Consider the following 282,579-nt stretch of genomic DNA (forward strand, 5'->3'; position numbering starts at 1 on the left):
TTAATTCCTCATTACCAACTGCCTACTGGACACAGCAAATCAAGTGCCTAAGATGCAGCTAAAACTCAGTATATCCAACATAGATCTTACTATTTTCCTCAAAAATGAATTCCTTGACCAAGATTTCCTAGTTTTGTTAAGGGCACCACCATTCTTCCTGTCTTCCAGGTTTGTAAACTTGGCATTACTCAACATGACTCACTCTGCCTTATACCACCTATCCAATAATTTGTCATATCTAGCTTATACTTCAATGACATCTCTTACTTCTCAAAAAAGACCTGTTATAGTTAAGGGAAAGTAAGGAGGGAATAAGCATTGTTTGAAACTTAATCTCATTAGATTTATCTCAAAGAGAGAATATCAGACATATTTAGTTTGATATAGAAACTTGTTTCATCATATAGGGAAGTAATAGGGGAAAGGAGAAAAGAAAGGGGGGGCGGGTGCTAATAGAAGGGACATCTCTTATTCTTTTCTCTTCTCTCTACTTAACACAGCAACCACCTTAGTTTAAAAACTTCATTACCTCTGCCATGGACTATTGCAGTGGCCTTCTAAATAATATTCTCGCCTCAAGACTTTCGAAGTGAATTTCTTTCAATGCAGAATTGATCATGTAACTTCCCTATACAGTGGTTCCCTTTTAACTTTTAAGATGAGATAAAAACTCCTCTGCTTGACTTTTAATGCCCTTCAATACCCAACCTATCATTTCAATCTCATTACACTTTATCTTTTTTCTATATTCTGTGTTCCAGTGACTTTTTCTCTGTTCCTCATACATGACACTTCATCTTTCATCTTTGAGTCTTTGAATAAGCTCTCTCCCATGCCTAGAATAGCAATTCCCCCCCAATTCAGCCTCAAAAAATTCCTTACTTCCTTCAAGATGTATCTCAAGAATTACTTTCTACAGAAAATCTTTCCTGATTCCTTTAACTTCTGATCTCTCTAACCTCCCTAACTATCCTGTATTTAGCTAACATATTTATTCTTATACACATGTGTATGTATAAGTTGTCCCAATAGAATTTAGGTACTTCAAGAGCAGTGATTGTTTTATTTTGTGTATTTGTGTCCTGAGTGCCTAGAACAGTGTCTGACACATAGAAAACACTTAATGAATGATTGTTGATTGATTGGTAATTGCACATCATTCCTAAAGGAGAAGTATATGAGCATTCACATGATCTTGCATTATCTGGAGGTTATTTTAATTTATAGAAATCTCAATTTGCATTAAGGCTCTTTTCTGGAGCAACCCTCCTTTAATTCACCCCTTAGAAATAGTAACTTCTTTGTGGGACAGACCAGAAAGGGAAAATAAGTGTTTATTATAATTTGAATATTTCTAGGATAAGCTCTAATCCATAAAGGGATGGAATAACAAAAAGTTACCATGATAGAGAGAGAAAGATGGGGAGAAGAGGAGCACAGAAATAGAGAGAGGGAAACAATGGGCAGGAAAGAGGCAGCAATAAACAGATTGCCGGGAACAGAGACAGGGAGAAAAACAGAGACAGAAAGTGGGGAGGGAGAGAAAGAGAGTGAGGGAGAAATAGAGGGAAGGAAGGAAGAGGGGAGGGAAGAAAAAAGGAAGAGAAAGGGAGACAGGGAGACAGAGAAACAAACAAACAGAGACAGGAGCAGAGACAGAGACAGACAGATACACAAAAATATAGAGAAAGAGAGACAGGGAGAGACAGACACAGAGAGAGACACAGAGAGGGAGGCAAGGAGGAATGAAGAGACACAGAGAGAGAGACAGAAGAGCAAGAGAAAGAGATGATTGGGCAAGAAGAGAAAAGGAGGAAAGAAGGGGGAGGGAAAGACATGGGCAGGGAGGATAAAAAGAAATAATTGAGGATGAGGAGTAAGGAACAAAGGGAAAGAACAGGAGGGAGGGAGGAATAGGGAAAGAGGAAGAAAAGAATAGGAAGGGAAGAGGCAAAAAACCCCACATTCAGTATACGATATAATTCCAAATCCAGAGGACACAATGACTTCCATTTTAGAGCATAAGAAGACCCAACAAAACTGATTTAAAAAACAGGCAGTAACAATTTCTAGAGGAGCCCCTTATATAGATCCTAAGGTTCTCTGTACATCAAGTCTTTGTTAGTCCTCGTTTTCTTTATTTCATCCACTCAAACATGAATTTCATTTTCTTTAGCTTTTCAGCCTGTAAGCTGCTATTGAATAGTTGGAGAATTAAATGAGGGGGTAGGGAAGGATATGTCTATAGCCCCTGCGATAATGACTGACTGTCTACATACAGAAACTAGTTTGGGGGGAAAAGAACAGTTTTATTCAAGTAATCACTTACACCAAAATATTTTGAAATAAATAGTTTGATAGTATTCAACTTGTCTTTTTCTGGATTAGTTTGTATATAGACACAACATATTTGATTTTATTTGTGATTTTTCCCTTTTGATTTTTTTAAGCAGACTTATGATTCTATGGATTTGGGGAGCTCTTCATGGGGAACTTCCTGCATCTATGTATAAGGGCCCCTTTTCTGCAACCGACAGATTTAGATTATTGGAGAAGAATGAGGAAGGTCTGGTAGATTAAGAAATTTGCCCAAGATCACACAGACAATATGTCAGGGGTAGTATTTGAATCTAGATTTTCTTGGCTCTGAATCAAACTTACAATTCAACTATGCTGCCCTGAATCTTCTTTTTCTCTTCTCATTCACATATGAAATCTAAGTACCCATAGGAAAAGGAACTAGATGCCCTTTTATCTCACTATCCTTTGGGGACCTGATCTGTTAACTGGTAACTTTTCCTTGTGAGAGAAAAAGTTTAGTGTCCCCAAGCTGGCTAGCTCATATCTCAGAGAATAGTGACCTCAGAAGGTGATAATTCCAATCGTCTAGCAACATTTTGTTTACTTGAGAATGACCACAGCTTCTCCATCTCCTTAGACTGTCAAGTGGAATTAATGACTAATTATCTTCAAAACTTTCTTCATTCATAAAGATCCACCATAGTAACAGTTGGAGTGGAAAATACTTCCTATTTGAATTTTATTAAATGTGTGACCATGGACAAATCAATTAACTTCTCTGAGTCTAGTTTCATCATTAGTTAAATAGGGATAATAAACATCAAAAAAGCATAATGGAGCTGACTTTGCTTTTCCTTTTTGGCTTGACTTTTTACATCAGTATGAAGATAAGGTTCTCCCCACAGAAAATTAGTGCTCATAACTTTGCAAGGGACATAGGCCACTGATTCAACATTCAATTCAAATCAACAAGCATTTATTAAGTCCTTACTATGGGCAAGGCACTATCTTAGGCTTTGGGGATGCAAAAATAAAAAAGCCTCAACCCTTGAGAGCAATGTTTACACAAATAAGGAATGAAACAAGTATTTATTAAATCCCAGGTCCTGTGCTAAGTGCTTTACTAATATTATCTCATTTGATCCTCATCACTATCCTGGGACATAGGAGCCTAATTATCCCAATTTTACATTTAAGGAAACTGAGGCAAACAGAAATTATATGATTTGCCCAGGGCCATATAGCTCCTAAGTGTCTGACACTGGATTTTAATCCACTTCTTCCCAATTCTATGCCCAGTGCTTTATCCATTGTCCCATCTAGCAAACACAAAGTTCTTAAATAAGCAAACATAAAGTAAAAACAAAGTGATGACAGTGGAGGATGAGGAGGGAGGGCAAAGTGTTAAGAAGAAAGTCCAGATATCACAACACCCTAAGAATGTCTTCACCCAGTTCTCATGAATTCAAATTCAAAGGTCTTAATTGAACAAAGCAAGGGCTTTGAAAAGTCTTCATCTCGAAAAGGGATGCAATGATGCTAGAAACTAATGAGAACAGATAACATTATAAGCATGGAGGGGAGACAGTCTGTATAAAAAGCACAGGGACAGGAGATATTCTATCATAAAACAAGTTGGCCAGCTTGTCTAAGACATGGAATTTGTAAGGGGGAATATAGGAAATCAATCCAAAAAGATAAATTTGAACCAGATTGTGAGGGATTTTAAATGCCTAGTTGCATGAGGCCAGTATCCTCCTTACTGTCTTTCAAATATTGATTTTAAGGCTGAAGTAGACACTCTGGTATTTCTTGAGACAATGAACATAGGATGAACTTTGGGTGTGTTAAACAGTGAAGTGATAATAGATATTTTTAAATGAACAGCACCTGAAAACCATCCCTAATGTTTACCATCTATCATGGGCTTCCATCTACCATGAGAAGAACATGTTGACCTTGCCAGTGCTTAGTAATCAAACTACCAAAATGTCTCTCATGTTCCTCTGGCTTTGTTGGTTTGTGACTCTGTTTTGCAAAGTAGAAACAAGGAATTGTGGCAAAAGAAATCAAGAGATCTGGTTTCTAGTCCTGGCTCAGCCACTAATTCACTTAAATGTCATAGAGCTCTCATTAGCTCTAAGTCTCAGTTTCCTCCCCTATCAACTAAGGAAAGGGATTTCTATGTGGTTTATATGGTCCTTTCCAAATCTAATCATCAATGAACACATACTTGCACTATCTGCCCCACAGGGTTGGAGAGAAAACATTTTATAAGCTTCCAAGTGCTATAAGAATATGAATTACTAGTTTATTATTGTTATTTGTATCACATTGTCCAGAGATACAGGTAAGAAATATTGAGTAGACAGGAGTCAAAGGAAAGCATCAAACTATAAAATGGCAATGGAGGCAGGAAGTGATGGGGAGACACAATATGATTTTGTGGGTTATGTTTCTTTACCTTTTTCTGTGTGATCAGAGTTGGGACTATGATAGGAGCTGTTGCTGCCCAAATTAGCTTTTACAAAGCCATTTCCCCAATTATGTCCCAGTATGAGCCAAGAAACAAGGATGCAGAATCCAAGTTAAGCACATCTATATTGGGCAGAAGCATTTTTTTTTTTGTATGTTAAAAGCATAGGAGTTTCTTTAGAAGCTGCATTGTGGCTAATGCAGAATATGGCTGTAGAAATTACACACGCACACACACACACACACACACACACACACACACACACACATGCGCATCTACCTTCAGTATCCATTAGGTTCAGCTGGAAGAGACAGCTCCCTAATTACACAGCATGGTAACAGGAGGCTATTATCTCACTCCCATGTACTAGAATTGTAACTGGGGGTGGCTGAGAATAGATGGGGGAATTGGGTCGGATTCCTGACCTCAGGCATGGAATAGCATTATGATTTCTTTCAGTGCCTGTGTCATTTCTGAGGCAGCTAATTTACTCTGGCAACTTCTGGGTTTTTTTCCTATTTTTCTTTTGTTATTGAAGTAACTTCACTTTTTAAAGCCTATACCCTGCCAGTGCTCAGCCTCTAAGAGAGTAGCTGCATTAAATCTGGAGAAGCTACAAGGTGTACAATCTTTCTGACACAGTGATAATCATAACACTTCACTCTGAGCATTGGGGTGGGGCAAGGAGAAGTAGAAGAAAAAGGTCAACATAGTTGTGTAATATGAAGAAATAGAAATGTCTGTTTTATATTAAAATTAATTTAATATTCATATAGTAATATAATATAAAAAGGACTTTGTGTTTGAATCTAAAGTCCATTCCGTATATATCTGGAAAATAATAGTACCATTTTTTATGAGCAGCTAGGTGATTTAGTGGGTAGGACAAGAGTCAGGAAGACCTGAGTTCAAATTCTATCTCAGATACTTTATAACTGTGTAATTCTGAGCAAGGCACTTAATCCTGTTTGTCTTAGTTTCCTCATTCTATAAAATGAACTGGTGAAGAAAATCACACACCACTCCAGTATTTTTGCCAAGAAAACCCTAAATGGGGTCATAAAGAGTCAGACACAATTGAGCAAAAACCCCCCCACCATTTTAAATGTGATTTAAAAAAATTGAACTTAATTTTAGATGGCGAAGTAATTTTCAATGGTACTAAAAAGGGAGTGGAAGAAAGATCAGTCATTTTAAAGAAAAAAGAACAAAGACATAGCAGGAACACAATCCAAAAAGTATTTTCAGGTTGGTTCATTTAAATAATATGATAAAAATAAATAAAATTTAAATAATGTAATAAAATAAATAAATAATGTAATATAATAATAGAATATAAGTTATGACAGACAACCATTTATTTCAAGGTCAGTATCATGATCAACAGTATCTGTGATGCCTAGAGCAACAGTAACAAGGTAACCTGTGGCACATTCTCAAGGACAGGGATAGGATTTTTTTTTGAGAAATGGGATCTTTACCCTATCATTCAGCTGCTCATCTGTATATACAATTCCAAGTCCCAAGCATGCACATATTTCAAGATGTGTTTGTATCTTAAATGCGCGCGCACGCACACATACACACACACACACACACACACACACACACACACACACACAAACTGTCCTATCACTTTACTCTTACACCTTTTAGTCAAAAGTTAGCAAATGGTAGTGAAGAAAGTCCAGGTATCACAACACCCTAAGAATGTCTTCACTCAGTTCTCGTGAATTCAAATCTCAGGTCTTAATTGAACATAGTGGTACATGATTTACTGGGGAAAGTAATATACATGGAGTCAGATAATATGACTACAAACCTTGGGTTTGCCACTTATTAAGTTTTGTATATTTGAAAAAGTCACTTAATCTTCAGGGTCTCAGTTTTCTCATTTATAAAATTAGGGGACCTCTGAAGCCCTTATCAGCTTGAGATCAATGATTCCAAGCCTAGGTGACTGCTAAGAGCCCTTCCAGCTCTAACACTAGGGGACTATGATCTATAGAACAGGAAATGGTGTGTAGCAAGATTAAAAGAAGATAGTGCAAGCTGTTCAGGCTGAGCTCTGCCAGACACAGAGTAAGGCGCTATCTGAGGTCCTGATCCTAGATGCATTTCAATTTCAATTCAACAACTATTTATTGAGTGCCTACTATCAGCAGTAATCATGTCTCATTTGTACCTCCTGGGCTGCAATATTACCACTATGCTTGCTGTTTCACAATGAGACTGCCTAGGAAGATTGGATTTCAACATCAAAAATAAAGGAAAATTATAGTCTAATATGGGTGTTATACATAGCACTTCTTGTTTTTAATTTGCTCAATTTTAGGCTTATAGTCCATATGAGTTATCAGGTTATATCTTAGTTAAACAACACCAGTTATTTTAAACTCAATTAAATATAGATCAATGTTATTCCCAATGGGCTGGAGACTCCATCAACTCCCACTTCTAGGAAATGGCTCTTGAATAGCTTTATCACTACTAAGACCCTTTGTAAGTTGTCTCATTATACAGGAGAATATTTTTTGAGAACTCTATACTTCTGAAGGCTTATGAATACTCTCATGATACTGTTAGGATATATTTAATGAATAACACAATTCTGTTTTTTATTTTCTTTTTTGTAACATTTAGCTTTTTTTGTGCTATCGAATCTCTTTGGTAGCATATTTCCACAGCTCTACCTTTGTGCAGCTTTGCCTCTTTAGTTACCAGCCCTTCCTCACTAAATCCTGATCTCTACCAATCCAAATTCTTCAAAGTCCAAGCCAGATCATACCTTTTCCATGAAAACTCCTTGAGCTACCTCAGTTTACTGTTAGCCTATCCTCCTCAGATTTCATACCATTCATCTGCATCTCTGGTATATTAACTCTTTTTCTTTTCTCTCTTATTGATATTTATTTTTTTATACACATAAGTATTATTTCGTCAGGTAGCCTGTAAACTCACAGAGGATGGAGACTACTGTGAGATACAATCAAATAAAACTGAAACTAAAATCAAAATACTTAGATTTGAGTCCTGTTTCTTCCAATAACCATCTGTGTGACTTTGGACAAGTCCTAACATCTCAGGACTTCAATTTCCTCATCTGTAAAATCAAGAGGTTGAACCAGATGACATCTAAAGCTCCTTACAGCACTAAATATAAGATTCTACATTGGTGTACTCCTAACAGCATAGAATAAAACAGTATTCTGCACTTAATAGATGTTCAGTACATATATGTTTTTAAAAATCAAGGATTTAAAGAATAAAGAAATTTGAGAAATTAAAAAAACCAGTACCATTTCATTAATTTATACCAAATGAAAACATCTAAAATACACAGACAGAAGGAAAACAGACCATTATTTATTCATTTATTCTTAATTTTGTCTCTTTTCATTAAGAGGAGGGGTAAGAAAGGATTAGGAGGTTGTAGCTTGCTAGTGATTAAGGGCAATCAACAATACCCAGAGGGAAGAATCCTGCTGGGTGAAAGAGTAGCAAAGCAGAGACCTTGCTGGAGAAGAATATAAAATCCAACAGGTGATGGGGAAATGGGAGTCAAGTTCACAGCAGGTGTTCTAAGGCAGGGAAGTCAATGTGGAATTTGTCAGGGTCAGTGAACTACAAAGTGGAACAGATGATTCCTTACCCCAGACAATATTCTTTTTATAATAATTGCATGGTGGCTATTCCCTCCTCTTCTCACATTTCTTAGTCAATAATAATGCAAAGGTGACCCTGATTTCTTAGAAGTTATACTGGCAGAGTACAAGCTATGGTGAGTCCTGCCATCCTGGAAAGGCTTTAAATATGGTCCAAGATTGTCATGAAAGGACATGTTTAGCTAAATGATTAGTTTAACTTCTCACCAAAAAGTTGACTACTATATAATGAATTGTTTTGCTATATATATATCATACAATCAATGCTAAAGTGTGGAAAGCTTGAGATCAGCATCTGTAAGGAAAGCACCTCTCCCAATAATTACCATGTAATACCAGAGAAACTGAGTCAGGATAGAGATTAGAGAGTTTTTAATATTTTATTTATTGGAGAGCTTAATTGATTGATTGGACCAGACTCTCATCTCAAAGTATCCAGTATACTGTTTTTTATAGGTCTTCAGTGAGAATAGAAACAAAAGCAGAAGGCTAAGAGTGGGAATTTTAAGGGATGGACCATAACTTCGATTCTGACAGATTAGGGGTGAGAACTATAAATTCTTACTAATTGGGAGTTAAGGAGGTGTCCAGCTAGAGACAGGAAGTCTAAAGAAATAGAAATAGAGGATGTCAATTAGAAATCTAAGGTAGGACATCTGGAGTCTTATCTTTTGGAATCAGAGTGGCCAGATCAGTACAGTCCTAATTATCTCAGCCCTAATGAACAGAAAAAGGGGGAGGATTGCATACTAACTTAGGGAAATTGAGATATTATAATGCAGGACAACTAATGCAGAGAAAGTAATGTAATGCCAGAGAAACTGAGGCAGGAGAGAGATTAGAGAGTTTTTAATATTTTATTAATGGGAGAGTAAGATTGACTGGACAGGACTCTCGTCTCAAATTATCCAGTCAGACAGAGATAAAGATATACTGGGACCAAGGAATTCATGTTGGTCCCAGGTCTGGAGGAGACTATCATCTCAAAGAATCCAGCGTCTAGCATCCACCACCAGCCGCCATTCTCCAGCAATGAATGGAGAATCTCTAACCTTTATATACCTTTTGGAGACAAAGAAGAGGGAAAGAGTAGGAAAGAGCTGGAAAGCCCAGCTGGAAAAGGCTATCAATCAAAAAGGAACCCAGAGACAAGATGTCTGAATACCCAGAGATAAAGATGTTAGTGAAATATCTTGGAATATTTTAGAGGGATGTTCTCAAGGACAGAAGATAATCAGGAGGTCTACTCTCTTGTTTATCTTGCTTGGGCTAACAATTTATAACCTTAGACTAATTGGTCCTCAGCCTTCATGGACCAGAGGGAGATTTACAGTTTAGGGGAGTAATTAGGAAGACTGAGACAAGGGAAACTTGTACAAGGAAACTGAGTCAGGACAGTTAAAGAGAACTGTGGCATAACAGTAATACAGGGAAACTGAAGTAGAACAATTCAATGAGACTGTAGCAAAACAATCAGAGATGATAATATCCTTGATCTTGCTATCAATCAAAAATCTCACTTCCGTGTTTGTGAACTCTGATCACAATCTGTTATCATTCCATTATTTTTAAGCCTAATAACCCTAAACCTGTTCTTTGTCCTCACCATGATGATGTCATTCTATTTTCCTTTTACTTACAAACTTTCACGTCTCACCATTTTAATGTGATTCTACCATCCTCAATAGCTATTATTCTGTCTCTTCTCTTCATGACTGAATTCCCTGAAAAGTCAATCTATAATTGGTGCTTCTACTTTCTTCTTGTTTCTGACTTTATTGTTTGAAAGTGGTATTGAAACAACTCTTTCTAAAATTACCAATGATTTCCCTTCAGTGGGAAAGGGAATTGAGAAGAGAAAAAAATGCTTATTAAATGAAAAAATAATTTTTAAAAAGATAGCTCAAATTCCACTTCTTGCAAAGGGAGAAGACCTTTCCAGCTATCCCAGGTCTTCTCTGTGAGATTTTTTTATGTATACTTATTTGCATATTGTCTCTCTTAATAGAATGGGAGCTCTTTGAAGGCAGGAACTGTATTTTTATCTCTCTTTGAATCCTGAGTGCTTAATGCTGTGCTTGATATATAGAAGATTGTTAAGGACCATGCCTAAGTGAAAGGGCAGGCCAATTTTCCTACAGTCTCCACAGCTATGAATCATAACACTTGAAGGAGTTGCAAAAAGGCCTTTACTAACACAGATGTTCCTTGTGGATTGGGAATGAAATAAATTGGAAGCAAGAGAGAAGACGAGAGAGGTCAGAGAATGCAAGTGCCTCTCAGTCTCCTTGTATCATCATCATCATCATCCTCTCACATGGAGAGATCCATTTTACAGTCTAGTTCAAGTTTACAGGTCTAGTTCAGACCTCCAGCAGCCACTGGCAGTTGGCTCCCGTATAATAACAGAAGGTATTTAATAAATGTTTATTATATTTGAAGTAATAAAGTATTCATGATCTCCTCTTCTTATTGGTGAAATTACTCCTGAGCCTTCATTTGAAAAAACACCCACACTATACATGTTCATTCTAAAGTGATTCACTATCAACTCCTTCTAGATCTTGTCTCTTCCTTTTTATCTTTTTCCCACCATGATTTTTCTTCTTTTAAAAATTAATTTATTTAAAGCTTGAATACAAAATAGGGGGGACCATTGCCATAGGCACAGCAGAACATGAGAGAATTCAAAATATGAAACAATAAATTTCCATTTCAAGAAAACCTATAGGGGGTGGAGTCAAGATGGCAGAGTAAAGACAGGAACTTGCTTCAACTCTTCCCCCAAACTGCTCCAAATTCCTTTTAAAATGATTCCAAATTTTAGAGTGTCAGAATATCCCAAAAGACAGAACAGAACATTTTCTGACCAAAGTCAACTTAGAAGCTCAGTAGAAAAGGTCTGTGATACCAGGGTGGGAATCAACATGCAGTCCTGGTGCAAAGCACACTGGGCAGGTCTGAACCTATTTCCAGCCATGGCTGGGCCCAGGGCCTGACCTCTGAATCAGCAGGAGTATTGGTGGCTTCCAGATGTCTCAGTCCAGAGACACCAAACAGGACTTGGAAGATAAGCAGAAAAAGATCGGTGGAACCAGAGTGTGACCCCAATGCACAATCCCAGTGCAGGCCATGCCCAGCGTCACCTCCAGCCTGGACCCTAGCATCAGCTAAGTGGGGATCTCTGAATCAGTAGCAGTGCTGGAGGCTTCTGGACCTCTCAGTCTGGAGATTCCAGGGAGGATGAAAAAGGTCAGTGGAGGGGGACTATGCAATGAAGTGGGAGTCTGGTATGCAATCCCAGCACAATTCCATCAGTGGAGCCCTAGCCCTGGTCAGTAGACTAAATATTACAGCTACAGTGGAATGGGGGACACACCTGATAGCTCCAAGGTAGAAAAGAGTTCTTGTGGTCAGACTCCTAGAAGGATTTCTGAAAACAGCTGTATAACATCCCTGAAGTTTGGGACAATGCACCTTCTACCTTAGAAACAGAACCCTATTTTAACAAATACTTAAAAGCAAAGTAATATGCTAGGAAAATGAGCAGAAAACAAAAAAGTTTCTGATCATTGAAAGTTACATGATGACAAGGAGGATCAAAACACACACTCAGAAGATGATAACAAAGTCAAAGTTCCTATATACAAAGCCTCCAAGAAAATAAAAATTGGGCTCACACCATGGAAAAGGACTGAAAATCTGTAATGTTCGAGCTAGCTTTCTAGAAGTCCTTCGGACAAGCCTTGATCTCAGCAGGATAGACACCATGAGAATGTTTGGGAATAGAGTCTAGAGTCTATTCTGGCCCAGTCTTGATCTTAGTGTAGGAGGCAGGAGAGCCACTAGGAGGATGGTCAAAAATGGAATGTCCCTTTTCCAGTCCTTCTCAGTCCTTAAATATCCTATTATATCATCACAGCATACTGATTATGTATGAACTAGAGAATCATTACATCACCATACTAAATACTAAGTATATTAGAGAATCATCATCTCATCGATTCCACTGAGTTAACACCTTGTTGTAAGTATTCTTGTTTCAAGTATACTTTTCCAAAGTTCTGGCCCTCTACAAAAATCAAGTAAGAGAGATAGAGGAAAAATTAGGAAAAGAATTGAGAGAGTGCAAAAGAAAATACAAAAAGCTAATGAGGAGAAAAATTCCTTAAAAATTCCTTAAAAAAGCAAAATTGGGAAAGGAGATACACAAGCTCACTGAGGAAAATAATTCCCTAAAAATAGAATTTAGCAAATGGGAGCTAATGACTTTATGAGAAATCAAGATATAATAAAGCAAGGTACAATAAAGAACCCAAAAAAATGGAAAAAATAGGAAAAACTGTGAAATACCTCATTGGAAAAACAATTGGCCTGGAAAATAGATCTAGGAAAGTTAATTTAAAAATTATTGGTCTACAAGTCATGTCAAAAAAAAACACCCTGGACATCATCTTTTAAGAAATTATCAAGAAAAACTGTCTAATATTCTATAACTATAGGGCAAAATAGAAATTGAAAATAATCTATCAATCACCTCCTGAAAGATATACCCAAATAAAAACTCCCAGGAATGTTATAGCCAAATTCTGAAACTACTAGATTAAGAAGAAAATATTGCAAACATCCAGAAAGAAACAATTAAAGTATAATGGAGCCACAGTCAGGATAACACAAGATTTAAGATAATACAAGATTTAGCAGCTTCTACATTAAAGGACCAGAGGACTTGGATTATGATATTTTGGAGAGCAATGAAGCTAAAATTGCAACAAGAATCACCTACCCAGCAAAACTGAGTATAATCCTCAGAGGAAAAGGTGGTCATTCAATGAAACAGTGAAATTTTTTTCAAGCATTTATGATGAAAAAACCAGAGTTGAATAAATAATTTGATTTCCAAATACAGGACTCTGGAAAAGTATAAGGTGGTAATCAGGAAAGTGATATCATAAGGGACTTAGTAAGATATATCTGTTTACATTTCTACATGGAAAGATGATAACTTGTAACTCATTAGAAGATTCTCATTATTACAGCAGTTAGAAGGAATATATATAGAGAGAAGGCATGGGTGTGAGTTGAATATGAAGGGATAATGTATTTTAATGATAAAATTAAGGGGTGAGAGAGGAATGTACTGGGAGAAAGGGAAAGGGAGAAGTGGAATGGTACAAATCATCTCCCATAAAAAAAGACAAGAAAAAGCTTTTACAGGAGAGGGGAAAGGGGGGAGAGGGTGCATAAGTAAACCTTACTTTCATCAAAATTGCCTCAAATAGGAAATGACATACATACTCAAAAAGGGGTATAGAAATCTATCTTACCTTGAAGGAAAATAGGAGAGGAATGGGATATGGGAAGGGGGGAGGGTGATAAAAGAGAGGACATATTGGAAGAGGGAGTGATTGGTAGCTAAACACTTTTGAGAAAAGACAATGAAAGGAGAGAATAAATGGAGGGAATACAATTAGCAATAGTAAATGTAAAAAAAAAAATTGAAGCATTTCTCTGAAAGAATATTATTGTTCTCTGGGAAATGATGAGCAGGATGCCCTCAGGAAAAAAAAAACTTGGAAAGTACTCCATGAACAAATTGAAATATAGTGTATACAAAGTAATAGCTGTTCTGGGATAACCAGCTGTAATTGACTGTTATTCTCAGTAGTACAATAATCTACAACTACTCTGAAGGATTTATGATGAAAAATTCTACCTATACCCAGAAAAGGAACTAATTGTATCTGAATACAGGTTGAAGCGATCTCTATTTCTCTCTTTATTTTTAACTTAATTTTTCTTGACGGTTTTTATTTTCATTATTTTTTTTCACAACTTGACTTTTATGGAAATGTTTTACATAACCTTTAACATGTGGTTTCTTAATTGTGGGTGGGAATGAGGGAGAGAACCTAGAACTCAAACATCTTTTTAAAAATTGTTTTGAGGGGCAGCTAGGTGGTACAGTAGATAGAGCACCAGCCCCGAAGTCAGGAGGACCTGAGCTCAAATCTGACCTCTGACACTTAACACTTCCTAGCTATGTGACCCTGGGCAAGTCACTTAAGCCTAATTGCCAAAAAAAATTTGTTTTGAACGTAATTGGGAAAATATTTAATTAATTGATTGATTAATTTTTTAAAAAGAAAACCTATATAACAAATACTACACATAATATTCCTAATTGTCCATCTTTTCTTTGCCTCATTATAGTTTGTCTTTTGTTCTCTGCCATGTACTTTTTACTTTATTTTTTTTCCTTTTTTCAACCCACATCCCTCAAGAAGGCTACAATTAAGTGGAGATATATGTGTATGTGTGTGTGTGTGTGTGTAAATATATATATATGTATATATATATATATATATACATACATATATTTTATATATATATACACACACATACTCATATGTATATACATATGTACACACATATATACATAGATATCTATAATCATACACATATATACACATATACATCTATTTAAGTCCTTGCTATGCTTGTTTGTTTTGTTTCTTTGATGGTGGATAATATTATCCTTCATAAATCTAAATATTTCCATATTTTTCTAAATCTACTAATCCATCATTTCCTACACCACAGCAATATTCCAACCTTATACTATCTAGTTATTTTAAATAGTCTAAAACAATATTGATTAATATGGCTGACAGTGTTGTTTCTTTTTTGATCAAGTCTATTGTAGCTTTAAGTTTGAGATTAATGATTACTATCCATGGGTTTTTTTTAATAAATTGTACTCTTGATAATTATTATTATGTTGGGATGTATCTTTCACTGCTTATTCCTGCTGACCCGCCATTACCTGTAGCTACTACTTTGCATTGCTATTACTTAACCTATTCTTCTTCAAGGATACCTTCCCTATCCTCTCCCCCACCATTTACCTCCCTCTTTATCCCACTCCCATTAATCTACATTCCTTATCCTATTTCCATTAATCTATACAACTTTCTATGCCACCTTTTATCATTTCCCTCCCCATCTTATTTCTTTTTAAGAAAACTTTATATTTAGAAGACATATACCCTTCTAGATATATATGTATTGTTGCATCTTTAACCCATTCCCATTGTGAGTAAAATTCTAATCCTTCTTCCCCATCTAATTTCTCTATGTCAGTTCTTCCTCTTGCACTTCATTCACATAATTACTCTTTGTACCTTTTCCTACATGGTATTACTTTTCAGAAGTACAATATACTCAGCTCTATCCAATCTTTTTTTTCAAACTACCCAATATCAATGAAAATCTTAGACATAGAGATTATATTTGCATATAAATTATTTTCTCTTGGACTTTATATGCTAAATTCAAGTTTTTTTGTAAATAAATCCTGAAAAATCTGCCAATTTTCCAGATGTCCATTTTTTTCATTCATGATTATGCTTAACTTTTCTTGGTATATTTTCAGCTGCAAGCTTCTTTTGTTTGTTCTTTGACAGATAATTTCCAAGATCTGTGATCTTTTAATGTAGCCACTACTAGGTCCTGTGTGATTCTAATTGTCATTTCACTATATTTGAATTCTTATTTTTTTCCTTGTAACTCATAATATTTTTTCCTTGACCTGGGCTTTTGAAATTTGGCTATGATTTTTCTTATAGGATCTTTTCCAGGTAATAAATGAGTTTTTTCTATTTCTACTTTCTCCTCTTGTTCTAACACTTCAGGATAATTTATTTTAGTTATTTCTTGTATTACTATATCAAGATCTCTTTTTGATTGTATTTTTCAAATAGTCTGTTTATTCTTACATTTTCTCTTCTTGATCTGTCCTCCAGATCAATTGTTTTTCTTATAAGATGTCTCATGTTCTCTTCTAGTTTTTCATTCTTTATATTTTGTTTTATTATTTCTTGGTCTCTTATAATTTCACTGACTTTTCCCTTGCCAATTCTAGTTTTCAAGGAGTTGTTTTCTTCCTCACGACTCCGGACCTCCTTGGTTGACTTTCTTTTCTAAACTAAATAATTTAAATTTATTATTAAAGCCTTTTATTTTCAAAACATATGCATAGATAGTTTTCAGAATTCGCCTCTGCAAAACCTTACATTCCAAATTTTTCTCTCCTTCCTCCTATCCCCCTCCCTTAGACAACAAATAATCCAGTATATGTTAAATGTGCAATTCTTCTGTACATATTTCCATAATGATCATGCTTCACAAGAAAAATCAGATCAAAACAAAAAAAATGAAAAAGAAAACAAAATGTAAGCAAACAACAACAAAAAGTGAAAATACCATGTTGTGATATACACTCAACCCCCACAGTCCTCTCTGTGGGTGCAGATGACTCCTCTTCATCATAAGACCATTGAAACTGGCCTGGATCACCTCATTGTTGACAAGAGCCATGTCCATCAAAATTGATCATATAATCTTATAGGTGCTATGTACAATGATCTCCTGATTCTTCTTACTTCACTTAGCATCAATTCATGTAAGTCTCTCCAGGCCTCTCTGAAATCATCCTGCTGATCATTTCTTATAGAACAATAATACTACATAACATTCATTATCATAACTCATTCAGCCATTCTCCAATTGATGAGCATCCACTAAGCTTCCAGTTTTTTTGCCACAACAAAAAGGACTGCTACAAACATTTTCGTACATGTGGGTCCTTTTCTCTTTTTTATGATCTGTTTGAGACACTTTGAGCATAGTTCAAATTGCTCTCTAGAATGGTTGTATCAGTTCACAACTCCACCAACAATGTATTATTGTCCCAGTTTTCCCACATCCCTTCCAATGTTCATCATTATCTTTTCCTATAATCTTAGCCAATCCTAGAGATGTTAGTGCTACTTCAGAGTTGTCTTAATTTTCACTTCTCTGATCAATAGTGATTTTGAGCATTTTTTCACATTGACTACAAATGGTTTTAATTTCATCATCTGAAAATTGTCTGTTCTTATAAATTTGAGTCAATTCTCTATGTATTTTAGAAATGAGGCCTTTATCAGAACTTTTGGATGTCAAAATTTCCCCCAGTTTTATGCTTCCCTTCTAATCTTATCTGCATTGATTTTGTTTGTACAAAAACTTTTTAACTTAATATAATCAAAATGATCCATTTTACATTTTATAATTTACTTTAGTTCTCCTTTGGTCGCCAATTCCTTCCTTTTCCAGAGATCTGAGAGGTAGACTATCCTTTGTTCTTTTATTTTGGTTATAGTATCACTCTTAATGTCTAAATCACCCATTTCAACTTTATCTTGGCATAGGGTTTCTGCCATACTAATTTCCAAATTCCTCAGCAAGTTTTGTCAAATAGTGAGTTTTTATCCCAGAAGCTGGAGTTTTTGGATTTATCAAACACTAGATTACTATAGCCATTGATTGTGTCTTGTGAACTTAGTCTATTCTACTTATCAACTACTCTATTTCTAAAACAGTACCAAATGGTTTTCATGACTGCTGCTTTATAATATAGTTTTAGGTTTGCTATATCTAGATCATATTCATTTGCATTTTTTCATTAATTCCCTTGAAATTCTTAACCTTTTGTTTTTTCAGATGAACATTATAATTTTTTCTAGCTCTGTAAAATTTCTTGGTAGTTTAATAGGCATAACACTAAATAAATAGATTTATTTAGACAGAATTGTCATTTTTATTATGTTAGCTCACCCTACCCATGAACACTTGATATTTTTCCAATTGCTTAGATTTGACTTTATTTGTGTGAAAAATGTTTTGTAATGTTCATTCAGTTCCTGACTTTAGCCTTAGCAGGTACTTTACATTATCTATGGTTATTTTAAATGGGATTTTTCTTTGTATTTCTTGCTGCTAGACTTTCTTGATAACATATAAAAAGGCTTATGATTTATGTGGATTTTTTTGGTATCCTGCAACTTTGCTAAAGTTGTTGATTGTTTCTACTAGTTTATTAGTTGAGTCTCTAAGAGTCTCTAAATATACTATCATATCATCTGCAAAGAGTAATAATTTTTTCCTTATTATCTATTCTAATTCTTTTAATTTCTTTTTCTTCTCTTATTGCCAAAGCTAATGTTTCTTTTTTTTTAGTTTATTTATTTTTAGTACACGTTGTTATTTATGCTGGGAGAAAAAAATCAGAATAAAAGGAGAAAACTATGGGAGAGATTTAAAAAAACAGAAAAAAGAAGTGAACATAGCATGTGTTGATTTATATTCATTCTCCTTAGTTCTTTTTCTGGTTGTAGAAGACATTTTCTGTCCAAAATCTATTGGGATTGCTTTGGATCACTGAACTATTGAGAAAAACCAAGTCTTTCATAGTTGACCAACACATTCTTGCTATTATTGTGTATTCTTCCTGTTCTGCTTGTATCTCTCAGCATCAGTTCGTGTAAATCTTTCCAGGCCTTTCTGTAATCAGGGGTTTTTTTTTAGAACGATTTTTTTCTTTTTTTTTTTTAATAGAACAATAATATTCATTACCTTCATGTACCACAACTTGTTCAGCCATTGCATAATTCAGCCACTCCTTTTCCAATTCTTTGTTTCCACAAAAAAAAAAAAGAGCTGCTATAAGCATTTTTGTACATAGGGGTTCTTTCCCCTCCTTTATGATTTCCTTGGGATGTTGACACAGTAAAGCTGGATCAAAGAGTATGCACAATTTTATAGTCCTTTAGGCATAGTTCCTTATTACTCTCCAGAATGGTTGGATTATTTTACAACTCCACCAACAATGCATTAATGTCCCAGTTTTCCCACATCCCCTCCAACCTTTATCATTATCCTCTCCTGTCATTTTAGCCAATCTGAGAGGTGTGAGGTGGTATCTCAGAGTTGTTTCAATTTGCATTTCTCTGATCAATAGTGATTTAAAGCATTTTTCATATAACTATAAATGGCTTTAATTTCATTATTTTAAAATTGTCTGTTCATATCCTTTGACCATTTATCAATTGGGGAATGACATGTATTTTTATAAATTTGATATCATTCTTTATATATTTTAGAAATGAGACCTTTCTCAGAAATATTGGCTGTAAAGATTTTTCCCCAGCTTTGTACTTTCCTTTTAATCTTGTTTCTGTTGATTTTGTTAGTGCAAAACCTTTTAAATTTAATGTAACCCAAGTTGTCCATTTTGTCTTTTATAATGTTCTCAAGTTCTTCTTTGGTCATAAATTCCTTCCTTTTCCAAAGATACGAAAGGTAAATCATACCTTGTTCTCCTAATTTGTTTATGGCATCATTCTTTATGCCCAAGTCATGTATCCATTTTAACCTTATTTTGGTATGGGGTATGAGATAGATCTATGCCGAGTTTCTGACATATTATTTTCCAGTTTTCCCAACAATTTTTGTCAAATAGTGAGTTCTTATTCCAGAAGATGGATTTTGAGTTTTATCAAATACTAGATTACTATAGGCTTGGCTTATTATGTCATATGTATCTAATCTATTCCACTGATTCCTCACTCTGTTTCTTAGCCAGTACCAAATGATTTTGATGACCACTGCTTTATAATATAATTTTAGGTTTGGTACTGCTAAGCCACCATCTTTTGTATTTTTTTTTTCATTAATTACCTTGATATTCTTGTCCTTTTGTTATTCCATGTGAATTTTTCCATGTGAAATTTTTTAATTCTATAAAATGTTTTGGCAGTCGAACACTGAACAAGTAGACCAATTTAGGCAGAAATGTCATTTTTATTTTATTAACTCGGCCTAGCCTTGAACAATTTCTATTTTTCCAATTGTTTAAATCTGATTTTATTTGTGTGAGAAGTATTTGAAATTGTTCATATAGTTCTTGGGTTTGTCTTGGCAGGTAGATCCCCAAGTATTTCATTTTGTCTAAGTAATTTTAAATGGAATTTCTTTTTCTATCTTTTCCTGATGAGCTTTGTCAGTAATATGCTGATGATTTCTGTGGGTTTATTTTATATCTTGCAACTTTGCTAAAACTATGAATTGTTTCCAGTAGATTCTAGGATTCTCTAAGCATATCATCATATCATCTGCAAAGAATGGTAATTTTATTTCCTCATTGCCTATCCTAATTCCTTTAATTTCTTTTTCTTTTCTTATTGCTAAAGCCAACATATTCAGTATAATTTTGAATAATATTGATGACCAAAGCTGACATTTCTAATACAATATTGAATAGTAATGTAGATAATCTTGTTTTTCTTGGATTGTTCTTATTGTTTTTGTTTTTCCTCAATCTATCTCATTGGATTTTAAACATCTTGAGTTTTTCTATGAATTCTTTTTGGGCAGGTAACCATTTAATATTACTCTTTGGGGAAGGACAGGTTTTTTTGCTTCAATGTCTTTCTCAGAAGATTAACCTCAGTCTTTGCTATTCCCATAGTAACTTTCTGTGTTACATTCTTTCAGTTTTGTCTGCTCATTAAAAAAAATTAATAGATTGTTGTAACCATCTTTAATCTTAGGGTATGTGGGATGGTGCATCTAGCAATAGGTTGTCTTACAGTTTTCCTCTGTTGCCTAGAACTCTAAACCAAGAACTCCAGCCTTCTTTAATTGCCTATAATCAGCAGCATCTTTGCCCCACTCCTTCTGCACTCATCTTGATGCACTGGTTCTTTCTCTCCCTGACATTGGACTCTACAGTGTCAGGGAAAAGTAAAAATTTCTCTGGCTGGGGCCAGGGTAACCTCCCAACTCAATCAGCCCCAGGACTTACTGCTTGCTGTTTCATATGATCTACACTGGAGGTGTTTACAATTTCCACAGTCAAACCTCCTTCCCAGTATCTTCCCTCAGATCTTTCTCTGATTGTCCTAGAAGGATGACTGCTCTGCTAAACTCTTGTTTGTTTTTACTGCTCTACATTCATGCTATTTTGATTTGTCTATGAGGAAAATCTGGAGTACTTAAAATTATCTGATTTACTCTGCCATCTTCCCAGAATTCTCTTTCCATAGAGTGTTGAATTTTAAGATTATAGGGGTCAGGGATCTTTTTTCTTTTTGCTTATATTTGTATTCCTAGTGCTTGGCACAGTTCCTAATAGATTGCCTGATACATGCTTTAACTTTCTAGTTCACCAAAGTACAATAGGCCCATCTTAGAGCAAGGGAAGACGAGTTTTCAAAATATTAACTCAAAACAATCTTTTTCATATCCTAATCTAATAAAGTTAGCTTCTTGTGAGTTACAGTAAAGAAGAGTGGAGCCTTTTGAGGAAAAAAAGGGATGACTACCTCTAATTCAGAACAATTTTTTGGTTTAGCTGATGACCAAGCACCCTCTACTTATTTTACATCTCTTTAGTGCATAAAAATGTTGGTATTCATTTTGCCTCTATCTCATTATTGTTTCTTGTTCAGTGGTTTTTCACTCATGTCTAAATCTTTATTACTTGTGGAATTTTTGTGGCAAAAATATTACAGTAGCTTACCAGTTTCTCTTCCAGCTCATTTTACAGATGAGAAAAAGTTTAAATGAGCTGCCCAGGGTCACACAGTTAATAAGTGTCTTCGGCCAAATTTGAACTGAGCAAGATTAGTCTTCCTGACTCCTGACCCAGCACTCTATTCATCGTGCTACCTAGCTGCCCATTGTGACTATCTCCCCATTTCCTCTTTGGAGCCAATTGCCTTCCCTCTATTCATCATTAACATTCTGCAGAGGCAAAGAAGAAAGCTAATTTAGGAAAGTAAACCCAGAAATAGAGGGAATTTTTACCTATTGCTTTCATATCTCAAAGGATTTCAATGTAAAAACATTCCAAATGATCATTTTTAACCTAGTCCGCTAATCATGAAGAAGCTAAGTAAAAGTTTGGAGCTGAGGATGGACATAGCTGCTGTCTCTCTTGTACAATGCACAAAAATCACTGGATTATAATCTCAGTGCCAAGCAATGCTTTCTCAATTCCCTTCATATCCTCTTCCATTTTCTGCTTATTTTAAGTGACTCCAATATAAGCCTCCCTTCTCCTTCCTCTGTTTGCTCCCTCTCCCTCTCTTTATCAATCCGATCTAATGTTTTGTTCTGTTTATATTACATTTTATATATTCACTGAAATGTTTCATCTTAGGAAATGCAGAAAAAAATGCCCCTACCTAAACATAGGTTGGCTTGGGGCAGGGGAAAGGGTCTGTGTATGTGGGAGGAGCAAGGTAGAGAGACAGGGAGAGCTATTCTGCCTGAACAATAAGTCAGTACTGTGTAATAGACCGCTTCCGAGATTTCCCTTTCCTGGGGTAAAAGGCAGAGTGAGGGGTCTTTAGAGGTTTAGTGGAGAATGCATTGGAGCCAGAAAGATTCATCTATTGAAATCGGCAATCACAGACAAAATATTCTAAGAGCTGCAGGTCCTTGCACTTTGACCTAGAAGAAAGAGTAGATAAAGGAAAGCAGGGACAGAAGAGGAGTAGAGGAGACTTCAAAAGAAAGGTTCTCCCATAACAATTCAGAACACATGACTAGAATTTGGTGTCATTACTTACCTCAGCCATTCAGAAGACCCAAAGCTCAAGGCTATTTAAGCCCAAAATCATCTTGAGATAAGAACCACAATTAGGGATTTGGTCTGAAAAGCAACTTCTGTTCAGCTTTGTATTATGAGATGAATTTTCACTAATAGATTTTTTTGCTTGGTTGCTCATCTGTGAAGAAATGCATTTGCTCTGTGTCATTTCAGAAAGAGGCTGTTAACTTTTAACCAGCCTCACAAAACCTCTGCCTGCAATGAGAGCTTTATAGGACTAGGCTGTTGGCCAAGGAATGGGAGATTACAAGAGGAAGAGGAGGGGAAAGGAGCTTGGGGGGATGGGAAAAGAGAGAGGACTTCATCCCTCTCATCAGTGCTTATTCTGCATTTATTGAGCCAAGGCCCATTGGGTTGGCTTAATTTAACATTCAGAAATCTCCAGTAGAGTTGTTATTGCTTCTCTGGCCAACCCCCTTTTTGTTCTGCTTATCCCAATCTTTTCAAAGAAGTGGGGGCTCCTTAAATGGTTGAGGAAGAAAGGTCTGAGCCTTGTGCTGTAACAGTGCCACCTCCTGGCTGATGTTTTGGAGCACTCAGCTCCAGTCTGGACAAGGCTCACCATTCTATACCAGTTATGACAAATCAAGTTCCTGCTGGTTCCGACTGGCTCAAGGAAACCTCTATACTAATAGCTTTGGAGTTCATTGCAGATTGTTGATGCAGAAGACACGAGAAGACTTTTCAGGTCTCCCAATGCTATTGAAATTAATTTGCTTCCAAAATTTTTCCCAATTTACTTTGTATGTGCCTTAAAAGTGCAGAGCTATTTGTATTATCTTCTCCATTACAGCATAAGCATGTAGAGGACAGTGAATGTTTTTGCTTTTTTAATCCCTATTTCTTAAGGCAGTTACTGATATTAGTGAGTGCTTAATGAATGCTGGTTGACCCATTTTGGAAGAGCATAGTATTGGGAGTAGAAGCCCTCCATACTCTGACTCCAACTTCCCTTCTATCAGTGACTTGGGGAAAAAAGCATAACTTTTTGACAATTTTTCAACAAGTATTTAATAAGTTCTTACCCAATTTAAAGATATGGCTTAGTACATGGAGTGCACTGAGGAAGTCAGGAAGACTCATCTTCCTGAGTTCAAATCTGGCCTTAGATGCTTATTTACTTGTATGACTGAGCAAATCATTTAACTCAATTTGTCTCGTCTGTAAAAATGAACTGGAGAAAGAATGGCAAACCTCCCCAGTATGTTTGCCAAGTAAACCTCAAATGTAATCATGAAGACTTGGACATGAATGCACAACAATTCCATTTAGAGAACTATATAGAGCATTTACAAAGTTTAGACACAATCAATCATTATCCTTGTAGAGCTTACAGTATATACAGCATATTTATTGGAGTTGCTTATGACTAACATGACTTTTGGTTGTTGTTTTGAACCTGTCATCAATGAGGTACTCCAAGTGAGAATGTTCCTTCCATCAATACAGATCATCAATTTATCCATAATTTACAGACTTAGTTGTCCTAGTCACTGAAATTACAGACCTTGCCCATGATCACACAGCTATTAAATATTAGAGGCAAATCTTGAGTCTGTGTCTCCTTGTATTTATTTCTGGATACTACTTTTTAGAGAAGACATTAAAAAGTAGGAGCATATTCACATAAAAGAACAATTTGCTTTTTGGACTTAAAACATACCATACAAGGAATGGTTGAAGGAATTGAGAATATTTAGTTTTCATTAATAGTTAGCATTTATGTAGCACTTAAAGGATTACAAAGCACTTTACATATACTATCTCATTTGGTTCTCACAATGTGAAATAGGTTTTATAATTATAATCACTCCACAGATGAGGAAAGTGAATAATCAAACAAATTGCCCAGAGTTACGTATCTAGTATGTGAGACAGGATTAGAACTCAGCTCTTCCTGGCTCCAAGTCAAGCCCTCTATCCACTCACTGTTCCTTTTAGCTGCTTAATGGGCAAAATGATTTTGTCTTCAAATATAATAGGGGCTGTCATGTGGAAGATAATTCAGTTGCCAAATCTTTTCAGTTCTGACTCTACAACATCTCTTCCATCTCTCTGGCCACATACACATACACTTCTTTCCTACTTACATGGCTACCACAATTACAATACTTCCTAATGATTTTCCTTCTTCCAGTTTCTTTCCCCTTCAATTCATCCTCTACACAGTTTACTTAACCAATATTTCTAAGGCAAAAGTCTGACTCACTTCATGTATCAAGAAATTCCAGTGGTTCCCTATTGTTGCTAGAATAAAATACAAAGTCATCCATTAAGTATTTAAGGATCTTCACAAAATTATTTCAGGCTGCCTTTCCAAATGGATTTCACATGATACGTACTCATGCACTATATGTTCTAACCAAGTAGTTCTCCTTGCTAGTTATCATATACAACATTCCATCTCTTACTTTTGCACAGGCTGCTCTCTGGCTCAACCACTAGATTTGAAGTTTTCTTCTTGTGGCCTCCACTTCTTGGAAGCTCTTGTTTAATGCTTAACTCAGGTACCACCTCTTGGTGCTATTATTTCCTTCTTTCTTTTTTTCTCTCCTTTCTTACTTCTTTTCTTGTTCCTTCTTCCTTCTTTCCTCTCTCCCTCCCTCCCTTCTTTGCTTCCTTCCTCCCTCCCTCCCTCCTTTCTTTCTTTCCTTTCTTCCTTCCTTCTTTTCCTCCTTCCTTCCTTCCTTCTTTCCTTCCTTCCTTCCTCCCTCCCTCCTCCCTTCCTTTTTTCTTCTTTCCTTCCTTGCAAAGATCCTGGAATGGTTTGCCATTTTCTTCTCTAGTTCATTTTACAAACAAGGGACTAAGGTAAATAGGACTAAGTGATCTGTTCAAGGTCACACAGATGATGTGTCTGAGGCCAGATTTGAACTCATGAAGATGAGTCTTCTTGGTTCCAAGCCCAGCCTTCCACATGTGCCACTTCCTAACATAAGGATTTTTCTGATGCCTTTAGTTGTTCATACACTTTACCCTTGAAATTGCTTTGTATTTTATAAATGTTATGTCCATAAAGCATTGCCCTGATACCTCATTATGGTATAAAGGTGATCCTTGGTACTCGAAAGCTAATCAAGAAGAATGCAAGTTCTTTCAGATTCAGCCATGATGAAAAGTCTCCAAGTATGTGTCTGGTAACACTTTCTCAATTCTAATTTAGTTAAATATGAAGAAACATCCTTCTATTCAATCAACTCCAGAAGCTCCCTATTATATCCAGAATAAAATATAAACTCCTCTTTTGGACTTTTAAATTCTTTCAGAACCTGGCCCTTTCCTATCTTTCTACTCCTACTTTTCTTTCTTTCTTAAGCTTTGCAATACAATGACATTCCAACACCAACTTTAACCAGAAACAAAGGTACATTTTTCAATATCAAAATTTAACCTTCATTGTTGTTGTGAAAAACTGCAGTGCCTGAAGAATTAAAAATGAAGAACACTCAGAGGATAATGGAAAGACACATGGTCATTGTCAGTAGGCTTGTAACACAATAAATAAGGAGCTATAAGAAAGAACTAAAGTAAAAGGATCTTGTTAAAGAAATGTATGAACAGAAAAGGTCACATCGTTAAAGTAAGGCATAATCAGTAGACAGGGCAACTGTTACCTCACAGTTTCTAGGAAATCAAGGAACTTGCCCCCAAAACATGAGGAAGACCCTCCCCAGCAAATTTGTGGGAAGAAATGGATGACAGTAATATAAGATAGGCAGGCCTAAAAAGGCCTAAATAGGTTGCAATCTGCCTCATTGAAGAGAATAGTTTCATCAAGGAGATTCTGGATTCATTTGTGTCCTTTATTTATCTGTACCATTTGAATATAACTCATCCCCTGTGATCTACTTACTTCTAAATTCCCAGGGAGTATTATATAAGTCCTGTATCTAAGCCTCAGGTTTTCAGCCTCTGTCTTTGTTCAGGATATATTTTGGGGCTCTCAAGATTGATCCTGAATCGTACCCACCTTGAATTGCCCAGCTCCTTCCTTCTGTCCAGGAGTCATTATTTTCTTACCTGCCTTTGTCTTCTAGAAGTCAGGCCACACAGCACATGACAGCATCATCTGACAAAAGGTTGGACATTGAGGACCGTGAACTATCTAATCATCTGTCTTCCTCAATGAATTTTTCTGCAGCCATGTCACACTCTCCCATCCCAGTGAATCTCCACCTCTAGCTATTACTGTAAAAACCCCATTCCCTATCCTCCAGTATTCACTCCCTTATTCTTACCCTCTCAACCAATATCCCTCCCCACAATGTCCCACTCCGGATCCATCCCCTCCTACTCTGCTTTATGGAATATCTGTTTCATAAACTTTTCCCTTTTCTCACTTCTTCCATCTTCTGTCATCCTCTGAAACCGGCTCTCTTCTAATGACATAGCATCTATAGCCACTCTATATAATGCTGATCATGCTTCATTCATACCTCCTGAATAAAGGGATCAGGGTAGGAAAGTCAAAATACTTCCTACCCATTGCCACTTCCACATTCTTTCTTTACTACTACTACTCTCCTTTCAGGTTCATTCAATCATTATTTTTCAGCCCCATCAAGATTCTGGTAGCTGTAATCTACCAAGCCCCACTCAGTGAATTTAGTACCTGGATCATTGTCTTTCTTCCCACTCCAACTCAGTCAGCCAGTAAGTCAATACAAATTTATTAAGCATCACTTCTTACTCGTATTAGAAAACTTTAGCATTTGTACTGTTTCTTCTCAAATACTCAGTCCCTCAATGTACTCATTTCCCAGAATACACTTCTCCCTTCCATCTTGGTGACATATAGAGATAAACATATCCTTGCCATCACTCACCAGGGTTCCACTTCCATGTTTATGAACTCTGAAATTCCTTTATTTCATCCTAGTCATTTATCATTCTAGCTTTCCCTTCTACTAGTCCCATTTTTCATCCTGTATGTGTTAGGTTTTTATCCCATTAGAATGTAAGCTCCTTCAGGATAGGAAATATCTTACTTCCTTGTATTTGTATCCCCAATGTTTAGTGTCCAGAGCATACCAATAGCTTTTTAAAATGCTTTTTCACTCATTTCATTGATTCATTCATTATATGATTTTTTAGAATCAGAGAACAAAGTTAAAATAGGAAGAGCTCATTCTTTACTTCCTAAAATATGAAAACTCATAATAATTTCATTAGTTTAAAATCCAGATGTTACAGATCAGAGGAAAAATATTATAAATGGGAAGGAATAGGGTTTATGTACTAAGGAATCACATTTAGAATTACACAAGGATGGCAGCTATCATCATATATCATTAGAAAGCATGAAATATGATATTTCAAATGATTAAAAATATAGATTTACAACCAAAAATATTTTCCCCCAAAAGTCAATATAACATTATGGGGGGGAGGAATGGACTTTTAATGAAATATAAGACTTCCAAGCATTTCTGATGAAAAGACTCTGATAAAAACTTTGAAATACAAATGTAGTAATAAAGAGAAACTTAGGGTAAATACAAATAAGCAGCTGGAAAAGACTGAATAAGAATGAATTGTATGGATTTTAAATCCAAGAATAAAGATGGCACAAGCATCCCCCAAGAACTATGGTGTCAGTTGGAGTTACATAGGTGACATTTGTTACAATTTGATTATTTTGACAGAATAAAAGAAAATAAAAGGGAAAATGATATGCCAGGGAAGGAAAGAAGCAGAATCAAAGAGAAAAGTCTCACATAATTGATGTGGAATGACTGTAGAAGCCTATACAAATAAGGAAAAAGGAAATGGGGGAGGGAAGTGAGCATCACTGGAATCACATTTTGCACTGATGCAAAACGAAGTGACCAGAATCTGGAGAACAATTTATAGTAAAACAGCATTATTAAAATGAACAATTTTGAAAGTTTTAAGAATTCTAGTCAGTGCAGTGATCAACAGTGATTTCAGAGGACTAACGATTTAGAATGTTGCTCATCTCCTGGAAGAGAGGTGATAGGCTACATATATAGACCAGGATATCATATTAGACATGATCAATATAGAAATAAGTTTTGCTTAACTATTCTTATTTGTTTTAGGAATTTTGTTTTTCTTTCTTTTTTCCAGTTGAGAGGGAGTGGGAAAGAGAAAAAGGGCAGATGCTTGTTAATCGAAGAAGAATTACTTTTTAAAAACAAATAAATGAAAAGAACTTCTGATCTAGATCACTCTCTTAATTTTGTAGATGAGGAAAGTGAAGTCCTAAGAAATTGTGATTTATGGTATGATGTGGCCCATTCAGATTTGAATATTGGTCTTCTGTCTCCAAATCTTATTTCTTCCAACTTTTTACCATTTTGAAGGGCATTCCCCAGTTCCATTTTATAGCCACTCATTCTGGATTCTCAGACAAAGTGAAGTTGAGTATCTTGTTATTTCTAAGTTGAAAGTTTCATCTTTTCCAGAGAAATATGAGAGTAAAATCAAGATTGCAAAGAGTGCTTAAACATAACCACTATATACAAAAGAAATTTATGATTTTAGAGTCGAAATAATTTTTAAAGTATTCAAGGACTGATTTTCAAGCTTTCTCAAAAAAAAAAAAGATTCCAAAAGAATGAAAAATATAATGTGCTCTATCGTTGCTTTGTAAAAGTAAAGACCTACTGACCCATATGTGTATTTCTAATCTTTACAAAATCTTAATGAGAATACTCTACATACTCACCAAAAAAAAAACCTTAATGAATTCCTAAGAAGGAAAAAAATGCTTTTATAGATTATTCTATGTGCCACATGTTCACATTTTTCTCAGTTGACTGAGCTGTGTAGAGAATATAAGAATATGTTATATTAAATAATTAATTGATGAGGAAAAAGTATTTGGCTAAGTGGAGCCACATGCTGCCTTGGGAGGCCTTCCTGAGGCAAGATATTTCATATACAAATGTTAAGGTGATGCAAAATCTATAGCAGAATCAGGGGAAAAAATGTTATTATATCATTCTCTAAGAATTCATATGAAGAAATCATAAAATAGGGGGAAATATATTTATCATAAATGTTTGTCAATGACACAGAACTTAATCAAAGTCCAAATGTAAGAAGATTATCTAAAAATTATGACATTCTCCTGATGCTACTGTCCTCCATAATATTATGATGATTGCATCAAGCCTCCAAATAGTGTACTATCTACTCAGTGATATCTATAATCAAAATAAATTGATCTAACAATCTACATAGGAAAAACCAAGTGAATGAAAAATATTTATTGTCTACATTATGACATGAATTTGGATATGCTGACCATTGAATATAGGTCATCAGCACTACGTTTGGATAGATCTTCTACATGAGTGATGAGTTGGGTGCAACATGGAACAAAAGGAGGAAATTGGGCAGGATCACATTTGAGAAACTGAATAAAACTTTCTATTATCCTGAGTCAGTCTCTACTATAAATTCCATCTGTATAATAATGCTTTCCCAGAAATGTTACACAACTCTGAATCAGGTGCCATCAATATCTCAGAAAAATTAATCATGAGTGACCTAATGGGAAACTGGAAAATCTACAACAAATGTAAGAAGGCTGCAATATATTGCCAACAATGAATTGAATATGAGAAGTCATATAAAAGATATTCTTGAGGAAATGAATGACCAGAAAAGAACTCAGAGCAAAAATAAAGAACAATCTTAATTCAGAGTACTGAAAGTAAAATCTGTCTCTCATCCCTCAGAAGAAGGATGGTGACTAGAGGTACATGATTAAGCATGTGTTGTCCATCATGAACAATATGTTGATTTCCTTTACTTAACTAATTCCTTGGGAGGCATGGGAGAAAATTCACTGGGAAGTGACAGAAATGTCAAAAGAAAAAGTCATCAACAAAAATTAGTGTATTTAATATATTTTCAATGTTTTTAGGTACACAAACTGTTTTACAAACATCTCATTTTCTCCTCACAACAACTCTGGGAAGTAGGTGCTTTTAACATCCTCATTTGACATATAAGGAAAATGAGACAAACCAAGGTTAAATGACTTAGCAATGTTTTAGCTAGTAAATGTCTAAGGTGAGATTTGGATTAGGTCTTTCTCACTCCAAATCTAATCAATACTCTTTCTTATTTTTTAAGAGAAAATATCCAGAAGATCAACAAAAGTCCAATTCAAGTGCATCCATGAAACATGAAAAGAATAAGAAGTCTTTCAATTAAATAGAGTACATCCTCTGTATATGATTTCCAGAAGGACATGGACAAGTATCATTAAGTTAGAGAAAGTATACATGGATTGAAATCTACAGGTAGAAATATTACCCATGTCAAAGGAAGAGAGGTAGGAAATAAGCATTTATTAAGTATCTACTATGTGCGAGGCACTGTATTAAGCATTTTACAAATATCTCATTTGATCTTCACAACAGCCCTAAGATGTATATGTTATTATTGTCTTCATTTTATAGTTGAGGAAACTGAGTCAAACAGAAGTTAAGTGTCTTGTTTAGGGTTACACAGCTATTTTTGTCTGATGCCAGTTTTTAATTTGCCTTCTTGATTCCAGGCCCAATGTTCTATCCACTGCATAGTCCCCTGTTGCCAAAGGATTAAAAAATCTATGAAGATATTAAAATATAAATTGATGGAATTGTATTAGACTGTTTGATGAGTTTATGAATGGCACGGAAAGTGAGTGCATTTATATTTCTGAATAAATTCTGAAGTTAAAGGATAAATTCTACCCCCTTAATAAGGAAAAAAATTCTTTGTCTCAGAAATGATTGGATTTCATTGATGTTTTACGTTTAGAATTTGGCTAGACATTAAAGAATACAAATGGGTGCCTTGTTCTATTTTCAGGGAGAAGGTCAGCACAGTTTCAAATAAAAGGAAATGTGGTAACTTGTTCAAACATGTAGTCTCATATCTCATAAAATTAAGAACTAGAAGAAACTGGGGAAGCAAAAAGGTTAGAATTATATGACCCAAGGTCACACAGACACAAGAATTTCCTTTTGAACCTCAGTTTGGGAATCTAGTTTGCTATGTACAGTAGGAAGATCATAGGAATAAGTGGCAGGGTAAACAAAGAAAGCCATTATTGACTTGATTTGAAATCAACTATTAAAATGTACAGTCCTTCTCTACTTGTAGAGGAGAGAGGGGAAGACCTTGAATCAGGAAGACCTAGATTTTAATCCTGCATTAAACAGTTATTAACTGTGTGACCCCAAGCAAGTTATTTAATGTCTCTGAGTCTTGGTTACCTCATTTGTACAAAGAAGTCTCAGTAATGCTTATCTCTTGAGTTTGTCAGAAGATCAAATGAGATAAAGCACCCTGTAAATCTAGGGGTAAAACACTATATGAATGTCAGCTATTATTAATACTTGCCATGTTGCCCAAGGCTCAGTCACTTGTAAGCCCATGTAGGTGAGGATAAGATGGGAAAAGCCTGTTTAATATTCCTCAGCAGGACTCTGTGGTCCAGGCTGGGGCCAGCAATTGGTATTCAGCCCATGCTTCTGCTTTAAAAGTGCGCAGTGAATTTCCATCCCCCACATTGTCAGTTGTGGGCAGGGCTTTCTGATTTACAGAGTCTTTTCTAAACTAAATAAAAAATGCATAAAATATTTACTAGGTCATTTATGGTTGTCTGAAGAAAATAATATCCATTTTCACTTCTTCAAAGAACCCAATTGTCCCTTAAGTCCTCAAATGACAGAAAGGCTAAAGGTATCCCTCCTCCCTTCACGAATTCAGAAGATAGAGCTTTCCCAGTGCTTAATTTAGAGAAAGTTTGTCATCACAGATTTCCCAATTAGGTGTTGACTATGCTCTTTTTAAAAAAAATTCCTCTTCTCAAGGTACATTTGATCTGGCTCTGACTCCAGTTCTGTGCTTCTTCATTCATTTCCAACAGCCTCTGACCCAACCCCCATTAACTAACAAGGGAAGTTTATCCAGATTCCTACCAGTTCACATTTTATAAAGCCAAAGAAAGACAACGCTTTACCAAAGACAGCAGGGAAACCAGATAAGAAAAAATGCTGCATTTTACCCTGCATCCAGTAGACAAAGCATGTGGTAGAATAAGAAGCAATGAGCTGAGAGAAAACCCTTCTAAATTAGCCATCTTGCATCTTCCATGAGCTGGGGGGATCTAAATAGTTCAGCCTGATGTAGCAAGAGCTAGGCTATCATATGGGCACCATTAAAAAAGAAGCTCTTAGCTCTTAGATCTTAAGCTGCATTAAGAGGAAATAATGTCCAGAAAGAGAGAAGTGGCTCTCCTAATGATTTCAATCTGGTCAAATATGAAGCGTTGTGCCCAGTTCTGGACACCACATTTTAGGAAAGATATTGATAAGTTGGAGCAAAGCCAGAGGAGGAGGAGAAAGATTGTGAAAAGACTAGAGACCATTTCACAAACATGTGGGTTATAGGGGAGCTGTGGATTGTAACAAAAAGAGCACTGACTTTGGAATCAGAGGGATTGAATTGGAATTCCACCTCTGCCACCTGTGTAACCTTAAGGAAGTGATTTAATTTCTCTGGATTTAGATTTTCTCTGATTTAAAATGAGAGAGTTGGACTAGATGACCTTGAAGGTGTCCTTTAAGGGCAAAGAAAAGCTGTGGGTGTCTTTGAGTATTTTTAAGCTTTTTATGTGGAAGAGAGGTTCAGTTAGTTTTATTTGATCCTAAAAAGAACTAGAAGTAAAGGGTTGAAATTGCACAGTAACCAGTTTTTGGCTTGATGTAAAGAAAAATTTCCTGACAATACGAGCTATCTAAATGGATATGAACTACCTTAAGAGGTGATGAGTTCCCCTTTGCTGAAGTTTTCAAAGATGTGTAGAGTAACAGCTTTTTAGAATTATCTTGTAGAAAACTTTATATTTCAGTTGTTGATTGGACAAGATGGACTAATATCTCTGACTTCTTGAGCAAATTCCTTGATTTTTCAGGTTTGTTCTTCTGTAAAATTAGGGAATTAAGCTAGATTAACACTTCTCAAACTAGTTTCTCTGAGTGTCCATTGGTCACTTTTTCAGTGGCTTTACAGAGAAAAGAAAAAATTGCAGATACACACACAAAGATATCAAATGTGTACACACACACACACACTTTATTGGTGTCCACCTGATTCAGCTTGCTGTGACTGTAGGTGCAAATGCAGCTGTTTCTGGCTGGAGAATGAGCCATGGCAGCTAGTGCCTGCAAACTTGGTACTCCTAATAGGTATTTCAGTTAAAGCATCTGCTGGCAGCAGGATCCTGGCCAGAGTTGGGGCTGAACCGATATAAAATGTGAAGGACCAGTTGGGGCTTTCAGCACTTGGGACAGGAACAGAAACAACAGAAATAGCCCTTCATGTCCTTGCATCTCTTCTCTGGCATGAAACTTTTTCTGACAAAGCCCTAGAGCTTAAGGCAAGAAACAGGACTCACAGAAGTGGCCTTGCTTTCTCCTCTATACATACCCCAGGGTAATTTTCAGTTTTGTACCATAAAGGCTAACTGGAAGCAAAAGTTCGAGTAATATGAAGTCTTTGACAAGTTCCTATTTTGCTAGTTGCTCCCAGCCATATACTTAATTTATCCCACTTCTAATATTCTTTAGCTCATCACCATCTTTCTTGCAGTTTTGTCCAGAACTGAGCTCAAGATTCCAGATATGATCTGACTGGTGTTGAAGACAGCTGAACTGATACTATTCTCTTTCTGGACACTATACCTGTTTTAACTCAGTAAAAAAAAAAAAAAATTATTTCCCTTGGATTAACTCAACAAGAATTATTAAGTACCTGATATGTGCAAGTCACCATCTTCTTCTGAGAGTCACTTTTCATGCATTTCTCCAACCTCTACCCTCCACATTCGGTTTATTAATTCTGCATTCCTTTCTACTATCTACCCTCTCCTCACTGGGCCTAGATTTCCTTGGATTATTCCAATTTTAAATATTCAAGTTCACTAAAAAAAATTGGAAAAATGCCCTTTATAAGATCATGTATGTATATCACATATCAGTTCATTTGTGGGACAGAAAGGCAGCAACTATTGCCAATATTTCTACCTAGGGCACCAGTCTCTCTCCCACTTTAATCATAACTGTAGGCAGAAGATAAATGCAGGTAGATACAGAAACCTGGGCTATTAGTTCAAAACTGTATCTCTTATTATGGTTATAGAATGAATTTCCTTATCCAAAGAAAAATCCAGATACCCCTGCTCTTTGGAGCAGAACAGTATGACTTTATGGGGTATGGTTACTTGGATGACTTACCCAGTGTTTCTATGTTTTTGTTTAGCTGCATTTTAGATCTCCTATGGAAAGTCTTGTGATAGATGAATTATGAAACAACCAATATTGATTGTATTTTGGTTTAATAGATAGATTACTGGACATTGAGTCAGGGAGATCTGTGTTTGAATCCTGCCTTACCAACTTCCCTGATGTACCACTTTGAGCAAGTCATTTTTATCTCTCTAAGTCTCAGTTTCCACATTTATAAAAGAAGGGGCTTGGACTCCTTCCATCTCTCAAGCTCTGGTCTTATGATCTCCTGATTTTCTCAGTTGTCACAAACATGTGCTTGCACTTAAATAAGTAACTTAGATATTCTCTGTCCCAGTGTCACCAGAATTAGAATCTATAGGACTGTTATCTTCCCAGGAAGCCTGGAGACTCAATTGAAGTCTGAAAAACACTGCGAGGAAAGTACTCCTACGTGCAAAGTGATACCTTATTCAGGACTGAAATGTAATCACTAAAAATGGCCCATTGCTTTAGGCTTTGTCAGCATGACCTGAATGAACAGTTAGGGAGGCTAGGAACCTGATCCAGGAACATGGTGGACAAAAAAAAATGAAAGGATTGTGTCTTTGAAGTTTTTAGGTCAAGCTTCATTTAAGGGGCAAGGGAAATATTTCTTTGTCTGAACCCAAATCTCTGGTAATTATAGTTTAACAAACTTCAGATTAGTGCAGCCACAGATCAGTGGTCAGAGAATGGAGCCAGTTAGGCCACAGTCCAAGGTTTGGATTACAAGTTTATTACTGAGCCCTCTGCTGTTCATAGATACATATTGAGTCTCCAGCTTTAACCATAGCCTGACCACTAACAAGCCACAGACTGATTCCAAGCCCTAGATACAAACAAAGTCCTATCTCCATATATCTCATAAATCTATGGATTTGGTCAGAGGATCAATAGAGAGAGGAAGCATGAATGATTCTGTGCAGCTCATACCCCTAACTAGAAACACGTTAAACTTCATGTCTTCCTTGTAGCAGGTCAGAAGCATCACCTTTCCATACAAAACCACCATTAGTCCATCTCTGACATTAAGAAAATATTTTAAGTGAAGTTTTAGGGTATTGTCTGATATGAGAACATGAACCAGGAGCCACTGAATATATAGGAAAGTAGAGAAGTTTTCCAGAGGCCAGAATCCAAAGATGATGCAAACTTAGGGTCTCAATACAAGACAGGCTCTCCAGGGAATGTTCTCCCTCCCTACTTAATTTTCTTTTATATTGGTCATAACCTGGTATCCATATGCTCTGACATTTGTGAAGCACAGTCTACTCCACTGACTCTCTGCTCTCCTCTGTCCTGGTTACACACCTTCAGCAGTGATACATTATTAACCTTATACTCTCTGAGTATTGGCAGTCAATGATTGATGAACTTCCATGAACAGGGCAGACCAGAGGCATCCCTAGACTTGGTTAATAACCTAAGTCATACAGAGGTAAACACACAAAGTCACCTCCCTGCCCAGGTTTTGGATGGAGCAAGGATTAGAGCTCAGACTTTGAGCAAATTGACAATATTTGCCATGGGCCCAAACAGAGAAAAGAACAGGAACCAGCATTTCCAGATGAAATGTCAAACTTGTCTATAGGGGGTATGGAGCAACCCCTTGAATTTCCAAGTAGAACTCAGACATAAAATGTCTTTTCAGAATTTGAGCAGCATAGTTCATAGAGAAATAGATGCCCAGAAAACTTGTTCTCCTGTTGAGAGGGAGTATGTCATTGTGAAAAGAATGCCAGATTAACAGTTGGACAAATATATGTTTGAATCCTATGTCTGACATTTGCTAACTATATGATCATGGGTAAATCATTTAATCAATCAACAAGCATTTATTTATTAAGAGCAAGGTGCTGGGAATTCAAAGAGAAAAAGTAAAGCAAACCCTGCTTTCAAGGGTTCTTGGGAAAAACAATACATGGAGCTATTAACAAAAATGGAATAAATATATAAAAAGAAATATCCAGGTAATTAGAGAGAAAGGAAGGAAATGAACATTTATTAATTAAGGCAGTTTGTCAATTGCCAAACACTGTGCTAAATGCTTTAGAAATACTATTCAAAGGCATTTGACAAAATCCAACACCCATTCCTATTAAAAACACTAGAGAACATAGGAATAAATAGAGTTTTCCTAAAAATGATCAGTAGCATCTATCTAAAACCATCAGCAAGAATTATATATAATGGAGATAAACTAGAAGCATTCCCAATAAGATCAGAGATGAAACAAGTTTTCCCATTATCACTATTACTATTCAAAATTGCATTAGAAATGTTAGCTTTAGCAATGAGAAGAAAAAGAAAATAAAGGATTTAGAGTAGGTAATGAGGAAAGAAAATTATCACTCTTTGCAAATGAAATGATGTTATGCTTAGAGAATCCCAGAGAATCAACTAAAAAACTACTAGAAAAATTTCACAACTTGAGCAAAGTTGCAGGATACAAAATAAATCTACATAAATCATCAGCATTTCTATGTTACCAACAAAGTTCAGCAGCAAGAAATATCAAGAGAAATTCCATTTAAAATAACCTAGATAATATAAAATATTTGAGAGTCCACCTGCCAAGACAAAGTCAGGAATTATATGAAGACAATTACAATATACTCGCTACACAAATAAAGTTAGGTCTAAACAATTGGAAGAATATCAAGTGCTCATGGGTAGGTCAAGCTAATAACAAATTAAAATGACAATTCTACCAAAATAAATCTATTTATGCAGTGCCATACCAACCAAACTGCCAAGAAATTACTTTGCAGAGCTAGAAAAAAATAATAACAAAGTTCATCTGGAAAAACAAAAAGTCAAGAATTTCAAGGGAATTAATGAAAAATGCAAATAAATGTGGCCTAGATGTACCAGACTTAAAACTATATTATAAAGCAGCAGTCATCAAAACCATTTGGTAGTGTCTTACAAACTGATAGAATAGGTTGAGTTCACAAGACATAATAGTCAATGACTATAGTTAATCCAAAGATCCCAACTTCTGGGATAAGAACTCACTATTTGACAAAAATTGCTTGGAAAATTGGAAAATAGTATAACAGAAACTAGGTATTGATTCATACCTAATACTATACCAAGTAAGGTTGAAAAGAATTCATGATTCAGACATAAAGAATGATATACTATAAGCAAATTAGGAAAACAAGCGATAGTCTAACTCTCAGATCTGTGGAAAAGGAAGGAATTTATAGCCAAAGAGGAACTAGAGAACATTATGAAATGCCAAATAGATAATTTTGGTTACTTAAATTAAAAAGTTTTTGCATGAAGAAAACCAATGCAGACAAGATTATAAAGGAAGCATAAAACTGGGGGAAATTTTTACATCCAAGCATTCTGATAAAGGCCTCATTTCTAAAATATACAGACAATTGACTCATATTTATAAGAATAGAAGTCATTATCCAATTGATAAATGGTTAAAAGATATGAATAGAAAATTTTCAAATGAAATTAAAACCATTTTAGTCAGATGAAATAATGCTCTAGATAACTATTTATTAGAGAAATGAAAATTAAGGCAATTCTGAGATACCGCCACACACCTTTCAGATTGTTAAGATGACAGGAAAAGATAATGATAAATGCTGGAGGAAGTGTGGGAAAACTGTTACACTAATCCATTGTTGATGGAGTTGTGACCTGATACAACCATTATGGAGAACATTTGGTGCTATATCCAAAGAGATATCAAACTACATATACCCTTTGATATAGCAGTGCCTCTACTGTGTCTGTATCCCAAAGAGATAATAAAAAGGGAAACATGTGCAAAAGTGTTTATAGCAGCCCTTTTTGTAGTGTCAAACAAATTGGAAACATTGCCCATCAGTTGGGGGATGACTGAATGAGTTATGGCATATAAATGTTATAAAATATTATTGTGCTATAAGAAACAATCAGCATGATCATTTTATTTTTTAAATTTTTAAAAATAACTTTTTTATTGACAGAACCCATGCCAGGGTAATTTTTTACATTATCCCTTACACTCACTTCTGTTCCAATTTTTCTCCTCCTTCCTTCCACCCCCTCCCCCAGATGGCAAGCAGTCCTATACATGTTAGATATGTCACAGTATATCTTAGATACAGAAGGTAGAAAAACCAAAATGCAAACAGTTTACATTCATTTCCCAGTATTCTTTCTTTGGGTGTAGCTGCTTCTATCCATCATTGATCAATTGAAACTGAGTTAGATCTCTTTGTCAAAGAAATCCACTTCCATCAGAATACATCCTCAAACAATATCGTTATTGAAGTATATAATGATCTCCTGGTTCTGATCATTTCAATTAACATCAGTTCATGTAAGTCTCTCCAAGCCTCTCTGTATTCATCCCAGCAGGATAATTTTAGAAAGACCTACAGAGACTTACTGAATTGATGCAAAGTGAAGTTAGTAGTACCAAGAAAACATTGTATACCGCAACAAGAAGACTATATGATGATTAATTCTGATGGATGTGCTCTTTTCAACAGTGAGGTGATTTAGGCCAATTCCAATAGGCTTAGGATGGAGAGAGCCTTCTGCATCCAGAAAGAGGACTATGGGCATTGAATATGGATTACAACACAGTATTTTCGCCTTTTTAGTTGTTGTTTGCTTGCTTTTTTCCTCATTTTTTCCTTTTTGATCTGATTTTTCATGTGCAGCATGATAAATGTGAAAAATATGGAAGAAATGCAGAAGTTTAACATATATTAGATGACTTGTTTTCTAGGGGAAGAGATGGGAGGAAGGGGGGAAGAAAAAATTGGAACACAAAGTTTTGCAAGGATGAGTGTTGAAAACTATCTTTGTATACATATTTAAAATTACAAGCTATTATTTAAAAAAATAAATATTATTTCATTTAATCCTCACCAAAGTTCTATGAGCTAAGTACTATAATTATCCCCATTTTATAGTAGAGAAAACTGAAGTAGATAAATATTAAATACTTGTCCAGGATCACACAGCTAATAAATGCCTGATTTAAACACAGTTCTCACTGGATCCAGACTCAGTGCTTTATCTACTGCACCGCCTAGCTAACTCAGCAGGAAAGACTTTGTATAGAAGATGGTATTTGATCTGCAAGTTAAAAGTAGTGAGAGATTATATAAGGCAGATGGGAAGAACAGAATGCATTCTACTCATAGAAAATGGCCAGTGAAAAGACATGATGGAATGGCATTGTCAGAAACAGATAGACTACAACTTTGGCTAGATCATAGGAGTACATGAAATGGAGTAATACGTAAAAATAGATTAGGGCAGCTAGGTGGTATGATGGATAGGGTGCTGGATCTGAAAGTCAGGAAATCTTCTCTTCCTGAGTTCAAATGCAGCCTTAGACACCTTTTTCTATGTGACCCTAGGTAAGTGTCACTTGACCCTGTTTGCTTCAGTTCCTCATCTGTAAAATGAGCTGGAAAAGAAAATGGCAAATCACTCCAGTATCTTTGCCAAGAAAAACTCCAAAATGGGATCATGAAGAGTTAGCCACAACGGAAATGCCTGAACAACTACAAAAAGATAGATGACAGCCAGAATGTCAAAGGTATTAAAATTCATATAGTGGAAGTTATATTTGATCCTAGGGACAAGAAACCATTGGATTTTGTTGAATAGGGGAACAACAAAATCTAAGCTGAAGGAAAATCTCTTTGGCAGCTGTGCAGAAGATATATCAGAATGGCAAAAGATGAGTCAGAGAGACTGATTAAGAAGTGGTAATAGTTTACACAAAAGATTATGAGCAACTGAACTAGAGTGGTAGCTATGTGAGTTGAGAAAAGGGGTTGTAAGGGAAAGATGTTTTGGAGATAGAAATGACAAGGTCTAGCAACTGATTAGGTATGTGGGATGATGGATGGTAAATATCAAGGATAATGCTGAGGTTTCAAACCTGGGAAAGTGAAAGGCTGATGTGTATTAAACAAAATAGAAAAGCTTGGAAAAGGGAAGGATTAAGGGGAAAATAATTAGTTTAGTTTTAGACATGCTGAGTTTAAGATACTTCTGAGATGCTTAACCTCTCTAAGCCTCAGTTTCCCCAACTATAAAATGGAAATAAGTATGGCACCTATTTAAGATGGCTTTGTGAAAATTAAATAAGATAATGTATGCACAGCACTGCATAAATATCAGTTCTTATAACATTTCTTGAGATATCAAGCTTGCTGGATCATCTTCTTGTCCATAAAAATCATGTGTTGGTATCAAAGTAGATTAGGGAACTGGCACAATTAATCTTTGAAAATGAAAAATGAACCAACAAATGCAGGGAACGATATTGGCCTTACTAATTTTGGTCCCACTAATTTGTAATATGGAGAAATTCAGGCACAAACTTCTGGAAATTGGCTTCATCATTTTGAAAAAAGATGCTTTTAAATGAATGGCATAAACAAATTTGGAAGAAATTTTTATATCAGTGCATTAACTAAGTTCCAAAGCTGGAGAGGTGATATTCCCAATATACTCTTCTTTTGCTAAGCCTCTGCTAGAGTGTTATGTTCAATCCTGGGCCCCATGTTTGGGGAATAATATCAATAAGCTGGAGAATGTTCAGAGTAGTAAGACCAGAATGGTGAAGAGGCTCAAAGTCATGTAACATGAAGATGGTCTAAAGAAGCTCGAAGTGCTTAGCCTGGATATGTGAAAATTTAACATGATATCTGTCTTCAAGGATTTCAAGGGCCATTATGTGGAAAGGGCATTTGAATTGCTTTTTTTGACTGCAGTTGCAGAACTAGGAGTGATGGGTGGGAATCACAAGAAGACAGCTTTAGGTTTGCTATAAGGAAATGTTTCCTCATGATCTGAACTATTCAAAAGTAGAATGAGCTGTCTTGCAAAGGAATGGAAGCCTCACTAGAGGTCTTCAAGGAAAAACTGGAACTCACATCTAACATTCTATAAAGGGACACCTTATTGGACTGTGTCATCTCAGAGCTTTTTTTTTCCCATTCTGTGAAATTGGAAAAAAAATTGTCTTCTAGCATTTTTATATCACTTCAGCAGCAACCATTTGAAGTCTAATTAATATGCATTGGGTATAACACAACTGACCTTATTCATTAAAGCAGAGCCAAGATAACCTTTACTCGATAGCACTTAGTTGATTTTTCATTTATGGGAATGGAGGTGGGGTAAGTTATAAAAGGAGAACTGTGATTTCATTGGTTCAGGCAAATCCTGATGGATAAATTCCCTTTGCTGATGCAGATTGGCAGTTTGTGATATGATTTGGGATTGGGACTGGATTTGTGATTTAATTGAAGAATTTTTACGAATGCATCTTCAACTTGGAATTTTCGACTGTTGTCCTATAATATTGACAGGTTAGGCAACTTATACAGGGTAACAAAGTCAGTATGTGTCAAGTCCCATGACTCAAATCCAGGTCTTCCTAGCTTGAGAATAAGCTTTCTATTTACTATGCCACACTGGCCCTTCATATTACTACTTATTAAAAAACTGCCTTTTTCTCCAAATATCTGAAAAATATCTCCCTTTTCCACCACAGCCCAGAAGTCATTCTGGATTCTCAGAGAATGCTCAAGTAAAGAATCAACTAGAAAGATTTTGCATATGACCAAGTATCAACTGTATGTCCATCATCTAAGGACCAACCTAAACTGGTCCTCATTATTATTTATCCATAGAAGATTGACCAGGTCATAAAGGTTTTATGCCAAATAACCCATAGATACCTGGTATTGGAGGGCTGCAATCTGCACTTGGGAGATGAATAAATGAAGTGCTTCCCATGTGTCAAACACATTGCTCTGATTATGTGGGATACAAATACAAAAAAAAGAGGAGGTCCTTGCCTAAAAGGGGCTTTTTCAATGGGAGGAGATGGTATGTACAGAGAGTAGTAACCAGAGAAGGGTAATTTGGCTTGGAAAGTCACATGAATGGGAAGCAGAGATATCAGGTTTTTTATAATGGTAGTATTGTTTTAATTATGCTTCCAAATAAACAGAGTGCCCACAAAGGCAAAAGCACAAATGTTGATATTACTCAGCTGTAATGGAGTCTTATCACAAGCCAGAGCTAGATCCTAAAGTCAGAATATAAAATAATAATTACATATGGTCAGAATAACCTGGTTCTCCCCTGGCACTTCATCTACCTGCTGCTGGGGAAGTGGGAGGGGCAGAGATAGAGTTTCATGCTGAGAGGCACTGTCTGAGGAAACAAAAGATTCATGTGCCCACATCATCCTCACCATGGAAAGGGCAAGTAGGAAGACTGGTGAAATCTCTGCTCTCTCTTCCCTTCTTCATCTCCCTCTCCCTCCCTCTTTCTTTTTCCTCCCTGTGTGCATGTCTCTTTCTGTCTCTGTGTCTTTCTGTGTATCTCTCCTTTTCCTTTCTACTCTGAGTGTCTCTTTCTGTCTCTGTCTCCCTCCCTCCCTTTCTGTTTCTTTTTCTCTTTTTCTCTCCTTCTGTGTGTGTGTTTCTTTCTGTCTCTCTGTCTCTCTCTATGTGTCTCTCCTATCTGTCTTTGTGTAATTACTTTCCCTCCCCCTTCTTTCTGGGTCTCTTTCTATGTGTTTCTCCTTATCTGCCTGTGTGTCTCTCTCTTTCTCTCCATATCCTCTTTTTCTCTCCTTTATCACTTTTCCCTCTCTTTCCCTTCCTCCCATCTCTTTCTATCTGTCTCTGTCCTTTCTGTATCTATCTTTCTGTCTGTCTTTCTCCCTCCATGTATTGTTATATTGTTGAATTAATGTCTGATATGACTTTACTATATTCTATCATAAAGAGACAGTGTATTATAGTGGAGAGCATAATCATAACTAGTAGTTTCTGCTATTGTGGCAGTCTTACAAATCACACCTAAAAAGGTGTCACAAAGATCCCTCTCAGTTGAGTGGTGAGGAAGGACACACCATACTGGGAAGATAAAGATCCAGCACACTAATACAAAGCCATTGCTGAAGAGGTGATCCTAAACCTAACCAAGAGAGAAGTAGAAATAACAAAGATTGGAGGAGTTCACTCCAGCCCACAATCAGCAATAGTAGTTTCCTATTTAAACTAATTATTCTTGTAACCGGGAGTTCAATTCTTTTGTTTTAACATTCCTGAAAGACTACAAGTGCTGTCAGCACCCTCTAAATGTGTTTCTCTGGATCAAAGATCAAGTCACTTTGTCCCAATTATGACTGGTAGATAGGACAGGATTCAGAGTTAGAAGACTTGGCTTAATTTCCCAGATGTTATGTGTACTGTGATCCTGGAAACCTCTAAGAAACTCAATTTCCTCATTTGTAAAATGGGGCTGATAATATTTTGGTGCTTTTTTCACAGGGTTGGTGTGAAGAAAGTGTTTTGTAAACTTTAAAATCTTATGTATATATGTTGTATTATTATTGGCCCATTTTAAAAAAAAAAGTCTCTTTCTTAGGAGTGACATAAATCTGAAAGAGAATATTAAACAGAGAGAATGTCACTAAAAACTGCCAAAAATTTCTACAGCTGGTAACATCAAGCAACTTTATTAATCTAAATAAATTTATAATTATAACTAAATAATAATAACTAAATCAAAGCAATTTTAAAATTGGAATTTATTTCTAAAATGTCACTGTTTTGTTCAAAGCACTAACCTAGAAAAGAACATTCCTAGTAGCAGTGCTTAAACTGGAGGCCCCAGATGCTTTTTGATCCATTTTCTGTAAATTAGTCATTTTCTCTTTTAAAGGATTTGAAAACTAGTTTTAAAATCCTATGCACTTCTCTAGTTTCCTTGTAAAGATCTAAGCTGTAAATAACCAGGGGTCTGGGAGGGTGGGAGAAGGAAGAATTAAGAGAAGAAAATCATAGAAGCAGGAGCCCAGTAGGAAAAAGTTGGAGATCAGAGATAATGGGAACTCTTTTGATGAGGATTCATTGGAGGTCATTGTAAATGGCCTGTGGTTTGATGGGAATGAACAAGTTCTCTTCAGCCAGGGAGGACTATTCACAAAAACTAAGGCCTCCATAGTTGGCAATCTGCTGGAACCAGATAACTACACAAACTAGATGACTGATCATGATCTCCCAATTCTATGTCACATTTAGTTCTCCCATTTGCCACATTTGTGTCTGGTTCATCTTAGGTCTTTGAAAGGTGGCTGGAGGAGATCCATAGGAATTTTCAATTGTATTATAAAATCTCTTAAAGAGAAATTATCTGAGTTCCAGAAAGGAAACAAAAAAATGTACTTTCAAAAAGAGTCAAGAGTGATATAAATGCCAGACCAATTTTCCTTAAATATTACTTTCACTATGTCTCTTATCTTAAAATTCTTCAGTTTCTTTCCAGAGCTAATGCAATCAATCTAAACCTGATTGCGTTTCAACACTTTCCATAAACTAGCCTCATTTTTACCTAGCTAAACAACTAGACAATCAACCAACAATTGAGGATAAACATTATTGAGATCCTATTTTATGCAAGATTTGATGAGAACTCCAGAGAATATATATATATATATAATATATATATATATATATATATATATATATATATATAAATTACATATGTATATGTGTATATATATATATATATATTATATATATGTATGTATGTATGTATGTATGGTATGGTATACCATACCTGGTCTGGTACATATATACCACATATATATATATATATATATATATATATATAAAAGACTGACTTAAAAATGAACTCATGCTGACCACATCCAGATAAAGAACTATGGAGTCTGAATGCAGATCAAAACAAACTATTTTCACTTTGTTTTGTTGTGTATTTCATCTTTGTGATTTTTTCCCTTTTGTTTTAAATCTTCTTTCACAACATAACTAATGTGGAAATGTGTTTAATGTGATTATAAATGTAAAACCTATAGCAGATTGTTTGCTGTCTTAGGGAGGAGGGAAGGAAGGGATAGAGGGAGAAAAATTGGGAGCTCAAAATCTTCCAAAGAGGAATGTTGAAAACGATCTTTATATATATTTGGAAAAAATGAAATACTATTGTTAAAAATGAACCAAAAATTTTGAAACTAAAGGATCACAATATTTGAAACATTTTGAGAACATTTGAAAGGGAGAAATGATGAAATTTAGTGCCAATAAACAGAGAGACTGTCAGGATTTTGGAAGTGATTCAAGTAAGCAGGTAGAGTAGTAGTGGGGTGAGGTTCTTGGGTTGTTAGTATTCCCCCCTATTCTGAACTTCCCATTTTAAAGTCATCTTGAGCAACAGACTACATATACAAACCTATAGCCTCTGTAAGGAAAGAAGGAGAGTAGAACAAGAGTTCCTACCTAGAGCATGGAAAAAGAGAGTTGATGGTTTCTAACATGATCATTTCTCTAAACTCTGACATCATCTGTTCCAAAATTTAAGACTATTTTTCCTCTCTTTTTTGATTAGAAGATCATAGACTTAGAACTAGAAATAACTTTGAAGGTCATCTAGTCCCACTCTCTTACTCTGCAGATAAGGAGACTGAGACCCAGGGAAATTAATTGATTCATCCAGGTTCACACAGGTTGAATAATGGGGATTTGGAGTTAAGGCTTCTGCTCAGGCCTCCTCTCCTTCATGTATTCTTCCTCTGTGTTCCTATCACATGGATCTCGGCAACCATTTTCTCCTTGTCATCAAAAATAGTTAGCATTTACCTAAGACTTTAAGGTTTTCAAATCACTATACATGTATTACTTCATTTGTTCTTCATATCAACTCTGTGATGCAGGTAATTTTATTTTTAATATAAAGGTAAGAGAGATTAAGTGATTGGACAGGGTCACATATCTAGTAAGATAATATCTGAGTCTGGATCTGAATCAGACCTAAAAGTCAGTAGTTAACAGCTTCTAGAATCTCAGTTGGATGGCAAATATGAATTGTATGAATTTCAAAAGAGGCAATATTATTGAATGATGAAGTGGAGAGCCTGGATGTGACAATGGGAAACAAAGAGACTTTCAAGTCTTTCACCTTGACTGGTTGGCATTGGAGCAGGTGATAAGAATGGGGTAGGAGAGTAGAAACACAAGTACTGAAAATGATAACCAGGTGAGTTTTATATATATACATATATGTCAAGGTCAGAATCCCCAAAGAATGATCATTCAGAAAGATGGGGTATAGCTAATGAGATGAAATTTAAGAAAGATAAATTCAAAATCTTAGATTTTACTTGAGTAAAAAAAAATCACTTGCACTAATATGGGGTAGGGGAGGAGTAATAAATCATTAGTATATGTAAAAAAAATGTCAGAGTCTTAGTGAACTGTGAATTCATTATAAATCTATATTTTGACAAAGAAGCTGAAGATTCAAATACAATGTTAAGTGATCTTAAGAGCTGGACTGCATTAAGAGGTGCAGTATCTCTAGAATGATGAAAATGCTGATTCTTTTCTATTCTTCCCTTGTCAGTATACATCTGGAGCACTGTGTTCAGTTCTGGACGTCTCAGTGTAGGAAGGACATTTATAAACACAAGACAAGGGCAATCTGGAAGGTGAGGGAACTTGAAACCATACTATAGAATCTGAAGTATTGTTGCAAGAACTGGGGTTGTTTAGCCTGGAGAAAAGTCACACATGAGAAAACAGAAATTATCTTCACATATTTAAAGGGTTTTCCTGTGAAAGGATTGTTCTATTTGTTTTTAAGGGGCAGAACTAGGATCCATTAGGGGGAAATAATAGAGGTGAGTTTCAGCTGAAAAACTTCCTAACAATTAGCACTCTATATATTGAAGCCTCCTAATATGAAGCAGGAGATGGGGAAGAAAGGAAAGTTATGAACTAGGTACTGAACTCATAGAGGAAGGAAGATGAGTTGACCTAAAGTCGGGAGACAATAGCTACCAGGATTTTAATTAGGCTGTAGGCATAGATTGCATGAATCTCAAAGGAAGAGAGGTTACTGAATGATAAATTGCATGACCCATTTTTGATGAACCCGTGCTAACCCTTAATGCTGACTTATTCTCTGTATAAATGCTCAAAAACAATTTAAATAATAATTCTACTTTTTTTTGCTGGGAAATAGTTAATCACATTGTCCTATAGTTTAAGGAAACCACATTCCAGCCCATTTCTAATTCTGTGACACTTTTCTAACTTTCAGTATTGTTTAAAGATCATTGATAACAATCAGAGTGAAAATAAAGGTAAAATGCTTCCAGAAGCAAGTCAAATGAATTACCAGAAAAAAATGCCAATCTTCCCATCACTGAAAATCTTTAAGGACAGACTGCGTGTTAAAAGAAGATGCTATTTTACCAGCCCATCGTATCCTCTTCTGTCCCAGTGATCTTGAATTCCTGGTTATCATCATTCAAATTCCTTTCCCCATCTTCCACTGCCTGACCAATTATTTATATTCCTCCTCAATCAAACTCTACCCCACACAACATTCCACTGAAAAGCTATCCATCCTTTCCACTGAGTTCTTTGTAATGCCTGTTTCATAAGCAAAACAAAATTGCTTCCATCTTCAACCTTTTCCTTTCCCACTCTTCATCTTCTTGTATTCACTGAAATCTGGCGGCTGCCTGATGACACAACTCACCTGGTTATCATTTTCAGTACTTGTGTTTCTACCTTCTCCTACCCCATTCTTATCACCTGCCCCAATGCCAACCAGTCAAGGTGCAAGACTTGAAAGTTTCTTTGTTTCCCATTGTCACTTCCAGGCTCTCCACTTCATCATTCAATAATATTGCTTCTTTTGAGGTTCATACAATTCATATTTGCCATCCAACTGAGATTCTAGAAGCTGTTAACTATTGACTTCCAGGTCTGATTCAGATCCAGACTCAGATATTATCTTACTAGATATGTGACCCTGTCCAATTACTTAATCTCTCTTACCTTTGATTTTCTTAATTTTGAAATATTAAAAATAAACATACTCACACCTGGTCATGTCCTTAACATACCAGTGATTCTAAATTATGGTTGGTCATAATTCAAACCCCATCCCCTTCCTCCTTCAATTGATTTCCTATTCCATCACCTCTCATTCAAAAATATCAATCAAATCCTACCTTCCCTTCCACTTTGCCTTCCAGCATGCCTGTTCTGTAAGCAAAAAATTTTGCCTTCATCCTGAATCTCTTCCTCTTGCACTGCTTTCATCTTGTAGCAATCAATGAGTCCTGGCTCCCCCCTGATGACACAGCTTCCCTGACCACACTTTTCAATACTGGCTACATTTTTTCTCTTTCCATTCAACTCACTGATCAAGATGGGAAAATTGGAGTAATCCTTGGTCCTGATTGCCACTTCCCAGCTCTCCTACTTTTATCATTCAGTAACCTCTCTTCCTTTGAGATTCATGCAATCTATGTCTACAGCCTCATTAAAATCCTGGTAGCTATTGTCTCCCGACTCTAGGCCAACTCATCTTCCTTCTTCTATGAGTTCAGTACCTAGCTTGTAACTTTTCTTTCTTCCCCATCTCCTGCCTTCATATTAGGAGGCTTCAACATATATATATATATGTATATATATACACACATACATACATATATATGTATGTATATATGTATACATATATACATACATATATGTATGTATGTATGTAAACTATCTCTTTCTCAAGCACCCTAATCACTAGATCTTTAACCCACTTACTTTTCTTAATTTATTCCTCCATCCTACTTTCATTACACATCGAGATGGTGACTTTGCCATTACTCAGCAATACATTGCCTCCTTGCTTAAGAATTCTACCATAATCTATTGGCTTTCCATTCTTATCTCTATTTTCCATTACCAGACCCAACTTTATACTCTATGATCTCTAAATCCCTTGATCAGCTCTCCCTCAGGCTATCCCCTCTGCAGAAGCCACTATTACCTATTTTCTCCCTCTTGACTCTTTGGTAAATCAGTTGAATTCTACACTGTTCTCTTCTCTTGTATCCCATGTCCCCTCTTATCTTATCACTGATTATACCCAGCCAAGTCTTAGTCTTGGATTATTCTTACCATCTCCCACCTTTATTCCTACCTATGGGCTGCTTAATGAAAGTGAAAAAAATCATGTAACAATTCAGAGTAGACCCACTACAAATTTATATGCCTCTAAATATCATTTATCATCTTATTACCCCATTCCACACAGTTGCCCTTCCAAACCTTTTTATACCTCCTCAAATCTCCTGGTGTTCCTTCTCTTCCCCCTGATACCACCTTATCAGCTAAGAACTTTGCTAGTATTTTTCTGAAAAAGTTGAAGCCATTCACTTTAAACTCTGTCCTTTCACTTATTTTTTATTTATATCACTCAAATGTTTCTGCCATTAATTCTTCTTTCAACCAATCTCACACAAATAGGTAGTCTTACTCTTTACCAAAGTTAATCCCTCTTTCTGCCTGCACAAGTGATCCAGTTCTATCCCATCTCCTCTAACCTCCTGTGGTTCCTTCTCTTCCCCCTATCCCTCACTCCCATCTTCTTAGCTAGGAACTTTGTCTAGTATTTTTCTGAAAAAGTTGAGGCCATTCGCTTTAAACTCTGTCTTTTCCCTTATTCTTCATTTATATCACTCAAATGCCTTCTGCCACTATCTCTTCTTTCATCCCATCTCACACAAATAGATAGTCTTACTCCTTATCAAGGCTAATCCCTCTTTTTCCCTGCACAATGATCCAATTCTATCCCATATCCTCCAACATAATTGCCTTTTCTGTCATTTGAATACTTTTTTATCTACAGGCTCCTTCTCAACTAATGTTTATGCCCCACCCCAGTCTAAAAAAATCTTCTTCTATCATCACTATTATCCTAAGTCTTCTACCTTTGATGATTTTATTCTCTGAGAGGCTTATCTACAAAGATGCCTTCACTGTCTTTCTTCTCACTTTTCTTAACCCCTTGCAATTCATCCTCTTTCCACTTAAACTGGTGTCTCCAAAGTTAACAATGATTTCTTAATTGTTAAATTCAATGTCCTTTTCTCAATTCTAATTTTCTTTGATCTCTCCTTAGTCTTTAAAATTGTTGATCATTTTCTCTTTGATACTTGCTTCTAAATTTTTGAAACACTTCTCTTTCCTGGTTCTTCTTCCCAACAGGCTGCTCCTGAGTCTCCTTTGTTATATACATTATGTATTGTATATTGAATGAATACATAACCCTAATACTAAAGATCATATTATTAAAAAAGGAGTATTCTTAATCAAACAAGGGATAAAAGCAATCACAGAAGATAAAGTAGATAATTCTGATTAATTGAAACTAAAAAGCTCTTGTACAAACACCATTAATGCACTTAGACTTTAAAGGAAGTAACCTAATTTTGAAAGAAACCTTTTTCAAAATTTTCTCTGATAAGCATTTGAAATCTAAACTATCTAAACAACTAACCACATGTGTGTATATTAAAAACATTAAACTCATTCCCCACAAAAAAGTGATCAAAAGATATGAACAATAAATAGTTTTCAAAAGAATTGAAAATTATAAATTGCCATATGAAAAAATATTTCAAATCACTAATAATAAGTGAAATGTAAATCAAAAGAAGCATGGAGTTTTACCTCATACCATACAAAATGGCAGAGGACAAAAGAAGTTGTGGGAAATAGATGCACTCATGTATGGTTGATAGACTTGTGATCAGTAGAATCATTTTAGAAGGCAACTTGGAATTATGCAAATAAAATGTCTGTTCTATTTTACCCAGAGACTAAGTTTATACCTCAAGCAAATCATTAGTAGGAAGAAAGTGCTTATGTATACAAAAATATTTATAACAATCTGTGATAGAAAATTGGAAATAAAGTAGACATCCATCAATTGGAGAAAAATTAAATAAATTGTGATACATGAAAGTAATGAAATATTGCAGTATTGCATGTAAATGATGAATGTGATGAATTTAGAGAAGCATATAAAGATCTACATGAACTAATGCAGTGTAAATTAAGCAAAGAATATAATATACATGATGACTACAACAATGTAAATCGAAAGAATAGCCACACAAATGCAAAAAAAGATAAATGTTACAAAATTGTAAAGAACAGCTGTAGTTCAAAAGAAAAGACACTAAGAGATACTCCCACTGTCTTCCTTTGAAAGAGATGTGAAGTCCTCAAGTGTTGAACATTGCCCATATTTTTAGAATTTTTCCAATGTATTGATCAATATTGATTTTTCCCCCTTTTGTTGTCTTTTTAAAAATGCTATTTGTTATAGGAGATGACTTTCTAGGAGGGTAATGGATATTAAGGGAAATTATGGTGATGTTAAAAAAACAAAAGACAGCAATAAACACTTATTTTAGGAAAACAGAACTCATGAATCTTCTGTTATCTCATAAAGTCAGAAGATGTGACAATGTCACTTGGTATTTTGAAAAGTCACTATGGTTGTTTTCCTTTCAGTTTTGCCTCTCCAGTGTTTACTAACTGGCTCTGGAACACTTCTAGAAGATGACACTGATCTGACAGTGTGTGAGAGAGATGGAGGTTAGGAGCACTGAGGGCACCACCCACAGAGGACCCATGCTCCGTCAGACATTTTGCTTGTGAGTTATTTTTGGATGGTTCAGTGTTCCGGACCAAGAATTCTTACTTGTCTGTGTGATTTGCCATCAGGCATGAGGACAGGACTGACAGGCTTCCCTTGAGCAGGGCTCCCCAGTCTCTTACTCCGAAATCCTCACTGATCCCAAGAGGTTCCAAGAGGTCAAGTAGGTTAAAACCATCATGAGCCTGAGGCAAAACAAAGAAGTCAATAAAGTTTTTCATGTATACTCTCCATCTTCTATTTTCTGGATCTTCATTTCATTATCTATACAAGAGATAAAAGAAATTAAACTAGATGAGAGAAGGCAACTAAAAGTGTTGAACTTGGAGTCAAAGACTTGAGTTCAAATCTTGCTTTATTTTTCTTAGTTAATTACTAGTTATGTAACCCAAGGCAAGTCATTTAATTTCCTTTAACCTTAATTTCTTCATCTGTTGAATTGAGAAAATGATAATGCCTACTTTGTACAATTATCATGAAAATTCAATGAGATAATTTGTTAAGCACTTTGTAAAGCTCTATATACATGCTAGCTATCACTATCATAATTCATTTCAACCAGAAATGTATTACTATTTCAAAGGGTAAAAGCACTGTTAGGTGCTAGGACATACATGGATGAAAACAGAACAACCCCTTCCTCAAGAAACTTATATTCTACCAGTGGATAAAATATAGATACATGTATATAAATGGGAATTAAAATAATCTGAAGACAGAGAGAATGCTAATAAATAAGGAGGTCATGTAGGAGGTAGTTCCTAAGTAGTACTTTGAAAGGAGCTAGGGATTCTACAAAGTGAAAACAAGAAAGGGTCACATTCTAGTCATGGGGGACTACTTGGACAAAGGCACAGAAAAAGAAGATGTAATGAAAGATTCAGTGACAACCTAGTAAATCAATTTGGCTGGAAGGATGAGTACATAAAAGGAAATAATATAAAACGAGATTTGAAAGGTAGGTGGCAATTATATTGCAAAGTCTTTATGTGCCAAATATGAAGATTTTGACTGGGGGAGGAATAAAATGGTCAAATAGGTGTTTGGGGAATATCAATTTAACAGCTGTGTAGAAGATGAATTGAAAAGGGAAGAGATTGGAGACAAAGAAATCAATTAGGCAGATAATTCAATATTCCAGGTAAAAGGCAATAAAGGCCAGAGCTAGGATAGAAAAAAAGGTGGTCATGTCAGAAATATTGTGTAAGTGAGATTGACAAGACAGGAAAACTCACCGGATAAGGATGGGGAGAAGAGAATGAAAGATAACACAGTCAAGGATGGTTTTTGCTGTCTCTTCTAGCTCTCTCTGACATTCTATGGTTCTTTAATTCCATAAACTCAAGCTACTCTGGTCTGGACATAGAGTTACCAACTGGATTAGACTTTGGGGATTGGAGTATGAATGGAAAGAAAAGGGAGCCAGAATGAAAATGTTAATTTCAAGACATAAAAGCTTTTGGTAATTCACAATGTCAGAAAAGGCACCTAACTGTGAAATCTCATCTTCCCTCTTATAGATAGAAATTGATTCATCTTCAAGCAAAGTCATAGAATCATCAGTTCTCCCTTATCCCACCTCCCTTTGCAATTTACTGGAGCACAGAATTTGGCAAAGAGTTCAGTTCAATTCAATTAAATCTAATAAACATGTATTATGCTTCAACCTTACAGAGACTAGGTTCCATGAGAGATGAAAAGAAATGAGAGAACACAGCTCTACCCTAAAAGAATTGGTGGGGAAACAAAGTGGTGTTTCTTCTTACTCTCATATTATGATCCTATAATCCTATGAACAGGAAGTAGTGGGAATAATATTTATTGCTTAGTGCAAAGAACCCTAAACTTGGGGATTAGAAAAGTTCAGTTCTACCCCCTGTGATGGCTATGTGACCTTGGATAAATCATTTAATTTCTCAATACCTCAAGTTCTCCTACTAAAATTGTGATTTTAACCAGGTGATTAAACAAGATGACCTTGAAATGTCCTTTCATTTCTGGCATTATATGCCTTTGTGAGTCTCTTACAAGACAACATATATGGGTTGTGATTTCTGTAATGTTCTGATGAGTATTTAACAACAGGCTCTCCAGAGTAGGGAAATACATAGGGTATATTGTATATTATCTGCATTATGAAAATTTTCCTCTATCAGTTTTTATGTTTAAATTTTTCTAATAATAAATCAAACATAATTTGTAGAAATTGCCGATTTCTGAGATGTAAATGCATAAAATGAAATTTTAGCAATTAGCTCTCAACAGCCTGTCCACAACCCTGGTTGTAAAAAAGTATAGTGCAAACCAGAGGAATTTTGAGAAATTCAAATTTTTGAACATTTGAGCAAAAGCACAGAGGTCAGAGTTGAAATAAAATGTACAAGGACAACTTAGTTAGAAAAAGTCTAGACAAGCCAACAAGTCTTTATCTGGCAGCTGCTATACAACCAACCCTACACCAGATGTTGTGAGAGAGACAGGGGAAGTAAATGCACTCTCTGCTTTTGGAGAATCTTGTCTTAGAAACATGACTTACGTAGTTGACAGTCAGAGAGCAATGCAAGACAGTAGGTGCAATCTCGTATATGTTATATGTAGCCTTTGTTAAATTTAGCATCTATGTCTTTTTTACTGCTTAGAATAGAGACATATTCTAGAAAGTATTTCTATGGATAGTACTAAATTTATACACATTATTTTTATGTATGCACTATGCATCTATGTAACATATATGTTAAATTACTATTTCAACATATATTTTCCTTCTAAAGATTCATTTAAAACTTTCTGGGAAAGGGAAAGAATTACTCTATTTAAAGCTATTTTGGTTATTAGCAGCTAATATGTAGCTTCATATGTGATATTACCATGTTATTCAATGTCTAACATGCATATTATATTGCCTTATGCACATGTATAGCTTATAGTATATGTAATATATTTTCAAAATATACTATGTATGTGGAACATTTGTATACTAACCTCATATGTACTAGACACAACAACTAGTATATGTTAAGCAACTAGGTGGTATAATAGCTAGTATTGGACTTGGAGGTAGGAAGACATGAATTCAAACTTAGCCTCAGACATTTTCTAGCTGTGTGACTTTAAGCATGTCACCTAACACATACTTGATTCAATTTTCCCCCCTGTCAAATAGGGATAATTATAGCATCCACTTCCCTAGTTGTTGTGAAAATAAAATGAGTATTTAAAAAATACTTTGCAAACCTTAGTGCTATATAAAAGCTAGTAACTTATTATTTTTACATATATAAAATTCTACATAATACATTCATACATGTTTAGCATAGCCTGTCCTATATGAAGAATTGTTATATGTACCATTTACTTTAATATATAGATTATGCTTATCATATTGTAATATGTACATATATGATATATTAAATGTCCTACAGTAACATGGGGGTAAGCTAGTCAGTGAAAGCTTCATGGAGGAAATCAGATTGAAATGGAAACTTGAATGATATGAAAAAGAAGAGATGGGCAGTACATCCTGGGGAAGAGGAAGAAAAATAAAAATGCAAGGCTGAAAATAATATAACAAGGTGTGGCTTACAGGTAAGGCAGCTAAGTGACACAGTACAATATAGGGCACAGTAGAATCTGGAAGATTCATCTTTGAGAGTTCAAATCCAGCCTCAGACCCTTAATAGACATGTGACCCTGGGCATGTTACTTAACCTTATTCACCTCAGTTTCCTCATTTGCAAAATGAGCTGGAGATGGAAATAAAAAATCCCTATAAATCCTTGCCAAGAAAAAACATATGTGTTCAGAGCTTTGGACACAACTAAAAAACAACTGAACAAACATAACAACAAAACCATAACAACAACAACTTACAAGTTTAGGAGAAGTAATTTCTTTCAAAGAACGGAGTGAGAAGTGCTAGTAGAAGACCTTGGAACTTCTATTGACTACCATAAATCAATTATTTTTTCCTCCTTTAAATCCAGTTTTCAGTGGTGTACTATTCAGTAGCCCCAGTAATTATAATAGCATTATCATCACAAATCACAAAGCACATAAAGTGCTTTAAAGAGGTTATCACTGTATGAGATATGCTTAGGACTCTACGTGACCAATAAGACCCTCTCATATTAAAAAGAAACTATGGTTCATAAATTTTGTCAGCAGTGATAATGAAGGTTGGCATTTCTAAGACTTGTAGCAGATTCCCATCACTTTTGAGCGGCGCAGAGTATTTGGTACATTAAAGCAAAGATGGAGTTAATGTAAATCTATTCCAATGCAAATGTCAACCCAACCACTCGTATGAAAAATTAGCAGTTCTGAATGTCAAAGAGTGAGTCCCACTGCCTGCAGCTGCCTCACTCAGGCTGGCTGTGCAAATGTGGGCTGAGCTGCTATTTCAAGCTACCTGTCTTGGGCATGGAGTCAGGATGAAAGAGGCAAGCTAGGGCTTTAATACAGGAAGTAGAACTGGTCGGTATTTAGAATGCTAAAGTATAGCGAGCACAGGACATCCACAAAGATGACAAATAATGAGAGACAGCTCTGAGACCAACCTCCTCTTATGGCAGAAGGAGCCATCATACACAGCAGGCCAGGACAAGGACAAATCTCAAATCTTCCCCATTACTCTAGTTGGATTTCTGTGACCTAAATAGAGATGAGGGTAAAATGGACTTCTTCACCCCCCAGTACCACCCATGCCCCTGAGTAGCTGGAGCTGAGAACAAGACTTTTCATCACCTGAGACTGGATGGTTCACAGTGCGGATTGGAACTACCAAAACTGGGAGTGAGGAAAGGCTATACCAGAAAGCACTGAAGGGTGATAAATTAGTCGTATAAAGAAAGAGACAATTTCTGGACATACATGATTAGCAAAAGCAGAAGGTAGTATTTGGACAAGAAGAAAGGGTCAGATCTAGGATCAAATATTCTGTCCAGGAAAAGAACATACATTATCTGGAGGTCAGGCTGAAGGGAAGAATACCAAAATAATAAGAAAGTCTGCGTTTTGCACAGAATTTATTAAATTTTCAGCACGTAGTTTTCTGTAGTCATGTGTATGTTGTTATGCTTGACTGCATGAGGTCAGTCTGCCTTTCAATCTGTCTTCAATTGGCTACTGCTGGACAGTTCTCACTGACTTCAACAGCATCACTTTCTAAGAAAACAACAGTCACTGATTAGTGGCAGGCATCTTCTGCACAAAAGAGCATCTCCTCCTTTCATCTTATATAGTAAATGACTGAATTACCATCTGTAATGACCTGGAGCTGTGGTAGAAAGTGTGCTAGACTTGGAGTTGAGAGAGTCTTAGTTTCAAACACCACTACCAACATTTATGGTGTCCATTTCTTGTGACCATGAGCAAATTGTCTCACCTCTAAGTCTCTTTTTCTTTATATGTTAAAATTTGTATTTATAGGTAAAAACTATTTCAAAATTTTGTTTTGAGGAGCATCCGGCATTATTTTTATCTGTAAAGGTGAAAAAGATGGGTGAAAATCAACCAGACAGTTGAGAATGACGGCACATGTGTGGAGTCCCTTCTGCTGAGCAGTAGTAGGCTAATGCTGATTAAGTATCCTTAATACATATAGCAGCAACAATATAATGAGTCTTTGGGACCAGCGGGCTATAAGGCTGTTTAAGGTAATATGAAATACCCCGCAAAAGAGCAGGTTAATGTTTCCAGAGTTAGCAAAATGGACAGAGAACTAGGCCTAGAGTCAGGAAGACTCCTCTTCCTGGCTTCAAATATGACCTCAGACATGTATGAGTTGTATTATCCTGGATATGTCACCTAACTATGTTTGTCTCAATGTCTTATTGTAAAATGAACTGGAAAGGGAAATAGCAAATCACTGCAGTATTTTTGCCAAGAAAACCCAAATGGGGTCATGAAGAGTCAGACACAATTGTAAATGACTCAATAATAACAACAAAATCTCCATGAACATCAATGGTTATGGCATAGAGAAAATTCTTATACTGTTTGAAAGGAAATACATACAAAACAACCTTCTACTTCTCAGATTCTCTAGCCAGACATGTCAATTGAATCTAAATGGTAATTGTTTGAATGTTGCTTATAGAATCATACTTTGCCCTAGGTTTCAGATTCATCTTAGCTATTTTCGGTCCTTTATCTATACTTCAATCAGTTACCAATTTTTTCTATTTCTGTTATCTCTCATAGATAGCCAATTCTCTGCACTGCAGAGAACCCACTGCAATTATCTTGGGTTCTAGTTCAGACATTCATCTCTTCTTATCAAACCTCATTTAATAAACTAACAAATCTCCAAGCCTCTTACCACTCCTTTTTTTCACTTTAGCCTCAATATGGCTGCTAAAATAATCTTCCAAATGAACTCTTGGGATCATATAATTCCATTAATCATTTCCTTGGTTCACCAAATAAACTTTTAAACTAGCATTCAAGTCCTTCCATAGTCTGGCTCCAACCTGTCTGTCTGTCCAACTATACCTTACCCTACTTCCCTTCACCTGTTCTATATTATAACCAAAATGGACTAGTCTTTTTTCTCCATTTATATTTTATATTTCCATGCTTTATTCCATCTCCCTATGGTTGGAATAGAAAACCAATACCTTTCCTCATCTCCATATGTTTCATTCCTTCCCAGTCTTTCAGGTCCAATTCTGTTGCCCTTCCTCTATGGCTTTTTTTTGATGCCCCAGTTGAAAGTGATCTCTCCCTCTTTGTGGCACTTTACCTGTATTCCTTTCTCATTTTATAGACTTGTATACATGTCTGTATTGTCCTAAATCCCTCAAGGCAGATACTTGGAATTTCCCCCCTCATTTTTGTGTTCCTAGGACTCAACTCAGAGCTTTGCACATAATTGATACTTCATAAATGTATTGAATCCAAAAGTCAAGAGTCAAGAAAGATGGGGATAATCTGATCTTACCCTACTGTTCCTACTGGTACCTAACATATATCCTCCACTCTGATTAAACCAGGCTCACTGCTGTCCTCCAAACTTATGAGTCCCTAAGCCCTTATTTATGATCTTGTCCCAGGCTGGAATGTCTTTTCTTTCCCCTCCTTTCCTTTCTCCTTGAGGAAACTGAGAATGAAGCCAATGACCTAGCTGGAACAAGGAATAAATGGGGGAAATCACAGAAGTTAAAGTCAGATTGGGGATGGTCTTGAATATCAGATGGCCCTTGATTTGAACCTCATGAGTATCCAGATTGAAAGTTTGGGACCAGGGACACAATATAGCAAAAAGTGGCAAATTAGAATTGTAGTGGGCAGAACGAATTGGAGAAGAAGAGACAGGAGGCGGGGGAGTTATATAGGTGGATTGTTGCCAGCTAGGAAAAGGGATGGATGTGAGAGACATTTCAAAGAAAAACTGATAAAACTTAGTGACTGTGATAAACATTATACCATTAATTTAAGAGATGCACCAGCTGGTGGGGAAAAGCTGAAGAATCTTTTTTTTAATGTGTGGTTTGAGTGACTGATCTTAATAAAATAAAATAAAAGTCATTGCTCTGCATCTATGACTATCCCTTCTGGAAGCTCAGCTTTTGGAGATCATCTAATTATTTAGATAACCTTTGTTAGGTACAAGGCTCTGGGGTAAGCTTTTTTGTTCTATATGTAAAAACTTCTGTTTGCTTCCTAGCAGATGTGCTGCTCTTTATGCAGTTATGACAAGAAACCTTCACAGATATTCATGTATTTAACAATCAATGGAAATGCTGATGGCTGATGACCAAGAAAGGTAGTACTGATTAGGAGCATTTTTCACACTGTTCAGGCAGTTGGAGAGAAAGGCATTTGAAAAGTTCTGGAAATCTGCATCAGAGATCCCATTAAAGAGCCTATTATAGTCTCATTGGTTTGAACCTTGGTTAAGCAGTGAATCACCCAAATCTTTCTGGCTTTCAGTTTTACTTAAATAAGAAGACAGCTGTAGCATAGTGGATTAGGAGCCAGGACATCTGGATTCTAGTCTTATCTCGACCATAGTTTTAATATGTGACTTTGGGTAAATACCATCACTTTTCTTGGCCTTAGTATCCCCATCTATAAAAAAGAACTTGATTGCTAAACATCAGCTTAGGGAACTCCAGGTGAGGTATTTTCTCTGTTAACTTTATGGAAGTCAGCACTTTTCTGTAACTTTCATTGTTAGATATGTAAAGAGGAGCTTGTTCCACACAAGAGCATGGGATGCCATTACATGACTCAAAAAGAGACAGAATAGACAGACATCTCTAGGCTTTTCTTTCTCTCTCTCACACTTCAAGGAACACATTGATTCCTGACATGGGGGAAAGTAAGGAGGTGGGGCCAGAAGCTTAGCCACCATGCTCTTAGATGAGGCAGTAAAATTATATCTGTCATTTAAATATTGTAAGTCTATGAGATATAATTTTGGGTTCATGTTAAATATTTAATTATTATTCATTATTGAACAGAAGCAGGACCCCAAGCTTCATATCCAAAACTTGACTCTCTTCCTACAAAATACCAGTTCTACAATGAACAAACATAGGTATCAAAGGAAGTCATTTATACAAGTTGTGAATAAACAGAAATCAGGAAAGTGGGCATAAAAGAATATATGCCATATAGTTTCTTAATTATGGGTAGGGATAAGGGAGAGAACCTAGAACTCACTTTTTTTTAAAATGTAAAAAAAATTGTTTTAAGTGTAACTGGGGAAAATACTAAATCAATAAATAAATAAATCAAAAGGAATAATACATGCTATATTATATGAAGCTAAGTAGCTCTCCCATTGAGAACTAGGCAATTCAGCTCAACAAAGAGAAAGAATTCTAGATCTCACCTAAAGGAGAGTTCTCTTAAATAACTTTACTCTAAGCTTTAGAACTCCTAAGCACAAAGAGAGCAAACTTCTCCTCTTGCCCATTCTTAACAACTTGTGTTACTCCTCACACAGACTCAAGACATTGCTTTCCACCAATGAAGAGAGGGTCCCATGTCAATGGATTTGGAGACTCAGGTTACAGACAACTGCCTGTTGGCACTGAGAGAGCAATGATTTGAGGTATATATCCAGTGCATATGAGAGGTGGGAACTTGTACCTTTGTCTTTCTTACTTCAAAGCCAGCTCTTTCTTCTTGACCTCAACACACCTTACATTTTAGCTTTACAACTTTATCCATCTTTAATGTTCCATGAATTTCAATGAATAGCATATTAAAACTGATGTGAGATTATATACCTGTTAATATATGAAGGGGACAGTAGAAGGCATTACTTACAAATGTTTACATGCAGATTGCTTCACACCTAAAGAAATAACTGATCTAAAATCTCTAAACTGAATGAGAATCACCAAATGGTAGGGTTATGAATAACTTCCCAGGGATCTAAAACAACACAAAACCAAGAAGAACCCTTACTCTAGCATACATAAATGTTCACCCAACTTCTGCTTGAAGATTTCCTATGAGGAAAATTATTAGCAAATCTATTAATTCAGTCCATATCCCTCCTACAATTATATAGTGCTTTGAGCTGATGTTTCCTCTACTTTTTAGTTAATTATAGTCTTCAGTACCTGTTAGGAAAAGTTGAAGTATGTGAATCTCATTAGATATCCTTTACCACTAAGGTAAAAGAATAACAGATTTACAAGGTAAAAGAGCCTTCCAGATCTTCAATCCAGCTTCCTAGCAAGGACTCTGACTCAGTCAATATTTTTATATAATGATATAATCAAAATATAAGGTCTTACTTGATCTTAAAGATGTATTTCTCTCCCCCCTCATTTGAATATCAACCATATAGAAGTTTAAAATGGATTCTCTACTATAGAGGAGGTCAACACTCTGAGCAGTTTAAAGAGATTGAAGGATAAATCTTTTGTTTAGAACTTCTAGGTCTTTTCCACACCTTATACCTTTGCTCTCCCAAACTGCTTAAACTTTACCCATAAGTGGAGGGGTGCCTGGGCTGGTGACCAGAATGCACCTAGAAGGAAAAGTTGCCTGTTCCCATTCCATTTTCTTCTAAATTGTTTATTCTGAGTTGTGATACCAGGGACCAAAGCCACAGAAAGGTCTGTGCCTCAGAACCTTTTGTCACCACACTACAAAGAAGGTTAAATTTTCACAACCTTGCTGAAAACACAAGACTTATTCTCAGGAAAATTGGAAGTTTGTTCTAACCCTGACGCTAACTTTTGGCCTGTATATGTTTCTTTGTAAAGTGTCAGGGTTTGACAAGGTTGTCTCAAAGGTCCCCACCAACTCCAATCCAGCTTCAGCTGGAATCTATCGCACTACATGGAAGGTGTTGGCAAAACAACAGAGCATGAATCTATTAGACTGGGATTAGGTTATACCTGACACCACCTTAACTCGTGTTAAATTCAATCAGAGGAAAGAACCTTCTGTGACATTGAGATATTTTCCCTCTCTGGAACCTTAGTTTTCTCCTTTATAAAATCAAGATAGATCTCTAGAGTTTCTTCAAGTTCTCCCATGATATTTTTGTGAATTTGACTAGGTTACTTTAAGTCTTTTGGCAACCCCTTTCCAAAATGAATCTATCTATTCACTGTAACTTCTTCCCTCTAGACTCTCCTCACCCCTTTGTCTTGCCCCCCCCAACATATTATCAGTTATCAAGTTTTGGATACTAAATGTAAAGTAACAGCTGACTTTACCTCTAAACTATAAATAGAGTGAGGGTAGGGTACAGAGTCTGAGATCTCATCTTCATAGGTAACTCCCAGTGTGGAGGTGATGTTACTATGGTTACATAGCTGGTATGTATTGAAAGGAGAATTAAGACCAAATCTTCCTATTTGTGGTTTACTGCCTCTTAAGAATAATTATTTTAAATAGGAAGTTATCAAATGGCCTGATACCTGTGAGGCAGGTGGTAATCTTCCCATTGATACTTTCATGGTATCATGATAGTAAATACTGAGATAGGAAAAAAAATTCTTAGTGAGATTTACACCAGGCATGGCTAACAAGATGATCTCAAGGTCACAGAAGAATCTTTCCTCTGATTGAATTTAAGAATAAGCTGAAGTGGTGTCAGGTGTAACCCAAATGCAAACATTCCTAGTGATACTTCTGAATAATACTACCCTACCTCCTGGAACCCTAAAATAGAGTTTTTATATGCATGTGCCAGGATATTCAACTCTAGCACTACACAATTCTATTACGTCCCTGTGCCCCAGTAACTCCAACCCATATTGATATTTTTCTTCTTGGAACTCTTACTTAATGTCCAAGCTCATAACACCCTGAGGCACTTGCCATCCACCCTGCTTCTGTCTCCCTCCTCACCATCCTCAATGTCAAACCCCAAGAAATCATGCTGGACTCCATGATTCCTGAGACAATTAAAACAAAAACAACCTACAACTGGAAGGGGCCATCTGTCTAGTCCAATAGCTTCATTTTATAGGTGAAGAAACTAAGAGGCGGAGACAATAAGCAGCTTGACCAAGCTCACCTGAGCTCTGCCTTTGATAAATGACCATGAGAAGGTCACTTACCTCACACAGGAAGATGACATCACTTCTATACTTGGGAACTCAGGCCATTTTTCACAACTCATCTAGTCATCTACCTTACCATATGGCCTGTCACTACCCACATGCCACCACTGTAAATGACATGCAACTCTTGCTCTGGGAATACTAATTAAATCAAAAGGAAAATAGCTTCTAGAAAAGATGTATCAAGTTAATTTTATTTTGTTGAGGCTGTTCAGTTTGGCTTCTCTGTATTTATTGGCTGCTCTTTTTGAGCAAAATGAAGGTGTTTTTATAAAAAAAGAAAGAAAGAAAAGATGTATCAACTGACTTTTGGCTCTACTCACCCTGTTTCTGATTCTTAACCCCAAATTCTTTTCCTCTATATGTATGGTCCCACTATAGAATATGAGCCCCTTAAAAACAAGGAAACCTTTTTTAAAAAATTTATCTCCATCACTTAGCATAATGCTCCTCTAAGAGTAAATACTTAAAATGCTTTTTCATTCATTCATTCAATGGACCTAAATAAAGAAGGGAAGCAGCTAATATACTGACACCATAAAAGAATGATGTCTCCAAAGGGAATGAACTGTATTGCATTTATGCTTTGGGCAATTTCCTTAATATTGTGTTATCTAACAAACTGCTTGCTGTCACTTTGCCCTCATTCACCTACTCCCATATACAATCAGATTTTTTGCTTGTCTTGCACTTTGGACTAACTAGCATAAGTAAATTCCTTGGCTCCATTACTCAATCAACTTGAATTGCCCTCTTTTGTCCCAATTTAGTAATAAATGAGCTTAGGGGTGACCTGATATCATGAGTGTGCATAGAAAGTGATCTGAAGATTTATATCTGTTAGAAGCATTCTCAGAGCTGCATGTGGAACAGGAACTGATTTTTTTTCTATTGGTCCCAGAAGGCACAACAAGGAAGAGAATGTTGACTTCACATAAAGGAAAAAAATTTCTAACAAATTAGTTATCCAAAAAAGTAATGGTTTGTGAATTGAAATATAGGTCCTATGGTAAGGTAGATGACTAGATGAGTTGTGAATAATAGGTTGACCCAAGTCCTCTCCTTGGAATTCTTCAGAGACTTATCAGGTTTATCAGGTAGGGATTCATTTAAAATATAGGTTGTATTAGATGGTGACTGTAGTCTCTTCTAATTCAGGAGTTCTCTGAGTATAGAATGTTAAAACTAAAAAGGAAACTGAAAGATTATCTAAATCAACTCATTCATCTTGTGGATGAGGAAATTAAAGTTCATATTACTGCCCAAAACCACACAACTGGTAAATGGAAAGGAAAGACTAGAACCCAGGTTTCCCAACCCAAAGCCTAGCATGCAACACAAAATTTTTGACCTGATTGCACTCTACTCTCTAATGGTTTCATGTCTTTTCCCTCTGACTAGACTGTGAGATCTTTAAGAGCAGAGACTTGTTTCATTTATTCATCATCTTGCCTTGCATAGTGGTTCTCGGTAAGTATGCTGATAGGCTATTTGGAGCATGTTTCTAAATGTAAGCAAGAGGGAGAGTTTTAGCTCATACTCTTTCCTATGAAACTTACCCTTTATGGAATTACCAGTCCCACTTTTATAGCCACTCCCCCTTTGCCAATCCAATCATCCAGCATGTGAATAGTGTTGGCCAAGTGGAAATGAGGAATAAAATTAGGCATCAGAAGAAAGTGGTCTGTGTTGAATAAGACCCAAAGGTCCTTCTTGGAAGCTTTAAATAATACAAGGAATATTATGAATAAATCATGGCATAAAAGCAAAATGGTGTTCCAGTCTCTTTCAATTGCCCTTGGTGGGTAGTGAGAGAGGTCAGGAATGGGGATGAGGGTGAGAACAAAGAGAGCTACAGGAAAGCTAGAGACTCTGCTTTTCCTCCAGAGAGCCGTAGTCCCCAGCACATAGCAACTTTGAAGGAAAATGATTAATTTCCATTTCAGCTTCACTTTGCTTTAAGCCAACCTCTCTCTTCACATGAAAATACAGATTTATAAACAAGATAAGGGAGAGTGTGAAATTTTCCCTTACACAAAAAGGATTGCTTAACAAAAGGATTCTTTTAATTGGTAAGTTCCCATGCAATTTAAACATGAAACAATTTACAAAAATTGAATATACATATAATAAAAGAGAATGTAGTCACTGATGGAATCAATTCTCTATTTTCCAGGTACTAAATATGCTTTTGGTAGATTATCCAAGCTGTTCATTCTTTTCTTCATGCTTATTGGACCTTCTCTGTGTAAGTTCATACTTTAGTAGACACTAGAAGACAAAAATGAGGGAGGAAATATGAAAAATAAGATAAAAGGATGCATATCCCCTATGGCACTTATTACAGGCTTACTAAATGCAGGTCGTCCCGATTATGGATGCCTCGTGGTACCAACTATTATAATTCAGACAGACTATACTAGACTCATTCTAATAGCCTAGCCTTACCCTTGTCTGTTCTTCGTACTTCTATGCATAGTTAGGGTGAGAAGGAGCAATCAACACACTACAGCAACTTGAGACATGATCCAGACTGATGCTAGAACCCATGAATATCCCCATGTACACCAACAGTGATAACATAAGGAAGGTTAGACATGCTGCAAATTTCAGAGCTGTATCTCTTCCACACTACTTCTCCTAACCACCTCAGAAAGCACATAACTTAACCTTTATTCAACCAAGCTATACTTCAAGTAATGATGTCTCTTCATCCAACACCAATTTATCTACTGACTTCATTTCTTATCCTCTAGACCCCTAAAGATACTCCTACAGAAATACCTCTCCAGCCAGTTGCTCTTGTACCCACCAAAGCTGTGGAAGGAATTTTCCCTTATGAAAAGGCATTGATTTTTCTCACCTTCAGACCATGCACTAGATACTAATATTAGAAGAGTACAGATTTTATTAGTTCCTTAAAGCAAGTAGTCATATGGATAATAGATGATTATCTTTTGAATTAAATTGAAATGGTATATCTGAATCCATTAGTGTTGAGGTCTCCCTGGGGATGAGGAATGATCCAAGAGGGATGAAACTATCCAAAAACCTTTCTCAGAAAGGAAAATTGGGGGGTTTTCAGGATTAGCTAGCTACAGATGGGCAGAAAAATTAGCAAGGTGTATTTTAACTGGAAAATGTATTATGCAAAAGACAGTTTCCTCAAGTCCTGTGATAGAGTAGCCATCAACTTAGTCTCCTCCTTTCAACCTCTCTAGAATTTGCAAAAATACAAGCTAGATCAGAAAAATAAATCCAAGGCTGACCTAAGGCAGGCTGAGATGATTTTCTTTGCTTCCATCTCCCACTCTGAGTCCCTTAATCCTAAGGATATACCATAGTTAGAACCTGGCTCCCTGAGACTCAATGTTCCCTACTCCCCTAAGTAATTTGTATTTTGATTCATTAAAATTTCAAGTGATTAATGATGATGAGTTACACAACTCTTGACAGAGAAGTAATGAACTTAATATGCCAAATAAAACACACCTTTTTCATATGGCCAGTGTGGGGAATTTGTTTTGGATGTATGCGCGCGCGCACACACACACACACACACACACACACACACACACACACACGTTTTCTTTCTTTTTTCTTTTTTTTCTTTTTATAGGGAAAAAGAAGAAGTGAGAAGGAAAGAAAATAAATGCGTGTTCATTGAAAAATTAATTTCTAATAGATTCCACTGACCACTCAGTGCAGGTTGAGCTTGAGCATTTATTATGGGTGGGGGTCAAGAGAGCGTGTGACAGGAGGAACAACTTATGAATCCCTACTCCATCACTGTGAGCTTAAGCAAATCACAAACTCTTTCATCTTCATCTGTAAAATGAAGGGGATTGGAACGGTAACCTCAAAGTTCCCTTCTAGCTTGAAATCCCCGAGGGAGCTTAGAGAGGAATGCTCCTAGCTACAGACTCAAGACCCCTTCCCGAGGCGGGAGCAGAAGCACCTTGTGGCTGGTTTTGGCAGCACATGGCTAGTCTCTCCTGGGGTACCACTACCATCTAGTGGAACATAGGAAACTAACAGCAGCCCTGGGTAGCTCACAAAGTATATCTAGTAGGATATTGTACAGGATTTTTAGCTAGAAGGAAATTCAGAGATAATCTGATCCAATACGTTCATTTAATATGTTAAGACTAAGAAGCAAGATATTATTGTAGTTAGTTCTTCTACTGACTCATATTGCCCTACTGCTCTGATGCTTAATTGTATCCTGGACGTGACCTGAGGTTCTTTATAATGCTGTTTAGGAACACAGACTCTGTCTTTAGGCACAGACATTAAAACAGACTGAGTCTCCTCTCTGAAAATCTGCCTCCTTAAAGGCTCAGCACCAGGAGGCTGGACACCAGACTGGCCACAATAACTTATGGCCCAGGGCACCTCCAGAATTAGAGGGGGTTGAGATAATCCAGTAAAAAAAAGGCCTTTTGCTATTAGTTTCTCCACCTGACCTACTCCAGGACCAAAGGCACCACACCTTGAGGGATTACTGCCTGTTTCCTGCCTCAAGACCATCTCCACCACTGAGTTTTCTTATGGGAATAAGACCCCTTCCATTTTCTGCCCCCTCCTCCCGGAATTCTCTTGGAAAGCTAACATGAATTGCTTCCTGAAAGGGGTCCCATGTCATTGACTGCTCCTGGATATTGTGAAATAGGAATCCCCGGGATCCCATAGAACACAATATCTCCATCCTGAGAATGAACCCCAAGGGAGAACCTGATACAATCTAATTTTATGCCTCCCTCAATGAATTTCTCTCTAACCACTTATACTAATAATGAACATATGTATATATACATACAGGTATATTCATTATGTATATGTATCTATATATACATGCATGTATATGTATATACATACACATATGGATGTGTGGGGGTATATATGTTCCCTTTTCTGTGATTCGAAATCCTCCCTCAGTTGCTAATAAAAACTCAATTCCCCCTCCTCAACTATTTGCTTCCTCACGCCCTCCTCTCCCTCAATGCCCCATTCCACATCTAATGATCCCTTCCATTGTTCCTTCTGAGATGCCCATTCCATAATTTTTTCACATTTGTCATCTCTGGACCTCTCTAAGACATGCTTCCCTCCTAATGACATCACTTCCTTTGATTCCCTTTCCAATATTGGCTACTCCCCTATTCCCCCCCCACACTCAATAGTTAAAATGGGGGAGGTGGAAGACACAGTGACACTTCCAGGTGGCCTCAATTACGTTCACCAAGCAACCTGTTTTCCTTAGAGTTTAATGCTATTTTGTGAGGTTTGTGATAATTTATTACCTACTCCAGTTACTGGTCATTGTTATCTATTGACTTCCAGGGATTTTTTTTCCTTCCTCAAGGAATTCGGTGCCTGGATCATGGCCTTTCTCTCCATCCCAATGTTTGCTCCCATACTAGGAGACTTGACCATGCATAGTGATACTCCCTTGAATATCCTAACTTAAGAGTTTCTCACACTCTACTCCTTTCCTAGCTTATCATCCTATTAAATCAGTTCAATTCTACATGATCTATGCTCAATTCTTGTGCCAAATACTCACTGATCACATCTTACTGAATGCAATTCTGGTTTATTCCCACCACCCATCTCCTTTACTCCTGTTCATATGGTGTTGAACAGAGCTAAAGGAAATCAAGAAACTAAGTTCAACACAAATTTGTATTAGCTCATCTCAACTATACCCTTATTGGTGCAACATACATATTTTATTCCTTCCTTATAGATTCTTTTCCCCATTGTCCACAGCAGCTATTCCAAGACAATTTATCTCTGCTCAAGCCTCTCACAGTACTTCCTCTTCCTTTTCTCTCCACTGAGAATCTCCCTTCAGACCTCATTGAAAAAAACTAAGTTAATCCATTAAAATCTCTATGTCTTCTACTTTTCTCCACATTTTACATCATTCAATCACTTCCCTCATTATCTCCTACTTTAATTTCAGATGACAACATCAACCCCTCTACATTCACCTTTGTTCCTTCCTCTCCAAGTTTCTCAAAGAAATTTCATCCATTTAAAAAAAAAAAGTCTTTAATCTCTCTATTCCTACTGTATCTTTTCCATCTGCCTACAAACATGTGCATGTCTCTTCCATCCTTTAAAAAAATGCTCCTTTTTATCCTACCACTTCCACTATTTCTGTCCTCCTTTTCCTGGAAAACATCCTAAGAAAGAAGTCTACATTCAATGCCTTCATTTTCTCTTCTTTCATTTTCTTCTAAACTCTATAAAATCTGTATTCTGACCTCATCATTCAACTAAAACAGTTCTGTCTAAAGCTACTAATAATTTCTCAATTAATAAATTCATTGGTCTTTTCTCAATATAGCCACAACTGGCTCTTGGAAGTCTTGAACTTGACATCCCCTCTGCTTCTCAAACTCAACCTATCTAAATCAGAATTTATGTGTCTATCCTCAAATCCTCCATTTCTAAATCTCCTATTGCTATCAAGGATATCACCAACCTTCTAGTCACCCAGACTTGCAGCCATGATATCATTACCCTTTATTTCTCACTCCACTCACCTTATGCATCTGTACCACTTCCAAATCATATCATTTCTATCTTCACAAAATCTCTTGTATAAGCCCTTTTCTCTTCTCTTATGTAACCACAACCTTAGATTAGTCCCTTCTCACCTCTTTCCTGGATTACTGCACTGCAGTGTTTATTAGCTGTTCTCCTTGTTTCAAGTATCATCTCACTCCAAACCATCCTGCACTCAGCTGACAAGTTGATGTTTCTAAAGAGCATGGGGAGGGACTCAAGCCAGTCATTCTTTACTTTCCTGCCCCCTTATACTTCTGACCATGCCCCAGATACCTTTACACCCTGGAACTTTCCTCAGTATCTGTGACCTAATTCTGGAATATTTCTCTATTCTTGCAGCTCCCTTCTCCAATTGGTGAGGTCTTCCATTTTAGGGAAGGGTACAGAATGAATATCCTTCATTCCTCTACTGGATCTACTTGATTCTACCATTTTACAACATTATCCTCAAACTTCTCCCTCCTCGCATCACTTTTCAGCTCTTTCTTATGTATTGTTTCTCCCAATAAAGTCAGGAACTGTTTTTTTGATAAAATTTGTATTCCCACAGCTTAATGAATACATGTTGACTAATTGACCATATCAACATCCTGCTCAATGACCTCCAGTAATTCCCTGGTTCTTCGAAGATTAATTATAAAGTCTTCTGTTTGGCATTTAAAGGTCTTCATAATGTGCTTTCCTGTCTTTCCATTCTTCTCATATCTTTGTCCCTTCTATGTACTTTCTGACTTAGCTACTGATGCCTAATTGCTATTCCTCTAACACCATCCTCCATCTCTTATCTGCATACCTATGCATTGACTTTCTTCCATGCCTGGGATGCTCTGCTTGAACCACTCCAACCTCAATACTCAAATTTGAGGAAGTTTTCCCAGTTTCCCAAATTGCTAATATCGTAATCCTTTTAGATTGCCTTCTATCTACATGATATCTTGTATGTGCCTAATTATTTCCATTCTGTATCCTTCATTAGAATAGGAGCACTAAAGATAGGAGCTGTTTTTTTTTTAATTTCCTAGTATTCTTAACATTTAACTCAATGTCCAATAAATAAAAAAATTCAGTGCTTAATAAACGCTTGTTAAATTTTCAACTCTATCAGTGATACAAAATTTAAATGGCAACAGGGATCACTAAACTATAAATAAGGATCCATGTGGGTCATATGTTTACTTAGTTTTAAAATGTAATATTACCTATGTTTTATTATGTTTTTATTTATTTTGTTAGCTATTTCCCAATTAAATTTTAATCTAATTGTGGAGCATTTGGGAATGTAGTGGTTTTCATGGGGCTCACAGGTTACATACTTGGCACTCTGAACTAATAATATACTTCTAACACCACATTTACATCATAAGTCTTAAAATTTTAGAATTGGAAGAGATATTGTAGGTCATTCAGTGCATTTGCTTTTTCCAATCTCTCCCATCTTCATTTTACAGAGGAGAAAACTGATATCCAGAGAATGAAGCAATCTTCTCATAGTGACATAGAAAGAAATTAATAAATACTTGAATCTTTTCCTTAAAGCCCCACAGCATTTATGGAAAACCCAGTATCCCTGCTTTCTAAAATCCTCCCAACTGCATCCCTTCTGTTATTAAGATTGCTCCTGAAACTCTCACTTCCTTCAGAAATCTTGGATTGATCTACTGAAAGTCAATACCCTCTCAGGGACCACTCTGTAAATCAAAGCTCCTTTGGTTGTTCCCTACCTCAGCACTCTACTGTAATCAGCCAATTTGAAGGGTGTTCAGCCTAATGCAGATCAGATAGCAACTCTTCGCTGACTAGTTATTCCCAAGCAGCTCTAGATTGAGAATCACCTTGGATCTGAATCCTAGCTCTGCCATTTTTATCTAAGGGACCTTCACCAATATGTGCTTCAGTCTGCATATCTAATCAACAAGGGCACTGGAATCAATGATTTCTAAGGTCCCTTCTAGCTCTAATTCCCTTGATCTCTTGTTATTGGTTCAGATGCCTGTCCTTCACATTACTATGACCCAGATGGCTCCGGAGGGAAAGCGAGGCAGTTAATCTTGCACAGCCCTCCCTTACTTGCATGTCATGGTGTTACCTCCCTAATGTCATGGCCATTCCAACAATATAAGGATGGTAATAGATCCTTCCAACAGTGTAAGCATGGGGGCCCTGTTGAAAGTTCTTCCTGGCCAAATATCTCTGGCAACTCAAGTCTATCTGATGAGGAGTAGGAGGAGGAGGAGGTAATTTTGTGCTATATTCACCCCTTCCTAGCACCCTGTCCTCCTAAGAAATCCCCAGAACTAGAGAATCATTTTCTATAGATAAATATCCTTCCCCAAAACCTCAATCCTACAGAAGAAATCTGATGTTGGCAGACAGGCATATGATTTGAACTTTTTTTCTATCTCAAAAGACCATCTTTGGCTTATTTGTCTACTCTACCCCCAACACAAGTACTCATACATAAATGTATATATATGCACACACATACACATACACACACATATATGCATGTGCACACACAGGATTTAAATATGAGATACCTTTATATTTGATCATGGGATTAGATGTCCAATAAAAAAACCAGTATTTCAGCATCCAAATGAGTATTATCTTCCTCAAAGTCATACCCATGGATGACTTGATACATATTCCAATAAGGTTATTGTCAATCAGAACAAATTTGAATTATTATTTAAGTATATATATATATATTTTTTTTTTCCTCAATAGAAGAGGAATGGTACATGGGAAAAAGGCAAGAAAAGAGAATGCAAATAGAAAGGAGTAGAAATGGCATGCTGTGGGTGCTAAAGCCTGCTGGAAGTTAGAGGATGCTAAGATTTCTTGTTCTCCTTTGCCAATATTACATAGTGAGATCTGATCTAGGACTAAAAAGTTCCATCATTCCTGCTGATCCCTGAATCAGAAACGCAGAGTAGTTTGTGCTCTTCCAGATTCTCATTGTCTACTTGGAAGGAACTAGATTAAGGGAATAGGTAAATGAATGAGTGGAAAGATACATTGAGTACTTATTTACTACATGCCAAGTACTGTACTAACTACATATAGAAAAGTGATACAGCCTCAACTCTCAAGGAGCTAACATTCTAATTGGTGGAAATGACATACATAGGAGGGTTCAGTTGCAGGTTCAAAGGCCAGGCCTAGGGGTCCTCAAAATGAACTGGCAGATCAGATGCCTAGGGTCTGAAGAATATAATGGCATATCACATAGTAAAGCCCACTGGTCCTCTGTCTTACCAGATGGATTATGGATGCTGATTGTATTCATCCAAGTCATATGAGTGATCATATCTATTGGTCAACTGGAACAAAAACTTTGGATTCTCTACTATGGAGGCAGGATTATAGGGATTAGTGTCCAGTCCAGTGTCCCCCAGGTGGGAGGGGGAAAGGTTTTCCACAGTGCCTATTCCTCCTAGACCCTCCAACTGTGACCTAAATTGTCTAGGGTATCCATGAGGATGACTTCAAGGGAGATAACGCTCATTTGGACACTGAAAGTGCTATTTTTTGCTGGACATTGACCTATGGACATCCTATGACCATAATATATAAAATGCATTTCATATGCATATATATATATATGTATATATGGCAGGATTGGAGGAGGACATCTCAGGCATTTACTTATGCTAGACCTTCCAAGTGGGATCTGAGTCAGTGGGTGGGAGGGCAAAGATAATGCATAGGAAATGCACCTGCAGTATCTGCTCTTGCTAGGCTGTAGGAAAGAGATCTGGGTCAGCTCAGTGGAATCTATGTAACACAGAATTGGCTTCCAGGTCTTGAAGGCAATAGTGTTTTTTGGGTAATTAGCCAGGCCTATCTCTACCTAATATATTTCTTCTGGATTAAGTTGCTTTTCAAATAGAATGCTAGATTCTTGGCCCTCCAATAATCTGAGTGTTAAAATGAGATTGGGGGAAAGCTTAGTAAAAAAAAAAAAATACCTTGGTATGTCACCAAGTAAATCCTAGGTGTTGAAAAAATAAGCCAAATGGAGAGTGATGCTTTGGGGTTACTTCCAAGACTGAACCTGCTCCATGTAAGTGTAGAGCTGGTATATAGATTATATAAACTACCTATATCTGTTGTATTTTTTTATATTACTATATTTTACTTTCTAATCTAAGGAATATGTTTTCTTAATTATAATTGAGATATCAGTGGATGTTCATGGCTGGAACTAAATAAGAGTTTCCAGTGGGACTGGGACTAAGCCAAAGTAGATTATTCCCAAATTGTATCTCAGAGAATGACAATCTCAGGGAGATTGCCTATAAACCCCTCAAGATTCTTTTTCACAAGTATACTCAGTGAGAGTAAAGCTTTGTCAAACAAGGATGTACTTAATTTTTTTCAAACTGTCAAAAACAATTAGGAATTAAGTCAAGAAAATAAGTAGAGAGGGGAACTATGGTAGAGAATCTCCATTTGAGATCTACCAGAAATAGTCCTTAAATCATTGGATTGATTTCCTTATGTGGTTAATATAATGACTTTGAAGGCCCAGAAAGAAATCAAACATATTTTAAGCAATGGCAGCCTCAATGAAATAAGTATACAGACTCCCCATGGACCACTTTGAAAAGAACTAATTTATTTCAGGGTCTAAGTTTGTTGTGTGTAATGATGATAATAATTGCTGATGTTTACATAGTATTTTCAAATTTGTCAAGTAATTCTATACGCTTTCTTCTAAAAGCTACATCTCTTACCATCCTCTTCTTATAGACGAGAGAACTGAGGTTAAGAGAATTGTTTGGATTTATTCATCTAAGAATCTGAGTCAGGATTAGAACCTTGCTCTAAATCCATCACCCTCTCCTCTCCTCGAGAGGTGACAAACACACACAATCCACAATGCTCTCAAGTATGGCCCAAACCAGATTAAAATGTAATTGGAAAATATTTAACAAAGTAAATAAAAATATTGTAAACTAAATCAATGTGTGTTCCACAGGGATCCTGATGGCTGGTTTAGTGGCTTTCATTTTTATTTGAGTTTGAGACCACAGCATTTCTCTATGATAAACCATTTCCCACTAATCTAAACTATTCTCTTTCTAGTCTAGACTCCTCCAAAGTTTTGCTCTGACACCTGCATACAAACTCAACCAATAAATCCCAGAGTCAGGAAGACTTAAGCTTCCTGACTTATAATTGTGACCATGAGTCTTACCTCAAACCTCAGTTTCCTCATCCATAAAATAAATAGTAAAATTGGAGCAATGATAGTATCCATCTTAATAGGTATCGTGAGAATCACAACAGCATTTTAAATATAGACTTTTTTTTTCAAATCTTAAAGTGTTACATAGCCAGGTATGGCAGTATTTGTCTGTAATCTCAGCTATCAGGGAGGCTGAGGTTAGATAATCTCGTATACTCCATAGTTTTATCATGTACCATGCATCTTTACTAAGTTCATTATTAATATGGTGAACCCCTGGAAGTAGGAGACCACTAAGTTGTCTAAAGAGGATCAAAAATAGAATTAGTCAAAGATCCCATGCCCATTTGTAGTGGGGTGGGTCTGTGAGTAGCTCCTGCACTTCCAGCCTGAGTGATATAATGAGAAGTATTTTTAAAAGTGTTGAATAAATGCTAATTAGTGTTATTAACTCCCTACTATGTGCAGAACATTGACTTAGGCAGGCATTTGGAGAGATAACAATATTAAGCTAAGATAGGTATCCTTTCCCCATGAGGCTTAATAGGAGGATAAGGCACAGACATGAAAGTTAATATAAACTGAGGAAGTTCAGAGCAATCTTCAAGGGGAAGACCAAAGAAGGCTTCCATAAGGGGAAACATTTGAGTGGGCATTGAAAGATGGGCAGCAACTCAACAAATACCAGGAGTAGGAGACAGAAAAAATATTCTTGCTCTAGGAAAATGAATAGCAAAGATGCCAGAGTAAAGGGAAATAGCAGAATGGGAGAAAGCATAATGCTGCATTCCTTAGAAAAATCAGCATAACCAGCTTTATGCAATGGAAGGGAGGGAAGAAAAGAAAGGGAGAGAGAGAGGAAGAGGGGAGAGAGAGAGAGAGAGAGAGAGAGAGAGAGAGAGAGAGAGAGAGAGAGCGCAAAGGAGGGAAGAAAAAAGGAGGGAAGGAAAGAGAAGGAAGGAGGAGGGAAGAAAGGAAGGAAGGAAGGAAGGAAGGAAGGAAGGAAGGAAGGAAGGAAGGAAGAAAGGAACGAAGGAAGGAAGAAAAGAAAGAAAGAAAGAAAGAAAGAAAGGAAGGAAGGAAGGAAAAAGAAAGAAGGAAGAAAGGAAGAAAGGAAGGAAGGAAGGAAGGAAGGAAAGAAAGAAGGAGCAGAGAGAGAGGGAGAGGGAGAGAGAAGATAACTGCTCTATTAAAGCTCCCTGCTTCTCTCCCATCCCCAAATCAAAACATTTATTTTTTGTATTGCTAATACGGGGCGGGAGACAATTCAAATTTCTGTCTCTTTTCTACATGTAGAGAAGAAAGCCGTTTAGCCTCTGGAAAATGCATTAAACTCTTATCAACATGTTTCATTCACTGGCTAGGACTAGAAGGGGTGGGTGGGAAAGAAGTGGACATACACTGAACATCCGTGAAAGCTTCATCTTAATGAGCACATGAGAATCACTCTTAAACTGAAGTTGTACGTGACCAAGGTTGGGACCAAGAAATGGTTTCTTCATCTTAGCAAGTTAAAAAAGAGAATGGCCATCTCACCCCAAGGTCCCTTTCCTGTTCTCTCCTCCAAACTTGAGTTTTCAAAGTGTATGCCCAATTCCCCTTATAAATACCCTCACTGTGTACTGCAAAGCCAGACTGAACAAATGGAAATCCTTCATTTTGGGAAGTCAGAAGAAATTTCCCAAACATGTATTTCTTTCTTTTTCTCTGTTTTCTCATTTCCTCAGTCTTTCTTCAGAATTTTGTCTCTAGGCTTTTCACTATTTTGTCCTCATTCTTAAATCTGATTTTGTCTGTCACTACTTCTGTGAATTTCTGTGTTCCTTTTCAGTTTAGGTTGTTTTGTTTTGAGTTTTGTCTTTATATTCCTTAGCATTTAGAATACCACTTGGAACATAAGAGATAGTTAATAAATATCTGTTGAACTGAATTGTTTCTGCTTTTGTTAACTTTCTCTCTGCCTCTTCCCTCCTATTCACTTCTGTCTATAACTATTCTCCTTTGTTTCTACCTCATTCTCTGTCTTCTTTATCCTATTTCCCTCTCTCTAGTCCTGTCTTTTTCACTAATCCTTTCCTTTTCCTTCTTCTTTATTTCTTTCCTCCTCCTATTTCTTTATTTCTGTGTCTCTCTCCATAGTGTTTTTCTATCTTTCAGTATTTTGTAAATATCATCTTCAAATGTTAAGCAGGAAATGGAATTGGATTCAGCCTCTGGGCTTCTTAAGACCAGCAGCAGAACTCAAATTCTAACACATATTCTCCAACTCATCACATTTCACCACTCAGCCTCTCCTCAACCATTTCCAAAACCAGACACAAAAAATTGGAGAAGGGAAGTAAAGAGTGTTCCCCTCCCTGGAGCTCCAATCAGGTATCTCCAGAGGACTGAGCTGTGAGAGGCAGCAGTAGGAATCATAATTAGGAAAGAGCAATGTTATGGTGATTAATCACAAGGTAAGATTGTGATAGAACAGGTGAAGCCATTTGAATGAAGTTTGACCCCTGAATTAAGGTTAAACTCTCACAAAGACAACGAGAGGTTCAATCTGCCCAAATTGCTTTTTTGAGAGATCGATTCCTTTTAGCTTCTTTCTCTGAAACATTGTACTCAGGGTAATACAAAGTTGCTGAATGAGAACAATGAGAATGGCTTTCCTGGTTTCTTTTGTCCAGGGAAGGATCAAAATCCAATTTCAAAGCTGAAAAAAAAATTCTCTTCCCATAATGAGGCAAAAGGCAACTTCAGCAGTGAAACGCTATCCATTCTTCAGACAGAAGCTAAAGTTTCATCAAGACAGAGTGAGTTTTGGGACTGGAGACCAGAGTGTGGAATGGTTAGTAGACCTTCCAGGAAAAAGATAATCCCCTTTGACCTCAAGTCATCATTCCCCACCTTCCTTTGGGGTTAGAGTGGGAGAGCATTGGAGGGCCACAGTCTTCTAATGATTGTTAAAGAACAAGAACTCAATTTTTATCCAATAAGAAATTATATCCCACACTTTCTATATTGGGAGTAAGGGCACATTAAGATTGTATTGTCAAGGACATTGAATGGCATTTTTTTCTTCGTCATCTCCATATTATAGTTAGTGAATTCCCTGGTCTCATCAGATGAGATCTACATCAGGAAAGCAATACACATAGGATTATTGCTTTTGGATATGCTAATTTGGTTCAATTCTTTCATTTTTCATGTGAGAAACCTGAAAGCCAGAGGGACTCATTTAAGGTCACAGTCAGGAGCAAGATTCAATTTTGGTCATCTGATTTCAAGTTCCATGGTTTGTCTATTGTTGGTTCTGTTGAACTGCACCCAGGCTTATAGTGTATATGTTAAGTAGAAAGAAATAAGTGGAGACAAAAAACATATAACTCAAGAATTTTTGAAAGCTACTGGGATTATCACAGTATACCAGAAAGCATCCCACTCAGTGCCTTCACTCCTGCATCAGATATGAGATGGAAGCCTTAAGTGGTATGGTAGATATAGCAATGGATTTGAAATCAAGAAGAATTGAATTCAAATCTTGGCCAAATTACTAGCTATGTGACCCTGAGTAACAAGTCACTTAACTTCTCTGCCTCAATTTCCTTGTCTGTAAAAGTGGAGGATAATAATAGCACCTACCTTACAGGGTTGTGTGTGAGATCAAATGAGATAATATTTGTAAAGCACTTTGAAAATTTCAGAGTATTGTAGAAATCCTGGTTGGATATCAGTGTCACTTATATACTTCATGAAATTAATGACCATGGAGACACAAAATAGAAAGTAATGATAAGTGCACACTACTGCTTAGCAAATTGAATTACTGGCATTTACTAAAATTCACATGGCCTACTTGGATACTTGTTTAAAATCATCCTCTCTTCCTATGATGGCAGGATTTCCCCAAGTATCGCATAAAGAACTTCCCTGAAGATGTTGTAGCCTTCCACATGAATGTACAGGATATTTCATGCTGAAAATGTCCATGAAGAAAAAAGTCTGGGCTACATCGCATTCTAGTGGCAATCAGTGAGTTATATGATTTAATATCTTTACTATTCCATTAGAAAACTAGAGTTCATTCCCTGGGTATCTACCCCTATAAAATGTACAGTGCACAAAGGCAGAAGGGGAAATTTACAGAGGAAAGAACACATTCACAAAAAGTCTAGTTGCTATTTTACAAGAGAAGTGTGAACCATCCAATACATACAAAATGTTTCAAGGTGTACGTCAGTACCGAAGGCATTATGAAATATTCTTTGGAGCACAAACAAAAGTGCAAAACAGCCAAGGCAACAGAGCAAATGAGAGGAAGCAAAGCAGCCACCTTTGCTAGCCAAAAGACAACCAAATATTAATGTTCACTGGGGAGTACAAGTGGGACTTAGGAAATGAGAAAGTGTGTGTGTGTGTGTGTGTGTGTGTAAGAACTGGAATGAGTGTATATATGTGTGTCATAGCATGTATGGAAGTATGTGCATTTATGTATGTAAGAAAGAGAAAGAGATTATAATGCAAAATTGCCTTATGACACATAGATTAAGGTCCATCCAAAGAGGTTTAAAGTTACAGAGCAAGCCCAATATTCTGATCTGCCTTTGTTTTTATTAAATAAATGTGAACTCACAGATTCGATAGAAGATATGAAGGAAACAGAGGCTGGCTCAGTGGAACATTTGTTCCTCATGTGGAATTGGATCCATTTCAAGGACCCAGAGGTCGATCCCCTCAATTGGCTGGGCGTGGCCCTTCACTAACCACCCTCCTACCCTATCCCCCATAGCAGGCCCAGGTCACCGGTCAGAGCCTGCCAGTGAATAAGTCACAGCATTTGGGAAAGCTGACCTCTTTGGGGCTCAGAGGGACCCACTTAGACAATGATGTCCACTCTCCAAATAGTGGCAGCTGAGAGAGTTTTCGCCAAAGCACGTTAAGGCAACTTGTCCAAATGTCTGTACAGCCCCATAAGAAAGTATGTAAAATAAAAAAAATGTAAATACTTGGCAACTTTAAAACATTTTCTTTTATCCCCAGGACTGAGGAATTTTCATTACATAGTAGGCACACTTCCTCAGGTGGCACGTCTTCCTTATAGGAAGAATTCTCCCCTTGTGGGGATCCCCTGGCATCCCTCATTCACTGGCAGGATTGGACAAGCCCAAAGTTCCCTCCCTGAATCTAAATCAAACCCCAACCTAGGGGCAGTGGGAAAGCATCTTTGGGCCCTGCTGAGAAATCTCTATCCAATCCCACTTTTATGTCCTCCTTTTGAGATTGTTTTTAAATAAGGGATTATGATCTCAATACACTGGAGATTTCTTGTGATTCTCTTTGGCACATACTTAATAAGCCAAACTACAGGTCAGATCCTTGAGACCACTGATTCTTATCTACTTTGGATCATTTAGGCTCTGTCCATCTGGTTTCCTGTGCCTTCCTCCCAAGACTAGCTATACTAGCTCCAACTTCACAAGAAGCTGTCACAAGAAAACTTCATTCAGAAGACAAGAATGAAGCATCTTTGAATTAATAGGGATTAATCACCACTTATCTCATGGTGAGAGAATAGAATATGTAAGACCAATTTGTGTCAACCACCTCCTACAAAATCCAGTTCAAAACTACCTCTTCAATACGTTCCCTAATTTGTCCATCCCATCCTGATCCCTGGGTCCCCTCAGCATACTCAGTCTTATTTCTTAGGACTTTAAGATGCACTTGCTGATATGCTATTTCAAAGTGTTAAGTTGTCTCAGGCATGTTTCCTGTCTCCCCAACTAGCCTATAAATTCAAGAACCAAGAAGCAAAAATTCTCATTTTTCTTGTATTTCACACAAAACACTATGTATTAGAAACCTAAGAAAACAATCCTGTGTTGATTGACTGGCAGATAGTTTAAAAAAAAAGGACATGTAAAAGGGTCAATAGATTGGCAGAGACAGTGGAGGGGACAAGAAGGAAGCTTAACAAATGGGTTCGATTGATAATTTCCTTCCTCAGTCAGTTTATAGTTGGGTTGGCATATGTACTAAAAAAATACAAATATACATACAAACATTGTCACCATACACTCCTAGGAAGACTCAAACTCATATTCAGCAAATGAGTCCTAACTTGATTCTTACCACTCATAGTGATACAGAAATACTTAATACTTAAGCACAGTCATACTTAATCCCACTCAACACACATAGGCATGCAAAAACATGCTCATCACAGTTCCTTTCAGACAAAATCACATGCTCAGTAATCATACACCAACATGCTACTCAGTCATACATAGTCAAACAAATACAAAGACATATTCACTAAATACAATTAGACATATACAAATATGTTTGGTATACACAAGGTGCATAAATACGGAGGTAAACACATCATGTGGAACTATCCAAACTTGGCAGCTGTACCCATACTCAAATACACACACATACACATACATATACAATATTCAGCTCCACATTCACAGATGCATATACATGCTTAATCACACAGACACAAACATATCCAGCTCACAACAGTATAAAGACATTTGGCACCTAGTCACATATGAACACACAGACACACATTTATCAACACTGAATGACCTTAGAATCCCAACTTATTGTGTTCTTTCACAAAATTTAATACTCTATTATCTGCATTTAAGTGTTTAGAGCTGGAGAATCACATCCTCTTTGATTTAGATGTTAGTCTGAATGGATGGACTTGAAATGAATGAGGTGCTCCCCTTACTCCTCTCCCAATTCTTATGAACCCAGTTCTAACTCTAGAAATATATTGGAATTTTAAAAAAGAGATAAAAAGACTTTTCAGCTTTCAACAAAAGGCTGGACTATTAGGACAATAGTGCATGGCCAGACTTTCTGAATTTAGAAGGTCAGTATGTCACAACAACCTGTGACTGACCCAGAAGAATCAAATTTTTATACTCTAGCTACATGATCCCTGACATTTATTTCCACAAGAGGAGTCATATTATTGTATACAATGTGGTTTAATGTTACTACATAGCTTCTAATTCACCACAGATCAAATCACAATATTCTAAATTAGCCAACAGCTTACGCCTGTCTACACACACACACACACACACACACACACACACACACACACACTCACACACACACACAAACCAATTGGAGAATGATAGAGGAAGGATAAAGCAATGCTATTTTGAAATGAACACTAGTTCATCACTCAAAAGCTCTGAGCACCAAGCATGTTTTTGTAGGGGAAATTGGGGGTGATTATAGATGTAAGAAATATTTACTATTTACTTACAAAAAATTCTGCTCAGAATGGGGATGAAAGATCCCAGCAACCAAGGATAAATGGGCAAATATGGCACTGGGGCAGACAAGAACCTTTCATTCTGATGTATTCAGTTAGCATGGGACTCATTCAACATGAAGATATCAGTTCAGTAGTCACAGAATCAGGAAATCACAAATGTTGAAAAGGGACCTCAGGGGAAGCCTTGTCCAGTCCATATCCAAGGAGATATTCCTCTACATCATTCCCCAAAAGTGGTTATCTAGTCTCAACTTGAAGATCTCCAGAAAAGGGAAACTTACTCAAGTTGTAACCCATTCCACTTTTTATCAAACCTAATTTTTAATCAAACCAGTTTTCTTACATGATCAACATCACAACTGTGACCCAATTCATTTAATTCTGCCCTCTGGGGCCACAGGTGCTTGAGAGGACCCTAAGTCATTTCCCTAATCACAATAATTCAAAGAGAATTATTCCAAACCTTCTTCCATCCAACTATACTTCAAATATTCGGAAAGAACATACCTTTCTTAAGTCTTCTCTTTCTTAGCTTAAATATCCATAATTCCTCCAATTAATGCTTATGTAGCATAGTTTGGGATCTATTCACTACTCTCATTACCTTTCTCTAATGCATTTCATCTTATCAATGTCCTTTTCAAAAATGTGATACCAGAACTGAAATGTCAAAAGTGGAAAAAATCACTTCCTTCATTCATGATGCTCTGCCTCTCTTAAAACAGTCTAAGATTGCGCCCCCTCTTTAAGGGGATGGCACTCCTACTATTAACTCACTGAACTTAGCAGACACTCAAATAGCTATTCTCGCTATCCATTTTTCCTGATATTAATATATCTATGCAGTAGATAAATGGACAACCTCCTGGAATAGAACAGGAAAAGTAGTTTTTAAAATACTTGAAACTCCTAGGTTTTAACTTAATTTTTAATCTCTGCTTGCTTTGCTTCATATGCAAGGGTAGAAGTGGGCGAGTGGGCTTTAAATATATAAATACAAAGAATAGAATAGAGCAAAGATGTATAAATTTACAAGTTATAAAAGGCAGGCCCTATTCTGTCCTCAGGCAAGAGGATGGCAGTATTCCATCTCTACCACAGAAGACTCACTACAGTCCACATGTGGCCTCCATAGGGGATGGTAAACTGGGGCATTGGAAGTCTAGAAGAAAATTCTGATAGTCCAAACAAATTGTCCTAAAAGTGTCTTTCACTTACTGATCATGAGTGGCAATTGCAACAGGTGCTACTTTGTGGTGAGAACAGAGATATCAGCTCTAATCACTATTTGCCAGAGAAATCCAAAGGTCTGAAATTGCTTTCTGACAATGGATAAGCAGGCAAATAGTTGCCTAGGATGCAACATGCAGGGGGCACAAAGAGGGTCCCTTTTAAATATATTTTCTTTTATAAATGCATGTATAAAATTCTGTTCTCTGTGGATTATAGGTATTTATTTGGTAATAGGTCACTTGTGTTAGAGTGACAGCTCAAAGGCTCTGGTGAATAATAATACAAGCAACCTGCAAAATTTTCAAACCTTGCCTATGGCATTGAAATGTTTTATTCTGGCTCTGGTTTCTGGGGAACTTTCCTACAAATCATCTCTTCCACAGACCTGCCTTTAACCTCCTCTTTCCAGCTCAGGGACTAGACTGTGTGCTGGGAACAATAAATGGTGAGAATAAAATATGTCACCACAAGGGTAGAGATTCAAAAGCATCAATTATCCTCTCTGTTGAGGCTCACATGCTTTTTTAGAGCACTCATGTATTATTCACAGCCTGATGCAAGCCTAGGCTCCAGCAAAGCTTTAGGGATATATCTTTGCATAATGTTGGGTAGGATAAGCTGCTCTCCTTCATCCCATGGCAAAGGTGCAACATGAAGACTTGACTAGGCAAACAGCTATCACTTTAATTTTTTGTTTTGTTTTGCATAATTCTTCATTGCCTTTTTGAACTGTGGATATGATTCTCTCACTTATCTCTACACACACATATGCCAAGAGACAAAAATAATCACTGACCGAGACACAAATACACACTCACCCAAACATACATAGGTATTCTATATACTGGAGACCTCTCATACTCACACTCACATTCATTCTCAATGTCACATTCAAACAATACAAAGCTTGGTATTTGTGAGGAGAAAACAAGAACCCATTTCAATATTGGAATCTGGAATGAAAGCTCAGCTCCACCCCTACCCCCCACTTTCATGTATTTGCAGGAGACATGACTGCTGAGCTCAGTGCAATTATGACTAGTCCAAGACAAGATGCAACTTTGAAGTAATTTAGCCCATATAGCTAAAGCTTAATAAAGGAACTGCTAGATAATATTCTGGGGCCACAGGTGCTTGAGAGGACCCTAAGTCCTTTCCCTAATCACAATCAACCAGTATTACCTAGCAAGTATTGTACCAAAACACCCTATAAAGATAGCTATACCCATAGCATTAAAAACTTCTTGGACAAAGAGACTTCAAACCCTGCCTTGCTAAAATGTTGCAGAGTATCTCAACCATGACAGTCTAATCTCAGGTCCCTCTTACTATAATTTAAGTGCATAGCCCCTTGGTTTGTCCTTGGTGAAAACAGTTAAATTGGCATTTAGACATAATTTCTCTATCTGCTAAAATGTGATTAGATAAAAATTATTTGATAAAAATTACTAAAATTTTTATTAAAAATTAGATAAAATCATTCCCCCCATTCATTCATTGAAGTATAGGTAGCAATTATTTCAATTGAACACACACTAGAAAAAGCTTTTTTCCATGTAATAAAACCCATATTTATGTGTTCATGCATCTGAAATTAGTTGCTTCAATGCTACCTATTAGGAAAAAAGTCATTGAATTGTCAGAGCTTTGCATGACTAGGGGAAGCATGATTTAAACTTGGTGTTTTCATTTACCATTTTAAAAATCTACAGCACTTTGAAAAAGGAAACATAGGTGCCAAAAGCTGTTATCGCTACTCATCTCCAATGGCATGCATAAGCAGGCAAAATTGAAAGTGAGATAGGCTGGAAAAATCATTCAGATGTGTACAATACACTTTTTTCTTCTCCCTGGATCACTGAATAGGAACTAGCTGCAAGTGATTTACTCTGGCCAAGAGCTATAATATGAGCTTGTTTTATATTGTTGAAAATACTGAGTGTTTCTCTCTTGCTAGAGACAATCAATCTAAGGCAAGCAAGAGTGTGCAAATGAAATGTTGGTTACAAATACACACCCAGGTAGATAGTTATGCATATATATATATACTAATTATATTTTGAAGCCTCCTAGAGAAACAATGCCCAACCTAGGACAATATAGAAAAAATCCTAAATTGTCACAGGGCTAAGATGTATGTACTCTGGTCTTAAATATAAATTTCAGTGAGACCAAACTACTCCTATGAGGCTTTGGAAAAAAATAATAAATCAGTTTTATCATTCAAAAAAGTCCAGTGTGAGACTACATCTACTCTAACCTAAAGTGCTTTCATTGATTCTATACTGGCTGGTGCATCTATTCTACTCCCAATGTGAAAGGTTGTCCCCAGTCCAATTGTCATGATCCAAAGAAAGTTGTTGGTTCTCAGGTAGTTTTTGCTGATTAAGGAAAATGTCATGTTTGGGGAACAAATAGTCTTCCCAATTGCTTTAACTAATTTGCATGGAAATCTCCTGCTTCATTTTAAGGATTCTGTTGGCAAGGAATTTAGTCTACTAAGAACTTCCACATGGTGGCTCTAATAAGGAAGGTTGTGAGTAGGAAAATGTCAATGCAAGTCACAATTGATCCAAGAGAGAATTTTCTTAAAAGATGATAAAGCTAAAGAGAATGCAACCATCCTCTGCTTGTTGAAATCAAGGGTTCTCCAAAAGGCTCCATGAGTGGACAAGCATGATATCCTCTCAAATTAAATTTAATTAGCAAATGTAGCCATTGGTCCTTGAGTGTTCTTGAGTTGATAGAATAGAACATGACATTTCATAGGTTGATATAAAATTTAGTCTTTGGTCCTGACCCTCAAAAATCACAGTTTCTAATGGTGGCAAAGGTTAAGTTTCTCCCCCGAAATATTCCCCTTTAGACTGATTTCCTGGGACAAATCATTCCAGTATTATCCCTTTCATTTGAATAACTTCAGCTGGCACATCTGGCTTATGGAAAAGGCCTACAGCTGTGCTCTGTTTGGACATAGATTAGGGAAGGGAGAGAGAGCGGAATACCTCCATTTACCTTCTAATTCCATAGAACCAAGAAAAGAGCAGTCATAGAGGTATGGGAGAGGTAGTTAGGCCAGCTCCACTTGGCAAAAAAGAAATAGTGAACAGGAACAACTCATTGGATGAAAGGGTGTTATTCAAGCCCTGGCCATTTCCCTAAGGTGTAGGGAAACAAGTGAGGCATGCAGACTAACAAGAGAAGCTAAAACTTGCTGTTTCAGATAGAACTCTTCTCAATTATCCCTTTCTACCTAATACCTTCCCAAAGTAAGGGCAATGTAGTCATCCCTCAGAGTTGCTTTCAAAGGACATGCTTTTATGCCAGAAGCAAAAAGCCAAAATTAGAAATAAAAATGAACATGCACTATATACTCTAATATTATGAAACCTCATCAGGATGGGCACTCTAGTTCAACTCAAGACTGATTTAACAAAGATATTTTGAAAGAAGGAAGTCTAAATTTTAGTATATTTACTGAAAAATGTCTGAAAAGGAAACTAGTTTTCATCAGTTCCACTGGCACACAGATAAGTCAAAAGCAGGACTATCCTATAGTCTAAGCCACGGAGGAATTAAGTTATTTTTGTGTAACCCCAAGATTCCATTGCCTTTCTTAAAGGCAAGAGAGACTATTGAAGGTACAAGATAAGTGAACCCAATGTTAACCAGTCCATAGCCCTGAAGCACCACAGTCCTTCAGCAGCCACATTCATTTTAAACTATATTCCCACACAATTCAGAGGGGAATATAAAACCTGTGATAAATATTCAGTTCTACATAATATTTCTTTAAAAGTTTCTCTTTAAATGGGGCATTAACATTAACTCCAGAAGAGACATTCTCAAATACAACATTTAGGACAACTATGGATGGTCTTTAATTAACCAAAACTGAGGAAAATCCATAAGGAGAGCTTTTATTGGCTTGAGGCAATTTTTTCAACATCTAAAATAGGTTTCATCTTTCTCTTTCATCTATTTTATCTTTATATTTATGAAACATAAAATAGGGCACTGTACTTAGATATCACCAGAGAGATGTATAACTGAAGGGAAAAACCAAAGAAGATGGGCTAGTCACACAGAGTGAGGAAGAACTAATGCCCAGTCCAAGGGCTTAGTGGCCAGCTCTTGGTGAGACCATGGTTAATAAGAGATTTAGAGGAAGACCTCCAGTACAATGGGTACTCTTCCTTCCATAAAGGTTTCTAGGGGGACATGGACAAAATTTTCATAGGATGAACAGGCGAGGAGGGACTGTCATCTGTATTATTGGAAAGAGTACCCACATTAATGATATCATAGGTACATCAAGGTACCAAATATTCCTACTTCATATTGTAGAACCAGGTACAAAAGAAATATCCCGAGCTGGTTAGCCCTTTACCAAACAAATGGAAGAAATGATGAATCTATGTTCCTTCCTATGTATATATACAGAGGATAAACAAAAGAAAAGCTGATCTTCCCTCTGTTCATCTGCATTTTGTTTTGTTTTCCACTCCAAGATAAGAAATTTAGAAAGAGCTTCATTGAATTGGCTTTTCAACATAGTTTCTTCACTGTGTGGTAGGTAAAGGAGAGAATCAGAGAGACTCTATTTCAGTAGGAGAGAAAGGGTGAGAATTAAGAACATACTATCCTTTAAAGAGCTTATCATGTCACACTAGCTAATAACATGGAGTCTTCTCTAAGTATTGATGGGAGACAGAATAAGACAAGATCAGCCCACTGTCCTTATAGAATGTGCCAAATGATAAAGAGATTGTCCCTTGAGTTCAGTAAGATGCTGTCCTTTGGGACCTACTATGCAGTATGTGGAAAAAACTTTCCAAATATCTGCAAATTAGTTACATTGCTCAGACATATTATCCCAATAAATTACAAGGATGGCTACTGGATAAACTGGATAAATCAAAACATGAAGTTGGCTCTAAACATCATGAGTTTTTTTGATGTTCCTCAGAGAGCACTAAGTTTCCATATTCAGAAATGTCCACTCATACCTAAGTCATATTATAAGCATTAGAGCCAAAGTTCAAACTTGACCACTTTCTTTTTGTTTCTATGCCAAATCAGCATAGTTGAAGCAAGTCTCTGGGGAGAAAATCTTCCCCAAAGGGTTGAATATGGCTTTGCAGGAATAGGGACTTTTATTTCCAGCAGGACTGAAATGGCCTTTTAATCTAAATCTCCTAACTCTTACCTGCAGATAGCTTATCTGCATGCCCCTGGAAAGATGACTGGAGAATGTAAAGTCCAGACCAGAGCACAAAGGTACCTATAATTTTAGCTTTTAAGAAGACCCTGTGATCCCAGGGATAGAGCACTTCAATTAAATGAAAGGATTAGGGCCAGGGCAATTCAAAGCATATATGTGAAAATCTGCTCTACCAACTCCTCCCTATTCCCTAGTGAGTCCAGTGGATATCAAAAGACAAAAAGGATCACTTTGTGGATTTGTTTTGGTCCCCAATGAAAGTGATGCTCCTGCTTATGGCAGGGGTCCTGAATATAGGTCCAGCATTCATGACAGCAATACTGCTTCAAGAATAAAGAGCCAAATGGAAATAGAAGCCAACTAGCAGTTTGGTAGACTTATACTCAAGAAAAGAAGAAAGGGAGATTTCCTTCCTGCTTTAAGATGGTGAAGAGAGGAAACATTTCATAAAGGAAGAGAGTTGAGGGGAATATGAGTTATGGGATCAGAGAAGCAAACATTTTTAGTGGATCAGTGAGAGAAGAACACTTTCAGGTACAACCATGAATATGTCCATAAAGGGACTGTGGTAAAGCTAGTCAGTCATTTGACTGTTCACCATTCACCACATTAAAAACCCAACTCTCTGGGGAGTTAACATTAAAAAAAATAAGGCTTCAAATTTTGCCCTCTCCACTTATCTTCATTTTTTCCCTCATGCTCCCTTTTGCTGCCAAACTCTCTATAGAGCATGAGTAAGATCCACAGAGTAAAATTCAAATCAGTAACCACCCAATACAGTCACACTCTAAAAAAGCCTGTACTGTTTGGAAGCAGAAAGACTAAAAAGGTTACCCAATTTAGTGTAATAGATGTTTTAAATGTAACTCCTAATTGCATATTTAAAAATTCTTAAATCTCTCTTGGATCACCACTGACTCACAATTTGGCCTTTCCTCCCAATTTTTAAAAAAATGCTCACATTTTTCAACTTTGGAAATTCTCAGAGCAAAGATCCAAAAACTATAACCAATCCACTTATAGAGCCACCTCCATAGTTCCCTCACACCCCACTGTCATCATCTTCACTCTCCCACTGATGAATGTTGAACTAAAAGTTTTGAGTCCACTTAAAAGTCTGCCACTTCTATAAAAAAAATCAACAATTGTTGTATAAGACAGTGGGGATTGTGTATTTGCTTTGTCATCACAGAGAACCCCAGAGGTAATAAATAAGCTTCTACCCATGGGACAATTAATACCTTATAACAAAATGACTTTTTATAAAACCTTGCTTGGCTGATACCAAGAAACTCCACTCATCTACCCTGTATCAAGACACAGTTTCACACCCCTCCCTTAAATAGTGCACCCAGAAAGACAGGAGAAAATTGATCCAGTCTCCTATGGATAATATTACCCACTGACCCTTCTTCAAGGAAGAGCGTTGCTGAGCCAGCCTCTGTCCCAACCTCATCCCCCTCCCTTCCCTCCCCTCCCTATGCACTCAACACAGCTACTAGAGAGTGTCCCAGAGTTAAGCAAGTTTCTGAAACACAAATCCTTGGTGGTCAGTCCCTTGGAAAAGAGTTCAACATGTGGACAATATGAACCATCAGCTGGTTGGGTAGCAAAAGCCTCATTTTCGAGGGCCTGACCAGCCCATGTCACTGAAGGGGCCCTCCCCAGTGGCTGACCGTGGTGGGGGGCCACAGGGTGTGCAAAGGTCAGAATCAGTGTCCGACTCCCCTTCTGCAATGTAGGGTCTGATTTTTGCACAAGGGGCTACAGCTGCATAGCAACTGTTCAGCATGTCCAAGTTCTCCTTGGACTGAGAAATGCTAAAGCCACTGAAGGAACGCTCCAGTTCCTCATGGTCCACTGAGGGGATAGAGATTGAGGTGTCGCTGTCCCTCAAGGCACTCTCATGGTGCTTGACAGCCATGTCCTCATTACGGAGGAACTCCATGCTAGCCCGGTTACCCCCACTATAGGCAGACAAGGACCGCTCATGGGATGGTGGAGGGGGGATTCGGACTAAAGAGCCATTATCTCCTACTGGAGAAGACCCATGGCTCTGTCGCTGATAGGCTTGGTGCTGCCATGAAGTGGATGGAGGGCATGTGTTAGAAGGCATGGCCGGTGCAGGAGGAGCAGAGAAATTCTTTTGCCCCATGGAGCTGGTGGAGCGGATGATCTTGATGATACAGCCGTTCTTGTCAATGTGCTCCCGGCTCTCCTCTGGGCTATGATAAGGAGGGGCAGGTTCTGGTTCCTTAGAACCAAAGTAGGCTTCTGTTTCTGTTGGAGGAATGCCCATCCGCTGCATGTAAATGTTGACCAGGAAGTCCAACTTCTTCTCCATGGAGAGAACCTGAAAATGTTCATATCAATGTCACTTCTGTTTAATCAAAAGACAAAGCACAGTTCTCATAGTAGATGATAAGACATGGTCTTCACCTAAAATCTAGCAAAAAGCACACCTAACAATTTTTTTTTCCATATCCTTAAATCACAGCTCACTTTCTCCAGAAGAGTTTTCTGGATCAATTTATTCTATTGTGCTATCAATATAATCCTGGGGCCTTCCTTTACCTCTCAAAATATCTTCAAAACAATAAATTGTGCTTCTGATGGTTGCATGTTCACTTGTATTGTGAACCCTTTTTACCATCAATTCTGTGATGGTCAGGACATCTCTTTTTTAGTCTGGAACCAAACAATGCTATTTACCCTATGCAGGTTCAACAAATCTCTGACTAATGGAATATATCTTTCCATCCTTTGCAAAAAAAAATTGCTAAAGCATTGATATCAACAGCAATAACTCACTTTTAGTGTTTTATAATAGATTTATAAAGTACTTGGCTCCAAGCAACCCTGTGAGGTGGGATATGCAAGCATCATCATTCCTGTTTTATATGAAAAGAAACTGAGATACTGAGAAATAAAGCAACCTTGCCCAGAGACACATGGCTAAAATATGTCAGAGTTATAATTAAAATTCAAATCCAAAGATACAAAATAACCTCTCTGAACTTAAGCTATAGTCTATCAATTATGGAGTATTTGTAGCATATTTATTATGTAACCACAAAGCATTTTCTTTGTAACTTTGTATTTCTTTGTATCCCCAACACTTAGAAAAATACATGTCTTATAGTTAACAATAACTAATAATAGTTAAAATAATAATAATAGTTAATTAAATGAATAGTTAATATTGATTTATTTGTCCTTATATTGATTATAATGAAATTGATCGCAAGACTTAGTGGCATCTGAGATGTGGAATCCTTAGTCCACAGGATTAAGGCTGAGATAAAGATTGGGATATACTTTCAAATCATTCTAACATCTCTTACTTGGCCAAAACCTTTTTGAAAGAGTTGACAAATATCTCTGAAGCAGAACAGCAGTGTTCAAGGAATAGTCCTACAGGGAATCCTTTAAGAACAGATAAAAGTGTCAAGTTGGTGAAAGTTACTGAAATAGTCCCGTTCATGTGAAACCTGTGTAAAGAATTGCATTTCTCTTTTGGCAAGGAGAATACAGAGCTGCTTCCTTTATTTTTCCAAGAACAGAGCTGAATCCCAATTTATCTAGGGAGACACGTGGTATCAGCCTATGGTAAAGCATCCCTAATGTGGCTCCAGATTCCCAAAGAATTGTCCTAAAGAATCTCTATCAAACTAGGCTGTGATCTAAAGATACAGTGATGACCAAAAATCTTGGTCTTTAAAGTAACAAGATCTTCCCAGTGGATTTGGTCAGCCATATACCTGTTTCTCCACTTTCCCAAGCCGGCCCATCATGCTAGGATCTTCAGGTAGCTCCCCTTCTGCTGGCCCCTTAGTACGGTCCTTGTCAGTAATTGCTGGTCCACGTCCAACAATCTGGTCCACTCTACCAGGAATAGAAATCCCCCACAAATACAACAAAACTATGAGTTTGTGGCAAGCAAGAATTCAAAGGTCCTCTCCTCTCCCCTTTAAGTAAAAGCAACAGTTCCTCAAATCATGTGAGACCTCAAAACTAGATACATAGTTTTCAGAAAGCATCTCAATACTAAATTAGAAGCCAACAAGATTGGTCTCATAATTGTATTTTGAAATAATATTGTGGCTTCATTTTATTTTTCTCAATCAAATGGAATTATGGCACATTAACAAGGAGTAAAATGAAGAAAATGTTCATTTTCATTCCAATCCATCAATTTGAATTTACTCTTCAGCAAGAGAGAGTTTGCCCTTTGGGGGTCATAGATGCTACCAGCTGGCTCAGGAAGACTGCTCATTTCATACCCCTTCCCCCTGCCCAGATTACCACAGACCCTTCTGGCTAGGATATCACTTAACTCTTAAGACATTCAGTCCCTGATTGGGCTCCCCAATTTCTCCTTCCCCTTATATTTCCTCTGTCTCTTCTTATCTATCTCTGCTTTATCTCCTACTTCAAATGCTCTTAGATAAAAATGCCAGTGAAAAGATTAATAGCATCTAACAATTATTTCACACATTTTACAACCATCCTATTAGGCTGGTTCTTTGCTTTCACAGGTTAATAATAATAAAAACAACAATAAACATACATGTACATGTATGTACATGTTGCTTTAATGTTTGCAAAGCATTTTACAAAAGTTAGCTCATTTTATTCTCACCACAATCCTGGGAGGTGGGGCTATTTTTATGTATACATTATATATTGTGTATGTATAAATCATACAGATTTATGAGGAATATGAAGCAGAGGAAAATTAAAGGACTTGTCCAGAGTCATACAGCTGTGAAATATCTTACATTGGATTTCTTTCTCATCTAAGTCCAGCATGCTATCTAGTCACCACTTGGCTATCTCAAATGAGAAAACTAAGACTGGAAGAGAGTAGGTAACCTAAAGACACACGAGTAGTTAAAGCCCAAATCTGGTGGGTCCTAGTTCAATTTTCTTTTTCCAATCTATGCTTCACGGCTTCCTCCTGCTTTGACAATGTTACTAAAATAGAGATAGGGATAGAAACTAGATCTGAGATTTCTCTGGCATGGGGATATCCCAGATAAGGAAGCTCCTTTGACCAATCCAGTTCAGCATCTTCTCTATAATTTGTGGTCTTAAAGAGCATAGAGCTTAGGTAAGGAAGCCCTTTTGACCAATGCAGTTCAGCACCTTCTCTATAATTTATGGTCTTAAAAAGCATGGAATTACTTAACTAACTTTCCTAAGAAGAAGGACCTGTTTCCTGGCTCTAAGAACAGCTCAGAACCCACCATTCCATGCTGTCTCCCACACCCAAATACTATTAAAAAGCTGTTCCTCTTGTAAGGGTTGGATAACCCTTGAAACATCAAAGCTCAATCCATATACAGGATCGAATTAATTAATTCCTGTTCTGAAGACTATGAAGTGGCAGGTCTTTCCCCAGCAGTATCTTGGCCCTTCTCTCCCCTTTATCCAACATGAATGATTCCCATCCCTTCTTAACTTCTTTGTTTTACTCCAGCATAATGTGCCACTAAGTGTGGTTGGTAAGGTCTGGGAGTGTGATTGAACTAGAATTAAGTGTCTTGAGCAGAACAAAAGATGCCAGATATGCGGTGGGAGTTATGGCTCCATGCACCAGGACGGGGAGAGGGAAAGAGGACAGACACAGATCAGCACATAAACCCATCCAATGCACATATCAAAGTAAAGAGACAAGACAAGCCCATTGCCAATGATAGAGGGGGCTGTCTTCCTTAACTTGGTGTGTGTGTGTGTGTGTGTGTGTGTGTGTGTGTGTAAAACTGAGTCATGCAAAGAGACAGGACAGTCTCTTTCAGCAAGGAGAAGACAGAACTGCTTCCTTTACTCTTCCAAGAGCAGAGCTGGCTCCCAATTTGCCTGACGAGGGCATGTGGTACTAGCCCATGGCCAAGCATCCCTAATGTGGCTCCAGAGGCAACAGCAATTAGAAACAAGCCAGTTGCGATCTGCAGGCACATCATGATATACGTTGCTTGTATTTTGCAATCTGGACCTAAGTGATCCTACCTGAGCAGGGTCTTAGTGAGTACATTTTTGCCTTCCCACTTTGAGAGCAGGAACATTCATGCCCTAAAACTATAAGGGTTCAAGATCTGAAGAAGTTTTCTTCAGGAACTTGGAGTGTTTTCTTGGGGATACAGGCCCACACAGTTCTGTCAGTTTAATTGATTCCATTGATTGAGTCCATTAAAAAATACATACACACAACTGACCAGACTTGGTTTTCAGATTAGTTGTTCAGAGCAGTCCAGCCAGCCCAGTTACAGGTGGAGCCTCATTGTTGAAGCCCTGCTTAAAATGGCTGTTAAATGGGGAGGTGGAGCAGTCAGTATGGACACACATTGTGAATTTTAGGACTTTTTACCAATATAAAAATTCCAGAATTAGTTGGGCAGGCCCTATGTCAACACAAGCAAAATGGATAGTAATTTCTTGCAGCACAGTGAGACCAGATTTCTTGACATCTGAGTAGCAAATCCCCTGCTGTTCCTGGACTTCTTCAACTCACTCTGAACTACAGAATAGGAAATATAGGCAAATAGCACTGGACAAATGTCTATAATCAGAAGCTAATCAAATTTTATCTGTGGGATATGACCTGAATTCTAATCATACCCCTTGTGTGTTCTTTCTGGGTTTCCCTCAGCAAAATCCATCTGTAAAATAGGGGCAACAAGAAGATTGTTCCTTTTTAGAGAGAAAACTATAAGATACTGAGTCCCTATTTTTTTTTAATGCAGGGATATCCATGTGATCACTGTACATCTTAATATATTAAGCATAGACCAATCAGCTGGGCCCCAGGACTATATAATCTTATGTCAGCCCAACTGCCATTTCACTGTGGCAAGGGTGGAGGTGGGAGGATTGGAGGATATTTTTGTCTTTCTGTTGAATGAAACAGAAATGGGAAAAGTCTTGCATCAGCCATAGTGTAGATTGTCTCATGCTCTGTTGGGCTTCATGCTCACAGTTCATGCACGAAGGGGCCTGAGGCTCCCTCTGGCTCAAAGCAGACGTCAGATGTTAAACAGCTTGAATGAGGAAAATGAGGTAGGGAAATAGAAAAATATTTCAGTCTTTTTAGTTCTTATATACAATTCAAGCATTGAAGCTAAACCCCCTTCACCCATATCACATGACTGGCTTTTTTCCCTACCTTTGATTTTTTGTTTTTGTTATTTTTAATAGGAAAACTATATTTAACAGTTCTGCCTATGGCCCATTCTGCAGACCCAGAGGTCTAGCCAGGAAGGAGCTGTAATGGGATTTCTTTACTCTGATTCCAACTAAGCAGTTAATTACTTTTCTTTTTCCATGTCCACAATGGTACCTACGTAGGTACCTACGTGTCAGGCTTCCTAGTATATGAGCAAGCTCAACAAAAGTACTCCAGAACTTGGGCCTGAAGCCTAGGAGGAAATGAGGGACTCCCTAATTGGTTGGCCTTTGGGTCGGCCAAGGGCTCCATCCCCTCCTCTAGATCTGGTCTCAACATTATAAGCCCAAAAATGATTTATTCTTTTGTATAGTGAATACCAAAGGCAATCTATGCTTGAGAAAGTAAACACTGAGATCATCTCTTTGCCTATGGGTTTTACAAATTTGTCCTTTGCAACCTACTCATTTATTTTACTCCCCAGAAGGAACCTCCTTTCTTATGATGAAAATGCCTGACAATGTACCAAGTTTAAATTCCTTGGGATTAAGTTAAATCTTTGAAGGATGAGTGGTCCCTGCTTTTCTTCACAGAACTCAATATCCAATGCACTCTTGAGGGGAGGAGTTAAGAAAGTGGATGATTTACTCAGTGTGGCACCTTTCATGTTTCTTAGATGACTGGCATTTTTTTACCAATAGCTCTAACTGAGAAATGAATGGAACCTAAGCATCAAACCTTTCAGATGAGTGACTGGGATATATGTGTCCAAGCTCATCTCTCTACAATCCTGGGCAGATTTCCTTGGCCAAAGCTAGCTAGAACTCTTACCTTCCTATCTTGTCCAGCAATTCTCTGAAAGAGATCTCCATTCAGACTTCTGATCTCTGTGTTACCACAGAAAAAGCCCTGAAAATGGCCACAGCCTTATGTAGGGCTAGGACAATGATATGGATAATCCCAGCAAGAAGTTGGGGTGGAAAAGAGAAAAGGGGTAGCCAGAATTACTCAGGGGAAAGCTTCTTTTTCCTCAATTGCCAAGGTGTTAATCTCAATCCTGCCTCAGGGCATCTGCCCTGAGGTGCCCTGCACTTCAGCTGTAGAAACTTGTAATCTCCAACTAAATCAAAACACCAGGCTAAAGGATAAAACTATACAGTCCTACTGATTTAGTTGTTAGCATGTAGGCATACATGCAAAAAAAAAAAAAAAAAGAGAAAGGGAGGGAGGGAAGGAGGGAAGGAAGGAAGGATAAAGGAGGAGAAAGGGAAGGAAAGGAGGGAGGAGAGGAAGAGGAGAAGAATTTTTCCTTAATCTGGAAGTATGATTTCACTGATGAAAGATATGGGAACTCCCTGATATACATCAGCAGCTCATCTGTATCTTAATCTTTTTCCCCCTGAGGCAATTGTGATTAAGTGACTTGCTCAGGATCACACAGCTAGGAAGTGTCAAGTGTCTGAGGCCAAATTTGAACTCAAGTTCTCCTAACTTCAGGGCTGATGCTCTATCCACTGTCACCTAGCTACCCTTTATTTTAGTCTTTAAAAAGTTTTTTAGGACGAGGAGGCAAATGACTTGCTCAAGATCAGCTAGTCAATATATATGAGAGGCAAGACTTGAAAACTAGGTCTTCCTAACATTGTCCATTATGCCCGGCTGAATTCTATTGGACTGTTTCTACTGGATTCAGTTAGTCCAGTCTAGTACTTTAGTGTAAGCTCTTTTTGCCTAATTCTGAGGAGGCAAAAAAAGGAAGGAGCTCCCAAAGTCACCCCTAAGGCTGTGGAGCTCAGGGAAGCCCAATGAAAGGTCCTAGTTTCTGACCTAACCACCACATGGAAACAAGCCCCACCACCATCTGCCCGCCTATGAGGGAAAAGAGAAAGGGGAAGCCTCCTAAATAGAATCATAGCAAATGATGGAGTGAGATCTGAAAGCACAGTCTACTTAGATACCCTAGCATTCTCTCTCTGCATCCCAGAATAATTTCCTGGGATTTTACTCATTTGATGGTGGGAAGATTTTCCCTTCATTTTGACCAGGATGACAGTTTGGAGTGGATGGTTGGGCTGTTGACAATGTGCAAATGTCTATGGCTTCCTCAGAGCATCCTGCCAAAGAGGACTCCTGAAGGGCTAATAGTTCAGATTCAAGGGTAGTACATTCTCTTACACAGTAAGTACTGAAAACTAGTGAGAAAGAACAGTCTACTATTGTTTTTTCAGGGAGACAGAAGAATCTTTAGGAGTCTACATGTGACCAAGTCGCAGACAACTAGACTGCTCTATTCATTTCAAGAACACAGACCAGAATCACATTAAGAGCTAATGCCGTCATGTGGTCTGGCGTGAAAGAGGTTTGCCATTTAACAAATGAACAAACCCAGAGAAAGAGGCCCTTGAGCTGAGTCCTAACCTAGGCGAGTATTGGGGCGATTCTTTGGGTCCTTTAGTTGGGTACTTCTTATGCCGGGGAGTTGAAGGGGGTGGGGGACCCACAATCATATCTATCCTGGCAAAGTAAATAAGAAAAAAGACACCAGCAAAATGCATAATGAAGCAACATGTGGAACAGAGTTGGTTGGAAACTTGCAGAAACATAAGGAATAACTTAAAAAAAAAAAACAACAGATATTTTTCCCCCTTTGGAAAAGTATGTTCAAATTCTATTCTGTTCAAAATGGTTGATGAAATATTTGCTTGTCCTCTGATTTGTCAAATCTTTTTCTCAAGTTCAAGCAAAGCATTTAACCAGGGAGCCAGGCATCCACACAGCGTCACTGGTGTATTCCCTGAAAGCAGCATGCAGTCCCCACTGGAATATATTTGCATATCTGTGGCAATATACCAGCAAGGATGTTGACTACAGAATAACATATATTTTCATTATTATCAAGATGACAGAAAATATCCTGAGCTCCTTTTTTTTTTCCTCCAGAGAATGAAGTTAAAAGGAAAACTTAAGACGAGAGAGCCTGGTAAACAAAACACAACCATAGTGAGAAAAAAGGGTGAAAAGAGGAGAGACAGAGACACAATAGAAACACCACAGTTCAACATAAACACACAGAAGACATAACAGCAGTGGCAGTGAGTGTGAGTGAGTGAGTGTGGTTGGGAATTTCCCCAGAGGCTCCTTCTGATGAAGGTTTTATTTACTTGATGGTACCCACCCCTGCTCACATAACCTAGCCCACCTCCAAGAAGATAGCCAATTCCAAATAGTAATACCAAGTATTATAACAACAACAACAACAACAACAACAACAAGCATTGATATATATACTTTATGGTTTGCAGGATTTTACATTTGCTATCTCATCTGATGAATTTATACCCCTAAAACTCAGCAAAGAGGAAGTGGCACTCATCCTTGGCTACCATCCTTGGCTGTCTTATAAAAGCAATATTCTGTGTTTAAATATAGCCAAAGAACCCTTTTCCCTTCCTTCCTAGGCCTCAGAGGAAATCCACAGAAGACCAGCTAGTATCAGAATGGAATTCTTTTTTTCAGGAATGAGACCTTCTTTCCATAGAACAGAGGGCCTGAGCAATGAGTACTGAAAAAAATATCTCAATGATCTTCACCATGAGGACCTCCCCTGAGCTAGAGTATGGAAGCCTGGAAACCAAGCATTAGGCCTCTATAAGGAGACCCTAATAGAGAAGAAAAATGTGAAATACTTCCAGGAGGTTGCATGTCCTTGAGCTTACAAGGACAACTGTTCAATTGGGTTTCAATAGAAATGGCAACCTTCCTCTCCACCCTGAACACACACACTTACACACATACACACATGCATGTATGTACATATACTGGCATCCATACTAACCAGTGCAAAGCCAGTTTTTATGTATACAAAAATATGTGCACTAAAACACTTGGACTAGCTCTTTCTGATGAAAAGAAAGAAGTAAGGTTTCCTTTCCTGTAGGAGCCAAACCTGGGGCATCTTTCCCGTTCTTGTGCCCTACCCCCATCATTGTGAAATCATCACCTTTGAAATTCTCTCCATCAGGAGCAGGGAGAGAGAGGGGAAGAGAGGAGCCTATCCACTCTGTTGTGAAAGGAAAGAAGGTGCCAAACAGCATGTCTAACCACCAGGTGGACACACAAAAATCTCTCTAATCATATCAGTCAATAAATGTGCTCAGTTTTCCAGCCAGCTGTCCATAAGCCTGAACCAAAGAAGGAGAGAGAGGGAGAGAGAAAGAGAAAGAGGGGGAAGAGGAAAAAAGAAAGAGGAGGAGGAAGAGGAGAAAAGAAGGAGGAGGAGAAGAAGGAGAAAGAGGAGAAGAAAGAGGAGGAGGAAGAGGAAGAGGTAAAGGAGGAATAGGAGAAGGAGGAAGAGAAGGAAGAGAAGGAGGAGGAAAGAAAAACAGAGAGAGAGAGAGAAAGAAAGAAAGAAAGAAAGAAAGAAAGAAAGAAAGAAAGAGAGAGAGAGAGAGAGAGAGAGAGACAGAGAGAGAAAGAAAGAAAGAAAGAAAGAAAAGAAAAGGAGGGAGATGGAGAGAAGGAAAGGGAGAGGGAGAAAAAGAAATTCAGCATAAGCACAGAAGAGACTAGGTGGACTCAGTCTCATGCCTTCTGTCTGATGCTCTTTCTATCCATTAATATGGAGTCAGTGAAAAAAGTTAGCAGTGAGATTAAACCCCCACAAACACATTCACAAGCACAACCATCAACCCACCTTACCTTAATCACTTGAAAGAAACCATGAATTTTCCCCTGGGATTTGGTAAAAAGACTAAAAAACCCAAAACAAAGGAGGCAGCTGAATGGACAAGCTCCACACCCACCCATGACAGAACCAAAGCTAGAAGAGGGTCTTGCCTGGATTGAAGGTTTTTAATCCGGGACAACATATCCAGATGTCCAGCTGAGTACTGTTCAATGACATCCATTACATCATAGGGCCTCAGGCTCTCCTTGAACTTCCGTTTGGAAACAAGGAAGCGCATGACACTAAAGGGGGAGACAAAAAGGGCCTTGGAACCTCAAAACAAATAGAAACCATAACAACATAAATGCAAATCATGCTTCTGTTCACTATATTAAATAGACCCATGTCCAGTCCTACCCTATGCCCCAGTATCCCTTATCTTCCACCTCAAAAGAAAGAGAACTCCAGCACAAATAAGGGATCAGAGCATAACCCAGTTTAATCAACTCCAGTCTGTCCTTTTGCTAAATCCTCCCTTTCTTACCTGTACCTCACAATTATCATCTCATTGTAGAAAGGTGTAATAATAATAATAATAATAATAATAATAAGTTCAGAACCTAATACTTTTTAAAGTCCTTTCCCATCTCTTTTCTCACAACATCTCTGAGTTAGACATCATAGGGAACATTACATCCATTTTACAAATGAAAAAGCTCAGGTTTAATGAAGTTATAGCCCACAAAAGATGACACAATTTATAAATGGCAGCACCAAGTATTCACTGTAGTCTTCTGTCTCCCAAGCCCAGTACTTTGGCCATTCTCTTACTACTGACTCTCTTAATAGGTATGGCAAATTCTTTATGAGAAGGACACATATTAAGTCCCCAATATGTGGTGGTATGTAGGATATCTGAAACAGGACCCTGGAGATAAATTTCAGAGTTTTGCCTAAGACAAATATTTGCTTATTTGGATAACCTCTGGACTTTTTTCTCTCCAAAATATCTTATAAGAACCCCTAATTCTTTGAAGAACTTTGAACTTTGAATATCTTTCCCTCTTACTTTCTGTTTATTTCAAGAAACACAATGCAAATAGAAATGTTAGAATTGGATTAAACATCATTGGTGGTTATTATGATTCCTGATGATTTCTTTTTGCAGCAAAAACATATCAAAGTTCTGCAAAAGCCTATGTAAACAAGGGCATAGGAACAAATAGGTAGCACAATAGATTAGAATACCAGACCTGGAGTCAGGAAAACTAGCCTCTGACACTAGCTGCATGACTCTGCTCAAGTCACCTGAATATTGGTTTACTTTCCAGGGTTGTTTTGTGGATCAAATTAGATAATAAATGTAAAGCACTTAGCATAGCACATAGTAGGCATTATATTAGTTATTGTTATTATTATTTTGTTGTTATTATTACTATTATTTTATATTATTATACAAGCAGGACAATCTAAGGAAATGTGTCAGTAATCAACAGATGGAATCTACAGTAGAAAACTCTTTTGGGTCTCTCCCCTTTCACTGCTTAGAACTCCCCATGAATTCCACTACAGAAGACAAATGCTTCACCTGTCATGTCTTGTCTCCCTTCCCCTTGGGTGCTGAGGCTCTTACCATACTGCCCTGATGCTGACTTTCAGGCCTGGAGTCAAGTCTTCCGTTACAAACTCACAGTTGCAGCTTTTGTTGTCATCCACAATGTCCTCTCCTGGGAGACTTGCTTCTAGGTGAAAGAAAACACCAGCTGTGAATTAGCTGCTCATTACCATGTCTGGAGATATTATTCATAGAGCCTCAAGAAGCAGAAAGATGTACACAGAGAAGGGCACACTCATAGCTATACTGGGCTATTTGAGGATGCCCAGATCAACAGCAGTGACTCCATCAGTCACTTCTAACTATGTCTCTATAATTACTGCAAGAGCCCAGTTAGTATACAACTCCTGCATGTGACTCTCATCAAGGCCTCTTCTGAACTTCCCTATCACAAGCTAGGATACCACCATCTTTGCAGTCACCCAGATCCTCAACCTAAATGTCATCCTTGAATCCTTATCATCACTCATTCTACATTTCCAATATATTGCCAAATCTTATCATTTCTACTTCATAATAAGTCTGGTATGCATCCCTTGCTCTGATATTAACCTCCCTAATTTAGGTTCTCACTACCTCATACTTAGGCTACTAAGTCTTTTTTTTTAATTAATGTTTAGGGGCAGCTAGATGGCACAAAGTATGGAGCACTAGTCCTAAAGTCATGAGGATCTGAGTTCAAATCCATTCTCAGACATTTAATACTTACAAGCTATATGACCCTGGACAAGTCATTTAAACCCAATTACCTCTCCAAGGAAATGAAAGAATTTTAATGGATCTCTTGTTTTTTACATCACTAAAATTTCTTCCAATGCCCTTCTCTCTTACCTCTCCTAGATAGCCATTCCATATAAAAATAATATTTTTAAAGAAACAGAGGAAGAGGAAAAACAATCAGCAAAACCAATCCAAAAAGCTTGAAAATACATGCAATGTTCTCTACTGGTGGCTTTCCAACTTCTGCAAAGAATAAGGATTGTTATGACCATTTTATGAGGAACAAGGCTCAGAGTAGTTAAATGATTTGTCTGTAGTCATATAACTTGAATTGGCAAGATTTGAATGTGGATCTAGGACTTTTGACTCCAAGCTCAACATTCTTTCTATGATACAAATGCTCTTTCCACTCTATACATGAAGAATATCAATATCAAACAGATGCAAACAGAGCCAGACAGATAAATAGAGTTTTCGACCTGAAGTCAGGAAATTCTGAGTTCAAACTCCAGCCTGAGATAATTACTAACCAACTGTGTGATCATGGGCAAGCCATTAACCCTGTTTGCTTCAGTTTCTTCAGTTATAAAGTGGGGAAAACAATAACATCTACCCCCCTCCCGAGTTGCTATGAGAATCACATTTGTAAAATGCTTAGGACAGTATCTGGCACATAGGAGTTATTGATAAACTTGTTTCTTTCCTTCCAACTCCAGGGTAGCTGTGTTAATGGAGGGGAAAAGAACTAAAGATAAAAAACAATCTGTTCTGTTTCTGAAGGCAGCTTGTTATCATAATAAGATATAAAAATCAAGAGACTTGAATTCTATTCTTGACTTCCTCTAAATAGCTATATGATCTTTAACCTCCTTAGACTTAAGTTTTCTGTGAAAATGGGATGGAGTCCCAGTTATCTTAGAAGACCATTAAAGGTCAGTGATATCTCATATATGAGAAAAGATTGCCCAATTTATTATATCAAGAGACAGCACTATCATAACAATGATGCTGATAGGAAATGGCTTTGGGATATAGCTCTATAATCACATTTAAACTATACAAGGATAGAATACTCTTAGATGCTACTACTATAACAGCATATATATATGAGCTTGTGTGTGTGTGTATACTAAAGACATGTATATGTAGTGTATACTATACTATACATATACAGCATATATATGTATACATACACTATACACATACACATACACACACACATATATATATGTATGTATGTATGACAGCTAGGAGACACAGTGGATAGAAGCCAGGTCTAGAATCAGGAAGACTAATTTTCTGAGTTCAAATTTGGCCTTAGATGGTGTGTGATCCTGGGTAAGTCACTTAACCTTGTTTGCTTCACTTTCCCCATCTGTTAAAAATAAGCTGGAGAAAGAAGTGTCAGGCATCTGGGTTTTGCTGAATTTCTAAGTGTATGTAGTAAATAAATTAATTTAACACATCAATTAAGCAAGCAATTAAACAGAGTAGGCACTAAATGTCAGTAAACTTGAAATCAAGAAAAGATATAATCTATCCACAGAATACAATGTTTTTGTTTTTGTTGTTATAATAATTGCTTTATATTTTTCAAAATACATGCAAAGATAACTTCAACATTCACCCTTAGAAAACCCTGTTCCAAATTTTTCTTCCTCTTTCCCTACTTTCCCCCTCCCTTAGACTACAAGCAATCCAATATAGTGCATTGCAATTCTTCTAAACATATTTCCACATTTATCATGTTGCATATGAAAAATCAGAACAAAAAAGGGGGAAATGAGAAAGAAAAAAACAAGCAAGCAAACCACAACAATAAAAGAGGTGAAAACACTCTGTTATGATCCATACTCAGTCCCCACAGTGCTCTCTCTGGGTGCATATGGCTCTCTCAGTCACAAGTTTATTAGAACTATCTGAATCATCTCATTGTTGAAGAGGGTCACATCCATCAGAATTGATCATCATATAGTCTTGTTGTTGCCATGTATAATGATCTCTTGGTTCTGCTCACTTCACTTAGAACCAGTCTCTCCAGGCCTCTCTGAAATCATCCTGTTGGTCATTTCTCAGAGCTCAATAATCATGGGACACAATGCTGATTATAGCCTAGGCATTCTGCAGGCTCAGAGCCACATTTAGCTGGTGTACCTCAACAGGTCACAACTCAGTGCCTTTATTTACTCTTCTCTGTCTGCATGTAATATTAAGACTTTAAGCCCTACGTTTACACTTCATTGGTTTGTACACCAACACTGGGCTGCCATCTGCCACAGGGGCCTAGAAGAACAGGTCTGAGCCCTTAGAATCACACCATGGGAAGACAAAACTTAATCAACCTGATCTCACCTTCCGAGTTCTGCCGGGACGCCGCGCCTTTGATGCGGAATGCTTGCCGAGCTCGGTTTCGATCCCCAAAACTCCAGCTCTTGGGCACTTTGCTTGGGCTGTCCTCGATGCTCTGGTCTGCGCTGGGGGACCTCCGGACAGTCTGGGCCTGCGGAGAACTTTTCCCCTTGGCACCAACGCCTCGGGGACTGGAGAAGACACGATCTTTCAAACTGACCTTCTGACTGTTCAAGTGAAAAACCAACAGGAACAGACAGACAGACACACACACATACAGAAAAACAGCAAGAGAAGTCACTCCAGAAAGAACACACAGGCTTTCTTTCAAGTGTTTATGACTGACAGCACCTCAACTCAATGGAAGAGAGACTCTGGCTGGAGAACAAAAATATAAAACTAAAAAATGGGAAGGCAGAAATGGCCGCTTCAGAACAGCTTCCACAAGAAGGAATTGAAAAACAAAGTGGGGAGGGTGTTAGTTCAGAGAAAAATTAACTCAATGAAGAAGGCTGAAAAAGAAATGTCCTCCAATCTCAGGAGAATGAGAAATAGGCTCGAGTCCACAGGCTTGACCTGATCCATTCCCAAGTCAAGAGTCCGGCTCAGGTGAAGACAGCAGAGGGAGGCCATGGAGTGACTAGTGATGTTTGTGAATCCTTAAATCACTTTTGTGCTATCATCCAGAAGCATCAAAAGCCTCTTCCTTACCTGTCCTCATGTTCCCACTGCTACTTCCTCCCTGAGTACTCACTAAAAGAATTAACTTGGCATAATCAGATATGTTAGTCAAAAATAGATTGAGAGAGAGGAGAGAGAGAAGGAGGATGGAAAGGAGAAAAGGGAAAAAGGAAAAAAAGGAAGGAAAGAAGGGGAGAGAAGAAAGAAGAAAAGAAAAGAAAGGGAGGAAGGAAGGAAGAAAGGACAGAAGGGAAGGAAGGAAAGAAGGAAGAAAGGAAAAAGGAAGGAAGAAAGAAAGGAAAAATAAAGGAAGGAAAGAAGGAAGGAAGAAAGAAAAGAAGAAAAAAGAAAGGAAGAAAAGAATGATAGGATGGAAGGAGGAAGGAAGGATAAGAGGGAAGAAGGAAGAAAGGGAGGGAGGCAAAGAAAATATTTCTTTTCCCTAAAACATCTTTCTGTTTCTTGAGGCTGATCTATCATTTAACCCATTTGCACTCAGATGTTCTTTACCAAAACTTTTCCCAGCACCTTCTCCCCTCTCCTGACCCACTCCCAACTCAACTTAAACCAAAAGCAGACCCATGCCCACTAATAGGTGGTAGATTAATTATAGATGACTGAGTCTACAGAGCAACAAGTATGCAACCTGATATGATTCAGTCCTCATATTTCAGCAACAAGCACACATGTTTGGTTCATGTCCTTGGCTGGAGTGGAGTGGGGCACATGACATTTAACTTGGACCATTTAAGATCATTCCTCATGTGAGGTTCCTGCCTGGAAATCTATCAGAATAACAAAGGAAAATGCTATTACAACTCGGAACTGACTTTTTTACAAGCCTACCCACTCCTAGCAGGCTTATAATTCAGAGAGCTGAGAGTCATTTAGCACAGAAGCATCAGTGGCCTTGGTCAGTTAAGTTCAGTGACTGGCATGCAGCACTAAAGTCTGAAAGAATCAGGACTGTTGGTCAAAATGTAGGAGCATTGAATGGGCAGCACAATTCCTGTCATAGAAGCTCCTTTGCCCAGAAAAGGAAAAAGGGACAAATCCACCAATGCAAACTACCCCTGTACTTTTAAGGACCTGAAATGACCTCTTTGTGAGTTTGTCTGAAATAATGAAGCTGTCAGTTGGGGTTCAGACATCCTTGAGTTATAAAAAGAGTTTCTGTAATAGGATCTGACCTACATAGAAGATGGCTAAAGTTGGCCTTATATATATTTAAGGGCAAAGCTTCAGTTCCCAATTATGGAAACTCGCACCCCTTTACAAGGACCATCCAGTGTTTTCCCACCCCCCACAATCATCTAGGTTAGAAATCAATCAATTTGCTGCTAGGTCAAATCTTTGAGATAATGCAATTTTTTTCCAAAAAAAGCGGGGTGGATGCTCTTTAGTTCCCATCATCTTAGATTGCATCTGAGCTTCTCTGAATCCACTGTCTTTTCACTCATTGCACAGTTGCCATGGAGATGACTGGGACACCCCCAATTCACTCACAGCTGACTTTCCTGCAGCAGTAAGGGGAAAAAGATGAGGTAGGGAAAAACATACACTAAAGTCATAAAGGATAATTGATCAGTGCAACTCTTCACTCAAAAATCAGAGGATATCTCTTCTAGATCTGGCTGATCTTACTGAGATTTCAAAAGTGATTTTATAATATCTTTGGCATTGGGAAGCTTCGCAATAAGCACACCACAGTAATGTGCATTCCCACCCCCACCCCCATGCAAATAGAAAAAATTTAGAGTCTGCATTCATACACAATCTCTCTGCAGGGAAGGACTAGAAGGGCACAGGGAAGGGGAATAGGCAAGGATATAGTACAGAGAAAACCAAAGGACAGAGACACTCTCAGCAGATCTAAACCTATTTTCTCACTCAGCAGGAAGGCCATGCAGAGGGGAGTACAGTATCCCTGGGATCATCTCTTAGAGATATTAACAAAGCAAACATTAAAAGGCTTTCTTCTGCATATGGCAGGGTAGATTTTGCCACATACATGTATATATGGAAAGTCTGTCAAGACAGGAGATTAAAAATAAGATACTCTAATGATTTATCAGAGAGAAGAAGAGGCTCCTTTTGATTGGTACAGAGACCCAGGGAGAAAATAATCTTGTATGATAGAACCTCATTATGGCACCATCTTAGGTTCTACTCAAATATCACTTTCTATTCTGGTTTTCTTAACTAAGAATTCATGAAGTTTTCTGGAAAATATTTTGATGACTATATTTTCATATAATTCCATATTTCCTTTGTAATCCTATGTATTTTATTTTATGTATTTTTTCTGAGATGAGGTCCATAGACTCCTAAGACTACCACACAAAAATTTCAGGAACCTCTCCTGTTTTATAGGAAGCCTGTGGGGCAAATCCTTATTGGTGATGTCACCTTACATATGGGGCAAATCCTTATTGGTAATGTCACCTTACATAGAATTCTTTTTCATACATGGCTAACTAAGCTCTCTTAGTTAGATAAAGTACAAGATGACCCTACCTTACATCCATCAAACTCTTCTCTATATAAAATAGTGTTATGAAGACCCAATATAGTAACAATTGCCAAAAATGTTGGTCCATCATCTTCTAGTGTACTTGAAAATTATGGATTCACAAACCAAACCAAAACACAGACCACTAAAACCAGAAGCAATTAATTTTGCTTCACTGATCCAGTTTACATCTCAGCTACATGTCAAGTGTCTGATTCCCTTTTTGCCAACTCCCCTTCTTTTCCCCTGCCTCATATTCCTAATCCAGAAGGCAGCTGATGCAGCTATAACATGTTAGTTTCACCAGAAGAACAAGAAAAAGTATAGAAGCAGTTGGAATGCCAGAAGCCAAGGGAATCTGAAAAGTGGACCCCTTGCCCAGGAAAACTGAGAGAAGGCTAAAGTGTGGTAGAATTCTTCCTGAAGAGAATCAAGGGAGGTCAAGGTCTTACTCAAGCAAAAATAAGTATTTTTTTGCTTGGAAGATTGGCGTGTGAATTTTCATGATCCATTCCTTTACTCATGTTTACCAGTTTTATCCAAGGGAAGTTCAAAGAGACAGATAAGATGGAAGGGCAAGAAGTCAGGCAGATACAGAACATTCTCTGAACAGGGGTTAGAAGGATCAGGACATGGAAAAATCCAGACATTTATTCTCTGTGACTGGTGCTTTGTTCTCAAGACAAGCCTCTCCATCATGTGTCTTTGAATGATTACCAAGTAGCAGAGGTCAACAGACCTTCTACTCACACTAGAATCCCTGTACTTGTGCAGTGGACTTTCAGGAAGGAGCAAAGGGATTTCAAAAGAGTATATCTCAAGAACTACTTTGCTACTTTAGTTCAAAGCTCCTCAAATGTCCATTTCAGCAAACCTCAGTCCATGTAGAATTGATGGATCCCCAAGGAATATGGTACCTCAGGCTCTACAAGAAACCCTAATATTTCACCTTAATGTACCCTCTGTCTTCAGAAAGGCAATGGGATTGCTTGCTATTTTCAAGAAGAAATCACTAGTATATCATTTAAAATTTTGTTTCTTTGGGAATTTTTTCCATCAATGAAGATCACATTCTGTGTATAACTTATAGTCCCAGAGAATTGTCTGAGGTTGGAAAGGGGTAAATAACTGCCCAGGGTTACATAAGAAGTGTCAGAGGCAGGATTTGAATCCAGACCTTCTAGACTTCAATATTAAAGTTCTCTCCATTATACTATACTGCCTGTTCTTCAGAGACATCAGGAATGCAATCATCCAAGAGAAACAGTAACCACAATAAAATGAGTTTTTAAATCATCACTAACAAAACCGTCCCTGGAGGATGCTGCTGATGGTCCAAAGCCTTATAACCAAGCCCTCTAAAGCCCAAATTTCCATGCAGAAACTTGACTCTGGAGTCATTCAGCAATTAAGAAATGCCAAGGTTCTGCAGTGATAAGATTAGCAATTACTCTGTTGTGAGAGTGCTGCTGACGTGGGCTGTTAGAACCAACCCACGGGCTGCCAGCGGGCTCGGACTGTGTTGGCAGTACCAATTCCGCCAGGCAAGATGTGTAGTGGGATCTATGGGGCAGAAAACTGCACACTTTCACATGCTTGAATGAAGGACATATGGAAATGAATCAGAGAGGTCCTTCAGAGTCAAGCAGACTGAGGGGAAGAAGATTACAGAAGAGAGAAAGAAAAACACTTGAAGTTTAATGCTTCTTACTTCCAAGTAATAAAGTGACTCAAGGCAACTTAACTGGTAAAAATGAAGAATGACAGATAAGCCTTGTTGTCAGGGGAAGCTGTAGAAGACAGTTAAATTGAGCCATCCCTCACTGCACCTGCTCCAGAAACAAGCTGAACAGCCCAAGGCTGCCTACATACTGACTCCTGTCAGGGAGTTAATAAAGTATCAGTCCCGCTGTGTTAATACCCACACACAATGATAGGAGCAAATGGAGCTGTTTCTGTCCATCGATGTGGGGATCAGGTCTTACTGTTCTGGGCATCTGTGAATACTGGATAACATAGATAATCTCTTTTTTTATTATTTTTAGGAAAAATTTGGAGTCAACCTGAATCTGGACACTGATTTCTCTGAGCTTTGACTGACATGAGGGTCTGGGGGCACTTCACTGGAATCAGGAGTGGCAAGCTGAAAATATAATTATTTTTCAGCAAGGCTTTTGTCAAAAATATGTTGAAACATCCTCATGGACAAGATGGAGACATGTCCACTAGGTAATAAATAATACACTTAGGTGAGTTTGAACTTGATTGAATAATTAGAACCAGGAAATAGAGAGGAATCTATCAATTGCAACCTTGGTGACTAGGGGCAGGCACACAGCCTCATTGGTCTGATTTTGTCCTTCTCTTCCTCAATTAACTGCAGAGTTTCCTGGGGTCTCTGGAGTAAAATATAAATTGTTTGACATTTAAAGGCCTTCTCAGACTGATTCCAGCTAACTTTCCCAGAATGTTAGTGCACTAGAATGCATTACTCCCCTTCCTATACTCTCTGTTTCAGTCAAACTGGCCTTCTGGTTTGTCCTATACGAGATACCATCTCCCATCTCTAATCCTTTGTGTTGGCCAAGCCCTAATGCCTAGAATTCACTCTTCCCTCAGTTCAGCCTCTTAGAATCCCGTTTTCTTTAAGACTCAACTCAAACACTATTTTTCCACATTAAGCCTTTAAAAATACTCAGGTTTTACTGCCTTTTTTCTGTATTCATTACACGTAGTACATAGAATGTAAGTTCCTTGTAGGCAGGAACTGTTTATTTTTTTCCCCTCGTTTTTTACTTCTAGCACTGCATTTGGTACCTAGTGCATACTAAATAAGTAGCTGATTGATTGATTGGGTGCTGGTAGACCTCTGTCCTTTGTCCTTTTCTATTCAAATTTTATCAGTGACTTACAGGAAAACAGAGATAAAATGCTTATCTCATTTTAGGATGACTCAAAACCAGGAGAGGTGGTTAATAAATTGTATAACAGATTTGGGATCCAAAAATATCTCCAAAAGGTGGAATTATGAAGCATGTCAAATAAAGATGAAATTTAATTGAGATAAATATAAAGTCTTGTATCTAAAGTTTTTTTTAATAAGTTGTACAAGTATTGCAGAAATAGAAAAGATTTCATGTTAAAAAAAAAAGCTGGGACATGATTTTGATAGATTATAGGATCAATCAAAATCATTCATAAGACATGGCAATCCCTCCCCAAATTAATGCAATCTTAGAATGAATTATCTGCATTCTGGCATTTTCCAGCCATTGTACTAAGCACTGAGGAAACTAATAAAGAAAAACATAAATTCCCTGCCCTCATGGAGCCTACAATTTAGTGAGGGAGATAATAAGTAAAAAGAGTAATATACAGGATAAGTTGGAAATAATCAACAGAGAGAAGGCCTTGGCATTGAGGGGAATCAAAAAAGCCTTCTTGAAGAAGGTAGGGTTTTAGCTAAGATTTGAAGGAAGTCAGAAAATCCAAGAGGTAAAGATAAGGAGGAAAAAATTACAGGCATTGGTCATAGCCAATTAAAATTCTTTGATTTTGGACATAGAATGTGTTGTGTTAGGAAGAGTAAGGAGACTGTTGTCAATGGAACAAAAAGTACAAGGAAAAAGAAAGTAATCAGAATGATAAAGGGATTCAGATTGATTGATTATCAATTGAGGGTTGTTAGATATAGTTAGCTTATGGAGGAGAAATGATTTGATATAATATGACTTTTAAATATTTGAAGAACTTTGCAAAAAAAGATTAAAAATATTCTGTTTTGAGACAAATAGGTGGAAGTAACATAGAGCAGATTTCAGTCTATTCCAAACTTTCTAGCAACGAGAATTGTTCAAATTTGAAATAGGCTGTTTAGTAGCAAGGAAATTTCTTGTCAATGGAGATCTCAAAGCAAAGAAATTACCACTTATCATGGATGCTGCAGAGGAGATTCCCATTCAGGTACAGGTCAAACTAGATGAAACCTGAGGTCCCTTACAATTCTGGGAGTCTATGATTCTAGGAAGAATGAGAGAAAAGATAGAGAGTTTGGATGATGAAGAAATATTCAACTTTCCTCTTGTACCAAAATAATGACATTGTGAGAAGCAGTTGGTATTTATTAGAAAGCAGTGCTACAAGGTTCTTAAGCTCCAAATATTTCAAATGTACATATTTCAAATGATAAAATCTCTATATCATCTATACTCTTATTTTCCTTCAGGTTGCTACTCTATTCTCATCTCTCCAAAGCTGTGACTGAAGTCCTAGAGTGGGTATTTGAGAACTAGAATCAGAGAGTCCTTCAGGACATCTTATTATAGTTCATCAGAGGCTGTAGGAGTCAGGCTGAAGTCATGGTTAATCTGAAGTCATTCTTTCCTATGGGAATTTCTTTAGGGAAATCCAAAAATAAATAGATTCCATTCTCCCCAGTGTTCCAGTTATCTCATGGATCCCCACCATTATTCCCTCTCTTCATTCAGTTAGCAAATATCCTACCACTAATTTAATCCTAATGATCACTGGACCATTACCATTATTTCTTCACTAGATAGCTCTGCTTATGTATTTCTGTCAAATATATCTGGATTATCTTTGATTAAGCTCTTTGAGGGCAGGGATTTTAAATTCTATACCACTCCAGTGGCTGAGTCCTGCTAATCACAACTTTGAAGTTTCTCAAATATTTGTTTCTTGAAAAGAAAAGACTTCAAGGACTGCTAAATATGTCTCTTAACTAATTAGAAATGTCAAAAACAAAGGCCAACATCAAAATGTGAGATAGTGGAAATTGTGCAAGAAATTAATCTTGCAGATTCTAGCTAAAAGCAAAGAAGTAACATCATCCAAAGTAACTGGAAGCATCCATTGTTTCTGATTTTGCTTGAGAGGTTGGAACCTCTACAACCAGACCAAGAAAGCACTAACAGGAATACAAGATATATTCCCATAGCCAAGAAAGGGGAGATGGGTCCTGAAGAAGAATATCCAAGGAAGAGAAAAATGGAGAAAAAGTCAGGCACAGGTTCAAGGAAGGTTCAGGGAACAAAAAGTAAGTGGGAGTACCGGAGAGAATGCTGGATTTACAGTAAGGAAGGTATGAGTTCAAATACTGCCTCAGATGTTTAGTGTGACCCTGAACAAATCACTTTACCTCTCAGCCTCAGATTCCTCATCTGTAAAATGGAAATAATATTAGCACATATCTCACATGGTTGTTATGAGTCTCAAATGAGATAATACATGTAAAGTACTTTGCAAATCTTAAAGTGCTATATAAATACTAGCTATTATGATGGAATTTCAAAGAAAGAGAATCTAGCATTTAGCTTTTGGAGAAGAAGGGATATTAGTGGTTCTCAATTTGTGCTGTTACTGAATTATTGACCTCACTTTTCATATTTCAACTCCCCAAGAGTCATATATCCCTATGTCCCAGTGGCCTTTATTGCAATACAAGAAGGCTTTGTCTCTTTGCAAAGCCCCTTACAAGTTCCAAGTGCAGCCTCTGCCTCCCTAGCAGACATGATGCTCGGTGATATCTTGGAGACAGCTATAATCCCATCATTCTTGCCTCCTCATCTGAGCAGGCAGTAGAAAGAAAGGAATGGGATGTGGGATGTATGCTCCCAATCTCACTAGGAGTTTATGGTCCCTGGACAAAGGCTGGTGGAACTGAGGATGTCAGATGGATTCCATACCACATGCAGGATGCCATCTCACAAGCATGCTGCCCCCCTGGGTCCCTGGTCTCACTGCATTTCCCCACACACACACACTCAGCACAGGTCCCTTTGGGCATCAGCACCGACAGCATGCAGGCGATGAGAGGACCAGTCATCAAACCCCAAGGGACAGAGTCGCTGCCTACATTTTTCCGTGCTCCACTTTTGGGGGAGGAAGAGGTTGGAGAAGGAAGGAGCCAAAAGAAAGTTCAGGGCAAGCAGGAGAATGATAGACATAGTCACACACCAAGACAATAGAAAAAGACATGATAGAAGACATGGAAAAGTCTTATGCTCCTTAAACAGATTGTCAAGAAGCACAAGTTCATAAGGAACTAGGGGAGTTATTTGATTTTTTCCCCACCATCTTGTCCAGTCTGCATAGGGGACCCTGAATCTGGCCTGTGGGCCAGGATAGGGAGGATGGAGGGATGAGTATCCAACACTCCTTCTCTGTATGGGTTGGGACCTCCCTGTGGGAGCTTCTCAGAAGCTCCCCCCGACACACACAGAGAAGAGGCATCCTTTTGGTCGATGGAGGCTGCTTACACATTAGTCTAACTGCATAGTAGAGGTTCTAGAAAACACCAAAAACAAACAGTGTAGGATCAACTCACCCAGGAAGGTTTACTTTTGAGTTTTCAGAAAAACCAGAACATAACTTTTCCTTTTAATTGTAAGTTTGTTTGATTTTTTTTCAGCTCTGGAAAGCAGGAAAAGCATCTCATCTTTCCTCATCTTTGCCACCACCAAAATGAATAAAAATTTTCCATTCTGCAATGCTGAAGTTTTCTTTAAGACATTGCTTGAGAATTGATTCAGGTACAAGAGTCAGATGCCCCGGAGGGTGGCTATGGATCATTATCTCAATGGAAGCTGATAGATGGCTTGAGAATGCTCTCCAAGGTCTTCCCTCCCCCTATATCTAGTACCTCTATTAAGCAGGGCAGTATTTAGAACAGGGGGGAGCAGGGCAGAGAGAATGGGCCGTGCAGCAGTGGGTTAGTCCGTGCGACGCATTTCCCGTGGTACCTAGAGTTTCCAGAGCAGCATCCACACAGAGACTCTTTGCACGGTTTGCTTTTACTGGAAATGAGGGGAGAGCACAAATTAGTTCGGGAAGGCAACGCCAAACAGGACACTTTCATTCTGGTTTGTAGATGCATCAAAAGAGAATTAAACGCCATCCGTTTAAGGGCCAGGCTCATAGCAGGAATCTGTACTGAGCAGCTCCCTGGGTGCAGGGTTCAATTTGTTTAAAAGAAAAAAAAGAAGAAAGGAAAGAAGAAAGGAAGGTAAAGAAAACAAACAAATCAATTCAGAGACTGCATAAAGGGCACTGCTCAGCCTCCAGTCCAGCATCACTGAGAAAGTCCCAGCATCTCACCATTTACTGATTTGGGGCAGCAACTGGAGTCAGTAAATGTAGTAAGAAAGAGGAACTTCAAATCAATTCTTCTGCCTATTTGGAAAAAAACTCTCTTTTTTCCCAAAAGTTCATATATATATATATATATACATTTTGTTTTTTTCTCTAAAGTCAGAGTTCAAGTAAACATTTTTTTAATTTATGTATTATTTTTTGCTATTTTCATGCTGACAAAAAATAATACTTGGGATTGGGCCTTGTCAAAAACTGTTGAGAATGCCACAAATCCTGCAAAGCCACAGAGCTAAGGAAGGGAAAACTCAGAGGTTCCTCCATTTGAAGCTCAAATGTTTTGGGGAGGAAGGGAAAACAGTGCAATTTAGCTTTATTGACTGGTTAACACATCAACAAAGCTTCATAGATCCAGCCAAAGGGGTCAGACAGTAATTCCACCTTGGCCTCTCACACCATCTGACATTTCCCCAAGCCAGGCCTCCCTTGTTATGGAGTAGTTACCACTTTTTAGAGGTATGACAAGATAATTAGATGAAGCTGAAACACAAGTGAAATTCGATATTATTCAGGAGGCAATGGCTGAGGTGTCATTGGGTGATTTCTCACAAACTAATAATAGCTTTTATGCAGAGAAACCAAACCTGATTCCAGTTTGAGCTTGGAAGGCCACGTACTTGTCACCTGGGTTATAGAGGACTTTGCAGACATAACTTGTTGCTTCAAGGAATTTAACCCACATTACAATACAATCCACCTTTCTTCCTTCCCTCGAAAAACCCAAAATGTTTATCCACTTCCCCTTAACAGGCCCTGGTACACTCATAATTGACTAGTACACTAGGATCTAATATGCACTCTTTAAAATTAAAAAAAAAAAATCTCTGAACAGTAAACCATGCTTCCTTGTTGGCAGAGAACTATCTTTACCACATGTTCCTCTCTATTGGAGGAACTATTAGCAGCAGTTTCAGATCCCCCATTTCAGCATCAAAAGCTGAGATCATCAAAATAAGATTTTACCCAAACCCATACTTCTTTTGTCTAATTGTTTTTTTTTTAACAGACAGAATACTTTTTTTAAAATTCCCTTCTTGTAGCATCTGAACTTTAAATTTAAATATATTTGATAGCCTGGAATCCATTTAAACTAATAGACAGATTACTTTAAAAAAAATTCCTTTCTTGTAGCATTTGAACTTTAATTTGGATACATTTAAAAACCTGGAATCCACTTAAACTATAAGTTTAATAATTAATGTGATCCTTTAACAAAGAAATCTTAAAATCCCCCAAATCTTCTCCTTCCATCTATCAGATGGTCTCAATGGCTTAAGAACAGGAAATTAACTCCATGCAGGGAGAATTTCTGCAGTGCCAACCCAGCATCTCTGTGGGCTCCAAGTGGGCAAAAGTTCTATTGAATGGGTGCTAAGTCAATAAGGCAATCAGCAGGTAGACCGTAACTAATAGTAGTCAAATCTTGCTTCTTATTTTTTTTGTCCTGTTTTGTTCTGTACTCTTGTTTTGTCCTGTACTCTTGTTCAACAGTCAAATGTTTTACCCAAGAACTATCCTCAAGAGCTCTGAAGATTGTTTTCTCTGAAGGTGTTTTCAGGGAATAACAAAAACAAGTTGGAAAGAAGGTCAGCTTGGTGAATCATGTATATCATTCACGACTCTGAGGGCCAAGTCTGCCTCATGGAGAACGGTGCAAAAGGGTGGCCCCTGGGCTGGCAGGCGGTCCTTCTTCACGTTCTGATCTGTCACCTGCTCAGATCAGCCAAAGGGAGCTCACTGCACAGCCCCAAGGCAGCTGACAGCCTGCCTCCCTCCAGCTGGGATCTTGAGGTCTGCAAGAGGGTGGCTGGCACAGTCAGGCCTACACAGACTCTCCGCCGAGACCAGACAGTACAGAAACATGACTCAAACACCTAGACTCCACTTCCTCAGGGAAGTGCTGCCAGAGAGCTGGGGAAGGGCGGGAAATGCACATAGAAAAGAGGAAGAGGTGAAGTCCCCAGGTAGATGGGCACAGGTAGAATCTCCCTGCCTCCCCACTCCCAGGCACAAAGACATGAGTCAGCAGGAAATGAGATGGGATGAAATAAAATGAAGGACAAAATCAGAGCATTCCACCGATTCTTAATGAAGGTATCAGGAGCCAGACAGGCCCTCCAAGACCTCAGGCCATAGTAACGTGACATGAGGGGAAGTGGATCTCAAAAATAGATTTGGGACCAAGCCACTAGAAGGATTATTTATCTGTCTAGTGTTATAAATATAGATATCACAAAACTAGTCTTGTTTAATCTGTTTCAATTTTTGCCAACCTAACTCACGTCACAAGAAAGGGAAAGTCATCATAAATTTCACAGCACAGCCCTGGGGTTATGATTTCAAGTGATTATAAAATCACAAGTGAATAAACTCAGCATCATACAGTTCAAAAGGCATCTGTGTCCAGGAAGTACAATTTTATTGGTGAAAGTCAGATTTTCTTATATGTAACATCTCCTACCTTTTCAAGGGTTACTTTGTAACACAATCTGGAATAGTTGGGGATCTCTTCTGCATAAATGGCAAGAATTCAAGGGCTCATCCAAGTCAGGCTATTTGATAAGGGCCAGAGTAGACAGAGAAAACTACCAGGAATTTTCCCAACAAGTCTCTCTGTCCAAAGGAACAAACAGCTAATTTGTAACTAAAAAAATACAAGCTCCCCATGGAGATAGGAATACCAAGTCTTCAACAGACTGTGAAAGGAAGCAAGGAGAATTAATGATGATAACCAATCTAAAGGATTACAGACATTCAGTTTTCACCTCTCTTCCTAGAATAACAATGACATCTATTTGAGCACCTGCTAGGAACTGTTCTGGGGGTTGAGTGGGTTTCTTGAAGAGGGATATACAGGATGTCACCAATTTTAAGGAAGTGAGAAGGCAACCATGAAGGAGGGTTTCCATAGCATCACAATGTGAAGAGTACAAGATATACATGATCAATTAGTTAACAAACCTGCCTCTTTATGAATAACCAGCACTCGTGACGTTAGAATCTCAGGCATTAGGGCTGGTTTTTATTATTTAAGGAAACCAGGAACTCATTTCTATCAGGTAGCTAATTAATGGAAATTTCACACATGCAGAGGAATGTTCTTTCTTGCTATTGTTTAGAAAAACAGAAGATAAGTCTTCCACTGGATGAAGCACCAGTCAAACATGGCAAAATCAAGTCACCATTGGTTTCAGGGCACCAGCATCCTAAAAACCAAATGTGCTACTTACCTCTTTGCTTTCATCTGGGGAAACTAATCTCTCCACTACCATTATCCTGATCTTTTCTTTCTCTCTTTCTCTCAAAAATCTTTCTCAAAAAACTTTGGAACTCCTAAGTGGACCAGGCTTGGCAATCTATTGGGGAAGGTTTGGGTATATTCCTAAAACATGCCAGCATCAGAGTTATAAGTTTATAAAGTACTGGAGTTGAGGGAGGATGCATCTCATGGAAAACACATAGGAAAGAGGCTGGGCTATTCTAGGAATGAGGAAAAAGAAGGAGAGGGAGAGGGAAAGGAAAGAATCATACAGAGCACATTACAGAATATTATTACAGGAGCCAGTGGTATGTCCTCACCTTTAGTCCTGCCTTCAGTGAGAGCCACCTCATCTCAAAGAGGACAGAGCAGAAGTCAGAGAGACCCAGAAAAGGGCAATGACAATGATTAGAAGCATTTGGGGAGAGGGGAGGTGATATATTCCAAATTGGGGATGGGGAGAAGGAAACAAAGAGACTGTCTAGAAACTACTTGGAGTAGAAAATAGCAAGTCACTGTAACAAGCAACACAATCCTGAATAGCCCAGAGATGGCCATCTAGACACCTCATGATCATTCTCACAACACAAGACCATGGGGTCAGGTGGGAGAGACTAGTGGAGAGGAAAGAGTGTTGAACAAAGTTGAATTGGATGAAAGGAAAAATCTACTTCACACAAAAGGAACTTAGAAAGCACATAGAGATACCACCCAAGGCATGGTTTGTATTAATTCTCAGCTAAATTGGATCACTGAGAGACAGCAGTGTCATTCCACTTTTCTCAGCCAGCCATGGGTCTGCAGAAGAGGGAAAGCACAGCACAATGACCACAAGAAAAATTTCAGCAGTGGCCATGATGGATCTGGATATCAGCGGTGAGTCTTCCAACAGGGGCTGGAGTACAAGGCTTGCTAGTCTTCCCAATTCAGGGCATATAGCTATTGTTTCCTTATGGGAAAGTCAAAAACACATTTCCCCAATATACCATCAGTTATGTAGGAAAGTATGACTGGGGAAGAGGGGAAGGGGAGTGTGAAGAATTGGACCTAATTCTTTCCTCTTAAGCCCCTAAAGTCAACATCAGACCTCACATTTGTACAGCCAAGTTTCACATTCTTACAGAAGCTGATTGAGGCAGGAGTGTCTGATGAGCTGGTTCTGCTGTTAAACCACAACTCAACTATGAAAACATGATCTTGGTGAGTGGTATTATTTAGCAGCTTGTGGATTGAGCATTTTGGAGGCTATGGCTGCACACATAAGCTCTTCTAATGGAATTTAAGGGGGAAAAGATTCAATTAGGAGACAGCACAGCCCTACAGTATGTTTGAAAAATTGTCCTTATTTTTCATGATGAAGGGCACAAAAGAAATTTTGTTGGTTTTTTTTTTTCTCCTCTCAGAGACATGAGTCTTCTGCTAAGGTTTTCCTGCTTGGGTACCAAGTCTCACACCCTCCCATGCTTATGCAATCTCGCACAATCCAAATTCCATAGAGCTTCACAATGTCAGAGCTGGAAGGATCCATAGATATTATCCAGTCTGACCCCTTCATTGTGCAAATGAAGAAAATTGGGCCTTAGAAAGTACAATAGTATCTTGTCCCATTTATTGCCTTTCATCAGCTCTCCCGGATTAGGAACCAGGAGAGAGAAACAACACCTAAAGAGTTCCTCAAAAAAAAAAAATGATCTATGTTCTTATGAAGAAATAGGGAACTTTCTAATTGAGGAAATATTTGGATCAGAATTTCTACAGACATTCTGAGCCTGTGGTTGGATTCTGGTATGGAATAGGGAGGAAGGGTTGATAAATCACACAGGAAGAAAATTCCTGGGATCTCTAATGAGTCACTCCCTGATTTAGATAGACAAAAGTCATAATGAGATTGTGGTATCGTGCCTTAAACAGCAACAGGAAGTTTTTCCCAGTCCACTTGTGAAGATATCCATAAATCTTTATAAGATCCTTTGCCAAATAGGCTGAGCAAAGATTTCTCCCCCAGTCAAAGTTCTCACAGCCCCTGGTGTAGAAGCTACGAATTACCCTGGTCTCACACCCACCTACCCACTAGCTAGGAGAAGAGACAGGGACGCTGTGGAGAACATCCAAGAAGTCTTAGTTTGATATAGTAGGAATGGGGTGAGGTCTTAAAGGAAAGGTCTGCCTAAGGGTCATGTATATTGTATCAGCTAGACCAGAAGCCTCTTCACCACAAAGGGGTGTCTAGAGAGGTGACCCTCAAAAACAATGTGCATTCTGCCATCAGCTATCCCCAGAAGCCCCCATCCACAGAGCCACGAAATAATTCCAGATTACATTGAAGAGAAAACAGTCAAAACAAAGGAAAAGTGATTTAAGGACCAACATCACCATTGTGCATGTGATACAGACAGACAGAAACACGGGCACAATCACACAGACACCCACAGACCACACAGTGAGAAGCGCACACACAGAACTTGTTCTGCCCATGGTGCTCAGCTCCCTTTGGCTGAATACACCACAGACGGAAAAGAGGGCTAAAGGTAGATATATAAATACACACACAAACGGAGCAATATACCAAATAGAGCATGGGAAGGCAGGAGATATACAGACCTTGGTGATGGCTCAGGCTGAGGTTCTTTCCTTTAAACAGAAGCAACAGTGAGTTAGTAGATGTGTTCAGTACAAAGGCCACCAAATTCTCCCCATAAATAACAAATGGCATAATCTATCCAACAACTGGGTAGCTCTCCTAAAGAAGGCAACTCTACACTGACTAAGCCCACCCCCCTGGTATTTCACTCTGTGGGAGCCAACTGTAATTAATTCTTTTTCTTCGCCTTCCCAACAAGAGATTAAAAAGATGCTTTACCCAAAAAGCCAACCCTAATTTTATCCAGATCCAAGAGATGGGAGTCCTACTTGATCCTATTCCCACATTTTCTAATAGGGTAAAATTAAGCTTAAAAGAAAGATACTGATCTTGGTTTCTTCTCTGCCAATCCTACTCAATTCAAATGTAATCAGGAGGGAGATTTTAAGAATAAATGTCATGGGGCTATTCAACTCAGAAATCAACCATTCATTGCCAAATTTCTCCACTCATCCTACCCAGAACCCCAAACTAGCTCATGCCTCAGCCAAGACTATGAAGTGCTATGATACAAACCTGGAGATGGGGGGTATAGTACTCCTGCTTCTTGGACTAATCCAGGTCACCTTCATTTTCCTTCACAGTAACCCCCACCCCAAACCACAGACCCCCAGACAAAGTCTAGATGAGTTGATCATCTTATGCTGGGGTCCCACACAGGCTCCCTGGAACTCAGACCCAGGCACACCTGAGAGAAAGGGGAAGGGTTGTCAGGGACAGAAGCTGGTGTCAAAGGCACAGCTGCCACTGACCTTGTCACACAGAATCATCATTGCTCAGATTTGAGGACTCTTTCTGCCTAAGACCTCAAGCAGCATGCCCAATAGCTCAACATACAAAAATCTCCCCCAAGAATACACAACACAAGGTAATACAGACACACAGGGGAAGCTACACAAAAATGAATCCCCAAAGCCACACTTCTGCTTATAGGTAGCCTCAGAGTGGAAGAGGGGCTAATAGGTACTGCCTTCTTGTACCCACAGCTAATGTCCTGATTCCTCAAATTAGCTGGAACAATGGGCAGAACTAAGCAACTTAATCTAAATGTCTTGATGAAATTGCCTACATTGATGTCATTGGTGGCTTGGTAAGAAGGATACTGGAAATCAAAAGCCCACCAAGCAGGTACATGAATAATCTGTCACACCATCCTAAGGTGGAGTGTCATATTCTAACATTCTCCCTGGTTGTCTGACTTCTTCAAAACCGTACAAAAGAAAGAATTTTCCAAACAGATGCTATGAGCAAGCAAATTATAGAATCCTAGGATAAGAAGACTCAGAAACTATCTAACCCACCTCCTGCCAACTCTTGCACAGCTAATGAGCCATCCTACTTTTAAGATACTCAAAGAAGGCTAAATGAAGAAGGGGTTATATTGTGATAGAATTAGAAGAAAAAATTACAAATAAAGGAATACATGTGGATAAATCCGGATATATGAAGACCTACAGAAAGCACAGACAGGAAGGGCAATGGGAAAAAGACAGATACAGGCACCAAAAAATAGAGAGCTTATCAGTTTTTCCCCATAGCTTTGGCCATTTAGCTGCTGACCTGAAAGTGAGTCCAGATTTGCTCTTGAGGTTTCGAAGAAGTTCCAGTTGATTGAGAGGTGGAATCAGTCTGGAGTACAAAAACGGAGAAAAGAGTTAGGTTTTCAATCAGACCACCCAGAATCTCTCAAAAGAGCCTTTCATCTACTTCTATTAGTATCAGCTTTAAAAATGGGGAATTTGACATAAATGCTCAAGAGCCACCCTAAAATGGTCTTGATATTAGCAGAAGAGAGAGAGAAACTTCCTTTTAATGGTCCTGGCTCTAACTTACTGGGGAGTAATACCCTTCTGTGCTCCCCACCAATCTGTTTTCAGAGGAATAACAAAAAGTTCAAAAATTTGGAAGAAACCTTAGATGTGGTCCAACATGATCATTTTACAGATGAACAAATTGAGACCCAAATAAATTGTCAATTATATACAGTCACATGGCTAGTTAGAAGTAGAGATAAGATTGGAAATAACATCTCCTGATTTTCACTTCAGGGCTTTTTCTACTAATCAGCTTGACTCATCAGAGGAAATGATTGAAGGTTTTTGAGCAGGGAAGTGATATACAAAAAAAATCAGTATTTGGAAAAGAATAGTCAGACTATATATGTTTAGAATAGATAAGAGAGGGAAAGATTGAAAGTAGGGAAACAAATATTTAGTAAGCTATTGGAGTAGTCCAGGCATAAAGTGGTAAGAGCCTGAATTAGAGTAGTAGTAGCTGCAGAAATGCATAAGGTAGGACCCCAAATGCTATTGACATTATAAATGAGGTTGATTAATTGATTAAAAAGTCTAAGGAAAAACAAGAGTCAAGGATGATTTCTTTTTTGTTAAGTGGTGGTCACTTGGTGTTTATCTAAACTCAGATGCTTCTGTTGGTCTAGTGTATCACGGAAGACACTCCTGTCTTGGAAAAGCTGGTTCTAAACAGAAGAAAGATCCCAAAGGCAAAAAAAGGAGGCCCAGAGGTGTCTCATAAAAAAATAAAATCTCTCTTTCAAAATCTTCCATTTGAAATTTGAAATTCTACATTGAAAATATAGAAGGTAGAAAATACCTATAAGCAGCAACAGAAAATTAAATATCCTATTGTTTCTGTACTTCTTGTTTTTAATTTTAGGACAGACATGACAACAACAGTTCTAGCTTCCCAAAGGGCAATTTGAATTGTAATCACTGGATAATTTGTTTGGCAAAGCTGCCTCTTATACAAGGACCTCTTTTCACGAATGGCTGCTCTATATTTTATTTTTGCGTTGATAACAATAACTAGCATTCACAGAGCACTTCATGAAGGTTTGCTTTAAATATGTTAACACATTTAATTCTTACAACAACCCTGTGAAGTAGGTGCTATTGTTATTCCCATTTTACAGAGCAAGAAACTGAGATTTATGAAAAATATGAAAATTTGTTTTAAAAAAGTATACATGTTTAACGTGTATCAGATTGTTTACTGTCTTGGGGAGGAGGGAAGAGAGGGAGAAAATTATGAACCCCCAAATTTTGCAAAGATGTATGTTGAAACTTCTCTTTGCAAGTATTTATAAAAATAAAATCATGAGGTTTAGAAAGGGTCACACAAGTAATAAATGTCTGAGTCAGAATATGAAATCAGTTTCCAGTCCAAGCATTCTACCTAATGCATTACTGTGATAGCTGACTGTTGAAGACTAAGGAGTTGCCAAAAATTTCACTTCCTAATCTCAAAAGGAAAAACCTCATCTATCCTAATGCCTAGAAGCTTAGGGTGATAGGGACTTAAAGAGACCTCGGGCATCATTCTGTCCCACTGCTCTCATTTAATTGACCCAGGGAGCTGAAGTGGTCCATACGTAGCAAGCAAATTGAACCCATGCCCTTTGACTCCCAAAACCTGGATTTTTTTCCACTGTAGCACTCTATGCTCCAGATTCTTGCCCTTTCACTGAAAAGTCTGGATCTTATGCTGGATTGCCAGACATCCTCCCTTGAAGCCAGAGGATAATATACAGAGAGAAGGGATGGAGAGTTAAGGTTATCATCCCCAAAGGAAAGAGATGACTATTGGTCACAGATTGGTAAGGGTCTGATGGGCAGTGGGGCAGCTGGCTCCATTTGACAAGGCCAATTAGGTCTCCAAGGAACCCACAATGCACATTTGGGGCATCGTGGGGGCAATGGTGAAAACTTAGCTTGATTCTATTTCAAGCTTGGTCTCTTCTCAGACTGGGGACTCCCACGCTTCTGATGCCCCCTTGCCCAGGCCCCCACCTGCTAACTGGGCTTTCTCTCTCTCTTCCCCCTTCCTTGCAGCAGGAGATGAGCTCCAGCTAGAGGAAGGCAGCTAAGCAGGAAGGCTTGGCCACGGCAGTTAGAAGTCCAGCTCATGCTGAGGGCACAGCCACCTGGCTGCCACAGAAGAGGGGTGAGCTCCAGGGCAGAGTCTGCTTCTTCCTTCCCTGTCTCTTCAGCATCCAGGCCCAGGTCCACGGCCTGTTCTCCCAATAGCCCCCAATCCCACTCCTCCCCAGGTCCCCAACAACAACTGTAAGCACTCATCAAGAAGACAAAAGGAGCAAGAGACAAACCAGTCCCCCGCTATCTCACCGCACACACGCTCCCATGTTCACAGCACACATACACACACACACACACACACACACACACACACACACATACAGGGTTAGAAAACACAATACATAAGCACCTCAGAGCCAAGGTCAGTGGGAAATCATGCCTGTGACACAGATACAACACCATCACAAAACAGAAGGACGAAGGAAGGAGAGGCAGTAGCATGTGCAACACACGTGCAAACCACACACACACACACACACACACACACACACACACACACACCATCACTTGTCAGGAGAATCCTGAATGGTCCCTACATGGATCATGTATTATGGTGGATGAAAGAGCAGTGAGAAATTCAGGGAGCTGGGGAGGGTAAGCAGGGCAGGGATGGAGAGGGGAGGATATCCTCCCCAAAGGAAAGAGAATGACTCCTGGTCACACATTGGTAAGGGTCCGATGGGCAGTGGGGCAGCTGGCTCCATTTGACAAGGCCAATTAGGTCTCCTGAGATACCCACAATGCACATTTGGGGCATCTAAAAGGGCTGCTATTGCCATGTTTTGCAACTAACAAAAACATACCCCACCAGTTCTGGAGCTTTATAGGAGACTTTTATCACCCAAGACTGAAATCTTACAGTCATCAGGGCTGTCTTGGCTTTAGTCAGCAGAAGAACTGCTGGGGATCCAGGGCTGGGGAATTCCATCTGGGTCCCCGTCATGAAAAGTCTGATTCACATTGGATTTTACTTTTAATTTTGCTAAAGGGAACTGGGCCAGTGTGAGACAATTGTAGGTTTCTCCAACATAATTTTCCATCTCATATCATTATTCAGCCCAGGCTGTGAACATGGTTTTCCTGGTCACTAAAGCCACTGAATCAGGTCAGGCTTTTGGCCAGGAGGTAATCTAAAACCATCTTCCTGCTCAGGAGAGCTATCCACTCTGGGAGGTTAAAATGTCACCAGCTCCCACCTGTGAGGAGAAGAAATGTGAACCTTTCTTCCCTAGCTTTTCCACTTCTACATAAAGGGTCTGAGACCTCAGACCCCGATTGCTATGGCAAGAACAAGCATCCATTTTCTGAAATGAGTAATTCTTTGGCTTCTGCCAAATATGGCCCTACAATGTAATGAGATATTTACTATTTCAGTCACTGTATTTATAACTTACCAGGCCTGGCACTATGAGGCCTGGTTTTCCAGGTGTTTTCCATATTGCACCAAACCTGCAAGGCATGCAGAGAACTGTGTACATCAGAGCATGGATGACCAGGCCCACAGATATGGCCAGCATAAACCTAATTCCCACCTCCCACACCAACAGGCTATCCAGAAGTCCAGTATTGATAGCAATTCTAGGGGAGGCAAAGATGAGGAAATTCCTCAGTTTTATGTCTCCCGTTTCTGCCATGGCAGTTCAGCTTTGAAGGAAAGGTGACCCCTACAACTTTTTTCAAAATTCAGGATAGGAGACCTGAGGAATTGGCCTCTGATCCATGGAGCAATTTATAATCAGGAGAAGAGGTAGCAGCTAACAAAATGAGGGATAGGGAGAAAAGATTGGAAAAGACATTAGAAGGAGGGAGAATAAAGAGAGCAATGGGAGAAGATAGGTCAAGGAGGAAAAGGACAAGGAGCAGCAGAAAAAAGTTAAGAAACAGTAATATAAATCGAAGAAGAATAAGGTATGATTCAGGAAGTAGCAGAAAGAAATGTGAAGATATGGAATAGGAGGTTCTTTGCACATCCAATCTAAGGTGAGTGTAATCTGTGGCTGTTACCATGGAGGCTGAGAAAACCACAATTAGCCCCATTTTTCTTCATTCCACCATGAATTCTCCCAACACTTGCGTCAAACCACAAGGAGGGGTTTATGAAGCTGCATGGAATTAGTTCTGCAGGCTGTTAGTGGGGGATTGGCCTTCTCTCCTTTTTGCAGTGGTTTGTTTTGGGTTTTTTTCAAAAGCCTCAACGTGTTATATAGTCCCAAACGAAGAACAAGAAATAACACCACACACAGCTTTCAGATTCACATGCACTTCATACCTGGAGGCCCCGTAAGTTTGTGTTTGCGAGCTTTTTCAAGTGTTTTCACACCAAAAGAGACAGAGAAAGAAAGAAAGAAAGAAAGAAAGAAAGAAAGAAAGAAAGAAAGAAAGAAAGAAAGAAAGAAAGAAAGAAAGAGAGAAAGAGAGAAAGAAAGAGAGAAAGAGAGAAAGAAAGAGAGAAAGAGAGAAAGAGAGAAAGAAAGAAAGAGAGAAAGAAAGAAAGAGAGAGAGAGAATGGAAGAAAGAGAGAGAAAAAGAAAGAGAGAAAGGAAGGAAGGAATGAAGAAAGAAAGAAGAAAGAAAGAAAGAAAGAAAGAAAGAAAGAAAGAAAGAAAGAAAGAAAGAAAGAAAGAAAGAAGGAAGGAAGGAAGGAAAGAGAAAGGGAAAGAAAGAGAGAGGGAGGGAGGAAGGGAGGAGGGAGGAAAGAGGAAAGAGGAAGGAAGGAAAGAAGGGAGGAAGGAAAGAAGGAAGGAAGGGGGGAAATGAAGAGAAATAGAGAGGGGGAAAGAGACACACAAAGAGAAAGAAACAGAGAGGGAGAGAAAAAGAGAGAGAGGAGAGGAGGGGTAGAAGAGGGGAAGAGAGAAAATCGAATAAGAAGTCAGGGAAAGTGGGAGGGGGAAAAGAACAGAACAAAAAAAATTAGTCCAAGGGGTAAACATAGGTACCTACACAACTGGAGGAAGTAAACCCAAGGGTCCCAGGTTCTTAGTATGTGATGAGTTCCTGTTACCTAATGTAAGAAGAGCTACTCCAGAGAATATTAGCCACTGGGCTCCTAACCCCCATAAAAAAAAAAAATCAAAAGAGGTGTGGAATTTGCTTTTAACAAATCCTTCTCCTCTTTCTTTCATTTCTTTCCAGGGCATTTAACTAGGTGGCCTACTGGTATTATTAAATCTAATAATTCAAAATTCTCTCCTGTACTTTTTAGAAACTGAGCTTCAAGGAATCTTACTGCTCATCTCTAAAGTCACAGAATTCCCCACAAATATTTGCATATACCTTCTTTTCAGGCTCAACCAGCAGTGAAAAGCCACAGAAATAAGCCCCAAGGAGATAGCAAGATGTTTGAAAAATTCTTACTAATCCAAGGAACATATTGGATTATTTTAAATCACTTACTCACCAATTGTTTGGGAGTTTCTGTGCAGAAAAATTATAATTTTTCACCTATAACAACCCTGAGCCAATCAAAATGGAGCATTGTTTCAAGCCAGCTTAGAAACAAGAGGGTAAATGGTAGATAACAAGAATTATTGTCTGGATTCCTCAAAGAATATCATCATTCCTCCCCCAAAAAAACAGAACCCAATCTGCAACTAATGGTGCTGCCTATTCCATTTACAAAATGGGGCTAGAATAGATAAGAGAAATATAGTTTCTGTTCATTTTTTTTGTTAGTAGCCAGCTAGTATTGTTAGGTCCAATAATTCAAATTTTAGAGGTATTGTTACATTTCTTCTATATTTTTTTCTTTCTGCTCTGAACAATCCTCTTCTAGAGGGTTGTGTCTGTTTTTCTGTCTGGTGTCTATGTCTGTATTTTCCATTCAAAAACACTGATCTGGGATCCATCCTGGTATAAAATCCCTTCTGAAAAAATTTCAGACTCCAAGCATATATGGGTTCAAACCCAAGATAACCGATGGTCTCATTGATCCCTGTTGTAGTAGTCAAGGTAGCTCTCCCCAGATACCCTAACAGTCTTCCCCTCTCCAAGAGAGGGAGTTGTAAGAAAAGGAAGAAACTTGTTTCTAAAGGTAGTCTATCTCCACAGAGGCCCTCCCACCATAATCCCAGGTTGGGCAAAGAGAGACCCCTTTAAGAGGAGTAAAAAGGTCAAGAGGCAAAAAGATCCAGAGTGGGCAGTTCACATATGTGGCAGAGAATACAATCAGCACCAACATGGACTAGGCTGAGGAACATTACCTCCATTCCAGGGCAGCTCTCTGGGGAGAGGGGGGATCTTTCTTCTCATGCTGCCGAAGCAGCTCACAACACAATGCAACTAACAGTGAAGAAAACAACAACAAAAGAAAACGGGGGCAGAGAAATAAAGGTGAAAACAACTGCGACAATATAATAAGCAAAGAACAAAATTAATACCATGGAACTTACACAAAGAATCTTAACATATGCACTTTTAAACAAAAATTAAAAAAAAAAACAACAAAAACAAAATAACAGAGTTAAGGACGAATTGAAAAACAATGCAACACCACAAGGAGGCTGTCTAAGGACTAGAGCCCCAAATCACCAGGGGGTAAAAAGCCTCACAGGACTTATGCTCCCTATGGCAGAAGGGCAAACAAGAACAGGATTTAATGGTGGTACCTGTACATGGGAACGGTGACTGTGCGCTCATAATATTGCCAGGTTGAATGGAGGTCTGTCCGAGAGAGGTTGGTGGCGTAGAATCTCCAAGCAGACTGTAGTCAAGGGAATGGAACACAGAAAAAGGACAGTCAAGATCCAAACACCTTTGGTCACAGATAGATTGTAAACCAGAGAATGTGAAAACTAATCCAATCTAGTCCAATCCCTTCATTTCACAGACAAGCAGAGTGTGAGAAAAGTGATTGGACTTGCCCAATGGCACACAGCTAGTTAATGGCAGAACTAGGGGTAAGACCTAGTTCTCCTCATGGAATCATGGAGCATTGGATCCCAAATCAGAAAAGAGGGAGATCCAGATCTCATTTCTAACCCCTCTTCATATGTTCCCATGTTCTACAGCCCAGCAATATTAGCTTTCTTTCTCAAATGCAACACTGTCCAGTCAATATCTTTTCACTGACTTTTCTCATGCATAAAATGCTCTTTCTCCTCACCTCTACCAAGATGCATCACAAAGTCTACCTTGTTCAAGAGGTTTTTCCTTGTTTCTTCTTCCCAATGCTTTTCCCTCTAAGATTACTTCTTATTTATATTTTCTACATATTTATATTTATAGTCTTTTGCATGTTGTCTGCCCATCAAAATTTGATTTGATTTGATAACTAGATTTATCTTTTTTTTTATTCCCAGTGCTTAACACAGTGCTTAGCACATAGTAAATGATTAATAAATGTTTGTTGACCAACTGATTGATAACCTGGATAACTATAATAAAGGTCCCTAGCTTCTCAACTCTAAAATGGATATAAAGATTGTATAATCTGTATAATTATAAATAGTATGATAATTTACAGAATCTTCTTCCCAAGAATCTTATGGGAATAAAAGGAGAAAATGTTTTCTAAAGGCTTTATAAACACCATCATTATCACTATTTTAAGTCCATTGCTGGCCAGGGCAAGCTCCTTGCATGTAGCAAAAGAATCACACTGACTTTTCTCTATTGACTACATGTATACTAATAAAATCTTCATCAACTCCATTCAGCCACTCAGCTAATTAAAACACCTACTATTAAACACCTACTATATGCCAGGCACTGTGCCTTTAAGTGATGGAGATACAAAGAAAGGCAACAGATTGTCCCTTTTTATCAAAAAGTTCAGAGTCTAATAAAAGATGCAGAGTGTGTATGTGTGTGTGTGTGTGTGTGTGTGTGTGTGTGTACCAGATAAACTGGAGATATCAAGTGAATGGAGATTGGGAAAGTCTTCCTGTGGAAGATGGATTTGAATAGGGATTTGAAAGAATACAGGAAAACCAGATAGTAGAGAAGAAGAAGGAGAGCATTTGGTTCCTGGGGGACAGACATTGAAATCACCTGGTCTTATGATGGAATGTCTTGTCTTATATGAGGAATAACAATAAGGCCAGTGTTATTATATCAAAGAGCACATTGGGATGAGGTTGATGGGAGATGCAAGATCTGAGAAAATTGGAAAGGATTGTGTTCCTGTCCCTTTCTAAGATGTCAAAGGGCTGAAGAGCAACTTCTTGATCAACTCATTAGCAATAATAGCTTGTGCCCAGCCTCTTACCCTATACATACCTAGAATACTCAATCTCTTTCATCTCAATTCTCTTCTATTCAAATCCCATCCATTATTTAGGGATCACCTCACATCCTACCTCTTGCAAGAAGTCTTCCCAGACACAATGATTCATTCCATCTCTGATCACCCTTAGCACTGAGATTGTGTGCCATTTTGGTTCCTGTTTATACTGTATTTTATATCATCCTCCATTTTGTGTGCAGAAGTTCTATTTCTCCAGACTGTGAGTTCCCCAAGGAGAAAGACCATGTCTTACCTTCATTTCTAGACTTACCACCCCAATGCCTAAAACAGAACTCAATAGACAGGCTCAATGAATTCAATTCAATGTAATTCACTTAATTGAGAAACTACCCTCCAATTGTTTGGGGAAATGAAGGTCAACTTAACCTCTCCTATTTTTTGTTTCATCTATGACAGCTACTGCTATAGGAAAAAGAGGAAAACATTCTGGATAAAGGTTGTACTCATGATGTGCCAACTTTTCCATTTCTAGTTTTTAGGATTCTTTTGGGTAGACATCTGTCTACATTACCAATATCCCTGATCTCAGCAAAATTGCTACATAAATTTCATCTCATTTGTACAAAACCAAGTCAAGCAAAAAAAAAAAAACCCACTTGATGATTTTGCTTGCACTGTGCAGTGATTAAATCTGCTTGAATTTTCACAGATCAACTTAAGGCATCTGCTGGGACACAGGAGATGATTTTTATACATTTATTTTAAGGCAGCTCTGATTCCCCTACGCTGTCTAGCACATTCCACACACTCCCCCAAAATACCATCGGTCTCCCATCCCCAGACCCTCAGTCCAATCTATTCCCACCTTGAATTATGTCAAAACAACTCTAAATCTCCATGTGGAAGAAAGATTAAAACTAAGAAAGCATATCCTGTTCTACCTTTATCTGAACTTTTCATAATGGTCCTTTCCTTCACCTATCCATCTCTATAAAAAAGTAATTCATGATTGAATCAAGTGCTTTGTGAATTTTTAGCCTCGTCTCAGACAATTTCAAATTTTGTTACCCTCTGGGCACTAGTGTAACATGAGGATACACTACTCCATATGATACTGAGAGGAGGCTAGGTGGCTACCTTAAACAAGAATTTGTAGTAGAACCATGTTTAAAGGGGAAAAGTGAGAGTCAGAAATTATGAGGATGGGCTTAGGAGGAAGCACACAACTTGAAAAGTTTTTAGGAGCAAAAGGCTACTAGGCACTATGACACGCTTCCATTTTCTCTCTCTAGGAACCAAGTTCAAACCCAGATATAAGCAATATAATTCAATGAACTCTTTTTAAACTTAGGAATATTAATTTCATTTCAAAGTATCACATCATTTGAACAGATTTTCTTTGTTAGGTAAGGCACCTTATTCCTAGCTCTACTAGTAAAGAAAGTTTATTCTCCCAAGGGAGTTCAGAGCAAGGTTCTGATCCAAGAATTCCATGTCTCTCTCTTAAGAGAGCTGATCCAAAAAAAGGGAAATTATATTTTACAGTGGATAGAGTACTGAACTTGGAGACAAGAAAACTTGTGTTCAAATACCACATTAGATACTTCCTAGCTACGTAGCAAATCACTTAATTTCTCTCCATTTACCTCAATTTATTCACCTATAAAATGGGATATTAATAGCATCTTTCCTTATGAGATTGCTGTGAAGATCAAGTGAAATATTAATAATACTAAAGTAGAGAGATAGTGTTTGGAAGTAGATAGCAAACCAGTGCTGGAATCAAGAAGAAATAGATGTATATCCCATCTCTAAAACAGACTGGCTGTGTCATCCTGGGTAAGTCACTTACATTCAACACTTCTGTACCTCAGGCAACTTTCAAAGACAATAAAATTGCCAAGAAGGTGTCAATCTATGGGGTAGGAGTTTGCTCACCAGAAGCTCTCTTACATTGAGGAAATTACAGGTCCAGCATTTATGTGACTTGCAAAGTGCTTTCCATATGTTATTTAATCCTTACAACATTCCTTTAAGATAGGTTCTATAGACCTCATTTTCCAGATGAAGAAAGAAAAACTGAGAAAACAAAGTGATTTGTCCAAGATCATATAACTAGTTGTCTGAGGCAGGATTCAAACTAAAATATTACTAACTCCAAATCTAGCACTCCATGTGCTACACCACCCATATGATATGCTTCCTATCCATCCTAAAGCCTCTGACAATTTAAAGAGCTCCTATCTCTTTGTTCCTTTCATTCATAACAAGACTTCACTTCTATGGTTTCTCAGGGATCTGGTCTGCAGAACAGATCTCAGAATGTCCCTTGTCTTACCTGAATCAGACCAGCTGCAGGATTTCGTCTCTTCTCAAAGTGCTTCTGGCGATGCTGTTCCTGGACCTTCAGAGCAAACCCTGAACCTAAAATTCCCTGAAATTCAGAGATTTTTCATCATGGGGTAAGTTAGGAGAGTTCTCTCAAAATTTCAGTTCTGGATTCCTCATCTACCTTTTTCCCTTCTTGTAGCTCAACATGCATCCTAGCCAGTCTATAAAATACCTCGACTTTCCATCTTTGTCTCTTTCAGTAGAATTTCTTAATATAATATTCCATTCATATGAATGAAAAAATGCTTCTTAGTACATAATGTGAGAAAAGAGACCAAACTATTTAGAAATTGCATGACAATTCATTTGACCATCTCTAAAATATTAAAGCTTTTCTCATCAGTTTAAAAGGAACAGCAAGAGACTTAGAAGAAAAGAAAACTTCTAACATAATGAGAAATTATTAGATCAAAGGAAAGCTCAAAATTAATATTGTCAACAAAAATTCCTTTAAAATTCTGATAATTTGGGGCCTGGAGAAGTTCAGTTTAACTTTTTAGCTCTTTATATTCCCACTCAAAAGACAATATGATTCAATGGAAAGAGGATAGAATCATAAAGTTCAAATTCTATCCATAACACATACTACCATTAATGAGCCATAATTTGTAATCAAGTTTATACTCAAAGTCTTTCTCACTTAGTAGGATCTTTCAGGACTTGATTTCTGCTAGAATAGCCTTTAATTATCAAAGGGACTCTTTATGACTTTATGTCAGGCAGCAGAGGAGAATGGTAGCTTCTCCTGAATAGAGAATCTAACTCTGATGAATCTACCTCTTCTCCTCTATCTGAGCAATGGTGGGAGTGGATATGCCCACTGACCTCTTATGAAGACTCACCCTATGAGAGGAGTTCAATGTGCATGCACCTCTTAAAAAGGCAAATGACTTACGGCAGGGAGAGCAAAGAACGAGACTCCAATGAGGGTGAAAGTAGCAGCCAACAGCCGTCCATTCCAGGTCTGGGGATACTTATCACCATACCCGATCGTAGTCAAAGTAATCTAGAACAACAAGCACCAAATAGTCAAACTGGCTGTTCAGGGCTGTTTGCTAAAAATACCATTAAATTAAGAACAGGAAACTTCTCAGCAGATATGACTTGTATAAACTGACACAAAGTGAAATGAGAAGAGCCAGAACAATGTAGACTATAAAAACAATGATGTAAAACAAACATAATGAGCCAGGATTTCAAACGACTCACAACGAAATATGCTGCCTCTCTTGACAGAGTGACAGTGGAGTCATGTAGAATGAAATTTGCATTCTTATACATTGATAACGTGGGAATTGATTTTACTTGACTATATGTGGATTACAAGAATTTTCTTTTTCTTTTTTTTCCCAGTGAATGGGAAGAGTAAAGGGAGACAATGGTCTTTCCTATCCCAAAGTGAGATAAAGCAGTGCTCTAAGTTGTTATTTTTTTTTCTCATAAAAAAATATATGAGGCAGCTAGATGGCACAGAGGATAAAGCACCAGCCCTGGATTCAGGAGTTCAAATCCAGCCTCAGTCACTTAACACGTCCTATCTATGTGATCCTGAACAAATCATTTAACCCCAACTGCCTCACCAAAAATAAAAAAGAGAGAGAGAGAGAGAGAGAGAGAGAGAGAGAGAGAGAGAGAGAGAGAGCACTGGGTCTGAAATAGAGAAGATAGAAGTTCAGATGCAGCCTCTGGCATTTACTGTGTGATCTTGGCAAATAACTTGTTTGTCTCAGTTTCCTCAATTATAAAATGAGAATAATACTATCTCCCTCACAAAGTTGCTTTGAGAAAAAATAAAATAGTATTTGGAAAGCACTTAGCATAATGCCTAAAATATAATAGGTACTAAATAAATCTTATACCTTTTCCCCTTTCCCAAAAAGAAGATACTACTAGACTCACAGAAAAGTGGGACAGCTTTGGAAATTATGTGTTGAATTTATTACATAGATGCTTAAGAAGAAAAGTGAACTCTACACACTAGAGATTTGAAACTTCATATATAATCTACTATTCTGCAATTTAGTTTCATTAGTATTTATTAACTTCAGATTTTTAAAAAATAAAATGGTGAAAAAATAATTTCACAGTAGCATAAGCATGTCATTTCACATTAAAAAAAAAGAACAAGCCATTATTTATCAGAGAAATGCAAATTAAGACAACTCTGAGATACCACTACACACCTGTCAGATTGGCTAGAATGACAGGGAAAAATAATGTGAAATGCTGGAGGGAATGTGGGAAAACTGGGACACTGATACATTGTTGGTGGAATTGTGAACACATCCAGCCATTCTGGAAAGCAATTTGGAACTATGCTCAAAAAGCTATCAAACTGTGCATACCCTTTGACCCAGCAGTGTTACTACTGGGCTAATATCCCAAAGAGATTTTAAAGAAGGGAAAGGGGCCTGTATGTGCAAGAATTTTTGTGGCAGCCCTCTTTGTAGTGGCCAGAAACTGGAAACTGAGTGGATGCCCATCAATTGGAGAATGGCTAAAAAAATTGTGGCATATGAATATTATGGAATATTATTGTTCTGTAAGAAATGACCAGCAGGATGATTTCAGAAAGACCTGGAGAGACTTACATGAACTAATGCTGAGTGAAATGAGCAGGACCAGAAGATCTTTATATACTTCAACAACAATACTATATGATGATCAATTCTGATGGACATAGCTCTCTTCAACATGAACATGAACCAAATCAATTCCAATAGAACAGTAATGAACTGAACTAGCTACACCCAAGGAAAGAACTCTGGGAGATTACTATGAACCACTACATAGAATTCCCAATCCCTCTATTTTTGTTCGCCTGCATTTTTGATTTCCTTCACAGGCTAATTGTACACAGTTTCAAAGTCTGACTCTTTTTACAAAATTAACAAATTAACAGTTTGGATATATATATGTGTGTGTGTGTGTGTGTATAATTTAACTTATACTTTAACATATTTAACATGTATTGGTCAACCTGCCATCTGGGAGAAGGGGTGGGAGGAAGGAGAGAAAAAGTTGGAACAAAAGGATTTGCAACTGTCGATGCTGAAAAATTACCTATGCATCTATCTTGTAAATAAAAAGCTATATTAAAAAAAAAAGAACATGCACCTAAACAGGATTTCATTAAAAGCACACCAACCTTCCAGATTACAAAAAAAAGCTCACATTATTTAGACAATTTAGACTTTTTTATCATCATTGGATAGAATTTGAATTACACACACACACACACACACACACACACACACACACACACACACACACACCTTTCCCAAAGATTGTGGCATACAATGAGATAGGAAAGATAGTATTTTCTGTAGAAAGGCTGCAGAGCTCCCAGTCATACAATGAGCATCACTGGTGCTCTCTTCTAGCCTTTGTAACAATCACATTCAAATGTTTTCTAAAAAACACCATCCATCTTCCAGACATGGCCCATCAGGCAAATGAATTATAAATGAATCCATCTCATTTCACACCTGAGAAAACAGGAAGGCAGCATCAACAACTGCAACTTTCAAAAAAAAAAAGGTTTTGCTTCTTTTATCTGAAGAATTTGCAGCTCAAGCTATGTCAATAAATGATCATCAAATCAGTCTCTATGCATGTGCAAGCCTGTGTATATGTGTATTATGCATGTGAATGTGTGTATATATATATACACAGACAGGCTAACAGGCAGCTAAATGGCATAGTGGACAGAGCACTGAACTGAGTCAGGAAGACAAGTTCAGATTTTGCTTTAGATATCAGTTGTATTATCCGGAGTCACTTTACCTCTCAGCCTCAATTTATTTATCTATAGAACAAGGATGATAACAACACTTACCTTATAGGGTTATTGTGAAGATCAGATGAGATAAGAGAGATGTAATATTTTATAGCCATTACAATGCTATATATAATGGATTTTTCATTCACCACAGAAGCTTTTTAAAATCTGTGCACCTCTCCTCAAATGTTCCACAGCTTTCATTCCCTTTATCCCTCAGCAAAGAACTTTGCCTCATATTTTAGCAAAACAAAAATTTAGGACATTTTCCAAGAACTCCTTCTCCTCCTCATCTTGCATCACCCAAATGCTTTCTGCCACTATCTTCTCCTATACCTTTGTCTCTTAGGAAGATATGGCCCTTCTTCTTGCCAAGGCAAATTGTTTTATATTCCTACATTTCTATTCTATCCCATCTTTTGTAGTGGATTCCTCCCCCCAGCATCCCTACTCTCACTAATCTTCAATCTCTCCCTAATGGCTACTTTATTCCTGCCTACAAATATGCCCATATGTACCCAATCTTCTATCCCTACTAACTCTCAACTTATATATCTCCTTCCTTTCATGGGCAAACTTGAGAGTACATCTAAAATAGACACAATAGATAGTGCCTTTCTTCTTACTCTTGTCTTAATCCCTTGCCATTTAGTTTCTGACCTCATCATTCAATTAAAACAAAGTTACCAGTGATTTATTTGGCAAATCTAATAGCCTTTTCTCAATCCCTATTTTTCTTTATCTCTCTGCAGCCTTTGGCACTATCAATTTGATTTGCCAATTATTCTTCACTTTGATATTGTTTTTCACTACATTTTCATGACACAGTTCTCTCCTGGTTCTCCTCCTACCTGTGGACCATTCTTTTTCAGTATCCTTTGCTGGATCTCCATCTTGATCATACCTACTAATTGTGGGTGTTCTCCAAAGCTCTTCTGAGCCCTCTTCTCTTCTCCCCCATCCTATTTTACTTGGTGATTACCACTTCCTTGAGTTCAACAATCATGTCTTTGCTGATAATTCTAAGGTCAATTTGTCCAGCCCTAACCTCTTTCCTAACCTCCATTTTCATATCTGATGTCCTCTAGAGTGTTTTAAGGTTTGCAAAGTACTTTACATATATTATCTCATTTAATCAACAAACCTAGGAAATAAGTACTATTTATTCCCATTTGATAGATAAGGAAAGCCAAGAGAGGTTAAATGACTTGCCAGGGTCTAAGGTAGGATCTGAAACGAGTTCTTCTTGTTTCAAAGTCCATTGCCTTATTCACTATACCACATACTTAAGCATGATGTGAGGTCATTCGAGAAAGAAGAAATCAGTAATAATTAGGGAATCAGAGAAGGCTTTGATTGGAAAACTCGGGTAAAGTGAGGTTGGACAGATGATGAGGCATCTGAAAGACAAAGAGGCGATAGAGGGTGCCTTCTAAATAGAACTCATGGCCTACAAGTTCTTTTTTGGTATAACACATAGTTCCTATGCTCAGGAATGCTTGTTTGGAAAGGCAGAAAAAAACACATAAAAAAAAAACTTTCGATTAAAAAAATAAAGGATCTAATATTGTTCAAGCAATAAGAGCTGCAGAAATTCTTAAGAAGAAAAGATCAATGGGGCAACTAGGAGGCACACTAGATAGAACACTGGTCCTGGAGTAAGGAGCACCCAAGTTCAAATCCAATCTCTAACGCTTACTAATTATGTGACTGTAAACAAGTCACTTAATGCCCAATTGCCTAAAAATAAAAGATCATTGTAAGGAAGGGCAGTTAGGGAAAGCTTAACAAAAGAGTAATGATTTAATTTAGACTTTAAAGAACTAGGACTTAGATAAGTACAAAGAATGAAGGAAGAGATTCAAGGAGTAAGTACATATATAACAAGTCAAGGCACAAAGAGTAGGTTAATTTGATGGAGGCAAAAAAAAATCCATAGGAATGTAGTGGTCAATTATGTGTTGAAAGGTAGACTGGAGCAAGATTGAAAAGATCCTTGAATGTCAATTGGTTTATTCTGAGGTTTTTATTCTCTGGTTTATTCTATACACAAGGTGGCAGTACAGCCTGATGGATAGATCATGACCCAACAAGAGAGACAGGACAAGAAGATTTCAAATTAAGCCACTGTTTTCTTAGGCCTCAGTTTTCCAATATGTTTTGTAGGCACATTGGGATCAATTTATCTCTCACATAAAGTTATCCCATCAAAAATGGCATCACATGCTCATCAATTGGAGAAAGGCTGAATAAATGTGGTATATGAATATTACGGAATATTATTATTTGGTAAGAAATGACCAACGGGATGATTTCAGAAAGGCCTGGAAAGACTGATGTTGAGTGAAACGAGCAGGGCCAGGAGATCATCATATACTTCAACAACAATACTATATGATGATCAATTCTGATGGATCTGGCTATCCTCAGCAATGAGATGAACCAAATCAGTTCCAATGGAGCAATAATGAACTGAACCCGCTACACACAGCAAAAGAACTCTGAGAGATGACTAAGAACCATTACATTTAATTCCCAATCCCTATATTTTTGCCCACCTGCATTTTTGATTTCCTTCACAGGCTAATTATACAATATTTCAGAGGCCGATTCATTTTGTACAGCAAAATAATGGTTTGGTCATGTATATTTATTGTGTATTTAATTTATATTTTAATATATTTAACATCTACTGGTCATCCTGCCATCTGGGGGAAGGGGTGGGGGGAAAGAGGGGAAAAATTGGAACAAGAGGTTTGGCAATTGTCAATGCTGTAAAGTTACCCATATATATAAACTGTAAATAAAAGGCTATTAAAAAAAAGAAAAGAAAAGAAAAGAAATAATAATTTATTAATCTCCCACTAAAAAAACAAAAATGGCATCACAGATGTAAAAGCAAATAAGGTTGCTGCCATTCCATTAAAATAGGAACAATCAGCATGGGACATGCGTATAACTAAAGTTCCTGATAAATGCAAATGATTTACATCATTCAAATTTTTCCTGAATATTTCCACTGCTCTGGAACCAATAATTATATATTACATAATTATAACTTCGAGTGATAAAATTTAGAAACAACAACCACTTTCGTCAATTGTATTTTGAGAAAAAAATTGCTTTTATTTTCTCTTGACTTTTAAAGGCCTTAGAAAGTCAGTATTCTTACTGCATTTGAAACCAATCACTAAAAACAGCCTGTTTCCCTGAGTTTTCCAGCTTTTTAATAACTGAAATAGCTGCAGCTACTGAGGTTCCATAGTAAATTCTTTTATATTTTTCAAGGCACTTTTTCATATTTTTTAATTCCAGGAATCATCTCTAACACTACATTATCTTTTATTTGGGCATCACAACATCTTCTGATCAATCCCTGTTCAAAGTGACCTCTTCTTCCTCTAAAGTACTTTATTCAATACCCCTTCCATAGCACAGATTATATCTTGTTTTATGACATTATTAGATGTGCCCATGTTTTATCCCTCCTATGGGACTGTGGACTTCTTGAAGTCAAGAAATGTGTCTTGTTAATCTTGGGAACCACCACTGTGCTCAACTCAATGAGGGTACTCAATAAATGTTTACTGAATTCAATTTAAATTGCAATGAACTACATGGGTTAGCTTTTAATATTCTCATTTGAGAGATAGCAAAACTAATGAACACAAGTTCAGATGACTGATCCAGGTTCAAACAACTAGTCACTGGTAAAATTGGAATTTAAAATACAGGTCTCCTAACTCCTGAGTCCATTGCTCATCCCATCAACAAGTCTCTGCTAGCACCAGCACCAGCACCAGTCTATGAATGCCCATTGTGGAGAATGAGTTCCATTTCTCAGGAAATTTTTTTCACTTTTCCTGTTCAGATCCAGGTGTTCAGGAGAACTGAGAGAATCCCACTTCACCATCATTCAGCATCATCCATTCCCCAAATTTCAAAGAGAATTCTGTCCACTGCTTCAAGATAGAAATAGGCCTTACAATTGTTAGTATTGGACATGTGATTTCAATTGTGTAAGAAATTCCTTTCCCTCTATAGAGCAGTACCTGCTCTGCAGCTTAGTCTTAGAAAGTTGCCTGAAGCTCTCAGGGGTTAAGTGAAATCACCAGATTTAAAATTGGAAATAATTTGAGTCTAATCTCCTCTTTTTACAAACTAGGAAACTTAAGTTAACATAAAAGTTAGGTGACTTGCCCAGGATATCATGCAGCCAGCATATTTCAGACATGTGATTTCCACCCAGGTATTACTGATTCTGAGGTCAGTTGTCTTTCAAGAAACACATGGTAAAAACTATATTAAATTGCTTGCTTTCTCAATGAGAGAAGTGGGAAGGAAAGGAAAGAATTTGGAATTCAATTTTTAAAACAAATGTTGAAAAATGTTTTTCCATGTAATTGGGGGAAAATAAAATTTTAAATTTTAAAAAGAAAGAATAACTTGCGGGAAATAATTTCAACAGAAAAAAAAAAGTGAACAACATACTCCCTTAAATTTCATGACACATTGGGTTATACAACCTTCCTTTCCAAAAGGGAAGTATCTCTTTAAAGAGCTTCCTTTGGAAAAGACAGTTCTGCATTAGAGATTAAGGGTTTAGGAAAATTAATTAGCTACTTATAGCCTCAGTGAGAAGGAATGAAGGGAAAAAACCATTACATATTGGTCATCTTGTACTCAATGCTTGGAAAAGATTACAGAGAACCTTTGCAGAAGCAACCTCCTCACTAGCCTAATGAGTTCCTGAAAAGACAATAAGGTTATATAAGAATGATACAGCAAATAGGATAAAAGAAGGAAAAACACAGCACAAATTATTGCAGCTCATACAGGATCTTTTGGAACCCAGACTCTTTATCAGTTTAGGCTCCTTCTTTACTTTCAGGAATGGTAAGCTCCACATACACGGGTCTACTTTGCTTTTGATTCCCAGGCCTGACCTACAGCCCTCAAAGTTTATTTGAACTCAGCCGCCACCTGGTCTCAATATGTCCCCTGACCATATATTTTAATGATTATGGTTCTAAGAGATAGCAAACTCTGGGTTCATAGGCTAAATATTAAAAGTGGCTAATAAAATTCCAAGTACCAAATGACGATATTAATATGCCATTTGGACATGTTTATTGAAATAAATTTAAAAAACACAATAAAACATAGATAAATGTTAATTTGTGGTTTTTTAAATCAATGCAAAATTTATAGGAATCTGTTTTCATCATACCACTTGGTAATAGTCATTGCCTCACCCAAAGACACCATCAATATCAATTCCTTGATGGGTAAAGGGCAATGATCACTGCCCACTTTGTGTTAGTGTCAAGAACCAAATTGCATCTCCCTTATATACTTACTCTAGAAAGTCACTTAGTCTCAGTTTCCTCATTTGTAAAATGAGGACCAAGTGATCTCCAATGTCCCTTTCAGATCTAAATGTATAATTTTCCTTTAATAATTCTCTCCTAAATCATGGTACAATGTAGAGCGTTTGTATATCACACAGGAAGTTAAATCAGTTGATTGGTGTGACAGGAAAACAATAGCCACTCTCAATAGACCCCATAAGAACACCTGTCTCTCTTCCACTCTGAAACTACTTGTCAATGAGAGTGGGGAAGGCCCAGGCTTCTATGTGGGGATTGTGCTATGGAAAGAAGGAGCCCAAAATAGCCTGGTGAGACCACTTTGTGACTGAGAACTACAGCTTTGGGGAGTCTGATTACCCTGAGTGATTGTTCCTATATGCCTGGAATTATATTCCCCTGTATTGTGTGCCTTGAGCATATAATATGCATTTAATAAGCTTGTAAGAGCTAAGGATAAAAAGACCAAAAATAATCATCTTTGCCTTCAAAGACCTTGCATTCTAGTGGGAGAGGGTTAGTAGAGGGAGAAGACAACAACATAAATACATATATATATATCATATATCACACATACACACACATATATACATATGTGTATATGAATGTATTATATACATACATATATGTACACACACAAAGTAAATACAAGGTAACTTGAGGAGGGGAGACTAACAGCTTGGGGGGGACAGCAAGGATAGCATGTAGGAGGTGGTGTTTGAGCTGAGCTATGAAGGAAGATGGGGGTTCTAAAAGGAGGAGGTGAGAAAAGAATGCATTCTAAGCATGGGAACAGGCTGTGCAGTGGGACAGACATGGGAACTAGGGATATAGTCTATAGGCCAGTTTGGCTTAATGGATAATACACCCAGAAAATTGACTATAGGCTAATTATAAAAAGCTTTAATTGCCCAATAGAAAAGTTTGTATTTTGCCCTAGATGCAATAAAGAGTCACTGGAACAAAGTGACATGTTTAGACTAGGGTTTTAGGAATATGTTGTATATAGCAGGGCTTCTTACCCTTTTTCTACATACAAATCCTTTTCACCCAATAAATTTTTATGTGACCTCAGGCATATAGATATATAAAGTAGGTATACAAAGCAAGCATTTATTAATAATAAATCATAATTTTGTAACCCACACATTCAGTTATAAATGTGATACATGAGGTCACAATCCACAATTTAAGAAGTTTTGGTATATGGAATAGGTGGCTCAATAAGAAAGTTATAATAATAGTCTAGATAAAATGGGCCTGAAATGGGGTGTGGCATATGATTGACAGATACAATAAAGGTAGAAGTGATAAAATTTGACAATTAATAATATATGCTAGATAAAGAAAAGCAAAGTGTTAAGGATGACTCTGAGGTTTTGAACCCAGGTGATTAAACGAATGGTGGTATCTTTCCCAGAAACAGGAAAATTAGGAAAAGGGGTGGATTTCAGGAAAAACATAATGAGTTCTTTTAAGGACATGTTAAATTTGAAATAACTACAGGACATCCAATTTAAAATGTGCAATAGATAGTAGTTAATGTGGTACTATAGATCATGAAAGAGATTAATGCTGCATATATAGACCTGGAAATATCTCTACAAAGATAATTAACCCCTGAAAATTAATTTATCACCAAAAGTGAAGTAATAAAATAATGTAGAGGGAGAAAAAAAGGGGCCATGGCCGAGAGGCAGGCCATTGATGATCATCCAGTAGAAAAGATTCAGAGATATTCAGTGAAGTAAGAAGAGAACTAAAAGAAAAGTATAATGAAAACCCAGAGGAGACAATATCTAGGAGGAAAGGGTGGTCAAGAATGTCAAATATGATAGGGATGTAAAGAAGGATATACTGAAAAAAAGCCATAGGACTTGACCCTGCATCCCCTCAAGTCATTACCCTATATGCCTTTTCTCTTTCACCACTAAACAAACTCACAGGAAAAGTTCTCTACACTCATTGTCTCTACTTCTTCTCCTTTCACTCACTGCTCATTTCCTCAAATCTAAATTCCAACCTCATCACTCAACTAAAATTGCTTTTTCCAAAGTTACTGAGATATGGTAGGGAAAAATGACAGATTATTTAAGGATGGAGGACACCCAGTCATAATAAGACAGCAGGATAAAAGATGGTATGTATGGGGAAATTAAAGATAAAAATAGAAATGGTCTGAACAATATGGAAAGAAATGGAATCCAAGGCAAAAGGAGAGAAAATGATACTTAGCAAAAAATGGCCACTTTTTACTCAGAGAATGAAGAAAAGGAGAGAATGGCAGGTTATGTCAATCAATAAGCAAAGAGAAAGATCTCATCAAATGTCTATTCTTTTAGTAAAAGATTAAACAAGGTCCTTAACTGAGAGAATAAGCTCAAAAATTTCATAAACTGAGCTATACTAATAAATTATCTGAGGTCCAAGTCAAAAGTACATCAAGGTTTGTTGTGCATTCATTTTTGGTCTCTGTAACCCCATTTACAGTTTTCTTGGCAAAGATACCAGAGTGGTTGCAATTTCCTTCTCTGGTTCATTTTACAGATGAGGAAACTGAGGCAAACGGGGTTAAGTGACTTGTCCAGGGTCACATTGCTAGTAATATGCCTAAGGTAAAATTTGAACTCATGAAGATGAGTTTTTCTTGACTTTAGGCCCAGGGTTCTATTTACTATACCACCTAGATGCTCAAGTACACCAAGATATTAGATGGTAATAACTCTGTCACAAGGTCAGTGACAACTGCATATTTGAAAACATCTAAAAGCTTCCTTATTTTCTCAGGAATTCCCAAAGGATGCTGGCAGTCAGTAGGCCCAGGATCCTGACAGTGTGCAGAAGTAACTCTGCAAAGCTCTTATCCAGGCTGGAGTTTGATTATATAATGTACCTCTAGCTACTTTTCTAAAATGATATAATCCTTATCCCTTCTAAGCTACCAAGTTGTATTAGAATATATGTAAAGTTCTTATGGGAATAAAAAATGAATAATTGGTCAGCCAGTCAACAAACATGTATTAATCAATAACATAATCAATTTATCTCCTGTCAGGAAAACACTAGAATCTGAAAGGTTCCAGTGAGTTATTCATTCTCTCACTCATTTTTACATGTCCAACCAGCTGTCACATCTCATAAACAACAAGAGAAGAGAAAATTGATCCTAAAGAAAACCCTGCCTTTCTCCTTTCCTTGTATGGATTTGTAAAGAATTTGGAAGGAATTTATGAGAGTTTCAAAATGGCTCTTCACTAGCATAGCCACTGGCTTACCAAAAGACATCACCAGGGAGACTTTCCTTGCCTTCCCACAGATGAAAGAGGGATCCATCTGCATTCTCTTCCTTTTCTAAAGGACACATATGTTACAGCCAATGATACAGTTTCAATTAGAAGATATGAGGAGAGAGGTGATGACAAAGAGAAAAATGAGAAATGTATCACATTTATCAACATTAAACATGCAGGGAGGCGGTTGACCAGGAGAGTTTTCCCAAACAATTTGATCATCTTAGAGGGTGATGTGTTTTTTATATATGATTTTGTTTGAACCCTAATATTAAGAAAATAGGTAATCCCTTTAGTGCTTCCTGGAGGATGGGCTTCCTTGAAAACATTGTCCTCAAGATGAAGGAGTTAACTCAGACTTTTATGAGACTGATTGCCATGAAAGAAGTCACTTCCATTTCTCTAACTTTTACTCCTTTGATTTGGTCTATAAAAGGAACTACACAGATTTTTCGGGTCCTTTTTTTTTCTTCCTTATGAAAACATTGCAGAGTCCAAGAATTGGACTCAGAAGAGATCCCTCCAAAGGTGTTTCTTCATAGTGTCCATGAGGCAGAAACATAGGCACTTGCTCACCCACATGGCTAAAGAAGAAAGTTTCTGTGCTATGTTGATTTCTTGGTCTGAGCCCTAGATGTGACTTAGGCATATGGTAACATAGAGAGAGAAGCCATATGGTGAAGCTGTAAAAGTTCCTGAGAGTTACCTCTCTAGCTGTTTCAAACTTAAACATCTCAGATTCCAGAGAAAGAATAAGATCAAAAGAAGAGAAGGGAAATTTCATGGACAAGTACAATCCTAGAATTTAGCCATTAAGCAAGATAAGGAGCTAAGGGTAGGGTTTGAACAATGTCAAATTTAGGGGTTGCTTCAGGGAATCATGTCAAACATTCAAGGGCTCAGGGGTCCGATTATCTATTAAATGAAGGGGAATTTCTTTGATAAAACACACATTGGAGAGAGAAGATGATCCTTAAGTTCTAAGTGACACAGAATCAAAGGACAAAAGACACAATATGGAAAATTTTGGAACCTTGAACTTTGCACTCACTATTGCAATGCGTTACTGACATAATGTGGGTCTGGTGGGAAGGAAGCTGACCTAACAGTCTCAAGTGTTTTTCCCTTGCAGGAGAAATCTCAATCAAAAATGGTACTGTAAGAATGGAAAGCTTTGGCAAAATGAATTCATTAGAATGGGAGATGCATTATATTGATTTTTTTGAGAATGTTGTGAATATATTTCTGAATTTATTTGAGGGCTCCTGTGAGTTTTTTGCATTTCTTATATTTCCACCATGGATTAAAAGTTGTTATGTACCAGGTAGATAGATACTTACAATTGAATATTAATACAAAAATTGAGGACTCTCTCATTCATATCTATGAATACAGATATAAGCTATATTTTGAGATTTTTCTCAGAGTAAATTCTGGTCAGCATAATATAATAAACAGTCAGATTCTTGGTCAGGAATACATAGCTTCAAGGCCTGACTTGGACATATCTTGACTATGTCACTCTTGGCAAATCATTTATCCTGTTAGGACTTCATAACTCTAAATTGCAAAGAATTACCAATCTACATCTATATGAGGAGTTTCCTTATCAAGAGTTTCCCTCATCATTGAAATCATAGATCTGGATATAGAGCAAAAACTAATTCTGGGTATAGTCATAATGAACCAAAGAGAGAATGATGTATGGGTGATGGTAAAAATAATAATAGCTAGCATTTACATAGCATTTACATAGTACCTACTATGTGTCAGGCACTGTGCTAAGTGCTTTACAAATATTGTCTCCTTTGATCCTTACAACCATCCTATGTGGTAGATGCTGTTACTATCCTCATTTTATAATTGAGGAGACTGGGACAGACAAAAGTATATTGGATTTGAACTTATAATGTCTTGATTCCAGGCCAGAACTTTTTTCCACTGTGTCATCTCACAGCCCTTGAGGAGACCCCAGGATTGGATCTGGTCAGTATGAGAGCCGAGGGCACTGAGCCATGTGTTACACATACACAAGCCATCTCTTCTCTAAATTGACTGCAGTCTCAGAAGCAGTCACTGGGGACAAAATGGCTGACTCACCAGGCCCCACCAAAGTGCGTCTGCATAGGTGTCAAAGTGATCATTCTCGCCTTTCTCTGCCAGGTACACCAAGAAGGAGGCCAGAATGAGACAAAGGAAACCAATATACCAGGCAGTGACCAGCTCCTGCAAGAGAGAGAATATACAAAATTATAACCTGGGTATCACATGGCAGCTGTTTTGCTGAGTCTTTCCAATTAATGAGCAGATTCAAACAGTCCATCTGGGGAGAAGACCAGAAAAGACAACCTTTGCCATGCGATCCTTCGTGTTCTGCCAGGGAACACCCTGCGGGAAGCTGTTATCCAATTGCTTGCTGGCCCACAGGACACCTTTCATAGCACTCCACAGGCTGGCATAGACTAATAGAAGCAGCTTCATTCCCAGGGGCACACTGGGATAAACACCTGCCAGATTAGCCTCTGGGATTTTTAACAGTGGTCTTGGCTTCTTGCCAGGAAAAGGCAGGAGAGAACCTTGGGACTTTTCCCCCAAACCCTGCCAGAATATTCAAATAGACAGCAGGAGCTGTGGCACTATCACCCAGAACCAGGCATGGATTTCGTGTGTGTGTGTGTGTGTGTGTGTGTGTGTGTGTGTGTGTGTATCTATATCTATCTATACATACATATATACATTTCTTTTCTATTTTTGTCCTTTTCCAAGTGACTTTTTACTGATTATTTCAAATGGCTGAGGCTTTCACATTCAAATTCAAATTTATCTTAGGATCACATAACTGCAGATCAGTAGCTAGAATGCTAGTGTAGTCTAATACCATCATTTTTTACAGAAAATTGAGGTCCCATAGAGGTACGATATCTTACTCAAGGTCACATAGGTAGTAAGTGGGAGATCCAGGCATCAAAGACAAGTCCTCTAACTGAAATATCTATACTCTTTCAAAATGTACTACAGAAAAGTAATCCTGCTTATAATAGTATTTCAATTGTGTTTTAAGATTCGTAACACACCCTGCAAATATTATCTCATCTTATCTTCATAGCTCTGTAAAATAAATGCCATTAGTATCCTCAATTTAAAGAGGAAGAAACTGAGGCAGATAATGGTTAGTTAAACAGCTTACTCAAGATCATGGTGTCTGAGGCAGAATTGGAATCCAGATTTTCCTGATTCCAGGTCTAGCATTCAATCTATTATTCTATCTAGCTGCCTTTAGGTAGCACAGTGGATGAAAAAAGTATATAATTGAAGAGGAAATTTAATTAGATTATTGAAGAGGAAATCATTGGCTTGTTTCTTTTTAAACAAATATCCATTTCTGCCTTTAATGTGCATTTTAATTTGGGGGAGGGGTTGAGGAGGAGGTTAATGAAATGTCAGTTTAAAATGACCTTGCAGATAGAAATCTATTTAAGTTTCAGATTTCAAAATCACATCCAAGGACAAATGAAATACAAGCATCCACAAAGGCAGAAGATACATAACCTGATTTAGTCACAGAATCACAGTTATTCACTGAGCTATAAGGACCCATAGGATTCTAGCCATTCACATGACCAAATCAATCATTTATCAAGCATTTACTATACGTCAGATATTGTGTGAGGTGTTGGACATAGAAATACAATAAAACAATCTTTACTCTTAAGGAGCTTACTTACATTCTAACAATACAAAAAAATTTCTAAGTATGTACAGAATATATATAAAGAGAATAAATACAAGTAAATTTAAATGTTGCTAACTACAAGGCAGTTAGGAAAAAAGGGCATTTGCAATTGAAGGTACCAGGAAAAGCTCCATTTAGAAGGGGATGATATATAATCTATGTCTAGAAAGAAGACAAGAGATTCTGAGGCAGAGGTAGGAAAGAGTATATCCATATAGGAGATAATGAACTCAGAGGCATAGAGATGGAAGATATATCATATGAAAGATGACTAGTTTGGTCATAGAAAAAGCATGTTATACAATGAACTATGGGCACTGCAAAGAGTGAAATATTGCAGTTTAATGAAAGCTATACTTTACTTAGAACCAAAAGGAAAACTTATGCTTGAATCCTGCTTCTGACACTATGTGATTGTGGACAAGTCACTGACTCCCAAGTCCCTGGTTTTGCCTAGTGGTCAAAGCAGAACTTGGTCTTGAGGCCTAGCCAATTATAAAGGAGTATAAATCTAAGTGTCTGTCTCCCTTCAATCACCAGTCAAAAACTGGAGTTATTTAACTTGAGAGACAAAAAGGGACATGATAACTGTCTTCAAAAATTATAATGTGAGTTCCTTGAGGAAAGGAACTGATCTTTCTTTGTAAACCCAGTACTTAGTACAGTGTCTAGGACAAGGTAAGAATGTAATGAATACTGTTTACCAACTGGTTATTATGTGAAAAAAAAGGAATTGTTCTACAATTCCTTACAAGACAGAAGTACAAGTAATGAGGGATGGAGAGTTACAAAGAAATGGGTTTTTTGCTTGATACAAAGAAAACTTTTTAATTACTGGAGCTCCCCAGAGTAGAACAGGCTGCCTCAAGAGGCTTTGGGTTCCACTTCACTAGAGGTCTTCAATCAAAGAAGAATCTCATGGACTAGATTAAGTAGTCTCTGAGTTCTCTTGCCACTGGGATTCTATTATTCTACAGAATCTCTGGAACCATTGAATCCAGCTATTGTCCTAATATGCCAAAACAAAATGAGCTTGTATGAAACAAAATATCTTACCAAGAACTTCACTGACTCACTGATGAATGCTGTAAAAGATTTTATTTTATATTCTTGCAAAATGGGTGTAACTAATTCCATAGAATGAGAATACACCTTACAAAGACCAGATCAATCCTTTCTATGTTAGTTGGTTAGTTAGTTAGTTATTTAGTTAGCCCTACTCCTCCCATCAGGATCCTGATGGGTAAAGATCCTTCCAGATTACACTTTTCTCTTATAAGGTAAGAAATTGGGATTAAAGCAGCTCTTCCATTTGTTTTCTGAGCTTGTGCTTTTGGTCACATCTCCACTTTCCAAGTCCTTCTTTGTCCAAGAGGCAACCTCATTCTCTCCCTCCCCCTCCTTAACAGCAATCCTAGCACATTCCCTGGGGTATTTACCCTCTCTCAAGGTCACCTGTGAAAGCAAAACATCTAAGATTGCAAAACTCCATACTTCACAAGCCATGCTTCTCATGCAATGAATAAGGAAACAGGGGCCAGAGAAAGGAAACAATTTGTCCAAGAACTTAATAGTAGAGCAGGGACTAGAACTCTTATATTACACAATACTGACTCCACCTATAGACTTCAATAGTTTCCACATGGTTCTTTCCCACCAGAGACAGAAAGAAATAGAGAAAGATACAAAGAGAGATAGATTGAGAAAGAAGCAGAAACAGAGACTAATTAGAGAGAGAAAAAGAAGGAAAAAGGGACAGAGACAGAAACAGAGAGTCACAGAGAAAGGGAAAGAGAGACAGACAGACAGAGACAGAGACAGGAGAGAGATAGAGATAGAGACAGAGAAAGAAGCAGAAACAGAAAGATACTGATGAGAGAGAGAAGAGAGACAGAGACACAGAGATAGACACACACAGAGAGAAAAAGAGAGGCAGAGAGAAATGGAGAGATAGAGAGACAGAAACAAAGGAAACAAAGAAAGAGAGAGAGAAAGACACATAAATAAATACAGACAGAGACAAAGAGAGGATGGCTAAATTTAATGGTTCTGGAGATTCTGTAGAATCTCAGAGTGAGAAGAAAACCCAATGACCACTTAATCCAACCCATGAGAATCTCCTTTGCTTGAAGACCTCCAGTGAGGCAGAACCTATAGCCTCCTGAGGCAGCCCATTTCACTCTAGGGCAGCTCCAGTAGTGAAGAAATTTTTCCTTTTATCAAGCCATAAACCCAATTCTTTGTAACTCTCTCTCCATTACTTGTACTTTTGTCTTGTAGGGAAAAATAGAACAAGTTCTTTTTTTATACAATAATCAGGCATGGTTCCCATTCCAATAGTTAAATAAGTCTACTGTAAAGCCATGAGAAAGAGGACAGTCATTATCATTCTCAGAGTTTCAGGGCTGACAGCATAAAGTTCTATGGTGTTTGACAACATCATGAACCCTTAGATGAGGAAACCACTTCATTTAAAGTGGCCATCTTGTTGATATATTTTAAAAATAAAACTTCATGGTCTGGCAAATATAAAAGAGAAATGGGAAATGAGGGAGCAAAGGCAATTTGATTTGGGGAGAGGATAACTGGCCAATGCAACATGAGAACCCTCCATCTAGTAGGCTACCTTCTCAGAATCTTGACTGGTAGGAGACTGGGCAAAATGGAAACATTGATACCAAGGCAAATTAGGAGTGCAGCTGATTTTGGTCGGGCTTCTTAGAGCCTCAATATAAGAAATAATTTAAATGTGACCAACATTCCTCCAGAAAAGGAAGAATTAACATTAAGTGAGCTCTGGATACTGAACTTCAGGGCATGGTCTCCTAAGATAATTCTCAGTGATTCAGGGCTCACCTTGCTATGGGCATACACCACCGAACCAAGGAGTTTCCAGGTGCCTCCTCTCCGATCCATTCGAATCATCCTCAAAATCTGTAAGAATCTCAAACTCCGAAGGGCTGAAGTGGCGAATACATTGCCCTGGGATCCCGCAGCCAACACAGCAATCGAGGCTATCAGCACCATGATATCTATGCAAGAGACAACAAAAGCAATCCATAAGATTAAGCCCTACCTGTCCCTTCTGCCTTTATGGGCTTAGATCAAATCCCTGCTCTGAGAAGTGAGTTCCATCATTTTCCTTCATGATGACTGGCAAGATGAAAGTCCCAAGCAGAGGTAGGTAGTATTGATGTGACTTATGCTCTTTCCCTGTCAGGAAGAAGCTAATATCAGATAATTCTATTATCAAATAATTCCCAGGCTATCTGGGAAGGATCTCTTTAGCAACCTCCATTGTCCATCCCCCAACCTGTGGGTATCTTCAAACAAACTTTTGAGATATTGATTAGCATATCTTTAGACATATCTAAGACCTGGTCTGCTCCCTGATTCCTGACCCCTCCCTTTGAGTTCCTGTCTTTACTTGTCTCCCTGAGAAGTCCCCACGGCCATTCTTTCCCTATAAAAGATCTGTTTATGATGACCTTTGTTAAATCCTCTTCAGGGCTTAGTCCACTATGAGGTACTTTTTTTCTCTTCCTCTTAGTATTTTCCTTCTAATGATGCCATTCTCCTTACTCTAGTCTAATTCTGATCAGTCTATTCTGCTAGACAATGGCTTTCTCCTAGCTCATGGAGTATTTCCTTTCTCCTGGTTAGTTGTGAGTTCCCCTTGGGAACTTGTCTTTTTCCTTTCTAATGAAATGCTCTACTAACTCTATTTCTAACCTCCCTGGGTTACAGTTTCCTCATTTGCAAAGTGAAGAGGTTAGGTAGATTGCTTGCTTCTGAAATCTCTTCTACTTTCAAATCTAAGAAACAAAATAATCTATGGAAAACTTTCCCCACATTAGGAATCCCTGGGATTTTTTTCTCTTAGAATTGCCATCTGCTGGGTCTAATGCTCCAAGAAGTTCTTTTATTTTTATTATTTTTAGAGAAAAGTCCCAAGCTTTGGTGAATGCAAATTCACCCCTGAAAAATATCTCACATATATAAATATATATATATGATAGTCCTGACTTTATCCAGATAAATGTTAATCAAAACCAGTTATTTTCACAGACTTAAAACTAGAAGGAACTTTTAATTAGAATAATTTACTAGCTCCTTCATTTCTTAGATGAAGAAACTTCCCAAGATTACATGATTAGAAAGTAGCAAAGCCAGAATTTGAACCAAGTCATCCAAGCACAAATTCAGGATTTTGTGTATAGAACCACACTTTCCTATTGTTGGTTCTATCAAGACCATACATTAAAGATTCCAATAAAGACATTCTGGAAGGCAATTGGGAACTATGGCCAAAAAAAACCCACTAAACAATGCATACCCTTTGACCCAGCCCTGGTACTTCAGGGCATATATGCCCCCCCCCAATCTCAAATAAAGAGAGAAAATGTCATTTTATACAAAAATATTTAGAGCAACTCTTTCTGTGGTTAAAAAAAAGAACTAGAAATGAAGGAGGTGTCAATCAATTAGGGAAAGTCTGAACAAATCATGGGTATATGAATGTAATTGAATACTATTGTGTTGTAAGAAATGATGAAAGGATAGATTTCAGAGAAACCTGGGAAGATTTGTATGAATTAATGCAGAATAAGGTGAGCAGAACCAGGAAAATAACTTATTTTATACAAATTTTATAAAAATGAAGAACTCTAATTAATGCAATGGCCAGCCATAATTCTAGAGAACTGGTGATGAAGGATGCCACTCACTTTCTAGTGATGGAGGAAAGATGTATAATGACATAGTTTTTTTTTTTTTTTTTTTTTTACATGACCAATGTAGGAATCTGTTTTGCTTGATTATGCATATTTTTATTAGGGATTTCTTTTTCTTTTTTTTTCTCCAAGAGGGGTGAGGACAGGAAGGGAAAGAAAAATACTTGTGAATTGAAAAAATATATATTTTTGTAAAAAGTCCACTTAGGTAGATGTCACCAGAAGTCTTTATGTGGAGCACAGTGAGACAGTAGCTAAAGAGCTAGATTTGGAGTCAGGAAAATTTGGACTTAACCCTGCCTCAGACACATATAAGTTTTATTGTTGTTGTTTAGTTGTCCTGTCCCATTCTTTGTGATCCCATTGGAGTTTTCTTGGTCAGGATACTGGAGTGGTTTGTCATTTCCTTCTCCAGCCCATTTTATAGATGAAAAATTGAGGAAAACAGAGGGTTATATGACTTGTCTAGAGTTACACAGCTTATAAGTGTCTGAGGTTAGATTTGAATTATGAAGATGAGTCTTCCTGATTCTAAGCCCCAGCTGCCTGTCCCTATAAGACTCAGAGTAATTCATTTAATTTCTTTGGGTTTCAATTTTTCTTCTGTAAAATGAAGGTGTTGAACTCAATGACCTTTAAATCCTTTCTATTTCTAAAGCTAAGGTCCTGTCACCTCTATCTTTCAAATCCATCAAAGACAAATTCCCAGTGTTACTGATGTTTTCATTTATTTGTTTCTTATGCTTATCATAACTTCAGGTAATGCTTCACTGGTCTCACTCATAGGAATTTCTCAAAAGGGGCCTGGACTTCTTTTGGTTCTGAATGATCCTGTTGCTTCTCTGTACCTGCATATGATTAACTTGGCTCATCCAAAGCCAGGGGTTCCCAGACCACAATAGAGAGATTCTTCCCTGTGTTTTGCTCCTCTCCAAATGATCTCCTCCCAGAGGTCTCTTTATCAAGAACAAAGAACAATTCATGTCAATGTCACAGGAGTGACATCATGACTTTAGTTTGTCTTGTAAGAAATGCCATTTCCTTGATTGATGGAATGTGGGCTGGAGGAAGAAAGGGAGGCTGTCACTTCTTTTGCAGTTATCAGCTCCCACATGCTACCCCCATTTCAGGGTCTTCCCTGTTCCCCAGAGGTTGCCCCTTTAGGAAACTCCTTACCAATGACACAGAAGGGTTTTCGAGCAAACTTCAGTCTTCCCCTCCAGCCCCGGTAGCGACAGCAGCAGCCAGCAGCCCAGATCCTCACAAAGTATTCCACCCCAAAAACCACGATGGTGACGATTTCCTGAAAGGAAAGCCACACAATGTCTGCTGGATGCTTGTCTGCCCTCTGAACGAAGTTATTATGAAGACCTCTCCCCTGAGACAGGACTCCCTCATCAACAAAAGAATCTTAGTATGTACCTTGCTCAGCAATTAGGCCACATAGAAGCTGTTCTTCCTCCAAAGAAAAGAGCACAAATGAATGGAACATCAAGGAAATATGATCCCATGTGGCCAGAATGTGCATGGAAGCTGGATACAAAATCTCCCAAGTTATGGTACAGAAAACGTTCAGAACAGTCAAACATGGGGCAGAGTGGAAGCTGAACCAGAAGTTACAAATCCTAACCTTTGACCTGGGAATCCTAAACCTTCTGGCAAGCATGCCCAGAAATTGCCACCTTGAAAGTAATTAATAAAATTGTTATTTATTCATTCATGCAGGACAGCTGATGGTTAGATGCTATTGAAAACATCATCTATACCAACTTTTCCAAACATTTCATATTCATAGGTTAATTCATTGGCTCTCAAAGTTCTCCCAGAGAAAATGCTGCATTCTTATGATATAACTTCCATGCTAATCCCTAACCCTGGATTCACCCAAGATGGCACTGAGCTTTCCCAGAGCTCTGGTTCCTTATTTCTCATATATTTTTTAAAACAAACCTGGGTTCTTCATCAGCCAGTGCCCTTCTCACTGCCTTCTCATGATTTTTCTCTGAAGGCATATAAATAGAATTAGAAAATGGAGCCACAAGATCCCACGAGCCCAGGAATTTTGTTTATGAGAATTTTATCTACTGAATGACACCAGGCACCAAATAGCAAAGGTGAAAATTCTTGGTGTCTTCAAACATATCTGGATGTCAGAACAAATCATCATTGAAATCAGTGTCACTGTGTTTTGCTCCTCTCCAAGTGATCTCCTCACAGAGGTCTCTTTATCAAGAAAAAAACAGGAAATAGAGCTAAGACTGTAGTTCCAATTTCATCATATATTTCAGTAGCAATTTGGGAAATCCTCCTGCTTGAGGCATGCCTTGACACACAGTGACCACTAGAGCTCACTCCCCTTCTGCACTGGAACCAGATAATCACACAGCAAGCTATAAGATTCCAAGGAGGAAGGGAAGTACATATTGGCAATAATTCTCCAATTCCCCAGCAAACATCACCCTTAATCTCCACAATAGTTTTCCTAGACTCAGACAATGATGCAAGTCTGCCTGTCAACTTGTATCTTCTAACTAGTACCTTCTTGAAAAAAATGTTTTATTTTCTCTCCTGATAAAATATAAACTTCTTGGGAGCAGGATCTATATCAATTTTATCTTTGTATGGCCAGCACCCCATACAGTTCCTGGCACATAGCAGGCATTTAATAAATACTTGTTGGTTGATAGCACTTCAACATGCAAATAAAGATCTTCCCTTGGAAAATAAGCCTTATGTCCATATGCCTATTGTCCCCATACCACTGAATACCTGACCTATCTGGAAGTAGGTCTGAAAACCCCAAGTGAACTCTGAGGGTTTTGATGTTCATATTTCTACCCAGATAGAACTCTGGACCTAAGCCTAAAGTACTACTCCTCTCTCCCCAATCCATCTCCTCTTTCTGTATAATCAGATGGAATAACAGGGAATTTACTGGAAAGATGAAATGCCAGGACAGCCAAATTAAGAGAAGATGTATTGAAGTAATCTGTGATAATGAACAATTACCCTGATGGATTTGGCTTTTCCCTGATTTACAGGCATTCTCTAGACCTCTTGCAGGCAATAGGATGTAGATAACAGAGGAGATAAAGGAGCATTAATAGATCCCAATATAATTCAGGAATGGGGCAAATGGAAAGCCCTGGCACCCTACAAAACTTCCCTCCCAAATGAACTCCTTATTCTTTTCGCTTTTGTGAGCTCCCAATTTACCCACTTCACAGAAAGTAATTCATCAAAGAGAAGACTGGATGTCCTCCAAGCCCATGAGAGGAAAGCTTATTAAACTTCCTTTCTGAAACTATTCCTCCCTTACCTAAGAGCTTCTTTTTTTTTTTTTTTTTTGCTTTGTCTGAAATTGAAAAAAAAAAAAAAACAATTAAATCTTGGTTACCATGACAGCCCTCCTCTCTCCACTCTGTTGCTGGGGCCCAGCCAGCTTAGACTGACTCAGAGTTTTCCTCTGCACAACCACGTTCTCTCACCCCTTCCCCCAAATTGCTAACAAGCATATGTCAAAGGCATTCCTAGCTCCTCCGGGTATCCAGTCATGAACAACCAAGGTTGGGGGAGAGAGCTCAATTTGGGTTGAGGAATGAAATACAATGGTTAAAACAATGATTATGACTGGACAACTTTGATCTTAAACTCCAGGATTCATTCTCCTTTCAGGAAAAGATACCTATATTTCCGACATCACACTGTGGGAGAATTGATGTAGCACAGCTGTCAGGAGACAGAAATAAATAACCCCACTTTAAAAAGTAGTGTCAAGGAACAGGGGCAACCCCATTTTAACACTAGTGTCAAGGATAGATGTTACCCTGTTATGATGCTGGTGTCAGGGCAAAAATAATTCTATTGTAATACTAATAATGGAGAAGGATGACCTTGTTTTAATATTAGTCATGGGAGAGAAGCAGTTAACCTTGTTTTAACATCAGCATAAGGAGGTAGAGATAACTCTTTTATGTTCTTCTCAAGCAACATAAATAGTATCCACCTTTTAAACCAATTGCTACAAAGAGAGCTATACAAAACAACAACACATTGTACCCAGTGTTCAAAGTTATGATATTATAAGTCGCATTGCTGGAGTTTTACTATGTCTAGGACACTTTGTTTTATAATCATTAAGTTACTTTTTAAGAATATTTTTTGTCCCTTAACCTCTTTGTCTTAGAGTTCTAATTGTGTTATGGGATAAGATTTCACTACTTACCTCACAAGAAAGTTTTGAGGAAAGCTTCTTGTAAATTATAAAATGCTACAAAAATGTAAGTTATTATTATTAATGCTAATAATAAAAAATGTTTATTTAGGGTCTCTTTTGTGCCCAGCTCTGTTATTAGTGTTGTGAGAAATATGAGAAAGAAACCATTAGTCAATCAACGAGCTCTTTTATTTTTAGCATCCACTACATGCCAAGAATAGTGCTAGGCATTGGAGCTACCAAGACAAAAATGAAATGCTCCTGTCCTCAAGGAATTTATTTATATTCTATCAGGGAAACATGTTCACAAATAGGTGTATGAAAAATGACCATAAGGTCATTTTTGGAAAGTAGGCACTAGTCATGGAGAGATTAGAAAGAAGACAAGGACCTTCCTCTCAGAAACCTTAGTTTTTTATGAGGAAAACAAACTTTACACAAATAAAGCAATTAAAGAATTCTATGAGGTTTTATGAATGCTATTTGGGGCTTGTGGTCTGAGGTTTTTCTATATCAGCTGAAATAGAAAAAGAAAGCAAACCAATCTCACAATAGTTCAGATTATCTAAAATGGTACTTCCTTGGCTTCTCACTAGAAAGGTTCTCAGCAACCCTACAAATAGTATACTCTGAGAGCCTTCTTCATCTTAAATATATTTCCCAACCTGGTTGTGTTCTTTACCCATGTACAACCAACCAAAATTTGCAACTCACCAGGATGTACAGGGCACCTTCTGAGCTCTTCTCATACTCCTTGATGGTGGAGAAGACTGACAGCACCAGGCAGGAGAAAACCAGCAAGAATCTAAAAAAAGAGAGAAAGGTCACTCAGTATTGGTTATTACCTGCAAATGCCATTGAACAATTTGGTTTCCTTGGCTGAAAGAACTGTCTCCCTGCTTAAAACTGTTGGCTCACGGAGGGCAGAGACTGTGCTTGAGTTGGAGTCAGTACAACTAGGGACTGTCTCTAGAAAGGGACAGATTCCTGTCTGGTGTAGGGTCGCTTCTATGAGCCTAAAAGCCTCTTGGTGGGCATCCCACCCTCACAGAAAATTGTTTTGTTTTGCTCTGTGCAGAACCAGGTGTAGACTATTTGCTGGCATGCCCCATTTTTAAGCAAATCAATATCAACAATTCTTTGTAGCACCAAGACCTCAGACTCATGGAATCTGAGCTAAAAGAGACCACATGAGCATAGGATTTAGATCTGAAAAGGACCTTTTGAGATCTTATAGACTTACCCTTTCCATTTACAGAAAGGGAAACTGAGACTTGGGGAAGTTAAAGTACTTGTTCAGTTACACAGTCAGTAGGGCACAGAACAGGGAATGGACCTTTAGTTCTCTAAAAATCTCAGGCTCTTCCCAATACCACAATTTTAGAGAGAATTTTGTCCAATGTTCTCAATTTACCGATGAGAAAATTGGATTCCAGAGAGGGGGACTAAGTGAAGACTACTCACACAGGTGAAACACTTTACAAATATATTGTTTTGCCTTCACAACTTTGGGAAGTAGTTGTCATTTTATAGATGAGAAAACTGAAGCAAGCAGAGATTAAATGACTTGTCTAGGATCACATAGCTAGTAAGTATCTGAGGCTGGAATTGAATCAAACTATATCACAGTTGCCTTCTTGTGGCTGTCTCTCAGTGAATTCTTCATACCTCACCCAATCCCTCCTGCTGTAACTATAATCTATTTTCTCTTCTCCTGAACTCTAGATATCCAGGGGTCTTAGAGATCATTTAATCCAACCCATTTTTGAATAGCAGGTGGGGAAACTATTTAGTGATAGACTGAGGACTAGAACTCAGATCTTCTGTCCCTCTATTATCTCTTTGTTTTCTTCTTCCCTCATATTGTTCTATTTAACTTTATCTCATAGATTCTCCCCACCCCCCTCCAGAAGAGTTCACTTGTGAAAAAAGATTCTCCAGTGATAGTTATTTGACTTCACTCAGACTCCACCCCTTCTGAGGATGGTGTTTACAGAGGGTAGACTTTGAATTAATTGACTCAGTTTAGGAAAGCATCCAGTTCTGAGAAAGTGTGACCATTGCTTAAGGTCCTTCATCAAAGTGTTTCAGGGACTGTCTGGGGGAGGAAAGAACCTGTGGGGAACAGCATATATAGCCTACTGCAATTTTCCTAATTTCACTTTCCTCCTCCCCATTCCCTCCTCTGCCCTTGAATTGCAGACTCCTTTGCATTCAAGAAGAAAATGCTTAGCACTGATACTATAAAACTGCCACTATAAAAACCTCTACTAAAGAAGGGAAAGGGACCTGTATGTGCCAAAATGTTTGTAGCAGCCCTGTTTGTAGTGGCTAGAAGCTGGAAAATGAATGGATGCCCATCAATTGGAGAACGGCTGGGTAAATTGTGGTATATGAATGTTATGAAATATTGTTCTGTAAGGAATGACCAGCAGGATGAGTACAGAGAGGACTGGAGAGACTTGCATGAACTGATGCTGAGTGAAATGAGCAGAACCAGGAGATCATTATATACCTCAACAACGATACTGTATGAGGATGTATTCTGATGGAAGTGGATTTCTTTGACAAAGAGACCTAACAGTTTCAATTGACAAATGATGGACAGAAGCAGCTACACCCAAAGAAAGAACACTGGGAAACAAATGTGAACTATTTGCATTTTTGTTTTTCTTCCCGGGTTATTTTTACCTTCTGAATCCATTTCTCCCTGTGCAACAAGAGAACTGTTCGGTTCTGCACACATATATTGTATCTAGGATAAACTGTAACCTATTCAACATGTAAAGGACTACTTGCCATCTGGGGGAGGGGATGGAGGAAGGGAGGGGAAAAATCGGAACAGAAGTGAATGCAAGGGATAATGCTGTAAAAAATTACCCTGGCATGGGTTCTATCAATAAAAAGTTATTTTAAAAAAAAAAGAAATACAACTTATCATGACATTAAATTTGTCTAGATGTTAAAAAAAAAAGAAAAAAGAATCCAAGATCAGACAAATAACTTGCTCAAGCTGGTGGAGACACCAGGATTAGAAGTTATATCTCTTGATTTTCATTCCCTTTCTACTGATAGTTCTCCAGCCCTTGTCCCCAGAATTTCTTCTTCCCAAAAGACAGAAAGAAGAGAGATGATGGTCACAGTCCAGCATCTACTCAAAACTGCATGTCTAAGTGATGAATGTAGAGCAATAAAAACTAGCTAAGGAATACAAAGCAATTAAAACCTCTTATCTGTTACTCCTTATTTGTCTCCTGTAAAACCCCTATCTTAACTTATTTATTTTTCTGTAGAAACTCTTACTAGTCTCTTATCTAAATTATGATCTTCCTTATCTTTCTTTTACAACCTTGTCTGCTGTTAGTCTGCTACCCAAACCCCAAATTTTCATCTAGAAAGCTCTCCTCTACTCTTTCTAGCAAATTAGAAAGAAATCTTTCTAATTTGCTAGAATTCCTTTTGAGGCTAGCCCAGCAGCTATGGCATAAACTCTTTTGTGACTTTAAGTAAGAGAATCTCTTTGAATTCTTTCAAACTATTAACCATTACTCTCATATACTTCACTACTATCCTCTGCTACAGGATAAGATTTCTACCAGAATTGTTTTAATACAACTTGAGCATACTGTGTTCTGAGGATCTTTGAAATAACACCACTAAGAGAAATGTCTAGTGAATATTATTATCTCATAGGATCTTGAAGTGTCAGAACAAAAAGGCATTTCAGAAAAAAAAAAAAAAAACAGCAGAGGTATTTACTGGCCCCAGAGGCAGGAGGACCTGAGTTCAAATCTAATCTCAGATACTTATTACATGCAGGGGAAAGTGCACTATGAATTCCTGCATTTCAGGCAGGAAGGAAAAATTGCTCCAAGAGTGAAACCCTCCCCACAAAATCCCAATGGGAATAAGCATTACCTTCAATACAGTTAGTACTTATTGAACACAACTAATTGTTTTCAACAAATGACTAGTTATTCGGGGGTAACTATTGAGGGTGCTATTTGATACAGGAAAAAAAAAGTTATTTTGCCTCTCTCTTCCTCTCCAAATTAGAGAATCCAATATAAGCTTAAAGAGTTTAAGAAGATTTATAAATAAAAATTATAGCCAAGCATTTGTCAAGCATAAAATGCTTTGGAGGAGAGATTGAGGTAGGGAAGGGAGAAATACCAAATAATATTTTATCTGTCAGGAACTCCTAGTGTAAAAGTTCCCTCAGTCTTGAAGAGTTGCCCTAGAGGCACTGAAGAGTTAAATGACTGTCCTATAATCATACAGCAGAGAAAGACTTTGAACCCAGACCTTTTATTCCAGGTCCAGAATTTAATATATCATGACAGGCCGCCAGTCCCAAAGGAAATCATTAGTGGTGACTAGTTATCAACTGAAGCTTCTACAAAGGAAGTTCCTTTAACCCTACCTATAATGAGAAAAGGAAAAGATGTGATCTTTGAAGAAAAATATCCACTCAGTTTTAATTTGCCTGATCCATCAATAGGACAATGGAAAAGGAAAGAGGGAAAGCTGGAATGGCTGGAGGAAAGAGCATGTCTGAGTTCAGGTGGATGGGCAACAATCAACCTAATTTCCTGAGTAACATACTCTGAAGAAGAATCCTTGTGGCCAGAATTCTGGGAAATGTCAGTGTGTAATAGAAAACTCAATCTGAAATCCATCAGTGATGATGCTGTTAGGCATGACAGATTAGGTAGAAATAACCAGGTTAACTGAGGGCTGGTGAAAGCTTCAGGCTGGTGCCACTGCACAGGAACAGGAGGAGGAAGAACAAAGCCCAGATGGCAGGCTCATTCAGTCTGAATTCCCCCTGGGGCTGTAAACACCAAACCACCCACAAAGGAGAGAGAGGGAGACTCAGCCATGGGACAGCCCAGAGACAGCAGCAGCAGCAGCAGCAGGAGTGTGGGATTCTCTCAAATGCTCACTCAGCTTTCCCACAATCAATCTTACTGTTTTACTCTAGAGATTGGGAGGAAATAAAAGAACTTAGCTCAATTCAACAAAGATAATAGATGCTGGAAGAGATACAAAAAAAGGAAAAAGCATGGCTTCCTATTCTTCAGGAGCTCCCAGGTTTTTTGGTTTGTTTGTTTTTGCGAAGACAATACTCATAAATGAAATATTAAATAATACCAGATGGGAAATAGTGACATCCTAAGAAGTAAACACTGTCAAACACCAGGGTTAAATATTCATGCTCTAGGAAGTGGTGAGATGATTGTAGATTTACAAAATCCCAGAGATGAAAAGAAGACCAAGGGTCATACAAATCCTGACCATGCACATCTGTGCAGGAATTCTGCCCTCCCCATAATATCCCTAATTAGTAATCAGTCACTGTCTGAAGACCTCAAGTGATGGGGATCTCACTAACTTTTAAGATGAGTCATTCCATTTTGAGGCATCTCAATAATGCTCTGGATAGAATGCTAGATCTGTAGTCAGGAAGACTTAAATTTAAACGTGATCTCAGGTAGTCAATATCTGTGACTTTGAGCAAGTCACTTAATAGTTTTTCTCTCAGTTTCCTTACTTGTAAAATGAGAATAATAGCACTTACCCAGATTGTTGTGAGGATAAAATGAGATATTACTTATAAAGTGATTAGCACAATGCCTGGTACCTTAATTATAGAATTTTGAAATTTGCAAAAAGCACTTTACCTATGCTATCTGAACTGATCTTCACAACACTGTGTAGATGCTATTATCATCCCCATTTTAACAAATAAAGAAACAAACGTTTTAAAGAGAATGCATGATTTGTCCAGAATCATACAACGTCTAAGTATATGGGGAAGATTTTAAACTCAGGTCTTCCTGATTCCAGATCTAGCACTCTATCCATTAATATAAACTACTGGGCTTTTTTAATATAAAACCAAAATCTTCCTCTCTACAGCTTCTAGTTGTGCTCTCTGGGACCAAACAGAACAAATCCAATTCTTCTTCCATATAATAGCCCTCCAAATACTTGAAAGGCAGCTACCATTCCCCTGTCCTCATTCCCACCAGTCTTATCTTTTCCAGATTAAACATATCCCATTTTTTGTATCAAACCTTCCATGGCCTTTTGCATTTGCATGCCAATGCCTAGCATAATGCCTAACCTATTTAGATAGCAACAGAAAGGGCTATTCCAGAGAGAAGGAACAGCAGAAGCAAAAATCACAAGATCACATTTAAACTTAGAAGGGATCTTTTAGAGCAGGGGTTCTCAAAGTGTGGTGCTGAGAATCCTAGGAGATATCTGAAATCCTTTCAGAGGATCTACAAATCCAAAATTATTTTTTATTTTTAATATGGTAAATATAACATTGACATGTAAATATAATATGCAAAGATAACCCACATAAAAAGTACTTTGGATAGCTCCTCAATAATTTTCAATAGTAGGAAGATATTGAGAACAAAAGTTTGAGAATCACCATTTTAGATCACTTAGTTCAATCCTTCTTATTTGTACAAGAGAAAATTGAGGACCCAAGAAGTTACATGACTTGTCAAAATTTGCACAGATACAATGTTCTTTCTACCACAGCACACAGTCTGTGGAAAGAACAATCATGGCATATGACAGGGTCAGCTCTTCTTCATGTCAGATTTTAAAGGATGAGGTACTGAGGCAGAAGATGCCTCTCAAAGATCCCAGAAAAAGGTTTAAACTCTATAGATCAAAGCCTGGTAATGATGGAGCCAAGAATGTGAGTTTTTCATTTAGAACTGTTTAGTTTCCCTGTTTCCCAAACTATAGAACAGAAGTTCTGACCAAAGTCAACTGTGTAATATGCATGCACCCAACACTAGATAAAAGGATGAGCATGAAAAGATATGGCACATATGTCATTATTATCTTTTTTTTGTCTCATTGGTTGATTTTGGTCTCAACCCGTGGTTTCATTGATACAAATCTACTTGCTGTTCCTCACATGACATTTTACCTTTCTAGCTACAAGTTTTTATAAGGTAGCTTTCCATTCCCAAAAAGCATCTTCACTTTGCCTATGTTCCTTAGAATCATAGCTTTCTTCCAAGCTCAGTTCAAACACTTCCTCTTACAAGAGATCCTATCTGATTCTGCTAGCTGTTAGTCCCTCAGAAAATAATTTATTTTAACTTTGCATATCTTTTCTCTTTTGTATCCCCAAAACTTTCATGGTGCCTATCATATGGTAGTCACTTAATAAATGTACTTAGAGGTGTACATGTTACTTCTCCCCCATAGAATGTAAGCTACTTGGAGATAGAAAATATAGATGCTGAAGATATATTTTTGAAATCGAATTGAATTTTTGTTATTGTATCCCAGCACCTAGAACACTGTCTGGCATATAACAGGAGCTTAACAAATCTCTCCTGGGAGTTTGGGTGAATAAGGAATTCCCAGTAGGGAATTTCTATCTAAATAGATTAATATCTCACATGTATTTGCCCTCCAAAAAGCTGAAAAACTTATTCTCCCTGGAAAAGCACAACTATTTAACTTTTGATGACTTTAAATAGTGTAAATAGCAATTATTTTCTGTTCTGGCCAAAAACTAAGAGTCTTCCTCTCACAGATTGATATCTTTGCCATGGCAAATTGGGCTATCTTTGGTCTCAGTTCTTATCTAGCCTTTAGTCCTAGAATGGATGTTGCCTCAGATAAACTGAGAGGTGGGAAGATCTTTATTTAGAAAAAAAAAAGTCCTAGGTCATCCACTTCATTCTGGATCACAGCCTGAATGTCTTGCCACTAGACCTGGATGACTGGAGGAGAGAATAAGACTGGGAACTTTATAAAGCTCTTCCTTACTTAGATCCATTTCATTGGCAAGTCAAGATTTCACCCTCATTATGTCGTTGGTTAAATAGAGATGACAATAGCACCTACTTTACAGTGTTTTTGTTATTGAGGGTCAAAAAAGAAAATATATGTAAAGTATTTTATTATTATTTTATTTTTTGCTAATAATAATAATAGTAGTGGTATTTTCAAAATTGGCCTTCTATTCTTTAGATTCATCTTTACTGTAATAAAAGTTCAAAGTATTCCTTTTGCCCAAAGGCTGAGGGAAATCTCAAAAAGTGACCTTCATCATTCTCGCAATTTATGATTATTCCGTTCTGAGAGGGAGGCAGTGAGGGTAAGGGCAAGATGAAAAAAGGATCACAGTCAAAGCAATACTGCCATCTGAGGATGAATCAAGGTCTGAAAAAGAGGGCCTTAAGCTAACTAGGAGCTTAGCTGAAAGGAGAGAAGGGAAAAAATCAGATCATTTACAAATCATTTTAAAGACTCAAAAAGACCAAATGAAGTGGCAAAGCAGCTTTCCTCTCTGGCTTTTTGTAATTTCAGCCAGGAAATTCCAACCATTTCACAGTTTATTAGCAGAAACACTCCATATCTCACCTGTGCCTTTGTCAGCTCAGTCAGAAACAGGGACATACAGCATTATTTGAGGCCCGGTGCAAATGCCTGAAATCCCAACTACCTCACGGCCCTAAGAGCTATAAATGGCTGAATCCAAATAACTCTGAGCTTTGGCATCGATGGAAAAATGATCTGAGCAGTATCTGGACCATGAGGAAAATGACATGAGCGCTCAAGCCAGCATGTTTGCTAGTTCTGTCCAAGGGACACAGTTTCACTGACCTCCTTTTCAGGAGCAAACAGCTGAGCAAATGCATAAAAATGTGTTACCCACATGAATTTGCTTTATTCTATATCTCAAATTAGAAGAAAAGACATTCTTATGTACAGTGAGGAAGAGATAAAAGCAGTTAAATGCAAACTAATTTTATATTATAAATCTCAGTTTCCTCATCTATGAGATTAGACTAAATAATCCCAGAGATCTCTCTAGTACTAAGACTTTGTCATGTCATTAAACCTCCAGGAAATTTAGGCCTTTTGGTATAACTTGTCTCAATAGCTGAAAGGTCACTTCTTTATTTTAATCCTCCCAGATTAGCTCTGTAGGCCTGAGTGACACTGTCAGGGCCTAAGGTATTAATCACTGCTAATTTTCTAACAACCCAATGTCTTATTATAGAACCTTCACTGCCACAGTTAAATGGGCTTCAGATGGAGAGCTCTTGATAGTCTTTCTATGGGGATAAACCAATAATGGAAGACTACGTCAGCATAGTAGAGGAGAAACATGAAAAAGAAAAGCATTATGATACAGTAGGAAAAAAACAGTCTTGGAGTCAGAGAACCCATGTCCAAATCCCATCTCTGTCACTTACTACTCAAGTAATGTTGGGCAAAGCAATCTATTCTATCTGGGCCTGTTTCCTCATCTGTAAAATGAGATGATTGGATTAGATGACTTCAAAGGCTCTTTTTAGCTCTAAATCTATAACCCTGTGATTACATGCAGCTCTAAACCTAGACTTGTGTTATAATACTGGCTCCAGTACAAAGTGATCAACTGACATACCTCTGTGGAAAAGTTCTAGACTTGGAGGCAGTACACTTGCCTTCAAATCTTGCTTTTAGAGAAACCTTAAAGAAATCACTTAACCTTCATATACTCCCATTTTCTTATCTATAAAATGAAAAAAACCAGATTAAATTATTTTGGCAATCTCTTCATCTCTAAATCCTATGCTTTGGAAAAGCAATTTCCACTACCTAGGTGTCAGTTTTCCATTTATCTAAATGAGAGGGTTAGATTAGATGATTTCTAAGACCTCTCCATTTCTACTATTCTCTGAACACACAAGTCTTCCCTCTGAAAACCCAAGAATTTACCCTACCAGAAAGAGCACCCAAAAGACATGAACTACCAAATGGTTGACTATTAATGTGTAGAGGTTTTCTAGAGGGAAACCTAGAAAGACCTCATGTCTCTGTTGGCCTTTTTCCTGGATTGCCAGAGGTAGTAACAATATCTTAGTCAGGAGCCCAGGGCCATTCAGCTCTGGGAAGAAGTTATTTTACTTTGATTGGGACTAATTGGTCCCTAAGTCTGTAATACATAAGATATCAAGCTTCCTTCAAAGATGCTACATCCAATATGAAGCCTTTCCTCACTCTTACAGTCCCTAAGCTTCTCAATTATTCCCAGTCCTTTCATTTTAAAAGTACTTTTGCATTATTTTGGGCACTATGGCCAGCATATAGTTGTTATTGTTCCTCCTGTTTTTGAAGAGAAACAATGATATCACTAATGATTCTTTACTTGTGAGAGAATTGGATGTAAGGGAGGCAGAACTACACAAAATCATCAGCCCCGCTCTTTTTTCCAGAGTCATTGAAGTCTGTAATGCAGTGGATCAGCCTGGCCAAGCTTTAAGCATTCCACAGCACCTGCTTCATCTGCCTTCCTGGCTGTGGGAACAAATTGTTCTCATCCCCCATTCTACCAGGGGAGTCTTTATGTGCTTGGGGTAGAGGTTTGAAGCTCACCTTTCATTGACCATCTGCTGAAGACAATTTTGCTAAGGTATGGCCATTATGCATGCTACAGTTTCTTGGAGCCACAGGTGAGAGTTGGGTGGCAGGTGGACACATACATCCAACAAACCCACATACTAAAAGTCGGTCTTCTCTGAACACTCTGTATGCCCCTCAGCATGCAGTAAGTACTTAATAACCATTATCTATATGTTTTCTTTTTTAACAAGTTTATATGCCTTAATGTGAGGGATTTTTGTTTCTGTTTTGCTTCCTCAGTAATTAGTACAATGCCTTGTAAACAGTAGGTATTTAATAAATGTTTTGGAAACTGAATTGAATTAAATCACTCCTCAACTAGTTCCACTCTTTTCTAAATGTTTCTTTCCTTCTTTGTGTGACTAGGTGCTGCAGCCCTAAAAGTATTTCTCCCCCAAATATCCAAGATTTCTGGGTTTGGTCTCTTGGCTACTTTCTCCAGCTGAGGTCTAGCTCAGCCAAGGTTCTCCTGGCAAATTGATCCTCCCGATGAATGATCAGGATTTCCCTCCTCCTTGTATATAATTTCTGCAAAGCTTGGGAAAGAGGGGAAGTGCATGTTCACTGGAGCATGTTTAGCAGATCACCAGGGAGTGATTCACATTGGGCTCCAGCTTCAGTCATAAACAGACCATTACATTATGTGGGTTGGCGAGGGTTTTTCCTATTATGAATCTCTTTGCACCATGTTAAAATGCCTGCTCACATGCTCAGCCATTTATGTTTCTCCCTTGTGCTTGCATTCTCCCTCCCCTCATTATTTTCATTTCTTGGAACAGTATACAAGCTTTGGCTAGATCTCCTCTGATTTTTAACCAGCCTGCACTCCTCCAGGCATGTCGTCCAGTGAAATCAACAATTCTCCCTGGCTAATTTGCAGGACTGGCTAAAAAAGGGCTGTTGGTCATGGTCACTTTCAAAAGACCTAGAAACATTTTGTCTTCATTGGGTTTCTCAAAGTGGACATTTATTCAGATCTACTTTCCCATGAGCCTGAGCATGTTTTTCCCATTCAATTAAAGGACCCATTAAAATCAACAAGGACAATTCTTGCTCCACACACAAGAGTTCTGGAGTCTGAACTCAGCAGGTGGGGATACAGGATATACATTGCAGGGTCTCTATGCTCCCTCTGACTTCTGCTCCATTTTACAAGTAGGAATATATGAGCTGCCTGATGCTCGGATGGGCCAACACAAAGCCTGCTATTCTAGGCTTCTAGAACTTTGCTTAAAAGTCCTGAAGCTTGAGATCTCTCACACGCCACTCCTTAACTCATAGGCACATGTACCTAAATGATCTTATTCCCTCAGCCTCCTGGGACTCAATTAACAGGGCCAGGCAAGCTTGAATATGCCACATTAAGTCCCTGCATCCTATTCCTGTTGTTTACCTTTTCCTCCAGCTGGTGCTGGGGCCCAGTATCTCAGGGAATGGGTAGGGAGTTATCAATATGGTTCCACTATGACAGAGACTCAAACAATTTGCCAAAAAAATGATTTAGGAGAACAGAAGGCTGGACTGCAGGAAGCATGGCCCTGCGAAATGGGTTTGGCCTGCATCTTTTTGCAACCCTAAGATACTGACTCAGTCTGAATTTGCCTACAGAGAAGCCATTCTCTTTGTTTTTAGGCTTCAAGTCAAAACTAAAAATGGGGTAAGGACAAAAGGAATTACATGATGAATTTTTTTAGCTTTTTATTTTCAAAATACATGCATAGTTTTCAACATTCACCCTTACAAAAACCTTGTGTTCCAAATTTTTTCCCTCTTTCCCTCCCCACTCTCTCCCTTAGACAGCAAGTAATCCAATATACATTAAACATGTGCAATTCTTCCATACATATCTCCACAATTAAAATGATGAAATTTTTTTTAGCAAAATCTTACAGCATACGGTTTTTGCCCCAAGTACTCATCTGAAGCCTGAACAGCCAAACTCACAAACATAGGAATACTGATTTAGAGCTTTGAAGCTTTAGAGAGAGAGATTTAGAGAAAGAAATTTTAAAATCATATAATCCAAGTCTTTCATTTTACAGAAGAAAAAACTGAGGCCTAGAGAGTCTGAGTGGCTTAGCCGAAGTCACACAAACAAGAGGAAGCATCAGAATGGGCATTTGGACCCAGATCAGTACTTCCTATAGAAAAAGCAAAGAGGGGCAGCTAAGTGAATAGAGCTCCAGCCTTAGAGTCAGCAGGATCTGAATTCAAATGTAAGGGCAGACTCTTATTAGCTGCATGACCCCAGACAAGTCACTTCACTTCAATTGGAAAGAAAGGAAAAGCAAAGACCCTTCCCTCACTGCCCTAACTAATGTCATCTAGACCTCTGTGAGAAGCTACCCCAAAGCTACACCCTTTGCAGGTGATATCAGAAACTATAGGTATAAAAACTTCTTTATAAATTCACACACAAGTCTAAACCTCAGACCTAGAAGCAATTTGATATATCTTGGCTCCATAGGAAGGGTGGGGTGGGGCAGAGGGTGGAGGGATAAAGGGAAAACTTGTGTTGGATTTAAAGGTTTCTTTAGGACCAGGAACTTATACAAAACCTGGAAAACCTATTCCTCCAATATTTCACCCCCCTCAAATCTATGCAACTCAACCCAGAGAAATGTTTGCCATGGTTCTTATACAAGGATACACCAGAGTCATCATCTCTCAATTCTAACTTTATATTTGAATATCCTCTGTGAGGTGCAAACTATGGCCAGTAATGAAATGACTAATAATAATAATAATAATAATAAAGTTGTAATAATTATAATAACTATAATTCAGCAACAGGGGGGAATATGCTAAACTTGAGTTAGAAAGCCTGAGTTCACATTTTAGCTCTATCTCTTATTAGTTATTTGATTTTAGACAAGTAATTCAATTGGACACGACTGAATAACACGCAATCTGACTCATATGGGCCTCTATTTTGAATCCAACAGGAATAAATATCATGATGTCTGAGGTCCCTTCCAGCTCTAAAATTAGAATCCTGTGATTAGTATGAAACATTAAAGATTACAAAATGTTTTACATCTGTTAATCTAAAACTTCACAACAAGTCTGTGGAGTATTCCAGGTCCTGACAATTTTTCAGATGAGAAAGCTGAGTCTCAGAAAGGTCAGATTTAAATTCAACCCTTTAATCCAGCAGTGTTTCTACTGGTCTTGTACCCCAAAGAGATCATAAAGGAGGAAAAGGGACCCACGTGTGCAAAAATGTTTATGGCAGCCCTCTTTGTAGTGGCAAGAAACTGGAAACTGAGTGGATGCCCATCAATTGGGGAATGGCTGAATAAATTGTGGTATATGAATGGTATGGAATATTATTGTTCTATAAGAAATGATTAGCAGAATGATTTCAGAGAGGCCTGGAAAGATTTTCATGAACTGATACTAAGTGAAATGAGCAGAACCAGGAGATCATTGAACATGGCAACAATGCCGTATACGGTGATCAGTCTGATGGACATGGCTCTTCTCAACAATGAGATGATTCAGGTCAGTTTCAATGATCTTATAATAAAGAAAGCCATTTGCACCCAGAGAGAGGAGTGTGGGGACTGTGTGGACCACAACATAGTATTTTCACTTTCTTGTCGTTGTTTGCTTGCTTTTTGTTTTCTTTCTCATTTTTTCCTTTTTTTGATCTAACATTTCTTGTGTAGCACAATAATTGTGGAAATGCGTATAGAAGAATTGCACATGTTTAACATATATTGAATTACTTGACTTCTAGGGAAGGGGATGAGGAAGGAAGGGAGAAAAAATTGGAACACAAAGTTTTGCAAGGGTGAATGTTGAAAATTATATATGCATATGTTTTGAAAATCAAAAGCTTTAATTAAAAAAAAAGAAAAAAGGGGAAAAACAGAAAAAAAAAGTTTAAAAAATAAGAAAAAAAGATTTAAATGCAATTCTTCCTGACTTCCAAATTCCAAATTCAATCTACCATTGATGTTTCACACAGAGAAGGTTCTTAATACAGTGCCTCACACACATAGTAGGCACTTAATGAATACTTATTGACTCTTGGCTGATTTATTGACAGAGTATTAGGATCAAAGTAGAAAATGTACATAAAGCATTCTTAAAATTATAAAGTGTCATCCAAATACAAGCTAACATGATTATTGTTACTATTACTAGTGTAATAGTTGGCAGATGCTGGTGTTTGACCCAGCAATGTTCCTGACGTCCCCAGAGTTTTATTCTGAGTGAATAATAACAGATAACAAAGAGACAGTCATCATTTAGTTGCTGGAATAGAACACACACATACACACACAAATGCAAATACAAACACACCCCAAAACAGCAACATTTCAAAACCACAATTAATTTCCTTTGCTCATTAGTCAATTTATTCAATTAACTGAGTCCTGGAAAAAATGCCCAGACATCTAATATGCCTTATGTTTGTAATTCCTCTGTTTAATTGTATTTCTTCTGTCTCAATTACTGATCAAGAGAGTATCTATGCCAAGATCAAGTATTCTCATGGACCCAAATCTCTCTGCAGTAAAGTCAGCAGAGGGAAACTTAGAAGGGCTTGTGTTTCAAAAAGAATAACAGACTGAGGTTGGTAGAGAGGCTATTCTAAAGATAGCTAAAAATATAGTACATAAAGGAGATGATAGATCCCAACTAAAGTCATGCTTCATTTATTTGGAGGCTAATCAGAGGAAAGAGAAAAGCAAATAACAGAAAAGAAGTTAATCTCACTTATCTAGAACTCAGTAGAACTTGGAAGAAAGCATAATGAATTTAAGAGCATACAATAGAAATGTCACAAAGCATGTGCACTAAAATGCATGCACTTTATCCCTCTCTACCCGAGACCCTTAATTGAAGGCTATTTATGCTTCCTGGGGACAAAAACTAGAAGCTGAGCTTGAAATGTACCTTCCTGACTTCATTGCCAAGACTGCTGTTCATTAGAGGAAGTCCCAAAACAACAGAATCCTATGAAACTTGTCATCAAGAGGCTTGATCTCAGTCAGAAGAAGAAAAGGATATATAAGGTCATGAACAGGTGGCAAGATAGTGGAGAATGTTAAAGTACCTTCCTGGGGTTATAGAAAACATTCCAAATACTACAAAGAGATCAGGAGAAGCCTGAAGACATGGATGCAGTCAGTCAGCAGAGCAAGAGATTACAGTATCAGGGGTCTACATTCACATCATTCAGGCTAAAGAGATGATGGAGGAAACGTCCCCAAGAGATCCATTCTACATGAAAAGGACTAGGAACCTAGAGCCAGAATCAAGATGAATCCACAGCCACACAACTATACCATATCTCCATTATCCATTGCCATGGATCACATGAGTTTTTCAATGAGAGTTAATAGTAACAACAACAATAATATAAAAAGAGTTAACATTTGTTTGGTGCTTTTAGGGTCTACAAAATGCTTTAAGGTAGTTCTTTTTCTCACCAAAAAACTTTACTGGAAATTGTATCTATCTATCTATTTATCTATCTATCTGAGGGACAGAAGACTAAAGCTCATGCTGATACCCATTTATTTTTTTCTGGGTGAATTACCTAACCACTCTCTCTTGATTCAATATTTTGCTATTTCTCTGACACTACCACCACAGCTCATGCAGGGCTTCATCTTGTCAAACCTGGATCATGGCAATAGACTGCTAATTGGTCTTCCTGCCACAAGTCTCTACCCACTCAAAGTGATTTTCCAGAAGTAGAGTTCTGACCATGTTAACTTTCTATTCAATAAACTTCAGCAATTCCCTATCACCTCAAGAATCAAATATAAAATTTTCTAGCATTCTAAGACCTTCATACCCTGGTTCCTCTTACTTTTATAGTTTTCTTATACCTTAACCATCCTGCCCCCCCCCCCTTTTTTTAAATAATTGAAGTTTATTTCATTATTTGGCTTGCAATTAATACAATTTCCCTTTTATTGTAAACTAATTATTTAGGGCCAATTTTTCCCCTTTTCTACTTTCTCATCCAGAATTCAACCAGGATAGGAAATCTTGGGCAAAGACTTAAATAGACTAAAATCTACTCAGTGACTGTAAAAGAAATTCTAAATATAGATGAATGAGTGGATTCCTGCTTAATGAGTAGGATTTCTGTCAGGTCTGAGAAAATTTGGATTCTTCTTTATTTCAGACTGATGATATAGAAAAACCATAAGTCCCTTTGACCAAGATTTTCATGCAGTATTATGACCTGCATATTGTCATTCTCATTGTAATATAACTCACCTCTCATTATAATATTCATTCTCTCATTACGTGTTACCCAATCAGAGTTGATTGTCACCCTCAAAAAAAAAAAAAAAAAAAACCCGCTCACTCTTCCAAGGGCAAATAAACTGTGAATCCACTACCATGAAGGGCTTTTGTCAATCAAGAATGCCATTAATCTCTTTTCTTTTTTTTTTCTTTTAAATTTTTTTTTAAATTAAAAAATATACTCTATTTTTGCAAATCCAGCAAAGATAATTTTCAACATTCATTTTTGTAAGACTTTGTGTTCCAAATTTTTATCCTCCCTCCCCAAGACAGAAAGTTATCTGATATAGGTTAAATATGTGCCATCATTTTAAAATATATTTCCATATTTGTTACATTGTATAAGAAAAATCATACTAGAAGGGGGGAAAACATAAAAAAGAAAAAAAACACAAAAAAGATGAAAGTATGTTTTGATTCACATTTAGTCTTTATAGTTCTCTCTCTGGATGCAGATAGCATCTTTCATCCCAAGTCTAATATAATTGCCTACAATCACTACATTGTGGAGAAGAGCCAAATCCATCACAGTTGATTATCACATAATCTTATTGTTACAATGTTCTCTTGGTTCTCTTGGTTCTGCTCACTTCACTTAGTGTCAGTTCATGTAATTCTTTCCAGGCTTTTTTGAAATCAGTTTGCTCATTATTTCCTACAGAACAATAATATTCTATTATATTCATGTATCATAACTTATACAGCTATTCCCAATTAATAACATCCACTCAATTTCCTGTTCCTTGCCACTACAAAAAGAGCTACTACAAATATTTTTGCACATATGGGTCCTTTTCCCTCTTTTATAATCTTTTTAGGAGATGGACCCAGTAGTGACATTGCTGGATCAAAAGGGTATGCACAGTTTTATAGTTCTTTGAGCATGATTCCAAATTGCTCTCCAAAATGGTTGGATCATTTTGCAACTCCACCAACAATGTATTAGTGTCCCAATTTTCCCACATCTTCTTCAACATTTATCATTATCTTTTCCTGTCATCTTAGCCAATTTAAAAGGTGTGAAGTTGATCTCTTTTATTAACATGCTAACTTTATTAATAAAATGTTTAAAAAATATATCTAGACACTAGGTCTCTCCAAATTTTTAAATGTCACAAGGGTATGGAGCAAAGCCAGAATTTTTAACTCAAATGTCAACCACTTCTGTTGAGAAACACCATGATGACTAAGGCTTCATTTTTTTTTTCAGAATTAAGTCTTTATTTGAAGAAGATAAATGTACTTCTTGATTAGATTATTGACCAAGATAAATATTAGCTGTACAAGAATCAATTGCTGAAATCCTTTGCTAGTCTGAGAGAGGGAGATGGAAGCAGTACTTGTACTCTTCTATCCAATGATACTAGCCTCTTTGTTGTTCTTCAATCAAGACACTCAGGACATTTTCACTGATTGTCCCCAGGCCTAGAATTTTCTTACCTCCTGACTTCCTTGGCTTTTTTCAAGGCCCAAATAAATTCTATCTTGTACAGAAAGACCTTCCTGATTTCCTTTAACTTCCTTAATTCCCTTAATTTACCTTGCCTCTGTTGATTATTAAAATTTATCCCATCTATAGCTTATTTATACATAGCTGGTTTGTTTGGTTTTGTTTTTTAATTTAGTCTTACCCATTAGACTGTTAGCTCCTGGAGAGCAAAGATTATGTTTTATCATTCTTTGTTTATTAACATACTACTCAGCACACAGTAGGTACTTAATAAAGTTTATTGATTATTTGATATATCATCTGTGAAGAAAGCATATACTACAATGGTAGCTGAGCCACGATTTACATAATATGGCTTCCCCTACCTGAATCAGAAGGGAAGATAGGAGGACCTGAATTCAAATGTGGGCTCAAACATTTGTGCAACTCTGGGCAAGTTACTTAACCCTACTTGCCTCAGTTTCCACATCTGCAAAATGAGCTGGAGAAGGAAATGGCAAACCACTCCAGTATCTTTGCCAAGAAAATCCCAGATGGGATAATGAAGAGTCAGACATAACAAGTCCACAAAAACTAAGCTTAACCAGGGGTAGAAAGGGGCCCCAGTTTTCATGGGGACCCATATAGCACAACTCCCAGAATATTTAAAAGGGGGTTATATAAACTTCTACGAACAAATACTCTGACCACAGGAAAGAAGGGCTAAGAAAAAATTTCAAAGCAGACATTTTTTAAAGCACAGCAGCTTAGGGGCATTTAGTGCTGGGGCTAAAGAAATCTTCATAGCTCAGCAGGTCCTAAGGGCATCAGCATATTATAACACAGAACAATCCCTGAAGTCTTTAATAATACCCCTGAGACATTAAGAAAAGTTTAAATTGTGTTCAATATCTTCCATGTGGAGTATGCCAGCATGGTATACTATGTAGAGAGCTCATAGAAAATGGATAGAAAAATGATACTTCAAACTCTAGTTCTGACATATAGAGACCCTTTACCTCTGAATGCCCCCGTGTAACAACTTAATTCTATGAATTGTGCGGATGCACACTAAAAGAGGAAATTTCCTCACTGGGAATTCCCCACAGCAGAGGAAATACAGGATAATTTTTTAAAATTCTGTTTAAAAAGTCAAAGACATGAAGAAGGAAGCCTAAGCAGTATAAAGCAAAAGATGTCAATGAAAAAGTCAAAGTCACATATAAAAAAAGAAAATTTTCCATCCAAATATAACAAAAATGAAAATCTTTCTAAGGAACAAAGGACTGAATCCTTAAGTATCCAGAAAACTCAAGAATCCAGAATAACTTAATCCCCAGATGTTGGGGGATAAACCAAGATAGCTCTATTTAATTCTCACTAGATGCTGACTCAGTTTCACTTCATTCTTTGTTTTACTGACTTCTGAAGTCATCTTAATTGAGAAACAAGACAGAAAAAACAAGAGGCAACACCAAGAAAACATAGGAGAGTCTACTTAGAATGTAGTACAGAAACATACAGCTCTGTTTGTTGTGTTGTAAAAATTAAGAATTTATATTATACCCATGCTATCTCTCTTAATGAAGATCTTATCAATCTCCCTGGAATAAAGCATTTAATCAAAACAGGTGATGTAATTTCCCAAGGGAGTTTATAGTGGCTGGCCCAGGAATGGCTTTGAATCACATGAAGAGGTGTTCCTTCTGTTATTGATCAAACTGAAAGAAGGAATTTTTAAAGAGAGCAGTTTCAAGAAGACACCTCCAAGGGTTAAAGTCCACATTAACACTGATCTTTGTTTTGTACTTGTAAAAACCCTAACTGAAACTATGAATTGTTTTGTTAATTGGTCTGTTTGTTTATTTTTAAGTTTAGCTAGGGGCTTTATCTTTTAATTCATAATTACTGTAAAAGTGAGTTGAACAACTTGAGGAGGAGGTCCTTTATGATTTAGCTGGAAGAGGAATGCTGAGGGTCAGATGCTTGTATCATTAATACTGTGCCTCTGACAGATTTGGCAAGAATGAAAGCAGAGGTTGTTGTTTTCTTTTCATAGTCTCCTATAACATTTGTATACCCATGATTTTAGATCTAGAAAGAATTTCAGTCCAATCCAGGATGAACAGAAATGACTTCTATATCATCACAATTCACTCACCTCCCCCCACCCACAAGTACACAGACATCTAGCTTTTATCTGAAAACTTCTAGTAATGAAAAACTTACTATCTGCCAAGGCAGGAATCCACCCCACTTTTAGACAGCTTTGCAGGTGATTTTTTTCATTGTTATTGTTGTTTGGTTGCCTTCTATCCTTCAAGACAAAATGAAGGGATGAAATAAGTACCAGAAATAGTAAATATGAAATAGAATTAGGAGAACATATAGTTAGATTAAAGAAAAAGACAAGTTCTCCAGAGAACTCATCATTGACTAGGAGAAAGGAAATATCCTATGAAGTGGGTAAAAGCTATTGACTGACAGGTTTGACTACACTAAAGTCAAGAGAAAGACCCCATTAGAGAGAAGGCACTATGAAGAGGGGTGGAGGGAGAGAGAGAAAGAGAGACAGAGACAGAGAGACACAGAGACAAACTTCATATTGATGTGAATTGCCAAATCCTGTTCATATAGAATAATGTGAAATCAGAGTCTATTGTTAATTCATCCGTCCTATCTTCAATCTAGTTCACATCTTTAATGACCTTCACAATAACCTTTGAGACAACTTTGACGGAATTTAACTTCCCCAGACTATCTTATTACCATAAGTTAAGACAGTCATAATGTAAACTCTATCAACCATAATTGCTTACAAAAAGAATGTTTCCTTTCTTGAATTTTTCTTGGCAAAAATACATGAGGTTTAATATTTCCTTTCTCTGTTTCATTTTATAGATTAAGAAACTGAGGTAAACAAGGTTGCACAGGTACTAAATGGCTGAGTCCAGATTTGAATTCAGTAAGTCTTTCTGACTCCAAGCTCAGTGCTCTGTCCACTATACCAACTAAGCTCCCTTTCTTCCTCCCCCTTACATTGAACCAAAAGCTACCTCACTGCAACTTCTATCACTTGATCCTAGTACTACCCTTTAGTGACAAGATGAGCAAGATTAATGCCTTGTCCACATGACAGTCCCTTCAAATACTTAAAGATAAGGATGATGGTGGTGGTGGTAGTGGTGATGATGATGATGTTTAATAATAAATAGCATTAGACAGTGCTTTAAAAATTACAAAGCACTTTTTAAAAGACTGTCTCATTTAATCCTCACAATAATCCTATGGTGCATATGCTATTACACAGAAGCAAACTGTGACTGAAAGAAGTTAAGTGATTGACCCAAGTCTTCCTAATGCCAAGTCCAGAATGATATGCTCTCTGCTACCCAGCTGCTTCTCCCATTCACTCAGACTCATTTAGGCCCAGAAAAGCCAAGTTCCATCTGTTTTACCATTACCACCTTCCCCCTCCTGCAGGGTCTTTGACCAGGCATTTCTGAACATTCCAGAAAACACTCCCAATCGAGATTTTAAGCAACACTCTAACTGTGACACAATTGATGAGTTAACATTCCTGGCAGTGCTAACATCAAAGCTTTAGGAAGAAAAGCTTGTCATTTATGCAAAAATTCATGAGCCATTCTTTAAATATTAAGAAATAGTGTCCCAGAACTCAGGGAAAGAAGCTTTTCCTATCCCTTGCATTAGTATTGCTCACATTGCATTCAGAGGACTGGCTCCTTCCTTCATGTAGCCATCATCCATCAAACCTCATAGATTGATTGATTAGTCGACTATTCCAATGATTTTCTCCCCAAAAGTATTTCTAGTCTCCAGATCCTTTCTCTCAACTATCAGCAACTAGTGACAATCACTGTGTGAAGACAAAAAAATGTCTTTTAAATGTTACAATTTTTTTTTCAAATATTAGAGACAGATTGGTCCCAGATTGCTACCGGCTGTGAGGATGTCTTGTGCTGAAGAAGGAGGAGGATGGACACATTTGAGAAAGAGAAAACTCTGTCAGCCCACACTTGCTTTGGCCTCACAGGAGCTACCTAAGGAGGGGGGAAATCTGAAGGTACATGTTTCCAGCTGTTTCCCTATATGATGCCCATTTTCTGGGAATACTTGTGGTATAAAATTTCAAACTTTGAGCCTTGTGATACATTGGAAAATAAGTGCTGGAGCCACAATCAAGAGACTCTAAAACTTACTACCTTTATAAACTGAGGCAAATCACTTTACCTATCTGAGGCTCCATTTCCAGTATAAAATGACTACAATCATGTCCATAACCTAATAAGACTTTTCTTTGAAACTTTAAGTTCTATAGAAATGTGATTTGTATTAAAACTCACCTTGTGAATCTATTAAGTACAATCTCCTGTCAACCTGACTCTAAACTAAGGGATTAGAATCACAAGCATAGTTCCCCATTTTCAAAGCAATGATGAAAAAAAGTAATACAAGTACTTTGCATTGACTTTTGCCTAAGAAGCTTCTTCTCCTTCACCTCCCCCCACACAAAGAATAACATTTCAAGACAACAATTCATTTTCTTTGTGCATTACTCCAATTATTCAATTAACTGAGTGATGGACAAAATTTATGTCTATTTCTAGGCATCTAATGTGTCTAATATTTCTAATTCCTTATATTCTCTAATGACATCTTCTCCCATTTCACTTACTTACTAAAAGCCCCCTCAATGCCAAGACAAACACATCCCTAGTCATCAGAGAAAGTTGTCCCTGCTATCCTCAGAGGTATTTCTGTAAGACTAGCAGCAACTAGGGTAACATGCCTTCTTTCAGGGTCCCTAAACCTCTTTTTCTCCTCCTTATTTGAGGGAAGGGAGTCTTCAGGAGACCAAGCAAGACTGTCTTTGAAAACTTCTAAGTCAGTGTTGAGATTCTGAATGTTTCCCCCAGCCCAACCCAGCCTAAACCTACCAGTTCCAAGCCCCACAGAAATCATTAATCATGGGTCTCACTAGAACAGTGAGTAGGCCAGCATATTCTGTAATTACATCACCAGTTTACCATGTGATGGTTACCACAAAACATAAGGCAGAAATCAGCCAATTAGAAAATAGCACCAACAGGATGCAAAATAGGACATTGGACCACAAACCTCAATAAATCTTTCCCTTGACATGGCACTGCATAGTTCCCCTTCTTTGCTGTCCTTGGGTGAGCAGATGCTAGTTATAAAATCATTGCCGTACATTAATACTCCTGTAAGTGGGTTTTCTGTATGCCTTCTGGGTAATTACATGCATAGTTCTATCAAGGCTTTAGGACTTCCTAATGTTAGCATATTCCTCCTATAATCTCAAAATTTACATTTCTTGTGATGGAATTACTCTATAAAAATCCTGGTCTTGCTTTGCTGGGCTGCTATTTCAAGGAGCTTAGCCCACCTGCTGATTATGTAAATCTTATTAAAACACCTTTGCTTGGGTGGGAGACTGTCTGAGTCTGAATTCTTTCAGAGGTGACATCATGACACATATGTAATATCTCAACAAATGCACAGAGCACCTAATACTCCACAAAACGTAACCCTTTATGGAGTCATGTAACTAAATGTGGGGGCCATGAAATTATGATTTATTATTAGCAAATATTTTATTTGTATACCTATTTCATATACCTATATGCCCAGGGTCACATAAAAATTTCTGGGGCAAAAAAAAAAAAATGAGTGGGAAAAGTTTAAGAAGCTAAGTACTAAGTACTCAGTGCAGTTTGGAAGGACAAGGTAAAGAAGGAAGAGGTGATGAACACAAGTTTGGGGAGAAGGAAAACAAAAACTTTTGCCTACATTGCTTCTCACAAGATAGTCACAATTGCAAATATAGCAAGATCTCATTTTTTTTCTACTTTACAGAACATCCATAAATCACTGGAGAAATTTCTACCACCACATGGAATGCTATTACTTTGTTCACATGTGCTCTAGAAACACAGGCCAATTTTAACATTAGACTAAGCCAAATATATTTTTTTAAAGAAAAAAATCATAAAATATATTCTAGAGCCAATTAGTACAGACTATTTAAATTATTTGCTGTGTGGGTATTTCCCATACAATGGGTGTCCTTCCACTGGTATAGTCAATAAGGATTTTTCTATCAATGTCTGAAGAAGGGGATGTTTTCCAGGCTGAACTGGCTATTTTTATGGATGATAATTCCTACTAAGTTCCTTTCACCTACTGACTTAATGGAGATGAAACCAGATTTCCTATTTCATTAGCACAGAACTAACTTTTCACAAAACAACAGAAATTACTCCCTAGCAGTGGAGTCTCAGTGATCATTTCTCATCCTAGCACCTCTTCCTTTTCATTCTATCTCCAGGTAGAATATAAGAATGTAAAGTACTATGGGACAAGGGCAAATGAGCTAAAAGAGAAATCAGAAAACCTGAGTTTTATCCAGGCTCTGCAATTAAATTTCTTCATTACTTTTTCTGGGACTATAAAAAGAAAAGGTTGTCCTAAATGCTTTCCAAAACCCCTTCCAGCTCTAACATTTTATGTATCTATAAGACTCATTCTCTCACAATTACAATGTCCAGAATCCAACCTGTCATGGTCCAAAAGAAAAAAATAATATTTTTTTCACCCCACAAGCGGGTGAAACAACTTCAGCCTTTCAGGAGCAACAATTATTGTGAGCATTTAGAGAACAAGGTCATAACAATGTCTTCTCTTTTTCTTTCCTTTTTGACATTTCTTTTCTCATCAGATTTTTTTTGTCATTCATCTCTCATGCTTGTGACAGAGTCAGACAAGTTGTCAGCTGTTTAGCAAATGAAATGAGAATGCTCTCCCTCTCTTTCCTTCTCTTCACTTTAGTAGAAAAAAGAACAAAAAGGATTTTTAAAATTTGTATTGGGGACAACAAACAAAATGGTTCTATTGAACTTTACTTGTCTCACCCTATTTTACAGAGAGTTGAGACAACATTCCCATCATGGGTCTTACATTTAAGTCCTTGATCTAATAACATCAACCAGAGCATGAAGAAAAAGCAATCAATTTATCAAGGATATGACTATAATGGACAATCAAATCAAAGGAAGATGAGAAATTAAGCTCCTACTATTTGTCCTAGCAGCGATGTAAGTCTTACTAGGATAGTAGAAAAAACAACTGAATTCACCTATTTCCAACTCATGCATCATCTTCTTGCATAGGCACAAAGGGGCCTACTACTGAGAAATATTTCCTAGGGATGAGAAACTGAATTCACTCATAATGGATCAGATACATAGCTCTAAACCTGACCTGCAAGACATGCCATCATCATTCTACCCTTCTCTTAAACAAACTCTGGGTACAGGCTCTCAAATATTAGGGAAAAGAGAAGGTAGGAATAAGCGTTTAATAAATGCTAGGTACTGCACTGTGCTAAGCACTTACAAATATTATCTTGTTCAATCTTCACAACAATTCAGTCCTTGGAGGTAGATGCTATTATTATCCCCATTTTATAGTTTAGGAAATTGAAAAAAACAGTATGTTTTTTTTTGTCCAGAGTTACCTACCTATTAATTATCTGTGGTTGAATTTAAATTCAAGTCTTACTGACTTCAAACTTAGCACTCTATGCATTTGTAGAGCCCATACTAGATTATACAAATTTCAAATTCATTGTTTTCCACATATCTACTATCAGGAAAAACAAAAGAGGAAAACCCAAGACCATCATGTCTGAGCTGCTTCAAATTTCTCATGATTTTTAACCAGCATCCATTACTCCCTTCCCAAAGTCTAGCACATTGTACTTCATGGACACATTGTACTGATCTGGTTAGGATTATACAAACATTGAAGGTGGTGTAAAATGTGTTTATGTGCCTTTTCTAGTGGAACTTCTAATGCTGTCAATACATTAATGTATTGTCAAATTATTAATTTGTCAAAATTCTCAAATGTATTAATGTCAAAACAGCCTTGGTTGAACTCTTTTGTTCTGTGCTTATTACTACAGTATCCTCCATGAAGAAGTCTGACTGCTATAAAAATACACATGCTGGAAAACTTTAGATACTTAGTTACAAAACTGTGTTTACCTCAAAAGGGTGAGTACTCCCCTCTCTATATCCCTACCTATTATCAATATTAACCAGCTCTCCCAAGAAAAGGAACTGAAAAATTATGGAAACAAAATGAAAGGAAAAACTGTCCCTTCCTCCAAGGATTATCCGAGTCTGTATGGGTAGACTATGTAAAGAAGAGAACTAGCCAAGAGATGTCTGTCATGATGAAAGAAGTCTAGAATTTTCAAGACAAAGTACACTTAAGACTAATTATGATAATGAAAGCAACTTCAGGATGTTTCACATAGCCTTAGTTGCCAAGGAGATCTGCATCTCAAGCTGCTCCTGCCCAAACCTTCCATCACTGAGAGAAACTGAAGCTGTCTGAAGAAATGGCTGAGATACTTGGGGGCTGTCGCAACAAGGCAAAGATAGGATTTAAAAATTCTCCCCCAGTTCCAAACTAAAGCTCTCAAGGAATTATAACAGCAAGTAAATACTTGGGCACAACCAATTCACTGAAACTACATCCTATTCCTTGGGTGTCTGTTAACATCAAGAATCATTTTTCTTTTAACACAGAAATCAGACTAGACCGAAAAAAGGATCACAGACAATCAGGGTGAGGGATGGGGGTAGTATCCCAAAGCTGGCACTCAGTGAGTTATTTTGAGAAGACTATGGAATAAAAAAGAAATGGCTTCCTGTGACAGGAGGAGGAACTTCCCAAAGGTGCCAAAACCCTAGAGCAGATGTGGACTCACCCTCTTAGGAAGGCTGTAAGGGCTGAAAAAGATGTTTCCTGCCAAGAAGAATGTTGGAGTAATATGAATAGCTTATAATTTAGGTTCTAGTCAAGAAAATATTGATAAATTAATAAAGGGAAAGAAAGAAACAGAACAGAGTATAGGGACAGGTGTGACATATGTGTTGGAATTTAATAGGATTGGGCTGGAAAACACAGAAGGAGAAACAGAGCCAAAAATACTATCAGAAATCTGGGGCTCACGAAGCCTTGACTATTCACAAAATAACCCATTACCAACACTTAGAATGTTCCCAGACAATGCTCAGTTTCTATGTCCTCAAGAAGTCACAAGGGTCAGCCAATTATGGGATTCCAGAATCTCTGAGACAGAAGCCATTGAAATAGCTTCGAAATTCCTTCCACTACAATACGGAACCTGCCATGGAGTCTAATGGCCTTTAAACTAGGCTATCTGCAAGCTTGAGACAGAATTTAGAATGTTTTATGAGTGTATTTAAATACTGAATGTACACATTTTCATTACACCCACATACATACTTAATGCATACCAATGTAGCATTCATATATTATATCATACACTGTGCACATACACTGGATATGTGAGCATGATGAAGTTGTATATACTTGATGCATTATGTGACCATGATTCATTGTGAATTCTGGTTATATATGTGTGTTTGTATAGAGGGTTGCCTTAAAAGTCTTAATTCAATTTTAAGTTATTAAGATTTTAAACCGCATTAAGATTCAGGACATGTATCATATGCATTCATTATACATATATTATTATGCTTGTTCATTCATGTATAGTATGAGGTACATACATATATTCATATATGTTCATAATCTATAAGAGTGTTCTGGGAATGCCTATATGAATACATGTATCCTGGGTGTATGTATAGTGAAAATGTATTACAGGTATTGGTGTATAAATATAATATATGGATATGTATGCCCTGGGTATAAACATATATAGAATAGCTTGAGTTCCCTGGATATGTGTGTGTACATTATAAACACATGTGTGCACTGTATTGTATGTCTGTTGTATTATGTACCTTGAATGTCTGTATACACGAGATCTACATGAGTACCCTAGATATACATATGGTTGATGAATTCATGTTCCTTGAGTATGGATATATCATGAATGCATATGTCTTAGGTAAGATTATCTACAGAAGATTCATTGCTATGTTCTGTATACATACGAGCTGTACTCATGTGTCCTGAATGAAACTATGAGCATGACATAATAAAAATAAAAATAAAAACATCATTTATATAATGCCTACAATGTGCCAGACACTATGCTAAGCGCTTTACATATATTATCTTATTTGATCCTCACAACTTCAGGAATTAGGTGCTGTTGTTTTGATTTTACATTTGAGAAAACCGAAACAGATAGAGGCAGAGGATTTTTTCCTAGGCTTACACAATTAAGAAATTTCTGGGAGCAGATACAAATTCAGGTCTTTCTGACTTCAGGGCTAGTGTTCTACCTACAACATCACATATTTATATGACAGAACAAAAAGGACAAAAAAACAATAAAATCATGCATACTCTTTGACCTAGCAATGGCACTACTAGGTCTGTATCCCAAAAGACATAAAAACAAAAAGGAAAAGGAACAAGATGTACAAAAATATTTATAGATGTTCTTTTTTTTCTTAATAGCATTCTATTTTTTCCAATACATGTAAAGATAGTTTTCAACATTCATTTTTGTAAGATTTTGTATTCCAATTTTTTCTCCCTCCCTCTATAAGCTCCTCGCAACCCCAAGATGGCAAGAAATCTGATATAGGTTATAAATGTATAATACTTTAAAATATATTTCTATATTTGTCATGTTGTGCTAGAAAATTAACATCAAAAGGGGGAAAAAACACAAGAAAGAAAAAGCAAACAAACAAACAAAGGTAAAAATACTGTGCTCTATTCCACATTCAGTCTCCATAATTCTCTCTCTAGATGTGGATGGCATTTTCCTTCCCAAGTTTATTGGAATTGTTTTAGATCACCACATTGCTGAAGAGCTAAGTTCATCACACTTGATCATCACATAATCTTGTTATTACTATGTACAATGTTCTCCTGATTTTGCTCATTTCATTTAGCATCAGTTCATGTTAAGTCTTACTAGGATTTTCTGAAATCAGGCCACTCATCATTTCTTATAGAACAATAATATTCCATTGCATGAATATATCATGATTTATTCAATTGTTCTCTAACTGATAGACATCCACTCAATTTCCAATTCCTTGCCCTCTTTTAGTATCTCTTTGGGATAGAGATCCAGTAGGGCCACTGCTCAATCAAATGGTATACAGTTTTATAGCCCTTTGGACATAGTTACAAATTGCTTTTCAGAATGGTTAGATCAGTTTATAACTCCACAAACAGTGCATTAATGTCCCAGTTTTCTCACATCCCCTCCAAAATTTATTATTATCTTTTCCTGTCATCTTAGCCAATCAAATAGATGTGAAATGGCACTTCCGAGTTGTCTTAATTCGTATTTCTTTAATCAATGGTGATGTAGAACATTTTTTCAGGACTATAAATGGCTTTAATTTCTTCATCTGAAAATTGTCTATTCATATCCTTTGACTATTTATCATTTGGGAAATGACTTGCATTCTTATAAATTTCACTCAGCTCTCGATACATTTTAAAAATGAAGTCTTTATCAGAAACACTGACTGTAAAAATTGTTTCCCATCTTTCTATCAGCTCTTTTCTGGGGACAAGGAATTGGAAACTGAGGGGATACACATCAACTGGGAAATGACTGCATAAATTGTAGTGTGAAATTGTAATGTGACTATTGAGCTATAAGAAATGATGAGCACCTGGAAAAACTTCCATGAACTGATGTAATTGTAATGTTATCAACCATGAATGACTTAGCTATCTCAGCTATACAATGATCAGGATAATCCTGAAAAACTTATGTTGAAAAATGTCATCCATACCCTGAGAAAGAACTAATGGTTTCTAATACAGGTCGTAGCATACTTCTTTAAACTGTCTTTTTCTTGAGATTTTGTTTGGGTGGTTTTTTATTTGTTTGTTTCTGTTTTCTTTTACAATATGACTATTATGGAAATGTTTTGCATGACTACACATATATAACCTATATCAAATTGTTTGCCTTCTCAATGTTGAGGAGGGGAGAGGAAGGGAGAGAATCTGGAACTTAAAACTTTTAAGACAAATATCAGAAATTATTTTTACATTGAACTGGGAAAAAATAAAATATTAAATACATTTTAAGAGAAAAGGAAAAAATTAATGCTAAGGGCAGAGATTTACATGTTTTTTCTTTGTATTCCCAGAACCCACCACAGTGTCTTGTGCATAATAAGCACTTAACAAATGCTTAGTGAATGTTTCCTTTCATAATTATCCTTCCTTCATTGTGATTAGCTGCCAATATTTCCATTCTTTTAAGAGGAAGGTAGACAGTATCCTTCTCAAACCTACTAAATCTGACAGTAAAGTTCAAGAGCCTATAATAACAAGGAAACAGATTTGGGACCTAATTTCAACTTTACAACTTAGCCACTGAGGGCCTTGAAAGTCATGTTATGTTCTTCTGTTTTTGTTGTTGTTGTTATTGTTGTCTAATCCACAAAATAAAACCTCTGGACTCTAGATGGTTTCTTGCATCTTTGCTATCCCATTGCTCCATCTTGGATCCTGATTTACTTTGACTATATATTTTGTTATTTGGAGAATCACAAACAAAGTCATACAATCAACACCTCTCAGGGCCTTTCTTTCCCCATTCTCATGACATTCTATGACTTCTTGTCTAATTTTCCCAAGTTTTTCCCTTTTAGGGGAATATCTATTTCTCTCCTGATATGATATGACCTAGATAGATCCCCTCTACAATCATGCCCTTTTTGTCTGCCACCTCAGAATGTAAGCTATCTCTTTGAATGTACGGTAATTCTTCTATGTCCTTTTTTACCCTCAAAGAAAAAACAGAATTTGAACATTTGAAGGGTACCTCAGAGAATATTTAGTTCAATCTGTTCCTGAATAGGATTCTCTCTTCATAAAATCATCTAGTGATCATGCAGCCTCTATTTGAAGACTTCTATTGATCTAGTCTCTTGGGGCAACCCATTCTATTTTAAACAGAATCAATTCCCTTTCTTTCTACTACTCAAGTGACAAGTTTGAATTTCAATTGATTAAAGTATTAAAGTCTTCATGAGCCATTTACCAAATTATAAGTGATCAAAGGCTATACATATATATATAGACAATTTTTCAAAAAGGTGCAAACTATGAACAAACATAAAAAATGTTCCAATTCACTAATAAGAGAAATAAAATTGTAAACAACTATGAGATTTTACCTCTTATCTATCAAGCTGATAAAAATGATGAGGCAGAAGTCAATGTTGAAGGGTATATGGCAAGAAAGGCATACTACTATGCTATTTCTAGAACTGTGAATTGGTCTAAGTGTTCTTAGAAATAATTAAGAATTATTTGCTAAAAATCTCTAAAATTTTCATACTTTTTAACCCCACTACTAAGCATAGACCTCACAGGGATCAAAGGTAAAAAGAAAAGTCCCAAATATACCGAAGTATTCATAATAGAAATTTTTGTGGTAACCAGTAGGATTATTAGTATGAATAATAAAAAATGAAAACAAGATAATAAGAAAAATAGTATTAATAATAATAACATATATTGCTCTAAAGTTTGTAAAGGGCTTATATGCATTAGCAAAATGCCAGAAACAATGTGGTTACCCTGTAATGCCAGAGAAACTGAGGCAAGATAGAGATGAGAGTTTTTAAATAATTTATTAAATGGGAGAGATTTACTGGGACCAAATGGATCCATGGTTTGGTCTCAAGGCTGAATGAGACTATCGTCTCCAAGAATCCAGCCTCCAGCCAGCACCCAACAGCAATGTGAGTTCCCAATGATATATTTATACACATTAGCTAAACAAAGGCAGGGGGGTGGAGTCCAAACTCTGGTGAGTGGGAATCTCCAGGCAGGAACCATAAATCTGGTTCTGACAGGTTGAGGAGTAGAACCATAAATTCTAACAAACTAGGAGTTAAGAAAATTCCTGACTACAGACACAAAGTTTGGAGTCCCTTTTTCTGAGTTTACACATTGACAATTTATAACCTTAGAGTTATATCAGTCTTCATGAACCAAAAGAGGGGTTTGCAACTAAGAAGATTGAGCCAGAACAATTAAGGAAACCAAGGCAGGACCAATTAGGGAAACTGAGGCAGAATAACTGGGAAAACTGAGGCAGGACCAATTAAAGAAACTAAGGCAAAACAATTAAGGAAACTGAGGCAGAAGCAATTTAGGGAAACTGAATCAGGACAATTAAAAGAAAACTGTCCACAGTTTTCAACCCATGGGTTGAAAAATGATTAAACAAATTGTGGTCTGTAAATGTAACCAAATAAAAGAAGCATCATAAGAAATAATAATTACAAGGATTTTTTTGTTTTTTATTAAATTTTCACTTAACTTTATTTTTATTCTAAATTTAATTAATTCCTAATAAATCATTGTTTTCACATATTTGGTAAAACCAAATGGAACTGCACATAAAATTGTTAGTTTTCAAGATGTACAGCTTGTTTTTCTTTTTAAACAAATAATAAATTCAACATGCTATTTCCCAAGTTTTATGTAGTTCTTTTTTAATGGGGAAGAGGACAACTCTATCCTTGCCCCTTCTTAAATATTTTCCCCTCCCCACCCACAAAAAAAATTAATACTTTATAACAAATATGCAGTGAAGTAAAACAAATTCCCATATTGGCTATTTCCAAAAAAATGTGTCTTGAGTCCATAAACTTTCTGTCAGAAAATGAGTAGCACACTTTTTCATTAGTCTGATTGTGATGAATTTAGAGAAAAATGAGAAAACTTACATGAGCTGATGCTTATATATACTATTACAATAGTACACATGAAAACAAAATTAAAAGGCAAGTAATCTCTGTATAAATACAATGACCAATCTTGGTCCCAAAAAGAGACAAATTAAACACTTTCCTCCCATAGAATTTGAAGTTCTGAAAAAATACATAATTTGTCAGACATGGTTATTTTGTCAGTTGGTTTTATTTAATTCTTCACATTTATAATAAAGGACTGGGGAGTGGTGATAAGAAGATGACCAGGACATTAAAAAGATATTGACAAAATTTGTTTTTAATTGGGTTATAGAAGAGAAGCATTGGGAAAATTCATTATTAGTGGAACTGTGAAATCTAATCCTTCTGGATTTGAATTTAGAATTATGTAAGAAACGAATAAACTATTTATCCCTTTTGACCCAAAAATCCCATTAGTAGCTAGAAGCTAATATTTATATAGGACTCTAAAGTTTCCAAAGCATCTATTATTTATTTAGTCCTCACAACTTTTAAAGCAGGTGGTATTCTTCCCATTTTATAGATAATAAAATTGAAGCTGAACATGCTTAAATGGTTTACCCAGGATCACAAAGTACAAAGTAGTAGATCTAAGGCAGATTCAAACTCTTCTTGCACCTAATCTAGCATATTTATTATTCCATCCAGGAATAAAACCTAGATGTATGTCATCCTCTACCCTCTCTCACCACCACTCTTCCCCCTCTTCCCAGAACCAATCTGTTGTCAGTATCTGTTAACATCTCCTCTGCATATAACCTCTTCTCTCTAGACTGGCATGATCTGGGTGTAAGTCCTCATTTCCACACACATGGACAGTATCCCCAATAGTTGGTCTTCCTGTCACAAATCTCTCCCCACTCCAATCTATCTTCCATTCAGCTATCAAAGTTATTTTCCTAAAGTAAAGTTTAATCATATCATCTCCCTTCTAAATAAATTCAGTGACTATTGATGGTGAGTTGATAGAGAAATGAGTTCAAATACAGCCTCCAACATTTATTAGTTGGGTGACACTTCACAAGTCATTTGTCTCAATTTCTTCAATTATAAAATGAGGATAATTGCATGGTTGTTGTGCAGATCAAATGAGATAATATTTGTAGAAGCACTTCAGCACAGTTCTTGGTACATGGTAAGAATCATAAAAATTCTTATTCCCTTTTCCCACTTCAATATCCTCCATTGGCTCCCTATAATCTCCAGAATCAAATATAAAATTGTCAATTTGGCATTCAAAGACCTTCTAGTCTTCTTATACCTCACCAGTGACATTAGCCTCCTTGCTATTTCCTCAAACAAGATATTTCCATCTCCTGACTCTACATGTTTTAGCATGGAATGCTGCCCCTTCACATCAAGTCCCAGGTAAAATCCTATCTTTTACAAAAAGCCTTTCCTAATCTCACTTAATTCCCATGCCTACCCTTTGTGGATTATTTCCCATTTATGCTATATATAGCTTGTTTATACAAGATAGTTGTACACAGTTGTTTGCATGTTGTCTTCTAAATTGTAGTATGAGTCCTTGAGAAGGACTGGCTTTTTAGCACAATGGCTGCCACATAGTAAGCGTTTAATAAATGTTTATTAACTGAATGATTGATTGACCAAGCTGCCTAGCAAAAGAAGACATCCACCCCAAGGAAGTAAAAAATAGAAGCCAAGGTTTAGCATTTTACAGAATATTTACTGCAGCCCTAAATGGTATCAAAAAACTAAAAAAAAAAAAAAAAAAGAAAAAAAAGAAACATGCCCATCAAGCAGGGAACAAATGACTAAAACAAAACCTGTTGGAATACACAGGAGAGTTGCTGGAATACATGGGAGCCACCTGACAGTGGCTGCTGGAAATCCAACCCAGAATGGATCTCCTCTTGTGAGAGGATGATACAAGGAGATTGAGAAGCAGTTGCTGTTCTCTGACCTCTCTGAGAGACCGTTGTGTTGTCTGACCTCTCTCCTATTCCCTCTGCCTCCAGTTTATCTCAGTCCCAGTCTGCAAAACCTGTGTCAGCAAAGACTGACCTGCAACTCCTTCAGATGTTATGATCCACAGCTGTGGAGGCTCTCGGAGAATTGACCTGTCCCTTAACAAAAACCAGCCCTCTCCCCCCATCCAAAAAAGCCTATAAAATGTAATGGAATGTTATTATGCAATAAGGAATTGTGAGTGTGAAGAATTCTGAGAAACATGAAGATTTTTTTTGAATTGATGCAGATCAAAATCAGAAAAACCAAGAGAACAATATATACAATCACTACAACATAAATGAACAAAAGCACCAAAAAAGAAGCTTGAGTCCCTAGAGAAATGATAGTAAATCGGAATGGTACATACATCATCAGTCAAAGTTTCTATACCTGATGGCTTTGTCTAAGCATTTTTGGTTACACTTAGGTTAAATCTGGAAGGGGATGGGGGGGAGGGTTGAATGGAATGTAAAAAACAAAGGGCATCAATAAAACATTTTAAGGTTTAATGAAGCATTTTTAAAGCAATGGCAAGTAGGGCAATATTGCTACTCCACTGCTCTGCAAAATTATAATCATTAATAATGGTAATATTTTATTTCATATCATCAATACTTCTAATTATAATTAGTAGGGACACCAGAGAAAAAGAAACATTCTTCCAGCATTGTTATTTTCCACTTGAACTTTTTAAGTTTTTTTGTCCTGCTAAGGACTTTCTTGGGTTTACTGGGAAGGCTTAGAAGTAGGATTAGGATGTCTAACAGCAAACAATTAACTGCTATTTGATGTTTACCATCCTAATGGTGTTGCAGGTTCTAATAATGGATTCCAAGAGCTCAGTCAGTCTAACCCCCTCCCTGTTTCCCTTTCCCTAGACAATTTCTACCATGCCTCACTGGAAGATTAATTCTCTGCCTGGTTAGTTCTGGAGCCAGGTTCTTGGCATTTAGCTCATCCCAGAATCTGGCTTCATCTAACTGGCTTGTAACCTCAGTGTGCCCATTAACCAATGACTTCTCCTGGGTTTTGGTAGTGTTATTCCCTGAGGATTATCTAGGTTACCTCTAGAAGACTGGAAAACAAATCTCATCCACACATTTAAGGAAGATGTTACAAGCTACAAGACTGGAACCTGGGGCACAATGGATTACTCACTCTCCCTCTCCCCTCCCACATTTGGCAGGACAAAGATTATCTAAAGGAAAAGGGCCCATAGCTCCCCTGATACAGAACAGCAGTGAATACTCAGCAAGACAAAACCACTCATTTTTCCAAGTTCATCAGGTCTGGCAGTTTATGCTGCTGATTTGGAATTTTATCTGGCTAAATCTAATAGCTTTCTCTTTTCAGAACTGGACTCCTGGGTGCTGCATCCAATCATCTAAGAGTAGCCTTGAATCTCAACCATGCTCTTAGGGCAGAAAATGCAAATGCAATTACCTTTTTTAATGGTAGTTTGGGGACCCTGGGCTTAGGAGAAGAACAACATACTTCGTAGAGGAGTAGGGAGAGAAGTTGGTTCAGTATCATCCATATGAATCAGACCACAGACTTACAAGGCCATTGTGCTTGGGGGTGTCAGGAATTTGTGAGAGAAAAAAAAAATTCGATGGATGAGGAGAAAAAAATTCTTCCTCTCATAAATTTCTTATTCCCTCAGTCTTCTATAACATGCAAATTAGGACCAAGGGGAAAGCCTTAAAATGTCTATTAATATCATCTTCCATTTATAGAAAACTTATGGTTTACCCAAGCACTTTCCTCACCTGAAAAGTAATTAGCACAAGTATTACTATTTCTATTTTATAAATAAGAAAACTGAAATTCAGAGAGTTAAATGATTTGTCCCTAGTCACAAAATGTAGCAAGTTGCCAGAGGCAGGATTGAACCCAAGAGACCAAACTTCAGGGTCAGTCCTGTCCTTTTGGGAATGCTGTCCTTTATGAAGGCCCCCTTATTACTCCAGAACAGGCTGTTTCCAGAGTCACTCTGCAGTGAGAGAGAAAAGAGGGATGAACTTGAACTGAAAGAAATGACCTTCTTGCTAAAAGGTCTCACCCTGTCTATATTCAAGGTTCCCACTCCTCTTCCCAATGCCCACCCTTTATACAAATGATAAAGTCAGCATGACTAGTGAATGGAAACCCTGCTGACTCTATAAATATGTCCCTGCATCTGGAAGATCTAGGCTAGAAGCCAGAAACTCAGGAAGACAAATGGATCTGTCTGTGCTATAGTCATACAAAAGGTACTTCTGAAAAAGAGTCCTGCCAGAATTTCCAAGCTCCTTTATGAAGCAAAAATCTAGCACAAATACCACAGCACTATCTTCTGAGGGTCCAGAATAGTAAGAATTTTATACCTCACCACTCTCCATGTCAGATCTCCCTAGCTACTGAACATCCAGTGCCTTCAAACACCTCTACCCAGCTACAGTATCCTAAGAGGTCTGGGGAAAATTTCAGGAAATGCTCCAAACGGATGCTTTCACCATCCTTTCCAGACATGTGCTGGCTCAAATTGTTTCCATCCAATGATTTTAACAGGAACACAATGCCCTATCCCAGACCTCCTATATCTAAAGATAAGATGATACAAACTGCTCCAACTGTAGGTGAAAAAAAAACAAGGAGTGCTCTTTTTCTCATACTTCAGAAAGCTTGTCTTCCATGGATGCTTTGATCAGAAATATTCTCCTGGGAAAATATAGAGAGAGCCAGGCTTCCTTTATTAAAGACAGAGAGGCAGTTAGTGAGGTGAAAAAAGCTTTGGTCTAAAATATTGCAGTCCCAGACAGCTCTGACCCTGGCTTACCTTTGTGACCTTATATAAGCCACTTCTCTTTCTGGGCCTCAATTCTCCATTTCTATAAAGAGAGTTTTACTAGATGACCTCTAAATGTCTACAATTTTAAGACCTTGAAATTTAATCAAGAAAGCAAACATTTATTCAGGTACTCCTATGGCCCTGGCACTGCACTATGAAAATTAAGCAGTTCCTTCTCTCAAGGGCCTTATATTCTATCAAGTGAGACAACATATACATGCAAGTTTATGCAAAATAAGTGCAAAAAAGGTGCACAATCATTTGGGCTGGAGGATACTCGAAGTTAGGAGGAATTAGGAAATGTTTTGTGTAGAAAGTGATTCTCAATGATTCAGGACTGATCAAGTGTCATGATTCTCATGTTCTCAATTCTTCTAATAATGAGCATCTTTTTTTCTCTTTTCTTCTTTTTATCAGATTTTTATTGATGTCTCTTGTTTTTGTATCACCTCCATTTCCATCTTTATCCCTCTCCCTGTCACCTCCTAGAAAGAGTCTCTTCTTACCAAAAAAGAAAAGAGAAAAACATTCAGCAAAACTAATAATTACATCAAAAAAGCCTGATTTTGTATGTCATGCTACATAGCTATTAGACTCCTCATGGTCATCTTCCATGCTACCAAAGTTTAATGCAGGAGGTCAAAATGCTCTATGGATATGAACTAACTTCAGCCTCTAGGAAAACAAAACCAAGGAGCAAAATCATTTCCAATCATCTACAAATGTCTCTCTTCTGACTCCTCCAACTCAAGAGAACCAAAGCACCAAGTGCATTCTAAATCTTTAGCTTAAGAAGCTTTCTTAGAGACTGATGAAAGAGAGGAGAGGAGATAGCAGAAATGGCCAACATCAGATAAGAGCTGGAGGGCAAGATATTATATTCTTACACAGACTGGACCAAAGTAGATGAAGCCACAATCTCCTCAAATCTTCCCAGGGACCCTTTAAAAGGACAAAAAAATGGGACCCTATGCTACACCTAGCAAATCTATTGCCACTAGCCAGAATTTTTAAGGGACATCTCATCTCACCCCCATTCATTACTTAGAAATCTGTAATCAGAGCCTATGGTTAAAAGAAACTGGGTAGGAGCTCATCCCCTAGAGTCCTGGCTCCTTGAAACTAATGGATGGAAGATGAAAGAATAAAGGAGTAGTGCTAGGGATGGTCATACCCAGAAGAGATTTCTATCCTCCTTAATAGCAACAAGCACAAATTCACTCACTCAGCAAAGAGCTAAAGGGCTATTTTCCCCAGCACACATTTTCATGACTTAGCACCTCCCAAGCTAAAAATCCTTAGTGTCAGTGACTTTCCAAATGGTGCTAATTTGCTCTCCCATTAAGGTCCTTCCTCCCCCACTCCCCACAGTCCTCAGCAACAGGGCCAGAAGCTCTGAATAAAGAAGCAGGTTCTTCCTATCAGGTAGGATATCCCCAGAGACTCAATCCATTCCTATCTCATGACAAAAACTGGTCAAGGACTTTCTGGGCTGGGAGGAACTTGACAGTAATTTAGTATAAATTCCCATGCAGTGAAGGAGCTTCCTCTATGTCATCTCTGACAATGTCATCCATAATCTGCTTGAACCTTTCCATTGATAGAAAGCTCATTTCCTCCAGAGACAGTCTATTCCCCTGACCACAAAGATTTTTCATACATGAAATCAGAAGCTGCATTCCTCTAACAACTACTTCTTTGTTCTAGTTCTGTCCCCTGGATATATACCTCCTGCTATACATACAAAAGAATTAAAATTCCTCTTCTGCATAAAAGTAATTCAAATAGGTGAAAAAAGAAGCCAGAGCAGTGCAATTCCACAAGCAGTTATTTAGGGCTCTCAGTGTACAATGGATGTGCTGGAGGTGATTAAAAATTTGAACCAAATATAGTTGCTTCCCCCTGCCCTCATGGATAATTAAGAGCTAGAAAGGACCATAAAATCCATCCAATACAATCTCCTCATTTAACAGCAGGAAACAGTCTCAGAGAAGTTAAGTGATTTGCAAGTGGTAGATCCAGGATTTAAATCCATGTTTTCTGACTCCAAACACAATATTCTCCCCACTATACCTTTCTACCAGTCTGGCAAGGGGATATGGCCCATACATAGAGATTTTTAAATACAAAAGAATGTGAGACAGTTGTAAGAAGTACAAATAAAAGCCATTGAGGAGGTACAAGGAAGAATTATTAGCTAGGAGGTTTAGAAAAGACGTCATAAAGGAGGCAGCATGTAAAGTGGTCCTTTACAAGATGGGAAGAAATTCATCAAACAAAAAGAAACAATAAGAGTATTCTAGGTATGGAGAATGGCACAAGCAAATGGACAGAGGCAGGAAAGCAGAAAATATGGTTGAGGGCAAAGAATAATCTATGACTGTAGGGCATAGAATACACAAATGAAAATATCATGAGGTTAAAAGCAGAAAATTAAGGTGACACATGATTGCAGAGGACCATGAATGCCAGGCAAAGACAATTTGGAAGAGTAGAAAGATCCCTGAAAATGTAGTCTAAGAATACCAATCACTACCTGTGTGACCTTGAAAAGATCACAGCTTCAATGGGCCTCATTTCCCTGAAGGGCAAAATGAAATGGTTAGACTAAATCAATGGTTCTCAAACTTTTGTTCTTAGTATCTTTATATTGTTTTTAAAAAATGGTTGAGGATCTGTCCAAAGATTTTTTTGTTTATGTGGGTTATATTTGTAGATATTTAACATATTTGAGATAAAAACTAATTCTGAATTTGTAGATCCTCTGAAAGGATTTCAGAGACTCCCCTGTCCCAAGATTCAATGGACCACAATTTGAGAACCCCTGAGCTAGATGACCTCCAAAGACCTTTCCAGATTTTTGATCTTATGAAAAGAACTTACACTTGACTCATTAGACAAAAATCATTAGTGGCTACCTATTTTGCAAAAGAGTTACACGTCCAAGTCTTCACTTAAGGAAGATTAGTTTGAGAATGAAGGACAAATTGGAATGGGAGAGGATAAAGGAAGGTGGATGAGTCACAATGAAAGCCTGTAATGGAGTGCTGACATTGAGAACTGAAGGAAGAGAAAGATGGGAAATACATTGCTAAGGCAGAATCAATAGGACATGGTAACTGATGAGATGTGATAACTAAAGAGGAAAGCATCAAAGATAATAGCCAAGCTTTCAGATGGCACTGCCACTTCCCACAAAGTAGTGAAACCTGGAGAAGAAAAAAATATTGGGGAAAATAAAATATGATCACTTTTGAACATGTTAAGTTTTAAGTTCCACACTTTTATATAGGGATAGGAATCTTAGAATCCATCTAGTGTTTTTTTCCCATTGTTACTTTATCCACCTTTTTTTAGCTTCTTAATAATATTTCACTTTTTCCAGTTACATATAAAAATAGTTTTCAACATTCATATTTGAAAGGTTTTGAGCTCCAAATTTTTCTTCCTCTGTCCCTTCCTAAGACAGCAAGCCATCCAATATGTTATTCATGTACAATTATGTTCAACATACTTCCACATTAGTCATATTGTGAAAGAAAAATCAGAGCAAAAGGGAAAAAAACAAAAAAAAAAAAAAAAACAAAAAAATGTAAATAATATGCTTCAATATGCATTCAGACTCCAAAGTTCTTGCTCAAGTTATAGATGGCCTTTTCCATCATAAGTCTCTTAGTCTTGGATCATTGCATTGCTAAGAAAAGCTAAGTTTACCATAATTATTCATCACACAATGTTGCTATTACTAGGTACAACATTCTCCTGATTCTGCGCAAGCATTAGTTCATATGAGTCTTTCCAAGTTTCTCTGAAATCAGCTTGCTCATCATTTCTTCCAGAAAATCAGGCTTTCATTACATTCACATACAACATTTGTTCAGCCATTCCCCAAATGATGATCATCCTATCAATTCCCAATTATTTGTCATCATAAAAAGAGTTGCTATAACTATTTTTGTATATAGGGGTCTTCCTTTTTATGACCTTTTTGGGATATAGACCCAGTCATGATACTACTGGATCAAAGGATATGACTGTTTTAACCCTTTGGGCTGCAGAATGGTTGGATCAGTTTGTGACTCCACCCACAATGTATTAGTAGAATTCATCTAGTCTTAACTCTCTTATATAATAAAAGAAGAAATTGAAAGCACCAAGGTAGTTATTCTTGGAGGCAAATGGAGAGCAATTCTGGAGCTCAGAAAAGAGATCAGGACTTATGTGGCACAGTGGAGAGAATGCTGGGCCCCAAATTAGGAAGACCTGAGTTCAAATTTGGATTCAGACATTTATTAGCTGGATGACTTCAGGCAAGTCACTTCTGCTTGCCTCCATTTCCCAACTGTAAATTAGAGATAATAATAATATCTAACTACCAGGGGTGTTATAAGGATCAAATGAGATAATATTTGTAAAATGCTTAGCATAATACTTGGCACACAATAAGCACTATATAAACGTCAGCTATTATTATGATTATTTAAATAGAGATGACAGTAGAAAGTATAGGATTATTCCAGCAGCTACCCCATATGTTCTCCGAGATAAATGTACCCATTCCTGGAATGTCTATGACATGAATTCAAATTTCCCCATGTTTCCCCATAATTCTAGTAACCTTTCAGATGTGAACTGACCCAGACCAAGCGCAATGAGGCAATTGTCTCCTTTGTTTGGGATCTATACTTCTATCAATACTACCTCAGGTTACAGGACTTTTTTTAGCTGTCAGGTTAAATTTTATTGTGGTATTTTTCATCATAGGATCATAGAATAAAGTTAGAAAGGGCCTTGGAGACTATCAAGTCCAGTTCCTCATTTTATAGTTGAGGAAAATTATATATAGCTAATAAATGCCAAAGGTAAAACCTCAACTCAGGTCTTCCTGATTCCAAGCCCAACACTATTTATTCACTACAACATGTTGCCCTCTCTAACAAATACTTTAGCTCCCTAAAAATGTCCCATTGCTCCCAAATTTATTCCTAGTTTTCCTTACAGTGTCTCTATGAGATACATGATCCAAGTTCCATCATCTGACAGCTAGGTGATACAATGGATAAAGTATTGGGCTTGCAATCTGGAAAACTTAAAATTCAAACCTAGCCTCAGATACCTAAGAGCTGTATGACTCTGGATCAATCTTTTGACCTCTCTGAGCCTCAGTTTTTTCATTTTGTATAACTAATCATTTACATGTTGTTTCCTCCACTAAAATGTGAATTCCTTATAGGCAGATACTATGGATCATTTTGTTTGTTTGTTTTGAATTTTGTTGTGGGGATTTTTGCCTGTTTCAATGTCCCAGAACTTAGCACTGTACCTGACACATAGTAAATATTTAATAAATTGCATGTAACTAATTGACTCTTGAAAGCATGGTAGGTAGAGTTGAATTTGAAATCAGGAAGATGTGAGTTTGAATCCTGCTTCAGATGTTTGCTTAGCTGTGTCACCCACAGCAAGTCTTTTAAACTCTTTAAACCTTGATTTCCTCATAATAATAGTTTTGATCTCATAAAGTTATTATAAAGTTCAAATGAAAATATGTTTAACTGCTTTGTAAACCTTAAGTTGGTTTCAAATATTGTTGCTATTATTTACTTCACTGAACTGTTTTTTTCCTATCTTTTTTATTATTTTTTAAAGAGATGTTTCTCTACATGGGAGAGGAAGAGGGATATATTAAGAAATGAATAAATACAAAACATATCAATAATAGTGTTATATTAAAGTGAAAAAAGTTACTTTCTTCTCTTATGAATCAATATTTATGAATCAAATGTTATCAATCAAATGAAACAATGTTATCAAACACATAAGCCAATCTCTTTTAAAGTAGAAAGGAGAAGATTTTATTTCCCCTGTCTAAAAGCTCCTAGAGATGTATTTGGTAGAGGAATTAAGGGAGACAGAATATGAATGAAAGAATGTGTCAGGGAGAGGAAGAGATAAGGAGGAGAAGCAAACAGAGGAGGAGAAAAGAAGAGCCTGAGAATGGACAGAAAGAAGGAGACATGAAGAGGAGAGGGAGAGAGAGAAAGAAAATGGGGGGAGGAAAGGAGAAAGGGAAAGAAGAAGAGAAATGGACAAGGAGGAAATTAGGGAAAAGGAAAATAAAGGAAATAGAGGGCAAAGGATGAAGGGAAAAGAGAGAGATAGAAAGATAAAGGAAGGCTAAGAGAAAGGAAGGAGAACCCAACAGGCACTCCCCAAAAATAAGACTTTTAGAAAGATGAACAACTTACCAAAATATCAAAAATCTTCTCTCTTTTTCTACTTCAGTTCTCAGTCTGAATCAGATTCATCTATCATAAACAACTTCCTCCCACAATGTTTCTACGATGTTTCTATTAGCATAGATTTTGCATTTAATTTTCAGCATATACATTGATTTTCTCCTGTACAATGATTTCTCCATACAATAATTTTCTCTTTGGCCTGGCCAATGAGACCTAGAAGCATGTACCTTTTGTAAGTCTGCTTTGGGAAATTTCTGATGACTGATGACTCAGAATGAAGAGAACCAACTCTCTCTTATTCATATCATATGTTGGTATTCTAATGATTTCAGGTCTAATTACCATATAGTAAAGAAGGACCATTTTGGTTGACTACTAAACTGGAACAAAGAAGCTGCAAAAGACTGCTATGGCACATCTCTCCCCCTCCACAGGCAAGCACACAGACACACACACACACACACACACACACACACACACACACACACACCCTTTTTCCTATTTGATTCAGGTGCTGTAAATCTCTAACTGAGGAGCACCTTCAGTGTTTTCCACATCCAGGCAAACATGTTCACTGTGACCATTTCAGTTCTTTGCTCCTTTGAATTTGTTCTTTCCTTCTCTTAGATGAAAAATTATTGAACTAGCTATGATCTTGTGATCTCTGAAATCTTACAAGCGCAAGCACCAAATGAAGAGAAAAAAATCATGCAAGACTTTTCAGAAAGCTAGGCCCAGTGAAGAGTAAAGTCCCAACAAAGGAGCAGATTGATACAGCCAAGAGAGACTGACAGCAGCTCATCTATTGGCTGAGCATCTTGTGAGGAAATTATGTGAATTAACCATTTTAAGAAGAGACTGAAATAGTATAGGGGAGTGTGAAAGACACCCCTCTCCCAAATATTGGGAGAATAAATGTTTGTTTTTGCTATTTCTTCTCAATAAGTAGCCTGTTATAAAAGCTCATTGATGTTACTTGGTTCAATGATACTAAGCACAAATCATTGACAGTTAACTGTGAAGAAAGAATTTGGACTCAAGTCAATAATATCAGAGAAAGTCCCACTAGCCCTTAGAGGTATACCTAGAACCCTGAGGAGGAGCAGTAATTATCCATGCTCCTGGAGATCCATCTCATTAGCATGAGTAGAAGTTAGGATAAGGATTCCCAAAGTGCATATAGGTTACATCCAAATAGAATGTAAGCACCTTGAGGAAAGAAATATATTTTTTAAATCTTTGCATTTAATCTAATAAAATAAGTGTCTGGTACATAGAAGATGCTTAATAGAGACTGATTACATGAATGAATAATTTTGAAGAACTCTAATATTTAGAGTTCAAATAAATCCTCTGCAAAAGATCCATCCTTAATATAGATAAAAGAATAATAGTTTGGCCCTAACAATACAACATCCTTATCTCCAAATCTCCCTCTTACGTGACTTTCATATTTAGTGACTTTAAAGAAAGGGTATCTTCAAGTTGATAAAGTAGATAGTTGCTAGTTGTCTTCTCTATGGGAGTTCAGCTCAGTAGACAGCAATGGTTCTGAGGAACTGTTCAGGGAAAAACCTGCTGAATCTGGGATTTATTGGATAAAATTCACCAAGTTCCAGATTCCCATCCCTCCCCATTCCATCTCCACCCCCCTTCAAAGAATAGTGGGTTGTAGTACAGAAAAAAGAATTCCATCCTCCTATACTTTCACTCTGAATCACAATGTCAGCCATTCAGCAAGAATATCTGTGTCCTCAAGGTCACAACCTACAGAATTCTATAACTTAGTGCCCTCTTTCTAAGGACAGGAACCAAATAAAGCCTGTCCATAGCAATCTCCTTGAATGACATTCTGAAGTGTTAAACAGCAAAGTGAAAAGAGTTCTATGGGAAAGTTCTCTGAGTCTCATTCCTCAACACTATTTCTGGGCATCATCAATTTTTCCATAATGGTTGAGAAGTCACATATAATGTTTTGTGTTCAAAGGACCAGAAACAACCTTAAGTCCTAGTATTTAAAGGAAAAGTTCTATCTCTATATTCTGTCATTAACAAAAGGAGAGGGAAAGGATAGATCATTGAATTGATCATGCAACTAAATTCAAACAAAATTCAAAGCAAAAAAATTTATTTGATTAATAAACTAGAAACTATTAAAATAATTTAAAAGATAATCTATTAACTAATTTAATTTTTTAAAAAGAAAAATCAAATTATTGGCATAAAAAATTTAAAAGGTGATTTTACAACCAATGAAAAAGAAATAAAAGCAATTATTAGATGTTTTGCTCAGTTATATGACAATAAAACCAAGACACTAAATGAAATACATGAATATTTACAAAAATATAGATTGCCCAAATTAACAGTACTTAAATAATTCTACCTTAGAAAATGAAAATGAAAAAAGCATAAATGAATTTCCATAGGCAAAAACTCTAAGACCATATAAATTAACAAGTAAATTCTACCAAATATTCATTCCAATACACTGAGAAGGGATCTTATCAAATTCCTTTTATGATACAAATATGGCACAGATACAAAACAAATAGGGTTTTGATCCCTAACCAAAAAAATAAAAATAGAGACAGAAAACTACAAACCAATTTCCTTATTGAACATTGGTCAAAAAATTCTAAATAAAATATTTACAGCAATATATCATAATGATTATATACTGTAACTAGAATAGGTTTATACCAGAATCTAGGCCCTGGATTATTATATTATAAATTTATATTATAAATATTATATTATATATTATAAAATCTATAAACATAACTGACTGTTAATAACTAAAACGTGATAAAATACAATATTCATTCTTGTTATTAAAAAACCATGAGAAAACAAGAATAAATGAGTTGTTTTTTTTAAATGACAAGTAGTATCCATCTAAAACCCAAAACAAGCATTGTCTGTAATAGGGATAAACTAGAAGTCTTTCCAATAAGACCAGCAGTGAAGCAAGGATGTTCCTATCACCATTGCTATTCAATATTGTACTAGAAATGCTAGCCATAATAATATTATTAGAAAAAGAAATTGAAGGAATAAGTATAAGCAAAAAAGGGAAAACAATCCTTTTTTTGCAGATGAAATGATGATTTACTTAGGAAATCAACTAAAGAGCCAACTAAAAACTAATCAAAACAATTAACAATTTCAACATCTTGAAGGATATAACTAAAATAAACCAATAAAATTCATCCAAATCTCTGTATATCACCTACAAAATCTAACAAGAAAAGAGAGAAGGAAAAATTGTTTTAACAAACTATGGACAAAATAAAATATTTGAGAGTCTAACCTGCCAAGATAAACAGGAGTTATCTGAATGCAATTAAAAATACTCTTCACACAAATAAGGATATCTAAATAATAAGAAAAAATAATTGATCATGGACAAGCAATATAATTAAAATGATAATACTATTTATTTTTAATGTCATGCCAATAAAACTACAAAAGGATTGCTTTAAAGAGCTAAGGGAAAATCATCTGGATGAGGGGAAAGGTCAATAATAGCAAAGAAATCAATGGAAAAAAAAGAGAAGGAAGAGGGCCTAATAATACTATATTTCAAATTACATTACAAAGCTGCAATTATCAAAACAATTCAGTACTGAGGTAACAGAGAGGTTCATCATTGGAACAAATTAGATACAAAATACAAAGAAGCAAATGAGCGCTGTAACCTAATGGTTAATTAGATAAATTCAAAAATTCCAGCAAGAACTTATATTTGAAAACTATTATTGGGAAAACTAAAAAGTAGTCTGGCAGAAATTAGATATAGATCAAAATTTCATAGACTATAACAAGATGAGCTCAAAGTGGGTATACAATTGGGTCATAGAGTAATGCCATAAATAATTTAATGAAAATGTAATATTTATCAACAGGGGAAGAGCTCATTACCAAATAAGAGATAAAGAAGTTACAGAAAGTAAAATGGATAAATTTGATTACATAAAATTTTAAAAGGTTTACAAAAACAAAATTAATGCAACTAAAATTAGAAGAAAAGCAGGAAACTGGAAGGAAATTTTATAGCAAGATTCTTAGATAAAGGTCTCATCTCTAAAATATATAGGAAACTGAGTCAAATATATCAAGAAGAGTCATTCCCCAGTTAGCAAATGATCAAAGGATATGAATAGACAATTTTCAGAGGAATAAATCCAAACTATTAATTGTCATATTTTTAAATGCTCTAAATCACTAAAAATTAGAGAAATGAAAATTATAACAATGTAAGGTACCATTTCATACCTATGAAATTGGCCAAGATAACAAAAAAGGAAAAATGATAGCTATTGGAAGGATTGTGAGAAAAGGTAAACTAATGCACTTTTTGGCAGAGCTATGAATTAATTAAAGCATTCTTTTTTTTCTTTTAAACTTAAATACAAAATGAAAAAAACATAACTGATATATATATATATCAAATCATAAGAGAGAATTCAATATAAAACAATAAATTTCAAGAAAACCTATATAACAAAAAAGACACAATATTTTAAAATATTTTTGCTTTGCTTCCTTGATGGTTTTCTTTTGTTTTCTGCTATGCACTTTTTAGTCCATTTTTTCCTGTTCTTCCCCTCACTACCCTTAAGATTACAATATATATCCATGTGCTCTCTCTCTCTCTCTCTCTCTCTCTCTCTCTATATATATATATATATATATATATACACATATATATGTATGTATATATGTATATATACATACATATACACATATGTATGTATATATACGTATATATACATACATATATATATATGTATATATATATGCAGTCACTCATGCACATATATGTAAAACCACAATATACTAATTTTCTTCTATCATCTGTTTCTCTGAAGGTCGATAGCATCTTGCTTCATAAATATAAATCTTTTCATGTTTTTCTAAATCAACCAATTCATCATTTCCTGTACCATAGCAATATTTCAACCCCATCACAAGCTATCTGAGAGAGTATATATAAAAGCTTTCCCCAAAATTTTCTGCATTCCTTTTATTCTTAGCTACATAGGTTTTATTTAGACAAGTAAATTTCAATTTAAAATGATCCAAAGTATCCATTTATATTTCAACAATGTTCTCATTCAAGGCAATTCCACATCCAGAGAGAGAACTATGGAGACTGAATATAGATCAAAGCATACCATTTTCACTTTTTGTTGTTATTGTTATTGTTTGCTTGTGGTTTTTTCTCATTTTTTCTTTTATTTTTTTATTTCATTTTTCTGCAACATGAAGAATATGGAAATAAGTTTAGAAGAATTGCACATGTTTAACCTATATTTGATTGCTTGCTGTCTGTGGGAGGTAGTGGGGAAAGGGAGAGAGAAAAATTTGGAACACAAAGTTTTACAAAGGTGGATGTTTAAAACCATCTTTGTATATATTTGGAAAAATAAAAAGCTATTAAAAATAGAAAAAAGCACAATGCTCTCTACTTGTAATATAGCTTGTCTAATACTTCTGAATTTACTTTCTTTACAACTTTTTTACTCCTGGTTTCTTTGAAGTTCCTGACCTTTTATGCTTCAAAATCAACTGTTATTATTTTTTCTAAATCAGTAAAATAATTTTAGTAACTTAATGGGATTATTTAAACTATTTAGTTCTGAGTTTATTTGTATAAAAATGTCTTTCGTTTATATTCACATGATTCCTGTATCTGTTTGGCAGGTATGTACTACGATATTTTGTACTGCCTAGGTATTTTAAATGATCTAAAAAATATATTGAATAAGATTGCTGACACATAATGTGGTTTCTCTATTTTTCACTTTTGATTAAATCTATTTTAACTTTATTTTTGTCTGATACCATGATTATTATCTCTGGGTTTTTTTACATCTTAAATTCTTCTCCTGACCTTTATTTTATTATTGTATGTATCTCTTATTTTTGTAATGTTTTCTAAAAGCCTCATATTATTGAATTCAAAGTATTACTAATTTTTCATATATGTGAAGTAAACAATTTGACCTTGTTATGTCCCTTATAATGGATCTTTAATGTTATCTTATATTTCTCCTGGATGTTACATGTTGAATTTTTTCTTAAGTTCTAGGAATTTTGTCATAACAACTTGGAAGTCTTTGAGTTCATAGCCATTTTTTTTCATTCACAATTATACTTAATTTTTCTGGGTAGTTACCTTTGGTTATAACCCCAGATCTTTTGTTCTTCAGAATATAGTTATTGCAATACCTACAGTTCTTCAATGTAGTAATTGGTAGGTCTTTGTATAATCTTTATTATAGATCGATGCTATTTAAATTAGTTTTTTCTTATATCTTCCGATCTTTTTTCCTTAGCCTGAGAGCTTTGAAGTTTTAATATGTTATTCCTGTAAGTTTTCTTCCTAGGATTTCTTTCACATGGTTATCAGTGGATTATTTTTACTTCTACTTTGCCTTCTCATTCTAGAGCTTCAAGTAATTTTCTCCTTGATAATTTCTTATAATATTGTATATAATTCATTTTAATTGTATTTTCAAGTAGTTTGGCTATTCCTATATGATTTCTCCTCAATCTGTTCTCTAGATCAGCTGTTTTTCTGATGAGATGTTTCACTATCTTTTCTATTTTTCATTCTTTTGATTTTGTTTTATGATTTCTTGTTGTCTTAGAATGTCATTAGCTTCCCCTTGCCCAATTGTAGTTTTCAAGGAATTATTTTCTTCCTTAATTTTTAATTCTCTCTTTCTAGTTAGTTGACTTTCTTTTCATAGTTTTGTTGATTTTTTTGGATTGCTTTTATTTTTTTTTCTAATTTTTTCTCAATCTCTCTTGATTTTAAAAGTCCTTTTAAAGTTCTTTCAGGAACTCTTTTTATATGTGGGGTCAGCTGCCCACTTGTTGGTGGCCATCAAGCAAAACATACTGCTCACACTCAAGGGAATAGACTCCATAGTGGTCCCTACATTATTAGTGTTACATTTAGATAAGTACTTTTTATTTATTTTTCCCTATTAATGATTATTTTATTGCAGTATGATATGCAAAGAATTCATTTAATAGTTCTGTATTTTAATGTTTACTTATAATTTCCTTGTACATTAGCACATGATCTCTTTTTGTAAAGGTACCAGTAAAGGTACTGGCTTTTTTAGCTCTATTATCTTCTTCTGAATATGAAAACAGAGTTTCTCCATCTCCATGGTAAATAGCTATGATTAGGTCCTTTCTGCTTAGGTTGCTCATTTTAATGTATTGTTTTATTTTATTTTGTTTTTAGCAGCTATTGGTATAATCAAGTTGTTATCCCAAAGTATGGGGAAGAATGTCCCAAATCTGAAGCCCTTCTTACTATTATTTTCTGAGGTTTGTTTCAGGCAGGCCCTAACTTTGGACTCTCTTCTCCACTCCTAAGCCACAATCTAGTGACATCTTCCTAATTCAACAATTCTGGAAAGCGATTTGGAACTAGACTCAAAAAGCTATTAAAACTATGTATATATGTTTAACCTATACCAGATTGTCTGCTGTTTGGGGGAGAGGAAGAGGGAGAAAGAGAAAGAAAAATTTGGAACATGCAGTTTTACAAAGATGAATGTTGAAAATTATCTTTGGTGTATTTGGAAAAATAAAATACTTTAAAACAATTAAAAAGGTGTTTAAAGCCACAGATATATATAAAAAAAAAAAACTATGCATATCCTTTGACCCAGTAATACTGTTACTAGACCTAAATCCCTTACTATCAAAGAAAGAGGGAAAGCACCTACATGTATAGAAATATTTGTAATAGCTCTTTTTATAGTGTCAAAGAGTTGGAAACCAAGGAGATGCCCATTAATTAGGTAATGGCTGAACAAGTTGTGATTTATCTTATTTAAACCAAGAAATGATGAAGGATAGGATTTCAGAAAAGCCTGGGAATATTTGTATGAATACAAAGTGAAGTGAGTAGAAACAGGAAGATAATTCATATATTAATAGCAATATTGTAAGAATAATTAGCCTTGAAAGATTTAGGAATTCTGATCAACCACAACTCCAAAGCCCTCATGATGAAATATATTATCCAGTTTAAGATGGAGAAGTGAACCCAGAATGAAGATTGAAATATATTTTCTTCTCTTTCTCCATTCTTTCTTGTTTTGGACAAGACTAATAAGAAAATCTATTTTGTATGACTTACATGTATTTGTATTGAGTTTTGTTTTTCTTGCCTTTTAAATAAGTGAAGAAAGAAAAGAAGGGAAAGAAAGAATTTTGAACTAATTTTTTAATTTAAATAACTTCTACAAAAAAATTTAACCTCCAGTCCTATACTTATGAACCTTTCTTATAAGGTTCTCTACCTCTACATTTGGCCTTGCCCCAACTCTCTCTGTTTTCAAATGCTTTTATTACAATGCCCAATATAGGGCCTGGCACTTAGCAAATGCTTAGTAAGTACAGATGGAGTTTAACTAAATTTCAAATGAACTTTAAGGAAATCACATCATTTCTCTCAAATTCTCTCTTTAATGTCACTTCCCAAAAACATAATAAAGACCCCAAGAGAGACAACAGGAAAGAGACAAGGGGGAAGAGTTCTTTAATTCTCTTATGAATTGGTTTCACATCACTTACAAAATAAAGAATCCTCCACAGGAAACAGCGTTGTTCTGGCACACATTTTGCCGCACCTGTTTATATACTGCTTGAATCAAAACAGTTGATTATCTTCTACATAATATTAATTCAGTTCTTTGCTAATTAACACTGCAACATCTCAGAGTGAACCATCTTATATAACCCAGTTAGAATGCTAATTAGAAAGGAAAGAACACTTGGTCTGGGTTTTTCTGTTCTGTTTTGTTTCATTTTAAGATTGTCTCTGAAATAAGAGATTTAAATAAGTGGTCTAGATGAGAACCAATTGTGTTTTTCTAAGCAACACTTTTGCAAGCCTTTGTCCTAACAAGGCTTCCTTATTAGTATTAATCAAAGGCATCACAGTCTTAATGAACTAAACACTCAAAAGAAGAGTAGGTAGAAGCAAATCTAGGTATGACATTTGAGTTACAAGGACATACATCCAAAAGAGTTATCATCATCATATCAACAAACACTTATTAAGTCCTCATTGTACCTTGCATTTTTAAATAATTATAGCTTTTTATTTTTCAAAATACATGCAAAGATAGTTTTCAACATCCACCTTTGCAAAACCTTGTGTTCCAAATTTTTCTCTCTCCCTCCTCACCTCCCATCTCCCCTAGTCTGCAAGTAATCCAATAAAGGTTACACATGTGCAATTCTTCTAAATGTATTTCTACATATATCATGTAGTTCAAGAAAAATCAGATCAGAAAGTTGAGAAAAAAATAAAAAGAAGCAAACAAACAAACAACCACCACAAAGGAGAAAAAAGGAAAAACTGTGCTTTGATCCGCATTCAGTTTCTATAGTCTTCTCTCTGGATGTAGACGGCTCTTTTCATCATAAATCCATTGGAATTTGTAATGGGCTGAGGCTCGAGTTGATGCACTGAGGTCCCAAGAACGTGAGGCTAAATATTAATTGGACCATACTCTATTAATATATATGCTTCTGAGGCTCATTACAGGAATTGCCTTGAATCATGTCATTATTGAAAAGAGTCAAGTCCAAAACAATTGATCATCACATAAACTTGTTGATGCTGCTATACCTTGCATTTTTTTGGACACTCTGCAAAGAGAATTATCTTGAGTCTCACAGAGATTTATAAAACAGATGCAACTATGCAAACATGTGAACAGGACAGGTGATACTACCAAGCAAAATGATAAAGTTTGTTTTGCATGCCCTTCTACATCTCCTTTGGTGTCCCTTCACTTTTCTTATCTCTTAGAAGCCTCTTCCCACTATTTTCAGAGCATTCACTGCTCTCCAACTATCCAAAACAGTACTTAAAGGGAACCCAGTATAGCCTAAATGATGTCTGTTATTCTAAAGTTAATCCTCTTTCCTTGTTTGAAACCATCCATCCCTGCTATGAAATTCCCAACTCTCAGGATTTAGGATCCCCAGCTAGTTCTTAAGAGGAAATTAAGCTGTTTAAATTAACACACATTTAGATACAAATTTGTCATAGAGTTCTAATTGCCCAATAACCAGGTACATACAAATGATTATCTGACATTATTTAAGGCAGTATAGTAGATTTAAGTAAAGAATTCCAGTAGGTATGGATTAAATATTTTCAAGAGGGTTTTGACCCAGAGATCTCACTTTTAGGTCTATACCTCAGGGAGGGTAATGATTTTTTAAAGCCCCATAAGTACTAAAATATTTATAGCAGCAATTCTTTTGTAGTCGCAAAAATACTTGAAAAAATTTAAGCCCATCAATTGGAGAAAAACTGCACAAGTTGTGGATCATGACTATAATGGATTATTACTCCACAGAAAAAAAAATGAGTATGATAAAGAGAAACATGGAAAGACATTAACTGATATGAAATGAATTAAACATAACCAAGAGGATTACTTGCCATGTAGGGCAGTGGGGCAGGGAGGAAAAAAATTGAAACACAAGGTTCTGCAAAGGTAAATGTTGAAAATTATCCATGTATATGTTTTGAAAATAAAAAGTTTTAATAATAAATAAATAAATAAATGAAATTTTAAAACCAAGAAAACAATATAGATGGTGACTACAATGATGTAAATGAAATGAAAATAATGATAACAAGCTAATCAAAACAGTGCTAAGAGATTATAATTATTAAGCTTCACCTCCTCAAAAAAAAAAAAAGATATGAATATAAACCTCCCTGACTTCCTTGCAAAACTGAGAAACTATAAGTGTGGAATGGTATAAATAATTTCACAAATTTTTTGATGTGTTGGATATCTTTCTGAATTGCTTTTCTTCTCTTTTTTTATTCCTTGTTATAAGAATTACCTTGTTACAAGGGATTACTTTCTAGAAGGGAGGTATATATTGGGAAATGTAGGTGTTGTAAAAAGCAAAATATTTCAAATTAAAAATTGCATTAAAATGTTTCCAAAAAAGAAAATTTTCCTGGAGTCCCAGTTATCATGCCTTATATGCAACTAGCTGTTTCATCTATGTGTGAGGTTGAATAATTAGAAGATACATAGACATTAAAGGATATTAAAGCCAAAACAAATATGGATTGGCAGGGATATGTTTTTTCTGTGATACTTGTTACTTAAAAGATCTACATCTCTAATATACCAGATTCTCCCTGGGTTTCCCAAGCCTATATACCACAAATTTTGACCAGAATCATCATCAGATGAATAATAGCATTGGCTCAACCATTGTGTTTCTTCTTTACATGCTGTTAGTTGATATGTAAAGATATTTAGCATACAATGTAATCAATATTATTTTAATAAATCCATATCTTATAGATAACAACAATATAAATATTAGACATTTTATTTATTTACATATTCAGTTCTAGTCTGGAATGTGCTACCCCACACTGCACCCATCCACATTGCCATCTTGACTTGTCAAAACCCTGTCTATCCTTCAAAGTCAATCACAAAATGCCCCCATTGCTTTTATGAAGTCTTCTCTGATCTCCCCAATCAGATGTTGTTAGCACTGTAGGAAATGCATGAATGGACCATATGATCATTAAGGGAGCAGTTGAAGTCAATAATCCTGAGGACTGAAGTAGCAGCTTTTATAAGAAGCACATTGCCTTGTGTTTTAGCCTATGTATGTATATGTTGTCTCTCCTCAGCTAAATATGGAATTTCCTGAGGGTAAGAACTCTATATATTACTCATTTTAGCATAATCCATAATGAATAACCTACCTAAATTCTGATGTGAGTCATTATTGTCCCATACAAATATGCTGAATACCATGTGCAGAAGATAGAAAAGGTATCATTCTATAAATCTACATCTATCAACGTAGGTACAAAATGAATGTAGCATCAGTCTAAACATAGGCTATATTTTTTAAAACATGTCTTAAACGATTCTCAAAAGTAGCCTACAAATTATCATTTTTCCACATATATGTATGTGTGTTTCATTGAAAGAGCTCCGGAGTATAACCTATATTTGAAGGCACCTTATATTTGGAACAATATGGTATTTCATAGAATTACCTCTTTAGAAGTAAAAGATATCGGAAAGATCATCTTTTTCTGAATCTCATTTTTTTAAGATATGAGGAAACTGGACTGGGGAGGTTAAATGGCTTGCTTCAAGTTTCAGCTAACTTCAGCTTTCTCTAAGAAATCTTTCCCAACCTCCCTTCATTCTACTCTTTTCCCTCTGTTGATTATTTCCATTTTATCCTGTATATAGTTTGTACATAATATTGTTGTTCTCTACCACCCGCATTAAAATGGTTTTTTTTCTTTTTTTGCTATCCCCAGCATTTAACAGTGCCTAGAAGATAGCAGTTACTTAACAAATATTTAATGATTGATTCCAAAGATTTCATAGGTAGTAAGTGTCAGAGGTGGGATATAAGTTTGGGTCTTCTAATTGCACACAAAAAAAGTGTGCAATGAAGTAAAGAATAAGGGCCAGCAAATGACAAAGATGGGGATGAAGGAAGAGTAGTATTGAGGTTTTGTATCTATGTTAGATGAAAACAGTTCTTCCCTTGTCTTACAAAAAATCTTCTCAGTGACACAGGAGACATCTCTGGTATCTTCTGTGTCAGAGTTTAACCCCTGACTCATAAGCACATACTGAAGGATAACTTGCAATTATCTAAAGTCTATTAATGGCCATTTTAGAAACAACAGAACTCTTGATAGGATTCTCTGGAACAATTGCTGGGTCTGCATATTTTTAAACTATTCCCATATCTTGGGAAGGAGAATGTCACACTCTGATCTCTTTTTTTAATCTGAGATGTGATTTTCTTCAAGCCAAGGAACCAATTGAGTAAATGAAAATCAATATCAGAGCATATCAAGAATATTAAAAAGCATGGTTGGGGCCTCACAACTGGAAAAAATCCAGCTTTCCTTTTTTTGCAGAAGAGTGATTGTTCATCTTAAACCATTATACTGGATCATCATTTTCTATAAGATTCTAGAACTGTCACTGAGCCTGCATATTCAACAATTCCACAAATCTATCTGTCATTTTGTGATCCAGGACATAATTACTTTTAGCATCTACATCCTTTCTGTGAGGATACAATGAGGAGATGAGGAAAGGAATATACTTAAAGGCAAGCAATCTAAAGTACATCCAGAGAAGAGTGACTAGGGTGTTCAGAAGAATAATCACTCTTTACAATGATTTGTTGAAGATAGGCTGGGTAACCTTGTGGAGAGAATTTAATTCAATGTCTATGGGAAAGGCATAGCATGGAGCACTGTGTATATTAAGACAGGAAGAAGTAGAGGAGGAAGAGGAGGAGGACGAAAGGGAGGAGACAGACAGACAGAGAGACATATTCTAATAGTGAAGAAAAAAACATTTAAAGAAAGTATAATAATTTCCAGATATTTGATGGATTATAGAGGTCAGATTTGTTCCATAAAGGAAAGAACTAGATACAATAGGGGAGGTTTAAATAGATTCTTTATAAGTGGGGCTATCCCACAATGGATGTGTAACTTCAGATAGTAATGAATTTCCTATCACTGAATATCTTCAAGCAGACCTTGAAAATGTATTCAGATTGGGAATCTTGCTGGATATGTGGAAGTTAGAATTCAAGTTTTGTGTAGGAGTTAGACTAGAAAATGTCAGAGGTAGAAAATAATTCCACAATTTTATTCTTCTACATTCTGCAAATGTAGAACTGGTATTTGTAGCACAATACTTGTTTCTGTTTCCTCCACCCCCATTCCCCAGGGAATTGTTCTTAAAGTACCTTAAGAGTATCAGCAGTTAAATTAATGCACCATGGAGGTAAATTCATTAAATAATCTGCTGAGAGTGAACATCAAGCAAGACATAAAATGAATGGTCATGTAGTCATCAAAATTATTTTTCTGTATAATGGCAGATAGTCCAAATACAAATGGAATTCCCTGTTGATGGAAATGTTCTCCAGAAGTTCCTGTTCAAACTTGGTGCTATTTTGACTATCGGATCCAAATATGATAAAGTACCTTCTCAAAGAGTTTCACTTTTATTTAAAATTAATCAGTCTAACCATCCAAAGAGCAAAATCAAGTGGATGAAGAATGCTTCAGATTATAATATATAGTTGTATAGACAGTCCATTGAGTTATTCTAACAATATTTATATATGTTGGCCAGGTGCTATATACCAAAGGTTTTGAACTTTCCTCTCAAATGGGGCCCAAACCAAATTAAAATGTAATTGGAAAAATTTTAACTAAATAAAATATAATATAATATAGATAATATTAATTTGCTATTTTCTGCATCAGTATGTAACACAAAGGGATTCATTTCTATTTAAATTTGATGCCACTGCCCAGATGGACAATAGACCTAGACCTGGGCCCAGAATTTAAAAAGATAGAAAAGATAGGCTTAGATTACATTTAGGAAAACTATCCAGTGTTTGTCATGGTCACAAGCCACTCACTGGCACAAAAGCCTACCTTTTAAAAATAATTATTATGTTCTGTACACTCAATATGGATATAGAAATCTATCTTACCTTGAAGGAAAGCAGAAGAAAGGGATAAGAGAAGGGGGGATGGTGAGAGAAGGAATGATATATTTAAGAGGGGAAAGGAAGTTTTCAGAAGAAAAACATTTTTGAGGAGGGAGAGGGTGAAAGGAGAGAGAGAATAGCATGAATGGGGGAAACATAGTTAGCAACAGTAATTTTGAAAACAATTTTGAATAAATTTCTCAGATGAAGGCTTCATTTTTCAAAGATATAGGGAACTGAGTCAAATTTATATTAAAAAGACCCAATTGATAATGATCAAAAGATATGAACAAATTTTAGATGAACTAGTTAAAATATTTAAAGCCATCTTAAAAATACTCTTATTATTGATAGGAGAAATGCAAATTAAAATAATTCTGAGATTCTATTTCATGCCTATTAGATTGACTAATGGGCCAAAGGAGGAAACTGACAGATGTTGGAGGGAATGTGGAGGGAAAAATGAGACATTAATGCATTGTTGTTGGAATTGTGATCTGATTCAGCTATTCTGTAGAGCAGTTTAGAACTATACCCAAAGAGCTATCAAATTTTGCATAATCTTTGTCCTAACAATATCATTACTGGGCATTTATTCCAAAAGAAATTGTTTTTAAAAAAAAAAAAGAAAAGAAAAAGAACCTAATGTACAAAAATATAGTAGCTGTTTTCTCGGGGTAAAGATTTGGAAATTGAGGGAATGCCCATCAGTTGGGGAATGGTTGAATAAATTGTACTATGTGATTATGATTAATACTATTGATCTATGGGAAATGATGAGCAGGACACTCTCAGAAAAACCTGGCAAGTACTCCATAGAGTTCCTGCAAAGTGAAATGTAGTGTGTACAAAGTATTTAACAATGTTATGGTATGATCAGGTATGAATGACTTTGCTATTCTCAGCAATACAGTGATTCAAGACTACTATGAAAGACACTTATGATGTAAAATGCTATCCATTTTATTTATCCATACTACTTTTCTAGGAACGTATTAGCTGTTTCATAACCTTGAAATTTTTTCTTAGAAATATTATATGACTGAATCATGAAGCAACATTATTTTACAAGAATCCAAATTGCAGGTAACTCAATGGAAAAGACAAGTGGTGGACATAAAGGGATGCAATATAACACCATATGTGACTTACATGTAAAAAGAAGCAGTCATGATTAAAAATATGTGTAACCATAAAGGAAATGAAACAGTCATGCATTAGGAATAAGGGGAAAATAGATATCTATGCCAAGTGCCCCAATGGTATCAATCATAGATTAAATGAATGAAAGGAAGACCTCTAGAGTGCTAAGCAGGTCTCCTATGGAGGATTTACAGAAAAGCATAGCAAGAATCCTAGAGAATAAGAAGGCATGAATAGATTTTCAGTTGGATGGATAGAGAAGTATCTCACACCAGGAAATCACAGATCCATCAGAATCAATTCTGAGAATGCACAAGGCACAGGTTTCAGTCAGGTGAATTTCACCTGGTTCTCACACATACATCCAAATGCATATTTAGTCTTCAAAAAAACCTTTGTGTAATATGATTAATATTTATTTGTGACATATCCATAACTTGTCACAACGTGACATATAAGAATACACCACAAGCAATTGTGTCATGTTCTTGCCTGATGGTAAGTTTAATAAATATGTTTGCATATCACAATTATAGTCTCTCTTTCCTACTTGCAGCCTGTCACTGAAGTTTTTAACAGTTTCCCTATTATAGCTATATGAAGAAATGATTTGCTAAGCAAATGAATAAATAAGATTCCGGAAGGCCCTTTAATTATTTCAAAGAATAACCTATTTCTAAAGATTCTAGCACATGAACCATGGGGATGTAAACATTATAAATTAGTATTTTATTTTTTCCATTCAAGATCAAAACTTAAGAAGTATTACAATTTCTTACTTATCATCTCAATACATATTCAATTAGTCCCAAAGTCTTTCCTTTGAAAAACCAATTCTAACTCTTCTTTCTCCTCCAATGTAAATGCCTCTTGGTCTTTATTACCCCTCATCTAGAATATTGCAATGAGTCTTTTAGCTAGTTTTCTTATGCCCCAGTACCTCTTCCTTCAATTTCATCAGACATGACAACTTCAAGACACTCTTCAACCAATACCTATTGAGTACAAAGCACAATGCTTTCATTGGTAAATAGAACTTCCAAGGAAGAAACTCCCTCTATAAATGGAGGCATATGCCCTGCAACTTACAGATTTAAGGGGTACTGGAATACTGAGAGGTTTCAATATTATTTCTTCCCTCCCCCCCAATTACAAGTTTCATGTCCAGAGGGCTATAAAACCATGCATACCCTCTGAGCCAGCAATACTACTACTGGGTCTGTGTGGTGATCTAGTTCAGATGGATCTGAATCGGTCCCTGTTCGGGCGCCAAAATGCGGTGAGCTTTTTCTTCTCAAAATGCAGCCAGGTGATAAAAGTTCAGATCTTTTGTTATCTCCAATATAGCCCGGTTAGCTTAGAGGCCTATCTCTCTGCTTGGTTCCAAGAGCTCTTGCCGCTTTGTCCTTTGCTTCTGACTCTGCTTTCTTCAGCCTCCAGAGCCAGCAACACTCTTCATATCATTCCGGTGAAATCTCGACTTGTAGCGTCTTCCTCTCCAGAACTCTCCGACTGACCCATTGGCCTATTTATGCTCCTTCCAGAGAGAGGGATTATGGGTAGTTCTACTTAGTACCTTGTTTCAGGTTCTGCCCAAAACATCTTCTTGTAAGATTAGATCAACTCTAATTAGTTAGCAGTTAGTAAGGATTCCAACAGGTCTGTATGCCAAAGAGATCATAAAAAAGGGAAAAGGACCTACATGTACAAAAATATTTGTAACAACTCTTTTTATTTATTGGGACAAAAGATTGGAAACCAAAGGGATGCCCCTCAACTGGGGATTGGCTGAGCAACTTGTGATATATGAATGCAATGGAATACAATAGTTCTATATAAGAAATTATGAGCAGGCAGATTACAGAAAAACTTTAAAAGACTTACATGAACTGTGCTGAATGAAATAAGCAAAACCAGGAGAACATTGTATATAGTAACAGCAATATTGTTTGATGATTAACTATGATAAATTTAGCTCTTCTCAGCAATGCAATGATCCAAGACAAGTCTAAGGGACTCATGACAGAAAATGCTATCCATAGCTAGAGAAAGAACTAAGGAGTCTGAATGCAGGTCAAATCATAGCATTTATATTTTGGGGGATTTGGGTTTTTTTTTCTTTTTCAGGTTTTTCCCTTTTGTTCTGAGTCTTCTTTCATAATATGACTAATGTGGAAATATGTTGAACATGATTGTATATGCATAATCCACAGCAGATTGCTTGTTGTCTCCCCTTGTTGGTGAAGGAGAAGGAAAGGAGGGAGAAAGAAAAATGTGGAGTTCAAAATTCTACAAAAATGAATGCTGAAAACTATCTTTACATGTAATTGGAAGAAAATAAAATACTACTAAATTTAGAAAATGAAAAATAAAATAGAATAAAATTTTGATATAGTGATGAGGCGGGATTCCTAAGGATGGTGGGAAAATGGAGTCTGTTTATTTTAAGGACTTTCCCCTTTTTATACCCTTATATAACAAAAACACTGGGAATGCACCCAGTATATACTGCACACGTGGGACCATATAAACAACTTGCTATGTAGTTTGCCACTTGGTATCACTCTTCCACCTGGTATCACTCTTTCACCTGCTGTCATTCTGCTTTAATCACAACACAGGTTTTCACCATCCCTAAGGGAGCCTTAGGGGAGATGGGAAGCCAAACCAGATATTGCTAGCAGGTTCCCTCTAACCAGCTGAAGGCTAAAGGGTCTTATACCTTACCCAGAATTCTCCCACTATCTGTGGCTCTCTACAGTCACTGATCTTGTGGAAATCACAACATTTTTACCTAAATGCAAGCTCCTTTTGGAAAGGGATCATTTCCCTGTCTCTGTACACCCAGTTCCTAGCACAGTACAAGGCACATAATAATTGCTTTAAAATGTTTTTATCTTGACTGATAGACTAAATGTATGACACAAACACAAATAACCATGATACATAATTTTATTCTTTCTAATTTACAACATTGTTTTTATTATTTTCATGCTCAGCAACATCTAATTACTTTTTATTACCTGCAGGAGAAATGTGTCTCTTAGTCATTCAAGATTTCTACAATTTGGCTCCGATGTCCCTTTCAAATTTTATTTCCCATTATACCTCTAGTAGTACCCTGTACTTAATCTAAATTAACTCACTCACTCTTCTATAACTATACCTTGAACATCCCTGACTCTGAATCTCAGTGGAGTTTCCTGGGAAATGTACATTTGTGGACATTATTTTCTTTACAAGTTTTACTTGAAAGTATTCTATAACATAGATATTTCACTAATTTATATTGGTTTCCAACAGAAATTTTCAAAATTTGAGAAGTTTAAAACTACTTTTATCAATATTAAATGCCTAGGCACTTTTCTATACATGATATGATATATGAGAGACAGTACTCAGCTTGGTATTAGAAGACCTTGATTCAAACCCTGATTGTGCTGCTTTTTAACTGCATAAATAATAAACATGTATCAAGGGCTTCTATGTGGTAGGAATTATGCTTGGCACTATGGATACAAAGATAAAAATAAATTCCCTTAGAGATCACCTTTATCTCTAAATCTATGATTATATGAACTGGTGGCCCTCAAAATATCACAGAATTCATAAACGTTGACTAGAACATCTGACTTCCATTGATTTCTGGGAAGAACTAAATTTGCTCTAATTTTTGTGACACCTTCAAGAAGTAAACTTCCACCTAACTGTTAATTATTTTTTCTATTACCTTGCAGATATTTAAGATTGTTTATAGAGATTTACTTTGCTCTGTAATTATACATCATGATTAGAAAATCTTTTATAATCACAGAGCAATTTTACTTTAAATTATTTCATGAATTTTAGTGTACAAGTAGGAAAGGACTAAGTACCAGATAAGATTCAGTTCTGCATATCTTTAATAAATCATCTCATCTAACAGTCTTTTTGCTCAAGTACTAAACACTTTCCAGAAAATACAGCTGAGATAGGGAGTCAGTGACATCTCTGTGGTCACCATGGGGACTACTCTTTCTGATGCTATTTTTTAAAAATCTTCTAGGAGCTTTCTGACCATTTTTCATATGTGTTTATCAATACAACCCTTTTACTATCTCAAACAGGAAAGGGTAAGAGGTTTAGAACTTGGCAGAATTTGAAAACTAATGGATTTAAAATTTCTTATAGATAGGATTTTTTGAAGACATAATTAATCTATAACTCTAATGGAAGTAATGAAACAATGGGACCCTTAGCGATATTCCCTCCTCAATAATATCAGGTGACCAAGAGGAGACAAGGCATTCAATCAAATTTATAAACACTCACTATTTCTTCTAGAAAAAATGAATTGGCTTACCAGGAGCCTCAAATAGGATTAGGATTTTTTCTAATTGGACTGATTGACTAGGAAATCACAGGACTCCAGCTGTTTGGAGTGGGGGTGGTAAGAGAAACAAATTATGTTATTGCCTGACCTCTAGCCACAATTCACCTTCACTATATGGCTCCACAGAACAATAAATAAAAAATCAGGAAAAGCACAAGGGAAACAAAGCAGTCACAAATTTCAGGGTTTTTTTTGGTTTGTTTTTTGGGGTTTTTTTTGCTTTTTGCTGAGGCAATTGGGGTTATGTGACTTGCCCAGGGTCACACAGCTAGGAACTATTAAGTTCTCCCTACTATCTATACTTAGAACAGATGACCCAATTTTCTTCTTAATTGAATAGGATGAAGTCATATGATCAGATTCCCTCTTCCATTCATCAAAATGGATCATCACCTTTCACATCTTCTATGATCTGAGTACTGGCCTTGAAATGGAGAAGACTTGTATTCATGAATATAAATCCAGCTTCAGAAACTTATTAGCTATGTGACTGTGGACAAATTGACCTTCTTCACTTCCCCATTTGTGAAAATGAGTTGGAGGAGAAAATGGCAAACTTCTCTAGTACCTCTGCCAAAAAAAACCCTAACAGGGGTCACACAGAAATGAGCATAACTGAAATGACCCAACAAAAACAAACAAAAAAAAATGAGTCCCTACTCTTCACTAAGCCATAAATCATTCTACCTGTTTCCTTAATTCTGATGATTCTTGACTTTTTCAGTTCTTTGCCCAAGAAGCTACAACCTCAATAATATATCTTCAGATACTCCTCCATTGGCTCATTTTCCCAATAGTGAAAGATATTCAGCACTTCTCTGTCTACAATGTCTTCTCTCACAGAGAATCAGAGAATTTAGAATTGAAAGAACCTACACAAGTCATTCCAACTCACAATTGAACAGGAATCTCTTCTACAATATCTCCAACAAGTAGCCATCCAAACTTCACCAGAAGATCTACATTGACTGAGGAGTTATTTCTGGAGGCAGCTCATTTCACTTTTAGATCATTTTATTGGAAAATCTTTCCTTACAACAAGGCTAAAAACTATTTATCCTTAACTTTCACATATAGGTTTCATTCTACCCTCAAGGGACCATTGTTAACTGACACATAAAAGATGCTTAATAAAAAGATGGTTGACTTGACCAAACAGAATATGTGCAAGCAGAATTCCTCTTGTATATAATCTTTGCATATTCTTGTGGAAGGTGGGGGAAGATTCTTCAGCATTTTTTTTAACAGTATTGAATGATTTTTTCCGAGAAATATTAGAAAAATTAAATTGGCAAACTCAAGCATGAGAACAGAGGGAAGACACAAAGATAAAACCCCAATTTGTAAATATGCAAGACTACATAAATGGTATTAACACAAAAAATAATGAGATCACAAGGAAAAGCTTTAAGGAGAAAGAGTTCCATTTTTTGGTCATCTTGAATGTAAAGTATTGATAGGACATTTAGATAAAGGTATCATGAAAGCAGTAGAAAATGAAAATCTGTACATCAGAAGAGAGATCAAAAATGAATATAAAGGTGTAGGAATAATCTACATTGAAATGAGTAAGAAAGACATATATTGTCAACTTTTTCATATCTAAGGAAGAAAGGAAGTAGAGAGATGGGATAATAGCTGAAAAGAAGAATAAAGACAGACCTGAGAAAGTTTTTAGGCAGCTAGTAAAGAGTCAGTAATGAAGAAGAGATTAAAGATTTATAAAAGAGAGACTAACTGCTGAAGTAAGTTCCTAGAGAATATAAAAATATAATCCAGGATACAGGAAGTGTTATTATTAGCTTTAGGAAGGAAGAGAGTTTGCTCTTTGTACAAAGAGAAGGAGGTGGTTGTATGACAATGCTAAGTTTTATTGGTTGTTGTTTTTTTAATGTTAACAGGGGGAAAGCTGAAAGAATTCCTGTTGGATAGACTCAGTCTTCTCAGTAGAGAAGGTTACCATATCTGCTTCAATAATGAAAGGGGAAAGATAACTGGTGATGATAGAAGAAAAAAAGATGTTTTGGAATAGTTGTGGATGACATAAAGAGGTAAGGAGAGACAATTGTTGAGCAATACTTAGGATGCAGTTATAGTTATATACTTCACATATAAAATGAAAATATTCATACTTGCACTACATTCTACATGGAAATTGTTGATAATAAAATTATATATAATAATATAATATATGATAATATAATTATATATTATAATATAATAATGTAATATATTACATAATATAATATATAATATAATAATGTCTAGCATTTATAGAGCATTTTAAAGTTTGCAAAGTACTGTACATGTTATCTCACTTTATCTTCTCAAAAAGTTTGTGAGGTAGATGATAATAGTATCCCTACTTTACAAATGAAGAACCCAAGGCTCAGAGATAAAAGGACTTGGCTAGAGTCAAAGTGCTACAGTAAATGTTACAAAATCAGTTAGAGTTTGAGGCAAAATTGGGACTCAGATCTTCATGATTACAAGTACAGCATTTTTATCCAAATGAAGTAATCTGTATATAAAGTATTTTCTAAAAGGAAAATGACAAGTGATAGAAGAGCTGTAGGAAAACAGATATGTTAATGTGCTATTGGTGAAACTGAACTAGTTTAGCCATTCTAAAACACAATTTGGAACTATGCCCAAAAATCTATTAAATGGTTATACTTTTTTGATTCAGCAATATAACTACTAGGTCTACATACCAAAGAGATCTGACAAAGAGGAAAAGAAGCCATATGTTGAAAAATATTTATAGCATCTCTTTTCATGGTGACAATTAATTAAAAACTGAGGGAATGCCTATAAAATGGGGAATGACTAAACAAGTTATGGTAATATATTATCTTGTGATGGAGTACTATTGTGCTATAAGAAATTATGAAAAAGGATGTCTTTAGAAAAACCTGGGAAGATGTGTATGAACTGATGCAAAGTGAAGTAAGTAAAACCTGGAGAATGACTTATACAATAATAGTACTAGACAAACAACTTTGAAAGACTTAAGGATTTTGATCAATGCAATAGAACCAACCATAATTTTCCATACCATTCATAAAAAATATATTTGCCCACTTTCAGAAAGATTGGCAATGGACTCAAAAATAGATTAAAGAACAATTAATTTTGGACAAGGCTAATTCAGTTTTGCTTGACTACATACACATACACATGAGGGGGGAAAGCATTTTATGATTCAAAGAAAGTAAGCAAATGTGAGTAATCATTATCAATTTATACAAAAAAAAGATAACATCTGATATTCAATGAACCCTCAAAAACCAGGAGGAGGAACAAAGAGATTAGCTGATTGAGGTAATCAAGGAAAAATGGATTTGCTGATGAAAAGCCATGAAATATCAGAGAAGGTAGTGGTGTAAGGAATCTTAGTAACTAATGAAACACTAAAGTTGTAATTCAAGAATATAGCTACAGATAGGGTTTCTGCATTTTCTCACATAAGAATAACTTTTTAATATACAATATTACTCCTATGTACTTTTTCAGCTATTCTGCATCCACATTCAAATTATGAATTTCATATCACTAAATCTCAATGATATATTTATATGGTCATAGAATCACAGTCCCATAAATTTAGAGCTAGAAGGTATTGTTTAAGTAATCTAACCCTTTCATTTTACTGATTAGGAAACTCTCTTCATTAAAATGAGTTCCAATTCCAATTCCACATTACCTACTAACAGAGTGACTTAGGCAAGTCACTTAGTCTCTCTAGATCTCATTTTCCTCATCTATAAAATAAGGGGATTCTAATGTTCTTTCTAGTTCTGAATCTATTATCCAATAACCATGTTTGTTAATGAGACTTTGTTCATTTGTATATGGACAAACTTTTTCCCAATTTACATCAATTTATTAGGGTCTGACTATTCATAAAGTTCAGTCACTCAAACAGTTCTGTATCCATCTAACTTTATAGTCTTCTAGCCCACATAGCTCCATCTCATCCTTCAGAAAAACATGGGAGGCTTGATCAAATACTTTTTTAAAATCTCAATAAACTATATCTATGATATTTTCCTGATTTATCAGTTTCTGTCCAAAAAAATTAAGGAGAATCTGGAATGATCTGTTCCTAATGTGGCCCTTTGAGATCACTGATTCCTTTTCTAGATGTTAACATCCTTTTAATGTAAATACTATTTTAGAAATTTGCTATGAATTAAAGTCAAGCTCACCACCTATAGTTTAGAGACTCTGTTCTCTTTTTGACATTTGGGGCATTTCCTCTGTTCCCTGTTGCCAGTTCTATATCACTTGTTTTGTTTTCCACAGATTTTCAAAAATCACTGACAATAGTCCAGAAATCATCTCTAACAGTTTTTTCATGCTATTCCTTGAAGTCAGGCAACTTGAAGTCACCCAAAGCAGCTATTCACCATATTTTTTGATACTTTCTAGTACAAAGATTATTCACCTGTGGGGGAGGGGGGGAAAGAGCAAAATCAAAATTAAATAGCTCTGCTTTTTCTTTGCTGTTAATTAACATCATTACATATATTTCAGAAAGTTATTTTAGATAATGTTATAAAATAATCTTCTTTCCCCCAATATAAAGAAGCTCTTTTTGTTGTTTTCAGCTTTCCTCATATAATTTCATTGTTGAACTTAAAACTCTTTCTGAATTTTAGAGGAGGAGGAGGAGGAAGAGAAAAAGGAAAAGGAGGAGGAGGTAAGCAGAAAGTACTAAAAGTTTTTCCAGAGAAAAGGGTGAATTGTAAGGAAAAAGCAATTGCTTTTACCTCTAAGAAAAGGTGGAATCTATCCTCTGGTTGTGTCGGAAGATAATACATCAAATATCAATCAGAGGAAGAAGAGATAAGTAGTCATTGTTGGAAAATTCCTGCTAAAGAATACCAAGACAGTTATTTGTCAACCTGACATCAACAATAGAGGGTGTGTGTCTTCCCAACATATGGAGGATGTGAAAGAATACTCCCAAGTTTTAACAAAACTAAAGACCACTATCCTATCCAATTACATGGAGACAAATGATACTTACAGAAAGAAAATATTACAAGGAATTATAAAGTTCTGATCAAGAAGCTGAATAAGGACCTTAGTAGCAAAGGTGGTATTTCCATCACTGCCACTGACTTTAAACATGTAATTCAAAAGAGGAAGGCAGGTTTGGGATGCAAATAACTAGTTCTAAAGATGGCATCTAAAACTGTATTCAGGGTTCAAGACCTCAGCTTAATCCACAGGAATAATGGGTTGTTAGTCTAAGGAATGAAGTATACTAGAAGATTATTACAAATATTTTTGTCTGGGTTCTTAAAAATCTGACCAAGAAATCTTTAACTTGGAATGGAGAATTAAAGAGAAAAATGCTTTTATATATATATACATATACCAAAATAGACATTGTAGAAAATGGCAACTACAACAAAGAAGGATTAACAGTAGAGATACACTGTTATTCATTGATACCCAGACGACAAACTCCAAGAAGCAAATCAGCAATAAAATGCAGAATCTCCAATGTTTATGCAAAAATGCAAAAATAATAGATAATAAGCAAAGTGAACTGAATATTCTAATTAAAATCAGAAATTTTAACGTCATAAGAAAAATTGATACTTTGTGGGATATAATCCATGACTACAATATAGCTCTGGAAGAGTTGAATTTTTTCAAAAGAAATAGAATAAATGTAAAAGGAAAGCTAATAACATTGCATATTATGATGTACTTATGTGAGGAAATACACAGAGCAGAAGAAAAAGTGGAGGCAAAGAGAAGCATGATGATTAATGAAAAGGAAAAACTACAGACCACCAGAAAAAAAAAGCAAGAGACAAAAAAATTATATATAGGTCATAAAACTGTCATGAAGGCATAATAAAGAGTAACCCCTTTCCTAATGCCCACTGCTCAATCTCCTAATTGATAGAGATGAATGCCCTTCACTGAAATAAGGTTGGAGGAAGTGCCAGAGCAAGATTGATGGTGATGGCGAGGGAGATCCAGCTTTCATCAGTCCCCTTCAAATCCCCTTTGGAAATTCATTGAGTTTTAATTCTTCTTGATTTTTCAAGTATCAAGTTGCTTTGTGAGTTCCTAGCTTCCATCTTCAAGAGAGAAGATGAAAAAGACCAACTTCATGCCTGGTTCCTGAGGAAAAAACATTCATTCCAATGGAATAGCTTCTTCACTCTGTATGGTCTAGTATATATTCTTCTGTGTATACTTTCTCTGATTTTTGTTTTGCTGTAATTTGAATAAATGGGGAGGTGTTGTTATTGGTTTGTTTTGTTTTGTTTTTGCTATTCTTTATGTGTGTTCATTGTGGAATCAATATTAGGTGGAAAAGGGTCTAAACTTTGGATATAGAACTTGGGGTTCTCCATATGCACAAAATTATAAGATAAAAGTCATATATATGTGTGTGTGTATGCCTTGTTCTTCACCTCTAGTTCATCACCTTTCTATCAAGAAATGGGAAATATACTTTATCTTTAGAACTCTGGAGTTGTCAATGCAAAGTTCCTACAATTGAATAGGGTTCCTAATTTGGGGTTGGTGAGGTTGTTTTTCTATACAATCTTCTATTTTTATGTATTGTTCTCCTGGCTCTTCTCATTTTACTCAGTATCAGTTCATGCTAGTCCCTCCAGTTTCTTGCAAAACCATTTCTTTCATCATATTTTACAATTCAATAATACTATATAATGTTGCTGTAGCATAATTTGTTTAGTCATTCCCCCAGCTGATATTTCTTCCAAAACTTTCCACTTTATTGGTTTCAACAAAAAAATCTATCATTAATTTTGTCCATGTCAGTTGTTCCTTTCCCTTTTTCTTTTAATTCTCAAACAGCAGTTTAGTGACTTAGAAGGACGAATTATAGCTCCTAATTGCTTTCCAGAATGAATATTCCAGTTCACAGCTCCACCAACAATGTATTAGTGTGCCTGTCCTCCTACATGTCCTACATTTTCTTTTTTGTTATCTTCAACAAGCTGATAGAAGTAAAATTTTGCTTTATGTTTTTATAGAATTGTTGATAGCTTGCTTTTCTTCTTTTAAGAACTACATGTTCATATCCTTGGACCACTTTATCTATTGCAGATTTTGGGCAAGCCATCATCCAACCTTTGTCAGCCTCAATTTCATCATCTATAAAATGATTCTTATTCTTATTCTTATATATTTGAATCAGGTTAGATCTTTATCAGAGAAACTCAGTGCAGAATATAAAGAACAATATAAGCCTACTACAATAGTACCAGAATACGAAGCACAACAAAAATGTTTTAAAGGATATATTAGTAAAAAATTAGAAAAAAGAAAAATGAAAGGAGAGACAAGACTGTTACTTGGAGAAGATAGGGTATTGATAAAAGATGATGGAAAGCACATAGAACTATTTCTCTCTTATTTTTTTGATTTTACCTTTCAAGAAAAAAACCCTTGCTATGGAAAGTGCAAAACAAGAATTGATAATATAAAGTGGACTCCCAAGAAAAATAAAATTATAGTAAGAGAAGAACTATATACTTTAAATAAGTTCATCTTTATGGCCATATGAACAATGTTACAGGATATTGAGATAAAGAGGAAATGTGATTACTGAACCAGTAAAAATGAGCCTTGAAAATATATGCAGAATATGGCTATAGGACTGGAAAAGGACAAATGTTCTTCAATTTTCAAAAAGGGGAAAAAATAGTCTTAAAATTATAGAATATTTACACTGATTTGAATTTCTAACAAAAATATAAACTGCATCATCATCACCAATAATAATAACAGCTAACATTTATAAAGAACCTTAAAGTTTTCAATGCTTTACATATATTATCTTCAATTCATATATTATTATAATAACCCTATTAGATAAGTACTATTATTATTTTCATTTTATAGATGATGAAATTGAGGCTGACAAAGGTTGGATGATGGCTTGCCCAGAATCATAAGCTAGTAAGAACATTTAGCAGAAGTTGAATCCTATTCCAAGTTGGGGGTGGATCCATGAATATTCTTCCAGTCAATAATGACACTTTCCCTTATATCTCAAAGCATTGTATTTGGTTTCTACTATGCACATTAAAAAAAAATAAGAAAAAAGCCAGGATTCTTTCATTAAAAACTAGTTATGCCATACTAATATAATTCCCTTTTCTAAAAAATTATAGACATAATTTATCTAGATTTCAACAAAATCTTTGAGATTTCAGATTATTCTTATGAACAAAGTGCAGATATAGGTTAGTAGTATAGCTAAGTTGATTCAGAATTAATTTATTGACTAGATCTCAATAAACAATCATTGATGGATCAGTGTTAACTTAAAAGGAAGTGTCCAATAGACTTTTCCCGAGATCTCTCCCAGTCTTGTACTATTTAATTTTTATTCAGGTCTTAAAAGGCAGCCTTTGTTAATGGATAGTAGTAGACCACAGTGCCAAGGAGATCTGGGTTCACATACTGCCTGAGTTACCACAAGCAAGTCATTTAACTTCTCAGTTCTAACTCTCTGAGATTATAAATTATGAAGAAGGTGCTGACATCCTTTAATAGAGGGAGTTTTGTCATCTGAAAGTTCCCTATTCAAATGAAATCCAGGTCCAACTTTTATCCTTAATTCCTTATTAATGACTGGGATAAAGGTCAAGATAGTGTGCTTTTCAAATCTTTAGAAGATGAAAAGCTCAGGAAAGGAAAATGTAGGAATTGAGATCAAAAGTCCTCAATGGCCTACAATAATAGGAAAAGTTAAAGGCATGTCAATGGATTAAAAAAATCCCACTTCACTAGTACAAGATGGAGTAGACATGACTGGACAACAGTTCATATTATAAAGATTGGAGGTAAGGGAGAAGTTTAATGGACTATAAATTCAATATGAATTGACAGTATGATATAATAGCTAAAAAATTAAATGAGATCTTAAGCTGTACTAAGAGACATATAAAGCCTACAACATATAAAGTAATAATCTCATCATATTCTGTCCTGATCAGACCACCCCTGGAGTATTATTCATTAAATGAGTATAAAAGATGTAATTATTGAATATTGTGTACTTTTTTATTGCTGCATTTGAACTAAGATATTGACATACTGGAAAATGTCCAGATGTGAGCTATTCACTATTCAATCAGTGATAATGAGAAAAGAGACCATACCCTATGTGCATATATGAAAAAAATGGTACTGATTAGCCTGAAGAAGGACTAGAGCTGAGTAAACAACTATTTAAAAAATATTTGAAGGGAAATCATGTGGCCAACCAATTTTATTTGTTCTGCTTGACCAGAAAGGACTAAATTTGAAACTCTGAAAAAAATTGCAGAGTGTTTGTTTTCTGCAAGATTTCAGCTTGATGTAAAGAACCTTATAAAAATTAGAAAGTCAAAAGTAAATGAATTACTTTGTCGCTAGTGGTTTTTCCTCACTGGAAGCCATCCTAAAAAATCCAACTCAGAAGTCACTTCCATGAAGCCTTTTCTGATTTTTCCAGTCAATACTGACACCTCCCCTTAAATCTCAAAGTGTTATATTTTAAATCTAATGTGCTTATCAAATATTATTATCAAAATATGTATCACAAACACATGGGTAAGAACTACATCTAATCTAAATTTTCCCAGTGTCTAGTAGTTTGGGGCATGTAGTGTTTAATAAATATTTGTTGAATTAAATAACATGGCTCAATAACCATCATACACACACACACACACACACACACACACACACACACACACACACACACAAACACTTACACATTCCTGTATACCATTCTCCAAATGGCAAAGATGAGTATCCCAATGCTATATCAAGACCATAGTCTGAAGGTGAAATGGATTCACAAAGGTAACATTGACCTAATCTCATAGAAAATATCAATTTGTATTTGCATTAAATTAAACCAGATAATAAATTATTTAATTAAACCAGCTATAACCTTAAATTTCAACAGGAATGAATAGCTCCCTTGGATATCAATTATAGTCCTTTCCATCAAACCTACTTAATATAATTTCATCACAACAAATAAAAATGATGTTCAACCAATGGGAAGTTCAAGAAATCTCCCAATTTGGAATTACCATGGCTAGACTATCAATTTAATTCAAGCTCTGCCAACAAATTAATACTAGCAAAATAGTTTCTCCTTAAGTTGTAGGGTGACATTCTGAACTTCTGTTATATGAGCATAGTTGTGTAGCAACAATCCAGCACTGGTGATGTCATCTACTGGAATTTAAACTATGCCCACCTCATATCTCCAAGGAGATTTCTTGAAATGATGTATAGTTACAACAGTAATGCCTTAACAATAGCTAGCACTTATAGAATCTGCAGCATTATCTTCATGTGCTTTTAATGATATATGATCAAAGCACTAAAGTTCCCATTGAAATCTCTTTCAGGTAAAGTTTGACTTCAGATATCACAAAGGAAAAGAAAAGGATGAGGGAAAGATATTTTTCCATACCAAAAAGAGAAAGAAAGATGCCCAAAGCTGCTCAACTGCTTATTTCAATACTGTATGGAAGGAGTTTATAAATGTCTGTATGATTCCAGTTAATGCTCTTTTTCAGCAAGGCATCTGAAGAGTGACAGGCAGCCTGCCTAGATATGCAGTGGGCCTAACAGGCCTGGAGCTGTCCAAACTTTCAGCTTCCTCAGTAAAGAGTTTTAAATCCAGCTCATGACTAATACTTTGAGGCTCTTTCATGTATTTTTTTCTTTTCTATAACAAAAATAATCTTCAAGTCAATCACACACACACACACACACACACACACACACACACACACACAAGAATCTGGGATAAATAATGATACAAAAGTGATGCTTTATTCAGTTTGCGAGAGAACTGATTCTAGACTATAAGCTCATCTGGGAAATTGCCAACAGCCCCAAAGTCATATATAAAATGAAAAAATACATTACAGGAAAAAATAAGGTTAGATCCCTAGGGCAATAGCTTAAGTCCCTTGTCTTCAATGACCAGAAACTCCCTCTGTATCATTTTAGGAAATGAACACTTCTCCCTACCTTGGGACTAGCCTGAAATTCATCTCCTTCTTAAAAGAAAGATTCAAAATCATCAGAAATTCTTCCTGCAATTTTCACTGAATTCCAACCTGGTGCAATTCATTTCAATATTGTTCAAGAAAAGAGGACAATAGCAGGGGATGCCCTTGTATGCTTATGCTCTCTACAGACTAATAAAGACCTTATTGCAGACCTTGCCCTCAAAAGGCTGGCTGAGGATTCATGCTTGTAGGATTTGCATTCTAGGTGCTATATCATTACATCCAAGTACATTGATCTCTCCACAAGATATTCAATAAAAGGATAGGCACTCCCATATTTTTATGTTATCAAGAAAACAAAAACTATCTGATATTTCTCTTTTTACTACTACCTTCCATTCTGAGCCCAGATGTCTACATAGCCTCCTTTTCCATGACCTCATCATCAAATTATTTCTGATTTTCTGATTGGAACAACTCTTCCTAGACTTAAGATGAGAGTGGGAAAAAGTATGTCATAATCTTTCCAGTGTTAGTGTGGTAACTTGGAAGCAAAAACCACACAGAAAACTCAAAACCCAATCTTCATCCTCATAATAAATTCAATTCATCTGGTATTTGTGAAATGCATATCCTTCCCTGTAAGGAGCTCAAAATCGAGTTATGTATGTATAAGCATACGTGAAAACAAAGCTATGATAGCTATGTATCATAGAGAAGAGAGTGATGGACTTGGAGTCAGGAAGATCTGAGTTTAAATTCTACTTTATATATTCACTAATTATGTGATAATGAGCAAGTTATTTAACCTCTCTCCACTTCAGTTTTCCCATCCATAAAATAAAAATAATAACACCTTTCTTATAGATAGGAAAACAAATTGAATAATATGAAAAGTGCTTTGCAAATTTTAAAGTTCCATATATATGCTATTTTATTATGATTATCACATTCTACCTAGGTCAATGGGCAAATATGATCCTGGGATGACCGCTGGTTGAGTCTTTTAAAGTTTCCAAACTTGTTTTAGGAATGCAGGAAAGCAATAATCTGCCACATATCAGATGAACTATATCTGAGCAAGTATATCTGAGTGTCACAGGAAAATTAATATAGCCCATTGGGAAGAAGGGAAGAAAGGACTGAGGAAGGAACCATTAGTAATTAGAATTTTCATCATATAACTCCCAAGATTTTATGTTCCCTAAATACAAGGATCCACACTAAGCTCTCAAAGAGAAGATGGCCCAATGATGAGTTTAGAATTGTTCCAAATAATATCTATTTCCTCTCCCTTTATGTCCATGACCACACAGAACTGAATGCTGGACCCACTGCTAAGAAATTTTCTTAGAGAATTACAGAATCAATACAATACAGGGTGCAAAAAACCAGTACAGTTGTTAGATTTCCAGGCCTAAAGGTATGAAGACCTATCTTCCAGAGTTCAAACTTGATTTATTTTCATGAATTCAAACTCAATATCAAATACTTACCAGTTACATGATCCTGGGCAAGTTACTTAATCCTGTTTGCCTCAGTTTTCTCATCTGTAAAATGTTTTGAAGAAGTAAATGGCAAATCACTACAGTATCTTTGCCAAGAAAACCCCAAATGAAGTCATAAAAAGTTGCACACAACTAAATAACAATGGAGTTCTAGCTGCTTCTCTGTATTGAAATTAGTATTTTATGAGCTTCCCTCTCTTTGGAGCCTAAGCAAGATATTCCCCTTACTTTATCCCAGGCTGTATTCCAAAGCAGGACAATATTCCCCAGGGATGAATCCCTTGGTCCTCTCCTAGGATAAGAGAACATTGGTGACCCAGCCAAGGACTTGTCTTTGTAGATATTAGAGAATCACATTGCATTTTTTCCAGAGAGGAACTTCTAGAAAAGCTATCCAATATAATATGAGATAATTGAAAGCAAGGACCATGTCATTTTTCAACTTAGTATTCCAGGTCTTAGTACAGTACTTTGCATATAATAGATGTTTAAGAAATGTCTCCATATACAAGACTGTCTCTAACACAAAGACAGAACAAGTTCTGAAAGAAGAAAAAGCAAGATTGAAATATAGGTTTTCATATGTCTTAAGTATGTCACTATTAATAAATCACTTAACCACTCTGAGTTTCAGTTTTCATGTCTATAAAATGGGTCTGATAACATTTATGCTGTTATACTTCAAAGCTCCATTGTTAGACTCAAAGGGGTAAATGTATATAATGTATTTTGCAAACCTTAAAAGATTACAAAAACATGCAGCATTGTTCTCATTTTCTGACAATAGATCATATCATCACACATTCTCCCAAGGGATACCAATCCAGCCAAGACCCTTTAGATGTTTCTAAGTCATATTAATGAAAACATAGCAATAATGATTCTGTGAGAAAGGATACTTAATACACCAAGTGATCAGAATTCAAATAAATGGTCCGCAGAGGATAAGTTTCTCTTAAAATAAGACTCAAAATAAGTTTGATTTGGTTTGTTTTTTTCATGAAAACTGTTCATAGTACTAATTCTGGAATCAGAAAGACCTGAGTTAAATCCGGCCTTAGACACATACTAGCTGTATGACTCTGGGCAAGTCATTTAACTTTTATTTGCTCATTTGTAAAATGAAGAAAAGAATAGTATCTGCCTCCCAAGGTTATCATAAGGATCAAAAGAAATGATATTTGTTAAGCATTGTGCCTGGAACATACTGAGAACTATATTAATACTAGACATTATATATATAAAGACATTATATATATAACACAAAGTCAGAGCTTTCTAAATGCCCCCCCAAAAAAAATAGGCAAGGACCCACAGCAAATAACCTTCTCCCCCAGAAAAAAAAAACATGGATACAAAATCCAGCCCTAAACTGAAAGCTTTCTTGTGATACATGTGTCTCCCTTGGCACTAATATCCAGGCCATTACTGTAGAGTCATTCATCCTAATGAAATGAAATGCTTTTTCAAGGGGATTTAATTGGTCAGAGTATTCAATGAGGAAGATAACCAGATTAATCACTTAGATTGGGGCTAACTAGTCATGTTACCTTCTGCTTGTTTGAGTTTGGTGTTTTCTGCTGTAAAATTCTGATATTTATTCCAGAATGAGACACAGAGAAAATCTTTCTTCATGGATGTTGAAATCCTCTATGAGAATCCAAGAAAGGTGGACTATTTGCCATAACTCCCCTCTTGTCCCATCTATGAAAAAGAATTGTTCCTTGAACCCCCACCCCAACCTCTGCAAAACTATACTTGAGAGCTTCATGGACTTTGGCTAGTTTTGTAGTATTTTCAATGAGTGCTCACATCATATTTGTATCTATTTAGCCCCCTCATTCTTCCCATATAAGTTTTATACACTAATATCAGCAAAGTCACACACACACACACATACACACACACACACACACACAATAACAAACATCATTTTGGTCTCTCCATTTCATCCCCTTTGGGGACAGTATATGATCAGCTTAATATATGCTTGCTCAAAGCTTTTTCCTTTCCTCTTCTCATTCTCAAATGCTTTAACTCACAAAATGGCTGTGTTCTGGTCAGTCTTATTTGATTTTAGTTTTATCTGAGTGATAAAAGCAGGATGGCATAATAGAATGGCAAGAAACATACCTGTATTTTAAGGATCTGTATGCTTTACTTGTACACACACACACACACACACACACACACACATGCACCTACTCTTATGCAAATGCACACAAAAAAAGAGCATGTGCTTTTGACTCTGATTGGGAAAACAGAGGCCCTGGGACAAAAAAAGCACCCAGACAGTGAGGGATTTTAGAACCACAGAAATACGAATCACTGTTGGATGTGGTTTGCAGCTTTCAGTTAGAGGATGTCTCTAGAAACAATATGGAGAACTGTGCATTTTCTACTTTTTAATTTAAAATAAATCAAAAAAAGAAAAAAGATCACAAGAATCACAATTGGAAGAGACCTTAGAAGTCATTTTGGCTAATGTCATCATTTGACACACAAGGAAACTGAGATCCATGGAGGTGACATAACCTATTAAAAATAGTCAAGTTGTTTCTTGTTGTGCCTCCCACCCCCACCCCAACATAAACATAACATATTGTCTCTACTAATTCTCATGCTCTAATATATGAGTTTTTAAATTTTCTTTTCCTGCCTATGATCCCCTGAGTTCCTAAGTGATCATTATAATGATAAAAAGCTCTCCTTCTCAGTAAATATGCCAGCTTTCCTGAAGATAATATAGGAAGGACAAATGATAGGGATTAGGAAAGGGAATTGTGTCAAACTCCATCTGAATAAGCTTTCGTTTACCAAAGTGTGGCTGAGGTGGCCTCCCCATCTCTGAATCCCTCCTCTTAAGCACAATAGGCATCCCCCTAATACAGAGCTTAGCCTAAGTCCTCAGTGAAATTTAGTCCCACAGAGAGAGGATAGCCCAGCCCACCTAGCTGCTAGGGAATATCCTCTACCATTAGTTCAGAGCTAACTGAAGGGGAGGGGAGGGTCTTGACTAGGCTATGTCAATGGGACTATATTAACAAGGTCTCACTAGAGAAAAAAACTGAAAGAAAGAAAATTCCCCAAAATAATCTATCTCCTCTGGCTTCCTCCAGATGTCTGGGCCTTTGTTCTAGCTGAAACGGCTGGTCCTGCCCCCACCCCCATAGAAAAATGGAAGGAGAAGGTTAGGGATAAGAAGATAGAATATCATTGGCAGGTGGCCAATACCTGCAAAGACCCCAATCTAAGGATATGAGTAATGGATATAAAGAAACAATTTTCCCCATCTTTTTATTGAGAAGATGAAGAATGAGAGCAGGAATTCAGAATTAATGTTGGTGGGAAAGGAGCACAAAGTTGCATGGGATGGAGGTGAGAGAGGAGAGATAAGGACTAAAGTTCTCAAATCCAAGAGTTGACCGGCGATCTATGTCTGAGTTTGTCCATCAAAAGCAGTTTTACAGTTTATACCATCAGATGTCACCATTATCTTTATTTTCTCCAACATAGAAATGCGTTTCTGGGGTACCTAAGGAATATTTCAAAGCAGAATTCTTTCGCCTGATTTATCCTGATAATTGTTCGATTCTCATTTTAATCGTGGAAATCACACACAGACTTACAGTCGGATAGTGCCATCCACAGATTTACAATCAAACACAATGACAGTCACATACTAGCACCCACGAACCCACAATCACAAGCTATCACCAACAGATACACTCGCACATAGCATGCAGACACAATCACGCAGCACCACACCAACACATTTACATGCTAGCTGCCGTTATCACTCCAACATCCGCACTCACATGGGTACCACAAAACCCATACCATTCCACTTGTATTCCTATGAGTCTCCGGGAGATAGCTCTCCTGGGTCAAATAGCTCCATAAACATACAACGTATCTGTTCCCCGCCAGCCTAGCCGGGCCAGGCCGGGAAGTCTACCTGTCCCTTACTCACACATAGGCATGATAGATGAAGGCCCATCCGCGGGGTCTCTCCAGCACGTTGTAGAGGAAATTCTGCAGCTTGCGGTAAAAGGCATTGCGCTTCGGGGGTTTACCAGTGCCGGCGCCGCCCGAGCGGGGCTTGCTGAGAATGCTGCCGCGTTTACTGCTCTCCGAGCCAGCGATAAGCAGCGCCCCGTCCCGGGTGGAGTCGGGGGCCCCGGGGTCCAGCCCAACGAAGCCCACCTTGAGTTTCTTCTCTCCGCTGGGCCCCGGATAGACTCCCCCATTGCGAGATTTCTGCACCATCCTGGTCCCCCGGGGCTGCGCCCCAACTCACCGGGAGACTGGGCTCGCAAGGCCCGCAAGGGTGGGTAGGGAAGGGAAGGGTAAGGGAAAGGGGGAGTAGGGTAGGGGGCCCTTGGCGCTCAAGGGCGCGGGGAGCGGTCGCCTCAGCGGGGGCGCATGCTGGGAAACGCTGGACAGCACTGAAGCTCTCGGCCAGGGATTAGCATGGCGAGTCTGGGAAAATAGAGCAAGAGAAAGAGCTGGACTGGTGGGTTGTAAGGCTGAAGGGCCGGAGGCAGGCTCTGCGGCAGCTTCCCCAACCTTACAGCGCGCCTGGTAGAAAGGAAATGTTGCGATTGATTGCCTGGGCTCCGCTCAGTTTGGCTCAGCTCAGCCCACTCACTCCCTTGCTCTATCACTCACCAGGAGCCCGCAGCTCAGGCTTCTACCAAGGCTGTCACGGCTCCTCCCGGCCACCATCCGCTCCCCCCTCTCCCGCCCCCTAACAACCCCCTCCCCTTAATTAACCCTTCGAAGCCTGCTTGGCGACTCAGGCAGACGAAGAGTTGGAGAAAAAAAAAGAGGATGTCCCCAGGCTGGGAACCCTAGGAAAGGGTCTGGGATTTATGCCATAAGTGGGAGTTAGTGATTGAGGAAGTAAGGGAGTTCCTTAGCTAAGGGTCTTGGGTAGTCCCTCACGAAGGAAAATCAAGGCAGACCCCTGAAAGGGAACCCCTAGGAAATCCCCTCTGATCTTCCCTCCCTCCATACCCACGCGTCGTGTGCGCAATACATTAAATGAAAGAGCTACTTAACTCTCTGGTCTCACCCTTTACCAAGTCTGCCTAGAGTTAGAGAAGGAGGAGGGGCTAGCCCCCCAAATCCTCAGTATGAGGCAAAAGATCCCCAAATTCTTCTCACGCACACCAGAACTTCGGAACCTCAGTATTAAAGGAACAATAAATCACCTAGAAAGACTGGGATGAAGGGGGTGGGGCGGGCGAAGGGAAAGGGAACAGAGAGCTCACAAGGGTAATTAGAAGCAAATCATCCATTTAACAAATATTTACTGAATACCTGACGTATACCAGTCCTATGTTAGAACAAAAACAATGAGTCTGGGTCCCTGCCCTTAGCTAGACTGCAGAAGATAGGGGGAAAAAATAAAAAGGAACCGCAATGGAAGATTGAGAGGGGATAAAGAACCAGGAGAGGGATGTGAATAAAGAACAAAGAGCTCTATGATATCGAGGGAAGAAGGCAGGGATTCCGTCTAGCTAAAGTGATCAGGGAAGCCTCCGGGAGAAGGCTGCTTTTGACGATATTTAGAAAGCTGAATAAGGGTTTGATTAGTGAAAATGGGGAAAGGGGAAAGGTAGAAAACCGTTCTAAGGAGAGAATGGTTTGAACAAAGATGGAAAAACATAACTTGGATTCCTGGAATGGTAACTAGTCTTATTTGATTAGAGCTGAATGTGATATTTAAGAAAGGTTCAAGAAAAGGATGAAAAAAACCAGTTGTGATCAAAACATAGAGAACCTTGAATAACAAGTTAACGGGATTTGTACTCTATTCAGGAGGTGACAAGATTACAAGCAAGGTTTTATAGGGGCATGAAATAGACTTTTAAATTCTCAGAATTTGAAAGGACCTAAGACATAATTGAATTCAACATTTCATTCAAGATACACATACATTTAGATAACTAAAAATATATATACATACCCATCAAATTGTACGCACAGACCTACGCATGCAAATATGCCTATATTGTTTTCTCACAAAATATAACTCCTTGAGGATGGTTTTCATTTGTGTCTTTATATCCTCAGTAAATAGTAAAGTGTCTTACATGTCTTTTTGGAGTATGTCTTTAATAAATATTTTACTTAAATTGGTAAGTTAAGGCAGCTAGGTGGCACCCTGAGTCAGGAAGACCTGAGTTCAAATATATCCTTAGCTATGTGACTTAGGGCACATCATTTAATCTCTTTGTCTCAGTTTCCTCAACTGTAAAATGGGGGTAATAATAGCTTCCACCTCCCAAGGTTACTGTAAAGATTATATTTGTAAAATACTTAGCACAGTGCCTGGCACATAGTAAGTACTATATAAAAACTAGCTATCATTATTATTCATTGTTGAATATAGAGTCACACAGATATAATAGGAACACAACTGTCCCTTGAAATTATTTTTATCAAAGTGTGCTGCCTCCATGTCTTTAGGTAATTCTCTGGGACTAAGCTTCCTGACCTCTAAAATTCTGTAACTGTTTCAAAGATTTTCAAAGTTCCTGCCGGCTGTTAGTTTGAATCCTATGTCAAAAAAATCCTATAAATAGTACCAATATTGGTATTTTTACTGAATAATAATAAAAATATATTAACCATCCACATGAATCTTAAGTCTGCATCAAAAAGAACTTTTCTCTTTTTCCATCACCTCCATTATATAGATAACAAAACTGAATCACACTAAAGATTATTAAGCAAGGCATGAATAAAGATTAGAAAAGAAGCCAAGCTTGTCAAGTTTCAGATTCATCATTACACTATGGATCACAGTTATTTCATTTACATATTTTTGACTCTAGATACTATCAAATCTTCATAGTTGAAAATAAACATCTCCATAATTGGAAGAAATAATTAAAGGAAATTGAACAGAAGGTCAGCAGCAAGATTGTATCTAAATTCCCAGACAATCATTGATACCCTAATTTTATGGCTTCACTAATCAAACATGTATAATATAAGCCTATTCTAGTTTTCATTTCTGGTGAAATAATCAGACACTGATGCCAAGATCAAAATAGGAATACTCTCTAATTTGGAGGGAACCAAGGGCACCTAAGTGAAGGATGCTTTTCTTACAATGGAACTACCATTTCTCATTAAGGAAATTATTGTCTGCTTCCTTTATTGGGTAAGAAATAAATTGCCAGTTTCAGTGAGCAGACACATACTCAAGTGAATATTAAGTCATGTATATAGAAAGGATTGAGTTTCATAGGTACACATGTTGAATGTTACACAATGGGTCCCTTAACACCCTGTTTTAGTTTGTGAGTTCAAAAAAAAAAAAAAAACAGCAATCATTATACCATAGAGAAAAATGCTTAGATTTGCTACCTTAGCATTTTTAAATGAAAAATGAGCTGTTGGTCCAAACAAGTATTATTTTTAATTTAAAAGTTGTTTTATGGTAGAAACTAGGCATTGACCCACACTTAACACATACATCAAGATAAGGTCAAAAAGGGTTCATGACCTAGACATAAAGAATGAGATTAAAAATAAATTGGAAGAGCATAGGATAGTTTACCTCTCAGACCTGTGGAAGAGGGAGGAATTTATGACCAAAGAAGAACTAGAGATCACTATTGACCACAAAATAGAAAATTTTGATATATCAAATTGAAAAGTTTTTGTACAAACAAAACAAATGCAGACAAGATTAGAAGGGAAACAATAAACTGGGAAAACATTTTTACAATCAAAGGTTCTGATAAAGGCGTCATTTCCAAAATATATAGAGAATTGACTCTAATTTATAAGAAATCAAGCCATTCTCCAATTGATAAATGGTCAAAGAATATGAACAGACAATTCTCAGACGAAGAAATTAAAACTATTTATAGCCATATGAAAAGATGCTCCAAATCATTATTAATCAGAGAAATGCAAATTAAGACAACTCTGAGATACCACTACACACTGTCAGATTGGCTAGAATGACAGGGAAAGATAATGCAGAATGTTAGAGGGGATGTGGGAAAACAGGGACACTGATATATTGTTGGTGGAATTGTGAACACATCCAGCCATTCTGGAAAGCAATTTGGAACTACGCTCAAAAAGTTATCAAATTGTGCATACCCTTTGATCCAGCAGTGTTTCTACTGGGCTTATACCCCAAAGAGATACTAAAGAAGGGAAAGGGACCTGTATGTGCCAAAATGTTTGTGGCAGCCCTGTTTGTAGTGGCTAGAAGCTGGAAAATGAATGGATGTCCATCAATTGGAGAATGGTTGAGTAAATTGTGGTATATGAATGTTATGGAATATTATTGTTCTGTAAGGAATGACCAGCGGGATGAATACAGAGAAGACTGGCGAGACTTAGATGAATTGATGCTAAGTGAAATGAGCAGAACCAGGAGATTATTATATACCTCAACAATGATACTGTTTGAGGATGTATTCTGATGGAAGTGGATCTCTTCAATAAAGAGAGCTAATTCAGTTTCAATTGATCAAAGATGGACAGAAGCAGCTACATCCAAAGAAAGAACACTGGGAAATGAATATAAACTGCTTGCGTTTTTGCTTTTCTTCCTGGGTTATTTTTACCTTCTGAATCCAATTCTCCCTGTGCAAGAAGAGAACTGTTCAGTTCTGCACACATATATTGTATCTAGGATATACTGTAACCTATTTAACATATAAAGGACTGCTTGCCATCTTAGGGAGGGGGTGGAGGCAGGGAGGGGAAAAATCAGAACAGAAGTGAGTGCAAGGGATAATGCTGTAAAAAATTACCCTGGCATGGACTCTGTCAATAAAAAGTTATTTTAAAAAAAGTCATTTTAACTTTTTAAAATTAAAATTGAAAATAAAAGTAAGCTATTAATAAAGCTTTGTCTTATTTTTAAAACAATTTTTGAATTGGTAAGCAAAAGTTATTCAGAAAATACAAAAATTGTATTGATTATAGATTGTATAATAGACTTGTGAAACTATACTTATAATTTCAGTACTTTAAGAATCCATGATTTCATTCATGTTTCCATCCTTCCACCAGTATAGGTATTTTAAAAAAGCAACTAGATCATAGAATGGACAGAATGTTAGAATTGGAAGAATTCAAATCTTGCATCAGAAATTTAATTGTGTGATCTTGGATAGGACATTCAGCTTTCATTTCTTTATTTATTAAATGGAGATGCTAGCACCTACCTCATTGGGTTGTAGTGAAGACTAAGTGAGTTAATATATGTATAGTACTATAAAAATGCTGGACCTGGAGTCAGAAAGACCTGAGTTCAAATCATGTGGCTTCAGACACTTACTAGTTATATGATCTTGGGCAAGTCACTTAATCTTGTTTTGTTTAGTTTTCTCATCTGTAAATTGAGTTAGAGAAGATAATGACAAACCACTCTGGAATCTTTGCCAACAAAACCCCAAATGGGGTCATGGAAAGTCTGAAATGACTGTAACAATAACAAAATATAAATACCATCTGTTATTGTTATAACTGTTCCAGGCCTTAGTAAATGATTTTATGAGTTTTAGTAAATGTTTTTATAGATGAGAAAAGATTATTCAGCAAAAAATGAATAAAGATAAGAATGGAAGCCAAACTTCTTAAGGATGAGGTTCAGCATTGTACTGTGGGTCACAGTTCTCAATTTACATTTTTTTCTATATATTTTCACAAAAGTGCTGGGGGGGAAATCACTATCTGGTGCTCAATACTCTGACAATTGACTCTCATTGAGTAAAAATAAAGAACTGTCTGGACTGGATTTGAAAATTTGTGCAGTGCTAATAATGACCCAATGCTTATTCTTCAATCAAAGCCTAACTTTTTAATAACAATATCTTCCTAGTCATGCTGTAAAGTAGTCACAGAATTACATTTAATGATCACCCAAAGGTCAACTTATTTGTCATGAAATGGTAGTTAATACACAAATAAAATTGTGCAAAATATTTATCTAAATCTTTAAAGCACTGTATATATCGTCTATGGTAAATTTTGTTAAATGCTAAAAGAACTCCATTCTCAATTAGGGAATCACATCTTCTCTTTAAATTCCAGAACCTAAGTAATAAAGATTAGAAATTAAGCTAAAATAATGTAAACTTCGCAAGGAAATTCTAATAAAATAAGCCACAGAGTCACCAAATCTTCTTATCCAATATTCACTTAAATAATACTTTGAAATTCCCACAATACCTTTCCATGGATCAAAAAGTTAAGCCTTTAATAGTTCTTCACTTCCTCAGTTTAAAGTCTGTCACTTCAAAAGAGTCAGTTTTTTAATCATTTATATTTTCCCCTTATGTCTCTGTAGACACCGTGATTTATTTATATAAATAATGACTAGTCAGCAGCTTAGTTTCAGTACACCTCACTAGGTTTGTACTGTGTGTGTGTGGTGGTGATGGGGGGAGGGGAGGTGTTTTATTCAGGTTTACTGAATGTATAACAGCATGAAGGTCCACAATATGTCTTTTCTTTAGCCTGGGAGCTGTCCTTCAGCACCACAAAAATCTAGTTCAGTATTTATCATTTTTGTGGGTTATTTATTAAAAATGAAGTGCCAGTTTTCCCTTCTTCCTCTTCTCCATTATCGCCTACCAACCTTCAAAATTCTCCTAGTTAGCCTTCTCATACTCTAACCAGTATATTTTTAGGATAAGCAAAATGTATCTCTGCTATTTTGTTATCAATAAGAGATTTGAAAATGTCATAAGTAATACTATAACATCCAAGCCAACTAGAAATAGTTTTTTGATTGCCTGCTACTTTAGATTATCCACATGATAGGCTGCATTTATTTTTTTAATCAGATTTTCACTGGTGCAGGAAAGTGATATGAGAAAACCTCCTCCTACCAACATAACCAACATAAATGAAGAAAGTATTAAAGTGTATGGCCAAAACAGTTATCTAGGGCATTGAGAAGTTAAGTTTCTCAGATTAATATAATCAAAATAAGTAAAAAGACTGGACTTTAACCATGTTTTCCTGACTCCAAAAGCTGCTTTCTATCCATTACTTCAAAATACCTTTCATTTCCTCTCTGAATATTCCTCTCCTGAATAACTGAGTACTGAATCTATATGATGAAAATAAATTTCCATATTCCATTCAGATCACAATAAAAGGAACATTAATGAAACATTGAGCTCGGGATAAAGATATAAGGCCATGTATAATGGAAATCAGGTGGTGATCGAATGAACAGACCAAAAATATCCAAAATATGATACCATAGGCATTCTTCAGGTGTACATCAGCTCCTTCTTGCACATTATCAGCATGATTTTTGGTAGGCATAATAATGAGAGGCAAAAAAAATCAGGTAGAAGAGTTTTATGAGTTTATTTCTGTCTCCATAATTAAAGATAGACAGGAACTCTTTAAACCACTATCATGTCTCATCTCAAAGTTTTAGATAATTTTATTGACATTCATTTCTTCCCTCCAAATACATATATATGTATATGTATGTATATATGTATACATATATATATATGTAATTCAACAAATATTTTCTGAACATTTTCTATGTATAACCCTCTCATCAATGTGAAGGAACATACAAAATTGAGTGAGACACTATCCCATTCTTCACCAAACTTGCAATCTAGAAAAAATCACTATTTATACTAACTGTATCAAAATCCCATAGACCAGCATAGTTTCATGCAAAATTACACAGCTAGATATTCAGAACTCAATTGCTACCATCCTCACTCCTTGCATCAGGATATTTATAACTTTCTCAATGCTGGTGCATCCTTCACCAACTTGTATCTCCATTTCAAATGGAAGAATGTTTTTTAGTTGTGATCAATCTTTGGATAAGCTTATCTGTACTTAACTAGGCTGGCTTCATATGACATATATACAGTCTGTTCAGAGACACATAAATTTTCTAGCTTGATAGAATCCTCCAAAGCTTATGCCCCTATAGAGTCTTTAAAAATACAGAAAAGAATTTAGTGGACAATATTTGTTCCTCATCAAACAAACAAAATAGAGAAAAGGATGCATTATTTGGAAACATTAATCAATTAGGAAAAAATTTTAAGCACTTAATTTATGCTAGGCACCATCCTAGGCTCTGGAATTGCAAGTACAAAATATAAAGTAATGTCTATTCACAATAACTTACATTCTAATAGGGAAAATAAAACTCTCCTATCAAGGATTTTTTATTTGGAAAAAAAAATAATAAAATATTCATTTAACCAGAATCATATGAAATATGATCCTATAAACTGAATAATAAAAAAGCTACCAAACATAAAGATCTCACCTATCCTGCAAAATCTTCCCAGATTTAATAGAGGAGTCAGAGTTTATCTAATTCAGTGAGGAGTAGGGAAGTGAAGAAAAGATGTAAGAGATGGATGCATTGATTTTTTTAAACATCTCACACTAAAGTCAATAAAAATTTAATTTATAGTTTTTAAAATGGAACAGAGCTCTCAACACACTCTGCCAGCCTCCAGCAATCCAGCTAATTACATGAGTGAGTTCACTTGTATTTCTCAGCTATTGATAATATGTAGACAGTTGAAGTCCAGTATCACATGTGAATAGACCAATATTAAGCTAGCTAAACAGATATACTATTGAAGGCATTTAGGAAATTTTTATTTTCATGAAAATACTTATCTTCTCCATCTTGGCTGGGATATGCCTATAGCTCTAATTACCTGGTCTGGTTATATATCTGGAATCAAAGGAAAAGTATAGCATTATTATTATCTTTATTGATAATAATTACAATAATGCCTCCTCCTTGTATATATCCATTACTTTCAAAATACTTCTATATGTGCTATCTCAAATAGCCCTCCATGTGCATTATTAAAAAATTGCAGGATCTTTGAGCTGGATAGGACCTCAAAAATATCTTTACCAATTCACTTATTTTTTAAAAATCCCTGCTATAACATACCTGATAAGTGATAATCCAGCTTCTACTTGATGAACTCCAGTGAGAGGAAACTTCCTGACACTTTGGGACAGCTTTAATTATTAAGAAGTTTTTATTGATATCAAGCCTAAATTTGCTTCTTTGTGCCTTCCACCCATTGCTATTGGTCCCATCCTTTGAGTTAATCCTGTACTTATGCAACCTATACCTCTACATCATATTCAACAAGTATAACAAGTATTCTCCTCCAGGATATATAATCCAGGTTTGTATATCTACCATAATTAACTGTCTCTGTCTCTCTATCTCTTGCTGTCTCTCAGTCTCTTGCTGTCTTTCTGTGTGTCTCTTTCTCTCCCTTTCTGTCTCTGTCTCTTTCCCCATTTCTGTCTCTCTCTTCCTCTCTCTCTGTCTTTGTTTCTATCTCTCTATGTCTCATTCTCTTTGTTCCTCTTGGCTCCCTTTCTCTCCCTTTTCATAAACTACATACACAAACACAACACACACACACACACACACACACACACACAGCTTCAAACACTAACATTTTCCCTTCTACCTACACACATGGCCAAATCTTTCCTCATATCTAAAACAATCCCTTTATTTGAGCCTGCCATACTCCCAGGTTCTCTTCTTTTTCATAACCAAACTTTTAGGAAACTCCATCTATATTCATTATTTCCAATTCTTCACCATCCAGTAAGTATTCTAAATTCCTTCCAATCAGTTTTTGACCACTCAAAAGAAATTGAAATTGCTGTCAACCAATAATCTCTTACTTATCAAATCCAATGGCCCTTTTCTCTATTATCATCCTTCTTGATTTCTCTATTGCCTTTATCACTTCTGACTATCCACTAATCCTGAAAACTCTTTCCTTCCTGGTTTTCATGGTACTATTCTGTCATAATTTTTCTGACTAGCTGACCCTTCTTATTCTCCTATACTAAGTCATTGTTCATATCGCAATATTATCATATATGCAAAGGCCCACTCCTATACTTTCTCCTGAGTTTTATTATCTCTCTACATTCTCTCTTGATAATCTCATCCCCAGAGATTCAAAACTATTCCCTAGAAGATTATACCCAAATCCATATGGCATGTAAATTCCATGTTATTCTCTCCATTCTATTTTTTAATAATAATATTTTTGTCATTTACTATTTTATTTTTCCAATTAAATATATAGTTTTAAACACTCTTTTATAAGACTTTGTTTCTATTTTTCTCTCTACCATCTCCCCTTTCTAAGATGGCAAGCAATCTGCTATAGGTTAATATATGTGCACTCATGTAAAAACATTTCCATATTAGTCATATTGTGAAAGAAGAAACAGAACAAAAAAGAAAAGCCACCAAACATTGAAAATAGTATGCTTCATGGGGCAGAGCCAAGATGGTGGAGAGGAGACACATCTTTTTCTGAGCTCTACCCATATCCCTCAAATTAACAGTGAGTCCAGCCTTCTGAACTGGTTTTGGAGTGACAGACTCCACAAATATTTAGAGTGTACCAAATTTTCAGCAGACAATAATTTGAAAGATTTCCAGAAAAGATCTGTTTCAATCAGGCACAGAGGGAAGCAAGCAGCCCTGCAGAAACCCAAGTGCAGGCAAACACAAGGACCCAGGGTGGTATGGGTTCCACATTGGAGAATCTATCATGAGGAATCTACAGCACTGTTGGCTATTCTGTCCTGATTGCAAGGCAGTAAATCAGCAGATTAGCTGTAAGACATTCAATACAAATACAAAAGGCAAATAGTGAGCCCCTAAATATCAGAATATCACAGGATCAGGCTATGCCCACCCACCACCAGAAGTTAGTCAGCACTGATCCAGTGTAGTCACTGAAACCTATAAAGAAAGATTAGAAAATCTTCCCTTTGCCCTAAAAGCAGAGCTTAACCTTTTAAGAAAAATGAACAAAAAAGCAAAAAGAAATCTGACCACAGACAATTTTTAAGGAGAACAAGAAGAACAAATTTCAAGCCCTGAGGACACTAAAAGCCAGATTGTCCCCAGAGAAGCCCCAAAGGGTGATGTGTATTGGTTCCCATCTTACAAGATTCTCTTGGAAGAATTAAAAAAAATAAATTAAAAAAAAATAAAGGAGAGCTAGAAGAAAAATGGGGAAAGGAAATGAGAACTTTGCAAGAAAGTTTGGAAAGGGAAACACAGAAATTATCTGAAGAAAACTTCTTACAAAATAGATTTAGTGAAATAGAAAAAGCATATAACTCCTTTCAAAAAAGATTTGACAAAATGGAAAAGGAAAACAACTCCTTGAAAAACAGAATTTGTGAAATGAAAAAAGAAAACAATTCCATGAAAAACAGAATTTGTGAAATAGAAAAGGAAAACAACTCCTTGAAAAACAGAATTTGTGAAATGGGAAAAAATCCACAGAACAAAACAATTCATTTAAAAATTCAATTGGACAAATATAAAAGGAACTAAAAAAGGTAACTGAAGAAAATAATTCACTAAAAATTAGAATGGAACAAATGAAAATGAATGACCATGATGAAAAAAAGACTCTAAACATTATCCTTCAGGAAATCATCAAGGAAAACTGCCCAGATGTCCTAGAATCAGAAGGTAAAATGGCGATTGAAAAAATTTACCAATCACCTCTGAAAAAGACTCCAAAATGAAAACTCCAAGGAATATCATAGCTAAATTACAGAACTATCAGACCAAGGAAAAAATATTGCAAGCAGCCAGAAAAAAACAATTCAAATACCGAGGAGCCACAATCAAGATTATCAAGGACCTAGCAGCTTCCACCTTAAAGGATTGAATGTCCTGGAATCTGATATTCTAAAAGGCAAAGGAACTTGGATACAACAAAGAATAAACTATCCAGGTAAATTGAGCATTATCTTCCAGGGAAGAAGATGGACATTCAATGCAATCAGGTGAATTTCAATTATTTATAATGAAAAGACCAGAGCTAAGCAAAAATTTTGATCTCCAAATATAGAACTCAAGAAAAGCACAAAAAAAGGCAAAAAAAAGAAAGAACTCTTGAGAACTATATCTCTGTTGTGGGTATACTTAGAGAGTACAGGTATAATTTGATTTTACTGTGATAATATTAAAAATAGAGGTAGAAAGGGGATTGTACTGGAAAGAAGAATCTAGAGGTAAAATGAGGGGAATCATATCTTCTGAAGCGGCAAAGAAGACATATACTTGAGGGAAAGAAGGGAAAGGGACAAACATTTTATGGATCTTATTTTCAACAGACTTGTCTCAAAGGGACTATATTAGACATATTTGGTTTCACAGAGAAACTTCTCTCACCTTATAGGAAAATGGGAGGGGAAAGGGGAAAGGGGAAAAGGGAAAAGATAGGCTAATAGAAGGGAAAACAGAAATAGTAGGGGAAAGGTATAAGAAAGGGAGAGGGGCTGTAAAGGAGAAGTGCTGTTTGAGGGAAGTGGTGGTCAGAAGCAAAATACTGGGGAAGAGGGGAAAAGGGAAAGGAAAGAGAAAAACACAATTTATGGGTAAATTAGATGACAGGAAATATAGAATTAGTCATTTTAATTGTGAATGTGAATAGGATGAATTTTTCCATAAAATGGAAGCAGACTGGATTAAAAGCCAGAATCCTACAATATGTTATTTACAAGAAATACATTTAAAACAGAGTGACACATACAAAGATAAAAGGGTGGAGCAGAATCTATTCATCTGAAGTTTATAAAAAAAAGGCAGGAGATAGAGATCCTGGTCTCAGATCAGGCAAAAGCAAAAATAGATCTAATTAAAGAGATAATAAAGATAACTATATCTTGCTAAAGAGTACCATAGATAATGAAGTAATATCAGTACTAAACATATATGCATATATTGGTATAGCATCTTCCTAAAGAAGAAGTTAAGAAAGCAAGAAGAAGAAACAGACAGAAAAACAATAACAGTGGGGGATCTCAACCTTGCTCTTTCAGAACTAGATAAATCAAACCACAAAATAAGTATGAAAGAAATTAAGGAGGTAAATAGAATTTTAGAAAAATCAGGGATGATAGATCTTTGGAAAAAATCAAAGGAGACAGAAAGGAATGCACTTTTTCCTCAGTGGTTCATGGAACTTATGCAAAAATTGGCCATATATTAAGACATAAAGACCTCAAAATCAAATGCAGAAAGGCAGGAATAGTAAATGCATCTTTTTTCAGATCATGATGCAATAAAAATTGCATGCAATAAAAGGCTAGAGAAAAATAGATCAAAAATTAATTGGAAACTAAATAATCTAATCCTAAAGAATGACTGGGTGAAACAACAAATCATAGGCACAACCAGTAATTTCATCCAAGAGAATGACAATAATGAAACAAATTTGTGGAATGCCGCCAAAGTGGTAATTAGGGAAAATTTTATATCTCCTGATGCTTCCTTGCATAAAATAGAGAAAGAGATGATCAATGAATTGGACTTGTAACTAAAAAAGCTAGAAAAAGAACAAATTAAAAATTCTCAATTAAGTAGCAAATTTGAAATTCTAAAAATAAAAGGGAAGATTAATAAAACTGAAAGTAAAAAAAAAACTATTGAATCAACAAATAAAACTAAGAGTTGGTTTTATGAAAAAACCAACAAAATAGATAAACCTTTAGTTAATTTGATTAGAAAAAGGAAAGAAGAAAATCAAATTGTTAGTTTCAAAAATGAAAAGGGAGAACTTTCCACCAATGAAGAGAAAATTAGTGCAATAATTAGTAGTTATTTTGCCCAACTATATGTCAATAAATTTGAAAATCTACGTGAAATTGAGGAATACCTACAAAAATACATATTGCCCAGGTTAACAGAAGAGGAAATAAATTATTTAAATAGTTCCATTTTAGAAAAGGAAATAGAATGAGCTCTTAATTCCTTAAGAAAAAACTCTCCAGACCCAGATGGATTTACATGTGAATTCAACCAAACATTTAAAGAACAACTAATTCCAAAACTATGCAAATTATTTGAAAAAATAGGGAAAGAAGGAATCTTGCCAAATTCTTTTTATGATACAGATATGGTGCTGATACCTAAATCAGGTAGCATGAAAACAGAAAAAAAAAATTGTAGACCAATTTCCCTAATGAATACTGATGCAAAAATCTTAAATTAAATATTAGCAAAGAGATTACAGAAAGACATCCCCAGGATAATACATCACAATCAACTAGGTATAAATCCCAGGAATGCCAGGCTGGTTCAATATTAAGAAAACTAGTAGCATAATGACTATATCAATGACCAACCTAACAAAAATTATATGATTATCTCAATAGATGCAGAAAAAGCATTTGATAAAATCCAACATCCATTTCTATTAAAAACACTAGAAAGTATAGGAATAAATAAAATTTTCCTTAAAATGATCAGTAGCATCTATTTAAGCCATCAGCAAGCATCATATGTAATAGGGACAAACTAGAACTGCTCCCAACAAGAACAGGGATGAGACAAAGTTGCCCACTATCACCATGATTATTTAATGTTGTATTAGAAATGTTAGCTTTGGCAATAAGAGAAGAAAAAAGAGATTAAAGGAATTAAAATAAATAATGAGAAAACCAAATTATCACTCGATAATTTGCAGACGATATGATGGTATACTTAGAGAGCCTAGAGAGAATCAACTAAAAAACTACTAGAAACAATTCACAATTTTAGCAAAGTTTCAGGATACAAAATAAATCCACATAAATCATCAGCATTTTTATATATTACCAACAAAGTCTAGCAGCAAGAGATACAAAGAGAAATTCCATTTAAAATAACTGTCAATAATATAAAATACTTGGGAATCTATCTGCCAACGGAAAATCAGTAACTATATGAATACAACTACAAAATACTTTCCAAGCAAATAAAGTCAGATTTAATCAATTGGAAAAATGTCAAATGTTCATGGATAGGCTGAGTGAATATAATAAACATGATAATACCACCTAAATTAATTTACTTATTTCATGCCATACCAAATTCCCAAGAAATTATTTTACAGATCTAGAAAAAATAGTAACAAAATTCATTTAGAAGAACAAAAGGTCAAGATTTCAAGGGAATTAATGAAAAAATAATAATGAAGGTGGCTTAGCTTATAAAGCAACGGCCATCAAAATCATTTGGTCCTGGCTAAGAAGTAGAATAGTCGATCAAATAGGTTCATAGTACAAAATAATCAATGACTAGCAATCTAGTGTTTGACAAACCCAAACACCTCAACTTTTGAGATAAAAACTCACTATTTGGCAAAAACTGCAGGGAAAATTGTCAGAAACTACGCAATGATCCACACCTAACATCATATACCAAAATAAGGTCAAAATGGGTTCATGATTTAGACATAAAGAGTGATATTATAAGCAAATTAAAAGAACATAGAATAGTTTCCTTCTCAAATTTGTGGAGAAGGAAGGAATTTGTGACCAAAGAAGAACTGAAGTTGAACACCAAATAGATAATTTTGATTAAATTAAGTTTAAAAAGGTTTTATACAAACAAAACTAATGCAGACAAGAATAGAAGAGAAGCAATAAATTGGGAAAACATTTTTATATTCAAGGGTTCTGATGAAGGCCTCATTTCTAAAATATATAGAGAATTGACTCAAATTTATAAGAATTCAAGCAATTTTCTAATTGATAAATGGTCAAAGGATATGAACAGACAATTTTCAGATGAATAATTTGAAAACATTTCTAGAATTATGAAAAGGTGCTCTAAATCACTATTGATCAGAGAATTGCAAATTAAGACAACTCTGCAGTACTACTACACATCTCTCAGATTGACTAAAATAACAGGAAAAGATAATGATGAATGTTAGAGAGGATGCGGGAAAACTGGGACACTAATACATTGTTGGTGGAACTGTGAATGGATTCAGCCATTCTGGAGAGCAATTTGGAACTATGCTCAAAAGATTATCAAACTGTGGATACTCTTTGAATCATCAGTATTTCTACTGGGCTTATATCCCAAAGAGATCTTAAAGGAGAGAAAGGGATACACATTGTAAGAATGTTTGTGGCAGCCCTTTTTGTAGTGGAAAGAAACTAGAAACTGAGTGGATGCTCATCAGTTGGAGAATGGCTGAATAAATTATGGTATATGAATGTAATGGAATATTATTGTTCTATAAGAAACAATCAGCAGGTTAATTTCAGAGAGGCTTGGAGAACATGAACCAATACTAAGGGAAATAAGCAGAACTAGAAGATCATTGTACACTAAAATAGCAAGATTATACAATGATCAATTCTGATGAACATGGCTCTTCTCAACAGTGAGACAATTCAGGCCAGTTTCAATGATCTTATGATGATGAGAGCCATTTACACCCAGAGAGAGGACTGTGGAATTGAGTGTGGACAACATTGCATTTTCACTCTTTTTGTTGTTATTTGCTTGAATTTTATTTTCTTTCTCATTTTTTTCCTTTTTGATCTGATTTTTCTTATGCAACAAGATAATTGTATAAATGTGTGTGTTTAAAAAAAAGAAAATAGTATACTTCAATCTGCATTCAGATTACATAGTTTTTCCTCTGGATGTGGATAGCATTTTACACCGTGAGTCTTTTGAAATTGTCTTGGATCATTGTATTTCTGAGAAGAGCTAAGTCTCATAGTTGGTCATTACACTATGTTGCTGTTAGTATGTACAATATTCTCCTCGTTCTGCTCACTTCACTCAGTATCAATTGATGTAAGTCTTTCCAGATTTTTCTGAAATCCTGCCTACTCATCATTTCTTATGGCAGAATATCATTTCATGTACTAGAACTTGTTCAACCAGAATGGAGGATCCCTCAATTTCCTATTCTTTGCCATCACAAAAAGGGATTATTATAAATATTTTTATACCTGTGGGTTCTTTTTTTATGATCTTTTTTGGATACAGACAATATACAGACAGTATATTGCTGGCTCAAAGAGTACACGTAGCTTGATTGACTTTTGGCCATAATTCCAAATTGTTCTCCAGAATGGTTGGATCAGGTCATAACTCTCCAACAATGCATTAGTATCCCAATTTTCTCACATCCTCTATAACATTTATCATTTTCCTCTTCTGCCATATTAGCCCAACTGATAAGTGTGAGGTAGTACTTAGAGTTGTTTCAGTTTGTATTTCACATCAATAATAATTTAAAGCATTTTTCATGACTAATTTCTTCATATGAAAACTATATCCTTTGACACTTTATCAATGGAGAATGTATTGTATTCTTATAAATTTGATTCCCTTTTCTATATATTTGAGAAATGAGATCTTTATCAGAAACACTGACTATAAAAATTGCTTTCCATCTTCCTATTTTTCTTCTAATCTTGGTTATGTTTTTGTTTGTGCAAAATCGTGTCAATTTAATACAATCAAAATTATCCGTTTCTCATTTCATAATGTTCTCTATTTTTAGATTGGTCATAAATTCTTCCCTTCTCCACAAATCTGACACCAAACTTTTCTTTGTTCTCCTAATTTGCTTATTAAGGATATCACCCTTTATGGTTAAACTGTGTACCTATTTTGACTTTATCTTAGTATATGATGTGAAATGTTGATCTGCCATACTCTTTTCCAGTTTTCCCAGGAGTTTTTTATTAAAGAGTGAGTTCTTATCTCAGAAGCTGAAGTATTTGGGCTTATCAAATAATAGACTACTCTAATCATTTACTACTATGTCTTATGTACCTAATCTATTCCACTGATCCACCACATTTTTTTCTGAGCCAGTACCAAATATTTTTCATGACTGTTGCTTCATAATATAGTTTTAAATCTGTTGTGGGTAGACTAACCTTTGCATTTTTTTCATTAATTCCCTTAATATACTTAACCTTTTATTCTTCCAGATGAAAGTTGCTATTATTTTTTCTAGTTTTATAAAATAATTTTGATATTTTGATTGGCATGGCATGGGACAAGTAAATTAATTTAAATAGAATTTTCATTTTTATTATATTAGCTTAACCTATCCATGAGCAATTGATATTTTTCCAGTTATTTAGATCTGATCTTATTTGCATGAAAAATGTTTTGTAATTGTGTTCATATAGTACCTAGCTTTGTCTGGGCAAGTAGACGCCCAAATAATTTATATTTTCTATAGTTATTGTAAATGGAATTTCTCTTTCTAGCTCTCCTTGCAAAGCTTTATTTGTAATATATAGAAATGTCAACATCTTATGTGGATTTATTTTATATCCTACAATTCTGCTAAAGTTGTTAATTATTTCAAATAGTTTTTAGTTGATTCTCTAGAATTCTTTAATTATATTGTCATATCATTTGTAAAGGGTCACAGTTTTGTTTCATCATTGCCTGGTCTAATTGCCCCAATTTATCTTTCTTCTCTTATTGCTAAAATTTCTAGTACAATACTGAATAACAGTGGTGATAACAGCCATCTTTATTTCACCTTGATCTTGTTGATAAGGCTTCTAGCATAACCCCATTATAGATAATATTGTTGATGGTTTTAGATAGATACTATTTATCATTTTAAGGAAAGCTCCATTTATTTACTTTCTAGTGTTTTTAATAAGAATGAGTGCTTCATTTTCTCCAAAAAAAAAAAAAAAACTTTCTGCAACCATTAAGATAATCATATGATTTCTGTTAGTTTTTTATTAATATGATAAATTATGCTAATAGTTTTCCTAATATTGAACCAACCATGTATTTCTGGTATAAATCCTGCCTGATTATAGTCTATTGTCCTGGTAATGAATTGCTATAATCTCTTTGGTAATATTTTATTTAAATTTTTTTGCATTATTATTCATTAGGGAAATTGGTCTATGATTTTTTCCCCTGTTTTGGCTCATCCTATTTTAGGTATCAGCATCATATTTGCATCACAAAAGCAATTTGGTAAAACTTTATTCATCACATTATGGAATATTATTGTTCTGTAAGAAATGACCAGCAGGATGGATACAGAGAGGACTGGCGAGACTTACATGAACTGATGCTAAGTGAAATGAGCAGAACCAGGAGATCATTATATACCTCAACAACGATACTGTATGAGGATGTATTCTGATGGAAGTAGATCTCTTCGATAAAGAGTGCTAATTCAGTTTCAATTGATCAAGGATGGACAGAAGCAGCTACACCCAAAGAAAGAACACTGGGAAATGAATATAAACTGCTTGCATTTTCTTCCCGGGTTATTTATACCTTCTGAATTCAATTCTCCCTGTGCAAAAAGAAAACTGTTCAGTTCTTATTGTATCTAGGATGTACTGTAACCTATTTAACATGTAAAGGACTGCTTGCCATCTGAGGAAGGGGGTGGAGGGAGGGAGGGGAAAAATCGGAACAGAAGTGAGTGCAGGGGATAATGCTGTAAAAAATTACCCTGGCATGGGTTCTGTCAATAAAAAAGTTATTTAATAAAAAAAAAAAAACTTTCTTCATCTATTTTACAAATAATTTATACAGAATTAAAATTAATTGTTATTTAAATGTTTGGTAGAATTCACATGAAAATCCAAACAGCCCTAAAGATGTTATCATTACAGAGTTCATTGATGGCTCATTCAATTTCTTTTTCTACAATGGGGCTATTTAAATATTTTTATTTCCTCTTCTGTTAATCTGGATAATTTATATTTTATCACTTAGATTGTCAGTTGAACAAAATAGTTCCTAATTATTGCTTTAATTTCCTCTTTATTGGTGATGAATTCACCCTTTTCATTTTTGAAATTGGTAATTTGATTTTCTTTTTTTTAAAATCAAATTAATCAAAGATTGATCAATTTTATTGTTTTTTCCTTTATAAAACTAGCAATTAGTTTTATTTATCAGTTAAATAGTTTTCTTACAAGGGCAGCTATGTGGCATATGGGAGGACCTCAGTTCAAATCTGTCCTCAGACACTTAACACCTCCTAGCTGTGTGACCCTGGGCAAGTCACTTAACCCCAATTGCCTCAGCAAAAAAAAAAAAATATTTTTTTAAAAATTAGTTTTCTTACTTTCAATTTTATTCATCTCTCCTTTGACTTTCAAAATTCCTAATTTAGTTTTTAATTGAGGATTTTTAATTTGTTCTTTTTCTAGCTTGTCTTTAGTTGCATGCTCAATTCATTCATTTTCTCTTTTTTTTTTCTGTTTTATTCATGTAAGCATATAGAGATAAAGTTTTCTCCAAATATTGCTTTAGCTGTACCCAATAAATTTTGGTGTGTTGTCTCATTGTCATTCTCTTTGATGAAATTACTGTTTATTTCTAGGATATAATCAACTTTTTTTTTTGCTAAGACAATTGGGGTTCAGTGACTTGCTCAGGGTCACACAGCTAGAAAGTGTTAAGTGTCTGAGGTCAGATTTGAACTCAGATCCTCCTGACTTCAGGACTGGTGCTCTATCCACTGCAACACCTAGTTGCCTCCCACTCTTTCTTTAGGATTAAGTTATTTAACTTCTAATTAATTTTTAATCTATTTTTTCATATCCCTTTATTACATGTAATTTTATAGTATCATGATCTGGAAAGGATATATTTAATATTTCTGCCTTTCTGCATTTGATTGTGAGGTTTTTACACTCTAATACATGGTCTATTTTTGTGTAGGTGTCATGTAACACTGGAAAAAAATTAGTAATACCATTTTCTATCCCCATTCAATTTTCTCCAGAGGTCTACATATTTAACTTTTCTAAAATTAACTTTTCTATTCACTCCTTAATTTCTTTCTTCTTTATTTTATGATTAGATTTATCTAGTTGTAAGAGGGAAAGTTTGAGAAACCCCACTAGTATAGCTGTGCCATCTATTCCTGTAATTCATTTAACTTCTTTAAGAATTTGGATGCTATGCCACTTCATGCATATATGTTTAATATTAATATTACTTTATTGTGTGTGGTACCATTTAGCAAGGTGTAGTTTCCTTCTTTGTCTATTTTAATTAGATCTATTTTTGCTTTTGCTTTTTCTGAAATCAGGATTGCCGCCCCTTATTTTTTTACTTCAGCTGAAATATAATATATTCTAGGCCCTAGCCTTTTACCTTTATTCAGTATGTCTGGTTTGAATGTGTTTCTTGTAAACAACATATTGTAGGATTTTGGTTTTCAGCCCATTCTGCTATTCACTTTTGTTTTATAGAGCATTCACAGTTATGATTGCTGCATATTTCCCTCCATCCCTTCCCTCCTTTTAAAATACTTTTTTCTCTCTTTTCACTGTCCCTCCTCACCTGTATTTTTCATCTAACTACCACCTCCCTGAATATGTCCTCCCTTCTATCAATATCCTCTACTTTTTCAGTCTCCTTTCTTCTCCTGTTTTCCTATAAGGTAAGATAGATTCCTCTACTCAACTCAGTGCATATGTTATTTCCTCTTTGAACCAAATCTGATAAAAGTAAGGCTCAAACAATGCTTATCCATTCCTTTCTTTCCTTCTACTGTAATAGGTCTTTCATGCCTCTTCATGTGATATAATTTACTCCATTCTGCCTCCCCTTTCTTCTCTTTGTACAATCCTTTTTTCACCCCTTAATTAATTTGTCACCACATCAAAATCAACTTATTCCCACATCCTCAGTCTACATGTATGCCTTATAACTGCTCTAATAGGGATATTGTTTTCAAGAGTTGTAAGTATCATCTTCCCATGTAGGGATTTAAACAGTTCAACCTTATTGAATAACATGGTTGGGATTTTTTTCCTTTCCTGTTTTCTTTTTACTTTTTTATGCTTCTCTTGAGTTTTGTATTTGAAAATCAAATTTTCTGTTCAGCTCTGGTCTTTTTTACTAGGAAACATTGAAAGTCCTCAATTTCATTGAATATCCATCTTTGCCCCTGAAAGATTTTGCTTAATTTTGCTAGGTGGCTGAGTCTTGGTTGTAATCCAAGCTCCTTAGTTTTCCAGAATATTATATGGCAAGTCCTCAAATTCTTTAATGTAAAGCTGCTAAATCCTGCGTAATCTTGACAGTGGCTCATTTACATCTGAATTGTTTCTGGCTGCTTATAGTATTTTCTCCTTGACCTAATAGTTTTAGAATTTGGCTACAATAAATATTCCTTGAAATTTTCTTTTTTTGAGATCTCTTTCAGGAGGTGATCAGTGGATTCTTTCAATGACTGTTTTACTTTCTGGTTCTAGGATAGCAGGACAGTTTTTCTTGATAATTTCTTGAAAGACACTGTCCAAGCTCTTTTTTATCATGATTTTCAGATAGTCCTATAATTCTTAAATTATCTCTCCTGGATGTATTTTCCAGATCAATTATTTTCTCAATTAGGTATTTTACATTTCTTTCTAATGTTTCTTTTTTTTTAATTTTGAAATTCTTTACTTCAGTTAGCTTTTATAGCTCCTTTTCTATTTGGCCAATTCTACTTTTAAAGGAGTTGTTTTCTTCAGTGGATATTTTTCCATTTGTTCAACTCTATTTTTTAAGGAGTTGCTTTTTTCAGCCAATTTTTATGCTTCTTTTTCCAAACTGTTGACTCTGTTTTCATAATTCTCTTACATAACTCTAATTTCTTTTCCCAATTTTTCTTCTACTTCTCTTACTTGATTTTTAAAATCTTTCTTGAGATTGGGCTTGAGACTAATTTGAAGACCCTTTGAAGCTTTCTTTGCAAAAAAAGACAGTCTTTGACTGTTATTCTCTTCTGTTTGTGTTTTGATCTGTCTCCATAATAGGTTTTTATGGTCAAGGCTTTGTTGTTTATTTTTTTAAGATGATCTCTGCTTCTGGGGTGCAGAGTACACTGTAACAGGCTTCTTTTGCTGGGGGCCAGAGGCCTATTCATTACATCAGGGCCTCTAAGGTTGGTAGCTTGCCCACTGGGATATGCTAGCCTGGCCTTGTTGTGCCTTGGGTTTGAGGGTTGGCAGTTTGCCTGCTGGAGGAACCACAGATAGCCTGCTATGCCATTGGCTGCTGAACCAGGAACAAGGGACCTTAGTTGCTGATGTGTGCTGTGGCTAAGATACCACCTTGCTCTGGGTTGTATTCCCCTTTTACTCAAGTGAGACAGACCTTATCTGAAATCCTTCTAAGTTGTCTTGATCTGGAAAATTGCTTCACTCCAACTTTTTAGGGATTCTGTCACTCCAGAGTTCTTTTAGAGGCTTGTTTTAAAGTTGTTTGAGAGAAACTGGGAAAAGGTCAGGCAACATCATGACTTCTCTCTGCCATCTTAGATATACTCCTAACCGCCCCCCCCCAAAAAAAAACTCTATTTTGATAGAAACTTCTTATTTTTATTGAAGGTACCTTCATCCTTTCAATCATCTAGTACTATACTATCAGAGTCACCTTCAACTGCTTATTCTCTTATCAAAGATATTGCTGCCAAATCTTGTCCTTTCCCCCTCCACAATATCTCTCAAATCTATCTCTTCCTCTCTACTAAGTCACCACCCCAGTTCAGTCCCTAGCCTAAACCATTATAAAAGTTTACTAATTGGTTTCTCAGCCTCAAATGCTTTCCCTCTCCAGTGCATTCTCTACCTGGCTGCTAAAGTGATTTTTTTAAAAGTACAGTTATAGTCATATCATCCCAGCTCAACAAACTTCAATGGCTCCATATTATCTCTAGAATCCAAAACAAATTTTTCCATTTGACTTTTGAGCTCTCACAATGTATGCTCAACCTATGTTTCTAACTTTGGTATGTATTATTTCCCTTCATGGATAATACAATGTCAACCAAACTGTCCTTCCCACAGGATATGTTATCATCCATCTCTGTGTCTTTTTATGTTATTCCCTATGCTTGTAATACATGATATAATATAACAATATAATACAATATAATATATCTCTATTTCTTAGAATTCCAGTTTCCTTTAAAACTTAACTCAGATGCCTTTATCTGTTTGAGGCCTTTTCTGATCTCCCAAAATTTACTTTACTTGTAGTTAGTTATTGTGTAATTATGTGTTTCCATTTATATATAAACATGTTTCCCCAGTGAAATAAAAGTTCTTTGATGATAGGTACTGTAATATTTTAGTCTTTTTATTCCAAACCTCAACACCAAAACTAAACCAAACAAGTATGTATTGAACAAATATTTATTCATTAATAACTGCATCATTTTGTATTTACTTATTTGGGCATATGTTAAGCCCCTATCTAGTAAAAATGTAAATTGCTTGAGGGTGGAAGCTATTACTTTTTGTCTTCCAACCTCACTAACTAGTATATGCCTCATATAAGGCATATATATCTATAATAGACATTGAATTGAATTGAATTGAATTGAATTGAATTGAATTGAATTGAACTGAATTGAATTGGTGGTGTCCCTTTTGTCTGCAGATCTCAAGTGAGGGAAATGCATTCTCTCTCAGGTCATTCCATTCCATTTTTCAATAACTCTGTTACACCAAGGCTTGATTTTCCTCTTTGCCACTCCCACCAACTGCTATTACTTCCCTTTTCCACCAAGAATGGTACAGTAAAAATGGTCCTGACTTTGGAAGATCTAGGTTTAAATTCTAATCTGATGCTACCTTGTGATGCTTAACAAGTGATTTAACTTCCCTGGTACATCCTTAAAATGAAGCAGTTGAAGTACATGGTCTTTAAGGTTCCTTTTAGCTCTAAATTTAAGATCCCACTTTCATATGATAGACACCTGAAGTATCATGTTCCTTTTAATTTGTCAAATTCTCATTTGACATATGAAAGTATCTGAGTCCCAAGAAAATAAGTGACTTTCCTGAAGTTAAAGAGCAAATTAAGTACAAATGAAAGACCAGAACCTAGATATCCTGGTTTTCAACCCAAAATTCTTTTGGGTAGGAATGGATATACACTAGTGCTTTCCTAAGAAGATGTGCCCTTTTTAAATAAACAATGACAAACATATCACTCTTGGAACAATTGGAACATATTGAACAGTATGTCAGGAAGGATTAAAATTCAAGTGTTTAAAAGGGAACCTAGAACACTGCCAACATGGATATCAGCCGGAATAAGAAACATATGTTCATGATGCTGAGTGAAATGAGCAGGACCAGGAGATCATTATATACTTCAACAACAATACTATACGATAAACAATTATGATGGACATGGCTCTCTTCAACAATGTGATGAACCAAATCAATTCCATTTGTTCAATAATGAATAGAACCAGCTACACCCAGCAAAAGAACTCTGGGAATTGAGTGTGAATCGCTACATAGCATTTCCAATCCCTCTGTTTTTGTCCGCTTGCATTTTTTATTTCCTTCCAACATATTTTAATTAATTGTACATTATTTCCAAGTCTGATTCTTTTTGTGCAGCAAAATAACTGTATAAATATGTATACATATATTGTATTTAACATATACTTTAATATATTTAACATGTATTGGTCAATCTGCCATCTGGGGGAGGGGAGAAGGAAGGGAAAAGTTGGAACAAAAGGTTTTGCAAGGGTCAGTGCTGAAAATTTACCTTTGCATATATCTTGTAAATAAAAAAAAATTGTAATAAAAAATAAAATAAAATAAAAAAGAAACATGTTCACAAACAGCATTTAGCCATGCTGCTAATGCAAATATATTTTAAATACCTTGATGTTTTGTATATTTCAATGCAAAGTGAAGTAATAAAAACTAAGAAAACAATAAATTCAATGACTACAAATCAAGTTATCATATATTTATTAGATTCCTATTATATAAATGGAATTATGCACAAAGAAAGAGGGAAAAATATATCCTACTCTCAAGGAGCTCGTAGTCTAATGGGAGAGACAATGCAAATAACTATGTACAAAATATGTATATTTTATGTATATATATACAAATATGCATATATAATAGCTGTATGAACACATACACATGTATGTATATGTGTGTTTGCATATGTATATGTGTGTATTCAAGATAAATTAAACATAATCTCAGTGGAGAGATACTTACGGAGGACCAGGAAGGCATCTTGAAAAATAAGGAACTTCAACAGAGACTTGGGGAAGCCAAAGAAACTAGAAGTAGAGATAAGGAAGAAGAAATTTCAAATTTAAATGCAACCTTTTGATCCAGCAACGTCTCTACTGGACCCGTATCCCAAAGAGATCATAAAGGAGGGAAAAGGACCCATCTGTGCAAAAATGTTTGTGGCAGCCCTTTTGTAGTGGCAAGAAACTGGAAACTGAATGGATGCCCATCGGTTAGAGAATGGATGCATAAGTTATGGTATATGAATGTTATGGAATAATATTGTTCTAAAAGAAACAATCAGGAGCATGATTTCAGAGATGCCTGGAAAGACTTACATGAATTGTTGCCAATTGAAATAAGTAGAACCAGTAGAACACTGTACATGGCAAAAACAAGATTATGTGATGATCAATTCTGATGGACATGGCTCTTCTTAACAATGAGATGATCAGGCCAATTCCAATAGACTTGTAATGAAGAGAGCCATCTGTAGTCAGAGAGAGAGTTGTAGGGACTAAATGTGGATCACCACATGGTATTTTCATTCTTTTTGTTGCTGTTTCCTTGCATTTTGTTTTCTTTCTCATTTTTTTTTCTTTTTGATGTGATTTTTTCTTGTGCACTATGATAAATGTGGAAACATATATAGAAGAACTGCACATATTTAACATAGATTGGATTATTTGCCATCTAGGGGAGAGAGTGGGGAGAAAGGAGGGAGAAAAATTTGGAACACAAAGTTTTGTAGGGATAAATGTTGAAAATTATATATGCATATGTTTTGAAAATAAAAAGCTTTAATTAAAAAAAAGAAAGAAAGAAATGGCTTGTCTAACTATGGAATGTGCTCTGACAATATTCTGCCTGATCATCTATACTTAGTATACACACTAGATCCCAAGCACAAGACATACTCACAAATATAGGCATACTCACCCATATTTACACACACATTCACAGGTACTCAAATGCATACAGAATCACACGCAGCTCATAGACACTCAACAAATCATTCACAATCAAAAAAGCATGCTTATACCTAGCACATTTTTAAATATATACAAGTATTTAGGCTCACAAATATATTCATTTGTTCACCCACATTTATGCAAACATGCTCATCCACTCACATAACACATACTTTCAAATATTCATTCCTAAATGTATACTTACACCATCTCAAACCTAGAGAATCATGCCTACAGTGGGAAAAGTGCTTGCTTTGGAGTCAGAAAACTTAGATTCAAATCTTGCCTCTGTCACTTAGTACCTAGGTGACTTTAGGTAAGTCATTTAACTGCTCTGGACCTCAGTTTCCTTGACTGTACAATAAGAGTTTGGAATTAATGTCTTCTAAGGTCTTCTTGACTTCTAAATCTATGGTATACTCAACTCTTAGACAAACATGTTCTCACACATGATCTCACACCCTCTCATATTTACACAGAAATTCAGTTTCCTTCTGAACTTTTTTATTGTTTTGCTGCTTTTATCTATATAGGTGATGGAAGCTATTGTGTCTTTTTATTCTTCCTTCAGTTGTGAGTAGAAGGTTAAGGAGAGGGGTTTAAAAAGATTGCCACTTTGCAGTGAGCCATGTTGAGCAACATCTGGATTGGAACCAAATCAATCAAATCTCTTTGAAAAGTCCCACAAGACACTGCACAAACCAGCCAGGTGCAGCCATGCCAAACCACCCTCACTGGCTCCAGTTGAAGCATCATCCATAAGAATATACCACTTCTAGGATGATAAATGTGGAAATATGTTTAGAAGAATTGCACATGTTTAACCTACATTAGATTACTTGCTGTCTAAGAGAGGGGGGGAAAAGGGAGAAAAGGAAAAAAATATAGTACACAAGGTTTTGCAAGGGTGAGTGCTGAAAACTATCTGTACATGTATTTTGAAAAAGAAAAAGCTGTTATAAAAAAAAGAATATATCACTTCTTCAGTCAAGAAAGACACATACAGCTCCCCAACTCCATAGCTAAGAAAAGCTTTTCTTTTTAGCTTATTAGAAAACCTCCTATTTAACACACATAGATATATGTAGGTCCCCTATCTAAAACTATCTCCTTTGTGCTGCCTGAATGCATTCCTATTGCTTTTGGTTGATAATGTAATTCTTCATAATGAGGATAGCCCTGGGAGAGTGGAGGATACCAGTCATTTACACCTTAGTGTAAATTAGATTAATCAAATTACTTTCTTCCTAACACCCCAGAATATTCTGTCTCTTGGAAGCCTTCCAGCCACAGAATGATCTGTCTTCCTTGTTCTCCTAGAGTGTCAGCCAAGTACTTCTAATGATAGATGGCTATTAGCTACATGGAAAACAACCAGGTTTTGATAAAGGCATCTCAAGGTGCTCCCATTTCCCAAGGCATTTCATGGGGCAGGGAGCTATTCTTGCAAAAGGCTGCCAGGAAAGAGAAGCCAAAAGATAGAGCTTGGACTAGGAGAGAGGGGAAAAAATGGCCCAGTCAGAAAATCCAGTGTTGGCCCTTAGCCACCATTAATGTCACCCCAGATTAATGAAATCTGTTGGCAAAATCTGTTAGCTGGATTTTCCCTTCAGCACCAAATCAGTGAAATAAGTCATAATAAAGATGCTGCCATTTAGCATAAAGTTCTTTAGATTTCTGGAAAACAGCCATCGTCTTCAAATTTGTCAAATGGTGCTTACTGCATGTCACCCCGGGTGGGGTTACTGAAAGTCTCTACAGAGACTTCCATTCCTTTGCTTCATATGATCCATCCTCTGATCTGGCTCCATCTGTCTTGTTGTGGCTTCTGGCCCTTCTCCCAGTGTCCCATTTTCCTGGTTTGTCACTCTTTGGTTGATGAAGGTTTTACTTCTCAGCCCCCTGGTTTCTCCTCTTCTTGCCTTTCTTCATTGCTTGCTATTTTCTCAGAAATTTTCTGGGGTTGGCAGATGGAAGGGGGTGTACATGGCTTCCTGTGCTACCACCCTCATCTGCTCCCATGCTCGTCATGGACTGGGCTCTTTCTCTGCTATGTGCAACACATACCAGGGCTGCTTCCAACAAATGAGTATTATTTTTATTTCTTACTGGGATTGGAAAGTAAGGGTAGTGTAGTAGAGGGCTGGATGGGAAGTCAGTAAAAGCTTGTTTCAGATATCATTTCTGATAGTAGCTGAGTGACCTAGTCAACAACACAATGTCCCAGAGCCCAAGGAACTGGACTAAATGCCCTCTAAAGTCCCTTCTAGCTCCAGTTCTAGTGTCTTATGATGGTAATGATTCCACATGGTCCACTACATCTCTGAATATATGGTCCTATGGACTGAGTTTCCCATGTGCTTGCCCTTGAGCACTAGTGAAATGTCATATTATATATGTTTTTGCAAGTTTTCTTATGTATAATATATCAAATTGCTTACCTTCTCAATGAGGGCAGGGGAGGGAGGGAGGAACTGAAAAAAATTTTAATGAATGTTTTAAAAATTTTATATATAATTGAAAAAATATATTTTTAAAAATCGCTTCTAAAGTAGGTCATATGTGTTTTCTTCTCTTCATTCTTGTAGCAAAGATTTCAGCTCAGGTTCTCAATTGTATTCACTTAAACTATTGCTAACAATCTCCAAACTATTCTCTTTGCCTGCTTCCAGTCTCTCCCCTCTTCACACAGTTACTCCTCTACTAAAAAATCTTGAATGTCTCCTTATTGCCAACTAAACAAGAGGAAGATCTATCCACCATGCCACTTAGTTGTCCCCATCTTGTACTTTGAAACTGGCATTTGCAATGGAGTCCTTCCTTTATTGGAATTCCAATCTGTCTTTCCAAATTTAGCTCAGATACCCTAAATTTTAGCCTAAATAGACTATCCATTCTAATCCTTCCTTTTTCTGTTTCCAGGTCTTTTCTCACAATACTTAACCATTTCCTGGGAGAAACTAAGTGACTTGTGCAAATGTTTCTAGATAATTTTACCTGAATCTTTCCTTGGCATTTGTCTCACTGTCTCATAGCATAAATATTTGAGTGATCTGTCTTTTCCTTCATTAAATTCTAAGGACTTTGACAGCAGACTCTTTGTTACATGTATTTTTTAATTCACAGTGTTGAGCATAGTGTCTTGCATGCAGCATGTCTTAATAAATGTTTGTTGAATTGAAATGAGTTGAATTGAATTTGCTATATGGCAGAATTCCAAATAAGACAGGTCGATTTTTCAGACTTTCCTTACCAATTTGCTTCAACTCTGTATAGATAGGGACTGTCTTTGTTTTTCTACTTGTATCCCCAGAGCTTAACACAGTGTTTGGCACACAGTAACCACTTAATAAATTTATTTATTTCATTTCCTGGCCTGGACCCCAAAGACCCTGAATGTCCATGCAATAATACTTCCCACTATACAAGCAGTAGACATAAGTGGAATTTCACAAGCATTTTAAAACCCTGAGACTTCAATTTGTTTTTCAGTATTTTGTCCTTGCCCAGCTTGGGATCTTCTCTTCCAGAACTCAGATATCTTCAAGTTAGCCTCATTGTTCTTAGAGACAAGGAGAGTCTCCCTGCTACTTCCTCTGCATCAACTAACCTGACTGTTCTTTCATGGATGGAAAAATAATCAAACACTGAAGCCTTCCTGCTCCCTTAAACACAGCTGACATGCATCATGCACTTGGACTCTTTCACCATCCTTTCTCATCCCTTGGCTTCCCTCCATCTTCCCACCCTTGCCAACCCCCAACTGAGACACCAGGAGCCAAGCAAATGAATTCAGGAAGTGAATTGGCACCCCACATCACCTTCTAAAGACAGTTGTTTATAGTTTCCTATCTAGCACTAGAGGGAGAAGAGAGTATTCTTCTTTCCTTCCTTCCCAAGCTTTCTCCCTGCCCCCTCCAGTACCCTGGGCATGCATCGGAGCACCTCAGGGTCCACACATCTGAAGAAGTGATGCTAATGCACTTTACTTTGCAGTCTTTGACCTAAGTAGGATAGAAATCCCACCCAAAGTACTGTCTGTACTGACTGATAGGAACCTCCCCTTCTGATGACTATGGATCTGGATGGGAAAATCTGAGGAAATAAGCTAAGCTTAAACTGAAATGCTTCTGCTCTTAACCTAAGAAATAATAGTAATTGCTAATATTTAGTGATTACTGTGTTCGGGCAATGTACTAAGTACTTTACAATTATTATTTCATTGCATCCTCAAATTGACCCTGGGAAGTAGCTAGGATTACTATACATATTTTACAGATGGAGAAACTGAGACAATGGTTAAGTGACTTGCGAGTCACACAATTAATAAGTGTCTGAGGCTGGGATTTCTACTCCAGGTCTGGAGGTCTATCCACAATGCCATTTAGTTGCCCCAAGCTGGGGTGGGGGAGGCATTTTAATTATCCTCCCCACACACACAATTTCATTCATCAAGAGACAAACTTCACTTTCCTCCATCTTTCTCAGTTTGTCAAGGTTCAGTCCCTGAGAAATGAGTAAGCTACACCAAGCAACTAATTTACTTTCTCTAAAAAAATTCAGCTAAAGATCTTAAGAACCAAGGGAGACCTACCTTAAAGGGAAAAAGACTGTTATATGGCAGGGCTAGCTTTGATTCTCTGGAGATACCCCAGGGGAATAGGGTGAGTAGGAACAGTGAAAGGAGCTGTCAGTCCTCAAATGATTCCAGAGTGGTCTCACACAGAGTCACCTTTAATCAATAATTATTTAACTATTAATCAATTAAGCCCTAATTAATTCATGAACTCCTTATTTTAATACCTCCTTGAAGTAGAATATTGTACTTAGCACTCAGGTGGAGGGTAAGAATGGAACACAACCAAAATCTAAATAAGATAAAGATTGAAACAGTAAAGGCAATCTTCTCCTAGTCCTTATACCCAGTCCACAGAGCCTTCCTTTCCCCTTTGCCCTGGGGGCTTCTCCTCCAGGATGAGGGATGGGTGGCTAGACCTTGATCATTCCCCTCCCCACACCCAGTACAGCAAGGCCAGAGCACAGATCAGATTCCCCCAGCTCAGCACACAGAGGACACTGTTCCTGCAGCTTCTCAAACATCTTATTAATTTTTTAAAGGAGTCCAAAGTGCCTGCTGAGTCTGCCAATCAGTAGCCTCAGATTTTAGTAAAAAGATTTTAAATTATTCACCAAGCCCAGACAAACAATGGGGACAACTGGCTGACTTCCCCATCCCACCCCCACCAAAAATTGTGCTAGATTCTATTTTGCTGTGGAAGACATGAAGCGGAAAGTCCACAATGCTGGGTATTGGGTTAAAAAAGAAATCATAAATGATCTGCCTTCCTCAAATCTTTCCATACTCCAATCTTCCTCCACACACAGCTGCTATAGGAAATTTCCTGAAATACAGACCTAAATAAATAAAACTCCTATTCAATAAACTCCAGTAACTTCCTACTAACTCTAGTATCCAATAGAAATACTTTTTTTCTGGCATTGAAGGCTCTTCACAATCTGACTCCATCCTACATTTACAGATTTATTACACTCTTCACACATTCTCTGGTTCAGTCAAAGTGGTCTTAATGTTTATTATACACAGCACGCTATATCTCATCTTTGAGAGCACTGACTTGCTCTATGTCTGGAATGTACTCACTCTTCTCCTCTGACTCTTAGAATTCCTAGTTTTCTTTAAAACTCAATTTAAGTGTCACCTTCTATAAAAAGCCTATTCCAATTCTCTGGCTGCTAGTGTTTCTACAAACACACACACATACATTTACATGCACACACATGCATTCTCAAATATATATTGTATCTATTTTGTATCTCTCCCTTTTTAATGTAAGCTCTTTGAGAGCAGGAACTGTCATTTTTTCTTTTTATTCCATCTAGGCAGTTCTTACTTTTCCCACTCCAGTTACCCACAATACAATAAAACACCATGCATCTATTTTTATATACCAGTATATACACATTTTTTCACTTACATATAATATGAGTTCCTTAAAGGCAAAGGAATATGTCATTTTTGTCTTTTTATCCTAGCACCTAGCACAATTCTTGACATGTGGTAGGTATCTAATAAATGCTTGCTGATGGATTGACACTCAGATGCTAGTTCCAGCTCTGCCTCTTAACTAGCTCTATGGTCTTAGTCAAAATGTTATAAAATAGGGATAATAATACTTGCCCAGCCTATTTTACTGCATCTTTGAGAGGGTCCTTTCAACTCAAGCTTAATTCAATTCAATTTGACCAACACTTGCTAAATACCTATTAGTACCTATCACTGTTCAAGATTAAAAATATAATTCCTGTTTTCAAGAAGCTTACAGTCTACTAGAAGGAGCACAACAGCGTACAAGTAAGTGTAATCCAAGATAAAATGTGATAGATAAAAGTCCTGAGACCCAGAAAAAAAATGATTTCATGAAAATTAGAGGATGGAGAGAACACTTAGCTGAGGAAATCAGACAAGGCTTATTGGAGGAAAAGACATTTGAATTGCCCCGTGATGGAAAAGAAGGATTTCAAAAGGTAAGGATGAAGAGAACTGTATTCTTGGTTTGAGATCCAGTGTGCTCAAATGCATGGGAACAGGAAAGAACAAGATGAAATCAAAAAACAGTCAACAGTCCAATTTGGCTGAAAAATAGAGTTCATTCTCAAGAAGAGAATAGAGTAAAATAAAGCTGAAAAGTTTGGAGTCAAATTGGAAGTCTTCAAATGCCCATGAAGAATTTATACTTTAGCCCATAAGCAACAGGAAATCACTGAAGGTTTTTGAGCAAGTTATATGATGGATTAATTATTATTGTTGTTACTGTTCATCATCATAATCATCATAGTAACTAATGGTTAGAACAACATGAGACTAAGGAAGCCACAAAATGAGATTCTTCCATATGCATTTACAAGAAAATTTTTTTTTCCTTCTGTGACATGTTGACAAACTGACTTAACTATGATCATAGGGTGAGATAATCCTGTCTTAAGGATGACATCTCTCCATTGATAGTTCTTGATAATCTCAGTCACACATCTTGTAAAAATATATATTTTGGTCACATAGAGATGCTTGTTTTTTAAAAATGAGGTTGGTTAAGTTTAAATTTTCTCCCTTGCAGAAAAGACAACCATAGATCAAAATTCAGTTAATGATAGTTGAGAGCCTCATCTCCAAATAGGATGGAAATCCTGTCCATACTATAAATATATATAAACCACATCCTCTGAGATCTCAAAGACAGAATCATCTCTGATGCTTCATACCCATCCAAACTCAGAAAATAAGACCACAACCAAACTACATACATTTAGTTAATCAGTTAACAAGTATTTATTAAGTGTTTACTATGTGTATTACAACATTGCATTTCCATTTGTTTTGAGATTATATTACTGGTAAATCCTAATTTCCTTGTATGTAGGAAAGCTAGCTTGTAAAACAAATCAGTTTTCTTATCCATAAATTTAAGAAACTGAATAATTAAAGGCTTTTCTTGTACTGACATTCTAGAGTATATAAACTATGTGTAATTCAACTCTAATTGTTATTTTGTCCTTCCTTCTCAAAGAGGACCACTACATCAGGGAAGTGATGCAATGCAATGCAAGTGCATTGGCTTTAAATAAGGCAGGACTGTGCAAAATCACCAGCCTCACTTTCTCCTCTGGAACCATCTGAATCCAGTGACAAGATCTAGATCAGAAAGCTTGGAGATGTCCCTGGATGCAATAGGAGTTCTTGGCCTTTTTAAATTAAAGTCTTTAATAGATCTCATTTTGATTGAGGTAATGCCCAATAAATCATTAAGGCTAGGTTAAAAAAAAAAGAGGCAGAAAATGACCTCTTTTACCTAGTCCAAAAGAAAAAAAAAAAAAAAAAAGAAACCCAATGTGGGAGGGTAAGACCCTTAGAGTTTCTGGCCAAAACAGGAACAACTTCTCTTTACAATTCACTCTGAACCAATCTGGGTCCAACAATGACCAAGTGGAGTTTAGCCTGAAACCAATTGTTGGCCATTAATGACAGCCAGTGATTTTGGTTTAAGGCATGATCCTTAAGAAAGAAATCTAGCCCACAAACCTCAAGGTATATTGCAAGGTTTCAGATCAAGATGTACATTCTTTGGGCAGAGTACCCACAGGAAAGGGTATGACACCATATTTGGACAGAGGGAAAGAAAAGAAAAAATGAGAGGGGTAAGAGAGGAAAGGAGAAAGAAAGAAGAAACAAACAAACAAACAAACAAAAAAGAAGCTGTGTTGCTCAACTGGCCAGTTCAGTTCCAGTTGGGTCCCCAGTGGGGCAGCTCTGCTCACTCAGGTTATTGTTTGTTCTTTATTTTCAAAAAGGGCCATGACATTAGGGAGGTAAAGCCATGACAAGTAAGCAGATTAAATTTAAGTGAGGGACAGCTGTGAAAAGTCACCAGCCTCACTTTTTCCTCCAGAGCCATCTGAGTACAGCAGCCAGATATAGATCAGGGTGATTATTAGAGATGACTCTCACCAAACCCCAGAAACATTTTTAGAAAGATGAGGAAGGATCACCAAATAAAAATGTTCATACACCACACAAGAAATCCATGTCAGGTCTCCAGTAATCTTGAAAAATACTTCAGAAAGAGGAGTGGGAACAAGACATAGAGAAAGTGAAGTCAAGTTCCTGGCTTCTGCCCCTCCCCTTTCCTGAGCTGACAAGGAACGAAGAGGGTATGATCCACCTCCAATGATGGAAAACAGGGAAGACTCTAGAGCATCTACTATAATATTCTCCTTCAAATACCATAACTGCACAATTCCGCAACCTATTCTCTTTCCATGAGTTACTCCTCCACTACACCTGAGACACACATAAAATAGTCATATATCCTTAATCCTGTGATCATCCACAAATTTACACACCTTCATGTCCAAAAATTCTGAAGTATCCCCATCCAACTACAATCTATCAGTTTTTCATCTTTCCCTCTGCCTTCCCTTATAAAACCTACTCTTCATCCACAAGTGTAACCTGCAAAGCCTTGGCCCCCTTAATTTTCTCCCAGGCTCTCTCCCCATACTCTCTTCTCTTTTACTCATATTGATCTCTTAGTGAACCAATGCAACTACTTAACCCTATATTTTATTGCTGATTATAACCAGCCAAGCCTCAGCCTTGGATCACTCTCATCGTTGTTCACTTTTGTTCCTATATACCTACTGCTAAACAAAAATAAAAGAAATCATGCAATTATTCTCAAAGGATCCGCTATAGATTTACATCACACAGCCTCAACTGGACCTCAATTGCTGCTAAACAATCCTGTTATTAACTCCTTATCCCATTCTCCCCAGCATCTCTTCCAAAACTTTTCATACCTCCTCAAACTTCCCATTGCTTCCCATACACACTTTCTCAACTGAGAACCTTGCCTAATATTTTATAGGCTTCTATATTATTATATTTATCTATAATTTTATCTATAATATTATATATACCATTCTTCATGAATTCCTTCTTCTATTATAGCCTCATAGCCTATCATTTGGATACCTTCTTCTGCTCTCTCTTCCTTCACCTTTGTCTGCACATAATAAAGTAGCCTAACTCCCTACCAAGATTAACTCAAATACTTATTCAAATGATCCCATTCCATCCCATCTCCTCCAATAGATTATCCCTCTTCACTTATTCTCAATCTCTTCCTCTCTACTGGTTCCTACCCTACTGTCCTCAATTATATCCATGTCTTCTCAATCCTGGAAAAAATCCTCACATGATTCTTCCATCCCCATTATTGTTCTATTCCTCTTTTCTTCTTTGTAACTAAAACCCTTAAAAAGGCCATCTACAATAGAGATCTTGACTTTCTCTCTTCTCCCTCTCTTCTTAGCCCTTTACAATTTGGCTTGACCTTATCATTCCACCCAAATTGTTCTCTCCAAAGTTACTAATGATATCTTAGTTTCCAAATCAAAAGACCTTTTTTCAATACTCATTCTCTTTGACCTCTCTATAGCCATTGACATTGATTATTATTCTCTCCTCCTTGATATTGGCTTCTCTTTAGGTTTTAGGGACACCATTTTCTTCTGGTTATCTTCCTATCTATCTGCTCATTTTCTGCCTCCTTTGACAGATCCTCCAGCTCTAATTATATATATATATATATCCCTCATAATTCTGTCCTGGGCCTTCTTGTAATGCTGGAGAAACTGAGGCAAGATAGAGATTAGAGAGATTTTAATGTTTTATTTGGATTTCTGAGAGAGAGAGATTTTTCTGGAACCAAAGGTTTGGTCCCAGGGCTGAATCAGACTTTCTTCTCAAAGAATCCAGCATCCAATGTGAGATTCCAGTAGTTTTTATATACATGTCTCCAAGATCAGGGAGAAAGAAGTGGAATCCAAACACTGGTAAATGGAGGGAATTTCCAGGGACTGACCATCAATCCAGTTCTGACAGATTGGGGGATAGGACTATAAATTCTTGATAACTTAAGAGGAGGTAAGAGCCAGGAAGTCTGAACTTAGAGATAGAGGATACCAATTTAGTATCTGAGATAGAACATCTGGAGTTTTATGACTCTTTTGGAATGTTGAGTGGACAGTTACAGCCCTAATTATATCAGTCCTAATGCACAGGAGGAGAGGTTGCAACCAGGGGAATTGAGGCAGAATAATTCAAGGAACTGAGGCAGAACAGTTCAGGGAAACTAAGGTGGGACAATTTTGGGAAACTGAAGCAGCACAATTTAGGAAAATTGAGGCAGGACAATTCAGGGAAACTGAGGCAGAACAATTTAGGGAAACAGGCAGGATAATTAGGGAAACCGAGGCAGGATAATTAGGACAATAAAGGGGAACTGTGACACAACATTCTCTCCTTCTATATTAATTTACTTGATGATTTAATCAGCTCCCAAGGATTTAATCTTTCTATTAACAATTCTCACATTGACTTCTCCTGCCCCAAACTCTCTGCTGACCTCTAATTTCACATATCCAACTGCAGTTTAGATATCTCAAATTAGATATCCAATAGACATCTCAAACTCAATATGTCCATAATGGAATTCATTCTCTTTCCCCCCAAAGCCTCCCCACATACACACACACACACACACACACACACACACACACACACACACACACACCCCTTTCCTATTACTATGGCAGCACCATTTCCCTAGTCCCTCAGGCTTAAACTTAGGAGTCATACTGGGTTATTCAATGTCACTCATGTGCTCTTTGATCTAGTAATACTTGGATCTTGTTTTTCCACAAACAAGACACTTCACCTCTAGGTCCCAGACATTTTCACTGGTTGTGCCCCATTTCTGAAATGTTCTTCCTTCTCATCTTTATTTACTTACCTCCCTGACTTCCTTTAAGTCCTAATTAAAATCTCAATTGTTATTGGAAGCCTTCCTAATCCCTCTTAATCCTAGAGCCTTACATCTGTGCATCATTTATTTTATAAATTATTACTTGTTACTTGTTTTATTGTTATTTATTTTATTAATCATTCATCTTTATTTATCTTGTATATAACTTTCTTTGTACATATTTGTTTGTATGTTGTCTCTTCCACTAAATTATAAGATTCTGGAGGGCAGGAACTGTTTTTTGCTTATTTTATATCCCCAGCATTTAGCACTTAGTATATGGCATATAATAGGTGCTTAATAAATGCTTATTGATTAATTTATTGAACTCTTTCCAGTTATATATTCTCTAACAATCTGCTATATTTTGTTTTAATGCCAGTTTGTATTTCCATACTATTTTAAATTTCCTATTAAAGTTTATGGTCATTCATAATCATTTTATTCTAAATATATGTGTGCAGTGTAACATTAAAAAAGAAAAACTAATCTAAAAAGAGAAAGATTTTTCATTTTCCTCCAGCTTAGTTTGAAGTGGGTGTAACAAATCAATTAAAGCATTTCCTTCAATTGTAGTAATATCCTAGAGGTTATTTGTGCTCTAGATTGTCTTTTGAGCCTAGAGAGAAACTTGCCAAGGAAATAAAGCTGCAGCCATGAGAAATAGAATTTGTCATGATGGTTCAGGTAATCACATAACATATATGTTATATATATGTGTATATGTATGTATGTATGTAACACATAACCAAACCCTACTTGCTTACATATTAATAAGCCTGATATGGAGAATTTTTCACTTTACAAAAATTGGTTTGGGGATGTCCCATGAAAGAGAACAAAGGAAATGAAGACTTAATTACTTCTTCCCATTGACACACTGCTCCCTCCAACTCTCTTCTGCTTGGCTTTGCTCTCAGATAGCTGGTAATTAATTGTCTATGGTGTTATTTATTACTTATAATGGCTTTACCCCTCCTAGGAGTATTTGCATTCTAGGAATTTGAAATTGTTTTCAGGACCCGTAAAGCTTTCAAGACCCAAAGGAAGCAAAGAGAATACTGGAACTTCAGGTACCAGAAAGGTACTAGAAGTCACTTGGGAGACATGAAGCCTGCCCATTTCACTTCACACATCATCTATTGCCCCTACATATAGGACCAACTATATCACTCCAGGCTGCAGCAATACCCAGCCTCTTCTTTTATAGCAGGGCCAGAACACTCTCTCTCACCCTTTGGTTTCAAAAGCCACGGCATGAGCAAAAACATGACCAAGGATAACCACAAAACAGGAGAAAGAGCCGAAGCTCCCCTTTGTGCAAGCCAACTCTGGGGAATATCAACTAAACTTACCAGCCAGCAGCAGTCTCTTATCAAAATATTATTCCTTTCTCCTGACATCTTAGTAGAATTCCACAAGATGGCAGCTTTGAGACCACCTCCAGTAAATAAGAACCTGACAGGTTTGGTACCTGAGGCAAACAGGCAGACACACACACACACACACACACACACACACACACACATATCTCAGAGCCCCCTAAGCATTCCAGAGCAAGTGGATAGCACTTCCATCAATTTGACTAAATATAAGTTTTCTTGATTTCTAAAATTTACCTCTTAGAACTAGAAGAAACTAAACAGACCAATTAGTTCAATCTCCCAATTTTGCTAAGAAATAAACTAAGTATCAAAGAATGAGAGGGATGTCCCTATTGTCACACAACCAGCTAGTGGCAGAACTAAAAGTAAAACCTAGGTCTCCTGAGTGTTTAGTATTTTCAAGACAGCCCAGCCGTCTTATGGGTTCCTTTCTTGCTTTTTGAAAGGCATTAACCGTAATTGTATTTCTTATATGGACTCCAATCTGATTTGTTGAATAATTTCAATGTCATTACCACCAATTCTCAATTATCAGAATGAAGTAGGTTTTGGGGGTTTGGGGGAGACTCTCTTTATTGCATGATGTAATTTTAATACATCATGAGTGGGTTTTTTTTTTTTACTATATTTAACTACTACATCTAGAAGAGGAGCTCAGCCAATCCTTCCCATTGCTGGCTCTAAGTGATAAAGAGCAATGATTCGCTGTCTCTCCAGATGCTTTCCGGAACTGTTGAGTTTAGATTGAAGTCTCATAAACGGGATTCTATTTGCCTGATGACACATGATCACTTCTGAGATACTTCACCAATGTTTCTGGTAGAACTTGAAGGTGTGAATGGAACTTATGGTGAATGGAGCCTTTTAATCATAAAGTTCTGTTCTAACTCCATCTACTCATTTCCTTCATCCCTATGAAGGAAATTAACTATTAACTAACTCTTTAAAGAGAAATATGAAAAGCCTCAATGTATTTGTAATTTTATATTTCACCTAAAGTTTCCATAAATGTCTCTCTTAGCCAAGAAACTATGTAAACTATGGAGCTGTCTTGACATTTCTGGAGAAAAGAAGAAGCTGGCTTTTCCTCATCCTGATTCAAACTCCTGTTTTAGCTAACTCTAGCACAGAGGGAAACAGAGAGAGGAAAGAGAATGAAAGTGTCTAGTGTACATTCTCTGAGGCGAGTAGTCTTCAAGGTGACTTTCCATCAACTCCTCCCCCACCCCCCACCCCAAAAAAAGAAAGAAATGTGTCTTCACTGTTATGTCTGGCTTGAAATAGTAACTTGCTTGTATCTTAAAAAAAAAAAATATGCCTTAAAAAAAAATACATCACCTCTCTATGGAGTGAGGTCACACTCCCTGCACAGGAGTTGACACAGCCTGAATAATCATTTTGAGGAGGTTTTTCATTTATTGGTCAGTGAGCTGATGGAGCACATTTAGCAACAACTGGCCACCAAGATAGTCTTTGTGGATCTGCTACCCTCTAGTGGACTATTGACGAAGTCACTTTAGGAACTGGAATCTATTCACACAATTATTTTCTAGATTCTCATCCCATCCAATATGTTTGCTCAGCAAACAGCATTCTGCTCAAGAAGACTGCTCTCAAATTTCAGAAACCTAAAATCAATCAGATAATCAGATCTCCAAATAGAGCCAGTTTCATAGCAATCTTCAGCAAAACCAAGGACATGGATTCATAGAGGTCAGACACAGAACCCAGAATCATCAAAAGTGGGAAAAGGCTTTAGAGATCACTTCATCTAAGTCCTTAATTGTATAAATAATGAAACCAAGACCCACAGAGATGAAGTAACTTAACCAAGTGTAGATCTGAAATTGGGACCTTCAACAACTGGCTTTAAACCTTCACCTTCTGACTCCGAATCTATTTTTCTTTTCCCTTCATTGCACCATGTTGAGTTGGATTTGGCATTCCAAAAGCTTTTTTTTGTATCTTTATAGAAAAATTAGTAACTCCTTTTATTATAAGCTACAGCAGGGATTCTTAACCTGTAGTCTATGAATTTGTTTTCAAAAATACTTTTATAGCTGTTTTTCAGTTCTCCATCTATAAAATGATCTGGAGAAGAAATGGAAAATGACTGCAGT

General features: G+C 36.6%; 1 protein-coding gene across 6 annotated transcripts; it reads right to left on the reverse strand.

The window, feature by feature from the left end:
• Positions 1-86,047: 86,047 nt before the first annotated feature.
• Positions 86,048-241,505, reverse strand: KCNQ2 (potassium voltage-gated channel subfamily Q member 2). 6 transcript variants are annotated; one of them, XM_051976753.1, is made up of 18 exons: positions 240,819-241,505; positions 160,929-161,019; positions 157,175-157,301; positions 154,122-154,297; positions 149,633-149,758; positions 135,988-136,098; positions 135,040-135,135; positions 131,122-131,216; positions 128,784-128,813; positions 124,179-124,247; positions 122,579-122,608; positions 116,310-116,363; positions 106,359-106,582; positions 103,305-103,413; positions 101,842-101,973; positions 99,424-99,519; positions 93,602-93,725; positions 86,048-92,193 (listed from the first exon to the last, which is right to left on the reverse strand). In XM_051976753.1, the coding sequence occupies exons 1-18, from the start codon at positions 241,112-241,114 to the stop codon at positions 91,459-91,461; spliced, it is 2,721 nt and encodes a 906-aa protein (XP_051832713.1). In that variant the 5' UTR covers positions 241,115-241,505; the 3' UTR covers positions 86,048-91,458. The 6 variants fall into 6 exon arrangements, with proteins under 6 accessions (XP_051832713.1, XP_051832714.1, XP_051832715.1 ...); XM_051976754.1 differs by lacking the exon at positions 128,784-128,813; XM_051976755.1 differs by lacking the exon at positions 116,310-116,363.
• Positions 241,506-282,579: the final 41,074 nt, after the last annotated feature.

Source organism: Antechinus flavipes, chromosome 2, assembly GCF_016432865.1.
Source record: "Antechinus flavipes isolate AdamAnt ecotype Samford, QLD, Australia chromosome 2, AdamAnt_v2, whole genome shotgun sequence".
Lineage (NCBI taxonomy): Eukaryota > Metazoa > Chordata > Mammalia > Dasyuromorphia > Dasyuridae > Antechinus > Antechinus flavipes.

Excerpts from the sequence above, each read along its gene's own strand:
- KCNQ2 (XM_051976753.1), bottom strand. The coding sequence starts at position 241,114 with ATGGTGCAGAAATCTCGCAATGGGGGAGTCTATCCGGGGCCCAGCGGA. Across the intron at positions 124,248-128,783 it reads CAAACTTACGGGGCCTCCAG|ACTGATTCCACCTCTCAATC; the intron begins GTATGAAGTGCA and ends TTTGTACTCCAG. Across the intron at positions 103,414-106,358 it reads GTCCCGGCAGAACTCGGAAG|AAGCAAGTCTCCCAGGAGAG; the intron begins GTGAGATCAGGT and ends TCTTTCACCTAG.